Below are 288,358 nucleotides of genomic sequence, written 5' to 3'. Positions count from 1 at the left end.
CATTCATACAATGTTGATGGATGTTTAAAATGACAAAATCAGGGCCTGGGTCCGTTGCCCAGTGGTTAAAGTTCTGCATGCTCTGCTGTGGTGGCCCAGATTTGCGGGTTTGATCTGGGGAACAGACCTACTCCGCTGACCAGCCACACTGTGGAGGCATCCCACATAGAAAAAAATGGAGGAGGATTGGCACAGATGTCAGCTCAGGGCGAATATTCCTCAGCAAAAAGAAAATTAAAAAATAAAATAAAATGGCAAAACCACTTTGGAAACAGTTTGGCAGTTTCTTCAGAAGTTAATATAAAATTGCATATGATACAGTCATTCCACATCTAGGTATTTATAGAAGAGAAAAGAAAACCTATTCCCATAACAAAGTACACAACTGTTTCTATCAGTTTTATTTATAATGGTTAAAAATTGGAAACAATACAAATGTCCATCAACAAGTGGACAAACAACAAGTGGATAAGCAAACTGATATATTCTGGTAATGGAATACTACTCAACAACAAAAATGAATGAACTATTGATACATGCTGTAACATGAATCAATTTCAAAATGTGTGCTGAATGAGAGAAGTCAAGCCAAAAAAGAGTACATACTGTGTTAATCCATTTATATACAACTCTAGGAAATTAAAATTAATGTATAGTGACAGAATTGCCTCGGGAAGGGACGGATGGGAACTAAGGATTACAAGGGAGCATGAGAAAACTTTTAGGGTGATATGTAGGTTCATTATCTTGCCTGTGGGAAAGGTTTCATGGATGTATACGTATGTCAAAACTTAGCAAAATGTCCACCTTAAATATATGAAGTTCATTATAGATCAGTTATACCTCAATAAAGCTGTTAAAAAATGGAAAATAAATTAAGACATTCAGATCAACAAAATCTGAGAGAATTCCTTGCTAGCAGACCTGCCCTACAAAAAATACTTAGGGAGTCCTTCATGCTAAAATGAGAAGACAAAAATATGAAGAACACCAGTAAAGGTAATTGCAAACTTAAATATACCAGACAGCATAAATATATGTTGTTTGTAAGTCATTTATTCTCTTACATAACTACAAACATATATGAAACTAAGAACAGAGCCTTGAAATACATGAAATTAATTAACAGAATTGAAGGGAGATATATTCAACAATAATAGTTGCAGACTACAGTGTCCCATGTTCAATAATGAAAAGAACAACTACACAGAAAATCGACAAGGAAATATAAGATTTAAGAACACAATAAACTGACTAGACTTCATGAATATCTAGTGACCAGTCCACCTGATATCCACAAAATGCAGACTCTTCTCAAGTGCACATGGAACATTTTCCGGGATAGCACATATGAAATCTCAATACATTTAAAAGGATTCAATTCACAAAAAGAATGAAACTAGAAATTAGCAACAGAAGGAAATTTGAGAAATTCACATATATTTGGAGGTTAAACTACACACTCTTAAATAGCCAATGAGTCAGAGAAAAAATCACAGAAGAAGTAAGAAAATATATTAAGATAAATGAAAATGAAATCATAATAAAAAAATTTATAAGACACAGCTCTAGCAGAGCTTAGAGGGAAAATTAGAGCTGTAAAAGCCTGTTAAAAAGTAATTGATCTCAAATAAATATCTAACCTTTTACTTTAACAAAGCAGAATAAAAGGCCAAATTAACCCAAAGCAAACAGAAGTAAGGAAATGATAAAGATCAGAGCAAAATCAATACAATATAAGTAGAAAAAACATACAACTTGAACAAAATCAAAAGAAAAGACCAACAAAATTGACAACATTTAGCTGCACTGACCAAGATAAAGACAACACTCAAATAACTAATATCAGGAATGAAAGAGAGGACATTAATACTGCTCTTACAGAAATTAAAAGGATTATAAGGGAATACTATGAGCAATTGTATGCCGACTATAGGCAACTTAGATGAAAGGGACAAATTTCTAGATAAACACAAACTACAAAAACAAACTCAAGAAGAAATAAGACTGTAGCCACCATATTACACATTAGATCCTTAGACCTTATTCATCTTATTAAACATTCTCACAAAAAGGTAAATATGTGAGGTGACGGATGTGTTAATTAACTTGCTAGGAGAATCTTTCCATAATGTATATGTATATGCAATCATCACATTGTACACTTTAAATATCTTACAATTTTATCTGTCAATTATATCTCAATAAAGCCAAAAAAAAGAATAAATAGAAAATCAGAATAGACATATAACAAATAGAGATTAAAATAGTAGTCAAAAACTTTTTCCACAAAAATAAGCCCAGGGGCATATTGCTTCACTGGTGAATTTTACCAAATTTTTAAGGAAGAATTAACACCAATCTTTCAAAACTCTTCCAAAAAATAGAAGAGAAAGAAACAGTTACAAAATCATTCAATGAAGTAAGTATTTCCTTGATACCAAAATCAAACTGACATTACTAGAAATTAAAACTGCAAATCCCAATGCCCATTAAAATATAGATATAACAATCCTCAACAAAAACTACCAAGTTGAATTGAGCAATACATGCAAAGGATTGTATATCATGACCAAGCGCTTAGTGGTGAGAAATTACATGATTTCTCCCTACAATACAGAACAAGGAAAGGATGTTCCCTCTCATTACTCTTATTCAATATTTTACTAGAAGTCATAGCTATTACAATAATATAAGAAAAGTAAATAAAAGGTATACATATTAGGTAGGAAGAAACAATATTGTCCTTGTTCACAAGTAATATGTTTGCATATGTGGAAAATTCTAAAGAATCAACAACAACAATAACCAAAACTCCTGGAACTAATAAGCAATTATCACAAGATCATAAAATAAAAGGTTAATATAAAAAAGTCAGTTCTTTTCCTTTATACCAGTAATGGACAATAGGAAGTTGAAATAAAAAAATATAATAAGTTCTGCACACTCCACTTCAGTGGCCCAAGTTCGATTCCTGGGTACAACCCTACACCACTCATCAGAGGCCATGCTGTGATGGCAACCCATAAAAAAAAAAAAGATAGCGGAAGATTGGCACAGATGTTAGCTCAGGTTGAATCTTTCTAAGTTAAATAAATAAATAAATAAGCAAATAATACTGTTTATATCAGTACCAAAATAAAATGAAATACTTAGGTATAAATCTATCAAAATATGCACAAAGTCTATATGCGGAGAACTACAAACTCATGAAAGAAATCATAGAGTATCTAAATAAATGGAGAAATATTTCATATTCATGGATTTGGAGACAGTATTGTTAAGATATCAATTCTTACCAAATTGGTCTATAAAGTCAAAGCAATATGAATCAAAATACCAAGAAACAATTATGTGGGTATCAACAAACTGATTTTAAAGTTTATAGAGAAAGGCAGAAATCAAGAATAGCCAATGCAATGCTGAAGAAGAACAAAGTTGGAGAACTGACATTACTCAGCTTTAATACTTACTATAAAGCTATAGTGATCAAGACAGCATAGTATTGGCGAAAGAATAGACAGGTAGATCAATGGAACAGAATAAAGAGCCCATAAACAGATCCACACAAAAATATTCCACTGATCTTTGTCAAAAGAGAACAGGCAATTCACGGAGAAAGGATAGTCTTTTTAACAAATGATGCTGGAACAATTGGACATCCACATGCAAAGAAAATAAATCTAGATACAGACTTTGCAAATTTCACAAAATTGATTCAAAATAGATCCATAGGCTTAAATGTAAAATAAAAAATTATAAAACTTCCAGAAGAAACAGTAGAAGAAAAAGCTAGGTGACCTTGGGTTTTGAGTTTTGAGTTTTTAGGCATAATACCAAAACACGAAAGAAAAATTGGTAAGTTGGACTTTATTAAAATTAAAAACTTCTACCCTGTAAAAGACACTGAATTTGAAAAGACAAGTCATGGACTAGGAGAAAATATTTGCAAATACATATCTGATAGAGAACTTGTATCCAAAACATATAAAGAGCTCATAAGTTTCAACAACAACATCACAAACAACCCAATTAAAAAATAAGCAAAAGGTATAAGCAGATCCTTCATCATGAAGATATATGGATGACAAATAAGCATATGAAGAGATACTCAACATCATTTGTCATTAAGAAATTGCAAACTGAAACAACAAGATACCACCACACTCATAAAGTCTAAAATCCAAAAAGTGGACAAAATCAAATGCACATGAGGTTACAGAGCAATAGGAACTTTATTGCTGGTGGGAATGCAAAATGGTAGAGCTACACTGGAAGCAGTTTGGCCGTTTCTTATAAAGCCAAGCATAGTCTTACTACACAATCCAACAATTAAGCTCCTATTGGTATTGGGTTTTGACCGAATTAAGTGAAAAGCTCATGTCTATACAAAATTTTGCACATGAATGCTTATGGTCATTTTATTGAAAATCATCAAAAACTGGAAGCAACCAAGTTATTCAATAAGTGAATGAATACACAGGCAGCAGTACATTACTACAATGACAAACTATTCAGTGACAAAAAGAAATGACCTATTAAGCCATGAAAAGATGTGGAGGAACCTCAAATGTGTATTGCTAAGTAAAAGAAGCTAATCTGAAAAGGTTATATACTGCATGATTCCAATTATATGACATTCTGGATTAGGCAAAACTATAGAGATATTTAAAAGATCAGTGATTTGTGGAGTTGGTGAGAGATGAATAAATGAAGCACAGGGGATTTTTAGGGTGGCGAAACTATTCTGTACGATATTGTAATGGTGGATACATGACGTTATGCATTTGTCAAACTGACAGAACTTGTACTGCTTGTACTATAAAACATATATTCTTACACAAGTGTGTTGGAATTGAATAATTAAGCAAACAGATCATGAAAGGTAGGAGCCAGGCTTCTCACTGTTGGACCAGAAGTTTATGTATTAGCAAAGGGAAAAAGATTGATCCATGTGCTAACAGATTAGAGTTGGAGACATCAGTAAGACTACATATTTAACTTAATACAGATGATTGCATATAAAATATTAATAGATATGTACATATACATGGATTAGGATACATACATGTATTTCCATGTTTTTTCAGTGGAGAGAGTCTGAAAGCAATGACATTCCAGTAACAACAAGCGCTATAGTGCCCAAATCTTTTGTCTTTAGTACCATTCTTTAATAAAACGAACCAAGATTTATTAGACAAATAGCTAATTTCAGCCAACTGAATGAGCTCCCAATTGCTAAAGCTGGAAAAATTTGAGCAACCAACAAAGTAAATTAGTATTGGTTTGTAATCCAAAGCATAAAATAAATATCCAAAAGTCCATACTTATATAAATGAATAATGAAATAAATTAAAACATTGGGAGAGGAGAGATAAATCTCCCACGTAGGAGAATGTCAATTAAATTTCTGTATATACTCTATCCTAAAGAAAGGAGAGCATAACTCCCCACTCCTTGAGTATGGTTTGTGTATAGTGGCTTCAATCTCAAGAATAGTTTGGAAAAGGGAAGAGAAAGAATAACTTCCGAGTGGAGAAACCTGACAAACTACTTCAACCAAATAATCAAAGTCAACAACAACAGTTGTAAATCATGTTGATAAAACATACCCTTGATAGAATGTGATGAAGATAGCACTTTACTTCTGTTATCTTCCTCCCAAGAACCCATAATCCCAGGCTAATAATGAGAAAAAAATCAGAAAAAAATTCAATACAGAGGCATTCTAAAAGATACCTGACCAATACTCCTTAAAATTGTCAAGGTCATCCAAAACAAGGAAACCGTGAGGAAATGTCACAGCCAACAGGAATTTAACAGGACATGATAACTAAATGCCATGAGGCATGATGAATGGATCCTAGAACAAGAAAAAACTTTCGTTTAAAACTAAGGAAATCTGAATAATATACAGACGTTAGTTAATAACAATGCTTCACTACTGGTTCATTAATTGCAACAAATGTATCATTAATGTAAGGTATTAATAATAGGGGATGGGCTATAATTAGTTTTTGGGTGGTGAACATGATGTAATCTACACAGAATTCGATATATATTACGGTGTACGTCTGAAAACCGTATATTGTTATAATCCAGTTACTGCAATTAAAAAAATTAAAAATTAAAAAAAAATAGGGGAAATCATTTTTAAAAATAAAGTTTATTAACTAAAAATTGTTTGAACTCTACATAATATTCTTGAAAAGACAAAATTACAGAACTGGAGGACAGATAGTGGTTGCCAAGGTTAGGTGGGGGTAGGGTTGGGAGGAAAGTAGATGTGGTTATCAAACGTCAACACAAGGGATGCTTCTGGGATAGAAATGTTCTATATCTTGACAGGATCAATGACAATATCCTGACTGATACAGTACTGTAGTTTTACAAGAAATTACCACTTGAGAAACTTGAGTAAAGGATACACAAGATCTCTTTGGATTATTTCTTATAACTGCATGTGAATCAGCAATTATCTCAAAATTAAGTGATTCTAATTTTAAAAATAGTCTAATTAGTGTTTTTGTTCATACATCTGGTTTTCAACTATGGATTATGGACATTAAGTGGAAAATACTTATATTTACTTAAGTACTCATTCTTATCTTGCCTGGCATCTACTTTGAGAAACTTGTTCTTCCTCCTGTTTTATTCAAAACCTAGAAATGTAGGTAATTTAAAAGAGGTGTCCTATTTCCATAACTAATTGAGGAGAGTGTATATATAATTAGTCCAAATCCTGTTCTTTATATCCTCACATAGAATACTTATCTCCTCTCTGTGGCTGACTCACAGGTCCAGTGCCCTGCCTTGGTACTAAACTTAGCCAGATTCCCAGGATTGTCTCTTTTATGCCCAGAACCAAACTTTTCAAAGGTCTCAGGAGGTTGAATCAATATTCTTGCAGTGGGGCTGGCCCCATGGCCAAGTAGTTAGGTTCTCACACTCTGCTGCAGGCAGCCCAGTGTTTCGTTGGTTGGAATCCTGGGCGCTAACATGGCACTGCTCATCAGGCCACGCTGAGGCAGTGTCCCATATGCCACAACTAGAAGGACCCACAATGAAGAATATACAACTATGTACCAGGGGACTTAGGGAGAAAAAGGAAAAAAATAAAATCTTTAATATTCTTGCAGATGTTAGCCAACTCACAGAGGCACAATCCTGTTTCCTTCTTTCAGAATATAGAGGCATAGAGACCCTACAGCCTTCCTTTTAAAACAAGACTGGTCTGCTGATATATTCTTTAATGGGCCAAGAGTACTGCAACTTCCACTCTGCTCTACTTGCAGCTACAGGCTTGGATTTGTATTGATAACTAATTCATAAAATGCAATAGGCTTTAACAAGTACCCAGTTTAGTCAGTATTAAGAAAAAATAAAGGACAAGCTATATAACAGTATACATAGCAACAGCATAGTAGAGGTGTGTAATACTAGGCTTAGCCTCTGATGTCCCAGTCATTTCACACTCAGAATTTGTTTTGGTCACAAGAAATGAAGCTGAATATGTGCAGACAAGCTCAGTTCAGGGAAGCCAATAAGCTCTAGGGTCCCCTTAGTCTTTATGACTAGTTAGTCACAACTCCTCAGATGTATGTGACCAGCTCTCATCCTCAGATGCAGTTGCGTGTCATCAATACTGGTTGTTCCTTATTCAACAAACAATGGTGGCAGCAAGTGTTTGGCTCAGTAGATATCTGTGGCCAAATTTTTATCTATCTTGTATTTGATATAGAAAGATTTTAACAATTCTATGAGTTTATGTTGTAAGGAGAATGAGCCAAGCATCAAGTCCTCAGACATCCCTAAAGCTAAAGGAGAAGGCACAGAAACAGGTGTTTCTCCTTTTCTTCAGGCATTAAAGCAGGCTTTAAGGGGATGTTGCCCACAGCACCTGCAGGAGACTCTTGACTTTCTAGCATACAGCGTCAGGGTCCTTGGGGAGATGCAGCTCTGGCATAGGACGTCACAGTCAGATTAGGGTGAGGAGAGGGGTGGCCCAACATGCAATGTCAGGCCCCAAGTGAGATGTGAAGAGTGTACAGCTGAAGGGGTATTCCAGTGTGGTGTATCAGCACCTAAGCAGAGTAAGGAAGAAATGCATGAGGAAGGGCACCCCAGCTCAGGATATTTGAGTCTGAAAGGAAGGCAAAGAGGATGTTAATTAGAGATACCAGAGAGTAACAGATGTCAGAGATTGAGCAAGGTAAGAAGAGCATCAATGTGGGAGGCAACCTGGTGACAGGTTAGGCATATGCTCTGTTTACTGCAAGGGTCAGAGAGTAAAGACACCTTAACAGCAATGCACACACTTAATGCAGAGTGTGGCTTCTACATACCATTCTCCACTAAAAGAAATCAGGAATCATCAAAGAAATGCTGATATAAGACCTGGGGCAGGAAAATTACAAGAGGAACCTGGGACGTCTTGTGCCAGAAAGCAAGGGAGTCCTCGACTAATGATGCAAATTCATTAAAAAGACATTTCAACCAGTTAAAGGGATTCTCTTTGACCAAATCAGAACCACTTTAAGGATCGAATTAATAATGATAGTAATAGATATTAATCCATTGACAAAATAGGAAATTATGAGTCCATTTGAATATAAAGTACTAGATTAAAAAAATAAATGTTTGATGAGAAATAAGATATTCATATAGTTTCTTGCACTTCCCCACAGAATAATTATTAATTACAAAAGGAATAAGAGTAACTTTACCCTGGATAAGCCTCACAGGCACCACCTTAATCAAGTGATCAAAGTGAAAGTTATCAGTACTGGGACAAATTGAAGCAATGTGCTGCCTGAGAGGTCGCAGTTAGAGAAATATAATGTCACCTCTGTGGTATTCCTCCCAAATATGCAAAACCAAATCTAATCACAAGAACACATCTGACAAACCCAAATTGAGGAATATACTACAATATAACTGAACTGTATCTTTAAAATCATGGAAATCATGGAAAGATTGAGAAACTGTTCTAGAGGGAAGAAAATTAAAGAGGCATAACAACTGAAGAATTATCTCTGAACGAAGCAATCAGATGATTTTAAAGTCTTTTTTAATATTTTTACTATAACTTCTAATATCTCTATGAAGAGCAAGTAGTAAAGCATGCTTCCTAGTAATAAACAGAATCAACCATCTACAAATAAATAGAATGTGAAGAATACCACAAATTAAACTTAAAAAGTAAAAATAAAAGCTATATATTTTAGGATATTTGCTCATATGTGAATTGCAGTAGTAGGTTCAGAAACCTCACTTACAGCGATACTTGAACTCCCAAAGGCCCTCTATCTATGATGTCCTGGGAGAAAGGTGAACATTTTTTAAATTAATTTCTAGTCTCCTACTTACTTGTACAGTGGTGGAACAACATGACTATTTAACTTCGTCGATATTTTACGGGTCATGCTAATAGAGATGGACAAGGAGCACAAAGTCTCAAAGGGCTGAAGGCCTCGATGATGACATTGGCTCTGCACTCACCAACCCAGTCCTCTTCTGCAGGTTATTTGACCTTTCTGCACCACAGTTATTTATCATTTAAAATTAATGGATTGGACTGCAGTTGCTAAAGGGATTCTTAAATAAAACTCTGTGTATTCAACTTGCAAAATATGTCCATGCTGTTTAAAAATATTTACATTGCTACATTTTAAAATGTGTTTATGAATAGCATTAGGTAACATTTTATTTACTATTTTTACAAGCAAATTAATATTTAGCATAATCAAATTGTACCTCAACATAAAAGAAGCAATTTTCTGGTACAGAGTTAATATTTTATTGACCATTACTGATGGTCTTTTTTTTTGCCTTTTACCCTGAAGAGTCAATGTTGCTATTATAACCTTAATGTAGTATAACCAGCTGAAATGCATGTGTCTTTGTAAATGATTCAATCACTCGAGTAGGATTTCTTAATGACATACGAAAATCTTTCCAGTGAAAAGTTCAGTTTTCTGACTGTAAAGTGTGCTCCAAAAATTTGGACTTTGCTATTAATAATATCTGTGAAAAAAGGTAAAAGCCTATACCTGAAAGATCTGCACAATTTTCTACCTCTCGTTTCTCCACAAAATGAGTACCAGAATATAAAAATATGAACACTTTATCTCTGGAATAAATACAGATGATCTCCAAATTTCTCGACCCAGTTGTCTCTCCTATTTGGATTTCCTAGCTATTTGGAATTTCTCATTTACAATACACTCTGATCAATGTCCTTGGAACTTTTCTAACTGCACTTGAACTTCTTTTGATTATGTTGTTTCTAGAAGCCCCTCCAGGATATTATTTTATGTTATCATGCATTTATCTTTCATCTTTAAAGTTGGTTAAAGATATGTTCTCCAAAAATCTCTTATTGAGACCTCCCCTCACCCAAATACTGGCCTAATCAACAGAATCTACCATTTTTCATGCTTAACAATTTTCGATTGAGCTATCTCTATCCTCCATTTTCATTCTTCCTGCTTATTTCTGGTTTGCTTGCCTCTTTTGTTTTCTTTGAATGTTGAACCATCCTTGTAAAACTCAGGATAAATACCACTTGGCTGTGCTGTATAATTCTTTTTATACATTGTTGGGTTTGACTTGATAAATTTTGTTTAGGATTTTTACATCTATGTTCATGAGAGATATCAGTATGTAATATTGCTTTCTTGGAATTTTTTTTTTTATTTTTGGTTTTGGTATTAGAGTAACCCTAGTCTCGTAGAAGAGGTTTGAAAGTGTTCCTTCTACTTTTATTTTTATGGAAGTGATTGTAGAGAGTTGGTATCATATCTTCCTAAATGTTTTGTAGAATTCACCAGTGAAAGCATCTGAGCCTAGTGCTTCCTGTTTTAGAAGGATATTAATTATTGATTCAAATTTTTTAGCAGATATAGGCTTATTCAAATTATCTATTTCTCCTTGTGTGAGTTTTAATAATTTGTATCTCAAAAGAAATTGGTCCATTTCATATAAGTTATCAAATTTGAAGTCATAGAGCTGTTCCTACATTCCTTTATAATCCTCTTAATTCTCATGGGAACAATAGTGATAACCCCTATTTCATTTCTGATATGCTAATTTGTGCCTTCTCTATTTTTTTTCCTGGTTAGCCTGTGATAAGAACAGTGTTGCTTTCAGTTTTGGTAGTTTCTACTGACATATCTTCAAGTTCACTAATTCTTTCCTCAGCCATGCCCAGTCTGCTTATGAGTCCGTCAAAGGCATTCTTTATTTCTGTTCCATTGGATTTGATTTCTAAAATTTCCTCTTGATTTCCTAGAGTTTCCATCTCTCTGCTTACATTACTCATCTTTTCTTTCATGCTGTCCACTTTTTTTATTAGAGCCCTTAGTGTATTAGTCATAGTTGTTATAAATTTTCAGTTTGCTAATTCCAATATCTCTGTCATATTTGAGTCTCATTCTGATGCCTGCTGTTTCTCTTCCAACCATTTTTTGCCACTTAATATGTCTTTTACATTTTTGACTGAATGTTGGATATGATGTATTGAGTGAAAGAAACTGAGGTAAATGGACCTTTAGCGTGAGGTTTCATGTTTATCTGACTAGAAATGGGGCTATATTTACTTTTTGCTGTAACTGTAGGTGTCAGAATATAAAATTTTCTCTACTTATTTTTGTCTTTTCTGTTATCTTTGGATTTCTCTAGAGACTCTTTTTTAGAGAGTGAGCCTTGAAGCTCTTTTCAGCTCTAATCCCCTTTTATTGTACAGGGACCCTGATCATATGATAGTTAGGTGTGGGGGAAGGAGACGCACTCTATAAATCTACAATAAGGTCTCAGTCTTTTTGTGGGGCTGCGGGCCTGGACTATGGCCTTCACAACTGATTCTCAGCTTTTTTTTCTCCCCTTAGATGAGATGGGAAGGCTAGAGGAGGCTGAACTGGGATATTTTCCTTCCCCCGCATAGGTTCTGTTCTGGTAAATCCTATGTTGACTAAGCTCTTGTAACAAAAATTCACTTGAGGGAACTACTTTGTTAATGAAGCTAGAACACTCTGAGTGTATTTCAAAATTACTGCTTTCCCCTCCCTCTGCCAGAAGCATGGAGGGATTTTCCTTTAATCTTCATCAGATCTGGTAGCACTTTTGGAGGTAAAACTCTCAAGTGTGGGGATTCTTACAAGGCTAGACCTCCAGGAGATTTTCTCTCTCAAGTTAGTCTATGCTTAGTTTCCAACAATTAGCCAATTATCCTTTAATTGTTCCTACCAGGCCCCGGCTGCAGCTTCTGCTCCTGGTAACCCCTGATTGTCTATATTCACCTGTCTCTAGTTTTTGGGGCAGTGGGTTGCTTTGTGACCTCATTCCCTGGCAGATCTAAGAAGAGTGGTTGATATCGGTTTGTTCAGCTTTTTACTTATTGTAAGGACGGGAGTGAAAACTTCTAAACTTTTTACACGTCAGACTAGACCTCTTTCTTATTCTTTAACATGACTCTGATAGCCACTTCTCTCAAAATGTCTTCCCATATCCTTCTCCATTAATGACTGTATCTAGTCTGTGCAAATGTCCTGTGTGCTGACCTCTATTACCACACACATTATGGTCTGTCCTATACTAAATTTTATGACATACATATGTTTCTCTTACTGAAATTTGACTCAAGGGTCATGGAGGTATTACATTTATCTTTAATTCTCCCTTGACCACTAACTCCTTGCCTCCATCCCATGTCCTGCCCCAACTACCACAGAGCCTAACATCATTCATTAAACATGAACTGTATTTTAAGTTCAGACTCTGTCGAGTGTTTTACATATGCTCAATTATTTAAGCCTAACAAGAATTTTTTTTAGATATCATTACCCTGTGGCAAATAGAGTCTTAAGATAGCCCCCAAGACCTCCTCCCTCTGATGCTAATATCCTGAATATTATTTCCTTTACATGTGGGTGGGACACATGCCTTGCTTCTACCTGATAGACTATGGCAAAGGTGAAGAGATTTTGCAGGCCAATTAAGGTCTTAGATCAATCAAAAGGGAGATTACTGAGTCTGGTGGACCTCACCTAATTAGGCAAAATTCCTTAAAAGAGGGACTGAACTCTTTCTGAATTTCAAGACTATCCTTTTGCTCTTGATAAATTAACCAGTCATGTTGGAGAAGCACACGTGGCAAGAAATGGCAAGCAGTCCCCATGTAGAAGCCAGCTAAAAGCTGGGACCTTCCATCATACAGCAGCAAGAAAAAAAACTCTGACAGACACCTGAATGAGATTGGAAGTGAATGCTTCTCCAGATAACAAGGCAGCCATGTTGACAGTTGGATTGCAGCCTGTGAGATCCCGAGTGGAGGAACCAGCTAAGCTGTGGTGTCTGGACTCTTGATTCACAGAAACTGTGAGATAATAAGTATGTGTTGTCTTAAGCTGCTGAATTTGTGGTAATTTGCAATGCAGCAATAAAAGCTAATACACCACCACTGTACAGAAAAATTTTTTTTCTATGATCACATAATTTCAAAGTCCATGCTCTGTCCGCTATACTTTATCCAATATATTAATTTATAAAAAATGAAAAAGAACAGTTCTAACAGATTGAGAGCTTAATCTTTAAAAATTGCTTTAAATGAATAAACAGATCAAGATATGGAACTGAAAATCTAGAATTCATTAGTATACAGAAACATATTCAATGATAAAAGCAGTAGCTCAAATCAATGGGGAAAAGATGGATTTTTTTTATAAGTTGATAACCATAAGGAAAACACATAAATTGAATACTTTGTTCACACTAACACCAGGATAAATTTAAAATGGATCAGAATTTTAAGGATTAAAACTGAAACCATGCCAAAAATATATATATTTGAATTTCTCTGACTCAAAATACGGACACAAAAAGCAAAAAATTGATTTGTTTTAAATTACTACAAAAAGTACTAAATTGACTGTATACTCCTGTGAGATACATTCTAAGATCAAAATGAATCATAAAAATGTTCCAATTGTTAATAATATCACGTGCTGTCATTCTGATATATTTATGTATGTGAAATACTTATGTGTGTAGTAGAATAAATAAATAAGGATTTTTAGTGTCATCAGGAATAAAGATTTCAACTTGAGAAAAAAGATATTTATAAAATCAAAGAAATAACAGAAAAGCGATCTTAAAGGTGAGTTGATATATATTTGGTTTTAAAAGTAACAATGATATATATTGCCTAACTTTTTCTACTGAAAAATCCCAAGCATAATGTCCAACCCAGTAGCAAGGAGCATCCCTATGGTAGCATTGGAGTCTCAATATCTCATTAAAAGTACCTAAAATTCTTTGGATAAATGGTGATCCCTCACATATTTCATAGTTTATAAAGTGAGTCTGATCACTTTATTATAGCAGAAAGCAAAGACGTTTTCAAAGACCACTAGGATTGAGTCAAAAGGACTCAGGAGCCAACTTGAAGAGATTTTCTCTGACCAAGAAGAAAAAAAAATTGAATATCATTGAAAGAATTACTGCAATGGATTGAAACATGTTAAATATATTACAATGTTAATGGTACTATAAATAAAACAAAACAAAAACTTATTGATGGTCTTATTTCAAAGATGTTACAAAGTCAATAAATTATTCTGAAGTCATATATAAAAGGAAAGAATCAATCATTCCATTAACATTCCATGTATGCATATATTCCACAGTAGCAAAATGACTGATGAGGGCAAGTTTCTCTTTATAGAGGTATTCCAGCTAATAAGTACAGTATCACCACTTTGTCAACCGTAATGAACAATTGAAACTAACATCACTAATAGGAGAGATAAGCAGAAATTACGGAGCTCTTGACTGATTAGCACACCACTAAACATGAAGTATTCCTGTTTTAAAAGATTCAAATGTGCCTCTGATAGAGTCTCTAGATCTACACACAGGAAATACAAATCTTAGGACGCATATTCACCAAATACCGTTTGGACTTTGAATACTTGAAATAACCAACTACAAAACAACAAAATTAAAATTAAGCAAACAAAAAGACACTTATGAGGAAACTGTGAACTGGATATATGATGATATAAAGATTTAGTCACGTTTTTATAAAGCAATAATTATATTATTATTATTATACTTTCTAAAAAGAGTTCTTCTACTTTAGAGATAAATACTGAAATCTTTATGTATTATATAATAATGTCTGGTATTTTTCAAAATAATCCAGTAGAGTGGGGAGGAGGGCAGAATGTGAGGGCATATAGATGAAACATGAATTGATAATAGACGTACACGGGTGTTCAAAGCTCTCTACTTTTGTATGTGCTTGAAATTTTTCATAATAAAACTGTAAGTTAAAAATTGCTTCAAATTTCAAGATAAACAACAGACTGAGAGAAAATATTTGCAAAAGACATATCTGATAAAGAAGTATTATCCAAAATATGCAAAGAGCTTTTATAACTCAATGATAAGAAAACAAACACCCATTAAAAAATAGACCAAAGACCTTAACAGATACCTCAATAAAGAAGATATACAGATAAGCATGTGAAAAACTGCTCCACATCATATGTCATCAGGGAAAGGCAAATTAAAACAACAGTGAGATACTGCTATATACCTATTAGAATGAACAAAATCCAAAACACCGACAAAACCAAAGGCTGACAAGGATGTGGAGCAACAGAAACTTATTCATTGCTGGCGGTAGTGCAAAATGTTACAGCTACATCTGAGGATATTTTGTCAGTCTTACAAATTATACATACTCTGACCATATGATCCAGCAATTGTGCTCCTTGGTATTTACCCAAAAGAATAGAAAACTTATGTTCACACAAAAACCTGCACACAGATGTTTATTAGCACTTTTATTCATAGCTGCCAAAACTTGGAAGCAACCAAGATGTCCTTCAATAGGTGAATAGATAAATTGTGCTACATCCAGACGGTGGAATATTACTCAGTGCTACAAAAAAATGCGCTATCAAGCTTTGAAAAGACATGGAGAAAATTTAAATGTATATTACCGTGTGAAAGAAGCTAATCTGAAAAGGCTACACATTCTACGATTCCAACTGTATGACATTCTGGAAAAGGCAAGACTATGGAGACAGTAAAAAGACCAGTAGTTGCCAGGGATGAGGTGGGAAGGAAGGATGAATAGTCAGAGGACAGGAGACTTTTAAGGCAGTGAAATTATGCTGAATGATATTACAATGATGGATACATGCCATTATAAACCCATAGAATATACAACACGAAGTGAGCCCTAATGTAAACTATGGACTTTGGGTGATGGCCATATGTCAAAGTAGGTTCATCTATTGCAACAAACGTACCACTCTGGTGTAGGAGATTGAAAGTGAGGAAGGCTGTGCATGTGGTGACAGGGGATATGTGGGTACTCTCTGCACTTTCCACTCAATTTTTCTGTGAATCTACAACTGCTCTAAAAAATAAAGTCCATTAAAAAATTACTTCATATTTCTTGTACTTTATATTACACCCTCAGTATGAGTTTTGACCTAAATAATCAGAAAAGAAAGAAAAGCAACTCACACATTGGTAGTTTCTCCACTAGTGGTCAAGACTCCTAGCTCAAGTTCAGAGGTGCACCTTGGAAGCTGTTTGAACAAAATATGCCAACCGGGGAAAAATCTTCAAGCTGCTTAAATAGTTTCCCAGGGACCTTTGTAATGACGGAATGCTACTCTTCCTTCAAGACAAGTAGTTGTACATATTCTGCCTTTTTATTTTTTGGTTCAGGAACAGTAACTAAACTTATTCAAACACAAAGTTGGGATGTAGAGAAACTGCAAACGCCAGCTGGGTGTATTTTCCTCTCACTGTTATATCTGGTTGAAAAATAGCTTTAATTTCTATTTTATTTATACATAATAAATCATTAAACCTCTGAAGGTGGCATCTTTTGAACGTCGTTTCTTTTTTTTTTAATACAGGAGAAGCAATATTCTTAGAAAACCAAGTGAGACAGCATTCCATATGACATGGAATATTATGGTAGATTAGACTATACTGAATTGTGAGTAATCACTTTGGTGATTAGTCTACAAATTAGTGGAAAGTCTGGGGGACATGAGAGTGAATTGTCTCTTCTCAATAAAGACGGGAAATCTGAATCATCTATTTTTAAATACCATCTGATAAAAGATCTGGTGAAAATTTAAATTATGAATAATTTATTTTAACTACTGGTTCTAGAAAAGCAATATATTTAAATATATCTACAGATTTTCCTACTCATGGGACATTGTTTTACTCATTTAAATGAGTGGTCAAGAAACGTACTCTGTTTCACAAAGCCACTTCAACTTATTTCAAATGGGTAAGAACAAATGAAATAAATAAACTAATGTCATTTTTTAAAATTTATTTTTTATTTTTAGGTGAGGAAAATTTTCCTTGAGCTAACACCTGTGCCAGTCTTCCTCTAGTTTTTGGTATGTGGTATGCTGCCACAGGATGGCTTGATGAGCAGTGTGTCGGGCCATGCCCAGGATCCGAACCTGTGAACCCTGAACCACCAAAGCAGAGCATGTGAACTTAACCACTACACCACCAGGCTGGCCCCACAAGTAATGTCATTTTTGTATGACTATATAATTTCCAGACTGATCAATGTCAAATGATATCAAGAAAGAGATTATCATATCTTTAACATTTTGTATTCTTAACAGTTCTAGATTTTGCCTATGTGATCTCATTTGAAATCAAGGGAGAGGACAAAATCTATTAGCTCAAGGAGAGATAAGAGTTAAGTATTTTATCCTCAGTAATCCTTTATCTTTTCACTTAACAAATATATACAAGAAAGCTACTGTATTCAACACTGTGGCCAGTTCTGAGGTGGATACAAAAGAAGTAGAATAATTGCATCAGAACTGGGAAGAAAGCAAGGGAAATAAGGTTTACAGAGGACTCATTCTATGCCAGTGTTTGCTATGCAATTTAAATGTTCTATTTTATTTAATTCTTTAAAGCAACTAGGTATTATTAAAGCAGAAAACGCATTTTTAGTTATGTAAATCAAAACAAATATACATACAAAAGAGAAAATCTCATTCTAAATAAAGTAGGAAAAATATTGGTAGTGTATAATGTAGATGAGAAAACTAGATTAGGGAAATGGGTAGGATTTAGAGAAGCTAAGTGCCCGACTTAGAGAAGCTAAGTGTCCAGATTTCCTAGTGGGGCCATACTACAGAAACAGTCTACTTGAGAGGTCACTGCCACTGGACACTGGATGTTACCACAAATACCGAAAGTATTTCTGCTTCTCTACCTCAGACTCTCTCCAGATTCAAAGTCTCAAGCTGAGAATAAGTTGGCTAACCTTATATCATGTGTCTTCAGCCCTGCTGTCAGGGTCCAGGAAACATAAGTACTTGGCCTTTGGCTTTTATAGTCAAAGTATGACCCTTCCTCCTCTGTAGAACTCAACAGTTACATTCTTATAGTTTAAAAATGAAAATAGTTTTGAAAGTGAATCTGAGATTTATCCATAATAGCCTTCTTATCAGCTTACAGAGAGCATTATTAAGATATATTACACTTTAAAAGTGAAATGCCAAGATAAGCACAACTTTGTGACTTGAAGAATCTAGCACATATAAAGAACTCATACAATTCAACAATAAAAAACCAAAGAACCCAATCAATAAATAGGCAGAGGGTATGAACAAATATTTTTCCAAAGAAGATATACAGATGGCCAACAAGCACGTGAAAAGATGTTCAATATCACTAATCATTAGGGAAATGCAAATCAAAACTTCAATGAGATGTGACCTTACACCTGTTAGAATGGCTATAATTACCAAGATAAAAAATAACAAATGTTGGAGGGGATGTGGAGAAAAAGGAAGTCTCATACACTGCTGGTGGGAATGCAAAGTCGTGAAGCCACTATGGAAAACAGTATGGAGATTTGTCAAAGAATTCAAAATAGAAATACCACATGACCCAGCTATCTCACTATTGGGTATTTATCCAAAGAACTTGAAGTCAACAATTCAAAGAGACTTATGCACCCCTATGTTCATTGCAGCATTATTCACAATAGCCAAGACACTGAAGCAACCCAAGTGCCCACTGACTGATGAGTGGATAAAGATGTGGTATATATATACAATGCAATACTACTCAACCATAAAAAAGGACAAAATTATCCCACTTGCAATAACATGCATGGACCTTGACGGTATTCCACTAAGCGAAATAAGCCAGACAGAGAAAAACAAACACCACATGATTTCCCTCATATGTGGAAGATAAACAAACACATGGACAAAGAGAAGAGATTAGTCGCTACCAGAGGGGAAGGAGCTGGGGCGTGGGCAAAAGAAGTAAAGGGACACATAAATATGGTGACGGATAAAAATTAGACTATTGGTGGTGAGCGTGATGCAGCCTATACAGAAACGGATAAATAATAACATACACCAGAAATTTGATAATGTTATAAAGCATTATAAAGTAAAAAAAAAAGAATCTGGCACAGATAAATGTCATGAGATTATTTTGTTTACAACAACCATGATTATCTCTCTTACTATAAGCCACATTTTGAAATTGTTCTGTCTCTGCATGTTAGAGTCAGCCCAACTTTGGCCTCCTAGGTTTATACTGGACACTGAAAGATTGAGATTAGTCACTGAGTTAGGTTATCAATGAATTTTATAGCCAACCCAGATGCTTTGTTACCAAACATTCATGTGGAGGGCTGCATTATTCAAATCAGTCCCAGTTTAGCCGTCAACACTGATCAAATTAATTGGGTAATTGCTAAATCACTACTTTGTTTTGAGCTACAAAGACACACATTTAGAGCCCCTCTGCTGCACATTTCAAAGCACTGAGAGCATTTCTAATCCAAGTGGTACCCTAGAGCCAGAAAGACCTACTACTATCGTAGAGGGTGACCTACATGCTGGGAATAATGCAATTAATAAAAATTCCCTTGAGTTTGAGTTTTAAATGTAAAATATTTTTCTATTTCTCTGGAAACATAGAGATCTACTTTTTCTGAAATCTTATCTGTACAAAATATGCAGAGCCAAACAAATAAACAGTTCGGAAAGCAAAGAAAGTCATTTTAATTAAAACAAGTGCATGTCTTTTGTTTATTTTTCCCTTTTAAAAAATTCCAAGACTGACAATAAACCTTAATATCCAGATTGTCTTATATGTGACATTTACTTTCATAAACCATGCAGTTATCAAGAGCTAATCCTGTAGAGAAACTAATCAAAGAAGGTGTTACACAAATGCAAAACATATGATTAAAGAGGGGGAAGGCAAATCTCATGCAAAGAACTGAATATTATAATGAAATTGCCACTGAATGGAGATGTGAAGACTTCAAGCTCGGTTTAATTAGGCCACTGAGTGGAATCCCCTAAGACCAACAAGAATTGAACAGCTAATAATCAGTTTGTTCTTTACTGATTACCAGTTAATCATGTCCCAAACACAACCCTGGTCCCCTCACTAATTATGAATACATTTTCAGCCCTCTCCTTTAATCTCTACACTTTTTATGGGTGCACAAATCTTAATCAGCTAGCTGTAAGAGTGCCTACAACCGTTAGTGAGCGCCTTGAAAGGCTTTCCCACTGTCTAGGAAGTAAATATTTGTACCCTTTTGTGCCACAGTGGTAAACATTAGCTGATCTTATGAGGGAAAATAGGAGCAGAGCTGGCAAGTGCACATCAGTGTAGTGCAGAGTCTTTCTACATAAAGATTAGTTTTCTTTATAGAGTGCTTTCTTCTCATGGAAATCTGGAACATCATACACACACACACACACACGAGTAGAAAAAAATTGCCCATGGTTCTACCTTGAAAAGAGAATTACTGATAATATTTTCATTTATTTTCTTCCACAAATATTTGGAAGAGAAATATATGTGTCTCATGTATATGTTTATACATTTATAAATAAATTAAATCCTACTATTAAAATTTAACAATATGTGCATTCCCTAGATATATTTCTTAAATATTTAATAACTGTATAGTTTTCCCTAAAGTGGTATAAAACTTTATTTTAATAGTCAGTTATTAGTAATCATTTAGTTTGTTTCTCTTTTTGATATTATGAATAACTATTTGATGCCTTAGGATTTAAGATTCATTTTATATTTATGATTATTTCCTATAGAGATATTGAAAAGAAGCAAACTTAACGCTTGTTTAAATTTCCTTCCAAACATCAAACTTGAAAGAAATACTTCAGTCTTCGGGGCTCAGGTTTTTTATTTAGTTGTAATAGTTCTGTAGAATTCTATTATTTTTTCTCCATTTTAAAAAATTTTTATCTTTCTGGACTTTTTTAAGTGGTTCAGCTCTGAAGATTCTGAATTCCATAGTAGAAACCATTTTCAAGTATTCTAACCCCAATGTTCTGCTCATCTTCTTTGTGGAAATCACTTCCATGTGAATACACTTCTCTAGTTTGGGCTTTGGTGGTGTCAATGCTGCTACTTAATATTTGCAAAATAATTGTCAATATCTCCAGTTTCTGTGGGAAGGTAGAAATCTAATTTCAGCGGGCTCCTTGCTCCCACACAGAAGTTCACCTCGTTATCAAGGGAATTTCAGATGAACCATGTGCTGTCAACTCCTCTTCCTTGAGGACTCGTTAATGTTTATCTTGAGAACACGTATGTAGTGGGCTGTATCAGCTTGGCTATACGTAAGAGTAAGATTTCTCTCTGTCTTTGCAATCTCTTTAAGAAACTGCTTATGATGTGCATCACATTCTGGTTTAGTGCTTATTCAATGATAAAATTGTTTTTTTTCTCTTCTACGTTTATGGTGAGGTTTTTTGGCTTGAGAGGAAGCTTCGTTTTTAATTATTTCCCCAATAGTATTACATGATCTTGAATGGGATAAGGCAGCATAATCGTTTCTGCTGCTACATCTGACGGAGAGATTGGCTACATGAAGTCCTTTAGATATTATAGACCTGGGGTAGCCTGAGGCTGGTGGCCTATCCACTGTGGTGAAGCTTTCTTTCCTATCCAGCTTAAAATTTCCAAAACTGGTCAACGTTTGTTTCAGAAGATAGGAACATTGTCTCCAGAAGTCCCCACCAGCTGAAATGTTTTATAAGACTTGAGAAGTGTGGAAAGGCCTTCAAGTCATCTCATGATGACCAGTCGGTTTACACAAGGCTTCAAATACTGATCAAGAGGCAAACAGCACCAAGTAATCACAGTTCTCTTTCTTATTGAGCTGGGATGTGGCCTCAGTACCATTCTTAACACAAGATCACAGATGCCCACTACCAATAAATCAGCATTGGCTCTTGAGATGAAACCTGTGCTCCACCCAAGATTTATGGGATTTGTCAGTGGGCACTAGAGAAAGTATACAAAGTCTGGGATTCTCTGCTAATTCATGGCAGCGACAAAGATAGTGAAAGTATAGTTAGACTGCTTGAATGAATCACAGAATTTTAGAGCTGAAAGCAGGGTGCTGGAGCCTATGCGAAGTAAAGTCTAATTGTGTGCGTTTCTGTCCAACTTCACATTCAATAATGGCAACTATTTACACCACTGAAATAGACACACCACCAATCGAAGGTTGTTTTATTTTGTGGTTGCTGTTTACTTGCTTGTTCATTTTCCAGAGAGCCAGTTTTCAAACATTTATGAGCATATCGTTGGCTGAAATCTACTTGAGAGTGAGATATCCTGAACAAATAAATGCAGAGACAAAGAATACAGTTTCAGGTGGCTAGATTCCACCTGAAATTACTGAAGGTTTCTTTTTGTCTGAAATCATTTTTCCAGATCAGTCTTTTAAAAAAATAAATAAAAGCCTTCCAGTAATATTATTTCTTTAAATTTTTCATTTATTTATTTTTTTTTCGGTGAGGAAGATTGGCCCTGAGCTAACATCTATGCCAATCTTCCTCTAATTATATGGGGGACGCCTGCCACAGCATGGCTTGATGAGCAGTGTGTAGGTCTGTGCCCAGGATCTGAACCCCGTGAACCCCGGGCCACCAAAGCAGCATGCATGAACTTAACCACTATGCCACCAGGCTGGCCCCTAGCAATATTATTTTAAACATCAATAATGAAAATAGGAACAATTATTGAAAATACAGTAGTTAGAATAATTATTAATATTTTAATAAGAAATTCTGACAAGTATTGGTTTGGTTTTGTTCAAAGAACTGGGTACTTTCACCCGAATTATCTCAAATCCTTTCAAACAGGGTTCTTAAGGAGACCATTTAAACCCCACTAACAATGGAGAAAAAACAATTCCTCAGGTAAGGGAGGGACCTGTCTAAAGTGACATAGGTAAATAAGTTGGTGGAGGGTGTGGTTCCAATCCACTCTTGGTTCCATGTAAATGATCTTTTTCTTCCACACCAGGCTGATCTCACTTTCTACTTCCTCAGATTACAAAAACATAGAAGGGCATGGTGTCACTGGAGGAATCTCTTGAAAGAATGGATAAAAGTATTTTTTTTTAAAAAAAGGGAAAAAGAAAATTCGGTACAAAGACTACATCTAGCCACATTTGGTCTGTGTCTTTGATTTTAATGTTGCATCTTTTGAGCTAACTTTTTCAAATGTTTAACAAAATAATATAGTATCTAAAGAGAAAAAAGCAATGAATAGGAAATATTAAGTAAAATAATCAATGTCTGATAATATTGCACTCATTATGTGCTTAGATATTAAGCTTTTAACATACCTGTCAAAATCAACCTTCAATCCATATTTATTGAGCTCTCATTTTCAGTCAACCTCTGTTCTAGGTGCTTAGCTAAAGAGTGGTCAAAAAACTTTTAAAGCTCCTATTCTAACAGCGCAAAGATTTGGGGGTTTTGTTATAATAAATAAGAACACTGAGGATGAAGCATGGAGAGGTTAAGTATGTTACCCAGCTTCACACAGTTAGTTATTGCAGATCCAGAGTTGACAGAAAAGTTTCTTCACCTATTACAATGCTCTGCTATTGGCAGAAGGAAAAGAAGAGAAACTACCCGATACTGTTACACTACTCAACACAGTTAAACTACATAGCCTCCAGAAAATGCAGATTTCAGGTATGGCCATATTTGAGGACATACTGGTACTATTTTTAAAGAGAAGTAGAGAGAGAAGGCATTTTCAAGAGAGTATGAAAAAGTGGTTTAGATTGTCAAGTTTTTTTAAAGATTTAATTTTTTTCAGAGAAGATTTACATTCACAGAAAAACTGAAAGGAAGGTACAGAGATTTCCCACATACTCCTACACATGCATAACCTCCCTCCATTATCAACATCCCTCACCAGAATGGTACATCTGCTACAACTGATCAATTTACCTTGACACATCATAATCACCCAAAGTCCGTAGTTTACCTTAGAGTTCACTCATGGTGTTGTGCGTTCTGTGGTTTTGGACAAATAGGCAATGACATGTTTCCAAAATTATAGCATCATACAGATTTTACAACCCTCTGTGCTCTACTTATTTATCCTTTCTTCCCACCGTGCTGGGCAGCCACTGAGCTTTTAATTTCTCCATAGTTTTGCCTTTACAGAATGTCATATAGTTGAATGATACAGTATGTAGCCTTTGCAGATAGTCCTCTTTCACGTAGTAATATGCGTTTAAATTTCCTCCATGTGTTTTCATGGCTTTATAGCTCATTCCTTTTTAGCTCTGAGCAAAATATTCCACTGTCCAAATATATTAGTTTATTTATCCATTCACCTACTGAAAAACATCTTAGTGGCTTCCAAGTTTTGGCAATTATGAATAAGGTTGCTATAAACATGTATGTGCAGGTTTTTGTGTAGCCATAAGTTTTCAGCTCCTTTGGGTAAATACCAAAGCATACATTCCTGGATTATATGGTAAGAGTATGCATAATTTTGTAAGCAATTGTCAAAATGGCTTCCGGTGTGGCTGTACCATTTTTCATCCCCATCAACAATGAATGGGAGTTCCTTCTGCTCTGCATTCTCATCACCTTTGGTGTTGTCAGTCTTCCAGATTTTGGTTATTATAACAGGTATCTCATTGTTGTTTTAATTTGCCTTTCCCTGATGACATATGATGTGGAGCATCTTTCATAAGCTTATTTGCCATCTGTATATCTTCTTTGGTGAGGTGTTGGTTAAGGTCTTTGGCCCATTTTTCAATCAACTGTGGCCGTGTTCCAATAAAATTTTATTTATAAAACAAGTGACAGGCCAGATTTGGCCTATAGGCTATAGTTTGTTGACTTCAGTCCTAGAGGACACACAATACAAATTTGAGTATTATCTGATCACATACAATAATAACGTGGCAATAATTTTTGAAACTTAAGTTAATTCAATACAGAATCTTAATAGACAATGAAATTATCTAAGAAATTAAGATTATTCTCTCCGCAGGCTTTGAATCAAAGAATTGGTTTAATGTGTAGTCATCTTTTTTGGAAATAAAATTTCTGTGTAGAACATACAATTTATTAAAATAGTAAATAGAATGGAAGTGACAATGAAAACTTTTCCAGAGAGTGTATCTCCCAAAGGAAATTCTAAGCTTTCAGGCATTTGCTGAAAGCAGATAATTATCTCCTGAATCTCCATCATTTGTAGGGCTCCTTTCACTTTAAAGGCTACCTAAATATTGGGTTAATTATAGAGGAAACACTGGTACAACTCCACTTGTGACTTTTACTCTGTCATATTCATTCTACTAACAACAGTAGGGCACAAATAGAGTAACTTCTCCCATTCACCTTTCTGTGAACAGAGAAGAGTGGCCAGCCTTTTTATCAATACTACCAACTGGATTACAAACACACTGTTTTTAACTTTGTAAAAACAATGTTGAAGATCCATGTTTACCTCCTTCTACCTTTTTTATTATACCAGAAAAGACAAATAAAACTCCTCTTTTTTTCTCCTATTCCTTATTCATGCTTTAATAGTCTCATAGTTTACTTCTGGTGGAGGGGAGAAAACATTGCCCACTCCTTGGATGGAAGCTCTTGTCTGAATGGCAATATATCTTCTTTCAGGGACCAAGTTGTATCCATAAAAAGTCCTATAAATGAGGTCAAGGTAGTAGAAAACAGTGCACAGACGACATGTTAAACGAGATGCCTTTGGTTCCGCTTCCTCCTCACATGGTTCTGGAGGTCAGGAATCATCTGAGACAAAGTTGCATGATAAATAAAGATAAGAAACTTAATCCTTCATTTTCTGCCTTCTCACTATTTAAAGTCATTCATAGAAAGAGGCTTTGGAAAGACTCTTCTATTCTTTCCAAAGACTCTTCTATTCTGTAGCTGTGTGACCTAGAACAAGATATTTATTCTCTGAGCCATAGAAGCCTCATCTATAATATAGAGCTAATAGTAGAGTCTGTATAGTTCCTTCAGGTATTTTCTCTCAGTGATACACCAACTCTTAAATAGTCTCTGCTCTGTTTCTGGGGCTGAGAGTCTATCCACGTTCTTATAAAGTCTGTAGCTTTTCCAGGCTCCCCAACCAGGGAGCCAACCAGGTTCCATTAAGTTTTACCAATATTGGCAAGAGATAAGAAGACAGGAATAAGAGAAAAGCCTCTTGCTTCTGCCTCTAACACCATTTTTGCTATGATGGCAGCGAGGTTGAGGTGATTCCAGAACATGGCTACCCATAAAAGGCAGTAGCATTTCAGGGATCCCAGCCTTTCTTCAAGAAAGGATATCTTTTAGAGAATCCAAGGCCAACTGAAAGAGTAGCTCCAACAGAAAATTAACAGGTAGACATTCATGGGATCCTTTGTATTACGTATCTATTGTTATGTTAACAAAGTACCCTCAAACAGTTTTTAGCAGTTTAAAAAAAGAAAAATTTATTATCTCACACAGTTTCTGAAGATCAGGAATCTGGAAGTAGTTTAGCTGTTTAGTGGTTCTGCCTCAATGTCTCTCATGAGATTGTAGGCAAACTGATGACCAGGCTGCATCATCTGAGGGCTTCACTTGGGTTAAAGAATCCACTTCCATGGTGACTCCCTCCCTCACATGACTATTGTTCAGGAGTCTCATTTATTTCCAGCTTTAGACAGAGTGCCTCAGTTCCTCATCATGTGAGCCTTTCCACAAGGCTGCCTGAGTGTTATCACAATAGGGCAGCTGGCTTCCCCCAAGCGTGAGTAATAGAAGAGAGAGAGAGAGACAGAGAGGCAGAAGCTATGATATCCTTTATATTCTAGCCAAGAAATGACATATCATCGCTTTTGTGATAATTTATTGGTCGCACAAACCAGCCATCATGATAGACTGTGGCAAAAGACTCAAGGGCATGAACACCAGGAAACAAGAATCATTGGAGACCATCTTCGAGACTGGATATTAATCTTCTCCTTTCATTGGAGACCATCTTCGAGACTGGATATTAATCTTCTCCTTTCTGTTCTTAAAGCCTCTCTAACATCTTTTTAATCTCTCTTCTATGTGTGTATGTGTGTGTGTGTGTGTATGCCTGTCTCATACCCAGAGTGGTTTCTGTTTTCCTAACTCAGTCCTGTCTAGTATTCCTTCATAGTACTTACCAAGAAAGTATAATGTGGGAATGGGCAGCAATAAGGTGGCAAAAACCTGGTCTACTGGATGACACTTAGTAGGCACTATCGCTCCTAGTTTAATAAAGTGCAAATCACGCATGTGGCCTTCTGTGAATCCCCTGGAAGAGTTAGACCCTTTATCCTTTATGGCAGTCAAACAAATTAGCGGTACTTCCATTATAACACTTAAGGTATAGTGTTAAAATTAGTTCACTTATATATCTGCATCCCTATTAAAATTTGAGCTCATTCATGACAGGAATCTTATTTTATATTTCTTTATGTCTGTAGTAGCTAGCACAGTATGTGACTCCTAACATGCTCTCAGCAAATGAAGAGGTGAGAAATGTGTGGGCCGAGGCTGGGGAGAGGAGGGGAGGGGTGGCATTTTAATCTCCTCATAAATGAAAAAGGAATAGGTGAATTGAACTGAAAATGTGGAGATCACTTAATGAACCATTTCTGAGAGTAATATTTAGGCATTTTTTAATCTTTGTACCAAAAAGGGAGGCGGAAATATTTCTTTTCTGTTTTCTATTCTAAGTGCCTTTTCAAAATTATTTCAGTATGCAATTATGCTTATAGAAAGATAATTTTTATTTCAGATAATTAAAGAATAAAATGTTAGAGTAAGGGTAAGGCAAAAACAGAACTTAATTTTTTAAATCTTTCTCATAAAACAACCTAGAGATTGGAGCTCCCCTATACAAGGAGCTAGATGGTGAATAAGAACTGTGTGATTGAGGGCTGTCTGGTTATCTCTTTTATTTAAATCCCTTTTCACAGACAATTCAACTCATTATTTTTTCATGGAGTGAACAGTTCATATCAAGAGCCTACCAAGATGTCAGTGCGTGTCTGTACGTCTGTGTGTAACCATGTGTGTGTGTATGTATGCGTGTGTGTAAACTCATGCACATTGGAGGAAGAGAATAGATAGGGAAGTTTGACGAGCATTGTGAAAGAAGTAAAGGAGACATATTCACTCTCTGACAAAGTTCAGGAAGATGTGTCTCCCTCACTTCCACCCTCCAACCTACTGTAACGACATCTAACTTTGAGGAAGCAAATTTGTACCCAGGACTTTAGCTACAAGGAAACCTGATAAATCTAGTCCTAGTTTTTAAGCATTCTAATCACTACAGCACAGGAGAGCACACAGAAGACAGTGCACTTGGATTCCAATTGCCAGCAGACCATATCTAGCACACTTTAAATTCAAAAACAAACTGTACCTAAAACTATAAAACACTAATGTTATATGTTTCAAATTCTGTTGTTTTGTTTTTATCTGGTTACACCACTATAATTAATAAGAAGCTTAATTCACATCTTGACATAGCATTGCATCTTTTCTAAAGGTAAACTCATTATTCAAGAAAAGATATTTCGTTCTTCATAACAGAACCTTAACTGAACTCATTGCTGCTCACCCAAAGACCATAATATCCAGCCTCCTTTGCAGCTATGGTCCCGTGTGATCACTAATATAGAAGTAGAAATGTTGTATGAATCTTCTAAAGTATGTTCTTAAAAAGGAAGGAGAGTGCTCATCTACACTGTTTCTCTATCTAGCTGCCAGGAACTTGAATGCGACAATTACAGCTACCTTTAGCAACCACAGATTGGTTGGACATCTGGTAAACATGATGATCACCCCCTAATGAATGGTGAACAGTGAGTTGGAAGGAATTTGAGTCCCTGAGGATGACAGGATGGGAGGCTACCTGTTTTTCATTCTGATATTGTCAAAGAAAGAGAAATCTATGATCTTTGAAACTTAAATTTTGCTTTTGTTCTCAATCCTGGGCCCAACGTAAAATTTCTCATATTAAGTGATTCTTGGAAGTTAGCCCAAATTGAAATTGGATGCTTGTTGAGGGCTAGCCAGCTGCACACAGGACACTATCTAAAAATCTATAAGAACAGCTACAAGTCTACACATTAACATCTGCTGTTCATTCATTCATTTGTTCTTTTGATCAGCAACTATATGTTGAGTGCATCAATATGTCAGGCATTACACTAGGCTGTTGTTATTCATATATATTTCAAACATTCACATGAAAATCTAAGAACTCATAAGATTACAATACTTTTCTGAGCAATCAAATCAAATATGCAACCCAAGACAGTCATACTTCTAAGTAGCATAGACAGCCACTTCTGTGTTATAATGTGAAGGGCATCAAGGGGCTTGAGATTTTAAATCTTTGAAATAGGGATAAGGGGAATGACAAAGAGAAAACATGATTTCTCACTCAAACCTAAGAAATCTAAGAAATCTTTGATTTCTCTAAGAAAACCTAAGATTTCTGTTTTAAGTAGTTAATTGCTATTCTATTATTAGTTATTCTATTAATACCTATTACTAATAAATACCAGTATTATTTAATTAGTATTCTAATTTAAGATTCAAAGTAGCGTCAAAATATCTTCCCCATTTGATTGCCTAGAACCTCAAAATATCCTTCCATAAATCTGTTTCCTAGGGCAAATATATTCTACTGTTACACAACCTCAAAGATTAATAAAAAGTGGGATTCTAAATGACTTTGATAAACCTGTGTGTCAATGCAAGGAAAATCTGGGAAACCAGGCAAGGAAAAGGCCAGCCTGGCAATGAAGGTGGTGACAGAACGGGCAGATTGATCCCAAATAGCGCAATGGAGAGGAAGAGACAGCTGAAAAATTTTTGTACTTTGCAGTTGTGTTGATGGCTATTGTTGACTTTTACATGTAGTTAATAAATTTCTGTAAAGTAAAACTTGAGAACAGGGGCTTCTGTCCTGGGGAAAATCCACATGCTTAAGGGTGGATCTTAAATTTTTGAAATTAAGAGCTGTAAGCATATATCTATAGGTTTATGTGCATTTTGGCGGTCTACGACTCCCCAAATTATAACACCTCTTTTTACACAGATATTTTGTTTGCTCAAAGTAGAAATGATACAGCCTTGTCTCTTCCATCTGCAATGACTTCATGTCCAGATCTTCAGAACTACATTTAAATTATTGTTGAGGTAAATAGTGTTAAAAGCTTAGGAAGTATCTAGACGATAAATTATACCCAAAGAGAGTTACAGGAGGCATTACTTTATCACAGAGCTGACAAGATGCCTCTAACTGGAAATTACATGCGGGGGAGGTTTGCAGCACACGGTGAGCCCCAGCCCTAAGGTCATCGAGGCAGGGGCAATGTAAGCCTGACAAGACAGAGCCTTTATGCGCGTTCAAAGCTATATCCCCACAGGATTGCTTTTCATATTGACTGACGCCTGAAACATGGGGATCACTGTTGGAACTTTGCAGAGATGAAAAAGAAAGCCAGATGGGAAGCAAAGTGACAAACTGAATTAGTGGAATGCACCATGTATTCAGTTTCTTGGAGACACAAACCTTTATAATACAGGATTGCAAATCTTAAGCCCTGAAGAGGGAAGATGTATACAGGGATAAAATAAATGATTCAGTGCAAACATCAGAATAGTTGTTACACAAGCACTTTTATTGTATTTTAAAGGTAGTCTTGCTTGAAATATTGGAAGTCTTTACAAACACATACATTTTATTGTGTTTATTTTACCTGTTATTTTTGCAGCTTATGTAACAATTGGTATCCTTCGGTGTCACTACCCCATCACTATTCCACTTACACTTAATGGATCACAACAAGTCACATACTCATGTCTGAATTCAACAGAGAAGTAAACAGCAAACCTGCTACATATCTGGAAGGAGTCATAGGACAAAATATTTGTGAATAGGGGGACTCAATAGCTACTGTAAATTATATCTGAATTTCAATTTGGAATAAAAAGCTAGCAACAAAAAATAAAAACAAAGCAAATATAAAAGATTAATTTTTAAAATGATTTTCCACATTATAATTTTTAAAAGGGAATTGTATAAAATTTATATACCTATATATTCAGAGAGAGAGGAAGAAGGAAAAATTATCTATAATACCACTTTATCTAGAGACAAACACTGATAATCTTTGCAGTCTTCCTATCATGTAAAATTTATTTATTTTACCAATCTATTTGAATATTCGTTTTTAATTTTTCCCTAATAAATTTATATATTATATGAATATGCAAAATATAAATATACCAGTACATCAAAAATATATAAAATTTGCAAGTTATTATAAAAGCAAGGAAAATATAAATAACTTTATACATATTAATTTTTACTCCTAATATCATATCATTTATTTAGGATATATTATAGAAAGCAGAAGTCATATTAATATTCATATATATACTATACACGTTAGTGTGTGTTTGTGTGTGCATATATATGCATTTATAATATATACATACAGTTTTGTATTAAACTTGCAATAATTTATATTAGTTTTTTCCATGTTGATAAATGTTGAAAATTATACTTAAAGCATACTTCCTATTAGGGATGCATTATAATATTTGATCATATTCTTAGTTTTGTAGACATTTTTCTAACATTTAGAAGTAATATTTTTATAATCACTAGAGATTCATGAGAATGTGAGCACAAAGAAAACTCAGGTCATTTATTTTTCACTAATGTATCACTGGTGCCTAGAACAATGCCTGGCACATACTAGATGTTTAATTAATATACACTGAACGAATGAATGAATACTTTGATTCATATCATTGAACACAAATTCTTTGTTGAATTCTCTAGGAATTTTCTATAGTACATTGTTGAATTGTTGCAATCAAACAGTAAAAACAGTGTATGTGCTTAACAGTCTTTTCAAAAAAGTGTTAACCATTTAGATAAATGTAATCAGTGTGAAATGTCAATTTCATGATATTTACTCCAACAATAGGTATTATATTTAAGATGTTTCACGAAATGTTTTTTAAAGTTATATAATCTTGTGTTGTTTCAATTAAGTTTTGTCTGAAAACAATTGAAATTGAGCATTGTTTCACATTATTTGTTATTGTTTGTATTTCCTCTGAAATGTTTGCCTACTGTTGGCCAATATCTTTGCATTATCTTTTGTTTTGTATGATTTAGTTTAATGGTTTTTTTAGTAACTTCTCAAACTAAGAAGAAAAAAGAAATCATAGATAGTTCTTAAAACATTTCCTGTTGCGTATGTCTTCTTTTTTACTACAATATTTTTCTTGTGTGGGCTTTAGAATATCTTTTAATTATATACTAAAGTAAAAAGAAAAAAACTATTTGGACAAAAAAGTGACCATTTTCAGATGCATTTCACTTGCTTCTCTATCTTTTAATATATTTGACTAAAATAATTTCAGTAGTAGGGTCTTGAATAAAATTTCAGGAAAATATTAACATCAGAGAAAGTATATTATATACTCTCTATTCTCAGGGCTTCAGACCATAGTAACTTTTTGAGGATAATTCTGTCCACAACCATAATTATTTTCCTAAGTGTTAATGTTATTTATTTAAAAGTATATAATCTCTGTTATTATTATGGGAATATGGAATTATGAAAGATTGCCATAATCCATTAGCTTGAAATGAATGACAGCCTTTATTATATAAAGAATCCGTCTATCATCCCAGAAGTTAAAAATTTTGAATGCATTTTAAAGAAAACTTTGAATACTGACTGAAGCAAGATTTAGCTACAGCTCAGTTGTTCCTTTCCTCTGTTTAATTTACCTCAATTATGTCACTTGCATTGAGGTAAATAGCGTAATTTATTAAAAATGTCAAACTTCACATTTCGCTTCCTTGATTGATTTCAGCTATTTAGAAATTATGGCATTGTGCTTGTTGCCAAATTTTAGCAAACATCACAGCTTGGACGACTTCCACTCTTTTTGATCTTTATTGTATTTTTTTTTTAAACTAAAGCAGGGACACTTTAGGATATGTTACTTCCTTTTATATAAATATTTATAATTTTTAAAAGGCCAACAAATTGACTGAGTTGCCTTTAATGATATTTGTTTCCTCCATCTCTGCTCACTGCCCAATATTCCTTTACTATTGAGGAGATTTTCAGATTAGCCAAAATAAGCTTTTTTTCTCCTATTCACAATTTGGGGGATAGACTAATATAGGCTTCCTGGAGAAAAATAAACAAGAGTCTATGTTCAAATCCTTACTAATGCTAGACTCAGAAATTATCCTTCCATCACTTAGGATGCAATGTCTGCAGAAGAAATAAAATGTACACAAAGTAGCTGCCTTAGATATAGAAACTCAAGCATTTTTCATTTTACAGCAATAGCCAGGTTCAGGCAATATTTTTACGAATAAATGTTTTAACATTAATACAGGATTTTGCTCCACCTAAAGAGAAGTATCATACTTAAATATAAAATTGCAAACATTAATTATGAGTTTGTAAATTATTTTTAATTCACAATACCAGCATCTTTTGAGCTGTTGTAACTGGTATAAAATATCCACTTCAACAATTCAAAGGCCACACCATTTACAGATGAAATTTAACTAATAGTAATAATGATAATAATAATGTACTATATTGTATATATAAATAGATCTGAATAAGTTTGATAATAATGAAGGAAGAGTTGGATTCCATTGTTTATCATATTTGTATGTGCCAAATAATTTTTAGAACTTTTGGAAGTGGTTGATTTTATCAGTCTGCTGAGATAATGCTGTCTTTACAGAAACACCTTGTAAATATTGTTTAGCCTAGCCAATCCTGAGACTTCTACTAGCAACATAAAATTACCTTTTATCTTGAATTCATCATTTAGATGGTGAATTATCTACAGTTGGTATTCTTCCACAGCATGTTTATCTTCTAGGGAACTTTCTTTGATTAAGATAAGATTAAAAGATAAGAACTTTCCTCACTGCCTTTCAAATATATTTTTCTCCTATTAATATGTCACTTTTTCCAAAACACCAGCCATGGTAGGTACTGTAGGTTAGATCACTCACAATACCCTTTGATCCCCTTCCCCCTTGCCTTTTTTTTTTTTTTTTTTTGAGGAAGATTAGCCCTGAGCTAACTACTGCCAATCCTCCTCTTTGTTCTGAGGAAGGCTGGCCCTGAGCTAACATCCGTGCCCATCTTCCTCTACTTTATATGTGGGATGCCTACCACAGCATGGGGTGCCATGCAGTGCCATGTTCACACCAGGGATCCGAACCGGGCGAACCCCAGGCCCCCGAGAAGCAGAAGGTGCGAACTTGCCCGCTGCACCACTGGGCCGACCCCACCCCTTGCCTTCTTTAACTGGAGAAACAGAAAATGAAATATATGAATTCCCTGTGCTCCTACAGCTTTCAGGGGTAAAAGTCCATGCAACGAAATCTGGCCAACAAGATGGAGGCTTAAGCACCTGCCTCCTGAGCAGACATCTGCCCTCATTTTTCTCCTGCCTCCTTCCTCCTGCCTGAAATACAGATGCGATGTATGGAAGTGCAGTAACCATCTTCCACTATTAGGACAAAGGCAACATATGAAGAAAGGCAGAGGAGAAAGGAATGAGCCGGCATCCTTGATCAATGTATTAAGCAGCTGCATGAACTCTGATCCACCTGCTTCTGATCTTCTCATTACAGAAGGAAAGAAACTTACTTTGTTAAGCTACTTTTTTAAAGATATTCTGGTATTCACAGACCCAAAAAGAATCCCAGCCAGTAAACTAGCCCTTCTAAAGGGGTGAGAAGATGACAAAGGAGAGGAAATTGAAGGATGAGACACCATCCATGAGCATCTCCCACTTGAATAGAACTGTAGAGAACTGGAAGAGACCTTAGAAATGTTATTAAGCCTCTCATTTCATAAAAGAGGAAACTAATGCCTGCAGTGGTGAGAGAAACTCCCCCCATTTATCTACCTCAGTTAGTGGTAAAGTAAAACCTGGGTCTCTTGACCATCAGTCTTTCCCATTCCCCATCTTAGCACGTATAAGGGTGCTAAGAGTTTCTGCAGATGTCCTCAATTCCTCTCTTCCTATTAGTGTGATCTCCACTCCTCCATTTCACATCCAGGAGTGGTGTGAAATTTCCAGGCACTTAGAGAGATTAAGTGCAAGGGGTTTGGAGAGGGTTATTGTGGCACTAAGAAATTTTATCACTTGAAAAATATTTCTCTTACTCACTCCCAGTAAATTTTTCGGCTTGTAATACTGCACAATGCCGGCTAAAAGGTGTGAAAAGAATAAAATGTAAACTAACTTTCTCTGTTTCCCTACATTGTAGGAAAAGAAAGGAACATCCTGTTTAAACAATAGTGATTATCATTTTACAATACCTTAACTACATACATAGCTAGCTCTGGTGGTCTGGTGGTTATGTCTCTGCACTCTCGCTGTTTAGGTCCGGGTTCATTTCCCAGTCAGGAAACCACGCCACCCAACTGTAGATTGTCATACTGTGGTGGCTGTGTGTTGCTGTCATGCTGAAAGCTATACCACCAGTATTTCAAAGACCAGCAGGGTCACCATGGTGGACAGCTTTCAGTGGAGCTTCCAGACCAAGACAGACTAGGAAGAAGGAACTGTCCACACACTTCTGGAAAATTGGCCATGAAAATTCTATTTATAGCAGTGAAGCATTGTCTGACATTGCACTGGAAGGTGAGAAGATGGCACAAAAAGATGGGGCAGGGTTCTGCTCTGCTGTACACAGTGTCTCTAGGAGTTGGAATCAACTTGACAGCACTGATGAGATATAAAAAACTACTTACATATATCTAGATGTATCTATACACGGGTAAAGAAAGATGAGAGAGACTATCTCCTGACTGTCATATTTAAGAGCTAAGGCTATTCAAAAGCTCTAGATCTCTCTCCTTCTACTTTGTTTAAAGTTTGCTATTGCCTGGGAGCCAAGGAAGCGTAAAACTTCTGAGCGAGCACATACAAGTAGGACACTAACTTCTGGGCTTGAGTTCAATGTTGTAGTCCCTGGGAGACTAGAGAGACAGGACAAAATCCAGCTATGGTCCTCAGTGGACGGGACACTTGGCAAGTCATCGAGGCAAGACATCAAAGCATAGGAAGCATAAGAAGATGCATCAATATCATTAAAATATCCATAGTACCCAAAACGATTTACAGATTTAATGTAGTCCCTAGCAAAATCTCATTGGTATTTTTTGCAGAAATAGAAAAAACAATACTAAAATTTGTATGGAACCAGAAAAGACCCTAAATTGCCAAAGTAATGTTGAGAAAGAAGAACAAAGCTGAAGGCATCACATTTCCTGATTTCAAAATATACTACAAAACTACAGCAATCAAAACAGTATAGTTCAGTCATAAAAACAGATATATCAACCAATGAAACAGAATAGAAAGGCCAGAAATAAACCCGTCTGTATACAGTCAACTGATCTTCAAAAAGGATGCAAAGACTGCACAACAGGGAAAAGGTAGTCTCTTCAACAAATGATATGGGGAAAACTGGCTATCCACGTGCAAAAGAACGAAATTGGACCCTTATCTTACACCATACACAAAAATAAACTCGGAATGAATTAAAGACTTAAACATAAGACCTGAAAGTATAAAACTTCTAGAAGAAAACAAAGGGAACATTTCTTTAACATTGGTCTTGGCAATAATTTTTTAGATATGACAACAAAAGCAAAAATAGAAGCTGCAGCACAGTAAAGGAAACAGGAGTGAAAAGGCAACCTGGAACTCCTGTAAGCCAACAGCAAAAAAAAAATAACAGGCTTAAAAAATGAGTAAAGGGCTTGAGTGGACATTTCTCTAGAGTCATACAGATGACTAATAGGTATATGAAAAGATCGAGATTACTAATCATAAGGAAGTGCAAATCAAAAACACAATGAGATATCACTCACACTTGTTAGGATGTCTATTACCAAAAAAACAAAAGATAGAACATATTGGTGAGGGTGTGGAAAAATGGAACTCGTGTACACTGTTGGGAATGTAAAATGGTGCAGCCTCTAGGAGAACAGTGTGGGGGTTGCTTCTGACTTGCCTGATGCATCGGAGGGTAGTGGTCTAACATGCTGCCAATGCAGACTTCTGCAAATTTTTCTGTAAAGAGCCAGAGACTACGTATTTTGGGCTTTGTGGGGCATAAGATCTCTGCTGCTACTACTCCACTTTGTCCTTGTAGTACTAAAGCCTTGTAGCCAACTGCGAAAGCAAGTAATACTCTGCGTATTGCCATAGACAGTACAAAAAGAATGAGTGGAGCTGTGTCTCAATGAAACTTTATTTACACAAATAGCTTGCCAGATTTGTCCTGTGGGCCTAGGTTGCTGACCCTTGTTCTGAGGCATCCAGCTTCTGGAGATGTCACCTGCCTGAGAGCAATGTTTTCTTCCCGTGTTTGTTGAAGCTGTTAGAACTTGTTGATATTGATGCTGCCACTTTACCTGAGCTGCTATTTCTGGAGCAGGTGGTCCTTACATGAGCTTAGATAATTAATCACAGTAGTGTGTATCCATTTGTCGTGTCACTTCCAAGCAGCCTTTCTCATTCTGTTCTGATCACCCCTAGACTGAAATCCCACCCAAATGTTTAAGCTCCTCTAGAATTCAGGCTCCATGACAGACCACTTGTTAGACTATAGTGCTTTTGTTTTTGTCTTCCCTATCTTCTTACTCTAAGAATTTAAAAAGCCCTTCTCTTTCCCTTCTCCCTTCAGTGATAGGATGGAGACCACCACAAATCTCTTCCCTTAACTTCCCTATTGCTCTTGCTTGTAGCTCAGCATCTCCCCAAAGAGTTCATTCAGCAGATTTCGTGTCTAAGCTTTTGCTGGATAGCGTCACTTTTTCAGTTTTGCTTGAGTTGTGCAAGGATCTACATGAAAAGAATCTAGTCTGAGAGATCTAGCTTGAATTCCTGCACCCATTCTCACAGAAGCTAGGGCAGACCATCAAGGTGTGTAATGATTACAGAACAATTTCCTAGGGCATTACTTATGTTTCTTCTTTTCCTTTAACCAAAGACAATGGCACTTTTCAATCCCTGAGAAGGCAAAACAGATCTTCCCTTTGTGATGAACTATTGATTGGTTTATACTAATCTGCCCATGAGGATGCATATAAGGCCCACAGCTGTTAAAGGATAAAGACTCACACCTCTTTACAAAAATCTCTGAAAAAATTAGACTTTTCTAGGTTCTAATATTGTCTTGGATCTCTAATTTAAGCATTCCAACACCAGGGTAGCTTGACAGCTAGAGAGAGAAAGATAAAATTATCAGGAACACGTGATAATAGATGATGCATTCTCAAATGCACCCTGGAAAACTCATTAAATATCCTCCAGTCTTCTCTAATTATCCCAGTGGCCTACCAGGAGTTTCTTGTAACATCATAATAAAAAAGATATTTTTAACTGGCAAATGTTCAAGCTTTCATCAAATTATTTGGGGACAAGAATCCCATTTCTTGCTAAATAAAAAGACTTCATGTACAAGAGATTCAACATAAGGTAGCAAAGAGCTTTGATTATGTATTTCAGAGCCTGTGAGTCAAATGTAAAAGCTAAAAGAAAATTCTGTTCCTCTGTGGGAGAACACTCTGCAGAACAAAGACCTTTTACTACCCAGGACTTTTCTGAGTTTTAGATGTTGATTTTCCTCACTTTTCTTTTCAAGATCAAAATGTCTCTATTAGTGCCTTTTAGACAGGAATATCATGCAGAGAATTGAAAGGGCACCACAGACTGGGAAACATGGCTTATTGTATAGATTACATGCATTGCAATTTATTTAATTATAAAGTTATTCCAATTCATGTATATTTTGCATTGGCTAACAGCGTCTGTTAAAAGCCCAAAAACTGAATAACTAAAGTGAAAACTGAGTTGATCATTTGCTTAAAGATTCTGCATTATTGAGCTTTCATTTCTTAATGAGAGGAGAGAAAAAGACAAAGAAGAGGAACATACAATTTTATATAGTACCAAATGTGTGTAATACATGTTTATACATATATATATATATATATATACATGTGTGTGCATATGCACCTATTATATAGATGTATATACACAAAGGAAGGACATATATGTATGACTCTGTACTTACACATGTATATGTCTATAGAAAGATGTATAGATAAAGAGTTTTCCTGATTTTGTAAAGTCTATGGCTTAAGCATTTAAAATTTTCTGCATTAATTAGAACTGAGATGTTAGAAGCCAATCAAATGCAAAAAAAAAAAAATTAGCAGTGCTTTATGGAAGCTTCAAAGTCCTGAATGTAAATGCCAACTCCAGTTAGGAGCACAGATGTATTTTAATTCTGTATGATTGACTTACTGTATTTAAATTTAAATAGAATACGGTAAAATACTAGATTCACTCTTCCCCTAGGTAAGGGGAACGATTATCAAGCCTCTGAATTATAGTGAGTTGTGAGGGCCAATAATAAGGATGGTGGCAAAATCATACAGTGAAGTTTTAGCAGATTTACTTGTGCCAAACTTCTCTCTCCTAAGAAACATAAAATGTTTCTATAAATCCTAATCCACAGGAAGCCTCCGATGTCCAAATCAGCCTCCCTAGGAGTTTTGTGTTGAATGAAAATGTGACAGAGGATCCCTAATGATCAGTGACTAAATTTAAGAAACTGACACACTGTCAGCATAAGTGAGAAGAAAAATGTAGTCCTGGAAAGAATGACTGCTTGTGGTGATGGTTAGTGTGCCATAGCTGGGGAAGAGAAGCAGTGCAAGGACACACCAAAATGTTCCAGAACATTTGCTCCCAGACAAAAGCTAAAGCAGTGGGAGTTACTGAGCAACACCTGCCATGAGGCTGAGAGGCCTTGAAAAAGTCAAGGCAAAAGGCAGAACTAAAAATAATAGGCTAATTAGTCCTATGGAGGAAACCTTACAATATTTCAGCAGAAAGGAATAGGTATTCCTTCCCATGTGCAGTGCTTGATGACAGTGAGAGGAGAAAGCTCCCTGTTTCCTTTCTTTCATGGTAAAAACAAAAGCCTTTCAGAGGAAAGAGAGTCTATTGGAGCCTTCAGCAGCTGCTGTTGGAAAAAGCAAAAGCAAAGTGCCAGCTCAATTGTGAATCCTTCCTACAGAATCAAGAGGTTGACTTGGTTCCCAACCATGATCTAACTGTAATGAAATGAAAGGTCTATTCAATACAAGGAAACAAACAACAGAAAACTTTTAATGTCCATTATTTTCAGGAAAAAAATTATAATGATGATTAAAAATATAAGCTCTAGAATCACACACCTGAGTTGCTATGAAGCCTCAAACAATAGCTCAGCATTTTTAAGCGTCACATTCTACGTCTGTGAAATGGGTATAACAACAGCATCTAAACCATAGGGATGTTTAGAGAATAAAATTAATAAATCCATGTAAAGTTTTTAAAAACGTATTTGGCATAGAGTAAGTCTTTTTTTTTAAAGCTGGTAATTGTTATGACTAGCACTTTTTGCAGAAAACAGTAAATGAGTAGGTACTTAAAATCACCAATACAATGAAAATAGGAATTTAGGTAACAGTGAAGAAGGGTTCCATGTTTGACATCTTAAACTGTAGCCCAAGAAAATAAAATCACTATTTTGAATGATTTCTCGCCGTAAATAACTTACTTATTAATAGCAGGATAGATCCAATAGGATCTAGGGGTCGGCTTTTACAAAAGCACAGTGACAGGGGGAAATAATAAAAACAAATAATGCAGTTCCTATTTTGATCTCTCTGTATCTCTCCTCATATATTGATGGGTGACCATAATTTCTGACAGACACACGCACACACTCCACCACCCTTTCTGCCTCCTTTTTTTTTTTTTTAAGATTTTATTTTTTCCTTTTTCTCCCCAAAGCCCCCCAGTACATAGTTGTATATTCTTCGTTGTGGGTCCTTTTAGTTGTGGCATGTGGGACGCCGCCTCAGCGTGGTTTGATGAGCAGCGTCATGTCCGCGCCCAGGATTCGAACCAACGAAACACTGGGCCTCTTGCAGCGGAGCGCGCGAACCTAACCACTCGGCCACGGGGCCAGCCCCTCTGCCTCCTTTTTTTTAAAATTTAAATTACCTTTACCTAAAATTGCAATTTTAGATTCCATTGAGCAGCTGTCCTATTGTTATGATTGATGTTCATTATCAATAGATACCTTTAAACATATCCAAATAACTCTTTCTCAATCACAATGATTTTACGTTTTCCTGAGCATCTCAATTACTTCATAACAAACTGTGATATTTCATATTGTTCCTGTAACCAATCCGTAAATTCTGTCACCTCCCTTCATGATAACTTCTGTGATTTTTACACAAGACTCCTCTTATGACGTCACTAATAATAAATATCTCATAAAAAGTATTATTCATTGGAGTAAGTCTTATAACTGAGGCAAAGAGACTGTGGCTCTCTTTAGAGGGATTTTTGTTTATTTGTCTGTTTTCGTGTTTATTTTTTTGTTCTGTTGCCTGACTGTTTAATATGTGACCTATCTGTGGCTTTTGGAGACATCATCACAACTAATGCATAAAAGAGAGGTTAGTATTTTTATACAAAGGGGTAAAATGTGTCCTCTATTCTTGCATTTCCAATAATTTCCTAATACATCTGTCATCACATCATCTAGAAAATGGGGCCTAACGTTATAGCAAATGCCATAGCTTCTAGCATAAAATCTTTGAAAAGAAGGTGATCAAAAAAGTCAACTTCAGAAAGATGCTACTTGGCTGCTTTCAAAGCCCCTCCCCTCAACAAAAGAAAGAAAAGATAAATTTCATTATTTTTGTAACTTTAGACCTTTGTATGGAGAATGAACAAAATGACTGATATTTCCCAAGACAGTTCTAATTTCTAATATTCTTACCCGTGTCCTATATATATACAGTTGTCAGGCTCTGAAACCTAAGCTTTGGTCTAAACATTGTTTCCATTAGTATATTTGTGCCGAGGCCAGTTGGTATTTTCTTTGTCAATGCCTTGATATGTGTTACTATGTGCCTAGACCCCTAAATGAGTGTATAAACAAACTTGTTCAGATACCACAGGTAGGATTTTTTCCCATCTTGCTTCTCTCTTTTGTGTTGAGTCCATCATAGAAAAGGAAGCAGGCAGCTTTTTCTCATTTTAGTTTTCCCAAAACCTGACAGGGAAAAAAAAAGACAGCAAAAAACTCTCAAGGAATGGGTATTTTTTCTCTCATAGTACGAAATAGGGAAAAGGCATGATAGAAAGTCTAAAAGCATATTCATTGGAGGCACGGAGAGTGTTGTCTAAACAGCCAGCTCTGCATCTGAGGACCATCCTACCTCCTCCATCCCTTCTAGTTCACTTTGTCTTCAGTGGTGAGCAGAAGAGGATGGGTGTAGGCAGGGGAGAAGAGGTTGCCCCAGTTTGGGGTACCACCTTCCCTGTTCAGGTTCCAGTGCCCAGCCACTGAGTACGTTTCAGACAATTATGTGAGGATTGCAGGAATTTTGTTATACTTTTCCATTTCCTAGAACACTGAGCGCTCTGACTTTATGACATCCAGCCAGTCAAGTATAACAAAGACACATATTTGACACATGAAGAAAAAGCTGGTGTATCACAGGCCTACAAGAAAGTGGATGAAACAGTAATAAAATAACAAGCGTCACATGAGACTAAATGGCACATACACACCTCTCTTAACATGACCTCACTCACTGCTACCTGTGGGCTCATAAAAGCTGCGTCAGAAACATGGAGAAAGACTCCATGGTTCAAACACAATTGCATTGTCTCCAGAAAAACCTTAATTAAATTTCAAGCATTGGGATCCATATTAGCAGAAAATAATTGCTCCATCTAGCATCATTTATTTTTATCATGTGAAACCTAGTCACTGTGTCCTCCTGTGCTGGCCAGTACTAATCATTTATTTGACACACCGTCACTGTAACAGGCATGTGAGGTGTGTTCCCCTCCTCCTCCAACCAGGCAGCTCTCATCCATGTCAAAGTGTACATTGTCTTCGTCAGGAATATGAAAGCCTATTCATGCACAGTGCTTCACCGTGGCCATACTCCATCATACTCTATTATGCCAGCATTTTACTTAATCATTGTCAGCCAGGTCCACCCATTTTTGCTCTTGTCCTACAGCCTTCACACTCACAAATGTAGCAGATGCAAGGATGCCATTAATGACAGTCAATTTTTTTTCTTAGTTTGCACAGATGGCTGAGTTATTTTTATTCATGAGGAAGCCTCAAATTTCAGATTTTTTTAACTGGGTAAGAATCTTCCATCATAAAAGGGTCATCAAATTCCCTCTCATTTGTTCATCAATTTTATGTATATTTCTTTCCAATAAACTGTTTAAATAATTTGAGTGGAAAGTGTTATGTTCCCTTTCTCTTGACCTAGCTATTGTTTTAAGACTACCTTTCTAGTTATCAGAAATAAGGACTCTCAAGTATAGATTACCATGATATTAACTATAGTCACATTGCTGTACATTAGATCTCCAGAACTTATTCATCCTGAGTAACTGAAACTTTGTACCCTTTGACCAACATCCTCCGATTTTCTCCATCACTCAGCTCCCAGTAACCACCATTCTACTCCATGCTTTCACGAGTTTGACTTTCTTTAAACTTCACTTATAAGTGAGATCATGCAGTATTTCTGTGTCTGGCTTATTTCACTCAGCATAATGTCCTCCAGGTACATCCCTGTTGTTGCAAATAACAGGGAGTAGATCTGAAATGTTCTTACAGTACACAAACACACACACAAAGATAACTATGTGAGGTGATGAATACGTTAACTGGCTTGATTGTAGTAATCATTTCACAGCATATATGTATATCAAAACGTTACATTGTATACCTTAAATATATATAATTTTAATTAAAAAGAAGAAAGAATCTCCTCTAAACGTGTGTTGTACTTTATACTTCTGAAATGAGAGTCTTAGCCTGTCTACACAACCAAGTACAGATTAATAAATGTATAGAGTCAGTTTATATTTTTGATAACATGTATTCACCATTTAATGTACGCTTCTCAGAGTTCCAAATAATTCATATATTTAGCTCACCCTCTGAGGTAAGTGTTAATATTGTCCCAGTTCTACAGATGAGGAAACAGGCTCAGAGTAGTTAAGTTGACTTGAGATTGAGTTCTGTTCAATACAATTAAGTTTGAACCTCACCAGTAACGTTTACTTGCTAGATGACTTTGAGGAAACTACCTAAATTCTCTGAACTTTGACTTCTTTCTCTCTGAATGTGAAATAAAAATAACCATCTACAAATGCTCCTGTGAGAATAAAATGATTTAATACCTGCACTATATCTGGTGAACTTATATAAGCATTCAATAAGTGATAAATACAGTGGTCACAATAGTTAAAGAAGGGCATAATGGGGAAGACATTTTATGTGAGTGACTCTGCATTTATCTACCCCACGGCAATTCCCATTACCATGTTAAATTGACCATCTTCCTTCTAGAACTGGCACTGTATAAATCTGTGCTTCAAGTTTCAAATGTACCCATTTATCTCATATATCTCATGGTCAGGTGGTGAGGTCAGTGCCTTGCACACTTCCAAATATGCTTTCCAGAAACTATTTTCTATATTAAAATTAAAATATGCCTACAAAGAATCTCTGCTCCTCCTTCAAGGCATGTGTTATTCAGTTACATGAACTTCCCTTCTTTTCAATACAGCTCCATATTGACCTTCTGGTTATTCATTTTCTTTTCTACAGTATCTGGCTTAATATCTTTTTCATCATCCTCTTCCATTAACCAAGGGGACCTGAATTTTCTAAAGCCTTCACAAAAAAAGCAATTTTGCCTATTCATCTTTAATGACATTCTCAGCCACTCTGCTTTATTCAAAAATTGTCACATTCTGACTCCACTCCTGAAATCGTCTCATATCCCTCTCACTGACCATAGCATCCAATTCTCTACATGCAAAATTATTGAAACTCATTAAGGCCTTCAATTTATTTTGGCCCCCAGTTACACTGAATCATGTATCCTGTTCCAGGCTTTATTTCATTCCTTATTCATCATACATTCCATGGCCATGATCATTGTGACTCTCTTGAAAACACCGTTAACTCTCTGACACTTATGTCCCACCCCAAGAGCTTCAACTCACAATCTCAAATTGTGTGGGTGGAGAAATTACAAAGGGACAGGTTGTTTTCACCGTAAATTCGTGATCACCAACCACAAGTGAATTCTCAAAGCTGCCAGACCACCTTGCTAGAATTTTCTATACATCTGGATTTTTCACAGTCTTCATCAACTCTATAATATCTCTGCTACTCTTCTCAAACCTTCACACTCTCCTCTACTGCCTCAGTCTCAATACATTGTCCATGATTCATAACTTACAGAGGAAGCCGTCAAATTTTCTTCTTCCTCAAACCCCCAGCAACCAGTCTCCAATTTTTCCTGCCTCTGCACCAGTATTCTTCTCCTATACTTTTAAGAGGGAAGAGGTTCCCCTCCACTTCTCATTAATTACCTCTTTCATGTGTGATCAATATTTCTTCTCTTCTCATCTTTTCAGGAATTTTGCCCCATTGATTATAGAGTTTCTGTATAAGATTTTTTCTTTATAAGATTATAGGCAATCTTAAACTTTTGTCTCTATATGGAATACTTTCCATCCCTATTTAAATGTGGTCTTGTCTATCCCATAGCCACTTCCAAAACAAAACAAAACTCTTCTTTAAACTCTGTGTCATCAGTTAAAAAGGAGACAGGCCCAAAATGGAGCCACTTATGCTAAGCCCCTTCAAAACTTAATGCCCAAGCTAACTGCAGTTTCAACTTTCCCAGGATGTTGCCTTTGACCAGCTAACCTGGAATTTCCTGGTCAGCACTAGGAGATAATTAACTGATAGACTCCTATTTTCTTTAGGAGGGTGACCTTGCCTGAAACAATGCATTCTTTGCTAATAATTTTCTTCTTTATGCTTCCTCTCTGCCCTTAGAAACCTTCACATTTTTGCAGCTTGATGGAGCTCCTTTCTGTTTGTTAGCTTGCTTCCCCATTCATAAATCATTTAATAAACACAACTTGATCTTTAAATTTATTCAGCTGAATTTTTTTATTTAGCACATCTTTCCAGTCTTATTTCTACCAGATTTCCCAGCCAAGTGTCTTGGAATAATTATTACTTAACAGAGTTCCTTTACTTCCTTAACCATCTTTCAGGATTCACTCCTAATTCCAAATCAGCTTCCAATCCCTAACATCACAAAAACCACTCTGCATTCCAAAATTATATATATAAATGTATATAAATTAAATATACACGTAAACTTCCATACATATATATGTTTCAATCCTGGTCTAATATAAGTTTCTATGAGCATTTGCTAGACCTGCTCACTTTCACCTTATTAAAAATCTTTTCCTGTTGCCCCTATTCTCTTTAGCCATTTCATTTCCATCTCCTCCTTCACAAAATGTCTGAATGCTGTGAATTTTAAGAATGATCCACTACTGTGAGGTATTTGCATTTTTTAAATATTTCCCTGAACATTAAGTATGATTTCACATTTGAGTTTACTAGGTGAAAGCTCTAAATCTACTTTTCGGATAAGATTCAAAAAATCCCCAAACAGTTGATAATGCTTCAAAGCCATTTAACATGAGACCTCATCCTGGGGATAAAGATATCTTATTACACTCAATGACAAAAGCACCTAGAGATCATCAAACACCTAAGGATTATCATCACCATCCAGCTTTCTGACTTGCATATTTTAGAAAACTGCATGAAACCTTAACATCAAATTTGACAGACGTGTGTTTGTGTGTGTGTATAAAGTAGGAGGAAAATGGTAACAAATAAGCACCTTTCAATCCTGCTCCTTTTAAAAATGTTTTCCTATCTAAAATTCTTAATTTAATGAATCTATTTTTTTCAAACTAATGAATGGCTCAGATAATTAAAGAAATTAATAAGCTTTGGAAATAATTACATAACATCCAATGACTCTCACCTTTCCAGAAAGGAAATATGCATTTTAAAAATAACATATAGGGGCCAGCTCCGTGGTTGAGTGGTTAAGTTCTCATGCTCTGCTGCGGCGGCCCAGGGTTCGGATCCTGGGCACGGACATGGCACCGCTCATTAGGCCACGTTGAGGCGGCGTCCCACATCCCACAACTAGAGGGACCTGCAACTAAGATATACAACTGTGTACAGTGGGGGTTTGGGGAGATAAAGCAGAAAAAAAAAAAAAGAAGATCGGCAACAGTTGTTAGCTCGCTCAGGTGCCAATCTTTAAAAAAAAATTTTTTTTAAATAAATAAATAAATAATATATAACTGGGAATTTTTTTCCATGTTGAATTTCAGAAACTTGAGCACAAACAAGAGGAAAGGGGCAGTTTGAGTTCAACAAAAATACTCTTTATAATGAGTTGATTTTACTTTTGCTAATAATTAAGCTAGTATGATATTTTTGTTGACAGAAGCCACTTTTGCTGTGAATTATATCTTTTAATACAGCCTAGATATGAGTTGAAAGGAGCATGCATTCAGAATCAACAGTTCTCACTTCTAATCTCAACTCTATCTTTCACCAGTGTGAGAACACTTGGGATGCTGGACATTTCATCAAAGGGTCATAAGATATCAAAGTTTGAAGCATACATTTATATGATCCATCTTAACCTCTTCTCCAACATTCATAGCAACTCATCTCAACTTGGGCACTTTTAGTGAAGATCTCTCTACTTTGCAAGAGTAAAAGTATCAATTGACTACAGTTATCAATTGCCCACTTTGTGCCAGTAAATTTGCTGGGAGATTTCACATGGGTTTTAATAACTGATTTTCTAAACAATCTTAACTTCACAAATGATAAATGTGAGACCTAGGATTGCATTACTCATGCAAAGCTATAGTGCAGTTAGTAAGATGTTGTGTCATGATGACCTGATCCTGGGCCCATCTCATCCCCTTCTGGAGTCAACATTATTTCCACATTGCCACATTGTGTTTTTGAATCGTTTGAGTTGTTTAAATTCATACTAGAAGAAATTCAAGTGTGCTTTTATATAACCACCATCTATTGACCTAATTCTCTACTATGAAGCAACCTAAAATATTTTTTGACTTTTAGCTCATAATAGCCAATAGAAACAAACATATCAATCATTTCTTGAAGATTTCTTTTGTGTCTGGCATATTGCTATCCTCCTTACAGTTTGGAGTGCCTAGGTTGTCTTTCATCGATGCCTTTACTGATTCAAGGTGTCATATTATTTACTTTTTCATTTAATTAAACATTCTGAAATAATCATGTTTCTATGCTTTCTATAGTGATTTTTAAATTCACATCCTTCACAGATGGGAATCAAACATCTACTTTCACAATTTTACTGAAATTGCCTTATCAACTTTATCACTGAAGTCCCAAATCAATAAATTCAATAATTTATTTTTTATTCTGTACTTTAGTCAATGTTCTTAAATAGTTGGTACTCATACTAACCTGCTTGTTTATTTTAAAGTAGTTTATAATCATCCCTAGATAATGAACAAATGGAGAGGTAGCAAATCTCAGAGACTGCATTCAGGGAGGAAGGAGAAGGTAATGACCAATGGATCGTTATATCATGTGACCATTATATGACAATTATATGGCATATGACCATTATATCAATGAAGGACTTTATTATATCAAGTCAAGGACTGCCTTGGAGTGTTCTGCCTTTATATGTTCTGTTACTTTCTAAATTTCCCCAAAATTGGAATCATGACACATTCCTTCATCTTGTACACAAATGGTATTTGCTAAATATTTGTTGAACAATCTTCACTTTTCTCCTGCCTTTTTAGCAAAGTTTTAGTTCAATTTTTACTGCATTAAAGTCAGTTACATTAAACCAAAATTACTCTACACTCAAACTGCTCTTATTCTTATAGCTATCAGCATAAGGAAAAAGATAATGCTGATTTGCCAAGAGCCACATAGGGAGAAAAGTTTCTTCTTTCAGGCTCTATCTTCATCTTCTGCTCTAACCATTATATTATACTTATTCCAAAGCAACTAAATTTCTGAAGATACGAGTCACTGCTTCAGTTTCTTCATTCCTAGAAGTCCCTTGAGGTTCATGAGTGGAATATTTGATAATTACGCAGATAGATGTGTATATAAAGCCCTCCAAATTTTGCCCTAATCTGTTTCCAATTTCTTAAAGCAGTCATTGCCAATTACATTGGACATTAGATTATACAGAATTGCTACAGCATCTAGTGCTTACAAATTCATAACCTTAGGACATTTTTTCTGTACTATTTATTAAGGGTTAAAGCAATTAGGAGACAGAACTGATAAAATGGATATTGTTCTCTGGTTAAATGTTGAGAGATTTTCTAAGATGGCCGCAAAACAATCCAGGTGATATGTGTGGTACAGCTGCTACAAATCATGAAATTGGTTTTTCTGGCACCAAGCCTGAATCCTGATTGGGTACAGGATGTCCTCATTGCTCAAAGTGTGCTCTTCTATTTCTTCCTTCTACAAACACACACATGCATTTTCCTTTGATGCTATTAACTTTGGCATAGAAATACAGCCCTCATTTTATTTTTACAATGCCATCTTTAAAAGGCAGTGTTTTTCACTTTGGGCCATTTAAAAAACTAATTTGTCATTCTAGGAGAAGATATAGACAGCTGTTTAACATTAGCAACCTTCCTTATTGTTGGAGAACTGAAATATTCAAATCAATGAAGCATTGTTGATATCTCTGAGTTTCAGCATGGAATCCAGGAAATATCAATGATTTATGTCTTCCCCTGCATGACTTTACTGCAACAGATGTCATTATGGCACATAACGGTATGGAATAAATTGCCTTAAAAGTGAAACAACATATATTTCAGGAATCATACAGAAAACAAACCACTTGTTTTTAAAACTGAGCTGAAGGAAGCAATAGTTGGAGGATTTTGTTAAAGTATAAAAAATATTTTCAAAGCACTTTCAGAATGATGGAGTAAGTACCTTCAAAAATCTGCTTCTCCATAAAAACAACAAGAACACTAGCAAGCATTGTCTACACCAACTTTTTCAAACTCTGGAAATTAACCAGAGTCTTACAATAACTCCAGGAGTATTTATTCAAGGAAAATAGCTGAACCTCAAAAATAACAAAGCTTAATGGTATTTTAACTGGTCCTACTCCTATGACTCTCTCCGTACCTCCGTAGTAGCACTGAAGATCAGTAGCATTGCAAACAGTGTATCTATGAACGCTAGTAGACTAACAGCTGGGACTTCCTTTAGCCTGGAGGGAGCATAGATTTTGAACTCTCCAAAAAGTGCCAACCCAGAAAAATTATCATTATTTGACATATATGGCAACTCCCTAGAAAAGCCCTATTCTCAGTGTTTGTCTTTATTTGACTTGACTCAGAGCTCACTCAGTAAGAAAAATATTACAGTTAGGGTGACTGTTGGAAAAAAAAAAAAATCAGAGACAATTGTTTAACAATCCTGAGATGCCTGAGATGGTGAACCAGTTGGGATAACAAGATAATAACAAAAAAATTTAAAAGAAAGCTCTGGAGAATGAAATGTCCATAGTGTGCTTTGAAAAGCTCTGACATACACCTGGATATCCAGAAGGCCACATAAAAATATAGGGCTGTGCACATGGCCAAAAAAGACCATAGAAGACCTTAATCTCTCATCTTCTGTTTACCTTGAGGCTCTTTGCAAGGAAGAAATGAAGGTTAAGGCAGGTTGTAAACTGTCCAAGTGTAGAAAATATGCCCCACACATACACAGACTACTGCTGTAAAGGCTGGTAAATTTACTGATCCAAACAATCATATGTCCAATCATTAGATGACTACTAAGCTAAGTCAGCAGAGTTACCAGTTAGCCAGATAAGACAAAGACCACAGACTTTACAGAATTATACCAGGAAAGTCGCTAAGCAAACAAACAGCAACAACAGAAACAAAAAATTCTGGGAAAGAAGGGGAGAATCTGATTTCCAGATTTCTTACATTATGTTCTTTTAAAAGCCCAGTTTTTAACAAAAATTTTGTGAAATTCACAAGGAAATGGAAAAGTGTGTCTCATACTCAGGGAAAAAAAAATCAGTTAATAGGAACTGTCACTGAGAAAGTCCAGAAATTGGATTTACTGGGCAAACAATTGAAATTAGCTTTTATAAACATGTTCAAAGAAATCAAGAAAACCATGTCTAAAGAATTTTAAAAGTAGGAAAATAATCTCTCCAAATAGATAAAATCATTAAAAAGAGAGAAATTACAAAAAAGACCAAATAGAAGTTCTGAGTTGAAAAGTACAATAACTGCTATGAAAAATTCAGTCTCTGGGTTTAACATTATATTTGAGCTGGTAGTAGAAAAAGTCAACAAATTTGAATATAAGAATATAGATCAATAGATATTATCCAGCCTGAGGGACAGAAAGAAAAAAAGAATGAAGAAAAATGAACAGAGCTTCAGATTCCCAAGTGTACCAACATGTGAGTAATAGGAGTACCAGAAAAAGCAAAGAGAGAGACAGGAGCAGAAAAAATATTCATTGATGAAAAACATCAACTGCATGTACAAAGAGCTCAACAAAATCCAAGCAGGATAAACTCAAAGAGATCAACACCTAGACACATCATAGTCAAACTTTCAAAAGCATAAGACAAAGAGAGAAACTTGAAAGAAGCAAGAGAGAAGTGACTCATCATCTACATGTGATTCCCCAATAAGATTAATATCTGTTGTCTCATCAGAAATCACGGTGTACAAAAGGCAGTGGGATGACATATTCAAAGGGCTCAAAGAAAAGAATGTCAACCCAGAATTCTACAGTGAGCAAAAAAGTACTTCAAAAATGAAGGAGAAATTAAGACATTCGCAGATAAGCAAAAACTGAGAGAATTCTTTGCTAACAGCCCCGCCATTTGAGAAATACTAATTGGAGTCCTTCAGGCTGAAATGAAAGGACAGTACATGTATCTCAAAGCCCCCTGAAGAAAAGAAGAGCACTGGTAAAGTTAACAACAAAGGTAAAAAAGAAAGCACAGTATAAATGTATTTCTTTTTAAATCTTTTCTTCTCCTTGTATAATTTAAAAGGCAATTGAATAAAAGATTAATTTAAAAATTGTGTTAATGGGATTTTGATGTATGAAAATGTATTTTGCTTAAAATTAATAGCATAAAGGAAGGAGGAGAAAATTGATCTATATCAGAGCAAAGTTTTTGTATACTATTGAAATTAAGTTGTATACATATGAACTAAATCGGCTTAAATTAAGATGTTAACTGTACAAATGGCCAGCAGGTATATGAAAAGATGCTCAATGTCACTAATCACAGGGAAATGCAAATTAAAGCTGTAAGGATAGATCACCACATACCTGTTAGGATACCTACTATCCAAAAAACAAAAGGTAATATGCGTTAGTGAGAATGTGGAGAAATTGGAACCCTAGTATGCTGTTACTGAGAATGCAACATTTTGTGGCCCCAATGGAAAACAGTATGGAGGTTTCTCAAAAAATTGAAAATAACATACCATATGACCTAGCAATCCCACTGCTGGATATTTTTCCAAAGGAATTGAAATCAGGATCTCAAAGGGATATCAGCACTCCCATGTTCATTACATCACTACTCACAATAACCAAGATGTAAAAATAACCTAAATATCCATAATAGAAGATTGAAAGAAACGTGATAAATACATAAAATGGAATATTAGTCAACCTTTGAAGAGAAGGAAACCATGCAATATGGGACAACATGGATAAACTTGAAGATATTATCCTAAGTGAAATAAGCCAGTCACAAAATGATAAATATTGCATAATTCTACTTACATGAAGTATCTAAAGCAGTCAACTAGTAGAAGCAAAGAATAGAATGGTGCTAGACCAGGACTGGGGGAAAGGGAAATGGGGAGTTGCTAATCAACAGATACACGGTTTCAGTTGTGAAAAATGAACAGTTCCAGAGATCTTCTGTACAACATTGTGTCTATGGATAACAACGCTGTATTGTACACTTAAAAAATCTGTTTAAAGAGTAGGTCTCATGTTAAGTCTTCTTACCACAATAAAATAAGAAAAAAAAATTACCAGTGAAACCATCTGGGCCTTATGCTTTCTTTTAGGAAGATCATTTATTATTCATTCAATATCTTAACAGCTATGGACCTATTCAGATGATCACCTTCTGTGATTTTTGGTTGTTCGCACTTTCAAGATATTTGTCTATTTCATTAAAGTTATTATATTTGAGGGCCTAGAGATGTCCATTATATTCCTTTACTATCCTTTAAAACATCCATGGGATCATGACTAATAACCTCCTTTCATTTCTGACATTAGTAATTTGTGTCTTCTCTCTCTCTCTTTCTTTCTCTTCCTCTCTCTCCCTGTGTCTCTCTTTTTGGTTAGCCTGGAAAGAGGTTTATTGAATTATTTTATCTTTTCAAAGAACCAGCTTTTGGCTTTGTTGATTTTCTCTATTGACTTCCTGTTTTCAATTTCATTGATTTCTTATCTAATTTTCATTATTTATTTTCTTCTGCTTCCTTTAGGCTTAAATTGTCCATAAATATTTGGGTTTATTTCTGGATTCTCAATTATATGCCATTGATCTCTATGTCAATCCTTATGCCAGTACACCACTGTCTTGATTACGGTAGCTTTGTAGTAAGTTTTGCAGTTAGGAAGTGTGAGTTTTCCCATGTTTATTCTATTTTTTTTAAAGGTGTTTTGGATACTCTGAGCCCTTTGAATTTCCATATGACCTTTAAGTTTAGTCTGCCAATTTGGGAAAACAGATTACTAGAGATTGCATTAAATCTATAAATGGAATTTTTACTCAATTTCATTCCAAGTGTTCATTGATAGTGTGTAGATATACAATTGATTTTCGTATATTGAGTTTGTATAACTTCTCTGAACTTGTTTATTAGTTCTTATTTTGTGTATGTGTGTGCATTCCTTAGGTTTCTCTATATACAAGATCGTGTCATCTGTGATATAGTTTTACTTCTTCCTTTTCAAGACAGATGCCTTTTACCTCTTTTCTTTGTCTAATTGTTCTGACTAGAAACTCCAGTACAGTGTTGAAAAGAAATGATGAGAATGAACATCATTGTCTTATTTTTATACAAGAGAGGAAGCTGAATATTTAAGTATGATGTTACTTGTAGGTTTTTCATAGATACTCTTTTAAGTTCAGGATGTTCCCCTCAGTTTCAAACTTGTTGAGTGTCTTATCATGAAAGGATATTGGATTTTGTTTATTTTTTTTTAGTTGCATTGAGGTAATCATTTGTATTTTGTTCTTTATTCTGTTACTATGTTGTATCAGATTGATTGATCTTTTTGTGTGGAAAAAGCCTTGCATTCCTCCAAGAAATCCCACTTGGTCATGGTGTATAATCCTTTTTATATGTTGCTGAATTCAGTTTCTTAATATTTTGTTGAAGATTATTGTATCTAAATTTATAAAAGGCAGAGATCTGTAGCTTTCCAGTAATATCTTTGATTTTGGTATGAGGGTAATACTGACCTCATGGAATAAGTAGGGACTCTTCCCTTCTATGCTTTTTGGAAGAGTTATTGAAGAATTGGTGTTAACTCTTTCTTAAAAATTTGGTGAAATTCCTCAGTAAAGCAATGTAACCCTGGGCTTATTTTTGTGGAAAAAACTTTTTGATCACCTTTTCAATCACTTTATTTGTTATATGTCTATTGTGATTTTCTATTTCTTCTTGAGTCAGTTTGGTAGTTTGTGTTTTCCTAGGAATTTGTCCATTTCGTCTAAGTTGTGTAATTTCTTGGCATATAATTGCTCATGGTATTCTTTTCCAATCTTTTCAATTGCTAATGCTCTCTTTCATTCCTGATTTTAGTAATTTTAGTATTCTATCTTACTGACTCTAGTTAAACGTTGTGAATTTTGTTGGTCTTTTTGAAGAACCCAGTTTTGGTTTGCTCAGTTTCTATATTTTTTCTGTCTATATTGTATTTATATTTGTTCTATTCATTATTATTTTCTTACTTCTTTCCTTAGATTAATTTGATCTTTTTTTCTAGTTTCTTAAGGTAAAAAGTTAGGTTATTGATTTGCGATCAATCATCTTTAATACAGGCTTGTACAGCTATAGTGATCCCTCTTAACATTCCTACATCCATATCCCATAAATTTGGTATATTATGGTTTCATCTCTATTTATATCAATATATTTCCTTAACCCCCTTGTGATTTCTTTGACTCATTGGCTATTTAGGAGTGTGTTGTTTAACTTCCAAATATTTTTTAAATTCCCAAATTTCTTTTTGCTTTTGATTTATAATTTCATTCCATTGTGGTTTAAGAACATACTTTTATGCGAATTCAATCCTATCAAATGTTTTGAGACTTCTAATGGTCTATCCCAGAGAATGTTCCACTTGAACTTGAAAATAATGTGTATTCTGCAGTTGTTAGATGGATTAGTCTGTAGATGTCCATTAGGTCTATTTGGTTTATAATGTTGTTCAAGACATCCTTCTTGTTCTGTCTAGTTGTTATATCCCTTACTGAAAGTGAGGCATTGCAGTTTGCAACTGTTATTGTTGAATTCTGTTTATCTTCCTTCAGTTCTACATTTTACTTGATGCATTTTGAGGCTCTGTTATAAGTTTATGTGTTTACAGTTATGTAGGAGAATAAATGACTTACAAACAGGAAACATTTATACTATCTGTTATACTTAAGTTTGAAATTACCTTCCCTAGTGTTCTTTATATTATTGTGTCTGCATGGCTGATTAGTGTCCTTTCATTTCAGCCTGAAGCAGACTCCCTTAAGTATTTCTTGTAGGGTAGATCTGCCAGAAAGGAACTCTCTCAGTTTTTGTTGATCTGAAAGCCTTAATTCTCCTTCATTTTTTAAAAGCTTAATTGAATTATAACTAACATACAATAAACTGCACATATTCAAGGTGTACATCTTGATAAGTTTTGACACATGTGTACACCCATGAAAGCTTCCCCACGGTCATGATAATGAGCATAGATTTTATTTTCTCTAATTAAGATTGCTATAGTGTAAACTACAGACAGTAACAAGTGTTGACAAAGATGTGAGAAATTGGAACCCTTATACATGGCTGCCGTGATAAAACATTGTAGCCCCTTTGGAAACAGTTTGGCAGTTCTTCAAAATGTTTAACATAGAGTTACCACGTGACCCAGAAATTCCATTCCTAGGAATACACCCAAGAGACATGAAAACATATGCCCATACAAAAATACGTACATAAATATGTTCATAGCAGCATTATTCATAATAGCCAAAAGGTTAAAACAACCTAACTGCCTATCAACTGATAATAATAAACAAATTGTGGTTTATCCATACGATGGAATATTATTCAACAATAAAAGGAAGAAGTCACTGACGTATGAATGAATACTACAATATGATGAACCTTAAAAACATAGTAATTGAAAGAAGCCAGTCACAAAATATCACATACTGCATGAGACTATTTACATAATGGAGATTATGTAACAGTGAATTTCCCCAAACATGGAAATTCTTAGGGACAGAAAGTACATGAGTGGCTCCCAAGAGCTAGGGGGAGGGAAGAATTGGAAGTGATGCTAATGAGCATAGCGGTGATGTTAATGTTCTAAAATCAGTGGTAATGGTTGTACATTTGTGTGAATATACTAAAACCCACAGAGCTGTACACATTTTTTTCTGATACAGTTTTTCAGTTTTTCTTTTTTTTTTTTTGGTTTGGCACCTAAGCTAACAACTGTTGCCAATCTTTTTTTTTCTACTTTTCTCCCCAAATCCCCCGGTACATAGTTGTATATTTTAGTTGTGGGTCCTTCTAGTTGTGGCATGTGGGACGCTGCCTCAGCATGGCCTGATGAGTGGTGCCATGTCTGCGCCCAGGATATGAGCCAGAGCAATCCCGGGCTGCTGAAGCACAGCGTGAGAACTTAACCACTCAGCCACAAGGCTGGGCCAGTTGTACACTTTAAAATGGTCAATTTTATGGTATATGAATTATATGAATTATATTTCAAGAATGCTATCATAAAACAATAATGTTTACTCAGCTTCTGAGATCAAAGGAAAAAAATAGAAGCCACTCAAAATCTGAGAATTTAGCACACCAAATAATTTCAAATATGAGTCAAAAATAAAGTCCTCATCATGGAATTAAACTTTCTAAGTAATAAATTTAGGCCTACCTAAGATGTTCCTGAGAAAAATAATATATAAAGAAATAACAATAAGCCAAAATACTAAACAGTGATAAGATGATGCTGGTTAGAAATAAATCTCTGTACTTCAATATTTCAAATATATCATAAGGAAGAATAATCTCTGAAGAAATATAGTCTACTTACATAAAAAATTTTTGAAAATCACCCCTACACTTGTTGCATTTTGTTTTATGTTTTACGTGTGTGCCTGTGTATATGTTTATGAATATATGTTTATTATGAATATGTATATATACACATATATGTTTCCATTCACAAACAAGGCCATTCCAAAGGGAAATGATAAAATCCTCTAACTATTCCAATTTAATCTGAAATTTAGGCTGAAAGGTGGGAGAAGAATCATATTGTTTAAAAACATGAAAACTTCGATTCTTATGTCAATTACTTGTGCAACCAATGAGGCATTTTCCTCCATAAATACAAAAGTCAAACTTGCTCAGAAATATGACATTTTGGGGTTGTTTGACAAGAGGAGTTTGGAGACTATAGAAAGCATATGCTTCCCCACCCCTCAATTTGAGAGAAAGTTTTTTAGAGGTCTCCTGAATATAAAATCTTTGTCACTCTAGGAGAATTATAAAATATCTGTGAAACGCTTCCGAGCATATGGCATATTATACAGAGCTGGGGGGAATGATCCTAATTGTTAAGAGATTGACCACATGACCAATTGTCTCTTTCTCAAAAGTTCATTTCAAAATTAAAAGATTAATTATTTTTAGAATTTAATTTGCATACAGAGACTTGGAGTTTAAACGCACTGTAAGAACATGTTTTTCTCCTTCAAAACTAACTTTGCAGTAAGTCATAGGACAAACTGCTACCAACTTGAGTTTGAGTTTTCAGTTAAAAGTCTTTCCAGAGGTTTCTCAAGAAAATGCCTTTTTAATGAATCAAGTTCAGTTCAAACTTTCACACTTAGACAGACAAAATCAGAAGACTCAATTTTTAATTAAGTGGGTTCAGAATCTCTATACTTTTATTCTCTCGTTGTCATATTTGGTGGTCTTTCACTTAATATGTGGGCCAGCAAGTATTACAATGGAAAATCTTAAAAGTCAGGAGGCAATGTTTCTAAAATTAGAAATATCATTTACTTTTCTATTTAAAAGACCAAAAAAATGTTTATAAATGTAAAAGTTAATGATGTATAAGGAATAGAACTCCCTTGGTACAGTCTCATTTGACATATATGTGCCAAACTTCTACTATATTCCGGGCAGGAGGAGTAGGATAATGAGCAAATTCAACAAAGGAATGTCTGTCCTCCTAGAACTTATATTACAGATAGGAAAAACAAATAATAAACAAATGAATTTGAAGAATATATGGAATATCACATGGTGTTAGTTTTATGGGGAAAATAAAGCTGGAGCAGGGTTACTAAGTGTAGAGGAGAAGAAATGGGCTTTTAAAAAGAGAGGGAATGGAAGCTGCACTAGAGGATAATATCTGAGTATCAGCTAAAGGAGGTTTTTGGGGGAGGAGCATTACAAGTAGAGTATCAGCAAGTGCAAAGGCCCTGAGGTGAGAGTTTACCCACTATGTTGGGAGAACTGTAAGAACCAAAATATAATAAATTATAATATCACAAATATAATTTCAGAAAAAGTGGTGAAGTATATGTGTGTGTTTAATAATTTGAGACATATATGAGATATTTCCCTTGCCCTAAAATATTAAAATTAAGGCATTGTAATCAGGTTGACAAATTATTTAAACAAATATTTATTGTGCATCTGTAATGAATATAAAGTATCTAGTTGGTAGATACGAATTTAAAAATAAGATTGGAGTCCTAGTACCAATTATTCTACCAAATAACTCAAAGACTTTAAACCAGTCAAATAAACTCTGAGTTTCTTCAGTCATAAAATAATGCTGGATGCACTGTAAAATTTCTTCCAGCTCATATAGTTACATGAACTGGAAATCCTGAAGATCTATTGACCATGCATTCTGAACAGTTAGTGTGGCAGATGCAGATGCATATTTAATTTATTCTGATGGGTAAAGTGTGCTTCCTCATGTTTAGGAGCCTGCCTTGGAGAAGAGTGTAGAGATAGGAGAAGAAAGAGACTGAAACTCTGCACGTGGTAAAAAGTGATCGTGAAAGCGGTGCTGGCAGTATGGGCTTTAGGAGTTCAGAGCAAGGAAAGATCACTTATGGTCAAGTGCACCTTAATAAGTCTTCATGGAAAAGATAATATTTTATCTTGAGGGATGGTGGACTTGGGACAAGTACAAACTTGTTGGGAAATGATCTGAGGCAGAGGTAACTGCATGAGCAAGGCCATGATGGGGAGTAGGGCTCTCAGAGCTGGCAGAGCGCCTGACGCTATAATGAGGACAAAGCAAATGTTCATTTTGCAGAGGGACTTGTTTATAAGAATGAATAGTTTGGTCTTAGAGTCCAAATGTAAGCTAAGAATAGCCTTTGGAGGTTTTAGAGATGGAAAATACCATAAAAATATAAATTGAAAAGAAAAATCGTTGAGGTCAAGGGTCCAGACAACAAGCCATCCCAACAGTCAAAACATGCGGTCAAAAGCTCATAAATTTGATATGTGAGAGAGATTCTGAAACAAAAATTAAAAAGTATTCAGCTGACTGTATGAGGGAGGGTAAGAGACTCTGGATATCACTAACTTTTTAATCTAATGAGAAAAGAATAAGATCAAAATTGTTTGGAATAAAACTTAGTTTGGTTTTGAACAAACAGGCTAGTAATGTCTAGCAGATTTGGGGGAATAAGGCTGGCCTTAAAAATCATGCCAGAATCATTAAATAACAACAGATATTCTTTATTGACAACCTACTATCCTATATAGCTTATGCAAGGCACTGACCTACTCCTACACCAACGCTATTAACTACTTTTTTTTTAAGGACTTTGAGGTTTGCATAATCATACACCCTAGTTATGGTCACTCCGGATAAGTAGTGAAATAAGGATTCACTCGGACTCAAAGGTCAGCCTCTTCAATGAGGCTAAGACTCATACATTTAAAATCCAAATAAACTTGTTTACAGAAATTCAAGAGTGTGCTGAATGTGACAAATCAAGAACTAAACGATAGGTTTAGAAAATTAGTGATATTAAATCAAAGAACTGGGCCTGATGTGTAGTTTAAAAGGAAAGAACACTGGGTGGCCACTAAGGTGAAGGAAGTTGTTTCGTACATTTAGGATCAACAGCATGAAGGCTTGTGGATGGCAGCGGGAGTACTGCTTGCGAGCATAAGCAATTGCAGAGCCATATTCTGCTAAAATAATGATGTTGTCTGGTCAAAAGAGGGGAAAACCCTGCTCTGTACTGAAAGGTAATAAATTCCATTGGCCTAGACATTTCAAGGCCTTGGGTAATAACCACTAGGAAATAATTTTAAGGAAGATTGTAATAACTGACTTTACATGGTTTCAAGTTTAATTCTGATAAATCAGTTTAAATAATAATTTTTAAAAATTATGAAAATTTTGTAAGTAAAGGTAAGTCTATTTATAAATTCCCTGTTCTGGTTCAGTAATCTTTAATTTTCATTTTTGTGTCATTCTTATAAGGTTTTAATAATTTTTCTAAAAGAGAAATAACTATTTTATCTTATAAGTCATAAATGTCTATTTCAAAAATAAATCGGGGACTAAAGAAAGTGCTTGAGAAAAAAAGTAAAAAATTATCAAAATCACACCAGAGATAACCGTTCAATATTTCAAGGCAGAAATTTTGAGATTTTTTTCTATGCATGCATATAAACCACTTAATTTACTATAAATACCGGAAAAGCAAGCTCCACAAAGGAAGGTATAAACAATTTTCCAAGGATATGTGTCAACATATTTATTTTTTTAAAATCCTTTCTGCTACTGTTTGGTGCTATATCAACTTGCCAATTGCATTAAGTGCTTCAATTCTGTGCAAAAACACTAATTTTATACTTTAGAATTTGTTATATATTATCGACTCTTTTTTGCAGTGCATCTCTTGATTTAAATAGGATGGTCAAAACCTAAGTAGAAAAAAAGTGTAGACATAGTTGTGAGACATAAGTGATTACATTAACCTATGAAAATGAGAACTTCAATCATAAAACGATTTACCACTTAATCAAAATGAATGCATTAGTTGTACAATATAAAGACATAAGTGAAAAATGTATTTATAGAAAACATACCTATTGTGTCTCTTATTCTTTGTCCTAATGAAGTAATCCATATTGAAGATGCTCTGGTAAGCCAGCTTGGAGACATGTATGGTTTAAATCTTGGTGAAAAATTAGGCCACTGATTTAGTTAATTAACATTATAAAATTAAAATCTAGAATTTGATAGATGTGAAGTAAATATTTATCACATGTAGAATGAATGAAAGGTGGATTCATTAATTCATTCATTGGTCAACATTTATGTAGCTCATACCATGCATCATATGATGCTGTTACTGGGATAGAGTGATGAGCAAAATAATCTTTCCCTCTAGAAGTTTACTACATAGTGGGGAGAAAAAAGCAAAAATAAAATTATAAACCAATGTGTACGGATGCTTACATTTGCCTGGGTGGTGAGTTGAATGACAGTGGAGTTGCCATGCACAGAGTGATGACAACAGAATTGATTTGTGAAGGATGAGTAGAAATTTACTATAATTGCCATGATTTTAATTTTAATTTTGCAAGAGAAGAAAACAAATGTCAGATCTTGCAACTAATAAATAGAGTTAGAAATAAAAACTCCTGTTTTTCTATGTTATAAACTTTAGTTATCCCATTATGCCATATTAACAGATGCAGAAGCAGAACTCTAGAAACTTTTTTGTTTTTTGGCTGAGGAAGATTTGCCTGAGCTAATATCTGTTGCCAATCTTTGATTTTTTTTTTCTTTGTGAACTGCTCCCACAGCACAGCCACTGACAGACAAGTGATGTATGTCCGTGTCTGGGAACTGAAGCCAGGCCAGCAAAGCAGAGTGTGCCAAATTTAGCCACTAGGCCACCAGGGCTGGCCCCAGAAGTCCAGAAATTTAACTGAGATCCCAGAGTTATTAGCTGCATCAGGGCAACAAAGAATCTTAATGTAGATCTAAAGTTCTCCATTATCATTATTTTTTGTCAGGACACATAGAGCAGAGGAAATACTTAGACACATGGATTTGTATAATTGAATTACTGGCACCAACATTTCAATAATATTTGGCTGATATCAAAAGTGGGAGAATTATAAGCCTTTCCCCAGGTGTATCTTCTGGCCTCAATTGTCTTCCAAATTCTCACTAACTTTTGAGAATGTCTGTTAAATATACCCAGTGCATTGTCGTGGACAGATCTGGCTGAGAAGCCACAGCCCCAAAATTGCCCAGCATATTGCCTTTTCATGGCTTCCTACATCATCTTAGGCTGGACAGTCATTTATTGCTGAAAACTCAGCCAAAACATATTAAGCAACTACTATGAGCTGGAGACCATCCAATTTGGCATACCACAATACACAGAACACAGCTTTTATTCTATAAGGACTTGCATCCACTCACTCTGGTACTTTGTCTAAAAACACAAAACAATTTTTGAAGCTGTTTCTGGTCCTAATATTTTATAATTTATGTATATGAACCCTTCTTAAGTTTGCCTATAATAGAGATACAACTATAGCCAGTATTAAATAAAGGCTGACTAAAAATAATCCTGGGCATATTGTCTTTGACCCTAGCATTTTATCTGTAAAAGTTATTTTGATAATTTGGCACATCTATTTTTTAAAATTCCATGAGTAGTTATTCAATGAACTCCATATACCAGAAACTGCATGATATATAACCTTTCACAACACTTGAATGTCACATTTTTCTTAGAAATGAATTTCCTCTTGTCTGACAGTCTTTTTCTGAAACCTGTAAGCATAAAATTAAAACACCAAATACCTATGAAAATGGTTTTCTGAATTAGAGAAATTTACGTTATGTATTTGATAGGATACTGATGAGAACATTTCTTCTATGTTTTAAATATATATCTTTTCTGTAACTTGATTTTTCAGTTAAAATGATGTCTAGAAAATAATCCTAGAATGAGGCACCAGAAGAAATGATTTTAAAGTCTGTGCCAACCAAAAATAAAAGAGAGAGAACATTTCAGAATATAATTACAAGAAAATTAGAAATTTACAGGAACATTAGAAATCAATTAATTTTTACATCTTTATGACCATCTAAATTTCTTTTCTGATTCCCAAAAATCAATTGACTCATCTTATAACTATATTTAATTCTTTTTCCAGAATGGTATAATAAATCACTTAGATGTAAATTAATTACCTGTTTCTGAAAACATTATTTAAATACTAAAGTTCATTTTTGGTCTATTAGAAGTTATTGAATAGTTGCATCTCAGTCTCTTTACCTCTCTGGAACCTATAAGAAAGTCACTAAATTGTTAAAGATTTTTAGGTGTTTTTTGTTTTGTATCTGTGTATCTCTGTGTAGATATTCTGAACTAAAGATAAGTTAATAGAAGCTTAAAATAAATTTTTTACATAGCACCTAAGAAATATAGACTTTGTCACATAAATAGTAGTGATACGTAAACCATTTCCTTAAAATAATATGTATGTCATAGACTTTTATGTTTTCATGGGTGTTTATTTGCATTTTCTAAAATGAAGTATTTTTATGAATAACAAGAGAAATTGATGTATGCATGGGAGCAAGTGATAGGTAAGCCCAAAGTCATGGCCCAGTTCCTAGTCTTTTTCCCTCATAAGAGTAACAGCTCTTTGTCTCCCAATTCAGATCCCTAGATTGTGACTGAGGTAGAACAGTGCCTTATTCTACACAGGAATATAAATATAATAATAGTCACCATAGACTGGGCAATTACTCTTTAGAACATATTTGTCATTCCCTACAAGAAAACTGAGCTTGAAAAGGTTACATAACTTACCCATTACCAAAAATCAATAAATATAGGAAGCAGATTTGAATTTCTATTTGTCTGGTAAAGAAGCCCTTACTGTTTCTCTTTGAAGACTTCTTCCCAGGTAGGAAAGTGGCCTTTCATCTGGACATGCAGCAGAGAAGAAAGACAAAACTTCTTGCAGATACGAAAAGCTAGCCTTTGATATTGACTGGCCCACCTCTGCCTAGAAAGGCTTTAGCATCACAAATTCTCAATCATTTTAAGTGGGCTACCTTTGGGGAGATTCTTTCCACCTGGGTAAATTAGGGACGCATGCACAGATGCCTTAGATGTGGCCAAGAACACCTGTTGTGTTTATACATGAAGGAGGTGAAAAGGGAAGAAACAAGAAATGAGAGTGATGGAACCGCCTTGACTGGGCGATTTAATTTTCCATTGACAGAAAAACAAAAGAACATATATTTTTTCCTTTGTCACATTTGTCAAACAGCTAAATCAGGATTTGTTGAATAATAGGACAGGTGGCCTAGAGAGGTAGTCACCAGCCTGTCCCTATAGACACTGTGATAAATTTTCACAAGAGCAGAGCCTGTGTGTCCATCTGCCAGAGGTACTTTAGCAAAGACTTTCATTGGCTGGACTTCTGAGTCCTTCCATCTCTGAGATTAAGTAATTCTAATTTAAAAATTATATTTTCCTGAACTTTCTATTTAGGGCAAAGAGATGGTGTGGGTAAGAAAAACAACATTTGAATGCAAATGCATTACATGATACCCATCAATTCCCTGCCAAAATGTTCACTTTATATAGTTAGCATTCTTGTCATCTAAATATAGTAGGTCTAAATTGGGGAAAACAATATATTTTATTTTTAACATGCAACTTAAATGTTAAATTTCCTTTGGTTGATATGAAATACTTTTTATTGCAATAAAATGACACTGGAAGTTCTATCTAAAAATAAAATATGTGACTATAAAATGCATTCATCAGTTATTTTTTTCCCTCTTTCATCATTTAATTGCCTGATTTTCCATAAATATGCTAAAAAGGAACAGAATGGATTAGTTGAGCTCAATTTACTTCTCTGGACAAGATCTGAGCAATTAAAGAGATCAATCTTATTTATAACATTTTCTGATTCCAACATTTCCCAGGTTAGAATGTCTTTCTTTTTTTATTTATAATATAAAAGTCCCACATATCTCTTTACCAACTAGGAAAGCTTTTTTTAATTCCACTAGCTGTGAATATATCTCTCATTGTCATAACATTGAACAAAGTAGGATACTTAAAAAGCAGCTTTAAAGTTAAAGAAATTAACAATATGCCCCGGATTAACTGTAATCTGCTGAGACATCTCAGTCGGCATTGTGCTATGATAGAGATAAACCAAATCAAAGCAGATCTGCTCCGAACTATTTTCAACTCAGCACATCAAGTAAAATGGCTACTTGTTCCATATGTTGTTTATTCCAAAACATGAAGGATATTTTATATTAAACATCTGCCTGCATATTGCTTCCATAACCACAGGCATCTGAGAAAAAAAAAATCACAAACTTCATTGACAGCATTTTATGACCTTTAAATGAACAATATAATAACATTTCATTTAGACTGACAATAAACCAGGCTTTCAGGTTTGATGTAATTTTCAGAGGGCTTATGTCGCCAGGATCCACGATATAGTTCATATCAATGCGAAGAACCATGAGTGATGGCAACCAATGAGATCCATAAGAGGCTTGAGGGTTTTTTTTTCCCTTATATATTTAAATTTTTTAAACTCTTCAAACTTCCCCTCTAATTACAAGTAATTTTCAACCTTTATTCCTGATGTCTAAAGTCTTCTACTAACTGGCTCCAATATGTGCTTCAAACAAGTTCCAAGTAACATTTTTAAATCCTTCTCTTTTTGAAAATGATCTATGCGTTTTTCCTTGAGTGTACCTGGCTCAAGCTTCCGTGAGTGTCTAGTTTTTGCACTTGTTTTTCCCCCTTCTTCTCTTTCAGCTGTTATATCTTGCCCTCTGCCGTCTTCTATTAAAGGAGGACATCTAAACTCAGTCGTGAGTCATGGCTTCCTTTTTTATGAATCCTACCCATTAAACATTCACAGACTATTGTATTCTGCAATGATGTTTCCATTCTGTGTATTCCCACAACATGTCTCATATCTTCTCTTCTTTTGGAAGCTAGTATTATGGACTTCTTTAAATAATTTTTTATAATAGTATGTATCAATTTTACATAATAAATATTATTTACTGTTATACTATCTTATATCTATATGTGGTATCTTTAAATAGACTGTTATTCCTTGAGAGCAGGAGATTTGCCTTTCTTACAGTTTCTAGCTTTGTGTATTGGTTAACTTGACATCATAATCTAAGAATGCATTTTTTCACATTTGGAGAATCGAAGTAATTTTTAACCTTAAAAAAAGAGTAATTGTGCCCCTCTAACCAAATTTCATTTATCTCCGAGATGTTACCAAGAAAGGAAAGACGCAATGTGGGGGAAGCACTGTATCGATATCTAACAATCTATTCTAACAAGGTACAATGTTTCTCATCTGTATAAGTATATACATTTGGATCAGTTTATTAGATTAATTGAAATGAGATACGTTCAGTGATTCCTTGGTTGCAAAACGAAAGAATTTCCCCAAGAGTTCTTTACTCAATGGTTCTGAATATTGGCTACACAAGAAAAGCAACTACGGAACTTCTTAAAAACAGAGATGCCCAGGCCTCTATTGGAACAATTAAGATAGAATCTACAGAGATGAATCTCAGGCACCTACTTTTCTTTTTAAGTTCTCCAAGTGATTTTAATATGCAACCAGAGTTAAATGCCAGTAGTTTAAAGGGAGTTATGATAAAGAAAAGTAGCTGGGAGGGTGGCAAAGAGTGAATGAGCCTTGCCCCAAAGACTGATCCAGAGAAATGTGGGTATACCCTCTATTCCCATTCTGGAAGACAGCTTAGACTTTGCCTGTCTCTGATGTGCATGCAACTGCCTGTTGGCCCAATTCCACTGCAACATGCAAATTCCTATAAATGTCAGTTGCCTCTTCAGTCCAGTGACACAACTCAGAAGTATGAATTATTTCTGGACTATGAGGTAAATAATGCCAATTTAATTAAACTCAGTTCATTAAATTAAAATAAATGATATAGTCTACTGCTACCACTTCTGTACCTAGTTTGATTATCATTTTCTTGGGTTTGCCTTTATGCTTAAACTCCGTGTTTTGCTATCAGAAAATGTCTGAATTCTCTGACTCCAGTGCTTTCGAACGATATAGGATCCAGGTGAAGGAGCTGAATATTGTAGGCCTAGAGATAATATAAATAAGACAGAAGATGCACTGCTATAGGGTGCAACAGAAGTAAAGACTTATTATTATCAGCCAATTTAAGGTGAATTTAGCTAAAGCTACCCGAAGCAGTGACTCTCAAGCTCTAGTGGGAATAGGAATACCCTGAGGGTCCATCCTTTTTGATTCAGTAGATTTGGAGAGGTGCCTTGGCTACATACAATGGAGATGTTCCCTGAACCATTCCTTGCAAAACATTCTCCACTCCAGTTATACATTAAATTAACATGGGACACTTTTAAATAATACTATGTTGTGGATCTTATACAGAATCACTGGGAATAGGGTCTTGCTATTTTTCCAAAGCCCCCTGGGAGATTTCGGTGTACACTGGAGCCAATGACTGGGGTCTGGCATATGTACCGTTCTCAGATCTCGCATTATCAGTGGATTCAATTTTACTTAGGAAGTGTTAATTACAACATAAATATACCTTTCTAACAAACTACAAAATAATAATTATAAATAACAAGCATCCTTCATCACTAAATTCTATTTGAATTCTGAGCAGTCAGAAACAAGAGTGACATTAGTTAATTTGAGGACAGAGCAGAAAGAGGTTTCAAATTTGCTTTAAGACTAGGTCTCTCCCTGCTCTAGAGTTGCCTCTGCCAAGCCCCATACATTCCAAGTCCTCCTGTTCAACTAGTCAACCACAAAAGTATGGTGGGGTCAAGTCAAACAACTGGACTGACAATGCGGACCAAACAACAACCTCAGTTGACTATGCTGTAAAAAAGAAAATGGTTATTTAATTTTAGTGCCTTATCAATTCAATCACAATGATAGAATTTAATGTTTGGTTAGGTTTATTGGAAGGGAAAAGGGCAGCACTGTAAGCAGTTAGGCATCCTCTTCAAATCCCCCATAATTTTATAAAATCCTACCATAAACCCTGTCCCATTTATCAAACTCCTCAAAAGAATGGAAGTGTGTGTTTGACAGATACTTATTGGAAATTTGAGATTAATATCAAAGATATTATATCTTTCTGTGAGAATTGGAATTACTAACAAAAATTATATATGGAACAGAACATGCAGATATGATCTGACATGATAACCATTATCCAGTAACATTTTGATCATACAGGAGGCAATGCCTAAGATAAAATGTCCTCTGCTTCCTCCTCTGTTCTCTCACATCCCTTCTCTTAAACATGTATAAAAAGATAAAGCCCTGCAGGGGACATGAACAAACATTTCTCCAAATAAGATATACAGATAGCCAATAGGCACATGAAAAGGTGCTCATCATCACTGATCATCAGGGAAATGCAAATCAAAACTACACTAAGATATCACCTTACACCCTTTAGAATGGCTAGAATAACGAAAGCAAAAAATAACAAATGTTGGAGAGATTGTGGAGAAAGAGGAACCCTCATACACTGCTGGTGGGAATTCGGACTGGTGCAGCAACTGTGGAAAACAGTATAGAGAGGCCTCAAAAAACGAAAAATAGAAATACCATATGACCCAGCCATCCCACTACTGGGTATCTATCCAAAGAACTTGAAATCAGCATTCAAAAAGACCCATGCGCCCCTATGTTCATTGAAGCATTACTCATGATAGCCAAGACATGGATTCAATTTAAGTGCCCATCAACTGATGATTGGATAAAGAAGACATGATATATATATACCAAGGAACACTACTCAGTCATGAAAAAGGGTAAAATCATCCCATTCACAACAACATGGATGGACCTTGAGGGCATTACGTTAAGTGAGATAAGCCAGATAGAGAAAGACAATCTCTGTATGACTCCACTCACATGTGGAAATTAAACACGTGGACAAAAGGAACAGATTAGTGGCTACCAGGGGAAAAGGCGGGGTGGGAGTGGGCACAAAGGGTGAAGTGTTGCACCTATAATATATGACTGACAAATAATAATGCACAACTGAAATTTCACAAGCTTGTAAACTATTATAATCTCAGTAAAAAGTAAAAAAAAAAAGATAAAGTCTTGGCTAACACTGAGAAGTAGGTAAGATTTTCTTTTGCACCTCTTATACATTGTTTTCTAAACTTATTCTTCTTTTCTTTGATCAGGAGAAATTATTAGTATAAAGAGAAAAACAAAAATAGCAGAAATTTCTAGAATCAGTACAGGTCAGTAAGGAACTGAGCTTGGATTAGGGTGGTCTTTAAGCTTCACCTCAGGTCACATTCATTTATTAGATAATTCACTCATTCAGAAAACATTTATTGGCTTATGGTATGCCAGAAAATGTGTTGGATTCTAAAAGAACAACCATGGTCTCAGCCATCAATGAATTTATATCTTGTGAGTAAGACTGGTTTATAATCCTAATAATAAGTGCAAAAGCTGATAAACTCTATGAAGAAAAATAAAAGGTGCTCTGAGAAAAATAAAATGAAATATAATCAGGATGGTAGCTCCAATCTTTAAACATTGGTAGAAAAAAGAAATTAAAAATAAAGACTAAAGACATAATTAAAAAAATAAAGAACAGAGAAATAGGAGAAAAGCCAGAAGAGGGAGATTTGGACAATAGGAGAAAAGAAAAGGTGTTACAATAAAAGGAGTGGGCAACTGTAGTAACTATGTTGGAGAGTCAAGTAAGTTCAAAGCAAAGAAGTGTCCACAAAGTTTTACAACCTGAAATTCATCAATGGTCATAGTAAGGTCAGTTTCATGAAATAATTGCTATTGGGGTAATTTACAATGGAATTGAAGAGTAAATATATGGAAAGTGGTATGGATGTGTCTTTAAAAGAAGATGAAATACATGGATGGATATCTTGAGAAGTTCTCCTACAGACGAACGTCTAAATTTGAGGTAAATCCTGCAATAAAAATATAAAATCGCATTTATTTTGGTTTTGTTTTACTTAGTTTTTTAAAAAATAGCTCATACTAGAACAGGTTTTAATGCTACTGGAAATAACTTATCAGAAAGGGAAAGAAGTAAGATGCGGAAGAGAAAGGAAAGGAGGGAACGATGAAGAGTGTGGGGGCAGATGTAACCCAGAACCTAGTTGGAGGGACTGTCCTCTGCTTAGATCAGAGTCAATACAATACTATTAACAGAAAAGAGAGGGAAAAAAGGTGGTAAAAAAAAAAAAAGTTAAAAAGCAGTAGAATGTCCTCAACTGACTGTTGTAATTTTTTAAATCAAGAATTAGAGGGGCCGGCCCCGTGGCACATCAGTTAAGTGTGCACATTCCATTTAGGCGGCCCAGGGTTCACCTGTTCGGATCCCCAGTGCAGACATGGCACCACTTGGCACACCATGCTGGGGTAGGCGTCCCACATATAAAGTAGAGGAAGATGGGCACGGACGTTAGCCGAGAGCCAGTCTTCCTCAGCGAAAAGAGGAAGATTGGCAGCAGTTAGCTCAGGGCTAATCTTCCTTAAAAAAAAAGAATGAGAAAAAATAAATTAGCGGAGCGTGGAGTGGAGGAAAGAGGAATGAGAGATTTGAGGAAAGAAAAGAAGAGATAGTAAAGAGTTTCATTGAAATGGGAAAGGAAACTCACAAGGAAAATTTGACGAAGTGTAAGGTGTGAACATCAGCTGAAAGAGGGAAGAGACAGGGAAACAAAGCTAGATGTTGTAATAAAGATGGTCAGAAATAGTCACTGCTGAGGATGGGAAATAAGACTCCTAAAACCTTAGACACTGACTTTTCCATTCTAACATATGAGAGGCCAATGATCTATGGCAGTAATTCTCAACTGGGGTGATTTCCCTCCTTTTCCCACAGGGACATTTGGCAATGTCTGGAGACATTTTTGTTGTAACTGAGAGAATCCAACTGACATCTAGTGTATAGAGGCCAGGAATGGTGCTAAATATCCTACACTGCACATGATGCCCTCTGACCCCAACCAAGAACAATCTGACCCTAACTGTCGATAAGCCAGCCCTGGTGGTCTGGTGGTTAAGATTCAGTGCTCTTACCACTGCACCCTGGGTCCATTTTTTGGTCAGGGAAGCACATTACCCATCTGTTCGTTGTCATACCGTGGTGACTGCATGTTGCTGTGATGCTGAAAGCTATGCCAATGGTATTTCAGATACCAGCAGGGTCACCCATGGTGGACAGGTTTCAGGGGAGCTTCCAGACTAAGACAGACTATGAAAAAGGACCTGGCCACCTACTTCCAAAAAAACTGGCCATGAAAACTCTATGAATAGCAGAGGAGCATTGTCTGATATAGCGCCAGAAGGTGAGAGGATGGCACCAAAAGACCAGGTAGGGTTCCACTCTGTTGTACACGGGGTCACTAGGAGTTGGAGTCAAGTCGACGGTGCCAACACCAACAAAACTGTTATTCTCAACTGTCAAAGTTGAGAAACATTGGTCTAAGGAAAGATGACTTTAAAATTTAGAATTTTCTGCTACTGGATGCTAAAATTTTTGTTAAAGAAATGTATAGTCTTCAATGGATATTTTGGTTTCATTACAAATCCCTAAATCAAGAAGATTTTCTTTTTTCCTAGCTAAACATTTCCTATAGCAATTTAGATTCAGTTTATTTTATTCTCTCCTCAAGGAATTTAGAAAAGAAATACTCCCTAACATTTTTTTAAAAACAATGTTAATAAGTATAACCTGTTTAACCACTCTCTGCTTTCTCATTCGTGTATTTTCCAAAACATAGCTCACTTTTTGATAATAGAGGTTTGTTTTGGATACAAAAGCATTCCCGTGACAATAACTACTACCATAGTTTGGCAGTGTTCCAAAGGCATCCAGGAGGAGTGGAAAGGTCTATGTAGAAGGAAATGGTTTTATAATGTCAAGACCAAGGAAGAGGGTGTTATAAATAATGTTATAAATGTTTTCCTTAGAAGCCTAAATACAAATCCCTATAATACAATGTTACTATTACAGTAAACACTTCTTAAAACAAGTATATGCTCTATTATAGTTGCCAGAGGACCTATAATTCATCCTGCCTTTGAATAAGAGGCTATGGCTATGAATTAGCTAAGAGCTAAGCACAAATGGAAGCAAACCAAACAGCCCAACTGTGCTGGGAAAATAGTAAAGGCGTGTTCTCAGAGGAATACCTACAACATCCTAAGTCTGAGCTCCATATGTAAGTAGGTCAAACTAGTCAATGCAGAACCTACATTTAAATGGGATAACTGTTCCATAGGTAAGTGTCAGATCAAAAACAGATAAAAATGCATAGACATTTGAATCAAATAATTATATGCTAAACTATCTCATTAATAGTAGCAGTTATATTCTATTCCATGAATCATTTGTTTCAAAGAATTTTAAATCACAGTAATCATATTTAAGGGAGTTGAAGATTTGCAGATTTTGACTTTCTTTCAAAAACTATATAGAAATTTTGGTTCCTTGGGATCAAGTGAAACAAGGATTATTTTATCCCTTGAAAATTTAGATGATTTTATTGTAAAAGCTTATGAATAGCTCATCTCTCCCTGCATGTGACTAAATGGAATAGATGCAGATTAAAAAAAAAATCAAACTTCAACAGAAACTGCATTTTTACTCATGTGGTATTTAAACTGCTTTTTAAATTAAACTTTTTTGTATTTGAGATAATTGTAGACTCACATGCAGTTGTAAGAAATAATACAGAAAGATCCTTGTACCCTTTACTCAGTGGTCCTCAATGGTAAAGTCTCGCAAAATCATAGTGCAACAGCACAGCCAGGGTATTGGCATGAATACAGTCAAGGTACACAACATTTCTATAACCTTAGGTATGACTCATGTTGCTCTTCAACAGCTACACCATTTCCATCCCGCCCCCACTTTCTCCTTAATCGGTGACAATCGCAAATCTGTTCTCCGTTCCTATGATTTTGTGATTTTAAGGATGTTATATTAACGAAATCACAGAGCACGGAACATTTTGGGACTGACTTTTTTCACTCAGCATAATTCTCTGGAGATTCGTTACAGTTGTTGCTTTTATCGATACTTTGTTCATTTTTACTAGTTGAAAGAAATGTGAGTTGTTCTCACTTTTGGCTATAACAGATAAGGCTGCTATAACAATCGGGTACAGGGTTTGTGTAAACGTAAGTTTTACTTGCTGAGCCATACAAAAGTCGCACGTGTATTTTTTAAAGAAACTGCCAAACTGCCACAGTGGCTCTGCCATTTTGCATTCCTACAAGATGATGAGTGATATATGCGTGATCCGCTTTCTCTGATCCTGGCCAGCACTTGGTGTTGTCACTATTTTTCATTTTAGTCATTCTGATAGTCGTGTAGTGACATCTCATTGTGGTTTTAATCTGCATTTCCCTGATGGCTAATGATGTTGAACATGTTTTCACGTGCTTATAGACCACCTGTATCTTCAATGAAATGTCTCTTCCTGTTTTTTTGCCATTTTGTAATTGTATATTTTGTTTGTTTTTACTATTGAGTCTTGAGAGCTCTTTGTTTATTCTATACATAGTCGTTTGTTGGAAATATGCGGTTTGCAAATATTTCTCAGCCCGTAGCTTGATTTCCTATCCTCCTAACGGTGTCTTTTATAGAACAAAAGTGAACTTAGTGAAGTCCAATTTTTTCCCTTTTTCCTTTGATCAATCCTGCTTTTGGTGTATAGTATAAGAATTCTTTGCCTAGACCTTGGATTCTTAGATCCCTAAGAATTCTCCTATTTTTTTTCTTAGAGTTTTATATTTTACAATTAAGTCTGTGGTCAATTTTTGTTAAAGTTGGTATTCTTTTTTATTGGCATTTCAGAGATGAACCAACAGAGATGAAACTTGGGACAGCACAGAAGCTTGCATACATTAGGTGCTCAATAAATTTTTCTTGAATTAATAAGGAATGAAGGATCCAGAGAAGTTCAATAATTTGCCCAAGATGGCATATGTGGAAAGTTAGCAGATTCAGCCTTACAACACATCAGATCTTGCTCACATATTTTTAGTTCAATTCTCTATTTTTATTTAGGCTTCAATTTAAAAAAATGATATAATCTTATTTGTGTAAAATTTTATACGTATGTAGAGAGAAGAATGAAAGAATGATTTTCTTTTTTTTCTGATTTTTTTATTGAAGTCGTCATGGTTTATAACATCGTGTAATTTGAAGTGTAGATTATTATTTACCAGTTTCTGTATAGACTGCAGCGTGCTCACCACCAACAGTCTAATTTTTATCAGTCACTATATATATGTGCCCATTTACCCCTTTCGCCCACCCCCCAACTCTCTTCCCCTCTGGTAACTGCTAATCTATTCTCTTTATCCATGTGCCAGTACCAAGCTATTTTGATAACTATAGCTTTGCAGTATATTTTGAAGTCAGGGATTGTGATGCCTCCACCTTTGTTCTTTTTCTCAGGAGTGCTTTGGCTATTCAGGGTCTTTTGCTGTTCCATATGAACTTTAGGATTCCTTGCTCTATTTCTGTGAAGAATGTCATTGGGATTCTGATTGGGATTGTATTGAATCTGTGGATTGTTGTAGGTAATATGGGCATTTTAACTATGTTTATTCTTCCAATCCATAAGCATGGAATATCTTTCCATTTCTTTATGTCATCTTCGATTTCTTTCAATAATATCTTATGGTATTCAGTGTATAGGTCTTTCACCTCCTTGGTTAAATTTATTCCTAGATATTTTATTCTTCTTTCTTGCGATTGTAAATGGAATGGTATTCTTGAATTCTTTCTCTGCTACTTCATTATTAGTGTATAGAAATGCAATTGATTTTTGTGGGTAAGTTGATTTTGCACCCTGCAACTTTGCTGTAGTTTTTAGTTATTTCTAATAGTTTATGGTGGATTCTTTAGGATTTTCTGTATACACAATCACATATGATTCTAAGAATTTATCCATTTCTTCTAGTTTATCCAATTTTTGGCATACAGTTTTTCATAGTATTCTCTTATAATCCTTTGTATTTCTGTGGTATCCATGGTAATTTCTCTTCTTTCATTTCTAATTTTATTTATTTGGGCCTTTTCTCTCTTTTGTTAGTGAGTCTGGCTAAAGGATTGTCAATTTTGTTTATCTTCTCAAAGAACCAACTCTTAGTTTCATTGATCCTTTCTACTGTGTTTTTGGTCTCTATTTCATTTATTTCTGCTGTAATTTTCATTATTTCCCTCCTTCAGCTGACTATGGGCTTTGTTTGTTCTTCTTCTTCTAGTTCTGTTAGGTGTAGTTTAAGATTACTTATTTGAATTTTTCTTGTTTGTTAAGGTGGGCCTTTATTGCTATGAATTTCCCTCTTACCCACTTTTGCTGCATCCCATAAGAGTCAATATGCTGGATTTTCATTTTCATTTGTCTCCAGGTATTTTTTGAAATCTCCTTCGACTTCTTCGTTGATCCAATGGTGGTTCAGTAGCATGTTCTTCAGTCTCCACATATTTGTCACTTTCCCAGCCTTTTTCTTGTAGTTGATTTCTAGTTTCATAGCATTGTGGTAGAAAAGATGCTTGATGTGATTTCAATCTTCTTAAATTTATTGAAGCTTGCCTTGTTGCCCAACAGATGTTCTATCTTTGATAATGTCCCATGTGCAGTTAAGAAGAATGTGCATTCTGCTGTTTTTGGATGGAATGTTCTGTATTATCTAAGTCCATCTGGTTTAGTTTTTCATTTAAGTCCACTATTTCCTTGCTGACTTGCTGTCTAGATAATCTATCCATTTATGCCAATGGAGTGTTAAGATATCCTTGTGTTGCTGTTAACTTCTCCCTTTAGGTCTGCTAATGGTTGCTTCATATACTTTGGTGCTCTTGTGTTAGTTGCATATATGTTCATAAGTGTTATGTGCTTTTGGTGGAATGTCCCTTTTATGATTATACAATGCCCCCTTTGTCTCTCAATGCCTTTTTTATCTTGAAGTTTGCTTTGTCTCATATAAGTATGGCAACACCTGCTTTCTTTCACTTGCCATTTGCTTGGAGTATCATCTTCCATCCCTTCACTCTGAGCCTGTGTTTGTGTTTAGAGCTGAGATGTGCTTCCTGGAGGCATCATATTGTTGAGTCTTGTTTTTTAATCCATCCAGCCACTCTGTGTCTTTTGATTGAAGAATTCATTCCATTTACATTTAGAGTGATTATTGATATATGAGGGCTTAATACTGCCATTTTATCTCATGTTTTCCAGTTCTATATTTCCATCGTTTCTCTTCCCTTGTATTTCTGACTGCCATCTCAGTTTAGTGGTTTTCTGTAATGATTTTCTCTTTATTTATGATTTATGTCTCTTCTATGATTTTTTTGTTTAGTGATTGCCATGAGGTTTGTATAAAAGATCGTGCAGATGAGATAGTCATTTTCTGATAGCCTCTTATCTCCATTATCCTAAGCAGATTCGATTCCTTTCCTCTTTCCCTTCTGATTTATTGTTGCTATAAATTATTCTCTTTTGTGTTGTGAGTTTGTGCCCTCATTGAAGTGTTTATAGTTATTTTTGATGCTTTATCTATTATATTATAATTAAGTGTTTGCTAAACTGTTCTGATACAGAACAGCACTTTTCTGATTTTATCTGTCTATTTATCTCCTTGCTCAAGGCTTTGTAAATTTTTGCCATTCTGCTTCAGTTATGAAGGTATCCTTGATCATTTCTTGTAAGGAAGGTCTAGTGGTGATGAACTCCTTTAGCTTTTGTTTTTCTGAGACAGCTTTTATTTCTCCATCATATCTGAGGGATAGTTTTGCTGGATAGAGTGTTGTTGGTTGAAGGTTTTTGTCTTTTGGTGTTTTGAATGTATCATTCCATTCTCTCCAAGCCTGTGAGGTTTCTGCTGAGAAATCCACTGAAAACCTGATAGAGGTTCCTTTATAGATTACTCTCTTCTGCCTTGGTGCCATTAATATTTTTTCTTTGTCATTGACTTTTGCCAGTTTTACTATTATATGCCTTGGAGAAGATCTTTTTCGTTGATGGATTAGGAGTTTCATTGTCTTCATGTACTCGTAAGCGCAACCTTTTCCCCAGGTTTGGGATGTTTTCAGCTATTATTTCTTTGAACAAGCTCTCTGCTCCTTTCTCCCTCACTCCTCCCTCTTGGATACCTATAATCCTTATGTTGCATTTCCTAATTGAGTCAGATATCTCTCAAAGAATTTCTTCATTTTTTGGTCTTAGTTCTCTCTCCTCCTCCACGTGTAGCATTTCTATATTTCTGTCCTATAAATCACTAATTCTGTCTTAAGGATTCTAGATAGCTTTTTCTCTCATTCATTGTGTTCTTCATCTCCAGAATTTTTGTGGGGTTTTTTTTAGTTTCAATCTCTTTGGTGAAGTATTCCTTCTGCTCATTAATTTTATTCCTGAGCTCACTGAACTATCTTTCTGAGTTTTCTAGTAATTTGTTGAGCTTCTTTATGACAAATATTTTAATTCTCTGTCATTTAGATTGTAAATTTCTGTTGACTTCAGTATTGGTTTCTGGAGACTTGTCATTTTCCTTCTTCCCCTAAGTGTTACCATAGTTTTTCATGGTGTTTGATGAATAGATCCATTGCAAAGGCATTTGTAGTAGTATCAGATTGCAGATTCCACCTGCCACTTCTGGGAGGTGGTGCAGGAGCTGTATTTTCTGAACCCACCATGACTGCTGAAGTCCATATTCAATTTTGTTTTAATTTTTGTGTATTATGTTAGGTTTTGAATGAGGCTCTTCTTTTTTTTCCTTGCTTATGAAAGGCTATCTTTCCTCCATTGAACTGATTTTGCAACTTTGTTAAGACTCAGTTGAGCATATTTTTTTGGGTCTATTTCTGAGTTACCCATTCTCTTTTATTGATCTATTTGTCTAACCCTCCACCAATACCACATATCTTGACTAGTATAGCTATATAATAAGTCTTAAAATCAGGTAAACTCAATGATCCCATTCAATTCTTAATTTTCAAAATAGTTTTAGCTATTTTAGTTCCTTTGCTTTCCTATATAAATTTTAGACTTGTGTCTATGCCTAAAAAATATTTCACTTGGATTTTGATAGGAATTGTGTTAAAACCTGAATATCAATTTGGGGAGAATTGAAAGCATTACTACATTGAGTTTCCCAATCAGGAATAAGTGGCTCTACATTTATTTAGATCTTTGTATTATTTCCCCAACATTTTCTGGTTTTCAACATACTAGACCTGTACATGTTTTGTTAGATTTATGCCTGTTTTTCATTTTTTGAGCAATTATAAAGGCTATTGTATTGTAATTATAATTGCAATGTTTCTGTGTCCCCCTGATCATTTCTAGTATATAGAAGTACAGTTGATTTTTATATGTTGATCTTACATCCTGTAATCTTGCTGAACTGACCTATTGGTTCTAGGATTGTTTTTGTAGATTCTTTGAGATTCTCTACATAGACAATGATGTCATCTGCAAATACAAAAACATTTTATTTCTAATTTTCCCATATATATGCCTCTTCTCTCCTTTTCTTCCCGTATTTCACTGGTTAGGATTTGCCACATTATGTTAAATATGAGTAGTTGAGAACAGACATCCTTGACTTGCTCCTGATCTTAGCAGAAAACTATTAAGTCATTTACCATTAAGTGTGTTGACTGAAGGGTTTTGTAGAATTTTTTTGTCAAGCTGGGGAAGTTGCTCTTTATTCCTGTTTTTCCTAGATTTTTTAAAACCATAAGTAAATGTTGAATTTTGTCAAATTCTTTTTCTGCATTGACTGATATGATCTTGTGGTTTTTCTTCTTTGGCCCATGAATATGATGGATCACAGGATTGACTAAAATAATGAGCCTCACATCCATAAAATAAACCCTACTTGGTCTTGATGTATAATTATTTTTATACATTGCTGAATACTATTTGATAATGTTTTGTTAGGGATTTTTTCATTTATGCTCATAAGAGATATCTGTAGCTTTCTTTTTTCCTACTATCTTAAGATTTTTTTTTTATCAGAGCAACACTATCAAGGTAAAATGAATTAGTAAGTATTCTTCTATTTTCTGAAAGAGATTGTGTAGAATTAATGATAATTTTTCAGTCATTTGGTAAAATATTTCATATCCCATGAAATCTTCTGAGCATGGATATTTTGGGGGAATATTTTCATTACAAATTTAATTAATAGTTTTCATATTGAGTAATTTGTGGGATGTTGAGTTTTCCAAAGAATTGCTCCATTTCATGAAGCTGTTAAATTTTTGTGCATAGAATTGTTTATAGTATTCCCTGATTAACCTTTTGATGTTTGTAGAGTCTGTAGAGATATTCCTTGTTCCATTCCTACTATTGATTATTTCTCTTCTTCTTTTCTTTAACAGTCTTGCTAGAAGCTTGCCAATTTTATTAATCTTTTTAAAGAACTAGCTTTTGTTTTATTAATTTTTGTCCTTATTTTGTTCTTAATTTAACTGATTTCTTCTCCTCTTTATTATTCCCTTCCTTCTGCCTGCTTTGGGTTTATTTTGATCTTTTATTTTTTTAGGTTCTTGTGGTAGGAACTTACAATTTTGCTTGAGACTTTTCTTCTGTTTTAATGTATGGATTTAGTGTTAGAAATTTCCTTAACAATGCTTTAGCTGTGGCCTATGAGTGTTATGTTGTATTTTCATTTTCCTTCAGTTTAATGTATTTTTTGATATCCTAGAAACTTCTTATTTGACCCCTGAATTATTCAGAAATGTATTATTTAGTTTCCAAGTGTTTGGATATTTTCCTATAATCTTGTTTTTTAAACCACTTTATTGAGTTATAATGGACATACAAAAAGGTGTGATATTTAATGTATATAACTTGATGAGTTTGGAGATAGGTGTACACCTCTAAAAACATCACCAGTCAATGACATAAACATATCCATCAGTTGCGAAAGTTTTCTCCCATCGTATTTATTTTGTGTATGTGATAAGCATACTTAACATAATATCCACTCTCTGTGCAAATTTTTAAGTATACAATATGGTAGGATTAACTATAAGCACTATGGTGTACAGTAGACCTCTAGGATTTATTCATGTAGCATAACTGAACTTAAACCTGAACTGAACCCTTTGACCAAAACCTTCCTGTTTTCTCCTTCCCCCAGTCCCTGGTAACCACCATTCTTCTTGTTGCTTCTGTGACTTTAACTATTTTAGATTCCTCATATAAGTAGGATCACATACTATTGGGTTCATCCATGTTGTCACAAATGACAAAAATTTCCTTCTTTTAAAAGGCTGAATAATATTCCATTGTATATAAATCCCACATTTTATTTATCCATCCATTCATCAGTGGACATTTAGATTGCTTCCATGTCTCAGCTATTGGGAATAATGCTGTCATGAACATGGAATGCAGATATCTCTTCAAGATCCTGATCTCAATTCCTTTGGATGTATACTCAGAAGTGGAATTGCTGAATCATATGGTAGTTTTATTTTTAATTTGTTTTTAAGAACCTCCACACTGTTTTCCATAGTGACTCTATCAATTTACAGCCCAACCAACATTGTATAAAGGTTCTCTTTTCTCCATACCCTTACCAATGCTTGCTCTCTTTCTTGTTTTTTCTTTTTTTGGATAAAGTCATCCTAACAGGTATTAGGTTATACATCATTGGTGTTTTGATTTGCACTTCCCTGATGATTAGTGATATTGAGCATCTTGTCATATACCTGGTGGGTATTTGAATGTCTTCTTTAGGAAAATGTCTATTTAAGTACTTTATCCATTTTTTAATCACCTTATTTGGGGTTTTTGCTATTGAATTGTAGGAGTTTCTTATATAAAGAGGCATCACAATTTTAATTTCAAAATATACTACAAAGCTATAGTAACAAAAATAAATATGGTGCTGGAATAAAATAGACATATAGACCAGTAGAAGAGAATACAGAGCCCAAAAATAAACTCATGCATATATAGTCAACTGACCTTCCACAAGGGTGCCAAGAATACACAATGGAGAAAGTATAGTCTCTTTAATATATGGTGTTAAGAAAACTAGATTTTTATATGCAAGAGAATGAAATTAGACTCTTATACCATACACAAAAATAGACTTAAAATGGATTAAAGACTTAAATGTAACACCTAAGTCTCTAAAACTCATAGAAGAAAATGTAGGGAAACATCTTCTTGACATTGGCCTTCACAATGATTTCTTGGATATGACACCAAAAACACAGGCAACAAAAGGAAAAAATAGATAAATAGGATTACATCAAACTAAACAGGTTCTGCACAGCAAAGGAAACAATGAACAAAGTGAAAAGGCAGTCTACAGAATGATAGAAAATATTTACAATCCACTGTATACTTCTGGTAATTTTCTTGGCTCTGAAATCTGCTTTAATGGATATTAATATAGCTACTTATCTTTTCTTTTAATGTATGCATGCTATATCTTTTTTAATCATTTGCTTTCAACCTTTCTATACACTCATATTTGAATTGAGTTTTCGGAAAACGTAATTAAGTCATGGTTTTTAACACATTTTCTCAATTTCTGCTTTTTGCTTGATGTATTATACTGTATTTTTAATGTAATTACTGAGATGTTAGGGCTTTAAGTTTATCATTTTATGTTTTGCTTCCTGTTTGTAATCTCCTTTTTTCCCTTCTTTTCTGTGTATTACTTGATTATTTTTTAGAATTCCATTTTGATTGGTCTATGATGTTTGTGAGTGTAAGTGTATATTTATATGTCTCATTGTATAGCATTTGTAGTGGTTTCTCTAGGTATTACATAATATATACATAAAGACATAGTTTACTAGCATTGTAATTTTGCCAATTTGAGTAAGGTATAGAAATCTTATCTCTCTTTATTTCCCTTTATCCACCTTCATTTAATTAGTTCTTCTACATATGTTTATAATTACATCAATGTTATAATTATACTTCAAATGTCAAACTTAATTGAGAAAATTTAAGAGGAGAAAGAAAGTCTAGAGAATTTACCCATATTTTGTGCTCTGTGTTCTTTTTCCTTCCTGATATTCCAAGGTTTCATCTTTTGTAGTTTAGTTTCTTTCTAGAGCAATTCTTTTAGCCATTCTATTACAGTAGTTCTGCTGGTGACAAGTTCTCTTAGCTTTCCTTCATCTGAGAATGTCTTGATTTTCCTTTCATTCCTGAAGGACATATTTGCTGGATACAGGATTTTGGCTTGACAGTTCTTTTTTTAGCACTTGAAAAATGTCGTCCACCTTCCTGCCTCATTTTTCTGAGGAGAAATCTGCTGTCATTTGGAAATTTTCCCCCCATAGGTAAGGTGAATTTTTCCACTAATGCTTTAAATTTTTTTCATTGTCTTTAGTTTGCAGAAGTTTGACTATGATGTGTCTTGTAGTGTAGTCCTTTGTGTTTATCCTATATAACATTCTCTCAGCTTGTTGACTTTGTAGATTTATGTCTTTTGCCACATTTAGGAAATTTCAGCTAACATTTCTTTTTCCACTCCCCTCTCTTTTTCCTCTCCTGGTATTCTAATGGTATGAATTTTTAGATCTTTTGCTACAGCTCCACAGGTTCCTGAGGCTCTATCTTTTTTTTTCCCCAGTCTATTTTCTCTCTATTTTTCACATTGGACAATTTCTAGTTCTATCTTTAAGATTTCTGATTCTTTCCTCTATTCCTTCTATTCTGCTCTTGAAACTATCTATTGGGTTTTAAAATTGTTTTTACTGTATGTTTTACTTCTAGGATTTCTACTTTGTTCTTCTTTATATCTTCTATGTCTATCCTGAGACTTTCTACTTATTTGCTAAGATATTGTATTTTTTCATTTGTTTCAAACATGCTTGCACTTGTTGAATCATATTTATTACTGCTGCTTTAAAGTCTTTGTCAGTCAATACCAACATTTCCATCATCTTATTGTTGGCATTAATTGATTATCCTTTATCAATCACTTGGTGATCTTCTTGGTTCTTGGTATGATGAATGAACAGTTAGTGGCAACAGTTACTACATTTACAACTTGTAACTATAGCAACAAAGATGGCTCTTAAAAATATATTGCTGACTGGTAAAATGTAGGAAACAAATTGAGATATCGTACAATAAAATTTACACAAACTAAGAACATACAGAGAAAAAAAATATGCACGTTGTAAGAATTTATACAAATAAAAAGATAAACACTAAGCTCATTAAAATAGTTGTGAGGTAATGGTGGAGGATGGGTTCTGTTTTTTATTTGCATTGTTGGTGGGTTTTTTTTTTTTGGTGAGGAAAATTGGCCCTGAGCTAACATCTGTTGCCAATCTTCTCCTTTTTGCTTGAGAAGGATTGTTGTTGACTAACATCTGTGCCAGTCTTCTTTTATTTTGTATGTAGGACACCACTTCAGCATGGCTTGATGAGTGATGTGTAGGCCCATGTGCAGGATCTGAACCCGTGAACCCCAGGCTGCTGACTTGGAACATGCAAACTTAACCACTATGCCACGGGGTTGACCCTAAGGATAAGATTGTAAAGGATTTGAAACATGTGAATAAAAAGGAACAAATAGATTAAAAATTTAATATAACTAAGTGAAAAATGATTGGGAGGGACAGTGGCAAGACCTAAAATATTCTCATGCATCAAAATTAGATTTCATTACTATTTACAATGGTAGATCAAGAGAGCCTGATATAAACATAATATTTAGAGATGTGAAGGTAACCAATAAGTTTATTTACTAAAATAAGAGCAATTTTAAAAAAATAAAATGAGGTAAATGCTGGAAAGCCTAAGCCTCATTACTGATGCTTTTCTTTATATGGCTTTTGCATTTTTTTTATTTTTAACTATCTGAATCTTTTAATTTTATAGATTTTATTTCAGCAAATTTGATTTAATTTAGTAAATTAATTGGTGCTTTTATAACCATATAACTATTATCTGGAGAGCTGTCTAGTGTTAGCAAAGGGCAGGACATTACTGAAAACAAAACCAGAATATTAATTTTATAGGAGGAATTAATTTACCTTAGCAGCTCCAAGGTACTTTGTTGAAATTTAATAAATAACTTAATAATGATTTATTGGGGACTTACTATGTGCCATGCCCATTATAGGTGCTGGGGTCACAGTAACGTATAAAAGAGCCCTGAGTCCTGCCCTACTATCAAAACAGTAGCCAAGGCTTAAATTATGCTGATTACCAAAATAATTCATTTTCTTTTTCTAGTGTTGACCTTTCTGCGTTCTACTAAAGATAACATATCTTACTTAAAAATCTCTATTTATTTTGAGAGGATAGAATGAATTATCCAGTACAAACTAGTCATGTGGAACATTTCATTAGGAAAGAACTGTCAGTTCTTACGCATTAAATAACATTTCATGTTTCACAATCGCTCCAATGATTCTCTGTTTTTCTTCAGTGTTGTATTAGCTGGACGTCATGTCTTAAGTGTCAGCAAAAAAGAAACGTGAGGACGTAATAAAATATACTGCAGATTTTTAAAACAAGTTCAGGCTTTTGAATAGGTTAACATTAGGAGTTGATTTCAGGCCCTTGAATTTGGTGTAGTAGTTTTCTTAATAACTATTTTTCTTTCTTATAGATTATCCTCACTGATGTTTTAATAAGATACATTTATTAAAAGTACGTCCTTTTGTGTAAAACCTACCATAATTAATTTTACTTTAAAACCTTGTTTTCTATGGTGCTATAAAATGACTAACCAAAGGGCTGATAATATAAACTTGAAAAGAAAATCTTTCTTTACACATGCTTAATATGCTCCCAAATTTTCCCTAGATAAATCTTATTAGGTTATTCGAAAAATTAGATATTGTATAATATGCAACATTTACATCAGAAATACACAGATTATTGTATGGGGGTATCAACTTGATCTTGTGCAACTTCCCACCCACAAATCTAGGAAAATACACCCAAAAGCACTGCAAGCAACCACTCTGATGACAGTTCTTTAGGATTACTGAAAACTATTCAAAAATAATTTTTGTTTTTACCAATACGCTAAATTGGTTACTGTAACTATATCATCGGAAACAAAAATAATGAATAAAACATTTTTAAGCACTTAAGCATAGATGAGCCAGCAAGAAATGATGGCAAACTAAGAGAAAAGAAAAAAGAAGACCTCAAAGAAGTGTGGAGCTGAACACTGAAGCTGGGATCTCGCTGAAGCAAGGGATCATTATTCAGTATTCACAAACTCTTGGAGTAAGGAGGACTGGAGGCAAAGTCCAGCGCTTTCCCTACGTCGGGAGTATGACAGATTTTCTGGAACCTCCCTCTCCCACCCACCATAGACCAGTGGCCCACGAGGGCTAAAACATTAGTGTAATGATCAACTAGTAATAGTATAAGAAGTAACTCCTTTAACTTGAAAAGGAATATCTATAAACAAACAAACATTGGACTTAACAATAAAATATTAGAAGCATCTCATGTAAAGTCAGAAAAAAAAATAAGAATAATTAACATCAAAAAATATTGTGGCGGTCCTAACCAGTATAACCATATAGATAAAACTAATTAAACATAAAAACATTGGAAAAAATTGGGTAAAACTGCCATGATTTGAATATTTTATGGTATAAAATATTCAAGAACATCTATAGAAAACATTTTAGAAGTAATAAGAAAGTTTAGCAGAATTTTGGTTTAAGAGATTGACATGCAAAATTTCTACACTCTAGGGGCTGGCCTGGTGGTGCAGTGGTTAAGTTCTCATGCTCCACTTCGGCGGCCTGAGGTTCACTGGTTTGGATCCCAGGCATGGACCTACACAGCACTCATCAAGCCATACTGTGATGGTATCCCATATACAAAGTAGAGAATGATTGGCACAGATGTTAGCTCAGGGCCAATCCTCCTTGCCAAAAGAAAAAATTTCTACACTCTAGCAATAGCAAATTAGAAAATGTGAGTTTTAAGTATACATCATTCACACTAGTAACTATGTAATAAGATTGCTAGGGATAAATCTAACATAATATGCACAAGAATTTATGGAGAAAATTGTGAAACATTATTAAAGCACAAAAGAAAATAGAAACTGAAACAGTGAGAATTTACTATGTTTGTGGATTGGAAGAATCTGTATAAGAAAAGATGTTGATTTTCCTTAAATTAATACATAATGCAATTTTATTCAAATTCCCAACAGGATTTTTATAAACCCGACAAACTGACCCTAAGATCCATATGATATAATGAAGATCCAATAACAGTGAAGAGAGTTGTGAAAAAAAAGAAAAATGGAAGAATTTTCCTTATTAAAACTTAAAGTCATAGTATTGATGACATTATGCTATTTTTAAAGAGAGAGAGACAACTAAAACAAAGGCATAAAACAGCCAAAAAGCAGATTGAAGTATATGAGACAGGTATATGATCAGGTAAACCTTAAAATCAGAGAGAATAGGACACTCTATTTAAAAAAGGGTGCTAGGCAATTGCATCTTTCATAAGAAAATAAGGTAAAATAATATCTTTATCTCCTTCCTTTCGCCTCTCTCCTTTCCTTCCTCGTCTCTCCTCTATCCTGTCTCTCCATGCTTAATTGTGGAAAAGAAATCTTAAATACTATTAAAACTATTAGGAAAGAACATAGTGAAGTATCTTATTTCTTTAGGATTGAGAGGGATTTCTAAAACAAGATATAAAAAGTAGAGTAAAATGACGAGAGATAAGCATAGTGATATTCAAATTCAGATATTATTTTAGAAAAAAGAAACCTTAACATTTCTTTATTACAAAGTATGGCTGCTACAAAAATGTGCCTCAAATCACAAACAGCAGGAAGCGTAACTGGCCAATAACCCTGGATTCTATAGTCTGAAATCCATCACCCAGTTCCTGATGAGGCTGCGCTTGCCACCAGATTCTCCAGGTAGTGACTGAGCAGGACCCGATACTGGGGCCCATGCATTCTTGGAGACAGTGGGCTCCAGTGAGAACTCGTTTGGCTTGAGGACTCCTCACCATTTTTGCCAAACCTTTCTTAGAACTGCTCGACAGTCTAGTCCTTTTTCTACTCAACCTTCCTTCTTTCCCTCTTACCTTCTCTGGCTTAGACCTGCATCCTGGTTTGACAGGTCTCCCAGACTCTTCTGCCCCTGTGCCTAGTTTTTCCTCACACCAGTTTTCTCCTCTTCTACAGCTAATCTCATCTTTGTGTCTGATTCGTAAAGGACGTGAATTAACCCATGTGGCAATCACCGAGATGTAGAAGCAGAAGTACGAAATAAATGAAAGAAAAATTTAATATCAATTTTTGTCTGTAAGATATAATAAGAAATAAATGTTTACAAATGGATCATAGAAGCGTGGTATGAACTTGCATATTTACGGAAGAAAACCAACTGTCATTAAGATAATCACCTATATTAGTGGTTAGTCAACCTTTTTAAAAGGACTAGACAGAAATACTTTAGTTTTCTTCCACCAAGTGGTAGAATTGAGAGGGCTATATAGGTATTTATGAAGCCATTTAAAAGCGTGAAAATGAGGGGCTTGCCTTGTGGCGCAGCGGTTAAGTGTGCACGTTCCACTTCTCGGCGGCCAGGGGTTCGCCGGTTGGGATCCTGGGTGCGGACATGGCACTGCTTGGCACGCCATGCTCTGGTAGGCGTCCCACATATAAGATGGAGGAATATGGGCATGGATGTTAGCTCAGGGCCAGGCTTCCTCAGCAAAAAGAGGAGAACTGGCAGTAGTTAGCTCAGGGCTAATTTTCCTCAAAACAAAACAAAAACAAAAAATAAAAATGTAAAAATCATTCTACCTCCAGACCCTAAAAAAGAGAGGGAGAGGGTAAAAGGCATGGGGTCAGGGGAGAGAGGGAAAAGGAAGAAGAGGGGGAAGGGGAGGGAGGAGGAGGAGGGAAAGGGGGAGAAGAGCAAGAGACGGAAGGAGGAGAAGAAGAAGAAGACAGACATTTGGCCAGATTTGGACTCTGGGCTGACTCTTGACAATGGCAAGACAGTGCAGCCTATGAGAGCGGTGCACAAAACTTTGTGCACTGCTAAAAGAATTTTGAAAAACTGTTGCCCTTTGTACACGTTTAGGATGATGCCTAAAGTTTTCATGTTAAGTTTAGTAGTTGCAAAGGATGTAATTACAGCTGAAATTCTATTATACATGTCCTTTTATTAAAAATTTGGAGCTGCATATTTAGTTTCTTCAATTTATGGAGAATGTGTGTCTAATAATACAAATAACAAAGCTAGTTATACCTTTCTCAAATTCAGATTGCGTATCAGAAAAAGAAATGACTTTCCTTTTCATTTCAAATATCATCTTAGGAAGCAGCACCATTAAACCCATCTCGGTTCTGATTTTTAATTCTAAGAGATAGAAAAGTAAAAAGATTGGTAAATCGATAGATCCATAGATGGGAGGTGAGCAGATGGAAAGATGATTGCTCGATAGAGAGGCAGGCAGAAACACAGACAAGTAGAAAAGAGATTTGCTTTTTTGATTTTTGTCCCATTTTTGTGGAGTCCCAGAGATTTTTATTCCTTGGAATTGTGCCACAATAGAATGTAGAATGAGTTGGTGAGTTACCCTTTTCCTCTGTAAAGTTATAGCAGGAGGGTTCTGAAAAGAGGCAGGAGTGGTAAAACCACACAGATCCTCTGCCAGGTCAGATTAGTTTGGGAAAGGTTACGTACGGAATTTGAAGATCTGGAAGATATTCTCCAATTCTATCTTTGCCTAGATAACTCCCACCAAAAGTGGTTCATTACCTCCATAGTTACAAATACCTTAACATGAAGACCACTGGTTTAAGATCCCAAATGCTCCATTTATAACAATAGTAGTTTAATACAAGAAGGGTTCGAGGTGGTTGTTGGTGGTGATGGTGATCGTTTGAATAAATATGTAACACCAAGCATGTAAATTTAGGGAATTTTGTGCCACTTGTTGTTTCGCTCCCTCCTCCAACAGCTGCTCCATGTAAATGTGGCAGTAGTAGAAGATTCTCATTGCTTGACCTCCTTTGCTATCAGCCTTCCTCAACGATTGGTCCTTACATTGGGAGATGGCAGGGTTCACTCCACTGGCAGTGCCTGTGACTTATAGTGAGTGACAGCTAACTAATTGCTTTACTTTTTTCTCTACTTAAAAGCTCCAAGGAGGCATGAGATCACTCGGAAGAAACCATGGGATGTCATAAAAAGGATATGATTTCCCACCTTTTATATGGATTTCCACATTCAAATGCAAAGTTCAATAGGATTTTTTGAAATGTATTTTTCTACAAAAGATGTCACTGAAAGCGTAGTAGTGTTTTCATTAAATGTAATACAAGTTATCACACATTGTTTAAAAACTAATAAAAATAAATTAGTTCTCACCTGAGTAATGTAGCACACGATAAGAATGCAGGATTTTTCCTGAGGTCTGTTAACATTGAGACAGCAACGACCTCTCCTAGAACGTTTACTGAGGACCCTTTCTAATTAAATCAACAAGCTTTTAAAAGCCTAAAGACCTGGAGGTAAATGAAAAATATATGAAAAAAAAAGTTATCATTGGAGTTACTAAGGAAATGCTTCGATAAAATCTACCATGAAAATGTGATAGACTATGTCTAGATGGCTTCCCAATCCATTAGCTTAAACATCATTTTACAACAAACAGATCCTTCTACAAAATGCAGTTTGCAGGGAGTACTTGAAACAAACACACCAATTACCACTACTGGGTCCAGGATAGTCAAATAGGCTGTGATACCCAGCACCCATTAGAAACCTGGGTGAGCTTAAAGCTATCAATGTTCTAATTTATTTATTTTGAAAATAAATTGACTTGTCGGAGCACACGCACACGTGTGTACTTCATCTCTTTTATACAAGTAATCTAATCTCCAGTACTTACTAAGCATTATATACATGCAATATCATATTTAAGTACCTGTTGTCTGTGTACATTTTATGTACTCTTAGAAAACATGCTTCTGCTGTTTTCCTTAAGTGAATTCAAGTTAATATATATTCTAATAAAAGGACAGTTTATAAACAAATTCCTAGCAGAAAAGAACATTTTCTCTTTTGTATATTTTAAAAGGCATGCCTGAGTGGTTTACTGAGATATAAAAGTACATAAAAGCTTTATTAGTGTTTTATTAAGGGACTAGATGCATAAAAAAATAAGTGACTTCCCTGGTGATACTCTATAAAAAAAAGCGATCTCCCTGGTAATAAATGATCTCTCCGCTTCTTTTGTGGTCTTGCTTCTCAGTCTTTGATTACAGTGAAACACTTGGCATTGCATTGCAATCAGAACAACATGGATTTCTGTCCAATCCCTGTTTCTAAAAGAACTTGCCTATTTAATGGAGAACTTGCATAGGAGATTAGCCATTGTTTTGTTCCTTTAAAGTTCTCCACTCCTGGTCAAACTTGTGTCTGGAAATCGTGCATTTTGGAATGCTTCCTTGGACCAGGCAATGCCTAGGGAAAGGTTATTTGGAATGGGACTTCTCTAGAGACCTGATCCTTTAATACGTATGTGACACATTAAGCAACGCTGTTCAGAATGTCCACGTACACACACACATGCAAAGTCAACTAGAAATTATTAATGCATGAAAAATGGAAAATAGCTTCAATAGAAAGAGTCCATTATCTAACAAATGATGTGCTTTCAAAGCACATTAAAACCCGACAAATCTTAACAGGACTGCTTTATTAGAGAACAGTTGCTTTGCTTCTGGAATCACTGTTTCAGAGGCAATATGCGTCTCATTTCACTTGTGATTTTATAATGAGATTCAAACCAACATTAAAGAGTGGCATATTTGTTTTCTGAAGGATATTCCCCAGGCATGCCCAAAGCCAGGCTGGCTTCCTGTCTGTGCCATTGTTTGCACATTTTGTAAATATCACTTGAGTTTTTCTGTATCCTATCATAAACTCCCAAATTCCAAGTGACCTCCCACATCTACTGCACCACAAATGCTGCTTTAATATCTTGAAAGACACAGTTTTTAGATTTAAAAAAAATTCTCTTCAACAAAGGTCACCTAAACACTATCTTCACAAAGGAAGACATTTCTACTGTCTGTTCTATCTCCATTTTGATTGTGGGCTGCCTGCTGCCTACTTTGCATTCTGTTCTCTAAAAGGCTTATTAATGGGGTCTAGAGGGAGGCTGTCAGAAATGGCAAACCGAATCAAGGGATTTTCCTTCAACATCCAAATGACACACTGAAGCTAGAGAATTAAACAGATGACTAACCAGTGCCCTTTTGTCTGAAGATGAAGGTGGGATTGCCAACTTGCAAACCAATAACTGACATTTGGGTGGATTAAACCATCCTGCTATTGTACTGCTAGTTTATAAGCTCTACCACCTTCTTGATCTCAAGTGCCCCAGCGAAAGCCTTCTCAGTTCTTAGAGTCATGTTTGTAGAAACCCTCAGCCGAGCTTTTGCTCTAAACATTTATCCACCAAGAAGCAGTGTTCTGACACTAACTGAGAGGAAGCGTTGGCTTCTAGGTATTTAATTAAAACATTAACGAAAAAAGCTTTCGTGTCAACATTCACAAGTACTTTCCTATAGCTGAGGATTGCTATAATTGAGTTTCCTTGCAAATGCATGCCCCCCTCCCCAGCCTTCTCTGAGAGCAGCAATAGCTTGAGGTTCACTTTACTTCATGCTGTTAGTTGTGGCTTTGAGACTCTGCCCCATGCTGTCGCTTTCCTGATTCTCTCAATCTGGTTGTTAGCTTTAATTTCTAAAATCAAGATTGGATGGCAACAAGGGGCTTTAATGAAGAGTGAAAAAGTCATTTGTTAAACAGCATTAAGAATTCTTATTTGCACTGCTGTATAATGTGGTCAAGCCAAATGCTTTCTGCTTTTATCAATCATCCAATTTCCTTTGCCACATAATTAATGTTAATAAGCAGAAGGCATTGTATAGGAATTAAATTCATCGTCATAAATGCTGGCTCTTGGTGTAGGTTCCTGGGGTGCCGCCATTTGCATTTTGAGGTGCTAGGAGGACCCGGTATTGTAAGGAAGGACATGGTGAGCAAATCGCGCATGGTCATTGGATTGTTGACGGAGCTCACATAATGGAAGTACTTAGTTTTCCTTAAAAGTTGCATTTTTCAGTGAAAAGGTAGTAAAAAGATATCTAGTAATGCCATATTAGTGCACCTTTCTGAAGAGTATTATTTCTAAAAGAACATTTTTAAGCTACTCTGTGCCTTGGACCATTGAATGTAATAAAGGGAGATTGCCCATGCAATTCTCTTCAATGCATCAAGTCAATTGAGAGGAGCTTTATTCCCCTTTCATAAAATGTAACAGTATAGATTTCACAAAACATCTTGTACCAATCAAGATGGCAGCAGCCAAGTGTTGCAGGAAAGATGCAAAAGTAGTCATAGTGTCTCCGTTAAATTCATATTCTATATTCAAAATTAAATCATTTGTGGGGTTCAGCATATTTCAATGAGTTCATTTCCTTTAAAGATAATACAGCTATATTTTTACTTCAACCTTGTAATTCAGAATAGTCAAATTTACCTACTTGATGTGAACAGGTTAACATGTCAATTCAATAAGTACTTATTGAGGACTTGTTAAATTGGTATTGGAAATACACAACAATATCACATAACGCCCAATTTGCGGGAATTATTTTTCTTGAAAGAGACAATATATTTTTTGGAAACTTGAATAAAAGCACAGGCTATGTGTATGTGCTAAATACACAATAAGCAATGTAGTCAATAAAGTGGTATAACATTATAGTGGAGGAAATGCAGATACAACAGCATGCTAGGCTGTATTCCTCTAAGCTTCTGCAAACCTTCTAGCTCTTGCAATAACTAGAGTCCTAGGCCAGTTCAAAGCTTAAACAAGCAAGAATCAAATCCACCTTGACTATAGTCACACTCTGACTGGTTCCCTGGTGTTTCCTTTGGTATCTGAGTCCCTACCTTGATGAACTGCCATTTACCTGAGGTCTGAAACTCCTTTCCTACCATACTCTCAACTGTTTTGCCCTTAAACCTATTCTTAAGGCAGACACATTTCTGTCTCCTGTACAACCATGTTAATGGCAAACACCTGCCCACCTGCTTCAGCATCCTTCTTACCTGTCAGGCTTCCTGTTTGCTTTCTTGCTATACTTCCCTGTGCCCTCCTACCCACTTAGCTATCTGTTTATTACTTCTTGATGCTATTTCCTGATTGAATGTCAAAACTACCCAACTTATTATCAATAAAAATCTCTAGTGAATATGACCCAGTGCTCACAGGACGTGTTTGTTTTGGTCCATCACACTATCAACTTATCTGAAAAGGGCAGTCTATCATATATTCCGTTTAATATTTTATCCCTCAGTGCTTTCCCCTTAAGACAGGACATGAAGAAGAACCACTTGGGATAAAGGGAGTTTCACTGAGAGTACCTCAGTTGACATTATTCTATCTGTTCTCTAGGAAAGTAGATTTCCCTGTGGCTTACCCACTTCAACACCAGTCTCTCTCTATTAACCACAATTCTTGACTTATATCCCATTATCTAGCTTCTCATCTACACTCACTTAATTTTTTCCTATTAAACAATCCCTGTGGAGTTCAGCACAATTCAACACACACTGCTTGAATATCTACCATATGCAGGCACCATGCTAAGTGCTGGAAATACAAGGATGAAAACACTCTCCCTCATTCTGTAAAAGTTTTCATCTAATGAATACAGCTTTGTCACTACCTCAAATCTGGAATTAACTCACTTCCTACTCTTTTGATCTTGGCAATCATTTTTGCTCTCCCTAATGGTAGTGAATTGACACCTTCACTAGTAAATGACCAACACGTCATTCAACGTCTAGGAAGTCAATTCCAGACCTCTGTCTTGAATATTTCCGGGATCAATTCTCTGTGCTGGAGCTTGAAAGATTAAGATTTATTTTAACAAACTAGTGGGTGTGATATTTAGATATCATGAAACTGGTACAAAAGCTAAGTACAGCATAATACTCACCCATCTTAAATAAATTTTGATTCTCCTATACAATGGAGGCTTGTACTACCCAAAGGTACCCGACTGAAGAAAGACACAGGAGCTGAAATCGAGTGCGTGTTCTGCTCTCCGATATATGCACCATGGCTTGTAACTGCATCTGACCAAACAGAGCACTTTTTCTAATTTATCTACCAAGAACTTATTTCCTAATTTGTCCAAAGGGGCATTAAAGCAAGAGACACGTTGAGTCAAATGACTACTACTTAATTCTTTAGCATTCTTGACAGTCAAAATTCTCAAAAAGGTATATTACATTTACAGTATCCATTTCCTTACTTCCTGTTGATTCATAACCCACTCCACTCTGGGTTTTATGCCCATCACATGACCAAAATTGCAAGGCCCATCATTGACCTTTATATGGCAAGGTTTTAATGGACACTCTTCCATGTGCACCTAACTTAAAATCATTAGCAATGGACACAGTTGGCCATTAGTTTAAAAACAAAAAGTCTTTTCTTTAATCTTCTGGGAGGCCATATTTACCTGATTTCCCTTCCAGTCCTGACTACACTTTCTCAGTCTCCTTGTTTGCTAATTTCCCTCCACTTATTCTTAAAATATTTTACGTAAGTGATCCATCTCGAGTGCTCTTCTCTATTTACCCATTCTCCATAGGTAATATCAGTTCTTTGGTTTTTAAGTAGCATCTATATGTTCCAAGTTTATATTCCAAATTTTTAAGTCTAGTTATATAGAGTTCCAAATTTAACTTTATAACTTTAGTTATAAAGGTCCAAATTTACAACTCTAGGTAAGGTCTCTCCTCTGTGGTTCATTCTCCCACCTCCAACTACTTATGGACGTGACAAGTAGAGATGTTTCCCATCTTCCAGTGTTGTCAGTGCCTTCCCTCGGGTGAAGAGGGTCTCTACTGCCTCTGTGCTGACACAATGTAAAGTTTCAAAAAGATCAACAAGGCACTTGTGCAGAAGCTAGTGGGGAATGTGCTAAATTAAAATATCTCACCCAGATCCTCACTTCATCTTTATTACTCATCTGATCTTCTTTACAAATTGGCTTTCAGTGTAGTTAACTTTCAGCATTTGACTACCTTTATTGATGGACCAAGGTCTCAGGAAATATTCATCACCCACACTTGTATTTTCTATATGCTCTACAATACCTAGAACAGTGTTCTCAATTGTTATGGATCATCAGAAACCCAGTGAAGCTTTAAAAAAATCAGAGCCTATATCACCCCACAAACCACTGATGTAATAGATCTGAAGTGGCACTCAAACATCTCTGTTTTTAAATTTTCCCCCTGAATGTCCATTGATGGATGAATGGAGTAATAATGAAATATCATTTAGCCTTAAAAAAGAAGGAAACGTTGACATTGTGACAACATGGACGAATTTGGAGGACATTATACTAAGTGAAATGAACCATACACAGAAAGGCAAATGCTGTGTGATTCCACTTATATGAGGTATCTGAAATAGTCAAACTTCCAAAAGAAGAGAGTAGAAGGGTGGGTGCCAGGTGCTAGGGAGTGGGGGAAATGTGAAGGTGTTGGTCAACGGGTACAAAGTTTAAGCTATGCAAGCTGAATAAGTTCTGGAGGTCTAATGGATAGCCTTGTGATTATAGTTAACAATACTGTCTTGTATACTTGAAATTTGCTAAGAGGGTAGATCTTAAAAGTTCTCACCACACACACAAAAAATAAGGAAAATGGTATATGCATATACATAGTTTCCTAGATGATTCAGGGTACAGCCAGGGTTGCCAAGCACCAGAGTAAACTAGTAGATGCTAAAAAACACTTATTGAATAAACCAACCAATATTTTCAGTGGTCACAGTAAAAAAGTAATCACATTATTATTATTTAAAGAGTCCCTTTGCTTTCAAAGTATAACAAATAATTGTTGATAAACTTGGCAAGAGAATACGGATGTCAGTTCTATTCTGAAAAAAAAAAATCTAGAAAAGCCTTTGGTTTTTTTCCAACAAATCTAAACAGGCAGTGATTGCTGTGTCCAAAATGAATAGCAGGTACACAACCCATTTAATAGGAGACCAATTGATTTGGGGTCCTTTTCATTTAGAAGCAGGCAAAAATTAACTTACATGATGTTGTGCCAACAAATAAGGTGGTAATTTTGATCCAAAAGGTGATTACCTTTATCCTGGGAAAATTACCCTAAAAAAAGGAGATAAAAATTGTTTAGATGGAAGAAAAGGAAAAGTACATTTTAATTCATTTATTCAATGTATTCATTCTTCTAAGATATTTAACAAATTTTGTAAACTTCTTAATCAGGTAGAGAAAGTTTCACAAGACATGGGATAATTTGACCAAAAAAAAATATGATTTTTCTGTCATTGCTAACTCTGTTGCTTTCAACCCTAATTGAAAAGATCTATGTGAATTACCTGTGTAAGCGAGTTTTTTCATTCAATACTGACATACATCACCTCTCTTGAGGAATTAATTACCCCAAAAGGTACAGATTGAAAAGAACTTATCATAATTTACATATGTAATATAATTCTCTAGGATGTAATTTTGTACCAGAAAATAGGTAATTTTCCTATTATTGTGAACTACTAAGAATTTTAATAGCTAAAAAGAAATTATGAGTTGTTTTGATTCTTATTTGGAAGACGGCTCCCTAGGAATTGCTGCAGCCCTGTCATATGTCAAATATCACCCATTTTCTTATGTACAAAATGAGTGCTTTGCTGTTGTTAATAGTATCATTCTTAATAGCTGATATTGCTCCTAGTATGGCAAACAGAAATTAGAGAGACAAGAACTTATGAACATTCTTTGAAAGGTGCTGGGGTTTGAGAGTAGGAGAAGACTACGAGGATATGATGCCCACCCTTCACCTGCTCCCACCTTGTAGATTTCCTCTCTAGACTACCCAGAACTCTGGTGTTATCAAAAGATCAAGAACATCTACACCAAACAAAAAGGTATACGAAACCCTTTTTTATTATCCTGCCTTTCAAAATGTCTGAAAAATATTCATTGTAGGAGTCGTAAGTCTGAATTTGTTATTTGAGAAATTCACTTTGTTTTTTTCTTTCTCTTTTTGTTTATCATGATTTCTTCACCTGAAATTATATTAGAATTTTTAAAAATGTTTAATAGTTAATAGATTAAATTGGTCAATAAAAATAGAAAAGTACCAATATGTAACAATAGGCATTTTAAAATACAGGTCACTCAATGTATCAAGTTGCACATGCATGCATGCATGCACACACACACATTTATGCTGTGCAAGAGCCCCAAAATATTCAAAGTGTTGGCATTTTTCAGAACCATATTATCCTTGATTGTATGTTCTCATAATCTTGGTATCAGTAATTTGAAATTCCAGTCATATATCAGATTTTTAAAATAGCTGTTGCTTTCTAATATTTTCCTCTAAAAAAGGTTTTACTTTGGGGGTTTGGAAATAGATTCCTGTGCCCACAACGACTATAAAGGGCATGCTGAAAAGCAAATCCCAGTGGAAATCCCTTTGCCTGATAGGGACTACCTAAATGTTTAATGACATTAGCTCCCCGCAAACGACATTCATTTCCTGCATATGCAAATTTTCTTAATGTGAACCCCCGATAACAGGTAGAATGTATAAAGTTAATGAAGCCATGTAATTACAATCACTATGGTGACTGCAGTCCCTTGAGAACAATAATGAGATAATATACATGAGTTTTCACTTTCTTAGGAAACAACAGCTTATAATTTGAAAACAGATAGTAAAATATTTTCACTATCTTCCTCTAACTCCCAAGGCAAAAGCAGGTACAAATACATTATGCTCTTTATTAACTGAAAATAAAATGATAAGAGGAAGCAAAAACACAATGTAATTGTTAATTTTCAACTTTCAATGCCTTCATTTGGCTTCATTTTGAAACCTTTTTTCCATTTAATCAGGAAAACACAAGGGCCTTTGGAGCCGAATTTTTTTTCTTAAATCCTGATCTTCTTAATCCCAGGGAGGCTACATAACTAGTGTTTATTGCTATTGTGCTAAGATGACATGACTAGTAATTTTAAACTGGGTAACGAAGTCCTCAAATATTTCTCAGGGATTTGAGAAGCCTGCGAGTGGGAGTGAAAGAATGATTCTTAGGAATCCTTGCTGCGTAGATTTTTTTTAATTATAATTATTTCATGTTTTCTGAAAGAACGGGAAGAAAATAAATAACATAGCAGAAAGTCTACAACTCTGTAGGCTTGTTCTGAGTAGTTGCTAACTCCTTATTTAGCCAAAGTAAAGATGATCATGCAGTAAAGTATATTTATAGCTCAGGAGATTTTGGGGGAGTATTAAACACACTGACACTTAATTTTTTCCCGTTATCTCACAGCCCTATATGTTTATTTCCCCAAATACCAAAGAAAGTGTAATCTCTCTTCTTTTAAATCACCCAGGAAGGTAGAATGCTACATTATATATCCCTATGAAGACACAGAATCAACCTGTCTACACCTAGAGCATCTTAGAATTTTTACGAATATGGCCCACAGCTGACCCTCCCTTCACACACCTACCAGTTGATTCTACTTACTGTGACTCTCACTTACTCACTCACAATGAAGGGCCTTTCTTAATCAAGCAGCAGATTTGGGGAAAGAGTTGTTAGCACAGAAATACGCATTGAGAATTTTGTGTTCATGAAATAGCTGCAAAATGAAAACTAATAAAGTAAGATTTAGCTTTACGCAATTACATGTTTTAAAAATCAACCATTTGAAACTGTTTTGAGAACACTGATTGGTTTTCTTAATCTTCCAAATGAAATTCAGTAAAATCCATAGATGGAACTAGTCATGGTCAAGCACTGAAAATAATATATGTATTTGTTGTTGTTGTTGCTTATTTTTTAATTAATAAACTTTATTTCTTGGAGCAGTTTTAGGTTCACAGCAAAATTTAGTAAAAGGTACAGAGAGTTCTCATATGTCCCCTGTCCCTTGCCCCCCACACAGAGCCCCATTCATTATTGACATCCCACACCATAGTGAAACATTTATCACAATCGATGAACCTACACTGATGCACCACTATCATCCCTAGTCTATAATTTACATTAGGGTTCACTCTTGATATTGAAAGTTCTTTTGGTTTAGACAAATGTATAATGACATCTATCCATTGTAGTATCATATATTAAATATTATCTGTGTTCCAGCTATTCATCCCTTCCTCTCCCAAACCTCTGGCAACCCCTGGTTTGTTTGCTATCTCCATAGTTTTGGCTTTTCTGGAATGTCGTAGCATTGGAATCACACAATGTGTAGCATTTGCAGATTGGCTTCTTTCACACAGTAATATGCATTTAAGTTTCCTCCGTGTCTTTTCATGGCTTGATAGATCATTTCTTCTTTAGCACTGAATAATATTCCATTGTTAGGATGTACCACAGTTTATTTATCCATTCACCTACTGATGGGCTTTTTGATTGCCTTCATTTGGCATTTATGAATAAAACTGCTATGAAAATCTATGTGCAGGCATAGACCTGTGGCCTAGTGGTTAAGTTCAGCACCCTCCATGTCAGCAGCCCAGGTTCAGTTCCCAGATGTGGACCTACATCACTTGTTGGCGGCCATGCTGTGGTGGTGACCCACATACAAAATAGAGGACGATTGGCACAGATGTTAGCTCAGGGTGAATGTTTCTCAGCAAAGTGCAGGTTTTTGTGTGGGCATAAGTTTTCCACTCATTTCGGTAAATACCAAGGAGTGAATAATATATATTTTGACTTGACTAGTACATCTTTGTGATGGCAAGCATTCATGAATAGACCTTGAGGTCAGAACAATAGACACAGGAGATGGAATATGTGGATTTAGCCAAATGTTAAAAAACAAAAATTTTTTTAAAAATCTTACTTTTTGGTTGATTCACTAATTATTGAAAGAAAATTATGGAAAATATTAGAAAAGGTGAGGTAACTACAGAGATGGTATCTAGACATATAATCAGTGCATTTATTTGAATAGTCTATACCATATACCTATGAAGAGAAAATAAGTACAAAATCTCTTTATTTATCCATGAGGTCTGGCCTTAAGGTTAAGAATGAAATAATTAAAGAATATGGGATGTTTTATATTAAGCTGGTCAATTCAATATGATATCCTTTCTGAAGAATGATACTAAAAGAAATATATATCATGGTATTTATTTACGATTGGAATTTTGAAAATTAAAGAAATTCTCTAGATATCCTTGGCTTGACCCTAACATTAGATGGATGTTTTGTTTATACAGATGGCAAATGAGCAACGAAATTGTCTCAAACATTGTCAGGCATGTACTTGGTGTCTCTGCTACCTCTCCATCCCCCCTGTTTAAAACCTACTCTAATCAGCTTTTGCCTCCAAATTTCCGTCAGCTTTGTTCCTGTCAATGTTGCCAGTGACTTCCACCTTACTGAACCTAATGTTGATTTCTCAGTTTTCATTCCATTTCATCTATCTACTGCATTTGACACAATCACTTTTGTCATCTTGATTTACTTTCTTACAGGACACCGCACTCTCTTAGCTTTTCTTCTACCTCATTGTTCCTCCTTCTCAGTGTTCTTGGCAGGATCCTTGTCATCTACTTCCTCTCTTTGTGGTGGTGTAGCACAGGTATCAGTCTTTGGTCTTCTTTTCTTTCTGTACTCACTCCCCTGGTGATGTCATCCTATCTCAAGCCTTCGGTTATCATATGCATGCTACTCACTCTCAGTCTTATATCTCCAGCCCAGACCTCTCTCCTGAACTCTATAAATATTTGTTGAATTAACAAGAGTATGTTCTTAAAGCAATGGGTATTTGTAGACTAGTCATGCAAAGCTTTAAAGTGAAGATAACGTATCTCCTCATACCAATTTAAATTCTTTGGTTGCCTGTAACAAAAAGACATCTTCCAATTTGCTTTAGAAATGCCTTCATTACCACAGTGAGCTATCTGCAATAGCCTGAAGTTTATTATTCCTTACTGACATCCAATAGAGGGAAAAGTTTCTCTCTCTCTCAACTTTCTGACCAAAAGAACTAGGCTTACTTCTGAGCAGATCATCTTAAATCATGTGTTCATTTCTGAACCAATTTTTATGGCAACTATAGTGAAATTAATAGTGGACCAGTTCCAGTCTACAGTTAGCACCAAGGTTGAGAAAGAGTTTCATAAACAGAGGAGCATGCAAAGAGGGAAGGAAGAGCATGAAGCTTGAAAGTGCTTATGTTTTGAGGGAATGGTTAATAACCAGTGTAGTTGGAGCCTAAATTGCATGGAATTTTTCAGTGAACTAGCATGGAAAGGAACAGAAGCAAATTATGTTGAAAGGACAAGTTAACATGCTCCAAGTGTCTTCCCTTACTTTGTTTGGGAACTCAGAATCGTTAAGTCTAAATATGTGATGAAGACTGAATATTCCATGATGCCACCTCAAGTGGATATGTGTGCCAACATTTGACTTGTTAAGACTATTGGTTTTGTAATTATCACTTAAGCAAAGTTTACAAGGTTTTAAACCCATTACGAATATATCATTTTTTTGAAATTTTGTAATTTTAAAATAATTATTTAATCAAGTAAATGCTGATTAAAATCAAAATAAGATATTTTTATTGAGAGGTCTAAATGACTTCGGAGACTTGGAGTCTTCTAAAAAAATGAGAAATCCTATTTATTTGGATTTTATGAACCGGTATCTCCATGAAGTAATAATGCCAATGTCTTACTAACAGAATTTTGATATGTTTGGAGCTTCGCATTTTGTTTGACACTTTCAATAAAAGTTGCGAAATAAGTACTGTATTTTCACTTTTAGCAAAACTGGAAATTATCCTATTATCCTAATACTTGTCATGACTATACTAGCACCTATCTAGATTTCTTTTCACTATCTGCTTATGGACAAAATAAATGGTCAACAAGTTTGCAACTTTACTATTCTTGATCCACAACAGCAATAATCCAGAAGCCAGAAATAACATTATGTTCTTGATTATATTATTTTGATATTGCATTGTTATTGGCAATGATGTGTTGTTTGAATGATAACTACAGATCATTCATTGTTTCTTATCGAAAAAGATCTAATAGATTTGAACTCAGCTTCTTGTTTCAGAAACAAATCCATTAAAAGGAAATTCAAACGTATGTCTGGGATTCATTTCATACTTTGTCCTTTTTCTCTTTATTTCTTGTTTCATCACCACACCTACAATTGAAAATAGTGACAACTATAACCATGACCTCCCCACAAACATGGGGAAGTAAATGTGTGCTTCGTGTTTGCACATTTACTCTCTGGGTCAGCCTAGGAAAAGCAAACTGCTCCTGATTGTTTCAGGTGTCTGTGATTTGGTTGGGTCACATTTGTAACTGAAGAGACTGAACGACATCCAGACAGCCCAAGCAGCATCAAATATCCTTCAATAATTGATAAAATGTTCAGCCTCCATACTTTCTTTATTATAGTCATTCAACGTTAAACCACTACTGTAAATTCCATCACAGGATCTCTGATTCCCTGTACTATGATTATATAGGAAGCAGTGCTGAGATTCCCCTGTCAAATTTATCTCTGGGTAAGTGCTCCTTTTCTATTTTATTTCAATGGATGACTCCCCAACCACTTAACGCATTTCAATAAAAATATTTATTTTACTATTTAAATAGCAGACTAGCTCTCTGATGTTTCTGGCTGTTCACAATCTGAATAGCATTGAAAACACTATAATGTTATGACTTGTCATTTATAAGCTAACTGTCATTTGTACAACACAGTACTATGACATGATAAAATTGGTCCTTAAAAAAATTGTAAGACACCTGAGAGCAAGCTAATATTGTCTGGAAGAGGGATTGGATTGTTCTCTGGAATGGAGCACATTAAGAGTTAAATGACCAAGAACTACTTGAAAAGAGAATTCCCCAACTCTCTCTGCATTATTGAAGAGGAGGATCAGGTGCACATAAAGAGAGAATTATCAACTAAGAAAAGCCTGCAAATATCAATTTAAATTTTATATATAGACACTGACTAAAAGCAGAGGAAGAAACACTGTGAAATTGAGTGAAACTACAGGTATTCCTATACTTCAGCTACGTCCTCCAGCTTTTAGTTGTGGTTAAGAAGTTTAGGCAAGTATTTGGCTTTGCTTCCTTCCTTCCTGCCAGCCATTGTCCATTCTTCCCTTCCTCCCTCCTTACCTTCCCTGTTCTCTTTTTTCTTTGTTATCGTAATGTTAGAAAAGTCAGTAGCAAAGCTCACGTGTTTTATTTTTCAAGGTAAAATTTGTGTTTTGTACTTAAAATATGTAGAATATATACTTTCCACCTTGATGCCTTCCATTCACTTGTCAAAATACTATTCGCTCTTTTCTAAAAATAGAATTTAGGTTAATTATAGAATTAACACATTTTTATGGGAAAATTAAAACAGAAAACAACACGCCACCTTTTCCAAGAAATCCTCCAGTAATCCCTTGGCCAGAATTAATCTCTTCCTTCTCTGACATGACACTACCCATTTTTGGAACTCTTTGACAATCCTCTTTACATTCCATCCATATTATAATCATGTAAATTTCTATTTACTATTCTAGAATGCAGGCCATGTCTTGGTAGCCATCTATGGCCCATGATACATAACACATAAATTCTCATTTTAAAAAGAATGCAGAGGCTTTATATATCCCTTAATATGATTCACAATCATGTCTCCAAATTTAGAGATGGATTCCCCTAAAAATCACAGAATAGGAAGCTGAATAAGAAAAACTTGCTTCCAAGTAACTAGATGGTAGTATAAACAAGGTAATAAGAATAATTAACCAAAAAAGAGAAAATGTGCTAATGCTCAATTCAAGCATTTTGAAACAACAGACTTGCCATCATGCAAAATCTCCAATCTAGGTCTCAGTTTTCACATCGCAGAGCACTTCATTAGAAAGGAGCAATGTTAGTCTGCTCCCAAAATGGAAATCTAAGCAAAAAAAAAATCTTGAAAATAAAAACCAACCCTACAAGCTTGCATTTAAAATTGGAAAGGACTCTTGGGGATAGAAAAAAAAATGAAAACCTTACAGTGGTGAAGCCTGTGTGGTTCTAATGTATGTTGCAGGTCCAATTAACAGCCAGCATCACCAAGTAAGAACCGAAAAGATAGTCAGCAGTTGCTGATGCTGCTTGGAGAAGAATATTGTCATATATCATAAACAAAGAATAGTCAATATTCTCATGGGCAATGCTAAAAGAATGAGAAAAGAAAGTTGTTTACATCATCATGGTTTAAATACTTGAAGATTTATTGTTGGGAGTCAGCAGAATGGAGTACTTAAAAACATGGGTTTTGAAGTCAAATACACCTTGATGCAAGTCCAGATTCTGCCCATGTAACTTTGGGCAACTTACTTTACCTAAATGTTTTCATCTGTAAAATCGGAATACTAATATATATTTATCAGGAGTGTATGTAAGCTACTTACCACAGAGCCTACATGTATAAACATTAAATAAATGGTCACTATTATTAGGAAAAGTCTGACTTTAACTCCAGAGTGTCAGATAAAAAAGGCTCACGTTGTTACTCCAAAGACAATCCATTGAATATAAGAAAGAATTTTCGATCATGGGTTAATTAAACACTGCACAACACTAAAATGAAAAGTATAACTTCATACTTAAAGTTCACCTCCCACCTCCGTTTCTGTAATTGGCAGTCATCCCAGATTCTCTTGGGTGCATTGAGTTTGCAAAAAACAGTTTCTGTCAATTCTTAGTGCTGTCATCTAGAAAATAAAAACAAAAATAAAAAAAGAGTGTTGGTGTCAAACTAAGTCAAAAATCAAAATGCGAAGACTAACTTAAAAAAAAATCCTTCCTACCATATGAATGATTAATTTTATAAAGAAATGAAAATCTTCTGCCCTGAGCACAAAGAATGTAACCATTACTGTGCTATAAATACCCCAGGCTGAATCGGGGTAGAGAGAAGGAAAAGGACAGTGAAACTCATGACATCTTTAAAAAGCCCTTTTCTTACAGTGTTCTAAATCAAAAACAGATTATTCACCAAAAGCTTTTTGATACCTTGAAGGGTTTCTTGGCTGTTTCTTTGGAAGCTATCATTCACTAGTTCGCACTGATGCAACATTAGCTGTCACTCAGAGATGAACTTAAAATTGCTGCCACATGGATGGAAAATCAGTATCAGGAAGAAAGTGCCTTTGTAAACTCAGAAAACATATTTTCTTTAAAATGGAAAGGCTGACCATGTGATAAATGCTTTTCATATAATGGATAAAACCACTCTCTACTTCAGGAAGCAGGCACAAGCCCTCTGGGCACTACAGCTCTCAGATTTTTTTCTTCAGATCACATGCAAGATTTAACTTTACTGGGTGCCTTCATAACACCTACATCTTGCATTTCTTTCCTTCATCTCTCTGCTTCCTTTATTCTTCTGTTTCAAGAAAGAGCAATTAAAATAACTTGTAAGTTAGAAAATAAGGCACTGAATAGAGACTAAAGGAGCTAGGAGTTATTTGGCAGACATTAGATGGAGAATTGAAGTTTTTCAAAAAGTATTTTATGGTTGATTCAATTTAATTCAACAAATGTTTGTTGAACACTGAACACGCGCATGGCTTTGTGTTAGGCATCATAAAAGAATGTGAAGAAGAAACAAACCAGGAAATTGACTTTCAAAAGGGTTTAATGTAGAAGGCAAATATTTTAAAGTACAGAAATGATTTATAGTTTGCAGTTAATTCTTCAGTAGATCTAAAGGAGATTCAGACAGATCACTGAGTGGGGAGGGGGGTATGTTGTCAGAAAGCTGAATGGAGCATCAGCTATAGCGGTGGACTCAAGAGTCAAGAGGGCAATCTAAGTTGGGAGAATGATCACAGGGAATGCATTCTGAAGATGCTGAGACCTCAAGACTCACTGTAGCATAAGATGAATGAGGAGAAGTGATGGGAAAGATCTAAAGAGGTAGGTTGGCATTAGATCTTAGATTTACTTGTTAAGCTAGGGAATTTGAATTATAAGGAGCCTTTACAATTTTGAAGCAGTGAAATGGCATGATCAGAGTTACAGCTTAGGAAGATAAACAGACAGCCGTATGGGGATTGATCAGAGGTAGAAAATATTGGCAAGGCCAATTTGAAGATTATTTGCAGAGGGAAACATGAAACAATAACACGGAAGCATGCAGTAGGGATGGAGAGGAAGGAACACATTTGGAAATGGCTTTTGAAGGTATAAGTGACAGAACTTGGTCCTCTACGGAGATTGATTTGAAGATTATTCCAAAATTTTAAGAGTAAATTCCTGTAAGAGAACTAATTTCTAATAAATAATCAGGGAAGAAAGTGACAATAACAGGACCAGCTTTTGGGCAGATTGAGATCGATGACAAGAGGTTTAGTGCTAGTAGCTTGTTCACTCGTTCAGCAAAATTTTGGGAGAGCCTCCTGGGTGCCATCCTCGTATCGGTGTCGGGTACATGAAAAGGAATGGATATGAAGAAAAATAGTTTAGGTTACTTTATGAAGTTATATCACACAATCCTCCCATTTAGATTGCTGTTAGTTTTCTTGCATATAGTTTAGAATTAATTACACATTGACAGCTTCTGTTTTTACCTAGTCTGGAATTTCAATAATTCTAAAAAATGTTGACTTATGTCTAAAGTTCAAATGTTTATAGGAATGCAAACATTGAGGATAAAAGTTGGAAGTGATTGATTTAGGTTTTCATACCCAATAAAGTGTACAATGAACTTCGGGTATTAAAGAACAGTTGACAACTCTGACAATTATTCTTTTTAAAAATTATGTAATAGGAATACATGACTAACATGTTAGATCCTGGATTGCCCTAAACTTAAAATTCTGATGAACTGAAATTAAGAAGAATAACAAATTGAAAAATACAGAGCATTGATATTTGGTAAATGGATTACATTTATATATTTGACTAAACATGGAGCTTTATTTCAGGGCCTTCCTTGTGAACTTTCCCAGCATGATTTAATAGAACTGTAGTGTGTGAATATACAAACTAGTGTAAGAGTCATTACTTTCATTAAGAATATTACAGTGAATAAATTAACCCAAAACAATAAAACCTGAGCAGTTGATATATGTAAGTCATTTACATCTTGTAGACTCATTTGGGGTAGGGAAGAATAAATGTGTTATGGTGGAGGTTTCATTAGCTCTTGCATTTCAATTGACTTCGAAAGCACACAATAAGAATACAAAAGCAATAAATATCATCCATAAACAAGAATACCATACAGGGTTGTGGCTTTTTTTTTAACAAGATGTTCTGTGCCATTACACTTTAATAGTCCTGCTGAATTTTCAATATGAAAAAAGCTAAAGAGGCCTGCCGTGGTGCCATCACTGTATTCTCAGCCATAATTTATCCTGCTTTATTACATCACTCTGCATTCAAAGCTACGTACATGATGATGTCTCATGGGAAATGCCAAAGATGCTGCAGGGTACCTTAAATGTAATGTATTAAGCATCTTTTGACATTCTGTACCTGATACTGAAAAGCTTGGCTTAGGTGATGTAAAATAAATACTCAATGTAAGTCACGTAATAACAGCATGTCATATCCACTGGATTTATAAGCCTGAGGATATGTTGACAGATACAGATATTTTAAAGGTGTTTTCATTTAGCATCTTCTTAGTATCCCAGTAGATATACACTGAGAGGACCTGCTCACTGTACTCCTGGGGGAAGAATAAAGCCAAAGAGATTTTCTTTGACAGCTGGCCATGTGCTACTCTATTTACACTACATCTTTGGGGGATAAGATTTCTTTTTAATTCTGTCTAGAACAGTATTATTTTTCGAAAGATTTGTATCTCCTATACCAGAGCAGAATGAAAATTCTAGATTTCAGTGTTGGCAATGGTGAGTTAGACTCTCATTGGTGGTTTAACAAAGAGCTCTAGAGATCAAAGCAGCAAAAACATAATCTGCTTGTAACAAATATTAAGAAAAATTTAAAACACTTCTTGAATATAGCAGTTATAAGAAAGGGTTTTTGAAGATGTATTTGGCGATGGGTTGAATTAATACGTGGTAAGCCCCGCTGGTCACAGTTGATGGTGCTTCCAGAATAGACACCTTGTGGTAGCCCTTCCAGAATCACGTAACAAAGTACAAGCAGACATTCAGTGCAAGACTTATGAGCAGAACCCTGAAAATCTCTCTGCTCCCTGAAGGGCTTGGACTCCAGATTCAATTCAGGTACTTCAACTTGAAAGATATCAGGGGCCTAAAACAACTTATGCCTGTCTGCCTGTAACACACCCATGCAGCACCTCACCTGGCTTCTCACTTGACAGACTCTCCTCTTCCTTCAGCTCTCAGATTTGCCAATTCCTCAGAGAAGTATATGTTTACCATCCTGCCTAAAGTAGCCCCCACTCCCCAATGATTTGCTTCTCTACAGTATGAAAATCTGGAGTCATTAGGTTTACAGGTTTGTTTCCTTACCTACTTGTTGATGACTCTGACACCAGAATGTTATCTCCAAAGAAGGATGAATCGTGTCTGCATTTCATGACTCCATGTCAGCATCTTGCACGGTGCATGGCACATGGTCAGGTTTAATATATATTCTGGAAGGGAGTAAGCAAAGGAAGATGGAAAAAGGGATGGAAGGAGGAAAGGAGGAAAGGAAAGAGGGTGGGAAGAAGGGAAGGAGAAAGAAAAGGAGGAAAGGGGAGGGAAGAAGAGGGAGGAACAGAGTGTGAGGGAAACAAAGAGAAAAGAGCAGCACTCTATGTGGTTTCTAACTCTATTCGCCTGTTTTCTTAGACTTAAACTAACCGGCACTACTGTTTGACTAGGGTTGGATGACTTAACTGCCTTTGGTCTCATTTTTTAAAAATGAAAATAATAACCAGCATTGCTTGATTGTTGCCAACACTAAATGACACAATTGTGAAGCTCTTTGCAAATTGTCAAGTGTAATACATAGAAATTTGTAATCTATAAAGCCCTAAAGAAATGTAAGGTGTTATTATTAGCTGAAGTTACTGATTTCTCCATTAAGCATAACTGTACAACTCTACATAACTGTAGAAAAGTAGTTTCATTCTGGTTTTCGCCCCATCTGTAAGCATACCTGGAAATATGAGGAAATTGAGGATCACTCTTAAATGTATATAGTGCCCTTGTTCAATTAACTGGTTGTTAATATAGTACTTGAGTACAACCTTACCACAGGGCAACATAATGACAACAATAATAACTTACATTTATGAACAATTATTATGAGCCTGAAACAATTCCACTATTCTAAGCTCTTTGTATCTTTTATCTCATTTAATCTCTTCAAAATCATATGAAATAACAACTATTCTTATCTTTGTTTTACCCTGATTTACAGTGAGTAAACTGAGGCACAGAGAGCTTAAGTAACTTGCTCAAGGACCCCATCCAGTAAGAGACAACAGCTGATTTTCAAGAGGTTGTCTGGCTTCAGTACCACCCCTCTTAAGATGGACTCTAAAGGTCTCTTTCACAATCTACATATGATTCTGCAATTATAAGGCCGGAATTCTTCCTGGAAATGAACTTTGAATCTGGAATTGTGTTCAGTCAATAACCCCATAATTGTTCTCTTTTGCATACTCAATAAGAATATAAAACAGTGACAGGAAGACAAAAGAATTGAAAAATGTCCAAAAAGTTTTTAAAGGATTTTCAAAACACTTTTAAAAACTTGGCCTTGGGTTTAGTCCTGAGATTTTTTCTTACTCTCTGGAAGTCCTCATTTTGTGTTTGTTGTTTTGCAAACTGGCTCCCATACATGGAAGGCAAGGAGAGATGGAAGAAAGAGGCAGGCCACTCCAGATTGGTAGGTGGCAGTTTTAATGTGCAAGGCAACTTACAAATGAGGCTTGTCTTAGGTGGCTGCAAGACAAATAAATCTCTATACCTGCCAGCCAAAATCTTACAAGTTTGTATAGAGGCCTCACCTGGAATCAGTCACATATTTAGTCCAGATGGTCTCAACGACACCTTATTCTCTCAAGGGTATGTCATTGCAACAGCTCCTAGTGTGGGAATGGGGGAAATAATGTACCTTCCAAGGAAAAGGGAGGGCATGAGAAGCCTCTGATTACCCAGGTCCAGCTCGTGGGTCGAACAGTGGTCACGTCCTCTCCATGACCTCCTCCAACAGTGTTGTGCTTAGAGATTTTCAAAGAGGAATGAATGGATATCAGAAAACTTAAGTGGTTCCTGCACACTACACAGGTCTCTATAACTCACCCCACCTCCTCCTACCTACCGAGACCCTCTCTTCTTAATACTAATTGGTGAGCCCAGTTACTAAAATGAGTTCTATCCCATTGGTTGTTGGGCTTGGAATAAATTTAAGAATTGCTGATTTAACCAGTTAGGTATTGGTGTGCAGAGGACAGGGAGGGCAGATGGAGAGTGAATTTTGTCCTATGCTGCTCGGACATAAACTGCTCGTTGTTTTCAAGGCTATTACTAGAACTATTGTGCTAACAATGAGATATAATAATAATAACAATGGCTAATATTTTTTAAGTTTTTCTTCTGTGCTTACTAGACACTCTGTTGATTATAGACACAAGACTTCCTAACAACAAATCTATGTAATTTGCAATTCTGTTACCTCCATTTTACACAAGAAATAGTTTCAGAGTTATTTGCTCAAGGTCTCCCAACTATGTGAAGGGTGGATCTGAGATTTAAGCCAACCTGAACTCAAACTCAAAGGTCTTATATCTGCCAGCAATACTGCCTTTCCGTGGAACGAAGAGCACCCTCCATGGCTACCTCGAAACACCTCCCTCACTACTTGAATGTGTGCAAAACACACACTTACACATACGCACACACACACACACACACACATACTTTCTCTCTTCCTCAGAGTTCTGCTTGGCTCATTAGGGACTCATTGGCTCTATAGAACTGGAGAGAAAGTATTCTTGGGCACAACCTATGCTTAGGTTTGGGCTTACACAGGAATGCTTTAAAAAACTACTTTGCTATTTCTGCACTTATATAATGAAATACAGGGCAGGGGGTTTCAGCGTATTTTTTGTGTAGCAGAGTCTCATGGTATGTAACATTGTAAAACAAAAAGATATTCCATATTCAAAATGTTCCAGGGTCTAAACTAAAGCCTTCAAGTGCTACAGCTTTCACATGCTTTATTCTCAATTTTTGTTAATGGATATGCCGTTAAAGAATTTCATTAGTGTTCCTACATCCCTATACAGACCATTGAACATGGTAGCATGACCATCACCTAGTGTACTGAAATCTGCAATATTTCTTTCTTCAGCCTCTCTTACACCATCAATAAAATTTCTCCTGTTATCATTGTGCTAGCTCCAAGAGCTTCTGTATGAACTGGGAAAACAAAGAACTAAACTTGCTATTTTGTATTAAATTAAAACTAATAAGATGTCCAAAGGAGGGCAGCATTGGAAATAGGGTACCATGGTTTAGAAGTGAGAAAAGAACGGTCAGCTTTTTCAGATATTCAGAGCTCTTTTGATAACATAAATGGGATGCTAATGCACATAGTTTTGTGGATTCTTCGTTTCTCATTTGCAATAATTTTCATGAGGAAATACCTCTGCTATATGATCATAACAATCAATGGAAATTTGATTTTAACCTCTCCTCAGTCCTTTAATTAAAAGAGCTATGATTCTTCTCAAGAATTTTATAATAAAGATGCTGCATATTTTAATTATCTTCTGAAATTGAGCTATAATATTCCAATAGTTTAAATACTTTTCCTGGAAAAAATCTCCACATTTTATGACTAATTAAAAAAGCAAAGAAACACTCAGCCCCTATAGCATTTTGTATCTTTAAAAACTTTTACAAACATCCAATTAATCCCCATCACACTTTGGCAGCCAGGTATTAATTATTCTCTTATTATAGATGAAGAGCATGGCTTGCAGAAAACATCTGTGATTTCCCCCAGACACCACATCCATAAGACTATCTGGACTGTAACAGAGAAGCTTGGAGAATGTCTGTACCTACTAAGATTCATACAAAATTTTCAAAGGGAAGAACTTTTTAGGATTGTATTTGTTTTGTTTTAGGTATCACCCTGAATAAATGTTTGTCATTGTTTCATTGCCACAACAGAATGATGAAATTAAAATTCTACTGAGTTTAATTCAGAAGTTGTAATAACCTTCAAATTTCAATTCCAGTGAAAGCTCTAATTAAATTGTGTGATGTTAACGTTTCCCTTGACCCTTGAATAAACTTACTACTACATACAATGCTCTCAGCAATGATAGGAGATTTTTGATGAATTTTATAGACAGGTAAAAGCAAGGCAAGTGCAACTACAATTTTCCAACAGGATTTAGTTTTTTAAGAGAACTAGAATATTTTTGAACTTTAGAAAAATAAAAACTGCAATTTTAAACTACTATTTATTGAATATGCTATGGGTTAGGCAGAGTGTTCAGCATTTTCACTAATGGATTCTAATCTTTAAGCCTCACAGTGAGGTAGATTCTTCCCTTTATTAGATGGGGAAATGAAACTCAGAAAAGTTAAGTAAACTGCCCATAGTCACACAGACAGATAGTGGCAAGGCCAGAATTCAGATTTCAGTCTGCTAATTTCACTAAGCCCAGGCTCTGAAATCACCGCTGATTAACATCTCTCTGTTTTCTTTGATATTTTAAATCTATATCATCGGACTACAGTACTTTAAACCCTCCAGATTGAATACAATATAACAATAGTAAGAGGAAAGAGTATTTACAGGACGACCCAATGCTAAAAACTATCAGGATAATGACAAATGAATTGATCTTTGCTTCTGTACTCTGTTGATTCATATTTCAGATGGGAGACTGAGTTGTTTTCAACTCCAAGGCTGGAGGAGTGCTCCTCAGGCTCTCTTTTCTCTGTTTTAGCTCTTCTTTGCTCTTTCTTGCAGCTAAGTTTCACGTATCATAGTAGATTCAACTTCTGCCTTCTCTCCTCATCTTCTAACTTCCAGACTGGACCTGGCAACATGGAGCCACTTGAGGCTGGCTTTATTAAGGAAGCTAATATTTTGCATGTGGTCATGAGACAAAGCCAAAGTAAGAACCCTCTTCCGCGGAATGGCCAGGCTTGTTTGGGTTACAGACTTATACACCAGAGGCCCAACTTTCTAGGTCCAGTTTTATCCAGCACAGCGTTTCAGAACACCTGGGACAAAGTGGCAAACGTAAACCTGTGGCTTAATTTGGTTAAGATCAACTCTGCCAACGTGCAGGAGACATTTAAAAACAAGATCAAAGAAACAACTAAAAATTAAGTATGATAAAAGTTCACACTCCAAATTGCTAATCCTTATTCAGATGCCAGAATAGGCACTTAGAGATACATAGAGATGTATAACACAATGTACTTAGACTCAATATTTAGGTGGGAAATGGAAATATAGTCACAGGAAGCCATGCCAAAGGATAGCAAAAAGTAAAGTGTCAATAAAGAGTGAAGGGATCAATAAGCATTCTGTCAGCTGACGGTCGAAAGTGGAGAATAAAACTTCCTAAAGGAGGTGGGGTCTCTGCCCATCCTATGGGAAGATGAGTTTGGCTTGGATGAGTGAGGCTAATGACATGAGCAAGGGTACAACAGTGACACGGGGAAAGCATCTCCTTTTCCTACATATATTTTAAAAACAGCCTTTCCAGTTTCATAAATTTATCCTACTGGTATTTTTATTGGGATCACATTAAATGTATATATTAATTCAGGGTGAATAGACATCTTTATGGTTTCCTGTCTCTCTCTGCAAGAACATGATATGCTTTCCATTTGTTCAAATAGCCTTTCATGAATCTCCATAATGTTTTACAGTTTTCTTCACCTAGGTCTTGATTGTTCTTTCAGTGCTAGGTAGTTCATCTTTCTGGTGTAATTGTAAAACAAGATTTTCTTTTGTTATATCTTATAGTTTCTTGTTTCACTCTATGAAGTCAATTTGCATGAAGGTAACTGATAGTACTCTGTGCCCACTTTACTAGATTCTCTTTGTTTTTCATAAAAATTCAGTTGATGATCTTGGATTTTCAAGCAAACAGTCATATTACTTGCAGATAATGATCATTTTACATTCTGCTCTCTAATTTCTATGTCTCCTTTTTCTATCTCTTCAACAATTGCATTAGCTGGTAACTCCAAACAACGTTAAGTAATTATATATAAAGAGAGAGAACATTCATGTCTTATTCCTTATTTTAAAGGGAAATACGTATATCATAAAAATAATTATATTGAGAAAATGAAGAGACTGACTAGGCTAGAAGGGTAAGATTAGAGGAGAAAAAAAGTTGCATAAGAGTGATTATAAGACTGAAAGAGTAGGTTGAGGTAATTGGACTCTGCCTTGTAAGCACAAGAGTCCATCGAAGGTTTTTTAGTGGAGAAATAAAGTGGGGTGGTAAAAAGTGACTAAATAATATATAAAGGTGGTGTGAAGTGTGAGTGGAGATGCGAACAAAGAAGTGAGAGGGGTATAGGGGAGGAATAAATATTCTTCTCCTCTTCTAGGTCCTTCTGGCTGGTCTAAGAATTAAATTGACAGGAGACAGAATAACAGGAGAAAGTCAAACAAATTTAATAATAGGTATACATGAGATAAATCCAGGAAACCCAAGTACTTCACCAAAATGGCCAAAGAAGCAACAACCTTAAACCATCTTCAGCTAAAGACAAAGGAGGGTGTTGGGGGTAGTCATTTGGGACTTCAAAGGGGAAGCAGGGAATTCACATGGAGATGGAAAAGCAAATGTTTGATAGACAGATGTTTGCCATGTCTTCCAAAGACAATGAAACATGGAGAGGACTTTGATCAAATGGGACTTACTGGATGCCTCCCTGTCTACCACACCTAGTTCATATTATACTATAGTTATCTATGGTGACAGCTCCTTCCTGAACCATGCCTTCTATCTTAAATTCTTTTAGGCAATTAGGGGAAAGGTCAAAATTTCTTCCTGATTCTTTATTCTTAAAAATAATCAAACCAAAGAGCCACACTTTGGGGTAGCAAATTCTGCTCCCCTACACGGGGAACTCAGTAAAATTAATCCACAGGTTTTCTTTTTGAAAGTTAAATTTTTAATAGTATGTAAATGATAAATTATAAACTATAAAATAATAATAATTAGTGGAAACAAGCTATTCAAAAGCATTCAAGAACAATTCATTCTTTCACCCACATCTTTTTTACAGGACATTACCTTAAGTACTGGGGGAATTCAAAGATGTTAAAATATTGGTGCCCCTTTCCCTAGAATTAAAAGCGTAATTGAGTGAACTGAAATCTATAAAGTATATATTAACATATTAAGGATAAGTACCAGAAATGGTACAAAACAAGTGCTCAGAAGAATGAATTGGGTGAGTTGAGCAGGAAGGCTTTATATTTGAGGTTGAATTTGAAGACACACTTGAAGAAGAGAGAGAGCTTTGACTGAAGATATGGGTTGAGGTATGCTTACGTAGACAGATGTTTATATTAAGACATTACATTCTGGCATAAGCCTAACTGAAGCAAATGGGAAATATCAGACAACAAATAGAGCCATTTGATAGTAGAATTCTTTTTTGTAGAGGAGTGCTGAAAAGGTAAATCAGGGACACGTGATCCAGAACCTTTAATAGCTAAAGAAAGTTTGGGGACTTATTTTTTCAGTATGGAGAGACACAGAAATTTGGCAAGAAGATATATAATTACAGTGTTTTTATTTATTTATTTATTTGTTAACAGGAAGCGAGAAGAATGGAAGATGCCACTGCGCAGGGTACGACTTTAAAATATTGTCTAGTCTTTTTGTCTCCAGTGTCTAGCCTGTATCACAGACCTGTAACATCTATTTTTTCTACTTTAGTGCTGTCATGCAAGTTTTGATTTATTTAAATATTGAAAAGAAGGACAATTAGAAGTTCTTACTTTTACATTGTCATGTACTTATATGAAATACTGTCATTATTCAAGTGAATTTTAAAATTAATGAGCAGACCCCCTGAAATTTAGCCCCAAGTATCCCCCTTATAAAGTCTATTTCCATGCAAGTTGTAGTTTCCTTTTTTTAAGATAAAAATCAATATCCTATCACATTTTAATTTCTAAAATTAAACCATGATTTGTATATTCTGCTGGCACATAACACCCTAAGTAGAATTGCCACTGAACAAGAATTCACAATCTTAGACATAACTTGAATACATTTTTTTTAATCAAGGATGAAAAACAGAAAAGCCATTCCCAGAAAGTGTATGGTAGCCATAGCATGACTGTTGCATCCCATAAAAATAGTTCTTACCTTTTCAGTTTCTTTTGTACAAATTAAGAGTAAAGAAGTAGACAGGATTCTGATAACCACCACAGTGAAAGAGTGAAAGTGTTCTCTCTGTATCTCTGATCAGGTAGATTTGGAAGGGCACAGGAGAGGTAAAGTAGAATTTGGCTTCTCATGTCCCCCATATTCTTCTTCTGTCATACTTTCTTTACTAACCCCTGACGCATGAAAATGAAATGCAAAAGGCACCAACCTTATGCTCACTCAGAGTCCCCGTACCTGTGGCAAATTGTGCTTCTTTTGGGGCTCTGCTGCATCCCTGTTGTGTGCAGAGCAGCAGGAGTGACAAGTGACCGGGACATGTGTCCCCATAGAGAATAGGAAGAGTTACAAATAGGTTTGTTTTCCTCTGTCTCCACTGAGCATAGCCTATTCTCAGTGAAAACCCAAAGTATTAAATGGAAATTTCATTTATGTGTAAGAGAAGCTTTAGATACATTAAAAAAAATAATGCTCTTCAAAGGCTCCCTTTCTTTGAAATAGACAAAAAGGAAAGGTGAAATTCATCTGAGGACTGTTCAAAGCCATCATAATCTCAGTAAAAGGGGGAAAATGAAAATATGTTCAAAGCCATCTTTGTTTCTTCAGAAATATTTTACAAATGAAATCAAGGAATATTTGCTTAGAGCAATAAAGTCAGACTCACTAGAGAATAAAACTATGCACATGGATGTTTATAGAAAAGTGTTCTTCATTTGAAGTAAATTTACTTTACAGAACACTAAATTTACAGGATTAAGGTGAATAACTACTAAGTTTCAGGAAGCGGACAGCCAGGAACGCAAGAACTTTCTACCTAAAATACATTATAAAGTGTATTTCAGAAATATCTCAGAAAATGTGACTTTATTTAGTACAATGATGTAATAATTGATGAGTAATATAGAGAAACATGCTCACTTTTAAACCTGAGAGAATCATAGGCCAGAGGAACCAATTGGCTTATCAAAATTTTTAATTCATGTGTGTTTTTTTGGCACTACTGATGCCAGCTTTATGCTGAATCCAAGGGATAACAGAATTTCATCAATTTTTTCAAAAACACAGCTGAACCGATATGAAGGGATTCTTGCATTCTCAAGGAGTATCTTCTCGACTCAATTCATGAAGAAGGAAACTTCCTTACTGAAAGCTGATAATGCTTGGATGGGCTGAGGGGTGTTACAAAGATGTTTGATCACTAGATTTAATGTAGATGAAGTCACACATGTTCTCAGAGTAGAGCATGGAAGTGGCCATACTCTGCTCAAGTTTCCAACATAGGAAAATGATGTCCTGTCTCATCCATTCGAAACAGCTGATGAAGGAGTTCTTCTCAGGCTTGAGTGAGGAAGGGAGACTAGACACAGGCGGCTGCTCTGAATTACGATTCCGCCATCTTTGGCTAAAATAGTTTCTGGCAATTAAATGAAGTGGTATAAGCAGCATTAACTTATGAGAGAAGAACCTGAGTTTGGGATCCTGTTTTGCACTATTTAGCTGAGTAATTCCAAGAATGTTGTAACTTCCTGAAGCCACAGTTTTTTCATCTGTGAAATGAGGACAGTAACATCTATCTCTCAGAGTTCTTTTGAGTAGTAATTACTACTTAGTACTATTCACTAGATAGTAAGAAATTGAACAAAAAGTATGCATGAATACTATGTATATATAGACAGATATACGTAAACACACGTATACACATATACATGCGTATATAATATTTATGAACACACACAAATATATTAGCTATCTGGCATTCAGTGTGCTCAAAGGATAAATATTATGTACATGGGCAGAAAACTGCTATAGTGTTAAATATTGTGGGGAATATACAAAAATTTATGAAATACAATACTGCTCCTTCCTTCAAGGAATGTATATCTACATTATTTTTTATTTCCTAACTTAATCAAAATAAAAATTCTAGGTACTATTATTACCATCCCTTTTTCATAGATGAGAAGATAAGGCACTGAGTAGTGATATAGAACAGTAGGAGTAGCAGCAGTAGTTTCTGTAGTCCAGTAAACAAGATGTGACATCATCTAAAGTTGGTGATCACGAACGTAAGAGCTATTACAAGGTAGGAATTGGCCTATCCATAGATGTTTTGAATGAAAAGTTCAAGAAGTAAAAAAAACAAAACGATATTTTTGCACAGGGAATGAGAATTGGGCTTAAGCCTAGTGGATCACAAGCTTCAGAAAGGGCTATTTTAAGATATATCTGTGTTAAGATACAGTGGAATTGGGTGTAAGTATCTTGAAATTGACAGCCAAGCATGTGTAGTTTCATTATTGTTATTTATTGATGACCCTATCGTTTAAGTATTTTTAAAAGTGACATGAGGCAGTTGGCACAAAATCTGACACACACACGAAAAATCAATACAGAAAAGAAGAGGGAACCTGGCATTGTGGAGGCTCATGACGGGGAATTTTCAACTGTTTATATTCTTATAAAAGGAGGAGCAATTTTTGTGTGGGGGCGTGTGGAGGGAAAAGAAAGTTGATTCTGTAGGTGGTATATAGACAGGAATACAGAGTTTTAAGTAATGTTTGAAGGTAATATTTTTAAACATTTTATATTTTGAAAGTGCTTTCACACACATTATCAATAAACTCTCAAATAACATAAAAGATAGAGCAAGACAGTCATTTCTTTCATTGCCAGGTAGGAAAACTAAAGAACTTAGGAATCAAAGAATTTGCTCAGTCACAGATGTAGCAAGTGACAGATGCCAAAATGCAACCCATATACCCTACCTCCTAGTTAATTACTTTTACTCCTCTATATCACACAGTCTCTCAAATGCATGCGTCATTGTCCCCTTTTCCACATCAAGTAATTTTCTAAGTTCCAGTATACTTTCTCTGAGGGTACTCTTGTGAAATTATGGAAACAATAATCATAGAATATTTAAGCTTCATGAAAAGTAGAAATGTGCCTTATAAATATTAAATGGTAGGTGACTAGAAGTATAAGATAGTTATGCTCTAAGCTTCTAGCAATGATTAAATATACTTTTTAAGAGCCGCTCTTTTGGGATTCTACTTATTTTTAAATCCACTACTTGGCAGTGCTTGATTCCTCCTACCCATAAAGTCTTTACATTATATTGGCATTAATAAATGTAGGAGATATTATTCTAAAAAATAAAAAAAAAGAGATGGTGTTAATTGGGGACCACAAAAAGAAAAGCGGTAAGAATGAATGTTGTGAGGATATTTTAAATCCAGAAGAAGAAGTGGCTTGGTTGATTGTTGGGAATAGTCTGTCCATAAGGAAGAGTGGCTTGCAATGAGGATGGATGTATCACCTAAGTGTATACGAAACGGCAGCAGCAAGGAAGAAATTGTGATGCATGTAGAGAGGCTTTTCTTTGAACGATGCCTGTTATAAGACTACGTTTGAAGCCAGTAGAAAGCATTCTCCCATGTATTGTTCAATAAGTAAAATGGCATGATGGAAACAAATATCATCAAACGTAAGAGGCTAGAAATTGTGAGCTCTTTGTTTTCCAAACAAAAGAATTTTCCACTGTCCAAATGTCTGACAAGCAGACACTGAATCTTTTGCTCAACTGAGAATAAATTTCAGTTTCATAATCAAGATGAATTGATGCAGGATAAGAAAATTATTTTGTAGGGAGATGAAAAGACATTTATGGGGCTGGGTATATTAATAACTATTGATTTTAGCTCATATTTTATCGAAACCAATTGAGGCAGATAAAACAATAAATGTAAGAAAAGTGTGATTTCCAGCTATCTGCTGGAAGTGTATAAATAATTGTGTATATTTATTTGTTTTTACTTTCTAGAAATTTCAAAGAAAATGCACATATAAGTATATAGGCAACATTTATTTCGAAAATGAATGTTGCACTTAATACTTTGCACAGAGAAAAAAATTACAGGAGATACAAATATTTTTGTCTGTCATGCTATTACAGAAGGATAAGAAATTCTATTTCATTTCCAAATAACAATAATACCACTTTATGGTTAAATGGCACATTTTGTCTGAGAGCTCAAAAGGTCAACACCATGTAAGGTATAACAGGATTTTATCATTAAAATTAATAACATTTCTGGTGGTGAAATTTCAAAAGTGATAAATAGCATCTGATTTTTGCTGTGTTGGCACAATACAGGTATTGAGAAAAATTTAGAAATCTGTGGCTTTGTATTTGCCGATCCATAAATAGATAAAGAGAACCATCTGGAGACTTCCTTCAATTTTACATGAATTTTTCATGGGTCAAGTTTCAAACCTAAAGGTGAAAAATATGACAAATATAAAAGGTTCATCTTCAACTTAAAGTACTCATTTGAGACCATTTAAAGTCTTTGATTGGATTTGGAAATCTGTGAGATGGTACCCAGTACATTTCCAGAAATATAAAAGACAAAAATATTTATCGCAATGCAATCTGAAATTCTGACGTATTTCATCTCTCACAACATATTTCATACATATTTCAATATATTCTCAATATATTGGTAAAGAACAATCAACTCAAAATTATACTTTGGTTCCAGCCAGTGGGTTATCTGTGATCATTAGCCTCCTGATTATTTTATCCATTCTTATCCTCCAGAAAGAGACTTCGTGATATATTGTGAGCAAAGAAGATGGAAGACAAACGATAATAAGTTCTATGTGCTTCCTGTAGAGATCACTTCCCAGTGATAGCACTGCACTAGTTACACTATAATTTTAGACGACATTTTAAAATCTATAAACATATTCAAAAGGTATTTTGTATGATAACCAACTCTCAGAATTTCGGAGGAAGAATGGACCTTAGGAATCATCTGATCCTCTCCTTAATTTTACAGCTAAGGAAAGTGGAGCACAGAGAAATTAAAGTGACTTTGTCTCAGGCTCTGCAGTCAGTATAACTCACGAGTAGAGCTAGTTTAAAAGTCTAGAGCTACAGAGTCACTTGACTTACATTATTCTCAACCATTGATTTAAGAGTAAGTTAAGACTTGAATTTGCCTATTTGTGTATACTAAAAAGACGTAAGTATCAGAGAGCAATGAAATTTTCAGCATAGAATTGTTAGTTTCAATAATTTCTTTGATGATTGATTTAATTAATTTAATTAGTACTACACTGCAACTAAAGTCACAGTGACCTGAATAAAATGTGACTGAACTCCAGGGAGTAATCTGTACCCATTCATTCATTCAATTACTATGTAGTAAGTTCCTAAGTGCCAGGTGCTGTTCTAGACATTTAGAGTACAGGGGCAAACAAAAATAAACCAATTTTTATGTAATTAAAAAAATTTTAGGGAAACATGGCACAAAATAAATATGTTTGTTGGTGATAAGAGCTTTGGGGGAAAAAATAAGACTATGTAAGGAAGCCTAAGGCAGGATGGGGGTTCATTTAATAGGGTATTCAGAAAAGCCCACATTTAGAAGCTAAAATTTGATTGGTGAGTGATGGAGCCAAGAGGAAAAACATTACTGGCAGCAGGAATAACAAGTGCTAAGATGCTTAGCAGGGATAATGCCTTGTGTATTCAAGAAACAATGAAAGATTGAGAGCAGTGGAATATGAGAGGGGGTTACTAATAGAAATCAGAGCAGGAAGGTAAGGGACTGGGGAAGATTGTTAGGGTTCTGAGGCCATAGAAATGTCTTGAACTTTTAGATTTAGAGCCCTCCGAGAGCTTTAAGTAGAGAAATGATCTGATCTTTCTTACATTTTAACAAGATCACTCTGGTTATTGTGTTGAAGATAGACTTTAGCTGAGTGAGAGTGGAAGCAGGGAGACCAATAGGAGGCTATTGAAACACAGCACACAAGAGATGATGTTGGCATGCACGATATTGCCCCAAAACTCAGTACTGTGGGAAATCCATTTCGTACACTATAACTGTCAGCCAGGAAACAAAAGGATCACTCCAATGGGGTAATTTGAGGAGATTTTAATAAAGAGATTAGTTCCAAAGGTTTAAAGACATTATCAATAGATACTGTAATACATTGAGGCTAGTAATAACAAGAAAAAAAGTACTACTCTCTAGGTCTAAAAGGTCAATGGGAGCAAGCTATTACTGGAACCTAAAGAGGACAGCTATATGGAGAGGGCCTCCTCAGGGGAGTTACAGGCAAAAGGGACACATTCAACTACTCACAAGCTGGCAGAGAGACACACAAGTGAATAAACACCCCTGCATCACTCTCCTCTCTCCCTCTGATCTCCTGTTGGTGCAGCCTGTTGACCAAATCCAGTCAGAAGCCAGATAGTAAGGAAATGCTTTGATGTGGCCCACATCGGTTAGGCTTTTGGGGACAGAGCAGGGTGGAAAATAAACTGGAAGCAATAAACAGAAGATAACAACGTATTGTCCTAACTCACCCCAAGTATGCTCATGTACACACTAAATTGTTAGGAACTGACTATATTTTGTTCAGAGAGAACACATATGTGCAGAGATTTAAAATATACATATTTCTGGTAATAATTCATGAATATGACTAGTTTATTAAAGTTGTTAATGTGTTCTTATTCTTGGGCAATGATGTATAAAGTTTATATATTATGGAATTTATTTTTAATGACATTATTCTATTCAGTATGTCAGTGAAAAAATGATGCATGTTTACTTATCTCTATACTATCAAATCAGACATTTATAAATTACTATTAGGAGTTATTGAATGTGTATTGGGCATTTGAGAGATTTTCTAGAATATAAAAACATAATTAATTCATTCAAGTTCTACTTATCTTTTTAACCAATTGCTTCTCTCAGTCTTATCTTGACCTTCATACTACCCTCAGTTTAAACAGATATTTCAGATGCAGGAAAACCATCCCATTTCTCAAGATTAGGTAATTTCTCAAGCAAATTCCCACTTTCAGTGTAATTCAGAATAAACTCAGTACCACTTAGCCCAGTAGAGTTCTTAAACATAGAAAATAACACCACAATAAAAAGAAATACTTTTATAATGCTTTTTATTTTTCAAAGCATTTTCACATGTAAGAACTCAACTGGTAAGGAAAACGTTATTGTAAAAGACACTCATGCTTGGCTGAGGTAGTGGAATCTCTGAATTTTATGGAAAACAGACATTGTCAGCAGTCCAAAGGAAAAAAGAAGATAGTCTAACATAAGTTCAAATGATTTCAGTTACTCAGTAACCACTTCTTGTCCCTAAAATTCAGTGAAGACTAGAGTGTAAGAAATTTCATGAAGCAGAAGGGTAATTTTCACTGCTCTCTCAAACGTTCAGATACTCTTATGCTGTTGTTCCTGCGTGTATTTCCAGTTTAAGCAATTAAACTGAACCAGGTGAACAGGAATGGAGAAACCATCTCACTGATAACTCACTGGAAGGTATTATCTTTCTTCCATTTCCTGTGATTAATTGACAAGCAATCTCCAACCCATCCCACAAGAAATATTTCTTTGATGTTCTTTTTTGCTCCTACAGAAAAATATATTTCAGGTTCAACTATGATGCATGGTGATTAGTTTCTTAGCTAGTCCACAAAATTCTATTTAATCTATGGTTTATTTGAATTACAGTGTTACGAGAATTATGATTGCCTATTTTGCTCTTGGAAACCACATTACTAGTCCAAAAGGGAATCAGGAAACTGAAACATAGTTCTGGGCTGGTGGAGTGGAAAGAATATGTACTTTAAATTCAGATATTTATTTTATTTTATAAATACTTAGATATTGCTCACTGTGAGATTCTAAATGGTTTATAAACATGAACTCATTTGCTCCTCATAACACCCTATGAAGATAGGTTTATTATTATCACTCAAGGGTCATCATTATCACTCAAATTTCATAGATAAGGATACTGACCAAAAGTTACATAGCTTATAAGTGGTAGTGAGGGTTTTAATCAGTCAGTCTCTATTACTAATATAGGGCAAACATATCCTACTCAGAAAATTATAAGGACTCAATGAGATGTTTAACTGCTATCACCTTAATGTGCCTGACACTTAGCCAGACTCAATAAATATTAGCTATTATTAGCTCTTATAATTAAAAATTGGTGCCAATAACGTCAGCCCCATTTTCCTTCCAATTCCCTTACATTTAGAAAAAACCACACTGTGGCTTCCCTCAATCTCATGAAAAGAGTAAAGAATCTTGCTCTTCAGTTGACCCAGCACTAAGGACTGGAAAAGTCATTCATCTCCCTCTACCTGTTGCCCGAGACTAGAATTGTTTTCATCTTCTTCTCTCCATTTAAGCATCCTCTTTTCCTCTTCCCCAGGATTAGAAAGGACAAAGCAGCAGCCCTCTGTACTCCGAGTAAGTAAACAGCACCAAGCAATTACAGTATCAGGAGTTACAACCATGACTCCCTCACATGCAAAGGTCACAAGAACTTCAGGTGTTTATTAAACACCTGGATAATCAGAATTCAATGGATGTGGAATGGGATATTAAAGGTCATTTAAGCAATCACAGCATCTACCAATGTCTTCATGAAGTAAAGGCCTTGCTTCCTGTCCAAGTGGATCATCCCTCTCTGTGACTTTCAACAAGCCAGTTAATTTTTTTTTCTTGAGAAAACTCTGTACTATCTTTCACAGTGGATGTACCAATTAACATTTCCACCAAAAGTGTGCAAGAGTTTTCTTTTCTCCACATACTCACTAGCACTAGTTATCTCATCTTTTTTATTTTTATTTATTTATTTTTTTGGTGAGAAAGATTTGCTATGAGCTAATGTCTATTGTTAATCTTCCTTCTTTTTTTCCTTGAAGAAGATTAGCCCTGAGCTAACATCCGTGCCAGTCTTCCTCTATTTTGTATGTGGGTCACCACCATAGCATGTCTTGACAAGTGGCATAGGTCTGCCCCCAGGATCCAAACTCAAGAACCCCAGGCCACTAAAGCAGGGAGCACCTTACTTAACCACTACACAGGACCAGCCCCTAACAAGCCAATTAATTTAACATCTCACTTCTCTTATTTGCAAAATAGAGGCCATGATGGTTTTCCTGCTCACTTCAGAGCTTATGGGGAGTATTATCTACTCTCCCTATGTTCTGGTTCCTTCCCCAGAACAACAAAATATGCTCAGAATTCTCCCTGAAAACAAATACATGATTTAACAAACAAAAAACAACCTTGTCTTACTCCACTTCCTTCTCCAAGAATTACCCGATTTCTCTCCCATTCAATGTCAAATTTATTGAAGGGACAATAGCTGTTGCCTCTATTTCGTCATCCATCCTTCTCTTTCTCACTTACTGAACAGCCACTCCATTCCGTTTTTGATTCTTCTCCTCTTCACAAAATCTGTTTTTATTATGGTCATTAACAACTTGCAAATTCCAAGTCCAATGGAGATTTTTAGTCATTAGTCAGTAGCAGTAAATGCAGTTGACTATTTGTTACTCAGAACACTCTTTTCTTTTGGTAACTTTGATTCAAAACTCAGAGCTCTGTCCTATGCCTCTCTTCTCTCATACTACATACTCTACAGAGATGATATTATCCACTACTCTGACTTCAATTTTCTTGTATATAGGTTCTTGTGAAATATCCTGGGCTCCAGAATAATATCTAATGCCCAGCTGGCATCAACTGCTGATGTGTATAAAAATTGAAACCTGTGGCCTGTTCACTGATCTCTCAAGCTAAAGATGCTCTTACCTAGTCTGGATAGGAGGGCTGCTTCTCTGCCATATTGTGCATTCAGTGGTCTTCAGACACCCAGCTGGGTACCCTCTCTGCAGCCTCATGGCATTATGGATACCACAGAGGCATAACTACTTCCCTTCCTTCTCCTTCTCTGGGACTTTTTTACCCAACTGGATAGACATTGGCGTGAGATGGCAAGCCAGACCACATCCCAGCTATCTGCTGCCTCCTTCTCTAAGCTTAAAGAAAAACTAGAAAGTCCTGTGGGAAATTGAGTGTCTGCCTCTGCCCCTTCTCAACCAGTTACACTACTGCCTTACATACCACCTGGGTGGCTGCATGTTGCACTGCCATTCCCTCTATCGGAATCTTGAATTTGTTCTAATATGTAGCCAGGATAGTGAGAAACAAACATCCTTGTTCTAGAACTCTTGAAAAATTGTGTGGCTGTTTCTATTGCTGGAATTATGATGTTGTAGACTGAGCAACTGAGAAGAGGGGGACAAAGAGGTTGGTTTTATCCTTCATTTTCTGTCTTGGCCTAGCCAGCTCCCCCTCTGGCAATGAGAATGGCTACTTTCATCTTCACTTTCCTGAGCTTACAGTTTGCTTTTCCCTTTCCTGGAGCCAAGATGTCTGTCTCTATATACGATTGGTTCTATTTCTCTGGAGAACTCTGACTAATGCAAGGTCGTTAGGTCCTTAAGTGCTTGTTGGTGGATAAAAGAAGGTCAAATGAGATTGTGAGAGTAAACGTGTTTTCTAATTCTGGGGATGTGTTACATGGGGTAATATGAGCCAACATATTGACTAGCGACAATGGGCTCCGACTCTGTCCACTTGGTCCACCAGATTCTAGGGCAACAGCTGAAAGGAAACATGGTTAATGCTCTCTGTGACACAAAAGGATAACCAAGTAGATGTTTTATGCACAAATTCACTAAATCCCCAAATATAATTTAATTTTAATGACTTCTATTGCAGAAGTTTGAGGTATGACGTGATATGATTTCCGATTACGTCTTTCCGTGGGATTCTGGAATTTGTGTTAAAGATCACTGAAAGTTTGGAAATGGCATCTCTAAAATTAAAATTGAGTGACTATGGTCATGTTTATTTGCCAAAGGCATGGTTTGTGATATAAAAATATGATCTATTTCAGCTGGCTATGCAGCAACTTAATAAATGCACTGACTCATGCTCTGATTTCAGTCACTTGAGATGAGCTTTTCGGATTAAACCCTTTCCCCCCTGATTCAAACCCATTTTTTGTCTTATCTTTACTACCTTCCACAAATTTATGTAGACAGCCTGTGCAAATGGTGGAAGGAGGATAAAGAATCCTCTTTTGCTTTGCAAATTTGCTTTTTGATTTGTGTGATGTTGAAATTGTTCAAAGGTGGTTAAATAGGGAAAGCATCCATCCAGAGGTAAGAACCTGAGTGAAAATGAGAAACAGCTTGCGGTGTCCAGCTAAATGGTTTCCCTATAAATATCCACTGGAATTATTCAGGGAGAAGGAAGACAAGAAAAGATTTAGAAATTTGATATATCAAAGGGCTCTAGAAATTGCTTAAATAGAGTCCTTTCATGCTAAAAGTGGGGAATAAGAAAGCGTTAAAAAGGTAATTATCACCTGTAATCTAAATATCAACTTACTGCCCGTGGATTCTAAGGATTTACAAACTATAAATGAAACTGAACTATAGCTTCTGCAAGGAGTGAAAATAGTATAGTCATTCATTCATTCAACAATTTATCATTAAGAATCTGATATGTGACAGGCACTGGAGTTTCAGTGACAAACAATGAGAAATTGATAAGACACAAAATAAGCAGTGAAACACATGGATAGACAAAATACCCAAAGGCTATCATAGGTTCTGTAGGAGAAATAAGGAGATGTTTTGAAAGAGAAAACAGAAGTTCAAAGTGGGGAATCTATTCCAGTTAGGATGCTCAGGAAACACCTCTCTCAGTGTGTGACATTTCACCTAAGATTTAAAGAATAAGAAGAGTCATGTGAAATGATCTGAGTAAAGCTGATACAAAGGACCTACGACCAGAAAAGCCCCAGGTCATCAAAGAAAACAAAGAAGAACAGTACAACTGAAGAAAAAGATCGGGGGAGCATAATGGGTAGAAATCCAGATAGAAGCCAAATCATGTAGTGGATCAGGGTAGGGAGTTTCAAGTTTGTTCTAGCACATCAGAAAGCCATTGAGAAGTTTTAAATAGGAAAGTGTTGTGATCTGAATGATCTTTCAAGATCGTTTTGTTGAGAAATTAGAAGGAAGAAACGGGGATAACAGACTAATTATAAGGCTGTTGTAGTAATACAGGCTAGAGATGATTGGGGCTTGGGCTAGGGAGGGGCAGCGGAGACAAAGAAGAATGGATTGAATAGACATGTATTTTGGAGATAGAACTAGAAAACTTGTTCACTGAGAAAATATAGTTTAAAGAGAAAGAGAGGAATTAAGGATGATTCTTGGCTTGAGCAAGTGATGATTCTACTATAAAAACAGAAAATACCTTGTGAGTATAGAGGGAAATCAGATGATCTACTTGTTTTTTGTTGTTGTTTTTTCCATAGAAGGCTTTTATTGCATCTTTAAAATATCATTAATATGTCTTAAGAATCATCTGGCATCTTGTTTGCATAGCTAGATAAATCTTAGATGCTATTCATCAGCCTGCTGAACTTTTCCTTTTTCAGACACACAGATATTATACCAAAATTTTCTGATATCTTTGTTTTTAACTGTTGTTATTTGATGAATCAAAACAGCTGGATTTGATACAAGTTCAGTGTCATGTTTTTCAAGAACTAATACATCTTTCTGGACTTGAGATACTGAACAAGCAATGCTTCACCTCATGCGAACCCTGCAGCTGTATTGTTCAACCACAAAATTTCTCATTTCAGCCAGAGATCCATCCTAAATAATGAGGTTTATGGAGGAGTGGAGCAAATTTCATCTTGTAATAGGAAGCCCAGTATGACACCCATGATTATGTTCTATACATGACTACAGATAGTGCAAACAGTGGCCAGTTCCTTTCCATTTCCCCACCATTTTTCAATGCAGAGCCTCTTCTTCTTATTCCAAGGAGACTGAATTCTACATTGATGTAATTGAAATCCCTCCTCAGAGTTCTTCTGGGGTCCTTGAAAATAACTGAGCATCCCTTCGGAGTGATGTCAACATTTTCTGGAATGTCGACAGTCTGAATGCTGAGAATGGTCTTTATTCTCACAGTAGATGTGGCAAAAAGCTCAAATGATCTGTTTCGAGTGTATTATGTTTGAATTACCCTAGAGGAGATGTCAGGAAGACAATTGAATATATGTGACTGATGCTCAGAGACGAGATCTGGACAGAAGATATAAATTTGGGAGTTGTTAGCTTGCAGGTAAATATTATGTATTTATGCTCATGGGACTAGATAAGATCAACTAAGTGCCAGCTGTTAGAGATGAGAGGTAAGTCACATGTGTGGATAAAACCTAAAGAGTCTTTTGAGGCTAAAACCTAAAACCTGAAACCATTTTTGCTAAAGAAACCATCACAGAGTGACCCACACTAAATTTGGTCTTTGTTTCATGATTCATCTATGCCTTAAATTTACTGTATTTACTTATACAAAGCCTCTCACGTTGTTCAAAGAAATTCCTGTAATTCTATCATTTTTATATACTATTTTCAAAGAATGAACTCACATGTTAAAGATATTAGTCATTTACATGAAGACTTCATTGGAACACTTAAATCTACAAATGACAAAGAGCTGGCTAATGAATGTGTTGATAAAGATATGGTTCAGGTGTTGAATGACAAAAATAGCTTTCACAAAAACTCAGTAGTTCAGGCTGATGACCTGGAACATTAAAAATAAATGAAATCAGTTTTTATGAGAAGTTATGTATTGCAATTCAAACAATTATTCAAGTAGAAGATGGAAGATACTTATCTATGTAACAGTTTTTACATTAAAAATATGTAGAGGTTTACTCCCAAGAAAAAAAATTCCTCGCTCAGATGATTTCCCTGGAGAATTCTACCAAATATTCAAAGATTTAATACCTATACTTCTCAAACTATTCCAAAAAGTTGAAGAAGATGGAATGCTTCCTAACTCATTCTATGAGGCCAACATCATCCTAATACCAAAACCAGACAAGGAGAACACAAACAAGGAAAACTGCAGGCCAATAACCCTGATGAACATTGATGCAAAAATCCTCAATAAAATATTGGCAAACTGAATACAGCAATACATTAAAAGGATCATACACCATGATCAAGTGGGATTTATCCTGCGGATGCAGGGATGGTTCAACACCCACAAATCAATCAACATGATACAGCACATTAACAAAACAATGAATAAGAATCACATGGTCATCTCAATAGATTCAGAGAAAGCATTTGAGAGTGTCTAACATCCGTTTATGATAAAACGTCTCAATAAAATGGGTATAGAAGGAAAGTAATATAACCTCAACATAATAAAGGCCATATACGACAAACTTATCATACTCAGCAGTGAAAAACTGAAAGTCACCCCTCTGAGAAGAGGAAAAAAACAAGGGTGCCCACTGTTGCCACTTCTATTAAACATAGTACTGGAAGTTTTGGCCAGAGCAATTTGGCAAGAAAAAGAAATAAAAGGAATCCAAATTGGAAAGGAAGAAGTGAAACTCTTGCTGTTTGCAGCTGACAAAATTCTATATATAGAAAATCCTAAAGAATCCATCAGAAAACTATTAGAAATAATCACCACCTACAGAAAAGTTTCAGGGTACAAATCAACTTATAAAAATCAGTTGCAACTCTTTTTTGTTTTTCATGAGAAAGATTTTCACTGAGTTAACATCTGTGCCAATTTTCCTTTATTTTATGTGGGATGCTACCACAGCATGGCTTGACGAGTGGTGCCAGGTCTGCACCAGGGATTCAAACCTGCAAACCCCAGGCTGCCAAAGAGGAGTGTGCTAATTTAACCATGATGCTACCAGGCCAACACTCAGTTGCATTTCTTTACGTTAACAATGAACTAGCAGAAAGAGAACTCTAGAATACAATCCAATTTACAATCACAACAAAAAGAAGAAAATATCCGAGAATAAACTTTAAGCAAAGAGGTGAAAGCCCTGTATACTGAAAACTATAAGACATTATTGAAAGAAATTGAAGAAGACAAAAGAAATGGAAAGATATTCCATGTTCATGGGTCAGAAGAATCAACATAGTTGAAATGTCCATACTACCTAAAGCAATCTACAGATTCAATGCAATCCCAGTCAGAATCCGAACATGAATTCTTCACAGAAATACAACAAAGAATCCTAAAATTCATATGGAAGAAAAAAAGACTGCAAATAGCCAAAGCAATCCTGAGAAAAACGAACAAAGCTGGAGCCATCACAATTCCTGACTTCAAAATATACTACAAAGCTACAGTAATCAAAACAGCATGATACTGGTACAAAAACAGACATACAGATCAATGGAAGAGAATTGAAAGCCCAGAAATAAACCCACACATCTATGGACAGTTAATCTTCAACAAAAAAGCCAAGAATGGGGCCTGGCCCAGTGATGCAGTGGTTAAGTGCACAAGTTCCACTTTGGCTGCCCAGGGTTTGCAGGTTTGGATCCCGGGTGCAGGAATGGCACCACTTGGAAAGCCATGCTGTGGTAGGCATCTGACTTATAAAGTAGAGGAAGATGGGCACGGATGTTAGCTCAAGGCAAGTCTTCCTCAGCAAAAAGAGGAGGATTGGCATCAGATGTTAGCTGAGGGCTAATCTTCCTCAAAAAAAAAAAAAAGCAAAGAATGTACAATGGAGAAAGGAAAGTCTCTTCAACAAATGATGCTGAGAAAACTGGACAACCACACACAAAAGAATGAAAGTAGACCATTGTCTTGTACCATACACAAAAATTGACTCAAAATGGATTCAAGACTTGAACGTAAGACCTAAAACCATAAAATTCCTAGAAGAAAATATAGGCAGCACACTATTTAACATAGGTCTTAGCAGCATCCTTTCCAATACCACTTCTATTCAGGCAAGGGAAACGAAAGAAAAAGTTAACAAATGAGACTACATCAGACTAAAACGCCTCTGCAAAGCAAAGGAAACCATGAGCAAAATGAAAAGACCATTCACGAACTGGGAGAAAATATTTGAAAATCATATATCCAACAAGGGGTTAGCCTCCAAAACATGTAAAGAACTCATACAACTCAACAACAAAAAAACCAAACAACCTGATCAAAAAATGGGCAGAGGAAATGAACAGACATTTTTCCAGAGAAGATATAAAGACAGCCAACAGACACATGAAACGATGTTCAACATCACTAATTATTAGGGAAATGCAAATCAAAACTACAATGAGGGGGCCGGCTCCGTGGCCGAGTGGTTAAGCTCGAGCGGTCCGCTGCGGCAGCCCAGGGTTTGGATCCTGGGCATGGACATGGCACTGCTCGTCAGGCCACGTTGAGGCAGCGTCCCACATCCCACAACTAGAAGGACCTGCAACTAAGATATACAACTGTATACAGGGGCGGGGTTTGGGAAGATAAAGCAGAAAATTAAAAAAAGGAAGATTGGCAACAGTTGTTAGCACAGGTGCCAATCTTTAAAAAAAAAAAAACTGCAATGAGATATCACCTTATACCAGTCAGAATGGCTATTATTACCGAGACAAAAAACAAGTGTTGGAGAGGTTGTGGAGAAAAGGGAACCCTCATGCACTGCTGGTGGGAATGCAAACTGGTTCAGACACTATGGAAAACAGTATGGAGATTTATCAAAATATTAAAAATAGAAATATGATACAATCCAGCTATCCTACTACTGGATATTCATCCAAAGAACTTGAAATCAATGATCCAAAGAGATTTATGCACCCCTATGTTCATTGTAGCATTTTTCACAGTAGCCAGGATGTGGGAGCAACCCAAGTGCCCTTCTACAGATGAATAGATAAAGAAGATGTGGTATATATATATATATATACAATGGAATGCTACTTAGCCATAAAAAAGACAAAATAGTCCCATTTGCAACAACATGGATGAATCTTGAGGGTATGATGTTAAGCAAAATAAGCCAGATAGAGAAAGATGTATAGTGCATGATCTCTCGCATATGTGGAAGATAACAAATAGATGGATAAAGAGAACCGACTAGTGGTTACCACAGAGCAAGGGGGTTGGGGGTGGGCGAAAGGGGTAAAGGGCCGCATATGTACAGTTAAAGACGAAAATTAGACTACTGGTCATGAGCACAATGGAGTTTATTCATAAACTGATAAATAATAATGTACACTTGAAATTATACAATATAATAAACAATTATGATCTCAAGAAAATTATCAGCAAAAAAAAATTTGGAGTTTTAAAAAATAAAGGCTAGGGGCCAGCCTGGTGGCCTAGTGGTTAAGTTCAGTGCACTCTGCTTCTGAGGCCCAGCTTTGGTTCCTGGCGTGGACCTACACTCCTTGTCAGTAGCCATGCTGTTGCAGCAACCCACATACAAAAAATGGAGGAAGATTGGCACAGATGTTAGCTCAGGGAAAATCTTCCTCAGCAAAAAAACATAAAATGAAATAAAAATAAATAAAGGTTAAATTTCAATTAACCATGTGATGCAAGTACTTAAAATGCAAATTTAAGCTTTGTGGTAATCAGTTTAAAATCAGACAGAGCTGAGGTATAATTCAGGGCATCACTTCCCAGTAACATGACTTTGGGGTCTTAATGTCAATAACACTTGCCAAATTGTGATAATAATAGTCTAGAGCATAAACAGTTGTAGTCTTCTTTTTCCACAATTGTTATTTGAGGGAATGTTTCCATATTATTAAACATATTAGAAAATTATTTTAATGCTTGCAATAGTCCATTTACTTAAAATTCTAAACCATTATTTATATCACTACCATCCTCTTGTTGGATATTTAGAATATTTTCATTTTACATTATCGTTACAATTTATGTTTTGTTGTGAATCTTAATCCCTGGTATTATGCAGAAGTTCCACAATGTTCCTCTAGTCTATTCACTTACCTTCTCTCTTAGAGGATGTTTGCATACTCCCTACTCCTACACTCCTTTCAGACCTCCAAGATCTCTTCTCTATTTTTTTCCCCTCAGCTTATTGACCTTGCATCCTATGCTAAAAAAAAAAAAAAAAAAAAAGAAGGAATCAGAAGAGAATGCCCCAAGCTGTTACAATCATATCTACTCATCTATTTGTATCTGAGCCTGAGCCTACACACTCTGCCTTCCCTTCTGTTACTTTGAATGAGCAGCCTGTGCTTTCGTTGAAGGACATCCCTGCCACTTGTGCACCTGCTCAAGCACATCACTCCAGAGAACTTTTTCTTTCTCTTGGATATTATTATTTTTCCCTCTTGACAAGATTATCCCAAGAGCATACAAGCATCCTCCTATTTCCCCCATCTTAAAAAAAGAATAGGAAAAAATCCTCAATATCACATCTTTCTGCAACCTTATTTGCATCCCTTTAGAGGAAAACTTCTACACAATTTCCTTTATAAGCTTCAGTTCCTTTCTTCTCATTCTTTATTGAATACATTCCAATCAGGATTTCACCCCATATGCCACCAAACCATCCCTCAAGGTTATCATTATCTCCACATTGTTCAAAGCCAATAATAAATTCTCCACTTTCATCTTATCTAAAAGACCAGCAGTACCTAATATGACTGATGATGGTCTCCTTGATATGCTCTCTTCACTTGGCATCAAGGATTTCATATGCTCTTCTTTCTTTGCCCATTTTACTAGCTGCTCCTTCTCATTCAGCTTTGCTGGTTTCAAAATACCCACAGGACCTCCAAAAACTGGAAAGCCTCAAGCCTCAGTTCTAAGCTTAAAACTTCTTCCTTCTATATCATCACTCCTCTCTTATCTTATCCGTGAATTTTATATGCTGAAAACTTCAAAATTTATATCACCAGCTCAGACTTCTCTGCTGAACTCTAGACTTAGATGTGCAATGGTCTACCAGCATATCTATTGGGATGTGTTAGGTATCTCAAAGACTAAACTCGTGTTCTCTACCTCCAAATCTCCAAACGTGCCCTTCCCACAATCTTTCTAAAATCATTGAATAAATCAATACTCCGTTCTTCCCATTGCTCAGGCCAAAATAATAATAACAAAATGAGTCATTCATGATTACTCTTTTTCTCCTATGCCTCTCCTCCATCAGCACATTCTTTTGTTTCTATCTTCAAAATATATGCAGTGTCTGGACATTTCTTATTATCTCCTTTCCCCCTACCCTGATACAAGCCGCTATCATCACTCAATTGGATTCTCACAATAACCTTCTAGGTCTGGAGTGTGCACGTTTTTCTGTAAAGGATCTAATAGTATACTGCAAGCCATAAGGTCCCCATTGCAACTGCTTAACTCTGCCACAATGTGAAAGCAGTCAAAAGCAATATGCAATGTAATGAACGTGGCTGTGTTCCAATAAAACTTTATTTGCTAAAAAAGGAAGCTGGCCAGATTTGATCTATGGGTTCTAGATTGCCGACACCTGTTCTAGTTCATCTCCCTGACTCATCTTTCTTTCGTAGTATCTATTTTCAACAAAAGGGCCACAGCGATCATTTGAAATGAAAATCGTAACACATGATGCATCTACTCAAAACTGCTCTTATTCCCCATTTCACACACAATAAAAGCCAAAATTCTTAATATGCCATACAGATTTCTAAATAATATGTTTCCCTAATTTTGCTCCCTGTGATCCAGCCACAGTGATCTTTCTGCTGGTTTTTGAACTTGCCACATGCATGAGGGCATCTGTCCTTTCTAGTCTCTCTGTCTAGAGAGCTCATCAGCATCTGTGTAACTGTAAAACTCACTCTACATCTCCCTTCCATCCCTGATCAAGTGTCGCATTGTCAGTGAAGCTTTTCCTCCCTAAGAAATTACAATCACCCTCCTCCCAACATGCCCCATTGTCTTTTCCCGCCTCATTTTTTTGCACAGAAATTTTCACCACCACTAGCATACGCTAAAATGTTTAATTTTCTTATTTGTTTTCTCTCCTCAGAATGCATCCCATTAGAACATTGGGATATACTTGAGGATAATATTTTTTAATTATTCCCTACTTTATCCCTAGGGTCTAGAATAGTTTCTGGCACATACTTGAGAACCAATAAATAAATATTTGTGGTGAAGTACTCTAGATTAACATGGGAAAGGCAAGAGAGCATTCTTGGTGTAAATAGAAGAGAAATTACTGCATCACATGACAGACATTATTTAAGACTTTAAATGTAATTTGCCAACTTTTGTCTCTAAACTTTTTCTTTAAGTTTTGATGCCCATTTTTTTTACCTCTGTCTCTGTGGTGGTTAATTTTACATATCAACTTGGTTGGACTTCAGGATGCACAGATAGCTGGTAAAACATTATTTCAGGGTGTCCCTGTAAGGGAGTTTCCAGAAGAGATTAGCATTTGAATTTGTGAACTGAGTAAAGCAAATGACCCTCCCCAAAATGAGTAGACATCATCCAACCCATTGAGGGCTTGCATAGGGCAAAAGCTGAAGGAAGGGTGAATTCACTCTCTCTGGTTGATCAAGGGCATCCATCTCAAACCCTCGGTTATCAGAGCTCCTGGTTCTTGAGTTTTTTGACTTAGACCAGGACTTACACCATTGGTCTCCCAATCCTCAGGCTTTCGGACTCAGACTGAATTCCACCACTGGGTTTCCTGGTTCTCTAGCTCTCCGACAGCATATCCTAGGACTTTTTGACCTCCTTAATGGTGTAAGCCAATTCCTATAACAAATCTCCTCTTATCTATATATATACATCTACCACGGGTTCTGTTTCTCTGGAGAACCTTGACTGATAGAGTCTCCAAAATGAAAGTGACTGTTTAACAAGCTTTCAGTGTCACTCAAGAGAGTCACATGTACATGGTCATATGTATATCATTTCCAGTTCACATATAGATCTCACATTTTCTCTTATTATGCTCACAAATAAAATAGGTTAAATATTTTACTTAGAATCAAAAAAACTTCAATGACTACTTTAAAACATCCTGTGAATAATAGCACTTATACCTTTAAACTCTAATCATTATTTTCATTACTGACACCTCTCACTAGACCAGCATTCTGTCGAGCAAGTCTAACTAATTTAATTAGTAATTTAGTAACTAATTTAACTGGTAACACCCAAGATCTCCCAGTTTTAAGTACGAGAAAAGCCCAGAATGAATGAATGAATGAATGAATGAATAGTTAGCAGTGCTAGAACCAGGGCTTGGGCTCTCTTACTTCTACCATGGTCTATTATTCACTGCGGCATACTTCCTTTATGGTGACTTCACCAACACTTGTTAAAGAGGTAGAAAAATTCCTGGACTTCAAAAAACAAAGACACACAAACAAAAGCCCTGTATACTCAACTGCCATTCAAACTAGACAACAGATAATTCATGAAATGAAAAGACTAGTACAAGCAAACCATAGAATTGTTTTCACAAAGTTATTTTAAAAACAAATGCAATAATAAATTAGTCAGTGGCTGGGTTTGAAAAGAGAACCTGGACAGAATAAAGAAGGACTAGCAGATAAATCCGTGACTCTATGATCATAATTCTCAAGTGGATAAAATTTTGATTCCTGAACCACCACCATCAGTATCACACAGGATACTTATTAAGAATTCAGAGTTGGTGACCCCAACCCCATCTCTGAGTCTCTGTGGCTAGTCCTGAATCTGAATTTTTAGCTATTCCCCAGATTCTTATATACACTTTAGTTTTACAATCAGAGCCTTGCTACTTAAAATGGAACCAGCAGCAAGGATATCACTCGGGGACATGTTAGTGATGATGCGCATTCTCAGGCCTCTCCTCAAACCTATGAAATCAGAGTCTGCAATCTGACAAGATCCCCAAGTGATTTGAATGCAAGTTAAAGTTTAAGAAGTACTGCTCTTGAGAGCGTCTTCCTATGAGCAATGATACATAAAGGAACAATCATTTCCTAACTATTAGCTAGTCTTTCTCTACACTTTCTCTTAATTGCTTTCCAATGTTACTTTAGAGCCCTACATGGAAAATGGACCGCTAATTTACATAAGGTGGAATTATGTAATATATAAAAACAGAATGTCAGAAGAGGAAAGGAGCTTAGAGAGCATCTCATTGAACTCCTTTATTTTACAGATGCAGAGAATCAGACCCAGAGAGGTCATCTGGGCTCACAAAGATAACTGACGGCTAAGCCAAGAGTATACTTCTGGCCCCCTGATTCTGATTTCCTGGTTCCTTTAATTAAATGCTGCTTCCTTCCAGAAAAATTTTACCTACAATTGGGATTTTACTAAAAATTTGGCCTTTAACTTATATGCTTCTTTTCAAGGCAAAGTCAAGTAGCATATAAGAAATTCACTGTGTTAGTCAAATGTGATATCATCATTCTTTCTAAAAAGGGACTAATTATAAACACGGACTAGACTCCCCTATAATCAGGAAGATTATTTTTTAATCTAATTTATTTTCAGGATAATTACTCAAAATCAATCACTGTCAGTTTATAACAATTATCAGAGAAGAGGTAGAAAATATTGGTGATATTGCAGGGTTTAATTTCTTCCCAAGATGAGAAGATCAAATCAATCTAGCAACTGGGAATTGCATTACAACTATTTCCAAAAGGAGTTTAGCTGGATCACTTTACATTCCGGGCCCTTTGGTCTCCAATGTTCAAGTTTTTTTTGTGTGAAAAATATATGCACAGTGGATATAAGATGGCATTTTAGAACTAATTACAGCCCCTTTCAGCTTCCTAAAGGAGGCTTTCTTAGCATGAGCGAATGCTTTTTTTCTTTCTTTGCTTTTTGTCTAGTCAAAAAGGAATGACAAGTAAGAGTCTTGAGTGACTCTCTTTTGAGTTGTGAAAGGGACAAATAAGAAAGAAATGTGCTAGTAAAGCAATAATACAGTGAATTTACATATTAATGACGATCCACTCATACAGGATTTGTTTCTCAAATAAACAACTTAAGCTATTCTGCCTCTTCACCCTAACATGTGTGAAACCATTTAACATGGTGCCTAACACAGGGGCTCCAAATAAATAGTATTGCTGTTTTCATAAACTCCAAACCATAATGTATTTCCTCCATGTATTAACGTCAAATTTTTAAAGTTCAGTTAACGCCTTCAGAAGAGAAAGCATTACATAACTCAAAATATAACTGTTTTTTGCTTACAAATTGTGGAATAAAGTCAATCAGGACACAGTTTTAACAGAGGACCACAACTGAGTGGATTTAAATCGTGTGGTGAGGGGAAAAAACTGTGCTGACTCATGGTCCATCTGACACTGTTTTTCTGGCCAAATGCTTCATTATATAAGATGTTCTTCTTTGGTATGGCCATTTGCTGTTGAAACTGCTGTATCTCCGTGCTTACAGTGACCTCAAATGTCACAAGGAACAATGGAAGCACAGTGGGTTACTAAGTATTTACAAGAGACAGATGACTTGGTCTAAAATGATTTGGAGGATTTGATCTTGAGATAGCATTAGATATCCATTTGAAAAATATTTTAGCCTAATCTAAGCCTCAGTTGCTTCTCTAAATTGGGGTTACAAATACTGCTTTAAAATGCTCCTGGAAGGGATAAATGTGATGCTATAGGAAAGGTTCATAGCAAGAGCCTGACACAAGTTAGACACTCTGTACTACTGATTTTCTTCATCCTTTTCACATGCCTGTCTGGTGCTTCTTGTGTATGTTCCTAAAAACAGTAAAAATGATAGAATTTGGCAACTTCATTCAGTCCAAGTCAATTTACACATTCAAGAGTAGACCAGCCCTATAATAGGCAGAACTGTCACAAAGGGTAGCTGACAATCAGGAGGATAGTACCTTTTGCTGGTGTCCAGCTCTATGCATGCTGCTATGTTTGGAATTCAGTCTAAAGAAAGCCATAAGACCATAAGACATCATTGAAAGAAATCAAAGAAGACACAAAGAAATGGAAAGATATTCTGTGCTTATGGATTGGAAGAATTAACATAGTTAAAATGTCCATACCACCTAAAGCAATCTACAGATGTGATGCAATCCATATCAATATCAAAGTCCCAAGGGCATGTTTCATGGAAATAGAATAAAGAATCCTAAAATTTATATGGAATCACAAAAGACCCCAAATAGCCAGAGGAATCCTGAGCAAAAACAACAAAGTTAGAGGTATCACACTCTGTGATTTCAAAATATACTACAAAGCTACAGTAATCAAAACAGCATGGTACTGGCACAGAACAAGATACACAGATCAATGGAACAGAATCGAGAGCCAAGAAATAAAGCCACACATCTCTGAACAGCTAATTTTTGACGAGGGAGCCAAGAATGTACAATGGAGAAAGAAAAGTCTTCAATAAATGATGCTGGGAAAACTGGACAGCCACACACAGAAGAATGAAAGTAGATCATTATCTTACATCACACCCAAAAATTAACTTAAAATGGGTAAAGATTTGAATGTAAGGCTTGAAACCATAAAACTCCTAGAAGAAAACAGGCAGTATGCTCTCTGATGTCAATCTTAACAGTATCTTTTTGAATACCATGTCTCACTCAGGCAAGGGAGAAAAAAGAAAATGGGACTACATCAAACTAAAAAGCTTCTGCACAGCAAAGGAAACCATCAACAAAATGAAAAGACAACCTAACAATTGGGAGGAGAATTTTGCAAATCACATATCTGATATGCATATCTCTATATGGAGAATTCATACAATTCAACAACAACAAAAAATGAACAACCCTTTTAAAAAATGGGCAAAGGATCTGAAGAGACATTTCTCCAAAGAAGATATATAGATGGCCAATAGACACATGAAAAGATGTTCAACATCATTAATTATCAGGGAAATGCAAATCAAAACTACAATGAGATATCACCTCATGCCGGTCAGAGTGGCTATTGTTAAAAAGACAGGAAATAGGGGCTGGCCCCGTGGCCGAGTGGTTAAGTTCGCGCGCTCCGCTGCAGGCGGCCCAGTGTTTCGTTAGTTTGAATCCTGGGGGCGGACATGGCACTGCTCATCAGACCACGCTGAGGCAGCGTCCCACATGCCACAACTAGAGGAACCCACAACGAAGAATACACAACTATGTACCGGGGGGCTTTGGGGAGAAAAAGGAAAAAATAAAATCTTTAAAAAAAAAAAAAAAGACGGGAAATAACAAGTGTTGGAAAGGGTATGGAGGAAAGGGTGGCTTCATGTACTGCTGGTGGGAATGTAAACTTGTACATCCACTATGGAAAACAGTATGGAGATTCCTCAAAAACTTAAGAATAAGACTACCATAAGATCCAGCTACTTCACTTCTGGGTATTTATTGAAAGAACACAAAAACACTAATTCAAAAGAATATTTACACCCTATGTTCATTGCAGCATTATTCACAACAGACAAGATTTGGAAATAACCTAAGTGCCCATCAATGGATGAATGGATAAAGAAGATGTGGTATATATACACAGTGGAATGGTACTCAGCCATAAAAAAAGGATGAAATCTTGTCATTTGCAAAAACATAAATGGACCTTGAGGGTGTTATGGTAAGTGAAATAAGTCAGAAGGAGAAAGTCAAATACCATATGATTTCAGTCATAAGTGGAAGATAAAAACAACACCAACAATAACAAACACTTAGATATAGAGAGTAGATTGGTGGTTACCAGAAGGGGGGGAGAGAGGAGAAGGCAAAAGGAGTAAAAGGGCATGTGTGTACGGTGACGGATGGTAATTATTCTTTGAGTGGTGGACATAATGTAGTCTACCAGAAATCAAAATATAACCATGCACACATAAAGTTTATATGTTATAAACTAATGTTACATCAATAAAAATATATAAATAAATAAAAGAACATCACAAGAAATTTGAATACAGCAGTCTTCATTGCAAAGAACAAATGATTTCCAGAGCTTATATCTTGACCAGGGATTTTTCATATGTAAGCGTGACCAATTGCTTCCTCAATGGAAAATATCAGAGTTTGGAAGTGAAAACTACTTATAATTTTTCAGTGGTCACCAATAGTCTCAAATCAAACACTGGGTAAACGTAGATAAATAACAGCAAATCCTCCAAGACTGAATGCAGCCGTCTGTCTATTTCATACACCTATATTTCACTTCATTGAGCTGGGAGGATACAGTATTCAGTTGATGTTTTTGGTCAATATAGACTTTAGAATAATAATTCAGTCAAAGGTTTATACTGGGAAACTTAGTAGCCTACTAAAACAGTGAAATATATTGAGATCTTTGAGAGTAGGTTCTCTGGCTGTGTAAGCACCATGAATTTAATTCAGTAAAACATTTTTCTTTTGCTAGATTTATTCTCTGCTGCTGGGGGAGTTTCAACAGGATGCACTTGAATTTTCAGCATACCACAAAAATCAGAGCATATGCTGTAGAATTAAAGATTGGGTTCTGAAAGAACACAGCAATAGTTAAGCCACTGTGTGAATTTAGTATGCATGATGTCTGTGCTGCATCAGACACTCAGAAGCTTGAAAAATTAGCTAGACCATAAATCATGGTTTGATTTTATTGTGGTTCCACATGAAGAGAAAATGATCTAATTTATACTGAGAGGGTAAAAAAACACTATCGTGAAAAAAAACTTTGGGAAGATGGGAACTCTATTAGCTGCACAGGCTAGAAGTCCAAGGTCAAGGTGTCAGCAGATTTGGTTTCTCTTGAGGGCTCTTTCCTTGGCTTGCAGATGGCAGTCTTCTTGGCATGTCCTCACATGGTCTTTTCTCTGTATGCATGTATCTCTCGTTCTCTTTCTCTTCTTATAAGGACACATATTATATTGGATTATGGCCCTACCCAATGGCCTCATATAATTTAGTCATCTTTTTGAAGGTTTTATCTCCACATACAGTCACACAGAGTAAGGCCATCTACATAACCTCATTTCACCTTTACTTCCTAAAAGGCCCTATCCCCAAATATGGTTACATTCTGTGGTACTGAGGTTTGGAATTTCAACAGATGACTCTGAGGGCAACATAACTCAGCCCATAACAGGAATATATGTGCATGTGGCCAGATCCTGGTTCCCGCTATCATTTTACTGCTATTAAACTGATTTTCTTTTAATGAACACAGTCAATTAGGAAATTCTTGGGTGTTTTGTTACATATCTATCATTCTATTATCACTCTTATAGGTCTTTGGGTTGACTATTGATGTAAGATGTTATATTTTTGTTGGACTTTTTTATTATGACTAAGATTTCATAAAAATATTTTAATTAGAATAGAAACTAAACAACACATTTGGCATTCAAGTCTCCTTTAAAATTGTCTTTGGAACAAACTGCCAGGGTCTCTTTTTGTCCAAATCAAATGATGGAATTACAACTGTTGTTATAGAAATGTAATTGTTATTGTTATGTAAATATAGAATTGGGAGGTTTCTCAAGAAGAACCTTGAGTTGGTATTTTGTATAGATTTAACTTGAACTGAATTGTCAGTCATATTTTAAAATACAAAACTCATGTACAGAATAGTAAATTCATTCAATTCTTCATAAATTCGGAGCCCTAAAAGGTAAATGAATTTCTCTAACTCCTTTTGCTACCAAGTAGAGTAGACTTTAAAGAAATTACCAGTACTTGCTGCCTCTGGAGAAAGAGTAATTTGTGTGTTAGAGAGGGGGCAAACTCTTTAAAATATTTGTATTATCTGAGCAGAGCCATAAGTGTAGTTTCATATAGATGCATAGTATTTCTCTAACCATCTGTCTGATACACTAATCACAGCCTGACACTATGCCTATGACTTTCTCCTATAGCATATTAGGATGCGACAAGACACCATGTATCCTTCTGTGTTCCCCTTCATGCAAATCTGGGTTCTATTGTCTCAAAGACAAGAAGTTTGCTTTGCCTTTCCCAAGCCACACTTCAAAACTTCTACTTCAGTTTTCCTATGCTTTACCTACCCTTCACTTTTACATCTCTATTTTACTCTTTTTCTAACCATTATCAACATTTACTACTAAGAAATTTTAATACAAGGAAAAATCTCATTCCAAGAACAGATTGAGCAACAGTAAAGATCAAATTTAGGTTTTATATAGAAGGATTTATAAAACGATCACAAATATTTCTAGATGAATAATTCACGCTAAGTATGACTTTGTAAACATCCAGAGTTTTTTGTCAGAGATCAGAGATTTTTTGAAGGGTAAGGAGAAGCATTTTATTCTCTTACTTGCGAGTGATTATTTGGTTGCAAGCAATAGAAACAACCAAAAAAAAGAAACTATAAGATAATAGGCTGTTCCCAGAGTTGAAGAAAGAATTTAGCATTAAGTTCAGAGAAAGAATAAAAATCAGGGCAGCTCTGGAGAGTTTAATCTCTTAGAAATTGAGTTGCACAGACTGAAAATGCTACTAAAATTGGACTTTGCTAGAGATGATCAGATAATATTAAGATATTGCTAAGATTTATGCCAGAAGGATGAGAAAACAAACATCCCTTAACTGAAATACTATAAAATAATCCATTGTTTAGATCACTGGAAGCTCAAGATGGAAGACAAAGAGAAAAGATTTCTCTCACAGAAATAGTGCCAAAATAAGCATGATCACCAAGATGGCTCAATGTTCTAAGATTTTCTTCTAACTTTCAAATCATACTGAGTAGAAATAAAGCTTTGGAAAAGTTAGTGGCTAAAATTGACTAACCCACAGCTCTAGTAGCACTTTAAAGAGATATATTTTTACGAAAAAAATTAGCCAATTATTCAAGCCCATCTATAAAGTTTCCCCTACTTATCCAACTCCATAACATATGAAAGTATACACTTATAAAAGATGTTATAAAGAGTATATTTTATATGGAAGACAAAGGACATAAAGGGTAACTCTGGAGAAAAAAATAGAAAGATGGAATAAATGGGTCAAAATATTTTAAAAATATAATTGAAGAAAATTTCTGAAACTAAAGAGTTGAATGTGAGGAATTAAAAAAAATAAAGTAAACCTTATAAAAATATGCTTTAAAAATATTTTATTTAGCTTCTTCGAATAATAACACTCAACTTCAGAATACAGCAGAGTAATATCTAAAAAATTCTGAGAGAAAGGATAGTGGAAGTTTGTCTTTCAAAGATATCATAACAAATAGGCATTCTCTAACAAGTTTGGACACTGAGAATATAGCATACATATTATATTCATATTTAAATTTATTTAATTATATTTATATTATTTATAAAAGTATAATTAAACAATGTGAAGATGGAAGAGAAAGAAATATGTGAGATAATCTCCTCATCATTTTTCTCAAGAATTCAATACAGCCTAAAATTGAAATATAATATTAAGAGAAATACACATAGTGAACTCATAATCTTAAGAGTTTTCATAATATTTCTCTTATAAGCTGAGAAATTTCTTTAGACAGTTATATCATTTATTATAAAGAAATATTTATCAGAAATTTAGCAATTCTTTCAGTTTGACTTTATTTTCCTTTTGCAAAGTACATTTTATTTAATGGTTTATATTAAAATCATGTATCATACAATCCCAGGTTTTAAAATTAGTTCTATCTATATGCCTTTATATTTTTATAGAGATAAGAATGGAACAATGTTAGTCAATTGTTAACAAATGATTATATCTCTGATACTTTCTTTCTCTATTGCATTTTTTGGACTACTTTGACTTTTCTATAATATTTGAATATAATTTTAACAGAAGAGAAAATGCATCATTCTTTCAAAAAAGTGTACTCTACCATAATATATATAGATGAAGTATTTAAAATACTAACTCGTAAAACAATAAATTGGAAGAAATACTACTATCTATCTTGGAGTTAATATGAAGATCAATTGTAAAAACTAAGAACAGTTACTAGCATACAATAAGCATGTGACATACATTAGCTATTCCTTCAACTAATCACATTTATACTAGTAGTGTTATTGTTTTGACTTAGATGAGAAATTGATAAACTTTAATTTGCAAATACTACTATTTTTTTTTCTCCTGGAAAATGGAGATAGCAATAACTACTGCAGCATCATATGAGACTTAAAAGAAATTATCACTTAAATGCAGATGTTAATAGATTTTTAGGCTAACTCTCTAATTGATTCACTCTTTCACACCACCTCATTGTACCCCTTTTTAATTAAATACCTGCTATGGCTGAAGTAGTTTGTTAGACACTGAAGACACAGTGGTGAGCAAGATACATTGCTCCTAGACATTCAAGGTTTCTCATGAATAGTTAAAGTTTTGAATGGTAAATCTTATAATAAAAAATTTCTAATGTCTTGATTAACATATTCTATACATTTCAATGTTGATTGTGAAAGAATTTAAACGCTTAAACTACATTTTTATTAAGCTCATTTGCATCTTTGTATGAATTAATTCTGACATAATTTTCAGTCATAATTTATTGAAAGCTCAGTAAGTTTTTAACATTTAATACTGATTCAAACGGGGTTTTGACCTAAGTCCTCACGCATTCCATATCATTTCTTTCAGAAGACTGTGAGGCCATGCTAAGGGAAAAGGTGTCGTAAGGTCAGGAGAACTTTGTTGCCCAATAACCAGTGACTTCCCAACAGAAACCATAGCATGTTCTTACTACAGCTTAATTACTTTTTGACAAATTCTCTTAGCATTTCATAAACTAATATATTATTTTAATTAAGGCAATTCATTTCTTTAGTAAAAAGGCATTATAATATACTGGTTCTGAAAATAATAAATTATCAATTTATAATGTCAAACGCAAAAAAATTCCAATAATGAGCACATTCCCTAGAAATTATCTCTGTTTAACAATAAGTACAAATCATTATCTAATATAGTTCTTTAAGGGATAAATTTTAAATTACCTTAAAAATAGGTAATTCTTTAGATAAAATGTTGACTACTTAAGCTAAATATTTGCAAAACTTTGCACATATAGTAAGAAAATTATATTTTAAATGCTTAAATCTTAAATGTTTAATGATAATAATTTGCCAGCTTTATACTATACACGATTCACATAAATGCTTTACTATATTACTAACAATTTAGGAAAACAATGTTATCTTTTTAATTAAAATTCTCTACTATATCTTTTGGTATTGAGTGAGTATAATTGAGTATGCTTGTAAACATAAAATTCATAGACTAATTCTAAAATGTTATCCCAATAAAATAACTTTACTTTTGAGAGGAACTTTATCAGAATGATAGACTAGTTCTAGAGAAGATGTGACTTCAAGTCATTATAGGAAAGTGACATTCCCCTTGGTTGGCCAAGAAGGTGTTGGAATGGGGTAAACCATTAACAACTAAATTGCTGTTAGGTGAACAGAGAATCAGAAACATGCTAAGTCAATCGTAGGATGTCTTGTCGCGTCAGGTAGGTAGGTATTGTAAGAATCAAATCAGCAATAAAATTGCCAAAGAGAAGTCTTTATCAAAATGCTCTGACTGAGAAAAAGATGCGTCAAATAGTGAGGAACCGCCTCTGAAGCAAATTTACTGCCTCCAGAAAGAACCGTTTTCACTGCTGTGGCATTTTTACCAAAAGCATAACGTCCAGACTAGAAGAAGCTCAATATTCTCAAGTGCCTCTGGTGGGAACACAAAGAGGTAAAGATTTTCTAAACTTCAAATTCAGAACACATAACAAAATCTTCAAATAAACCTGCTGATATCTTGTGATTACCACACATGTAATGTTTAGAATTTAACAAGAATAAGCAAAAAAAATTTTTCCTTCAAGAATGTTCTTCAGGAGTTTTGACCCAAAATTATTCCAAATAGAAAAACTAAATAGTCAAAAAAAGACAATTGGCTAAATTAATTATGGTAAGGTGGTGGAATCATGAGAACACTTTTGAAAAACTCTAGTGAATTGATATATATTGTAACATAGATGGCTGCCATATATAGTGAAAAAAGCAAGTTGCACAACCGTATGTATAACATGATATACACACTTCTATTCATATAATGGACACATAAATTCACATATGTATGCATGCATATGTTAATGTGGATAGATTTTGTGTATGGATATGGATGTTTAGAATACAATAAATAGACAGGTGGTTCCATATGAGGGGTTGTTTTTTGCATACTCTGTTTCTGTCTCAGTCAAGGTTGAGGCAAGATCCAAAACTTTTAACTTTCCCCCCAAATCAAATCCATTCCATAAAGCTTTAGATAATTTTTTTACTCAAGGTATTGTAGATAAATAGAAGAAGGGAAAACATTACATACAGCATAGAAAAATAATTTATTAACCCTTGTGGGACATTTCTATTCTCTTGTCAAGTCCTCTTACTTATCATTTGCCCCTGTCTTCTCACCATCACCTTCAATCAATCTCTCTCTCTCCCCAACCCCAACTTTCCTCCCAAAACTCCTTATTCCTTCCCTTACTTAGTCTTTAAATCATTATTTTTAAGCAATTTTGCTTTCTTTTAATTCTCTCAGTTCCAAGAATAACGCATATGAAGAGTTTATAGTTCATAAATGCTTATCCGCCTGGGAAAAAATAAAATTGCAATGCACCGTTTTGTGTATGACTACATATATGCTTAAAAAATTATTGGATGGTATTCACCAAGCTATTGGTAGTAGTTATAATAGTGAACTCTGGGGAGTAAGGTTGAAGGCAGGAAGACTCATAATCCCTATGTTCATACATGTCTTGCTTGTTCAAATACCTTACAATAAAAATAAACTATTCTTTTATGTATTTTGTGTAAAATAGATATTTCAATGCACTGTCTTCACTCTTCTGTGTTACTCTTATAAGCTCCTATCAGGTCTCCTACTTCTAATCTTACCTCTTCCAAAATATTGTCAACAATGCAGCCAGCATGATGATTTTCAAATGTAAAAGTTATCCTACTACTGCTCATACTCACACTCCTAGATGAACCGGTTTGATCTTAGGATAGAGTTCAGTTTTCTTGACACAACTTATAGGCTTCTTATGAACTGTTGTTACCTTTTTCCCTCTTTAACCTCATCTATTATCCTTCTTTTGGCATATGCTTCTCTTTAGTTCTTTTAAAGGCCAGTTCTTTCTTCTATGATATTTAATGAACTTTTTTTTCTCATTGCTAAAACTTCTCTTTTGCTTTTCTTCCGAATCTCCCTTCCTCCTACTGACTAGCTTCTAGTCAGTCTTCAGGGTTATAGTTCAATGCCCTTTCTTCTATTAACTCTTCCCTGAATACACAAGTTCTGGCTAAGTGTTCCTCATATGTATTCCTATAGCACAATGAATCTTTGCTCTTATCACCCTTATAGCACAATGTTTTTTTTTAACTTTTCTATATTCCTCATTAGATGCTAAAGCCCTGGGAAAAGCCATTATATGTACTTTATTCAATGCTATATCCCAAATGCTAGGCACATAGTAGCTGTCAAAATACGTGTTTCAATAATAATCATTAAACCGTTTGGTAAGTGAACTGAATGTCTATTCATTATTCATGTAATAAATAATATTTCAAACTTGCTCTATCAGCCAAAAAAAGGGAGAGCTTGTATCAAACTAACTTTCTCACCAATAGCAAATATAAATTGAGAAATACAAAAACATCCCTTTGGAAGTATAGAAGAGCAACTAAGGCACTCAGGATTTGAGAGATGAAGGTCCTAGAGAAAAAGATAAAATGTATTGAAGAGAGCGCTACATTTACCACCGCTTTTTCCCTCAGGGCATTATTTTCTAATTTGCATTGCAGGGCATAGAGTTCAAACAGAAAGTTGCAACTTGAAGGATACACAAGTCTTACTGAGTTAAGAAGTCAAAAATTGGAGTTTTGAGGCTCCAGTGAAGCAAGAAGAAAAGTAAGAGCTAAGATTGTTCTGGAGATAAGGAGGCAATAAAGACGAGAGTTGAATATTTTATACAGTTTCCTCTGAAGTCATTTGGGGATCCCCAAGTTGCACACACACTGGATAAGGTTTTAAAAGACAGCTGCTACGAGGTTAAAATCAGATTTTGGAAATATTATGATGTTAGTGAGACAAAACTCGTAGTAGACTACCAAAGAAGAAGAGCATTCCTAAATGCTTTCAGCTGAGATCTCAGAATCATCTCAATCACTGATTGAACAAAGATAATTTCCCTGCGAGGAGAAAATTAAATTCTGTCCTGGACAGATATAGTCGATCCTCATTACTCAACGATTCCATATTTGCAAATTTGCCTACTCACTTAAATTTATTTGTAGCTTCCAAAAATCAATAGTTAGAGTGTCTTCACAGTCATTTGTGGACATGCACAGAACAGTGAAAAATTAGAGTTGCCCAATGTTCACACTCTCAGCTGAGGTAGAATAAGGTGACACTCTGCCTTCATTTCAGCTCTCATACTGTAAACAAGTTTCCTTTTTGTGATATATTTAGTGCCAAATTTTTTGCATTTTTTGTTCTTTTGCAATTTCATTGTTTAAAAAATGAACCCAAAGCACAGTACTGAAGTGCTGTCTAGTGTTCCTAAGGCTATTTTTGCTTTGTGGAGAAAATACACATGTTAGATAAGGCACATTTAAGCATGAGTTATAGTGCTGTTGGCTGTGAGTTCAATGTCAATGAATCAACAATGTATATTAAATAAAGTCTCTTTAAACAGAAAAAGACATAAAACAAGGTTCCGTATAGATTGGTTGATGAGAATATTGTGACCAGAGGCCCCCAGGAACCTAACCTTGTGTTTCCCCTAGAAGCATTGGTTCAATATTCACTAATTCAGTGACTTTAACTACCAAAAATAGTGAGAAATTACTATACCATGATCCAGAGTCTCTAAAATTATTTCATATAAAACAATAAGCATTTACTCAAAAATATAAGTTGAGGAAGGAAAAGCACCAAAAGACTAAAAGTCAAAAAACAAAATACAAACATATAATAAAATGAGACCATTAGATAGTCCAGATATTGGGTTCTCAGAGAACATAGTTTAGCTTGAATTTTGCCACGAATTGACTTTGTCATGATAATGATAATAAACACTGTGAAATCTACATAACGCTCACCACCCCCCCCCCCCCCCCACAGTACTCATAGCTTTCGTTGTCTTAACGACTCTTCACTTGACAGTTTAGATGATAGGACTTAAAATAACTGTCATCGATATGTCCCTAAAATAAGCACACAGATATAAAATGTGATTGAAGACCTAGACTCTATAGACAGCAACTAAAGAGAAATTCCGGAATTGAAAAATAAGTAAATAATAATCAATAGAAGTATGTATGAGCAGACTAGACACAGCAGAAGTACAATTTTAAAATGTAAAAAAAAAAGTGTCCAATTAAAAAAAGAAAACAGAAACTATTCTAGGTATTTCATACAAAGTGCATTTAATGCAGGGAATTAGATACAAAAGTGATGAAAATGCTTAAAAAAGAAATAAAAGGAAAACTAGGATCTTCAAAGAATAGTAAATGCAGGAAGGTGACACAACTCCTTAGAGGAGAAAAATATAAGGAAAAACAATGTCACTGAGAGTCCAGGACTGCTATGCTGCTGAATCTACTGTAGGAACCACAACAGATGCTCCACAGGAAGCTAAAATGCCAAACAGCCACAGGCACTGCAGGAGTGCAGCATCCCAACAATGTTGCTGTTGCAGCCAGACCGAGAGCCCCAAATAGTCTGTCACTGAGACTGAGGGAGCACTCACTGTTGCCGTGTGCTCAGTGACAGTGAGTGGGGAGCTGCTGAGGTTGCTGGATTGACTGATGTCACCAATTCTCATACTACCAGAAACACGCTGCCCAAGCAGATAACCAGGTGCCTGCACTTATCCATTCTGAGCTTCTGTTTCCTGAGACTCTACCAGGACCAGATAAAAAGTGCCTCTCCCTTTTTGCCAGTTTTCAGTATCATCTCTGAGTACTTCCATTTGAAGAATTTAACAAGAAACCTACTGTCAGAAAAGTCTGTTTAATCTTACTTCTGGCTCCCTGAAATATAGTGGAAAGAATATAGTGCAGAATAGCCAGCACAGTCCATCCTTCCACATCCATTCAACCAGGAGATTTGATATAGCGTTAAAGTTTCAGAAGGCTGGGGAAAAAAATGGGATTATTCAGACATTAGTATTAATAATTCAGGAAACAACTTACTACCTTATGGTCGGAAGCAAAGGGGAAAGTCGTGTTACCCTGTGCCCAAAATCACTGTGCTCATGTGGCTGTTGCAGCTGATGGAATACATGTGGGGATTAAGGAAAGGGAAGATTGTGGTTCACCCAAAGAAGATGGAGGTGCTAGTAACTGAAAATTAATATTAGAAAAACGTAACCAGCATTTTTACAGGAATGTAAAAGTCTACACTCCCGCTGATGCTGCAGCGGACCAGGAACCTACAGTCACAGTGGAGGGGATCATGGGCAGGCAGAAAAGGTAAAGAAATCCAACTAACAAATAACCTGCACAAGGAAAATAAATTTTGTTATAAAAATTATATAAAATACTAAGCAGTTAACATAAATTAAATTACCAGGAAATCAATCAATATTTTTTAATTGTGTTAATTCAAAATCTGTATCTATTAATGTTTCCAGAAATGCAAATATTAGCAAGCATTTAAAATCATCCCAATGACATTGTACGTTTATGTACACAATAATACCAAATTCCATGCAAGTCAACAAGAACAATGTTTGCCCTAGAGATTACAGACAGAACTAACATGGAAATTTAAATATAAACACTGCAGGTCAGAGGTAGTGTGAGATACTAAGTAGTTTCACTAGTTTAACTCCACGAAAGAGTAAACATCTTCAGATAATGATTTAAATCATGCTTCTGAACAGGCAGCTCTATGATTTAAATTCCTAAAATCAGCAGTTTTCTTATTCATTTGTATTATCCAAAAAGACTTCTTCCTGCTCATAAAAGATGCTTTGAAAGTAGGTCTTACTGACCTTGAATGTCTTCCAAAACTATCTGCTATGATCCTGGGCACTGTCACCATCATGAGCAGGAATGTACCATGTACTTTCTCTGCAAGCGTTTATTGAAAACCTACTACCCAACTTTGCCTCGTGTTGAGGGAGGAAAAAGGAAATAATAGTGAAAATAATCAATCTTCCTGCCCAACAGATATTTCAATCCGGTAGGTAATAGAGACTAATGTATCTGAAAAACTCAAAGAAAGCCACTGTAACTGGATTGTGATGTTTGGAGAAGAGTAATGCTAAAGGAGGCTGAGGAGATAGCACATACAAAATGTTCATAGCTACGAGAGCCACAGTAAAGAGTTTAGTCTATGTCTTAAGAGAAATAGGATGATATTAAAGGGTAGTCAACTGCATAGTGCCAATATGTGTATTTTGAAGGATCACTTTAGCTGCTATGCAGAGAATGGACTGAGTGATGTTATTGCAGTGGTTAAGTAGAGAGCCACTGGTGGACCTGACTTGGAAAATGTGTTGTGGGAAAGGGAAAGGAGAGGAGTGGACATATTTGAGAGATGTTTAGTGAGTAAAAGCAATAGAAAGTGTTTATGGATTGGATACGAAAAGTGGTGAAAAGGAGGGGGGGGGGACTGAGCATAATGCCAAGGATTAAGGCGGCAAGAATGAGTGAACGTTGACGGCGACACTAGAGCAAAACACCTGTATCTTCTTAACATAGGCTTCCATCCCCACTGCAACTTCAAAAGGGCTTTCTCAAAGGCCCTTGATGATATTCTGTCTCCAAAACCAACAGTTATTTCTTGGTTTTCCCTGTAGCTATTAATAGGTTCCCTTGGCTTTTTATACTTTTCTGATCTCTGATTTTCCCCATATTGAGTTTTCTTGGAGGATTTACTCCTAGCCAAATTTTTAGCCATGTTTCCTGTTTTCATTTGATAGTACCACCAGCCCCCAGGTACTGCAGTCAAAAGCTCAGACTCCTTTTAACTCCTTTCTCTCACTTTCTCTTCCATCAAATTGGTTGAGAAGCCCAACTGTTTTCACATCTAAAATATCTGTCTCCTTCAGCTCATACTCTTCATTCCTCTACCCTCATACTACTTCACATATTTCCATTTCTATAGCTTTTACCTCCTTACAGTTCCCACCAACTCCAAATGTCTCCCTTTTGATTTCAGTTTCGACGTTGCTGACATGTTAACTATAGATAGATTATTAATTTTTTATTCAAAACTCTTTAGTTTCTCTGAGAACAAATTCCCTACACCATCACCTAGTCTACAGTGCTCTCCATTATCTGACACTAACTTACATCCCAATCCTGGTGGAAGCTGACCTCCATACTGGCCATTCTAAGACTGGCCATGCCTTGTAACAATATCGTTTATGTTTTAAAAAGATAGATGTGCATGTATCTATGGAAAATACATGAAAAAGTTGTAATACTAGTTGCATCCATGCATTAAAAACTGTGGCTTAGGAACAGTGGTAGAAGGGAGGCACATTTTGCTGTTGAATCTTTTATATTTTGTACCATGGAGCAAATAATATGTCTTCAGAAATATTCAATCATCTTTTCAGAAGATTAAGATATAATCATATCATTTTTATCTCAAGAGGCACAATATTTAAAGGCCACCATTCAACATGCAACAACATTCAGACAGTGAAATTATACTTGACTTGCCAATAAAATCAAGGTACCTTAAACCCAAAGCAATCTTTGGAGCCATGTAGAAAATGTGTAACCTTGGCATTTCATGGAAATATTCCACCTTAGAAAAGCTAAAGACAATATCTTTCATTTAGTTTACTCCTAAATTTTAAATTGGACCCAAGATTTGCATTTACATGTAATTAGTTTATACTTTCAATACAAAATGAGCAGTAGAGTGAAAGATATCCACCTGCAATACAGACTTATTTCTTTTTTGCTTTCTCAGTATTTCTTCTCCTGTTTTGTTTGTTTATTTATTTTTTAGATAATATCTCAGTTTTCCTCTATAAAATTAACTATGTTCTTCCTTTAGTCCAGATAGTCTGGGATGAGTTGATCCTAGCTGCCCCAGGTATATGAGTTCCCCTAACAGGGAAACCAAGGATCAGCCAATGAACTCAACTGTGATCTATTCACAAATGGACAGACTGTGCCAATGAAAGTCACCTCCTGGGCATTTGCTGCAAAGTTTAGGTAAGCGACACTCTCTTTCTGTGTTACTAAGCAAGTAGAATATAAACCTAGAACTGATGGTGGTGAGCTTAGTCACTCCATTCGGCCTGAGAATAAAGACAAACTGAAGAAAGTAAAGTCAAATCATGGAGAGAAACTGATTTCCAGTGACCTTGATTGAACACCTAGGTCCAGCTATGCCTGAAGTCAGATACCCTGGGACTCTTGAGGTAGATATGCCAGTGAATTCGCACTGTTGTTAAAAATAATTTGAGTTTGGTTTCCATGTCTTACAAACAAGAATCTGACTAATACAGTGCACTATTTTTCATTATATTTCTTGCAATTGTAATTAGTTATTTCATTATTTATTATTTATCTAAATAAAATTATCATTTCTAATTATTTGCTCAGTCTTTATCACTGCTGCTAGGTTATAAACTCCATGCAGTCAGGGACCACATCTGCCTTGTTTACCTCTCTCCCCTGGTCCCAGTAGAAGGTCAACATAAGTCAAACATTGAATCAATTTCCAATAAACACTAAAATGCTTGCAAAATTATATTTCAAATTCTGTTGTGCTAAACATTTTAAGTAATGGTGACGGAAAATTGCCTCTTACCTTTTTTGTTTGTTTGTTATAAATCAGCTCAATATCCTATATAGAGACTAGCACCTAAAACAGAGTGTCAAACCTTGATTAGATTTCCTGACCAAGTCAACTGGCTTGAGTCTCATTTTTAGTAAAGAAGAGCAATCTTAAGGTTAATAGTCACAAATGAGCTTTTAAAATTACTCTGGGAGCTCATTGTTCATAGAGAAACCCCATTTTAAAAACAAATATTATATATGTTTTTTAATATGTTTTCAAATGTCAGTAAAAAAAATGTACAGGCTCTGGTATTGTTTTCCTTAAATGTTTAGATACTTTGCTCCTCCAAGATAGATCCATAAGATTACATTGTCAACATTCCATTTATGTAAATAGCTTTAAATTTTTTGTGTTTTAAATATCTATTCAAGTTTTCTTCAACTATGTGCATATGGGTTTGATTTTTTTTAATCGTGAATTCTAGCAATAGAAATAAGCACCAGGCTGCATGTAATAGTATTTCCAGATAAACTGGGCCTGAACCTCCGCCTACTGGGGGGGAAGGAGAGCAGAAGATTATTAAATGTATTCAGCAGTGATACTTCAGAACGATTGTTGTGCATTTTGTTTGCTTACTTTTTTTGTTTTCAATATATAATCATAAATTCTCCATAGTTGACCTTTTTTCCTTCAAATGAATTTTAATAATAGAACTCTTTTTATCAGATCATTCTTAATGCTATCCATCACCTGCTAGGACAAAAGTTTATTATCATAAAATTTAATGTCAGCATTAGAACCACTAGAATTTTACAACTTTTGTAACACATAGCTGTTTATTTAAAGTTGCAAGCAGATTTTTTTTCCCTATAAACAGACATAAATATACTAGAATGAAGCATCAGTCAAGAGGAGGCTGAATCTCAATGAAACATAACTGCAGACATTTTGCAGAATTATACCTGCAAAAATTAAAAAAACAATTGTTGTATGCTATCTGTATTGGTTATCTTGGGCCGCCGTAGCAAATTACCACAATCTCTAATGACTTAAAACAAGAGAAACTAATTTTCTCACAATTCTGAAGGCTAGAAGTCCGAAATCAAAGTGTCTGCAGAGCCCTGCTCTCTCTGAAGTTTCTGCGGGACGACCCTTCCTCGCCTCTTCCTTGGGTTGCTCCAGATTCTCGGCATTTCTTGGCTTGCGGCTGCATCATTCTAATCCCTGCCTTGTTTGCCGCATGGGCTTCTCTCTTGTGGCTGTATCCAGACTTCCCTTTTCTTAGAATGACGCAAGTCATAATGGTTTTAGGGCCCAACCTAACTCTGTATAACCTCAACTTAACTTGATTACATCTGTAAGACACTATACACAAATAATGTCACAACTGTAGGTTTGAGGCGACATGAATTTTTGGGTTACACTATCTAACCTCATACACTATTTAACGATACATGACTAAAGGTGTATTTTTTTTGGTAAAATATTTGAAACATCAGACTAAGTATATTCTGAAAAGTAATGACTAGAGAATATGGTGGTTGAATACAGGCAGTACAGTACGTGCGGACTCTGGAACCAAACTGACTGAGTTCAAATCCTGAATCTGCCACTAATCTGCTGCGTGATCTTGGAGAAATCACTCAGCATCTTTAGGTCTGACTTTCTTCATCAGTAAAACGGATATGGACAAAGATAACTTTCCTCATAAAGTTATTCTAAGTGGACAATGAGTTAATTGTTGAAAAGTGCTCAGAACGGAAACCGGAATATGGCTCTAGGTAAAGGTTAGTTACTGCTGGTTTAACTATAGATTATCTTCTAATGACCCACAAGAAATTTTTTTTAAATATTTTTTATCGTGATAAAATTTATATAACATAAAGTTTGCCATTTTAACCACTAAGTGTACAATTCAGTGTCATTAATTACATTAACAATGTTGCACGGCTGTCACTACTATTCCAAAACTGTTACATCACTCCTAACAGAAACTCTGTAACCATTAAGCAATAACTTTCCATTACTCCCTCCCCCCAGCCCTGGGAACCTCTATTATATTTTCTATAAGTGGAATCATATAGTATTTGTCTTTTGGTGTCTGGCTTATTTCACTTAGCATAATGTCTTCAAGGTCCATCTATGTTGTAGCACATATCAGAACTTCTTTAGTTTTTATGGCTGAATAATATTCAGTTTTACGTATATTCCACATTTTGTTTACTCATTAATCTATTGATGGACCCTTGAGTTATTTCCACCCTCTGTCTATTGTAAACAATGCTGTACAAATATCTGCCTGAGTCTCTTTTCCAGGTATACATTGGTAGTTCTATGTTTCATTTTTGGAGGAATCACCAAATTATTTTACACAGCATTGGGACCATTTTACATTCCCACCAGCAATGTAGGAGGGTTCCAATACCTCCACATCTTCACCAACACGTGCTATTTTCCAGGGGTTTTTTATTACAATCATCCTAGTAGGTGTGCAGCTGTATCTCATTGTGGTTTTGATTTTCGTTTCCCTAATGACCGTAATGTTGAGCATCTTTTCACATGCTTATTGGTCATTTGTATATCTCCTCTGGAGAAATGTCTATTTAAGTCCTTTGCCCATTTTTTACGTTGTTGTTGATTTTTAGGAATTCTTCTAAGTATATTCATATCTTCTGGATATTAAACCCTTATCAGATAAATGATTTTCAGATGATTTCTCTCATTTTATAGGATGTCTTTTCACTTTGTTGATAATATCCTTTAATGCACAAAAGTTTTTAATTTTGATGAAGTCCAATTTATCTATTTTTTCTTTTGTTGCTCATGGTTGGTGTCATATCCAGATGCCCTTACCACATTGTTTTGGTTGTTGCAGCTTTGTAATAAATTTTGAAATTGGGAAGTGTGAGTCCTCCAACTTTGTTCTTTTTAAAATCGTTTTATTTGGGTCTCCTTACAATTTCACATGTATTTGAGAATTAGCTTTTTCATTTACATAAAAAAGCTTGTTCCTAATCTTAGATGAATATTTTCATTCTTTCATAATTCAAATGTGAGGCTAGCTGTAGGTTTTCCATAAATACTGTTTATCATGTTGAGGAAATTCCCTTCTACTCCTAGTTTATTGAGTGTTTTTATCATAAAAGGATGTTGGACTATCTTAAGTGCCTTTTCTTTATCAATTCAGATGATCATGTGTTTTTTTCCTTCATCCTAGTACTGTGGTGTATAACATTGACTGATTTTCTTATGTTGAACCACTCCTGCATTCCTGGGATAAACCTCACTTGGTCATAGTATATAACCCTTTTAATAGGGTGTTCAGTTTGGTTTGCTAGTATAGACAGTCCCCAATTTACCATGGTTCAACTTATGATTTTTTGCCTTTACAATGGTGTGAAAGTGACATGTATTTCCACATTTGAAGTAGAAACCATACTTCAAATTTTGAATTTTTATTTTTTTCATGGGCTTGCAATACGTGGTATGATACTATCTCATGATGCTCGGCAGCAGTGGTGAGCAGCAGCTCCCAGTCAGCCACACGATCACGAGGGTAAACAACCAATACACTTATAGCCATTGTTTTTCACTTTCAGTACAGTAGATACACTTACAACCATTCTGTATGTAAACAACCATTCCGTTTTTCATTTTCAGTACAGTATTCAATAAATTACATGAGCTATTCAACATTTTATTATAAAAAAGGCTTTGTGTTAGACAATTTTGCCAACTGCAAGCTAATGTAAGTGTTCTGAGCACATTTAAGGTAGACTAGGCTAAGCTATGATGTTCAATAGGTTAGGTGTATTAAATCCATTTTCATCCTTCACTATTTTCAACTTATGATAGGTTTATCAGGACATAACCCCATCATAAGTCAAGGAAGACCAGCGTTTTGTTGAGGATTTTCATATCTATATGCATAAGGGATATTGATTTGTTGAAAAAGTTTTCTTTTTTATAATGTCTTCAACTGGCTTGATATCAAGGTAATGCCAGCCTCATAGAATGAATTAGGAAGAGTTTCCTCCTCTTCTGTTAAATATGTTGTAGAATTCACCAGGGAAACCACCTGATCCTGGACTTGTCCTTGTGGAACGCTTTTGACTACTAATCCCATCTATTTACTTGTTATAGCTCTATTGAGATTTTCTTTTTCTTCTTGAGTCAGTTTAGATTTATCAGTTTAATTTGTTTGTTTCTAAGAATTTGCCCATTTCATTTACGTTATCTAATTTGTTGGCATATAATATTCATAGAATTCTCCTATAATCCTTTCTATTTTTGGAAGGCCAGTATTAATATCTCCATTTCATTTCTGATTTTAGTTATTTGTGTCTCACAAGAATTTTTGGAAAAACTTTGATGTCTCAATTTCCTATTGTCCTATCCAGCAAATATTTATGCAATCAAAAATGCATTTTGTCGGGGCTGGCCCTGTGGCCGAGTGGTTAAGTTCGCGCGCTCCGCTGCAGGCGGCCCAGTGTTTCGTTGGTTCGAATCCTGGGCGCGGACATGGCACTGCTCGTCAAGCCGCGCTGAGGCGGCGTCCTGCATGCCACAACTAGAAGGACCCACAACGGAGAATATACAACTATGTACCTGGGGGCTTTGGGGAGAAAAAGGAAAAAAATAAAATCTTTAAAAAAAAAATGTATTTTGTCATTCAGTGGTGTAAAAATATCTGACATTTCTACCTTAATATTCCTAAGAAAATCATCGGGAAAATTCATACATTTAGTGAAAAAGATGTTTGTTTCAGAATTCTTTATAATAGCCAACACTTACAAATCATCTAAATTTCCAGCATTAGGGAATAAATACTAATTATGTTACCTCCTAGCAATGAAAGATTATACAGGTAACAAAAGTGTAAATTATGTTTACTACATTTCCTGAAATCTAAATCCTCAAAATATAAAAAAAATTAAAAGATATAAAGTAATGTATAAAGTATGAAGGTATCCTTAAATTTTGAAAGATGCCACAGGACGTGGATTTTTCTCTCTGATTTCCCTTGGTCTTACTGTCAGAGAAAACTCTGGACTATAGATGAGCTAAAGATCAGATTTCAAATTCTCTAGCTTAGGGGAAAGAATTGAGTCAAATGAAAAATACTGAATTTTCATGGGCCTGGATATGAGTCATGGCACTATGAATTGGCTATTTTAGCTTATGTTTGCCTAATTTGTACAACAGGCTATCAGGACCACAGTACTTTTTCATATTTTCCTGTAAACTTGACCAGCCTCATGTTCTCCTTCAAGAGTAGTCTAAATTGAAATCCTTCATAGTACATTAGTAGAAAGAGTGTGACTTTGGGTTTTGCTGATTTTTAAGTGTCTTAAAATACTTAGTTGTTGGCATTTTCACATTTTACTATGCCCTGAGGTCTAATGAAATGTAGCACAGTTATAATAAATAGAAACATAAAATTATCTAATTATGTTATGTGTTTTAAAACAATGCAAAAATATGTTCTGCTGTCTAGATTGCATCGAAGCCAGTGGAGCTTGCAATGATCAATCAGTTTCACTCCTGCCTCAAACCACAAGACTCTCGGGTTATATTCTCCACTTTGAAGAGAGAGATAGAAATAACACATTATCTGACCACTCCCACTCTGCCAAAGCAGCTCCACCCCCTTTCTTCCCAGGCACTCTCCCTACACAAGAAGACGTAAACCCATTTAAGTTGTGCTATCTTCACATTCATAATACCTAGAGAATTTCTTTGCAAGAATAATTTGGACTTGTTTGGCTAACAAATTTGTTCCAAAAAAATTTTTTTTAATCTACAAGCTGCAAAAAATACTATTAAAATATTATTATTATTACTACTACTGTGGCTGATGCTATTAATACAATGAAAAGGCAAACATCTGAAGTGACAAACCAAAGATAAGATAATTATCAGCTTATATGATAGATACTGACACTAATAAGAAACCATCTGGTCTGCTGGTTCTCAATTCTGGACCAACACAGGGCACGATGACCAGACCTTCTTTTAGGAAACACCAGCACTCATATCTATTGCTTCCACAAAGGTCTGCAGTGCTTCCTGTGAGCTCTCTAACCTGACCAAAGTCCTGCCTTCCAGTTGAAGGCACACTACCTTAACACAAGGTCGTAGCTTCTTAATATATTCAAGTCAAAGGCCAAGGAGGACAGGCTCTAACTCTATTAACTTTTCCAGGAGAATGCAGTCCAGGAATGGGGAGGGTTTACCGAAGGGAGACCACAGAGATGGTAGTGAAAATTGGTGCTGTTAGCATTGTAAGTTCTAAATGTTTCCATTTTCCCTTGATGGAGCTACCTTTAACATTCAAAGAATAAGCTCAGTAAACCAAGACTATAGAAGTTCAAATATATTCTAAGGCACTGGCGGAAGTAAGGCTATTTACTTACTTAAGCCTTTTTTCCTCATTTGTTTGCTCTACTCACCCCCACAGAAATTTTACAAGTTTCACACAAGAAATCTGTAAAGGATCGGTTGTATAAAGACCAAAACATTATTATAATGGTGTTTCTGACTGTCAGGTCACCACATGAGTAATTGGCTGGTGACTGTAGCCTTTCTGATTGACATGCAATAACTGAGCAGTTGTTCAATGAACTGCTTAATAAATGGTTTCAAGTCATCCAAACTGAATAGTATCAGTTCAATAAATTCACATCAACACGGACAAAGAATCAAGCCTAAGTGATTCACCCAAAGGAGCCCCTATGATTTAAAGAAAAAGGAAGCATTATTTTTTTTTGTGAAACTTACATGTTTGTCATTGTGTTGAGCAATTTATATTGTAATTATTTCTCACTCACACCCTGAAAAGTAATCATTTTTATCCACTTTTTATACTTGAGAAATCCACCCTCAAAAAACTTAAGAAAAATGTCCAAGGTCACATGTTTTATATGTGGGAGAACCCAGATTCAAACTGATCTGCTCACTCCAAACCCAGTGCTCCCTATCTCACACCGGACCATACTGTTTCTCTCTAGCACTCAATGTTCAACGCCAACCCCAAATGACATCTTTGTAACGAAGGTGATGGTTTGACAGCCTGGTTCAGGGAGGTACATATATCACTGTGATCCCCATCGTGAACAAAAATAGCAAAAGAGCTGACTTTTTAAAATCCTATGAGCCAAATGTTTTACATGCATTCTCTTACTTCTTCCTAATCATTCCCTGTGCAGGCCCTACCATTAAGTCCATTTTACAAGTGAGAAACTGATATGTAAAAAGATTAAGAAACTCACTGAAGGTCTCTTAGTCAGCACACGGCAACAAGCCAAAGCCAGAGCTGCTAACCATCCTGTTGGGGAGTTGTATGTATTTGACTCATTTTTACAATTCTTTCACCATAGTAAGTCTTTCAGTAAAGGCTGTCTCTTTTCATTGCCTCTTGTCATACTGTGTTATTGTTGTTTCTTGACAAATAAAGAGAACAGAAGATGTCTTTTTAAAATGTTCTACTGATCACCCACAAACAAGATATTGGGTATTGACTTTTATCTCTCTCAAGAAAGACTATGCCAGCATGAGAACTTGGCAACATAACTTTATCCAACATTTCATTGTTTCTGTGTATTCTGCATCCATGTCTATAAGTAATTTTCCTGATGTTAGTGTATTGACAAGTAGAAATTTTGAAGAAGAAAAGCATTTTAGTAAATATTGGAAATAAAACGTTTATTGGTTCTGGGGTTTGTTAGACAGCCAAAGTATGCTTTAAGTGTTTGGTCACAGGTTGAAACTATATATAATTAGTAAAGAAGACAATAAATAAATTATACTATTAATTAAAATTAACAGATATGTTATTTGATATAATTTATTTTGCTTATGTTATACTCTATTGTGTGCACGCTCTTTAAAGTTTGTGTTTTATACTGACCACAACTTTTCACTATGGTCTGCTCCATTGATTTAAAAATTCTCTGATTTAAATGTATTAGATGTTATTTGATCACTAGAATTATGTAATAGAGAAGTAAAGTAACAGAATCTGATTTAAAATAAGAAACTTTCAGAAATCAGGCAATATTGATGTTAGCAGGGTAATTCTGAGATTCAAAAAGTACAAAATATAAGGGAAAAGCAAACACAAACACTGACATTAATATAAATCTGCTTTGTTGTCATTTATCAGTGAGTCACAGTTAACCTCATCAGTCTTTCTTTGAAAGTATGTGCTAATTCCAAATATGGGTTTGATGTATTTTCTTTTCTTGCAAACGGATTTGCGTATGTCCTTTGCTGGCCAAATAAACTATTTTCTTGTTTATAAATAAAACCTGTGTGAAAGTTGGAGCTTGCCTAAACCCACTGGAAAAAATCATTTTAGAAGTAGCAATTCACTTTAGATCAAAATTAGGAAATGGTAGAACTTTGGGATGGGATGTGGAAGATAAACACTTTGGGGACCATCTGAGAAGAAACCTTTGTTTAACTTACAAACAGGATTTTTGAGCTAAGCAGTCCTTAAAAGAAGTCAGTTGAAAGTCCATTATAAGTTCCAATAATGTTGATTTGATAAACACTTAACAACACAATGTGATACTTCACAGTTGGAAGAAAGCAGGACATTACAGTCAAAGGAGACATTTGCAGAGATAAGAGCATATGTGTCCTAGAAACAGCAACTGCTGCAGGTAGACTGTGTCTGCTGCACAAGGTTCAAAGTAAGGTGCCACAGCTCATTTGACTGCAAAGGTGGCTTTATTAACCTTTCTGACCTCTGCATTGTACTGTGAGCGACATGAGGGAGAAGACTCTCTCATTCACAGCTGTAACCCTTGAATAGCCTGGTTCATCACAGGAGCCCGCTTAACATGTATAGGAAGGAGAGAATTAAGCAGGCTCCTATCTCTTGCTAAAAATTATTATTATTATTCTGCAAATAATTTACAGTAGTTTTTTTTGACGAGTGAATATATTGATCCAAGTCTGAAGAGGACCTTATAAAAGGGAGAAAGGAGGAAGAGTTTGCAAACAGATACAATTTTTTAAGTGGTTGTAAGTCAATGGAAATGGGGTGTAAAGTAAAAAAGAAATTGGAGAAACACCATAAATGTGACAAAGGTGAATTTTGTGACTATATGTGGCTTTTCAGAGAATGAGGGAGAACACAAAAACAAGAATGATTCTCCAGTATTACCTTATAGAAAATCTTTTTCCTAAGCTCTAAATTTATATTTCCAACTACCAAGTCTCCGAAGGCTCCCAGATAATTCAGTGTCAGCATTCCAAAACATTTATTTTTAGACACTTTCTCCATGTTCCCATTCACACAAATAGTCAACATATTTCTTTCCCATTCTTGCCTTGTAACCTATACCACTGCTTGCAGTCTTCCCAACTAGGTCTCTCATTTGATCTCATGTAAAAGAGTCCAATAGACAGAATGCATAGGGCTTTTTTCACTAAGTAGGGAAGGAATAGCTTGTAAAATAGTTAAGCTTCTAAGTGATAGCTTTGATTCAAAAAATGTAAGAAAATTTATGAGTGCGTACGCATGTGGTTGTGATAGAGGAGAGAGAAAGGATATAAAAGCAAAGAAGAAAACACAATAAAATGGACAAAGACAATGTAGTAAACTCCCAGGTAACAACGAGTATCACAGACAGGCAAAAGATTTGCCATGCTCCCTTCCTGTTATTTGGCTTGAAAGAAAAAAAGATAGAGTGCCAGGATTTAGCAGGAAACTTCAGATCTGAAGGCCATCTATGAGCAGAAGTATCTCTTGCTCCTAAAACAGATAAGAAGATAGGTACTATGAAAAAGGAGTCTTCAGAAAAGATCTTTAAAATTTCAGAATTGATGTTCTTCTAAGACCCTAAGAGCCAAACCATTTGGGACCACCTATCCTAATGTTTGTTAATGACTCTGTGATATATTTGAATCCTAAAATAAATATCATAAGGAATAGGCAAGGAAAAAGAAGAGCTAGTCTAAGGAAAAGAAAATAAAGAGAGATAATGACAAAGCTGTGATTGTAATAGATGCTTAGTTGTCATCATTATTATCATCACCATCAATGGTTTACTGATACTGCCAAAAACCTAGTAGAAAATAAAATATGCAGAAAATTCCATTTATAATAACACCAAAAATATAAAACATCTAGGAATAAATAAACATGAAATACACAAGAACTTGGGAAGAACGCTAGAAAGCCAGACTGGGGGACAAAAAATAAGCACAACAAATACAGAGCCATACACATTACCCTAAATTTAAAGACTAAGTATTGCAAAGGTGTTGATTCATTTCAAGTGAAACAATAAATTTAATCCAACCACCTCCAACTAAATAGTGAATTTTCTTGGAATATTAAAAACAATTCTACAGCTCCTTTGACATATAAAGGATACAAAAAGACCAAAAGACAAGAAGAAATGTGGCAGGACTTATCTTTCTTTAAACTCTAACTTCTTTAAAAACAAGGATAATTAAGGACACATGATTTTAGCACAAGAATGAAAACGGAATAAATTCATGTGTGTGTAGTATATACATTCCCTAGGTCAATACACACACTTTATGCGCACACACGGAGTATGACTTAGAATATGATTCATTCACTGTGTGCTTCTCCAATAAGTACATAACGTGTTATTAAATGACTGGTGTTGAGATGATAAACTCATTTGCAAAAATTTTAAAAAGCAAACAAAAAGGTTCGTATGTCATTGTATTAGTCTGCTAGGGCTTTCATAGCAAAGTACCGCAGACTGGGTGGCTTAAACTACAGAAATGAATTTTCCCACAATCCTGGAAGCCAGAAGTGTGAGAGTAGGGTATCAACAGTGCCGGTTTCTTTTGCGGCTGTTTCCTTTGGCTTGCAGATGGCTTTCTCCCTGTGTCTTCACACGGTCTTCCCTTTGCATGTAACTGCGTCCTAATCTCCTCTTCTTGGAAGGATGCCAGGCACACTGGGTTAAGGCCCACCCCTACGACCTCATTTTTACCTTAATTATCTCCTTATGAAGGCCCCATCTTCGAATGCCATCACATTCTGAGGGACTGGGGTTAAGATTTCAACATAGGAATTTTGAAGGGGACACCAATCCATAACACTTATATAAAATGAATTTCAAAATAATTAAGAATTTTTTTAAAAAATGACCCTTTTGACTTTGATGCATAGGATTCAGAGATTCTATGAACTCCCCGAAGTGGCAGGGAACATTTTCTGTATATGGGCATTTGTGCATATTTCTGAGTGAGAGGCTTTATTTTTCATAAGCTTTATGACAGGATCTGTAATTAAATTTTTTTTTAAGTTTAGAACACTAAACTAGGGGAAACATATAAGCGATATTTATATAATATTGAAGCAGGTAAAGACTCTCTAAGATCAACAGCGAAAGCACATACCCTAGAGGAAAATAAGGATGGATTTGACTACATAAATATTAAACAATTTTTATGGGGAAAGAAACTGTTAACAAAGTTAAAAGAAAAAGCCTGGGGGAAATAATTACAGCATAGATAGGGAGGCAGCACCAAATGCAGTTAAGCACATGGGTGTGAAATGAGATATATATGTACCTTTAATGCCAGCCGCTCTATTACCAGCTATGTGACTTTCTACAGATTATGAAAATTTCTCTCCTTCTTTCTTCAACTCTAAAATGGGAATTTCAATCTGATAGAGTTATCAAGCAAATTATATAAGATAATATTTATAAAAAGTTAGTACAAACACTAGCACACAGTATGAATCAAATATTGGTTAAGAAGGCAAAGACATAATATACGTATTAATATACCTGATTTTATAGGGTTCGTTTTTAAAATTAATGTAAAAAAGTAAACACTTCAAGGAAAACTAGGCAGCAGATATGAAGAAAAATCCTAGTAGAGTAGTGCAAATGGTGAAAAACATCAGAAACAGTATTAAACCTCACACTCAGAATAACAAACAGGCCAGTGCAAGGGGCTTAGATATGGTTCTAAATTGAAACTAGTTCATACATTATTAATGGATAATGCCTAACATATGATAAGTATTCAATAAATAAGTATGAAATAAATTGTTCTTTAATAATATTAAGTAATAAATTTAAGCCATATTAATGTTTTAGAAGTTAAGAAAAATAAACTGTAAGAATAAATAAGATTAAAAGAGAAATATTTTTAAAGGAAATAAATGCATGAGGCAAATGACAAGACAGGATTTAAAAGGAACCCTAAAACAGGAGCAAACATCAAGGCAGTAGGATGACTTATAGCAACTCCAAGTTACCATAAGCTAAATATTTATAACAGAAACTCAAAATGGTAATTTAGTAAAACACACCACAAAGAGGGAGAAGGGTGGTGGGGAAAGGAATAATCAGTTGGAGTCAATCACCTATATAGTTAGAATGAGAGAGCTTCATTTTTTTAAGTGCCATGTTTTGGAAAGTGCCACTGCTAGAGAAGGTGGACAGTCTCATCTTCTTTCCCGCCCTCACTCACCTTTTCCAGTGACTCATTCTCCTCTCAGCTCATATTGCCATCACAGGTGCTGTGGCTCTATAATTAAAATAGGGCCAACTGTGTCACTTGCAGGTGGTACAGACAGCCTAGTCTCTCCCCAGGCTCACCTTCCACTATGACAACCTCTTCCTTCATATGTTCAAAAATTGTCCTGTCTTGGTTTTTGGTGGGGAGGAAATTAGTTGCCATATGTGAATGCACTGTAAAAGTACAAGGCAATAGATTATTTTAACATTATAAATATCTATTTTGAAGGGGTGATTCAAAAAATATCTGACCATCAAGGTATGAAAGGGTTCTGTTTAATGAATCAGACTCCCATGACTATGCTAACATTTAGCTTCATCATTTGTTCAACAGCAATGTGTTATCATCATTCCACTTGCACTCTCCACATGTCTGGAGAACCGAGATGCCAGCCTTCCATAAAGACAGTAGCAGTTCAAGGACCTCTGAAACCCCAGCTGACAAAAATGGATAATGAGACCACAAAACTGCTAAGACTCCTATCCTGGAAGATTGAGTGGAAATTGATTAGGCATCACTGTCTCCTATGTTATTTGTCCAATTAATTAGAAGAAAAAATAAATTACCTTGGAGTAGAAATAGAGAATAAGAGACAAATAAAGGGAAGCAAAAATATATGGACCCACATCACAATAGTAAGAATATTACGATCCAAGCCTCTACTGCAGGAGCACAGTAATTGAGAGTTGTCGTTCAAGGGCCGTCGGAAGGAGAGGGCACTTTACCTACATTACCCAGACCAGCCTCCTAACTCCCAGACCAGCTCCCCCTCCGGGTCATGCACTTCCCATTGGCCACTTTGTTTGTCAGTCTGAGTGTTTCACAGAGTGGACCATCTCATCCAGGAATATGTGAAACAGATTTTTGTCATAAGATTGGATCAGAGTAAGCAGACAGAGGTAATGTGAAGCTTCAAGTAACAGAGAAAGAGCTCATTCTAAATTATTCATAAGAAATATGCCTCCAGACTGAAGAAATATCCCACGTGAGATGAACCAACATCAGCACACACCTGCCCTATTTTTATTTCCCACTTTGGCTTGACACCTTACATACACAGTCTCTCCAAGATTACTGTGATTTGGTTGATTGCCAATTGCTGATATTACATCATTGAAATGAGAACTACATTAGCCATGCCTTTGATGTGCCCTGCATAAAGTGGAGATGGCAGAATACATCCCTGAATATATGTAGCCTACATCTGGCTGTGACAAGGTACAAATTCCTTCTACACTCTGAGTCGCATTCTTGAAGTGTTAATTTTCACGAGCTGAGAATTTTTTTTCAACCCACCAAATTAATTTTCTCAAACACGAAAGTGCAGTTGATAATCTTAATAATATAAAACTCTCATTATTTTTCCAAGTTTAATTTTGCCCTATTTACAGCCCATTTAGATAAAGCAAATTAAAGAGGCCATTCTTTTTTTCTTTCTTTTTGTTTTTTTGTGCTAGACTGTACACTGGAATGTAAATGAGGAACATCTCAGCTAGGTAAGCAATTATGCATACTGAATATGTATTTGTGTCTATACATATATAAATGCATATATACCTTGTTGCCACTTCACAAAAATATACCTGAATTTATTCTTAGATGGGCTCAAGAAGACATTTTGCTTTTAATTTCTCTCCAAAGTAATAAATTGTCTAGCTACAGAATGTTGCTTACCATTACTAGTTGTGACCTTAGGGACGGTTACTTTATTACCTTTCTGAACCGTGTTTCAAAGGAATTAATTAATTGATGCTCTTAGCAGCCTCATCTTGACAAAAACATATGATACTCAAATGTTAAACATGGAACCTCAGATGAAACTGTCAGGAAAAAGCTGAAAGTGGTTATTAATATGGCTTTTGATAAATATCTGCTCAGTCTCACACTGTGCCTCGTCTGTTTTCATCTTGGAAAGTAGTTAATCTGATTGATGAAGATCCTGGTTCAAATTGTCTCCCATGCTGAGTTTAATAACAGCACTTTCTTTTCCAAAAAAAGAAAATTCTTATTTTCAGATGGAGATATTTGTGCCTTATCATGTGACTTTTTCAGGAGCACGAGCTTTAAGTGGGGTCCATGGTATTTCGTAAGGTGGTAGGAGTTCCTTACTGTCACACATCACAGAAGCACAGGAGAAGTAACTGGTTCCCAGGCCCTAGCTCTTTGCAAAGTGAGCTTTAATGGGGATGCTGTCAAATACTAATGCTAACCCTCCAGGCATAGAAGAGCAAGCCCATCAGGACACATCAGACAGCCAGTTTGGGATGGGCTACAAGCCTTGACTCATTATCATTATCCCCTATCTCCCATGAGCCATGACATTTTTTCATCATAATTCAAATAGTTCCACTTCTAGATTAAGCACAGTCACAGAAATGCTTGACACAATAGAGAAAAGGCTGTGCTTCACGGCATTCATGCTCTAACTACCGTAGAGCCACTTAAGTTACCTCTACCCACCTTAATTGCTAAGTGTGACACATATCCCTCTCCCTATATTAATGAAAAAGAAATTCAATGTAAGATGATAGTTCAAAAATTAATCTGATTGGAAGAGGTCAAAGATCAGTTTTGAAATAATCTCTTAATGTCATAGTAATTGGCCATTGGAGTAATTCAAGAAAAGAATGGAAAACTTACCTTTTTTTGTTGTCAACCATATTTGAGTAACATGAATATGATCAAATTATGAATCAGTGTTCAAGTAAGAGAGAAAACTTCATGCTGAAATTCACATTCTTTTGGTAAAAGTCCTGCAATTATAGAGGCAACTATGCCCTGCATTCATTTCATTATCACAAATCAAGCAGAGCCACTGATGTTTGTCATTTTATTAGTAAATGCAGACTTCAACATCCTTGTGTACTACCTAGATTTGTAACTTGGACCTTCAAACTCTAGAAGCTATGTACTCTTGCTTGTTCAACAGCAAGTTAATAATGGATTATTGGATAAGAGGATTATTGGATAATGGATCATTGTCTTCAATTATCTTCTAAATGTTGTGTGTGTGTGTTCACAAACTTCATATATATGTACACATACGCTTGCATGAAGTCTCCAAAGCAATGTGCATCTTAAAGAAATGAGTGCTATTTTACATTAACCAATTGAGTGGATAAGGTCAACATCTTCTGAATTGAAACTGGCCTCTGTCTTTAATGTGTGATTATTTACAAAGACTGTTAACTTGTTTTATAACCTATAAGGTCAATTCTGTAAATTTAGCACATTTTCCACAATGAATAATCTAAAATAGTTAATGTCTCCTTTTTAAAATTACTTCTACTATAGAAAAATATTCTGGGTCATCTATGAGAAAAAGGCTCTGTTTACACACCTGTCTCTATGGAAACATTTAACTTCAAGTTGAAATATCCACCAGCGTTTGTCCAGATACGGCTACCACCAGGGGAACACAAAGCCATTACTTATAATTAAAACAGTCATTTGATGAGTTTACTAATCGGAAATAGAATATCACTTGGCTTTGGAGAAGCAATAAGGTTGACAGGAAGATCTCAGGACCAAGAGTTTCTTATCTGGTTTATTATAATATAACACTGGGACATTAAATTTAGCTACTCAGTGCCTCTACAAAGAAGCTAGATACTATCTTTGGTCTCCTTAAGTTCCAGCATCCTATGATTATAAAAATATTTTTTTTAATGACCTCTTATACCTTTTTATCTGGAGATAAAATTTTACATAAAAATTAAGGATAACATTACCAGAGAGAAGACCCTGAACTGTATCTTGAAGATGAAGAAATATGCTGGTAAGAGAGTGAAGAGGCAGCTGTATAAGCACATTTCAAGCAGAGGGAAAATGCATGTAAAGCCTGGAGGCAGAGAGGAGGTGGTACGTAAAGGAAAAGTGGAGTGTGAGGTTCCCTGCCGGCACTTTGTGGTAGGCAGATATCAAAGATGGCCTTCAGTCATCCCCACTTCATGGTTACTCACGCCTCTTTATAATCCCCTTTTCTTGAAGGAGAGCTGGGCTTATTGACTAAGGTCTAAGTAAAAGACTACGGGAAAGTGATGGGATGTCTCTCCCATAATTAGGTTACAAAAGACTCTGACTTTGCTCTTGCTACCAGCATCTCTCTCTCATTTCTCTCTCTCTCTGTATCTGTCTCTGAGGGTGGTTTCTAACCAATCATCAGCAAGGAAATCAGGTCCTCAGGAAGAAAGCCACCAAGAACTGAATCCTGTCAGCAACCACATGAAGATGAGACTGCAGATTGGCTGGCACATTGATTACATCTTTGTGAGAGACTCTGAGGCAGAGAACCCAGGTAAACTATGCCCAGATTCCCAGCTAACAGAATTTGTGAGATAATATATGTGTGTTGTGCTAAGCCTATAAGTTTTGGGGTAAGTCATTGCACAGCAATAGATAACTAATACAAATGTAAAATTCATTAAAACATTAACTGTACTTAGAGCTTAACCAAGTGCCTCACAAACAGAAAATGCTCAATATACTTTTTAATGGAGGGAAAGAGGGAAGGGAAGGAAGAGGGAAAGAAGGAAGAAAACAAAGGTCTATAAGAAGATATCATGACTCAAAACACATCAGTATTAACATTTGATATTTTTTACTCATCAACGTTCAAAATAGTTATTCTTAATTTTAGGAAAAAATGCAAATGACTTCTCTTCTCACCTTTGGGGACACATGGCATATAGACATATAAAGAGACTACTTAAGAGGTCTGCATGGGAAATAGTATCCTGGGGACACCCCCAATTTAATCAAAAAGAGAATGGAGTAAATTGTCCCTATTAACTTAAAGAAATTCGTAAATTGTTCTCAAGTGAAAGAGGTTCTGCAGGGAGCAGGTGAAAGGCTTAGGGATGAGGGAAGAGCATTAATAAGATGAGCCAAGCTTTTTGACTGGGAAAAAAAGAATAGCTGAATAGCAAATGTTAAAATTTAGGTGGGGGACAAAATTACAACTGTGAGGCATGAAAATTAGCTGGCTTTTGGGCTTTACAGTTCCAGCTTTTCTGAATAGTCATCCTGGTCCTGAGAGCATGTTTGAACAAATCCTAGTCCAGTCGTGCATACAATGAGCAGAGGCAATGAAGATACTATTTGCTTTATTCCAAGATGAGAAGTTGGCTTAAATGGTTTTAGAGACAGATATGCTTAAAGGCTTGTCCTTATGGAATGTCATTATGCCAAGAGACTCTAAGTTACCAATATTGAATGCTTTATTTTTTTTATGCGGAGCTTTTTATTGTGCCTTTCAAGTAATGAAAAAATGTACCTATATTCCCAAAATACAATTGCTTCAGAAGGGAGCACAGTTACTTATCTCCCTTTAATTAAAGAGATGCCCTTCCTCAATGATACAACAAATGACACCGTGGGACATGTGGATTAGCGAAAAGAAAGGTCATAACTCCAAGTCAGCTAGACCACCCACACTGGGTGGTTTTTATTAAGGCATATTTCCCTCACATATAAGTTATAGCACTGAAACATCAGTATATGGAAAAGTAGAATTATTCATGTGAGTGTGAATATGCATGTGAATATTTGGTAGTAGGGTATGTTGAATATCTGTATTCAAATAGATTCACCAGTCTTTCTCTCATCTACTACAGTAAACACATTTATGTCCCAATTTTATCACTCATGGGCAAAAACCAAGAGTGCTCAATCTTTCAGGACTTTCTGGTGGAACCGCTAATCTGCATAAACAAACCATTAAATATTTTTTAACCAACTTTTATTATTTTAGAATAGTTGTAGATTTACAAAATTATTTCAAAGATAGCACAAAGAGTTTCTGAACTCCCCACACCTGGTTACCTGTATTATTAACATCTTACATTAGTATGATATGTTATAATTAGCTAACCAATAGTGATACATTGCTATTAACTAATGCTCATATTATACTCAGATTTTCTCAGATTTTATCTACTGTTATTTTCCTGTTCCAGGATACCATCCATGACACCACATTATACTTTTTGATGAGGAAGGGTAACTCTGAGCTAATACGTTTTCCCAATCTTTCCCTTTTTGTTTTTCCCCAAAGCCCCAGTGTGTAGTTGTATATCCTAGCTGTGAGCCATTCTGGTTCTTCTATGCAGGATGCCAGCACAGCACAACTTGATGAGAGGTGTGTAGGTCTGCACCCGGGATCAAAACCTCCAACCCTGGGCTGCTGAAGCGGAGCGCATGAACTTAACCACTTGGCCACCGGGCAGCCCCACCACATTGTGTTTAATAGTCATGTCTCTTTAGGCTCCTCTTAGTGTGATAGTGTTTCATGGATTTCTTGCTTCGTTTTGTTTTGATGACCTTGATGATTTGAGGAGTACTAGTCAGGTATTTTGTAGAATGTCCCCCAGTTCGTCTGATGTTTTTCCTTCTAATTAGACCGGGATAATTTGTTTTGGGAAGGAAGAATACAGAGGTAAAGTGTCATTCTCATCATCTCATACCAAGAGTTCATACTATCAATATGACTTTTCACTCTCGGTATTAATCTTGATCACCTGGCTTGAGATAGTGTTTGCTAGGTTTCCCCACTATAAAAGCTACTCTTTTATATCCCTTTTCTACACTGTACTCTTTGGAAGGAAGTTACAATGCACATTCCACGCTAAAGGAGTGTGGAGCTATGCTTCACCTTCTAGAGGGCTAAGTATCTATATAAATTATTTGGAATTTTTCTGGTTTGAAGATTTTTCTGTTCTCCTCATTAATTGCTCAATCATTTATTTATACCAAGATAGACTCATTGATATTTGTTTTATAATTTGGGTTTTACATTAATTCTACTTTATTTTCTTGATCAAATTATTTCAGCTTTGGCCATTGGGAGATATTTCAATTTACTCCTGTGTTCTTTCGACACACCTCTGTCATTGTAGATTTTGATATTTTGGTAGGAACAGGGGCATTTCCTTACTTTTGAGGACTACAAGATGCTCCAGGCTCATCTTGCATATTTCCTACCTCATTCCTAGAATCAGCCATTTCTCCAAGGAGACCTATTACCATTTTTGGAGACTGGTATTAGAAATTTGGAAATTTTAGCTTAACTGGAAATCTCCATTTCAAGGAACAAACAGTTATTTAGTATGTCTCAAATGATATCATCTTAAAACAAATTGGGAGTGGAGAGCAGTGTGAAAACTTAGGGAAAATTTAAATCTTATATTTCAATGATGTAACAACTCATAAAACCTGTATGTATGTCTCTCCCTGTAGGCAGAACACTTAAACACCAGAATATTATATCTGCCCAAAAATAACATGATTTTTGAGGTATTTTTTCATTTTAGCATTTGACTGTTCTCTTAATTTAAATGTTTAAACATTATTCCATACTTTAATCCAAAGTTAGTGGAAGAGGTAGAGGGGAGTGGGTAAGGCAAGATGAACATTAGTAATTATCAGAGAAATTAAAAATGGAATTAAATAACCTTGATAATGTCTTTATAAAATTAAAATCAGTAAATTTAGTTGCATTATGAACATCTTAAATTTTACCAAAAAAGGAACCATTTGGGAAGCTTTGTTTTAAAATAATTATATCTTAGATAAACATACAAGATTCCATTATTCCATCAGATTAAGTCTTGAAAATATAAAGTGCATATCAGTGTCATCAAATTCCTTAGTTTCATCTAAAAAAGAATACAGTTCCCTAAAAGTCCAGTGTGTTAAACCAAATGCTGTTGCTTCAAGAACGAGGAGTTGAACAAATGATGAAAAGAGTGGGATATAGCACTCTCGGCAGTCACAGGAGGTTATTATTCACTCTAGCTTTCATTCATTTCTCACAACAAAAGTATAGCCAAAGATATATAAAGAAATGCAAATAGGATCATTGCCACATGTTTATTAAGAATGATTTACAGTATATTTTACTAATTCCTCACTAAACAAATTGGTAAAGCAGAATAAGAACCTAAGAGGGTTACTCTGAGGAAGATAAAATAATTTCTTATATTTCATTGGAACTAAAAATGTTTCATAAAAATAGTAGTAAAAACTTCAGTTCAAAATGTTTCTGTTCTGTGAAGCTTCTTTGTCGGCTTCAAGTGCACATAGTATAAAATAGTATAACAGTACACAGTGTTCCTGTGTATATATTTACTGATTTTATATAACTTAGCATACTGAATTATAATTGTGCTTTACATGTCTGTTCCCTCAATTAGATTTATTTAATCTGCTTTCAGCAATATTTAAGGAGCCTCTACTCTATGAGAGGCAGTTTAATGAAATGGTTAAGAGTGCAGGCTCTGCAATTGAAGTGCTACATCTGGATCCCGAACCCACTACTTACTACGTGTGTAGTGACCTTGGGCAAGCTGATTCACTTTGCTGTCATAATTTCCTCTTCTGTAGAAAAGGAATAACAAATAATAGCATAATCCTCACAAGATTGAAAGAATTGATATGAGAGGATATATATCTCATATATAATATATATCATGTGTCGTATATATGATATATCATAGGATATTTTGTTATCATTATAGTTCTAGATAAGAAAATGCCCTGTTTATTCTGGAGATTCAATGCTAACATCATAATTACTGGCCTCGGTGAGTTTTTTTTTCAAAGGGATTTTTGGGTAGTGGGTTTTTTGTGTGTTGGTTGGTTGGTTGGTTGGTTGGTTTTATGCTTTATTTTTCTTTTTAGGGTGAGGAAGATTGGCCCTGAGCTAACGTCTGCTGCCAATCTTCCTCTTTTTTTTGTTTAATCCCCAAAGCCCCAGTACATAGTTGTGTATCCTAGTTGTAAGTCATTCTGGTCCTTCTGTGTGGGATGCCCCCACGGCATGGCCTGATGAGAGGTGTGTAGGTCTGTGCCCAGCATCCGAACTGGTGAACCCCAGGCCACTGAAGCAGAGTGCCCCAACTTAACCACTCGGCCATGGGGCCAGCCTCCCCACCAAGTGAGTTTTCATCCTAATAGATAGCAGACAAGTAAAAAGCAATTTTAGTACACTATTATGATAAGAGATACACAAATGCCATGAACATATGTAAATGGGCATGTCATATAGAATTTGAGGAGTTAGGGAAGGCTGGCTCTCATTCCTTTCCTATTAATGGACAACTGGGCTAGTTGATGTTCAAGGTCCCTTTCAGCTCTCTTTGTATGTACCCCAATACTAAGGACAAAAGTCCAGTATAGCCACAGTTCTTGAGGTTTTGATTCTCTCCCTTATGAATAATAAAGATTACCAAACCTATACAGTTGTGGAGGCCTGCAAAATTGCAAAACTTTCCTTGATTTTATTTTTATGAAAGCATTTGTACATCTAAGATGAGAAGAGAAGTTCCACTTGTGCACTTTATAAAATCTATCTGGTGATGAGCTAATGCTTGAGACAGCTGATCTCCCAAGTTGTTCTCCACTCATCATCGAGTCCCATCAAAGCTTCAGTTTCATAATCTTGCATAATTACTTTATACCAAGTGTAATTAACCAATAATGCAGTTTACTGAAAAAAACCTCCAATATGGTATGCTAAAGAGATCTATGTAACTTGGTGAGTTTAAATCAAAATATATTTATTTAGATAGATATAAGTCCATTCAAATTGTGTATTTCTTCTTGGGTGACTTTTGGCAGATTGTATCTTTCAAGGAGTTGGTCCATTTCACCCAGGTTATCAAATTTGTGGTCATAGAGTTGTTCATAAATATTGCTAATATTTTGTTGATGATTTTTGCATCTATGTTCATGAGATGTCTTGGTCTGTAGTTTTCTTTTCTTGTAATGTCTTTGTCTGGTTCTGTTTTACCAGGGTAATACTGCCTTCAGAATGAGTTAGGAAGTATTTCCTCTGCTTCTATCCTCTGGAAGAGATTTTAGAGAATTGGTATAATTTCTTCCTTAAATGTGTGGCCGAATTCACTGGTGAACCCATCTGGGCCTAGTGCTTTCTGTTTTGGAAGGTTATTAAGTGTTGGTTCAATTACTCTAGTAGATATAAGTCCATTCAAATTGTCTACTTCTTCTTGTGTGAGTGTTGCTGATTGTGTCTTTCAAAAACTTGTTTCATTTCATCTAGGTTATCAAATTTGTGATCATAGAATTGTTCATAATCTTTCATTATTTTCCCTTTAATGTCCGTGGAGTCTGTAGTAATGTCCCCTTTTTCATCTTTACTATTAGTAATTTGTGTTTTGTCTCTTTTTTCTTAGTTAGCCTGGCTAGTGTCTTATCAATTTTATTGATCTCTTCAAAGAACTAGTTTTGCTTTTGTTAATTTTCTCTATTGGTTTCTGGTTTTCAATTTCTTCTATTTCTGCTTTAATTTTTATTATCTTTTTTTCTTCTACTTAGTTTGAATTTAATTAGCTGTTTTTTCCCTAGTTTTCTAAGGTGGAAACTTAGATTACTGATTTTAGATCTTTCTTCTTTTCTAATATATGCATTCAAGGCTATAAATTGCCTCTAAGCAGTACTTTTGCTACATCCCACAAATTTTGATAAGATGTGTTTTTATTTTCATTCAGTCTCAATATTTTTAAATTTCTCTTCACATTTCTCTTTGACCCATGTGTTATTTAGAAGTATCGTGTTTAATCTATACATCCTTTGGGATTTTCTAGCTATCTTTCCGCTATTGGTTTCTAGGTAAATTCTTTGTGCTCTGAGAGCAGATATGCGTAATTTCTATTCTCTTAAATTTGTTAAGGTGTGTCTTATGGCCCAGAACATTATTTATCTTGGTGACTGTGTCATGTGAGCTTGAGAAGAATGTGTATTCTGCTGTTGTTGGATGAAGTAAATGTCAATTATATACAGTTAATTGATTGTGTTGCTGAGTTTAACTATGCCCTTACTGATTTTCTGCCTGCTGAATCTATTTCTGATAGAGAGGTGTTGAAATCTCCAACTGTAATAGTGGATTCAGCTATTTCTCCTTGCAATTCTGAGTTTTGGAATCATACATTTTGATCCTGTGTTGTTAGGAGCATACACATTAATGGTTGCTATGTCTTCTTAGAGAGTCAAATCCTTTATCATTATAAAATGCCCCTGTTACCCTGATAACTTTCCTTGCTCTGAATCTGTTTTGTCTGAAATTAATATTCATGCCTTCTTTTGATTAGGGTTAACATGACATATATTTCTCTATCCCATTAATTTTAATCTAAATGTGTAGTTATATTTAAATGGGTTTTCTTGTGGACAACACATAGTTGTGTCTTGTTTTTGATCCACTCCCACATTCACTGTCTTTTAGTTGACATAATTAGACCATTGACACTTAAAGTGATTAATATCTACCATATTTTTTATAGCCTTTGTTTGTTGCCCTGTTTTGCATTTCTGTATTTTTGTTTTCTGCTCCTTTTCTACCTTTTGTGGTTTTAATTGAGCATTTCATATGATTCCATTTCTTTCCTTGCTTAGCATATCAGTTATACCTTTTTTTTTAACCCATTTTATTGGTCACCCTAGAGTTTTCAATGTGCATTTACAATGAATTCAAGTCCACTTTCAAATAATACTATACCACTGTATAGGTAATGTGAATGTCTTGTAACCAAATAATCCTAATTCCTCTCTCCTGTTTCTTCTATCATTATTGTCATTCATTTCACATATATATAACCTATTATTATATTGTCCATAATTTTAGGTAATTGAATATATTGTTGCTATTATTATTATTATTTTGAACAAACTATTATCTGTTAGCTTAATTAAGAATAATAAAATAGGGCCAGCCCTGGTAGACTACTGGTTAAGTTCAGCGCACTCCACTTCAGTTGCCTGGGTTCTGTTCCTTGGCACAGACCACAGACCTTGTCTGTCAGTGGCCATGCTGTGCCAGTGGCTCACATACAAAAAAAGAGGAAGATTAGTAACAGATGTTAGCTCAGGGTGAAACTTTCTCAGAAAAACAAAAAAAGAAAGAAAAATTTTTATTTTACCTTTACTTATTTTTTCTCCAATGCTCTTCCTTTCTTTGTGTAAATTCAAGTTTCTGACTTATACAGTTTCCTTTTCTCTTAAGAACTCCTTTTAACATTTTTTGCAAGACAGGTCTACTGGCAACAAATTCTCTCAAGTTTCATTTGTCTGTTAAAGTCATTATTTCTCCTTCACTTTTGAAGGATAATTTCACAGGGTAAAGAATTTTAGGTTGGTGGTTTTTATCTCTTCAGCTTAAATACTTCACTCCACTCTCTTCTTGCATGTGCAATTACTAAAAAGAAGACACATGTAATTCTCATTTTTCTTCCTGTAGGTAAGTTTTTGCTTCCCCTGGTTTATTTCAAGACTTTTTCTTTATTTTTGATTTTTTGTAGTTTGAATTTGATATGCCTAGGTATAGATTTTTTTTTTTTTTGCATTTATCCTGCTTGGTGTTCTCTGAACTTCCAGGATCTTTGGTTTGGTGTCTGACATTAATTTGGGGGAAATTCTCAGTCATTATTCTTCCACTATACAGGCATACCTCAGAGATATTGAGGGTTCAGTTCTAGACAACTGCAATAAAGCAAATATCTCAATAAAGCAAACCACACAAATATTTTGTTTTCCCAGTACATATAAAAGTTACGTTTACATTATACTGCAGGGTATATTAAGTGAGCAATAATAAAAATGTGTATACCTTAATTAAAACATATTTCATTGCTAAAAAATGCTAACCATCATCTGAGCCATCAGTGAATTCTAATCTTTTGCTGGTGGAGGGACTTGTAAAAGATGCAATATCTGTGAAGCACAGTAAAGCAAAGCACAATAAAACATTTTTTATGCCTGTATTTTCTTTTCCTTTCTTTCTTCTTCTGGCATTCCTATTATGTGTATGTTATGCCTTTTATAGTCATCCCACAGTTCTTGTATACTCTATTATATATATTTTCTCAGTCTTTTTTCTCTTTGCCTTTCTATTTTCAAAGTTTCTATTGACATATCCTCAAGTTCAGAGATTCTTTCCTCAGCCGTGTGCAGTCTACTAATGAGACCATCAAAGGCATTCTTCATCTCTATTACAGAATTTTTGACCCCTAGAATTTCTTTTTGATTTTTGCTTAGGATTTCCATCTCTCTGCTTACATTGCCCATCTGTTCTTGCATGTTGCCTAGTGTATCAATCTTAGTTGTTTAACTTCACATTCTGATAATTCTAATATCCCTATCTCATCTGAGTCTGCTTCTAATGCTTGTTTTATCTCTTCAAACTGTGGTTTTAGCCTTTCAGCAAGCCTTGTAATTTTTTTCTTGTTAGCTAGACATTATGTACTGGGTAAAAGGAACTGAGATAAACAGGCTTTTAATAATGTGGTAGTAAGTGTAGGGGGAGGAGAAGCATTCTATAGTCTTATAGTTAAGTCTCAGTTTTTTAATGAGCCTGTGCTTCTGAACTGTGAATGTTGCAATTGCTTCTCAGGTTTTCCCTGTCATTTTATGCAACAGTTTCTTGTACTTTATGTTCATATTTTGAGTTTTATAGTGAAATGTATTCCTCCAGAGATGATATGCTTTTGCTTGCAAGGCTTCTGGGATCACAACAAACTCAAGAATATTTTAAAAACTGTTTTGGATTATAGTCTTTTGTTTGTTTTTACCAGATAAGCATGAATTTAGAGTGAGATCAAAAATTTGCTTTCAAATACTCAAGGCAGAATTTATCCCCTCTCCAGAAGCAAGTTTGAATAGACAAGTTTTCTTCACTTTTCAGTTGGAGGGGTAAGGTTATTTTTAGTTTCCTCTTACATTGAGATTGTATCCATCTGGGGTTTCAGCTTTATTCCAGTGTCCCTAATTAGATTTTTCATTTGGGCAGGCTCCAGGATTAGGCCCCTGACTCCTGTTTACCATTACTAAGCTTCCATTATCACCAGAGGTAAGGAGGGGGTCTACAGGTTCAAAACTGGCTTGAGTGCACTCTTGCCTTTCTGAATTGCAACATTCATGCTGTCTTTGCCTTTTGAGGATTCCTCATTTTCTCCACTTGGCAATTTATTAAATATTTTTCCAAATTTTATTTTAAATTTTTTTAGCTTTTTCTTGCTTATGTTACTGTGATTGTTGTTCCCAGGGACGTGTTTATTCAGGGCATCAAGTACTCTGCACTGCAGAAACAGAAGTTTTCATTCTTTCCCTAATCTTTATCATGATTTCATACACACAAATCCACTAAAACCGTCCTTTTAAACCTCACAGAGATTTTCAGGTTGCCAAAGCCAAAGGCTATTCAATATTCATTATTCAATACTCATCAGCAGATGACACTGGTACACTTCATTATTTTTGAAGTATTTTTTCATTGATTTCCAGGAATCACAATTCCCTGCTTCTCCTCTTTCTACACACATTGCTCCTTCTCAGTCCTCTCTTTCACTCTCCCTTCTTTATTCTTTAGAGCATATATGACAAATTGAAATTATAATGGTTCTTTCCTTATTTATTGTAGCTCCATTATGTTAGACTGTTAGCCTTCTTGTTCATTGCTATATTTCCAGAAACTAAAATAATAGCTGACATAAAAATAGCATACCAGTGTGAAATGCGGCTTAGCTAGTGTTTAAGAAGTGTGGACTCTAGGGCCAGACTACGTGGGCTCAAATCCTCATTCTGTTATGTACCATGAGCAATCTTCCCATGCCTAACTATAAAATGTTACTCAACTGTAAAACTGAGATAATGATGGTATCTACCTTAGGATTATATTAAGTGAATAAACGTAGAGGTGCTCAAAGCAGTTCTTGGTGTAAAGTTAACAATAAATATTAACATTCTATTATAGTAGTAGGCAGCAAATAAATGCTTGTTAAATTATTTATGAAATAAACAAATAAATAAATAATTTTAAAACTAGATGTTTTTAAGATAAAATAGTTGGTATTAGATCTATTTTCTTTTCTGCTATGAGAATACACCATACAAAGAGGATATATCATTAAAGAGTTAACTACGGATCTGCTTTCTCCAGGATCAGAAGCTGGGACTTTTATAAACATTTTAAATAAAATGAAAATGCTAAAACACTTTATTACTATTAATTCTATGTTACATTTGATCAATTAGATTATGATTTGATATTCTATGTCAAAAACAATAGTCAGATAATCAGAAGCATAATCACATTTATTTGTATTCAAAAAATGAGAAAACAAGTATCAATATATGGCCTTCTTATTTCAACAAGTTAAAATAATTTTAACTTTGACTTGCTCACTGTATTAAGTCAACTTCAGGTAAGTTTTGTTGCAATAACAAGCAATTCATATTCTCAGTGGATTTACCTTGAAAGAATAAAGGATTATTTCTCACTCATGTCACATATTCATTGTGGGTTGGCTGCAACTCAGCTTCTTTTGTCATTATTTCAGGACTCAGGCAGTCTAGGGTAAAAAAGGAGCCCCTATCTAGAGAATTGCCAGTTTTATGACAGAAGAAAAAGACTCTATGGCAGAATCATACAATGGCTCTTAACATATATACTTAGAAGTGGCACAAAATCCCTTACCTCACATTGACCCAGACAAATCATATGTCAAGTGTGATGTCGGTGCAGCAGGAAGCCATGACCTTCTTGTAGAGAGGGGCAATGCAAGTCACATGTCCAAACATGACATGAAAAGCATTTAGATGTATAATCCCAACATAGGGAGGGTAAAATTATATTTAAAGATCTCCTATATCAACTTTAAAAGGAGAGGTGTGTGTGCGTATGTGTGTGTGTGTGTGTGTGTGTGTGATCCAAGTATCTATTTTAAACGGTATTTGAAAGGCCATTTCCACTGACAATAAAAAAGAGTAGGCTTCATTATGGTTAACTCATTAATTTAGCCAATCATGCATATTATTACGAGTTATTTGGCTGTAGTGATTACCATTAATTGTGAAACTGGCAAAAATGGACAATTTGTGTATGCTACAGTCTGTCATTCACTGGAAATAGAAGTTAGGGCTCTTTGATCATTGAATTTAGACATTTAATAAGACTGACCTTCTTCTAAAATTTTCTTATATCAATCATGTACATTTTTCTCCTAGTGCTTAATTAACAGATTCACGAATGATTAGCTATCCCGGGAACTGAGGTACAAGAAAGATTGACTCAGTATCCTTCATGTATCCAAGCAAGATATTTAGAGACAAAGATGCAATAATTTTTGTAATTTCATGGAAGTTTTCAGGGGAAAGTACCAATTTCACGGCGACATCTAGGGAAATGTGATGATTTCATGCAGATTTAATTCTCTATCCCTAAACCATCCACAAATACAGTCCTCATGAGTGTAAAACCAGACAGCTTACTGTAAAATTTTTAGTATTCTAATTATGAAAATGAATGAACAGGTAAAGCAGAGAATTTTGAAAGTTGATCCTAGAAAAATTAAGGGAATGATTATATATTCTCTTGAAGGAAACTTTTCAAGAATATGAATTTAAAAAGAAGTATTTAAAATAAAACACAATTTCCCCCTGGCAAATTCCTAATTTAATTTTGACGCAAAACTTCCAATTTTCCCATTATTAACACAAATTATTATATGATTACTCAGTTTACAAAATTTAGTAAATGTTGATTATCGATATAATCCAAAAAGAGATGTTCAGTTAATTTTTAAATTGTTTTTAAAATAACGTTATACCATGATATGCCAACTCACTGATCTGTGGACAGTTGGATACTGTTCTGTATGACCTTCAATAATACATCAGGACATAACCAGGACTTTAATTTCAGTTTTTGTCTCACACAGAAATGATAAACCCTTCACTAAATCTGTTTAAGATACACAGAGTTCTTATAGCAGCCAACAACTAACAAGACAAACATACAAAGAATGCAACAAAAACTTCTTAAGGGTCAATCTACTTCCTGCATAAAGATTTTCTTCAAGCCCCAAAATAATACACCTCCAGAACCTGTTGTCTTTCAATTCTCCTTCAGCTCACTAGAAGACTTCATAAGGGTCTTCCCATCAGGGAGGAGAAGAAATAAAAGAACTAAGTTAAAGGAGAAATATAAATATACAAAAGAAGGTGGCTAGTGTTCTTGGAGTCTCCCAACCAGGCTGCAGCAACTCAATCTCCCTTGCTCATCTTCCTGTCTTGCACATAATGTAGTTATTCACACGTGAACAGGTCTTCAGCAAATATTAAATTCTGAAACAAGGAATTGTGTCTATGAATACAATATAGTGAGACTGGTAACCTGATGATGGTGGACCGGACCAAAAGTAATATCAAGAAAAAAATATGGAAAATGACTTGAATAGAGTAACTATTTGAACACCAACTAAGATTGTGAAAAAGTTGACTCGTTTAAAATCTGCTAAAATTATGAAAAGTCTGTCTTTTTTCCAGAAACATAACTCACTCTGAGTTTAGGGACAACCTGTGTATAGCTGTAATGTTTGCAACTTGACTTTGTTCCTACAAGTTGCACGTTTATATCTATACATCCATACAAACTCATGAATTATGTCAAAAACCACAACTCAGTCATTTTCAGACTTCCATGATAAAATAAGCATACTGATGAGAATTCCTAGTGGTAAAGACTGCTTTGCATTTCTTTATTAGTGGTAATGTAAAGTGATTTATAGCAATTATTTTCCATGTAGTTCTCTCTTTCCCCTTTTTTAAGTTGGCAAGGCACATTATTTCCTCTGTCATCTAAATTAGTACTCAGAAAATACCTTATTAACCATGTGCTCTTGATTATCAGGATGATGTTTCCAGAAGCTAGCAAGCAAGGGATCGAGTGGCACAAATTGAGTCTGGGGAGGTAGGCAGGTAGTCAGGGCCAGATCATGCACTGCCCTTCGGCTGGGGAATGGAAGTTGGATTGTGTTCTAGGAGCAATGAGAAGCTTTAACATTGTTTTTGTAAGCACTGTGGGGACATGCTCTGATTTACATTTTTAATATGGTCCTCTGGTGTACATGGAGAACAGTTTAGAAGTTCGCATGAGCAGAAGCAGGAAAACAAATGAGGAGGAGATTGCAGTGTCTAGAGGGCCTTGAAAGTCAGGCTTAGGAGCTGGAGTGATGCGATAATAAAGATTTTCTAGCAGTAGAAGAATAGGACCAATTCTGTATTTTCTAAAGAGAACTATGGGAAAGTACATGTTGGAAGGCTGTTGTAATAGGCCAATGTGTGTGTATGTGGGTGTGTGTAAACAATATGACCTGAAGTAGAGAAATGGCAATAGGAATGAAAAATAGAACACTTATATGAGAGAAGATTAAAAAATTTTCCCATTTTCGTAACTTAGAGATGGAGGTTAGGATGAGGGGATAAATAAAGCCATTACCTATATTTTATACTAGCTAAATGAAACAGACAACAATTTGGGAAACATAAGGCAATGAACAGAATTTAGGGGAGCAACACATTTAAATTTTGAAGATGTTATAATAAAGAAGAAAGAATACAAAGACAGAGCAAACTGTTAAAAATTATCTTTAGAAAAGAGGTTTAGATTTGAGAGCCAACAAAGTCATAAGAATAGACAAATTCACTCAAGGCAAGTGTAAAGATAAAACATAAGAGAGATGGTGACAGAACCTTGAAGATCACTCACATTTAGTAATGGGTCAAGGCTGAAAGCATGCTCCAGTTCTCCCTGGACAGCCACGATAACATCTTATGTAATCAAGTGAATGATGTATCATTTGATTCAGTGCTGATTAATGTCCTACGATTCTAAATAGCAAATTGAGGACATTTAGCCCCTTCAATATCTTAATAACATCTGATAATCAATACACTCTTAATCATTTCTAAATGTCTTTTTCTCCAGTGGCCTCATCAATAATGGAGATTGGACTTTTATATTTTGGCTAATGCTTTCAAGGATGTCAGATGGCATCCGTTGCTGGTAGCAAATTTTTAAAAATTGAAACAGTGTGAATACAAATCTGGTAAATGCATTGACATTATCAATGTGGAAATAACTGTTACGAAATAGCAACTGATCATCGTTACTGAACCTAAAAGACAATGTACAGTTCAGGGAAAGTGTTTCCCATGGTTAGTCTAAATTAATGCCGTGGACATTATTTATTTTCTCTGCACTGTCATGACAATGACATATCAGAAAATGGACAGGGATATTTTAATTTCCTAACGTTGGCATTGCGGTTTTGAAAATGGATACAGATTGAAAAAAAGATTCTCAAGAAATAGGTAGGTGAGAATTGCAACTTGAAGCTATGAGAAATGGAATTGTGATAAAAATTATTACAGCACATCCAAGGTAAAATTTGGACTTTCTGATTCTATATTCAGGGTTATTATTGATCGCAAGTGCAAGAAAACGTGGGTCACTTGATGATACTAGCTACACATTATTTTAAAGCAATATTTGACATAATGCAACCCTCATGAAGTCAGCAACCAGTTATTGTTTTGCTCACCAGTGTGCCTGGCACTGAATAGATTTTTTAATATTTATTAAATCAATATATGAATGAATAAATATACAAATGCATACAATGCAATAATTTAAACACTATTGCAACTCATGCTAAGAAAGATATTCCTATAAAAACAAGAGGAGGCAACAGAGAACTCAGGAAACTCTAATTCCAGTTGAAGTGATTAATTTACATTCTCTTATACACATTCATATCAATGTCTTCAAACTTAAAGTTATGTTTCACATTTTATGACTTTCTATGGAAAATGACACTGACTTGTTTGTTTCTCAAATTAATTTTATCCGTAAAGTAAAATAAAATTTACAACTCTAACACCTTCTCCTTAAATGGATTGGGTATAATATATTGTTGATAACAGATACACTTGATTAGACTGTCTAGTTAACTGATAGTGCTGGCTAATGTGATCAGTGCATATAGTTGAAATAGTCAATTATGAAACTGAGGAAGACAAAATGAAGGCTAATATTTCATAGTTCTCTTGCAAAGTGAAATAAATGAATAGTTATCCTGGTGTTTGGATTCTGTTTGAAATGTTACATGTGGCATTTTCCAACAAAAGATGCAATTAACGTTATGGCTGGCACTGTCATATTGCATCGGAAACCCTTCACTGGATGTCTGTCAAAATCAAAGCAGCTGTCACAATTTAACATAAAAAAACTATTTTAAAGAATTTCCTGTATACTGATGTTAAATCAAACCAGTAATTATATAGATAACAGCCAGAAATTCAGACTAGAAAATGAATATATTTTCACCCAAAAAATAGATGTGCTCTACCCTTTCTTGAGATTTTTTTGGAAGATGTGACTTTGAAAAAGGAGCAACTCACAAAGTTGGTAATACTATTATGACATTAACTTGACACCTCAAATGCCCACCATAAAAATTGTAGCATTTTATTCCTTATAACTTCTCTATCATTGGGACAACATTTTACCCATTTCAATTTCAAGATTATTTGGTTTCTACAAAGACATTCATTTCAGTGATTGAAAAGAGGAAGCATAGATGACTCACAAGGCAGGCAAGTGACCTGACTAATAAACACAAAGCTAAGACACCAGAGATTGCATATGTTGCATATTTGTGCAATACAGGTCCCTATTTTCTTTTTCTTTTGCTATTCTGAAAATAAAAAGTTTTTGAGGGGCCAGCCCCATTGCCAAATGGTTAGAGTTCCGCACACTCCACTTTGGTGGCCTGGGTTCAAGAGTTCAGATCCCAGGCACAGACCTATTCCACTCATCAGCCATGCTGTGGAGGCATCCTGCATACAACATAGAGGAAGACTGGCACAGATGTTAGCTCAGGGCTGATCTTCCTCACAAAAAAAAAAAAAAAAAAGAGGAAGACAGACAACAGATGTTAGCTCAGGGTGAATAACAGTTCATGGAATGGAGCTGGCATTTTGCAGATCCTTTTCTGTAAAACAGTTTGAAGATAAATTGTACACAGACCTGGACTAGAACTTTGGGTATGACCCTGAGAGGGTCATTTTACCTTCTTAATTCCACATTCTTTTGCTTTAGAAACTTTTTCCACTTATTTAATTTACGATTCAGAAAAATAAAATATTATACAGATGTTAATAATACACCAGCCCCAAGAGATACTGTGAAAACTGAATGTAACATCATATAAGTATGGGACCATGCCTATTTTATCTCCTCAGAGATTAAAATTATTTTCATTTGGAGTATCTGTCAAAGATTCTTTTTTTTTTAATTTGGTGAAAGAAAGGCCATGAACTATGCTTTATTGATTAGGAATAGATTATTTTGGTATCTGTGAGTATACTTCCTTGGAAGGATGGCTTGAGAGTGAGCAGCTCAATCATCTAAGAAAGGAGTTCGGAAGACCTTTGTGCTTTCAGAATACAAAGATAATTTATTAACTCCCTGGGTAAACTCAGAAGAGGGTTGAGTTGTGGGAGTAGGGGAGAAAGTGTTTCTGAGAAGGTTAGGTAGCAGATGCCCAAACCAGGCCTGATTTTGTACTCTCAGGTTTGGCTTGTACTGAGGTGAGTGATTTTGTATATTAACTGAAACAGCTGAAGTTTGGATCTTCTACTTCAGGATCCCTGTCATAGCTCTATTGACTAAGTTGGCATTGAAAAAGGGAGGCCATTCTCCTCTTAAAGACCACCACAGACTCTGCAAGCATCTGAACCTGCAAAAAGTCATTATGGCAGGGCCTAGGCTTCATCTGTCAGGACAGTCTCCAAATGTAATTTTGCTGGCAGTAAGATGAAATGATAGTAATAAACTAATCACATGACAATTGGCTTGGAAGAGCCCAAATGACTCCATTTGAACTGTGTAAGTTATTCTGATTCTTTGACAATAGAAAAGATACAGGCAGGTTTAAAGGGGAGAGTTGCTGATGTCCCTGTAAATAAGACAAGTAAGAATTTAGGTAGCTCACTGGAAAAATAAGAGAATTGTTACCAATTTTGTGTCCTGTGTTTTTGCCTGGGTACAAAGGCATGTGGTGGCCTATAGAGTATGGGAGGGGTTTTACTAAAAAAATTAGATTGAGCTTGAGATGGGAAGCTAAACTCTGTGCTTCATTTGGAATACTCTGTCATTAAAAAAAAAGCCATGCAATTCAATGGAGGGGAATTTTCAACAAATGGTGATGGAGTAATTAGATATTCAAAGGCAAAAAAAAATGAACCTCAACCTAAGACTTATATTTTACACAAACATAACTCAAAATGAATCACAGACCTAAATGTAAAAATGTAAAACTATAAAACTTTAAGAAAAACACAGAGAAAAATTTGTTGGGATTTAAAGCTAAGCCAAGAGCTCTTAGCCCTAACACCAAAAACACAATTCATAAAACAAAAATTTGATAAACTGGACATCAATTACATGATCAACCTGTGCTTTGCTAAAGGCCCTGTTAAAAGAGTGAAAGCACAAGCTACAGACTAGGAGAAAATATTTGTAAATCACATATCCAACAAAAGATGAGGATATAGATTATTTAACTCTCAAAACTCAGCAATTGAAAAATAAAGTTCCAATTAGAAAATGGGAAAATCATTGGTGTGAATGTGAAAGGGTAGAGCCCCTCTGGAAAACAGTTTGACAGTTTCTTTAAAAACTAAATATGCAACTGTCACGTGACTCAGCGATTGCACTCCTGGGCATTTATCCCAGAGGAAAGAATATTTACATTTACACTCAATAAAACAGTATACAAATGTTTACAGAGCTTATTTGTAATAGCTAATAACTGGAATCCGCCCAGATGTCCTTCAACAGATGAAGGATTAAACAAACTATGGCAAACTCATACTAGAGAACACTATTCAATAATAATAAAAAAAACTATTGATACATACAACAGATTGAATGAACCAGAAAATTACGAGGAGTGAAAAAAGCCAATCCCCAAAGGTTCCATATTATATATTATAGACTAAATGTTTGTATCCCTCCACAGTTCATACATTGAAGCCCTAACCCCAATGTGATGGTGTTTGCAGATGGGGCCTGTGGGGGGTGGTTAGGGTTAGATGAGGTCATGAGGCTAGGGACTTCATGATGGGAACAGTATAAGAAGAGACACGAGAGAGCCTGCTGGCACTCTCTCTCCACCATGTGAGAACACAGAAGGCAGTCTTTTCCAGGAAAAAACTCTCACCACGAACCAAATTGGCCAATATCTTGATCTTGGACTTCACAGCCAACAGAATTGTGAGAAAAACAAATTTCTGTTGTTAAAGCCATCCAATCTATTGTATTTTCTTATGACAGCAAAAGCAGACTAAGACACTGTATGATTCCTTTTATATAATATTCTTGAAATGACAAAATTATGGAAAGAGAGAACTGATCAGTGGTTGTCAGGAAGTAAGAAATGGGTGGAAGCAGGAGAAAAGTGAGTGTGGTTAAAAAAATGACAACATGAAGGATTGTTGTGGTAAGGAAAATGTTTGTTTCTTCACTCTATCAATGTCAGTATCCTGGTTATTGTATTATAGTTTTGAAAAATGCTGCTATTGAAGTAAACAGAGTAAAGCATACATAGGATCTCTCTATATTATGTATTATGAGTACACATGAAGCCACAATACCTCAAAATAAAAACGTTTAATTAAAACTGACTATAAATCTCAAAGAGAGAGAGAGAATAATAAGCTTGAGTATTCCCAGGAAGAATCAAATATGCAGATAAATCGGGACAAAATTTCCTATTGCATAGAATAATTGCAGGCAGCAGAGTCCTCCTTTTTTATACTTACTGAAAAGAGTAGGATTTGGAAGGGATTTGATTTGGAGAAAATCCCCTCAAGCAAAGAATCTTCTTTATTTTCAAGATGGATTCTTTCTAGAATAACTCATCAAGCATCTAAAATGGAGATCTACCCTCACAAATTGCCAGGGATTATATTGTTACTGTGATTTTCTCTTTTCTAAAGTATTACATATGACAACATTTGCTCTATGGTTTTGTTATCCAAAATAGTAATGAGATAGAAGGTTGTGTGCCATGGACAACTTTTTGTCAGAGACAAAAATGTGCAAAATATTATTGAGTATTATGATGAGTAAAAAGGACTTGATTCTACACTTCAGAATTGAAAGTGAACACCAATCTTCCTCTAACAAAATAAATAAATAAATGAGCAAGCAAATGAATAATCAGATTGAAAATTACATGGCTTCCATTGCAGGTATTGTCACTTGTTTTCCAAAGGTAGAAAGGGAGAGAAGCAGCTGAACCCTTTACGTTTCTATTTACCATTTTATCTTTTTAAGAGTAAATTTCCATTAAATCTGTGTGTTATGGGCTGATTTCACAGCAGGAACACCCAGAAACAGACTTTAGAAAAGAAAGAATTGTCTTTTTAAAGTGTAAAGGAATCCATGCATTTATTGATTTTCTTGTCTTTCCCTTCAAATTCTTTGAAATATGATCAAAAAAAGTGTCTCCATTTTATATACCACAATTTCCTTTTAATAGCTTTTTCTCCACAACAGAGTCAGAGCTCTGCCTTCCTAACTAAAGAAGAAAAAGCTGTCGCAGAGTAAAAAATAACAACCAAGCTAAGGCAACCCTAAACCCCCATTAAATGTGTGAACATTTGAAAGGTCAGAGAAAGGCCATCTGGTGGCTCAACTCTCTCTGCCTTAGCTACTCTGCCCAGCGGGGCCTTGCTGGGCACGGATTTGGATGACATGGTTTACCTTTTGTACTCATCTCCAAGGTATCACCCACTTAACTCCTATTTCGCTTTTTATGTTCTATTTTCCTACTTCACTCCTTTGCTTTCCATCCCTGATATACTCATAGCTTTACATTACCTCCCAGTTCCAGCATCCAGGAGGAACAATCTGAGAATTCATGGAATGTTTAGGCCCTTAAAACATGTGTGTTTTAACTAGTTTCTGATATTTGAATCCTACTGACAAAACTTTTGCCAAAAGATGTGGGGAAACTTCCAGATATGGCAAATATGATCTCTCACAAAAGCTTTTTTGAAATTATTTTTAGACAGCTCTGACAGGTAGAAATAGCTTTTTTATATTTAGGTGAAACTATGTTCCTAATGCTTCTAATTCTAGTCTTTGGGGCTATTCAAGGTAAGTTAATCCCTCTCTTATCTGACAGCCTGCATAATACTTGAAGACAGTAAACATATCTACTCTAAATTTTCCCTTTATCATCTCTACCCTGAGTCTTCTTGTCCCACTTCATTCTGAAATGACTTTAAAGTTATTTTAAGTTCTTTTTCATCCTGATTTTTACCTGTTGGGTAAGCAACTGTTAGGCTGTAATCTTTTTAAAGCACCATATCCTTTGGTAAATATGCTCTGATGGTTAAGCGTGGATTCAAATCTTGGCTTTGGCACTTACTAACTCTGTGGCCTTTGCAAGTAGCTCACTCTCTCATTGCCTCAATTTCTTCGTTTGTGAAATACTGATAATGCAAGTACATATCTCATAAAGTTTTCATGTGGATTAACTATTTCATGCATGCAAAGAATTTAAACAGTGGCTGGAAGATGGTTCTCATTCAGTGTTAGCTACCATCATCATTTATCCTTGATATGTTATTAGAAGAGTTGGGTGAGACAGGACAATCATCACACCCATTCTTTGCTAATCTTCTTTAATGTAGTCCAAGCTCTGATTTGACTTTTAATTCTTAACAGTAACCCACAAAATCTATAAGAATTCATCAAAAGGGACTAAAGGTAAGAACATAAAGCTTTGATGAAGAAGTTGGTCTTGAAGCAGAGTAGAATTAAGTTTAGACAGAGCAATGCCAGGATCCTTTTAAGTGAGGGAATATGGACACAAAGTGTGTGCTCTTGGACCAGTACGTTGACTGCCTAGTTGAAGCAGAAAAGACAAATAGTTGAATAGAGGAACACAATTTTGAAAAAGCCGTTGAGACCAACCCAATTATGGAACACTTTGGACTCTCATAGATTGGGAGTTCCAGGTAGAGAAAGATCTGTTGTCCCTCTAGGTTTCAGACACAGCTAGAAGCAGGGGGAGATTGACTATTGGACTAGTAGTAATGCCTAACATGCTGCCTCTGGAGTTTTCAGTTTTTTAACTAGGAAATAACCCTTGTTGTTTAAATTTAGTTGAACTTGGATTTTCTGTTAATTATAACTGAGAAAGGATGAGGGGCCATATAGCATTGTTAACAAAAAGCATGGATTTTACATCAAATGGAACTGAAGTGCTGGATCTGACACTTAAAAGACAAATTATTTAACCTCTTCAATTTTTTCATCTAAAAAAAATGGAGAGAGAATTTGGAAGGATCATTACTGGTTTCAAATAGAAAACATGGAGTGACATCACTTTTCTAAGGTGGAGGGAGGATCCTTTTCTAAGGATCCATCCCTAAATCCCCTGAAATTGTACATTTTGGTCCCCGGTGGCAGCTGCTTTTTGTATGTGTGTGTGTATGCTGAGGAAGATTTGCCTTGAGCCAACATCTGTTGCCAATATTCCTCTTTTTGTTTGAGAAGATTGGCCCTGAGCTAACATCTGCGCCAGTCTTCCTCTATTTTGTATGTGGGTTTCTGCCACAGCATGGCCCCTGATGAGTAGCGTAGGACTGCACCCAGAAACCCAACCCGGGTCAGCAAAGCAGAGCACACCAAACTTAACCACTAGGCTATGGGGTGGCCCCTTGTGGCAGCTGCTTTTGTGGAAGCAGGTCCCTGCTTTTTGGTCCATAGTGAATCTCTCTTTTAAAATATATTCTCAGGCCAGCCTAATGGTGTAGTTGTTAAGTTTGCACACTCTGCTTCAGAGGCCCAGGGTTCATGGATTTGGATCCTAGACACGGACCTATACATTGCTCATCAAGCAATGTTGTGGCAAAACATTACATGATCTTGAGTGTGGTGCTATTGAAGGTCCTAAGCAATGTTATTCAAAGGAGCATGGATGCTATACTTTGGGCAATTTTGCCTAGGGAAAACTTAAACGAACTCCTTTCTGGTTTCAATGGTTGAGGAAACTCTCTCCAGAGCTTGGCAGTTGCAGCCATAGTGTAAGTTACTAAATTCCCACCTGAATATGGGCACTGACTCTTCCACCATTACCTAACTACGTCTCCTTAAAGAGTTATAGGTTGAATCCCACAGTAAACAGAACTCTGTCACAGAGAAGAATTGTACCCATCAGCAAAGAGAGATGAGAAGAGTTGCATCACAACCCAGTCTCTACCTTTTGTAATGGAAAGAGCTAGAGAACATTTACGAATGACTTTAAAATGCAAAACAGAACAGAGAGCTTGCCATCATCATGCTTAGCTTCCATCGGGGTCCTTGACAGCCTCTGCCTGCACTGCAGAGCATCCTAATGAGGAGGAGGAGAGAAGCCCTGTTGGTGAGATCGTCATCCCACAAATCACTGTTATTTACAGATGAGGCAAACCTGTCCTTCACCACCCAGCTGGCTATTTCTCCCAGCTTCACTTCCTCAGACACAGTATTATTAGGAATGACATCTTGGCACAGAAAATGCCAATTCTCTAGTGCTATAGTGACATTTCTTGAAGTAGTTTCTACGAAAATGCTCTATGAAGTTGTGTTTTTTGGGGCCAGGTCAGTGACTGCAGAATAAAAGAAATAAACTCACAGAAGTGATATTTTATTACATGAAGAGAAATCATCATAACTAAGAACCTGAAACTGCAGTTGATGACACTTTCTACTTACTTGTCAGGAAACTAGAATAAGATGGACAAGAAGCCATAGGGTTTCATTTCCTTCTCTACCCTAGCAAACAAAGAGTTCTGGCTGTAAACAAGCTGCATTTAGGTAGTATTTAAGGAATACCCAATAATGCAGTGACCACACGTAACATAGATACATAAATATGAGGATCATATCTTAACGTCATAATTTTTAAAAGGGAATTTTATATCTCTATCTACATGTATGTATATATATAGATTTATCATACTTCACCTAAATTTAACAGTCATTAATAAAATAATTTATTAAGCAATTATATATAAAATTTTAGGATAATTGAAGACAAACTTACGCGAGCAAACCCAGACTCTACATTCTAGAAATTGATGCTTTCAAGTACACTTATCTGAAACAATTAATGACTATAGACAGTACTCTTTTCGTAAAAAAAAAAATATATATATACATATATATATATGAGTTCTGGAATGCACTACTTTCTCATCTTCCTGACACTTCATGATCCTTCTCCAATAACACTGGATTTAATGATTTAGATTTAATTTGATTAATGTTAAATTTTAAAATCTAATGAAATATTATCAATTTAAATAAATCATAATGCTTAACTATTAATGAGGATTTGAAAGTTAAATAAATCATAAAATTTAAGTATTAATGATGATTGAAAATGTGTAATCTATGGAATTCCTTAATACAAAGACGATACTTTCTCATAAAGCAATACCAAAATCCATGACCTACGTGAACCTCTGCACCTTGGCCATGTTCTCCTTTCCCTCACTGTCAACGATGAAGATCTCCTAGCGGTATCCACAATGATTTTATGTACTTTATTTTGAGTGGAGAAGAACTAAAAAGACACAGTAGGATTTTTATTTAGCTGTGTTCTCAGAATCCAGTAAATATCAAATAAAACGTCCTCCTTGTTTCATGGTATCTTCCTGTGATGTCAACAATGATATATTCTGCACTCACATGAGAAGAAATGAGAGAGTGATGCACTGATTAAAAAGAAGGATATTATGAAAATAATATTTATATTATAAAATAAGAAATGGACCGTATTTTGACAAATGGTAATTTTTCTAAATTCAAAAACAATAAAACTGTTCTTGTTGAATAAAGCAGAAATTCATAAAGTAAAAGTTAGTGTCTCCCATAATCTGACCACTCCTACACTTTACAGAATTGATGTATCTACCCTATTTTAACTAATCCCCTATGATGTACTCAAATCATTTTTTATTCTAATTTTTTGTTATTTTAGTTTTTCTCATTATTAGCAACGTTGTAATCAACATTACTGAACACAAATCTTTGCACACAAGCGTCAACTTCTAAACACTGAATCCCTGGCATTGGAATTCCTAAGTCAATGAAGTTTGCACATTAGGAAGTCTTGATAGATATAAATCAAATTTGAAACTTCACAAATTTACACTGCCACAAACAGTATATGAGAGCCTTTCTTGTTTTAATTTACTAAAAACTCTTTATCATTCTTTGTCAACCTATTTAATGAAAAAACCTATCTCATTATTTTGCATTTATTTAACTAGGGAAACTGAGCAGCTTTTTATATGCTTGGCAGTTTTCATATTTCTTTTTCTGTGAATTGTCTTTTGTTCTTTGTTCAATTTTTCTACATTTTTATTTTCTAATTAAAACTATAATTAGAAAAATTAAAAAGATTCTCTAAAAAAGTGCATTAATACTACTCCCAGTGAATAAAAGGAATTAATGGTGACATCTGTCAATATTTCCTTTTTTTAAAGAAATAAAAGCAGCACTGATATGGCTGAAGGTCCTCCCCTTCTCCTCTGTGTTTCCGTCCCCCTTTTTGTCTCCCTTCTCAGACCTAAAACCACTGACACATGCTTGAGTGTATATTTTCTATCTATGTATTTCTACTTATATATAATATAGTGTTTTTGTTTTATTTTTAATTTATATGAATGTTGTCGTATGCTACTTACTGTCCTGTAACTTGATGTTTTACTCAATATTATAAATGATCAGTGTTGAAACTGTAGATTTAGTTTGTGTATTTCAACTGCCATACATTTCATCATATGAGTACATCTCATTTTATGTTTTCTTACAAGTTGACATTTGTGTTTTTTTTCTATTTGTGTCTTTAAGAATAAATGAACATTTTTTATTCATATTTCCTTGAAAGGTATGTGAGAGATTCTCTAGGACAATGCTTCTTAAATTTTAATGTTCATAGAAATCATCAGGGGATCTTGTTAAACTCTAGGTTCTGATTCAAGGTCAGAGGTGGAACGTTGGACGCTGCATTTCTAACAAATCTCAGGTGATGCTGCTGCTGCTGCCCCTGGTCCAAGCACCTCACTTCGAGTTTGCAAAGGTAGAAGATAACTAGAGAAAAGATTGCTAGGTACAGCACGTGTTCATTTTCAATTTAACCAAATGTTCCTTAAGTGCCCTCTAAAGAGCTAGAGCTAATTTTCAGTATCAGCAAATGTCAGAGAATTCCCCCCTCATTCTCCCCAGCACTTAGCATTGTGACATATCTTTCCCTAAAAGTATGTGACACATCATATCTGGGAGTCTCTTTCAATTGATTGAAGCCTATTTTGCAAATTTCAATTCATTTTGCTTTTTGGCTTGATGCTCGTTTTGGGTTTTTTCTTTGGTTGAATCGCACATTGCTAAAAATTGAGCAACTTCTCTTCAAAGAAAACAAGAAATTGCTGGTAACATCTGATGCTTCAACAATAGTTCTATTTAAATCAGTCACTCTACATACTCATTTCATTTTTACCTACTGCAAAAGATGAGCCAGTTTCTCTTGCCTTCACTTGCATTGCTTGGTGAAATCTAACAACATGAACAGAAATAAAGAAGCACATTACTGTATTGATATGACAACTCTCACCTGGTTGATGGTGATGATAAGGTGTCATTTAGGACACATTGTGGTTTCAAAGATGTTTAAATGCAAAGAAGTGCATTTTATAATAGATTATGGTGAAAAGCCAATTATCTCAACATTAGTTATTAAGCAGGTAATTAGTTTTCCACTGACCTGCGGTATCTCTTATCATATTCTAAGATGCATATATGCTCAGGTTAGGAATTTCTATTCTTTTCCATTGATGTATTTCTCCATTCCTGCATCAGCACCCTACTGTATTCTCCATCAGAGCACATGATACCTAAATGGATACATCACCACAACACTCCTCTCCCTCTATTATTCCTTCCATTTTTTATTATCTTGATTCTTCTTAGACATTTACTATTACTATTTACTATTCTACATGAGCTTTAGATTCAGCTAATTAAGTTCCATACAAAAACCATATTGGGGTTTTGATGGGAATTGTAGTAAAAATTTGGCATAAAATTGGAAGAACTCACCTCTTTATAAAATTGAGCATTTCCATCCCTGAATATTTTTCAGGTTGTTTTATATATCCTGCAACGGGATTTTAACTTTTTTTCCACTGATATTATGCAAGTATCTTGAAAAATTATTTCTGGTTTTTAGTTTTTTGGTCACTGTGGATAGAATTTACCCTATATTTTCTTATCAGAATGCTGGTGATGAAATAAGGTGTTTTTATGTTAGTCCTTTTATACATCATAATTTCTTAATTATCTTAATTTTTTTTTCTTTTTTGAGGAAGATTAGTCCTGAGCTAACATCTGCTGCCAATCCTCTTCTTTGTGCTGAGAAAGATTGGCCCTGAGCTAACATCTGTGCCTATATTCCTCTATTTTATATGTGGGACACCTTCCAACAGCATGGCTTGATAAGTGGTGCATATGTCCACACCGCGATCTCAACTGGCGAACCCCAGGCCACTAAAGCGGAATGTGCAAACTTAACCGCTCTGCCACTGAGCCGGACCCCTTAATTATCTTATTCTAATTGCATGTCTACATTCTTTTGAATTTCCTACATAGACATTATCATGTTCATAAGAATCAACAGTTTTACCCCTTTTCGCCCTCTCTTTCTCTCTCTCATTTTTCTTCAATTGCTTTGACCAGTACTTTTAGCATAATATTTAATGGAAAGAGTGACAACAGCCATCCTTGTCTTCTTTCTGACTTTTTGTTGAAATGCTTCTAAAAATCATGATTAACTTGCTTTAGGTAAATATACTTTATCAATTAAAAGCATATTCTTCCATTCCAAGGTGGCTTAATGTTTTGTTATGAGTGAATGTTAAATTTTGTTAAACGTCTTATTGAAATTACATTGAGTTTCATCCTTTAATCCATTAACATGGTGGCGTGCATGGATAGATTTTTCTGGTATTGACTTACCTCTTCATTTGTAGAAACAGCTCAGTTTGGTCAAGATATTTTATTTTTATATCCTACTTCAATTTTCTAGGAGTTTACCTAGGAATTTTGCATTTATATTCCTTGATGAAGCTAAGCTATAATTTTAGAGTCTATCAAGTTCTTCCAATGTTTTCCTGTCAAGGTCATAACAGTCCAGTGAAAGCAATTGAAGGAGATTTTTCCCTCTTATTCTCTGAAACAGTTCCTATAAAATATGTATCATGTGTTCCTTTGATGTTTGAAAATAATTTCTGATTTGGAGTTTTTTGGAAGGAGATATTTTTACATATTAATTTAACTTATATAATTTAATTATAACTTATGAAAGTTCTATTTATATTTATATAACTTATTGAGTTATTTTTTCCTGGGAAATAGTTCACACCATCTGAGTTTTCAAAGAAATTAACTTAAAGATAGAAAGTCATTCCCACCTCCCCCACCCCTCCTTTTTTTGTGTGAGGAAGATTGGTTCTGAGCTAACATTTGTTGCCAATCTTCCTCCCTTTGCTTGAGGAAGATGGTCCCTGAGCTAACAACCATGCCAATCTTCCTCTACTTTGTATATGGGACACCACCACAGCATGGCTTGATGAGTGGTGTGTGGGTCCATGCCCAGGATCCGAACCGTGAACCCTCAGCTGCTGAAGAGGAGTATGAAAACTTAACCACTATACCACCAGGCCAGTCCCACTGCCCCGTTTTTTTTTTTTAAATTTAAGGTTTAAGGTATAATTGACAAATAAAATTATAAGAGATATTTAAAGAGTATGTCACAGTGATTTCATATATACTGAGAAAGGATTCCCCTTATCTAGTTAATTAACACATCCATGACCTCACATATTTACCTTTTTTTTCAGTTACACAATACAGGGTTATCATTACATTTGCAGACCATATTCATCGTACAGCTGAAAGTTAGTACCCTTTTAAATTATTTTTCAATGTTATAAATGTAATTAACCATTAATATAGAAATAGAGTACCTTTACTTAATTTTATTTTTATTCCACTTCTGTATTCTGGGTTTACCTGCTCGTTCTTAGTGTATGTTTTAGTATTTCTTCAGGATAAACTCTCTTTATTTTTGTTTGTTTGGAAATGTCTTCAGACGTCAGCAACATGGCAGCGTGAACTCACCCAGGACTCTCTCCCCTCGAAATTACAACCAAAAAGAGCAACTGCTTTCCAACCAAAAAAAGATCCTAATAACAGAAATCATCAGAAACCCACAGCAGCCAAACGACGGAAGGCGGAAAGACTGGAGCTGCTCTCGGAGGAGCTGGAATGGGATAACAGAGAACTTTGCTCCCTCCCCTAGAGACTGGGATCACTGCCGCAAGCGAGGGAAGGATCAGGGGAGGGGCCGAGCATCTGGGGGTCATCCAGGACTCCCATCACTGTGCAGCAGAAACTCTCTAATGGGGGAAACCTTTCGCATGGGGAAGCCCCAGTAAGCCAGGGCCCCAGGAGATCAGAAAGCTAGAGCTGATCCAATCCAGGTCGTGTGAGTGAAACTGCCCCCCTCCCTCAACCCATGCTGGGCGCGCCATTGCAGCTGAAGGCCGAGGGCTCAGACTGCAAGGCTCTCGACCCCCATCTAGTGGTGACAGGCTGTAACTGCAACCGAATAACAGCATCATGCACAAAAACCGCTCCTCTACCATCCAGCAATTTATAAAAGCTCCAGTCCAAAAGGAAAACAATAAAAATACAGAAGTAGGTCCTGAGGGCTTAGAAATGGGTAAACTAAGTGAAGATGAGTTCAAAATAGCTATCAAAATATTCAATGAGGTAAAGGGGAATATAGAGAAACAGGTCTACGAGTTCTGGAGTTACTTCACAAAAGAGATTGAAATTATAAAGAAGAATCAATTAGAAATACTAGAGATGAAAAATACAATGGATCAGATAAAACAGAATACGGATTCCCTGCATGCCCGTATAGATGCCACAGAGGAGCAAATTAGCATAATCGAAGATAGACAGGCTGAATGGCTCCAGACAGAGGAACAAAGAGAACTAAGAATTTAAAAAACTGAAGAAAATCTCATAGAAATAGCTGACTCAATGAGAAAATGCAACTTAAGAATCATCGGAATTCCTGAGGGCATGGGAAAGGAAAGTGGAGCAGAATGTGTGCTCAATGAAATAATAGAAGAGAACTTCCCAAATCTATGGATTGAGAGAGAAATGTGTGTGGAGGAAGCTTTCAGATCTCCTAGATTTGTCAATGTAAAAAGACCTACTGCAAGGCATGTGGTAGTAAAAATGACAAAAATGAGTGACAAAGAAAGAATATTCAGGGCAGTAAGGCAGAAGAAAATAACCTACAAAGGAATCCCTATAAGACTTTCAGCAGATTTCTCTACAAAAACCTTACAAGCTAGGAGAGATTGGAGTGACATATTCACAACTTTAAAGGATAAAAATCTTCAGCCAAGAATACTCTATCCAACAAAAATACCCTTCAGATATGAGGGAGAAATTAGTTCTTTTCCAGACAAACAAAAGCTAAGGGACTTTGTAGTCACCAGCCCTCCACTACAAGAAATCCTCAAGAAGGCTCTCATACCTGAAAAAAGAAAAAAAGGGAGTAAGGGGTCGCAAAACACGTAGTAGGGAGACAAATAGGTAAAATCTGAATAGGTTAGCAAATATTCAAATATAGCGTTAGCATAAAGGGAAGGAAATCACCAAAGCAAAGATAATCTTATCACTCTAACCACAAACTCACAACACAAGTTGGAATAAGAGATGAAAATAATAATTTAGGAGGGGAGGAGGAAAGGGACTGAAACAGTCTAGGCTAAGGAAGTAAGAGACCACCAGAAAATGGACTATGTTATACACGAGATTCTGAATACAAACTTCAGGCTAGCCACTAAACTAAAAAGCAGAACAGAGACACAAAACATAAATAAGGAAAAATCTAAGAAACCCAGCATAAGAAATTGCAGAAGTCAATGGGTAGGCTAAAACAAATAGGACAAGAAACAAAGGAAACACAGGAAAACTGGAAAACATACAACAGAATGACAGCATTAAGCCCTCATGCATCAATACTCACCCTCAATGTAAACGGATTGAACTCTCCAATAAAAAGACACAGAGTGGCAAAATAGATTAAAGAACAAGATCCAACAATTTGTTACCTCCAGGAACCACACCTCAGCTCCAAAGACAAACACAGGCTCAGAGTGAAGGGTTGGAAGTCAATACTCCAAGCTAATAGCAAACAAAAGAAAGCAGGTGTCACAATACTTATATCAGACAAAACAGACTTCAAGATAAGGCAGGTAAAGAGAGACATAGAGGGCCAATATATAATGATCAAGGGACACTTCATCAAGAAGAAATAATGCTTATAGATACGTATGCACCCAACTTTGGAGCACCAAAGTTCATAAAGCAACTATTAACAAACCTAAAAGAAGATATCAAAAATAACACAATAATAGTAGAGGACCTCAACACCCAACTCACATCAATGGACAGATCATCCAGACAGAAAATCAACAAAGAAACAGTGGAGCTAAATGAAAAGCTAAAACAGTTGGACTTAGACATATATAGAACACTCCATCCAAAAACCACGGAATACATTCTTCTCAAGTGCGCGGGGAACATTCTCAAGGATAGACTATATGTTGGGAAACAAGGCAAGCCTCTACAAATTTAAAAAAAATTTGAAATAATAGCAAGCATCTTCTCTGATCATAATGCTATAAAGCTAGAAATTAATTACAAGAAAAAAGCTGAGAAAGGCACAAGGATGTGGAGACTAAACAATATGCTATTGAACAAGCAATGGATCATTGAAGAAATTAAAGAAGAAATCAAAAAATACCTGGACACAAATGAAAATGATGACAGGCCATGCCAACTCATATGGGATGCAGCAAAAGCTGTATTAAGAGGAAAATTCATCGCAATTCAGGCACAGCTTAACAAACAAGAAAAATCCCAAATCAGCAATCTTAAACTACACCTAATTGAATTAGAGAAAGAAGAACAAACAAAGCCCAAAGTCAGCAGAAGGAGAGAAATAATAAAAATCAGAGCAGAAATAAATGCTATTGAAACAAAAAAGGCAGTAGAAAGGATCAATGAAACAAAGAGTTGGTTCTTTGAGAAGATAAATAAAATTGACAAACCCCTATCCAGACTTACAAAGAAAAAAAAAGAGAAAGCTCACATAAACAGAATCAGAAATGAAAGAGGAGTAATAATAACAGACTTCACAGAAATAAAATGGATTATAAGAGAATACTATGAAAAACTATATGCCAGCAAAATGGATAACCTAGAGGAAATGGATAAATTCTTGGACTCCTACAATCTCCCCAAAGCTCACTCAAGAAGAAGCAGACAATTTGAACCAACCAATCACAAGGAAAGAGATTGAAACAGCCATCAAAAACATCCCAAAGAATACAACTCCAGGACCAGATGGCTTTCCTGGGGAATTCTACCAAACTTTCAGAGAGGATTTAATACCTATCCTTTTCAAGTTATTCCAAAAATTTAGGGAGGATACAACACTTCCTAACACATTCTATGAGGCCAGCATCACACTGATACCAAAACCTGACAAGGACAGCACAAAAAAGGAGAATTACAGGCCAATATCGCTGATGAACTTAGATGCAAAAATTCTAAACAAAATTTTGGTAACCAGAATTCAGCAATTCATCAAAAGGATCATACATCATGATCAAGTGGGATTCACACCAGGGACACAGGGATGGTTCAACATCCGAAAATCAATCAATGTGATACACCACATCAACAAACTGAGGAATAAAAACCACAGGATCATCTCAATAGATGCAGAGAAAGCATTTGACAAGATCCAACAGCCATTTATGATAAAAACTCTGAACAAAATGGGGATAGACGGGAACAATCTCAACATAATAAAGGCCATATATGACAAACCCACAGCCAACATCATACTCAATGGGCAAAAACTGAGCGCCATCCCCCTGAGAACAAGAATGAGACAAGGATGCCCTCTATCACCACTCTTATTTAACATAGTACTGGAGGTCCTGGCCAGAGCAATCAGGCAAGAAAAAGGAATAAAAGGAAGCCAAATAGAGAGGGAAGAGGTGAAACTCTTCCTGTTTGCAGACGACGTGATCTTATATATAGAAAACCCCAAAGAATCCATTGGAAAACTTTTAGAAGTAATCAATAACTTCAGCAAAGTTGTAGGGTATAAAATCAATTTACATAAATCAGTAGCATTTCTATACTCTAATAATGAACTAACAGAAAAAGAACTCAAGAACACAATGCCACTCACAATTGCAACAAAAAGAATAAAATACCTCGGTGTGAATTTAACTAAGGAAGTGAAAGACCTATACAATGAAAATTACAAGGCTTTTCTGAAAGAAATGGATGACAACATAAAGAGATGGAAAGACATTCCATGCACATGGATTGGAAGAATAAACATAGTTAAAATGTCCATTCTACCTAAAGCAATCTACAAATTCAAAGCCATCCCAATCAGAAACCCATTGACATTCTTTACAGAAATAGAACAAAGAATCCTAAAATTCATGTGGGGCAACAAAAGACCCTGAATTGCTAAAGCAATCCTGTGAAAAAAGAACACAGCTGGAGGCATCACAATCCCTGACTTCAAAACATACTACAAAGCTACAGTAATCAAAACAGCATGCTACTGGTATAAAAACATGTGCACAGATCAATGGAACAGAATTGAAAGCCCAGAAATAAAACCACACATCTATGGACAGCTACTCTTCGACAAAGGAGCTGAGGGCATACAATGGAGAAAAGAAAGTCTTTTCAACAAATGGTGCTGGGAAAACTGGAAAGCCGCATGTAAAAGAATGAAAATTGATCATTCTTTTTCACCATTCACCAAAATAAACTCAAAATAGATCAAAGACCTAGAGCTGAGACCTGAAACCATAAGGCTTCTAGAAGAAAATGTAGGCAGTACACTCTCTGACATCAGTATTAAAAGGATCTTTTTGGACACCATGTCTTCTCAGAGAAGGGAAACAATAGAAAGAATAAACAAGTGGGATTTCATTAGACTAAAGAGCTTCTTCAAGGCAAGGGAAAACAGGATTGAAACAAAAAAACAATCCACTAACTGGGAAAAAATATTTGCAAGTAATACATCCAACAAAGGCTTAATAGCCATAATATATAAAGAACTCACACAACTCAACAACAAAAAATGAAACAACCCGATCAAAAAATGGACAGGAGACATGAACAGACATTCCTTCAAAGAAGATATACGGATGGCCAATAGGCACATGAAAAGATGCTCATCATCACTGATCATCAGAGAAATGCAAATCAAAACTACACTAAGATATCACCTTACACACATTAGAATGACAAAAATATCTAAAACTAATACTAACAAATGTTGGAGAGGTGGTAGAGAAAAAGGAACCCTCATACACTGCTGGTGGGAATGCAAACTGGTGCAGCTGCTATGGAAAACAGTATGGAGATTCCTCCTAAAAATTAAAAATAGAACTACCATATGATCCACATATCCTACTACTGGGTATCTATCCAAAGAGCTTGAAGTCAGCAATCCCAAAAGTCCTATGCACCCCAGTGTTCATTGCAGCATTATTTACAATAGCCAAGACGTGGAAGCAACCTAAGTGCCCAGCAACAGATGATTGGATAAAGAAGATGTGGTATATATATATACAATGGAATACTACTCAGCTGTAAAAAAGAACAAAATCGTCCCATTTGCAACAACATGGATGGACTTTGAGGGAATTATGTTAAGTGAAATAAGCCAGATAGAGAATGACAATCTCTGCATGACTCCACTCATATGAGGAATTTAAACATTTGGACAAAGAGAACAGATTAGTGCCTACCAGGGGAAAGATGGGGTGGGGGGTGGGCACAAAGGGTGAAGGGGTGCACCTACAACACCACTGACAGACAATAATGTACAACTGAAATGTCACAAGCTTGTAACCTATCATTAACTTAATAAAAAATGTAAAAAAAAAAAAGAAAATATCTTTATTTTGTGCTTATGCTTGAATAATTTATCTAAGTATAGAAAGGGAGAAATAAATGAACAGAAAAAAAAATAAGTGCATATTGTAAGAATAACTGTGGAGATTTCATACTGGTGACTGAGACAGAGAATAATGAAGGGATAGAGTGCCATCTACTTTAAATAATATGCTTGAGGAAGACCCCTCCATTATGGGGCCATTTAAGCAGAGTTCAGGAAATAAAAGTGCAGAGTAGCTTAAGTGTCTTTGCAAGCCAAGCAGAGCTCTCGCAAAGTCTCTGAGTTTGGGGTAGGCATTTTAGGGCAATGTGGGAACACAGGGGCCTCTTTCACGTAGCCACTGAAGGAAGAGAAATTAGAGATGAAGGGAGAGATATAGGCAGGGCCAGGTCATGCAGAATATACATCCATAGTAATCGTTTGTATTTTATTCTAAGGGTCATAGTTAACCATTGAAGAGTTTTAATTAGCTGTGATTTGAGATCAACTTGCAGTGAGGTGGAGAATCAGTGGTAAGGGAAGATACAAAGAAACAGGGGGTTGGAGGCTGTGGTAGATTCCGTGGCCGAGAAGGGGTTGGAGGCAGTGGAAACGGAGATAAATTCGCAGTATGTTTCTGAAGCAGAAACATCAGTCACTATTGAGGTCGGGAAAGGCAAACATCAAAGCCACTGGAGGGATAGCAGTTTTGAGGATTCAAGATAATGAATATAAAATACCTGGCACATAGTAGGTCCTTCAAACAGTAGTTTTATAATTTCATTACTTTTTAATTCATTCTGTTCTTTTTTATAATTAAAGACTACTGCAACAATGTAATTCTTGTCATTTATTAAAATGATGTTTTCAGTGACCAGCACAGTTTATAGACCTATGACTGTTAAAAGCATAGAATTTCAAACAATAAAGCATGCCTTCCTGGGAACATTTTGCTCCCAGGGAACAATTTGCTGTTTTCATAACAAAACGAAGTTTGTGTGTGTGCGAGAGAGAGAGAGAAAAAACAACTCATTTTTCTCCTGTAATAAAGATTTCAGAGAAGAATTTTTAAAATTCGCTTTTCGTCATTTCAAATAAAGCTTACCTAATTAGCTGAATTATACAGATGTATTTCACTCCCTGCACTTGGAATTATTCCATATTCCCATTCCACTATTCACCGGAAATTTGAACTTTTTCCAATTGTGGTATTTTGGGGTTTTTTTCCCAATCCCCATTAGGCAACATCTCACAGTGAAATTCTTTGATACAGACATTCTTCCTAATTAACAATTTGATAAGTGGAACAACCCAACAGGCATACACACATATTCTTTGTGCTTTTGGTATAAAATTTTCACTCTGTGCTAAAAAATACATGTGTGTTATTCTAATACGTAATATAGAAAAATTAAGTAACAAAATAAATGTTTGGTTTTTATTGTTTTACATTATCACAAGGTTTTAATTTTTGTTGCTTTTTTGGACAGAGTGTTAAAAAACTGTGTAAGATGTTTTAAGATTTTTTCATCTACTTTGATTATCAGTCCATCCTCAAAATATCACTGAGTATTTTGTAGAAACGGCTTGGGTCTTAATTAATAAACCACACATCTGACTTACTTTATGATAAGATTTCTTGAGTTTTTAGGATTAAAAGACTTCAGAAACTAATCTTACTATTTCCACTGCAAAGCTATTCTGTAGTCTTCCCTCTGCCAATTCTTTTTTCTTAAAAGTGGCAGGTACCAGAACAAACAAGTAACCTACCAATAGATCGTATTGCTTGGTATATTAATTATTTTATTTCTGAATAGATAATATATGCACGACAGAAAATTCAAAAGATTTAAAAAGTGTACACGTTAAAAGAAATAATATAATTGGTCTCCTTTCTTCCTCTATCCCCTACACACCCGTTTCCCTTTCCTGGAGGCAACCACTGTTACGCATTTCCTACATCTCCAGCCAGAAATTTTTGATATACTCACAAACATATACGTGTGTGTGTGCATAGATGCATACATACATGCCCATTTATATATTTGTGTGTGTTGGTTAACTACTACTATGCCTTACAACACCCAAAAATTAATGGCTTAAAAGAATAACCATTTTTTTTACTCATAATTCTGTGCTTCAGCAATTTGGGCTAGGCTGGCATTACCTGGGGGCTTATTCTGCTGATGTCTTTTGGCGTAACTCATACGGCTGCCACCATCAGGAGCTCAAAGAGGGCTAAAGCTTGGATATGGCCTCACTTCCATTTCCAGCAGTTGGTGCTGGCATTCTGGCTGGGCCTTTGTGGCTACACGGTCTCTCATCCCAGAAGAGCCATGCCTGGATTCTTCATGTGGTGGTCTCAGGACAACAAGAGGGCAAGAGCAGAAGACACAAAGCCTTTTGAACCCCAGCCTTGGAACTCTTACAAAGTCAACTCAGCTGCATGCTGTTGGTCAAAGCTAGTGACAAAGCCAGCTCAGATTGAAGGAATGGTGAATAGACAACACCATTTCACGGGGGAAGCTGTAAAATATTGTAGATATGTTTTTGTAAGTGTGTGTGTCTACACATACATAAAGACACGTTCATACAAATGGTAAAATGTCATGTAACAGTTGTGTACTTTGCTTTTTTTTCTTAACAGTGTAACTTGGTGACATTTCTATGAATGTATGTGGATCTTTACTCTTCAGTCATCTATTAGTGGTCATTTATGTTGTTTCCAGCCTTTTACTATTACAGTCAATGCTGCAATTAATTTCTTATGTTTATCGCACTTCCAAATGTATGTGCTTATGTACAGTGTTGATTTAATGGCTATGGCATTTAACATTTTGGCATCTGTTTGTAAATTGCTGTCTGCTGTGGGTTAAATTGCGTGCCCCCAAATTCAGAATCCCTAGTACCTCACAATGTTGCCTTATTTGGCATTACGGCCATTGCATATGTAATTAGTTGAGATGGGTTCCAATCCAATATGAATAGTGTCCTTAGAAAAACGGGAAATTTGGAAACAGAGATACACATACATACAGAACACGACGTGAAGATTGGAGTTTTGCTGCCGCAAGTGTCGAGGAACTACCAGAAGCTAAGAGAAAAGCCTGGAACAGATGCTTCCTTAGTGCCTTCAGAGAGATCATTCCCTGCCAATACCTTGATTTTGGACTTCTGGCCTCCAGAATTGTGAGACATTAATTTGTGTTGTTCAAAGCCACTCAGGTTTTTTATTGCTACTTTGTTACAGCAGTTGTAGAAAACTAATATATCCTCCACTAATGTGGTACCAATTTGTGTGTCCACCAGCAACACGTATGAGTGTGCCCCTTTCTTTTTGCTTACCAGTTTTCAACTTCTGCCAGTTTCATAGGTGAGAAAATCAAAACTTGTAGAATTTTTGTATTCCTCTTCTTTTAAGTAAGGTTAAGTGCCTTTTTCCTATATTTAATAGCCATCTGTATTTTCTTTTCAGAGAATTTGCAACTTGGCATAAACTAAGCCTTAGAAATAAAATTTCAACATTGCTTCCTTTAAACAATGCATTTCTTAGTGACTTAGTGGCTCTGTGGAATAAAATAAAGTGCTTAATTATATAATATCATGGCCTTGTTTTTCTTTTCAGGCTATAGTCTTACTTGAGACCATTGAACTTTATCTCCTTCCTCAAGCCACCCACCCTTTTCCTTATATTCTTCCTGCAGGGTAGTTTTGCATTTCTGTAAGTGTTATCAGTGCTTTCTCCAAGGGGTCCGGAAATAGGTGTGTGTGTGCGTGTATGTGCATGTGTGTGTATGCCAGAGTGCCAGTGAGCACCCACAGAAACAGCCCTGACAGGGAAATGTATGACTGGAAGTTGGCGGAGGTACCTGATAATTCTAAGTACACAATAACTGCCCTGGCAGGGAGAAAATGTAGGCTTTGTTTTCAAAGGAATGAATCTGTGTTCTGAAGCCCAATTCCTCTTAACCAGCAAAGGCGTGGAAAGAGCTAATGGGTTCTAAACACTGCAGACCCCATCCCTGAGAAAACTGCTATATGTTGGAAGGAGACAGCAGCAAAGTATCTACGAAGGGCAGGGCCCTTGTCCCGTTGGAACAAGAACCTAAAGCATTTCTGTGGCTAAATGGTCTTTAGCAGCATGCATGCTGGAGGACAAGCTGTATTCACTCTTTATTCTCATTGTTAAATAATAATCCCATCTTTTCATTGCAAAGACTTGTGTTTGTGACTTTTATGGAACATGGAGAAATATTCAGTCTAATTAGATTAACAATCTAACATGGGGAAAATGTCAAATAGTAGTCCAAATGGAGAGACACCGACTTTTTAAAAAATATCATCATCCTACAGTTTGGGGGAGAAACTCTGAAGATTATGTGTAGTGGAAATCACTTAGTGATTTCCAACCGTAATGCAGCAAACGGTTGTTGCCTGAAGTAATGCTGACTCCCATGGAAAACCACAATAAAATCATGCCTATGACTTATTTCATCCTACTATTGCAAATTTTCCTCCCCATCCTGTCTCTCCAGCTATTGCTTTTTAAAAGATGCTAGCATAAACAAATTACCTAGTGTCACTTTAATTTTTCACATTCCCAGAATGGCATTATTAGGGATACATTATCTAAGAGGTGGGCAGAAGAGATATGAAGAAGAACAAAAGTACATAAAAAAAGCATAAACTGATACTGTTTCCTAAATCACCAGGAACTGAATTTATTGATATCATGTAATTCAAAGTATACATATTTTTTGTTATCAAATACTGTGTAACAAACCACTCCAAAATTTAGTGGCTTAACACCGTAACCATGTCTAGTCTCCTCACAAATTGGAGGGACAGCTTGTCTCTGTCAGTGTCGGTGTCAGCTGGCACAGCTTTTAAACCGAGGAGGGAATCATCTTAAGGGTTGCTCACTCATATACCTGGCCGCTGATGCCGGGAAGACTCAAAGAGCTGGGGGCTTTAACACCCGGGGGTCTTCTGGCATCCCTCTTTATCTCTCTGTGGCCTCCAATTGTAGTCTCTCTAACATAGCAGCTTCTGGAATCCTGACTTCTTACACATAGTCTTAGAGCTCCCCACATGTATTTCCTGAGAGAGAAAGCCAGGTGGAAACCCAATCCCACTTTTATGACATAACCTTAAAAGACATGTAGTATCACTTCCACCACACTGTTTATCAAGGCAGTCACATAGCCCCACCCAGGGTTAAGGGGAGGGAAAATCAACTCTACTTCTTTTACGATTTGACAAGGGTCTAGAAAAATATATAAGACAAGAAATGTTACTGTAGCCAGTTTTTAAAAATGCACTCTGCCTCATTTCACCCTGTGCCACTTTCTGCCCTCTTTATGACCCTAGTTCCTATGCATTGCTCCTCATGGCAGTAAATAAACACAAACCATTGCAATAAACTGAGTTCTATCACAAGTGTGAACTTTCTTGAAATCATACAGACAGACTAAATAGAATGGAGTTAACATCTCCAGTGTGTCCGCCCACTACCTATTTTCTTGTGTTCCTTATTAAATTGCCACTGTATTTTCACAAATCAATCCATTTTTTAAAGTACAAACTTCTTAGCAGATGCAAGTGACTAACTCAATCTGGTTTATTATAAAGAAGATAGAGCTCAGAAAGTTTGACAGGGTTAGTTAAAAAAGAGCTGGACTGAGTGGCAGACTTCACTCTAGCTCCTAGCTTTTGTTTATGTCTGATTCAGCTAAAAGTCGGATTCATATTTCCTTCTGCTTCCAAGCATGAATAGTAGGTAGTGAAGAAGATCGATTAAAAGTTCAAATGGAAAATCAGAAACCTGTTCCAGGACCGCTCTGGGAGGGCTTTGAAGTTCATGGCTGGGGGAAGTTATGAGACTACAGGGTTAAGCTATTTGTAATGAAAGGAATGGTTTTCGTTTCGCCAGTTAAGCTAAATTCTTGCCTTTAGAAATAACTTTCCTCCAGAACTAGTGTCATGGTGTAAAAACTTTACCGTTTTTTGCTATCATTTGCAGTCTCTTCTTGAGTTGAAAATGAGGAAATTTTAATATTAGAAAACTATAAAAAGAAGTCACATAATTAATAACATTATACCGGGAAGTCAGCTCTTTTCTCTCAGATAGACAGGTAGACACAGATATGCAAATATATATTAAAGGACATGAATGAGCATTTACTTCAGTTCAAAACAGTCAAGAACCCATGTGCATAAGGAAATGTTAAAATAGTTACAATGTGGATCTCTAGTAGTATAGCAGAAAAAAGCCCTGGATTTGTAAATTAGAAACCAGAATTTGATTCCTGAGTCTACTCTTGAGTTGCTCTTCGACCTTCAGCAAATCACTTAATTAATCTCCCCATCTGTAAAATAGAGTTATTAACTGCCTTATTTCTTACACTATTTTCTTGAGAGGATAAAATGGGACTGTTACATTGAAATTGCTTTGAAAAGTGCAAATAGAGCTATGAATGCATGTTATATAGACTTGGTATCTTCCTTCTCCCAATCTGCCTGTACTTGCACCTTGATAAACAGCATCACTGTTCACCCAGTCACCCAATCCAGAAACCTGTGGTCAGGCCAGATGCCTCCTTTTCTGGGTCCTCTCTACCTGAGTGCCTTTTTGCATGTCCTCCCCATTGCCAGGCCTACACTTCCCCAGCTTCTGGTACTAAATCAATTCATCCTGTACAACTTAATTATGAAGTTTCTCCTCTGAGAAACATTTCATGACATTCCAGTCATATTAGGTAAGCGGAAATTTTGGTGAATTTTAAATTACTTCCCTGGAATTCCTTTTGTATTATGCTCATTAGTTTGGGGTTAAAAATTACCTTTAAAGCATTTCTTTTTTTTTTCTTAAAGATTGGCGCCTGAGCTAACAACTGTTGCCAATCTTCTTTTTTATTCTGCTTTTTCTCCCCAAATCCCCCCAGTACATAGCTGTGTATATATATATATATATATATATATATATATATATATTTTTTAGTTGTGGCTCCTTCTAGTTGTGGCATGTGGCATGCCACCTCAACATGGCCTAATGAGCAGTGGCATGTCCGCGCCCAGGATCCGAACTGGTGAAACCCCAGGCTGCCAAAACGGAGTGCACGAACTTAAACACTTGGCCATGGGGCAGGTTCCTAAGGCATTTCTAAGCTGATAAAAAAACTGATATGTTAAATGTGAGCGGCAAAAGCAATTAACTTCTTATTGTTAACAACTTATCATTCTATTAAAGAAAATCTTAAAAATCAAAATAATGCATTTTTTAGACTATATTCTCTTACCATAATACGATAAAAGCAGACATTAATTTCAAGATATGAACAAAAATCCAACTAATAGTATTTTAAAAATAATTCAAAGATAAAACTTAAAATATTAAATGACAGAAATATAAGAATTGAAATTTAGAATCCATATTTTAAGTAGTACTGAGCAAAATATTTTAATTTTAAGTGAATTCATTCTAACAAATAAATCATAAACTTAATATAAAAAATTTTAAAAACTGGGGCTGGCGCTGTGGCCTGGTGCTTAAAGTTCTGCGTGCTCAGTGGCCTGCATTCATGGGTTTGGATCCCAGGCGCGGACCTACACCACTTGTCAGCCATGCTGTGGCAGCAACCCACCCACAAAATAGAGGAATATTGGCACAGATGTTAGTTCAGGCTAATTTTCCTCAAGCAAAAAGCAAAAGAGGAAGATTGGCAGTGGATGTTAGCTCAGGGTGAATCTTCCTCAGCAAAATAAATAAATGAATAAAGTTAAAAAAATACGAGATAAAATGAAATCAGGTAAGTTATAAATCATTTTTAAAATTAGAAACTGTGAAAAAAATAATGATAAATAAAGTGAACTATTTAAAAAAAAGCAAGTTATAGGGGCTGGCCCAGTGGTGCAGTGGTTAAGTTTGCGCCTTCTGCTTCGGCGGCCCAGGGCTCGCCAGTTCAGATCCCAGGTGCAGACATGGCACCGCTTGGCAAGCCATGCTGTGGCAGGCATCCCACATATAAAATAGAGGAAGATGGGCACAGATGTTAGCTCAGGGCCAGTCTTCCTCAGCAAAAACAGGAGGATTGGCATCAGTTAGCTCAGGGCTAATCTTCCTCAAAAAAATAAAAACAGATAAAAAGCCCAGTTACGTTAAGTGCAATTTTACTCTAATTAAACCTTAAAATATCTATGAAATCAATGCCATTCATATAAAAAATTAACAGATAATTAACCCAAGCAAAATATACCTGAAAAGAGGAAGAACTTACAAAGTAATTGAGAAAGTTACCCTGAAAAGCTCCAGGATTATAAAAAGGAACAGACTATTTTAATATTTCATAAACTCTTTTTGAAAAAAATTAGATTATTAATGGCAAGCCCTATTCTGTAGCATGAATACAGACTAGATTACCTTGTCTGATATTTTTATACATAAAAATTTTTTGTCTAAATAAAAAAAGCTGGATAGCAAACCTATGCCTGCCATTTAAACATCTGACTTTTAGTTTTTGGGCCGGTCCACATGTGGCCTTGCTCTCTTTGCCACGGTCACATAGGCAACTTCCTCTCTCACTCCCGTCTCCCCTGGTGCATGCCTGCCTGACTCTTTAGGTGTCTTCTGGACTCCAAAGTATGAATCCCACATCTGCAAATATGACTACTATTTAAGCCATATCATCCCCGTAGTAGTTTCCAAATAATTTCCAAATTTTAAAATACCCAACCACTCAATCATTGAGTGATATTATAAGATAGTTATCAACACATATTGGTGTTTGTTTGTTTGGTTATTCATTCATTCATTCATTTACTTACTCATTATTTCCAGGCATTACAGCATTATGGAGCCCCATTTTAACGTTTGTAAAGTACAAAGTGTCAGAAAAGTCCCTGGATAGCAGATATCTAGCAGCAGGTATGTGGGAATTAGTTCTGAACCTTTTGAGTCAAACAAGCCCACAGTCACTCTTCCTATCTTTTTGGAAAGCCAAATGTCTTCTTAGTAAAAAATTTTATACCAAGATTCCACATAACTCTGAAAATCCATTCTTTCAAAATGAGCAGATAATTCTTGGATAATTTTAGATTATCAGTTAATTGCCTACCATAAGTTTTGTGTTAGCATCAATGAAGATCAAGACAAAATATGTCAATTTTGACAAAAGTTGCTTCAACATATATTTATTAATTGGTGAATGAATTTGAAATAGGACTCTAAGACTATAAGCTTTCATGTTGACTGACTTACCCACATACTGCATTCCTTTACCAATTATATGTAGTAAGTCAGACGTGAGAACTATGCACCTGAATATACCAGCAACTGTGAATGGAAATTTGTGAGCTCAAAACCACCTGAAATCAATAAGTACAGCTCAAATGCTAAGGAGAAGTTCACACATGAAGAAATCACCCTATATGAACTTGGTGCTTAAACACTAAAATTCTCTCTTTACAGTGCAAAATTGCCTAATCAAGAAGGTCAAAGACTGCAGAAGAGCTTAAGGTCAGAGTAATGGGGTTAATACGTCAGAGACGTGAGCCCCATTCTACACATTCTTGTTTAATGCGATACAGCAGGCATATTTCCCAGGTTTTCACACTGATTGTTAAAGCAAATAAATAGTGTTGTATACTCTACAGTCCTGAATAATAGTAATTTTATATTACTTTATGAGGGCAATCAAAAAAAAGTTTCCTGGAAATAGTTTGGTTACAGTAGCACTTTTTTGCAAATTCCTTAGTCATGAACTTGTAAATCATCAAAAATCAAATAAAAAATATGAGCAGGTTCTTATACCAGACTTTCTTTATATCTGGTAGAATCAAAAGCAGTATAATACCACCACTTGGAAATATCTCAATAGAAAACAATAAAGCAGACAGAAACCCAGATAGCTATATATTATTGATAAATTTAAAACATGTGTCAAGATGACATTCCAATAAAACGTGACAGTCGTAATTCACAGCATTGATTTTCATCCACAGAAACTGAGAATTCACTTACACATACCACGGGATCACAGAAAGGCTTAGAAGCTTAATGCTGAATGTAAGATCTGCGTAACTGACTATGACATGTCTCTCAGAATTCTATCACCTAAACCTTTGTCCTTCGAACTACTTCATTATTATATTGTAAATGTTCACTTCACCTTATACTAAGCTCTCTTCCCTTTGAAATCCAGATGCTGATACTAAAGGATGGTTTGGTTTGATTGTGTCAATTGTGATCACAGCCTAAGTCCCATCTCTTCTTTCATCTTCAGGCAGTACTGGATTATAAACTGAAAAACTTGACATTCTATCTCTGTGAACATTTAGAGATGCTCAGGAACTATTCCTTGTTTGTGAAGCCATCTAATTGCTAATCTATAATCCTTTTAATATGCTCTGCCTTTGGATTGATCTATTGCCAGCTGACCTGACACTGCCCATGGCTATATTAATCCTATTATTCACATCTTATTACAGAGTATCAGTGAAACTCTTTAATGAATCCTGAAAAGCTTGTTCACCAGACACCAATATTAAGGACGATTACACATGTATTCATTCTCTTATTCTTAATTATAAAGCTTCTGATTGTATTAATTGTATTCAGTGGGGCTCAGAGGTTTTTTTCTCCATAGCTATCTATGAGGTGACACTAGGTTTTGGGAAATATTAGTTTTTCTAAGTGTCATTACCATACATATTGTTTTGATCCTTCTCAATGGTAAATAAATTCACGAGATAAAATGTTGTAATATATTTAGAGATTAAATCCTGTTGTAAAGTAAATAAAGTTTATAGTGTATGGTAGAATTAAGTAGGGTTTATCAAGAGTAGATAAAATATTCTAGAGAAAGGTCTGCATTTTGAATTCCTGATATATTCACACTATCATTAATCCTCTAATAGGATGGATAAATCTGTCTTGGACGATAAGCCTACTTGTTAAGGGAAGTACATTCTCTATTGAATTAATCACCCCATGTGAAAGTGAAAAGTATCATCAGCCTGAAAAACTATGATACTTTATCATTAATTTTAGTCTGAAGAGTGGCTAAAGAGAATAGTTTTAAAAAACGGTGAAATGTATCAGCAATGAGACTCTTTCACTTTTTTTTAAATCTGAAAAGCTAGATTTATAGGAAAAAACAATATTGTTGTTATGATGTTATTGTGTTTCATGAAAAGGCAAATAGATGGGGTTTCATGGTGATTAAATGTTCTGGAGACTGGAGATTGCCATTGGATGAAGAGTTTGGAATCTACAGAATGGAAGCAAGTGTCTGTATGATGAGAGGTGAGCCAGTACTAAGGAGCTATGGATCTGGGAAGTACCTAGAATCTTGAGAGACAAAGACAAATATATACATACATGGTTGTCACGCAACCTTCCTCAGAAAATTTATGTAGAAAAGTTTCTAGAATGTATAGCCATCATTGCCATCCAATATATACTCATTGTCCCTTTGCCAAATCAAAATGATAGCATGAGTTATATTTAAAGACCAATGTCTTAAGTAAAACTTTACATTGGTCTCTCTTCTACCCACTGCTCATCAGAAATACCACCACTTTGTTTCCTCCTGGGTATTTGAGAGTGAGAAATATAGCATGCCAATAAAATATAGGACAATGAGTTAAATTAAACGGATATATTTTTAAGGATAAATATGTCTTAAATTTTGCATGGGGCATACTTTACACAAAACAAAGCATCTATTGTGTTTCTGAAATTTAAATTTAATTTCGTATTATGTATTTTTATTTGCTAAATACAGCAACTCTTGAGAAGGAGTCTGAAAGTTTGGAGAAAAGAATAGAGGAAACAATCTATACCAATACCACAGGTACTTCTTTAGCAATGGAGCTTCCTGTGCTGGCTCAATAGTGATATTACAATTAATCGCCTTAGTGTTTCACCATTATGGGGGACACTTGCTTTTTCTCTCCCTGACTTTACTTTTTAATATTCACTTTGAAGCAGTATTATTTAACTCAGCCTTTTGGAACATGATTTTAAAGAAAGACTATATATAAAAGTAAAGTAATATTGAATTAAATGAGACCTTTCTCTGTACAGGTGCAATTTTCAAAACAGCAAGAGAGAGATTTTACACAGTATACTAAAAGCATTTAGAATTGAAACTCAAACCTACTAAAATAAATTCACACTTCAATTGTGACCTTCATAGCCTCCTAAATGCATTTTAAACAGTAGGTTGCTTTTCTTTTTATAGTGTGGAGCTGCATGTAGTCATAAAGGAGAACGGCAAATGTGTACACTGAGCCAGTTACGCAGGGAACATGCCAGGTCCACGTTCCCCCACCTGCTATCCCGACTTCTTTCCTGATGTGTTTATCTTAGAACCACAACTAGAGTAATTAGCAGCACAAAGAGAGGGTGAAGTAGGCAAATAAATATTCGCATATACCCACTTTTGTACACGTGGTCTATAGTCACTCAAAGTAATTAGTTCTAGTAAAAAGAGAAGTGAGGTATAGTTTAAATTAGATAGAAATAGTGAGTTTTACATGTCATTTTTACATAATCTAGGAGTTGCATAAATCCTTCTTTCATGGCATTGCTGTTTATTTTATTTGGTAATTTTTCCAATCCTACCTTTTCCTTAATACTTTTCCTTAATATTACTATTAAGCTAGTCCTTAATACAAAGAAATTACCTTAAGTCCTGATATCCAAACATATGATCTCTTTTTCTTTCTCTCACTGACAGATACTTTTAGAGATTTTTTCATTTTTCTCATTGATTTAATTCAAATAATTCCCCAACCCCCTATTATAATAATAATTATTTTTTATGTACAGTACATCCCTCTTATAATTTTATATTGTGTCTTATTAGTAACGCTATTATAGTTATCATTAAATTCTATAAAGTTTATAGCATCCTACAATTTACTCACACATGTTCAAAAGTTAAAAAACATTTTCCAAGGCTATTGTAGAAATTTAGAGATAAAGATCAAATACATACTTGGTAGTGAAATCAGTGTATATCCTGAAAGGCTCTTCTGAAAGCTTAACAGTTTGTGTATATTGAAAAACAAAACAAAATAAGTTGGATTCAATGCAACAGGCCAGCGGATGAGTGGGATTATACCAGCCCTACTCATTCGATTTATATTATCAGGAAATCAGTAAATAAAACTATTAACAACAAAATATTTTCTAAAATATAAAATAAAAACAATAATTTAGGTCATTTGCTGAGGGCAATTCATCATCTTTATTTAGAACAGTATTCAAAATAAAATTAACATTGTACTGGACCAAAAAAAACTTATTACATTGTGAAAAGTAACGTGTATTTAGAATTCCAGGAGTAAAATCTTCTCCAGTTGCTTTTTTATTTTTTGTATTTTTCTATTTTTTTGACTGAGAAAAATTTACTTCAACTCAAATGGATGTATCTTAAATATAGAACTTTCTGAGTTTTTATGTGTCTATACACTGCTACAACTACCGAATCAAAAACATAATATTTCCATCATCATAGAAAGTTCTTGTGCACTCCCTTTCGATCAATCTCCAATCACAAATAGATAACCACTGTTCTGATTCTGTTAAACATAGATTAATCTTGCCTGTTTTTGAACTTCATGTAAACAACTTCATTCAGTATGCGCTTTTTTCCCCTCTGGCTTCTCTTACTCAATGCTATGTTTCTGAGATTCATCCATGTGGTTGTATCATTCTTTTCATCAGTGGGCAGCACTTTGATATATGAGTATAACATAATTTGTTTCTCCATTCTCTCATTGATAGATATTCAATGTGTTTGCAGTTTGAAACCACTATGAATAAGACTGCTATGGGCATTTGTATACAAATCTTTTGTGCATATATGTTTTTACTTCTCTTGAGTAAATAATTTGGATCCATAGGGTAGGTGTATGTTCAAATTTATAAGAAACAGCCAAACAGTATATATATAGTCCATGGGTCGGCAAATATCTTCTTAAAAGGCCACATGTCTAATATTTTAGGGGTTTTTAAAGAGTTATATGTTGCAAATACTCAGTTCTTCTATTATAGCACAAATATAACCATAGACGATATGTAAGTCAATGGATGTAAACGGTGTTCCAATAAAACTTTACTTACCAAAACAGATGGCCAACCCATGGCACAGTTTGCCAATTTCTGATCCAGTCCAACAATCTCTGTCTTTTAATTATTTAGTCCATTGACATTTCATGTAATTTGGTTATGTTTAGATTCACTATTCTGTTATTTTTCTTCTACTTATACCACCTCTATAAGTTTGTTTCTTGTTTATTTTTTTACTTTGTTTCTTTGTTTCTCCTTTCCTGATTTCTTCTGAGTTAACTGAATGTCGTTTAATAATTTGCTTAAATTGTTCTATTAGCTTTTTCTCCACAGTTTTTTGTATTATTGAGAACCAAGAGTTAAATGTGCATCTCAAGTTATCATGTATACTTGGAATTATTGTTGTATCATTTCTCACAAAATGTAATAAATTTGAAGCAATGCAATTTTATTTACACCACTTAAATCTATTCCTTGTGCTATTGAATCATATATTTTAATTATACATACATTATAAACACAAAAAGTCATCATGTTTTACTTAGTCAGTTGTCTCTTTAAAAATTTAAGAGAAATGTAAAAAAGATAGCCTCTCATATTTATTCCTATATTTACCAATTAGGGTGCCCTCAAATCTCTCTGTAAATCTAAATTTTTATCTCTGTCATTTCCCTTTAGCCTAAAAAACTTCATACAGCAAGTCTGCTGATGAAAAGTTCTCTTGGCTTTTGTTTGTCTGAAATAGTTTTTATTTTACCTTCAGCTTTAAAGATTATTTTTTGCTAAATATAGAATCCTGATCTGGTTGTACTTTTATTTGTATTTGTATTCCCACTATTATGTATATAGTCATATATATATTCATAGTCATATATATTCAATGAGAATTTTTGTGTATCTATAAGCCAGAGACTATGCAATACTTATTATAAAAAACAAAAGTTAATAGAGTACTACCTACAATGCTATGCTAAGACAGGAGGGTGATTGATCAAGTGTGCTTTGGTAAGGTTGATAATAAGCTGGTCAGTGAATCCCTCTCAAAGAAGAAAATATTAATGCTAAGCAAGCGATCCTGTGAGCAATCCTTCAGAGTTGTGATAATGATCTGGAAATAGTTTCCTTGGCTTTCCAATGATGTGTGAATTGCTCCTGTTGTGCCAACTCAGTAAAAGCTGAGAGAGTTATTTAACAGAACTATGGATTATTTGCCATATTGCTAGTGAACAGACACACCTGTAGTATGGTGTCATCTCAGGAGACAGAAGATGTTAGAGATAAATGATGCTTTAGATCTTACTATTAAATTACTCATAGTAGAAAAAATAACATCATCATCAACTACAATTGTTTTGTGTGCTACAATTAATGTTGGTAAGGGGAATGACTTGAATTCCTTAGCTTTCTCTCAAGAGGAAAAAAGGGGTAATTGTTCTAATTTTTGTGGCATTTAAAAAGATCTGTGGCATCTAAAATATACTATAAGAAGTTATTCCAAAATAAAGGTGAACATAACTATGATAAAGTTACTATTTAATATTCATTACATAATGTATGAAACAATAACGTTATATTTATATTCTTTATGCATACTTTATAGCAAGTGTATTTAATCACCTACTTTAATCAATGCAATGAGCATAGTATATTTATACCTACAACACAGTGCTATTTTTTAAATTATTAAATAATTAAACAGTAGTTATTTCTCTACTTTCAAACACCTGTTTATTCATGACTATGATTTATTTGACATTAAGCCTGGCCAGAGACAGAGAAAGAAAGAAAAATAATTTTACATTACAATAACGCACAGCATTGAAAAAGTGGAATTCTCTCTATACTTACTTATATTATGTTGAGGGAGGAAGAAAAGGACAATATTTTTAAGTATAATAAAATGCTAACTTTATTTTTTGGAAAAAATCTTAAAATTATATTTAATGGACATTTTTTCTGAAACTTAAATATTGTTCTGAGTTTAACATAAATGATATTTTCTTTCTAATATTTTGTCAAATGATCATCCATTTATTAATTCAACAAATATTTGTTGAATGTGTCCTTTGGGACAGGCATTGGCCACACAATGAACAAATACAAACAAAAGACTTTGGCTTCATGGATGTAAATCCTAGTGTCAGAGTAGAAAATAAGTAAAATAAATAAAGAAATTACACTATTTTAGATATAGATGATTCATATGACAAGATCTAAGATGGAAAAAGGAGGGAGGGTGCAAGGTCTGTAAGGGAGATAGAGATTTTATTTAAGATGGCCAGAGATAGTGATATTTCTTCAAATACTGGAAGAGCAAATGCAGAAGTCCTGAGGTGGAGGCATATTTTCAGTGCTCAAGGAATAGCAAGGAAATCACTGTTTCTCTAATGGGATCATTTTCTTGTATCTTATGGGCCAGTATAAGGAGATTCTCTCTTTCCATAAGACAAAACGATATTGAAGGGTTTTGAACAGGAAAGTGACATGGCCTGACTTGTTTTTAAAGATTCACTGTAGCTATTGTGTTGAGAATAGATGTAAGAGAAGCAAGGACAGAAGCAGAGAAACAAGTTAGGATGGCACTGAAATAAATGGGCGAAAGATGATGTTCGTGGTGTCCATGCTGGTAGCAATATTGCTTGTGATGAGATGTGGTGAAACTTTGCAAATATTTTAAATGTAGAGTTAATATGATATGTTAACAGATTGGATTTTAAAAGTGAGAAATAGAGTATTTAAGGATAATTCCAAAGTTTTTGGAGTCAGTAATTGGGAAGATGGAGTTGTCATTTAATAAGATAGGGAAGACTACATATAAAGCAAGTTTAAGGGAAACATCCAAAGTTCAGTTTTGAACATGTCACATTTGAGATGTCAACTAGACATTCAAGTGAAGATGCCAAATAGACAATTGGATATAGTAGCTTGGAGCCAGGGAGAGCACATGAATATATATACAAAGTTATTTATTTTATAGATATGTAGATATATGGACGTACAAATATAGAATAAATATAAAAAAATATGTAGATATCTATAGGCATCTGTGTATTTGTTAGTTAAACATATAAATACACGTGCGTGTGTATGAATGTGACTCAACAGCTTAAGAGAGATTTGTATCAGTGAATCTATTTCTTCTCGGTTTCACATCCAGTTTTATTTATCCTGCTTGTCATACTAGCATAGTTGTCCTTTGCCAATTGGTACCAGGAAACACTTGCTAAGAAGAAGGTTCTGGAAGGACACTAGAGAAGTAGTGGCTCTGCTTCCTGGGAATGTGCTCCTCTTGACAGGCTTCTGCTGTGAGGCAATCAGGAGTCTGCAACACCTCCCCATGGGCAGCTTTCCCTGGAACCCCAAAAGTTGGCTTCCCAGAGCACCAGCAGCACAGGCAGCTTCCTAGAGAATTACGTGGGACAGTATCTCAGTGACTTGTCCACTATCTAGTTGGCTATGGCCACTGCCTCTCCAATAAAATCTGGGCCCTGGGGAAAAGAAATCCTTTTCCATATTTTTCTCTGTCTTGGGTGCTCTGTCTTAGCCCTAGAGATAGTGGCTAATCCTTATATTTGCATTCTTGTATTCTTTGAATTCTCTTTTCCCCTTAGTAGGCAATCTTCTGTTATGCATAATGACTACTAATATTAAACTTTCCCTATTCAAATTGCTATGTGGTTCTGTATCTTGATTTGATTTTGACTGATACAATGGTATTTAAGTCCATAAACATAAAAGAAGCAGAGAATATGATGTAAGAAAAGAGGTCTAATGATTGAGCCTTGCATACTCCAACATGTAGGGGTCAGACAGAAAAAAGAAGACCAAGCAATGGAGTCTGAAGAAAAGGTGACGATAAGATAGGATAACGATCGAGAGGAGGTGGAAATCCAAGTGAAGAAACTGTCTGTAGATGAAAGGAATGATCAGTTATGTCCAATGTAACTGATAGACCAAGTAAGATGCAAACTGAGAATTAATTACAGTGTGGAATCATTGTGACCTTGACATTATTAGCAGTAATTTCTATGACTGCTTGGAGAGAAAGGCAGATATGCACAGGTTTAGGAATGAATAGGAAGAAAAGAATTGAAGATTGCAAACATAGATACACTTTTAGAGGACATTTTCAATGAAGGGAAGTATTGCAATAGAGTATCAGGTGGAAGGAAAAGTACCATCTACAGAAGATTGTGGCAACTGTTATTGTTTATGACGGGAGAAGTAGCAGCACGTTTCATTACTAATGTGAATAATCATTTTGATGAAAAAATTAAGGATGCAGGAGGGAGAGGAAAGAATTATTGTTTCTCCAAATAATTTAGTTAAGATTTGAAGTCATTTGTAATGGTCAGCCAACAAGTTAATGGTGCATTTAGGATTAGAACTCAAGATTCAGGCCAAAGCCCTGACTGCTTCAAGAAAATGAGTCGTCAGACATTCTGATGTGAAAGTGACAGACATATTGGACTCAAATTAATATATATGTAAGGACTTAAATTATAATGTAACTTTCTATTTAAAACAGTACTTCATTTTGGAAATAGCTATAAACACAAAATTATTTCAAAAGAATTTTTAAATTTTTATCATTGCTTTAGACATTATCAGCATTTAAGGATCATTAACTTTAAAAGCATATAACTATATATATTATGTGTGTTCAGTAATGTGAAAAGAAATATGCATAATTTAAGTTTATGTATCCATATAAACGTATGAGTAATGAGTGATAAAATAACAATACTCGTATTTAATGTGGACTGTGTCTGCTTACCTTTAATCACACTATGCTTTTTATACATGAATTTTTCTCAAGGAAAGCCATACATAGTTCAAGTGGTGTAAGAATTAAGAAAACTAATATGTCTACTGCTTTGTTATATTTTCTATTAGTGGATGTTATGAGAATAAATAATTAATTTTTTTCTGACTAGGGTACTTCCTTCATTTCACTGAGAGGCATAATCATCAAAATCGGGCTCCAAGATTCTCCTCACACCAGCCCAGCCACATGGAATATCCACTTCTCCTTCTCTGTACGGTATTATTTTCTGTATTATGGACAATGGATCATGGAGTTTTGATTGATCCAAGCCACAATCATTATTGAGCCCCTACTGCGTTCTTCTGTTTGGTTAGTCCTGATATTTTCAAAATCACCATTGTGTGAGGAAATAGCCAGTAGTACTTAGAATCAACATGAATATTGTTCTATCAAGTCATGTGGATCTTCCAAAAGAGTCTCTTTCTTTTTGCTATCTAACATATACTACCAATTACACCACGGGACATTGACAGAAAATAATAATGATACTGATTTCCACAAGACCACAGAGTGCTCTGCACTCAGAGAGTATATTAAACTTTTGTCTTGCTTTTCCTTTCTGGATGATGTAAAATGTTAGATCAGCCTTTTGTATTCTTTGTGAAGTATGGTAAGGCTTTATTTATTGGCAATCTGACTCATTTGATTAATATGCTACAATAACCACTGCATATACTGACACAGTTTCTAAGCAAGAGTAGCTGATCATTCTTATTTGGCTATTGTTTTTATCTGTCAATTTTTGCATTAGTTACAAGGGGTTTATACTTATTTATATAAGCCAGTATCAATAGTGCTCAAAGCTCCCTTTTGGATTCTGACATCTTCCTCAGCCATGAGCCAAATGAAATCAGCCATCTGAAAAGTCTAGCTGCTGGGACACCAAAATGTATCTCTCCAAACATTAGTCCCCCTTCAGGTTCAAAGAAGCACTAACTGCATAAATACGTATAGATTGCAAATCACCTTGAGTTGTCTGCGTTTGCTTGTATTGATACTTATCTTTGAACACCAAGTCATATTTTATATATAATGTATTCTACCACAAAATGATAATGTTTTGAGGATGTTTACTATGCAATACCTTTTGTCTTCTTAAAAATCGTGAAAGGCCTCATATAGAAGTCAATAATACATTAATCCATCCCTCACAAAATTTTTCAACATCCTATATGCTACTGTATCATTTTTCATATTAAAATATTTTTATAAACATAAACTGTTAGAAATGCACGGACGTCTGGTTAGTATGAGTTACACTAAAGAGCTTCTGAAATATTATTATGTAAGTTTTAGATTAAAAGTTGCCTGTATATGTTTATGATTATCTGATATGGGAATTGATCGATCTAATAAGCTTAAACTGCATTATCTTCCACAAAACAGTTGTAACCTTGAGGCAAAGCCATCAAATAGAAATAGCAACATTAATCAAAAAAGACTTTCCATAATAATTGGAGATTGAATAAGTGTATTGAAGCAAAACAGTTGGTTAACACTGTACACCCTGCTGACTAAGCAAACCCATCTTCACATTTGCTGTAATAAAGAGAATCTTCCTCAAAGTGATGGACTCTAATTCCTTCTGGGAGCCAAGTTTCGCTGTCAAATCAGCCTTTCTTTTCTGCTGAATATTTCGATTCAACAAGTATTTATGTGCTGGATGATATGCTGAACTCAAGTAATTTTTTTCCTTAAACAATAAAAAAATCAGACCAATAAAATTCTTACTTTTAGTATTGTAAAATAAACCAAGCACATTTCCTGAATTCGTTAGCAAACGGCCAAAATTTGTAATTGTTGATTAGTCATTGTGAAAAGGACATATTTTTACTGGGAAATTAGGATGGTATAGTTATTAAATACGTATTGATCAGATAACAACATGGCCCATCTATGCTATTCTTTTATTTCCAAATTCGGCATAGATAGGCATGTTCAGCTATATTGAGCATGAGAGAAATTAGCCCTTGTACCATAACTCATTACTCATTATTTTACTAATGTTTGAGGACTTTATCTTTAAATACTATTTCAGGCTTCCAAATGTTCCACGATTAAAATATGAAAGTCTAATTCTAGATTTCTAGTGCTTTCTGGATACAACTACTCAAAACATCTCAGGGGTACTTCATTTCTCAGCCTTTTTGGAGTCTCCTTTGATGTCCATTGTTTTCCCACTTCTGAGCAGTTTTTCCTTTTGTCCCCTATATGTAGTAGTCTTGTACCATCTTTCCAATCACCAGATGTGCACTTCCTACTCTTTATTTCACATTGCAAAATTTACTCACGTTGTGAGATATTCCTCAGCACAAGCCAGGCACCAAATCATACACTTACTTTTAAAACCATTATTGTTTTCTCAGTGCGAGTACACACATATGTTTTATTTTATTTTAATTTTTTTTTTTTTGGTGAAGAAGATTGGCCCTGAGCTAACATCTGTTGCTAACCTTCCTCCTTCTGCTTGAGGACGATTGTCAATGAGCTAACATCTGTGACAATCTTCACCACAGCATGGCTTGGTGAGCAGTGTGTAGGTCCGTGCCAGGATCTGAACCCACGAACCCCAGGCCACTGAAGCAGAGTGTGCAAATTAACCACTATGCCACCAGACCAGCCCTACACAAATACATTTTATACATGAGTGTATCTGCCTGTCATTTTCTTGGATAAAGAATAAACATGGGTTAATGTTCAAATACACGAAAGAACTATAAGCAAATTTCACCAATGTTGTTTCATTTATTAATAACTATGTTGTAAAGCATAACTCTCTAATAATCTAAGTGCAACCCTATTATATTGGAGAAGTGTCATGCTGTAAAACATTGACCAGGATGAGTCCCTTCTGCCAAATGTAAACCAGTATTATCCACATGTTCGTATAAATTTCAAGCTATTGTCTCTTACCAAGAGACAGTAATGAGAGTAATATAACAGGGAGATCTAAATTAGAACACAGATATTTTTCATAACAATGGAAATGCAAATGTTGTCCTAATTAATTAATATGCTAATAGCTCTTCTCCACGGATATTAATCCAAGTCTAGCTTGGACTAATACATATACAATATCTTTACATTTTCTCTTCCAATAAATAGGTAAAATTCCTGAGGGTAAGAACAAAGTCTAATCTACATTCCATAATTTTTTCATAGAAAGAAAATGTGCTGCTCAATAAAAATGTGATTGTATTAATATAATGGTGAAATTGCTTAAATCTGATAAAATCTCAGACTTTAACATCAGGTGCTATATTAGTTGAGGAGAAAAAGGCTGGAGAAACACTTTTGACTTTTTCAGGCATAAGGGCCATGAAGTAACTTTTTAGTTACTCATGAACCCACAGTCATTAATTCACTTAGATTAGCCACTTATATTATGTCAGAAAATTGAGATTCTGAAGATGATGTACACTGACTTTTATTGTCCTATTCTCTCTACTTGTGTGTGCCCAAAATTATCTACAATAAAATTTAAGATGAAACAGAAAGAAATGCTATCCTTCTATTGTAGAGAAACATATATGCCTTAAAAAAATCTATTGGCACAATTTAATTTTTTAAGTGTCTTAGAAAAGAAATTAATATTTATAGTCTAGTGTCGCTATCTTATTTTCATTCTGTCAAATCTTTCCACACAAGAGAAGGATATACCAGCATCTCCCTTGAAAATATGTAGAAATATAATAAGATTTACTGAGGCTGATAGAGTATAATTAGAATACATGTTGTCCTGGTAATTTCTAAACAGAACTATAATATAAGCTCCAAGAGATATTAAGAAAACCACTTCCTGGGAATAGAACTCTGTGCCAGGGTACCAGTTACCAGAGAAGATGGCAAGGATGAAAACGTGGCAAAGAAAAAAATCCTTCCTGGCAAGGGGTTACCAAAGCAAAGAAATCTTAGGATTTATTTTGTTATGTTACTTACAATAATTCAATGACATAGTAAGTGTCTTCCAAGTCAAAAACAATTGGAAATACCGACAAAGCAAAATATACTATTTGAGCATGACAACTAACTTAACTAGTGGGGGGAATCCTCTTTTGTTTGGAGGAATTCTAATTTTCTCATATAGATAGTTACTATCTTATTCTGATGAAGAATTCAATTTCGAGCACAAGCGGAATAAAACATCAGTCTTAGTAATGGGTTTCAATCTGGGATGGAAGACAAAAATAAGCGCACGTATTAAAATATGTTAATTTTAGTGTTCACATAATATCATAATATGTTTTTAATGTACCTTTACAAACTGGAAACAACCAACATTAACAGAAAATAACAAATGTAGTTTGTCTATGTGTCCAGTTGCTAATTTACAAGCAGTGATTATTGTGCTTCTTGTCAAGCATTTATAATGAAATAGCAGCAAAATAAATCAATGTACAGAACAGTAAGGAGTGGGCACTGTCGTTGAATTTGTCAGCACTCCAGAACCTAAAAGAAATAAGTGGGAAATAACAAGAAATCCATTTCATATATATTCTATTACTAGCGCAAAAGAGTTCAATTAAACACATCAAAAAGTTGCCAGAGCCCTGGGAAAATGTATTCTATTTAATCTGTCAATAGCAAACCCCATCAGCTTAATGGAACTGACGTTCAGGTTTCCAAGTGGATTGAATGACATTGAAAACTCCGTTCATAAAGAATGGTCAATGTAAAATATGATTTTCTTAATAGAAAGGGGCATAATACTGATAATTAAATAAACTTTTAATAACGAAATGTCGCAGATACGGAAGTGCTATGAATCATTCATACCTGACTTAAACTAAAAGGTGAAAAATGGTAGAGTTCTTCGTAGATTTTCCTTTGCCTATTTTGGAAGCCTTTTATCAATTTGATTTAAGCTGTAACCACAATAACTTATATTATGTCCTTAAATGCTACAGAAGTTGAATCAATGATAGAGTCATGATCAAATCATGAGCCAGCATGGATGGAACCAATCTTTAAGAGTACACTTCTCACTAACTGAGCATCATTTCCAGAGATGCCATGGATATTGTTTAATAGTAAAGGTTACTGAAGCACTACTTTTTATTTTCACTGTTCGTTTATTCAACCAACCAACATTAACCGCTTGTTTACTAAATTCCAGACAACACAGTTAGGTTCTATAAGTTAGAAAATCTATTCAATAATTCCTTCTTTAGACATTTCAATCATTTGAAGTGGGTATTGAAAGGTAGTTATGAGTATTTTGGGAAAAGAGCACGGAGTACATATAGAGGAGCCACTGGAGTAGAATTCTGATGGTTTTAAAGGTTGCATCTGAGGTAGCTCCATGTACTTAATAGCTTTCCACACTCTCCTACCAGCTATATTTCAGAAAAGAGAAACTTATCAACTCCATGCCTTTTCCTTTCTTGCTTCTCTATCCATATTTTCCTTTAATCCTTCTAGAATACGTGGTTCCCCTCAAATTAAAGGTCAGCACTTCCACCTGGATTCCCACTCCCGTCTCTCCCTTTTTTTTCCCTTTCCCTAGTAGATTTGGCCCAAAATTGTTAAAACATTCTGAAATCTGTACCATCTCCCAGCAAAACATTTATCGTCTCCTATGTTCCCACTCCAACTACTTTCCAATATATTTCCATTTCAGATCCACTTCTAACTTCCTGAAAACACTCCTTGAATATACAGCCTGTCACCATTTCTTCACCTCCCATTCACTCCTAAACCTACTCCACTATTGCTTCTTCCTGCCCACCAGTGTACTGGAATTGTTTATGGAAGATCACCAATAACCTCTATTTTGCTAAAGCTAATGGATGCTAAACCTAGTAGAGGTTTTTCTGTCCTCAACCTTCTTATCTTAGCATTGGTAAAACGTAACTGACTTCTTACTCCTTGAAACACTCTTGTCCTTGGCTTCCATAACCCAAAATGTCCTAGGGTATTTTCGCATCTCTGAATTTCCTCACATTTTATACCTGAATCCATTTCCTTCTTATTTTGGAAGCCGTACCTTCCCATCTTCGTATCTTCTCCCTAAACTATACCAATCATCCTTCAATAGCACACCTTTGTTAATGACCTTTTAACTTATATCTCCATCTAAAATATCCAATCTGACCTACAAAATCTATAGCCAACCACTTTGTGCTGTGAATTTCTCTGCCCCATCTTCCTTGGCCTTGATAGAATGTCCTTGCTGTTCAGTTGGCCCTTCCCTAAGGCATGGATTATAGTGCTCCTTTTCCTGTAACTTTCCACACAATTATAGATACATCATTTTAAGTAGCGTGTTATCAAGATCATAAATAACCTTGGGATGCATTTCTCTGTGCTCAAATCTGAGGACAGACTAGGCAACTCCATGGTCAGCCCAAGCTCCTGGGCCTCAGCATTAGCCAGAGCCTTGGGATCTTACTTGCTCAAACATGTGCTTCTTCTGGAACTTCATAAGTGCACCCTCTTTGTAGCAGTCAGTCCTTGAAGTGATCATTAGTAGAGTATTCAAATTCTCCCTAGCTTAGAACATGGTTGCTTAATCAGTGGGAGTAACGAACACATGAGTTTGGAGAAGATCCAGTTCCCATTTACTACACACTCTGAAGGTACTAAAGTATCCAGGAAAATGCTGAGTTGATCTCATGTCTGCTTGATGCACATTTTAATACTGCTCCTTTTTTCCTATTTCTACCCAAACTAGCTGCATAAGACTTCTAATGAAGAGACATAAGGATATCAAACTTTCTCAGAGAGTACCCTAAACATTTGAAATGAAGTCGTGTTTTTAAAGTGGAAGTTAATTCTGAGTTAACTTATGCTTTTTATCCCTAGAGTAGGATAAGTAAGTGTGCAATTGATTTTAATTTAATATTCATGGTGTATTACAGCTGCCAGAGAATATAAAAAATATTTAAAGAAAGACAGCACAGCCTGGTCCTAAACTTACCCTTAGAATTATTGCCGGAGTTACTAGGACACGTTTGAACACTCAAGAGCATGCATATAGCAAATAATTGTATAAACACATTTTTAGAAGGTGGTACCTACACCAAACATTCAAAAGCAGCTATGTGCCAAGGAGACCTCAAACAAAGCTTTGTCTCTATGTCGTGTTCTACTTGGTATAAAAACAATCCTGCAGTATCTCCTCATAGAAATTTCCACCTGGAACACATCTGCCCAGATTTTGGCTGACTCTTCATTATGCGGTTCCCAGTTCAAATGTCACCTCCTTAAGACGACTTCCCTGACCACTTAATTCGGCATAGACCACCTCCTTCCCACAGTATTTATCACTAGATGAAATGACTCTGTTTATTCATTTGTGGTTTCTTTCTCCCTCCACCATAGGAACACACTCCAACATAAGCTCCACAAGAACAGCATTGTCTACTTTCATCACTGTAGCAATGACAGCCATTCCCTACATATCTGTGTATGTGACACATAGTACAGCACTGTATTTATTACACAGAACCATTTAACTCTTTCTAAGAGTCAGTGTTCTCATCTAGAAAGTGAGTCTAAATCTTATTCTACAAGATTCTTGGGAGTTAAAAGGGAAATAAAATGTGTGAAAGCATTTTATACACAGAAAACTTCTTAACATGTAAATTCAAACTGCAAACGAACACTGATCCTATAGTTACGTATAAAACGAAGCTTTAACAGTCTTTACTTTCACTAAGTGGTACCTAGAACCACTATGAAACTGTGTGGTTAATATCTCTAAGTTCTTGACTCACGAAGAACAATGTAAGGGCTATATTATGAATTTCACGGGTTTTTTTCCTTTTACTTCCCCCATAAATCCTGCCCTGTGTCTCTAGTTCTCTTCCATTCCTTTCCCATTAATCTGCTAACTTGGATACTGCTGTTCAACAAATAATGAACTAGTGTTGCATCTGGCTACAGCAAATCCTATTGGCTCACTTTATAGAAAGGGTTTTGACACTTAAAATGACATTGTTTCTGCAATCAGGTCTAATATTTTTATATCAATTTGCAAAAGAGCTAGTACTTTAATGCAAACTATTTCATTTTATTTTTAACCTAAAAATTTAAAGAGAAAACAAGACTGCACATGACCGAGTTTTGCCTTTGATCTTCACATTGACAGCAACTTCGTTTTTCTCAATAATAAAATAATTTGGTTGAGGTCATTGAAAAACAAGCAAGAAGGATATAAGAAGCACAAAAGAATACATTTAAGATGGGATGTTTTGCTCTTAGAAGTGAGTTTTAATCCAAAGATCCAGAGCATGTTTTGCAAATGCTTTACTGACCCATGGGATTTTAAAGATTGGAAGGATTCAAAGGAATATACGAAGACTATGAAAATTTTAGGCCATGCTTAAGTGGCTTAGGTAGACAAACAAACCACAGCTAAGGAGGAGTTTGTCTGGTCTGTGGAGGATGATCTCTCAGCAGTCTCTCAGATCAGCATACATCTAATCTGGTACAAATGTCACCTGCCCCAGGGGCCTTACCTGACCTCTCTAAGAAACGTGGAGCACTTTTTCCTCTTTTTCTTGGTTCAGACGAACGCAAAAATCTGTCATCTTCATAAGAAAATTTCTCAAATATTTCTTTCCCCCACTAAACTGAGAACTCCCAGAAGGTAGGAAGTTTTTATATTTTTAGGTTGGATGGTCATTGAGGGACTAGAGCCTCCATAATATCTATCTATTTTTATTATATTGTTATACATGACTATCCTTGGAGCCTATGCAGGTTATATGGGTCATTTCCCCCACTCCTTCATGTACCCCCAGATCTTTTATTCTCTGAGGCCTTATATTTGTTTGTAGACATTTTTTCTCTCCTATCTCTATTGTCAAACTATATGTGCCTGTGGCAACACTTACTAGTCTTGTGTCTAGTTTAATATGCATCTGGAAAACACGTAGGCACTCCTTGATTAAAATAAGACTGTGTGGTCACTTCTTAAGCATCTTCCTGGCTATGACTCTTGGGGAAGGACTCTGTCACATCTATCTGGGCTTCTCAGTGGTCTTCCTTACCTTCCATTTTGACATGTCTCAGATTGAATCTGTTCAACCTTTCGTTGATTATTTATTATGTTTAGACTTATTTCGTAGTTAAAGAACCTGAGCCACAGAAAAGGTTAAGTAATTTGCATAGGCCTACACAACTACTACTCGTAAAACAGAGACCAGCCCCAGCTCTACGTGACTCCCAACCTAGTGTTCTCCTCATTACTGCTCAGTGGATGAAAGTCGTTGTTCTGTCTATTTATCAGATATTTTACTTGGACATATTTTTTTAAAAAGCTATTTGTGACTTTAAAATACTGTATATTAGAACTTCTGGACATGTGCACATGGATAATATGCTTGTCCTAACACTAATGCTAATGGATGCAATTCCCAAAATTGTCAAAAGAAGTATATAGGCATTCACAATACTACATCCAAAGAGAAATGGATACCAAGCAAGGTATCTGTTAAAATACCTTAAAGATATCTTTAAATACTTCAAGGATTTAAGGCTTGGAACCAAATAGTAAAACCTGAAACAAGCACTTGCCAAAGGCTCTGTCATCTGTTAGAAGGCCACTAAATATGAATTCATTTATTCAACAAATCATTCTGGGGCCCATTTGTGTGTCAGATGCTGTTCCAGGCACTTGGGTACAGCAGTGAAAAACCACAGATGAGCCCATGTTCCCATGGGCTATATGGATGTTTTGCGACTTAGCCACATGGCTCTCATTCTGATCTTCGAGGAAGCCAAGATCTTTCCCACTGCTCTGTCTTCACACATGCTTTTGCCCTCCACCTGAAATGTTCTCCCTTACCACCTGCTCAAGCCCCAACCAAAAAACCCATTTTATCTGGCTGGCTCTTATTTATCTCTCAATTCTAAACTTAAATGCCACTATCTATCTCAAAGAACATGTTTTTCTTCTCATGAGAATTACATACTTATTTGCATGCTTCTTTGTTTAAAATCTGTCTCTCCACTGAAATATAAAACCCTAAGTTTCAAGAGTCTTATCTGTTTTGTTCATCAATTTATACACAGCACCTAGCACAGTGCCTGGTAGCCCCCATAGTTTGGTTCTTGTTTCTTTTGTTACCAAATGCTAAACTAGCACTGTCAAGACGTCTGCCTCCCTTTCTCCCCAAGATCAACCACGGGGGAAAAAAAAGAGGGGAAACATCCAGTAAAAAAATCTTATGAGAAATCCATATGTTGATGGAACAGTTTTGTGCTGATATGACTTCGACTTGGGGCAGGTGGAAGCCAGGAGAGTTGCAGGAGTTTAAATTAAAAAGCACTGTTAGAGTTCTGGTTTCTCTTATCCTTGCAATTACCTTAGAACAAACAACACATCTCCTAACTGTCAGAGACTCAGAATTTTTGCCCAAGTGTTTTTATGAGTAAATCAGTACTGTGAAAATATTGTTTGTCTTTGAGGAACTGTGGAAAAAATAGAGAAATATTTCCTGGAAGCAAAGGGAGAAGGAGAACCAGTATTTACTGAGCATATTTTCTGTGCCAAATTGCAAAGTGTTCCATTCTCTGTATCTTGTTCAATCCTCTGTCTTGTTCTTCCCTTGAGAGCAGAGCAGGAGTGATCACCATTTTAGAGATGAGTATACTGAGGTTCAGAAATCAAATTACTTGTCCTTATCACACTGTTATAAGGATACAAACAGGAGATAACCCCACTTATGTATAATTCCACGGCACGTGCCTTTTCTAATACACCAAAATTCTAAGGTACTCAAGATCATAGTGCAACGCGTAATACCACAGATTATGTGGTGTTCTAAAAGTCAAGTATTGTAAGTAAATATCCCATACGCAAATAAAGTTTTTGTCATAGATTGATTTTGTTTTTATATTTGATATTGTTCATGAAAAGTCTATATCAAAAGATATTGCTGGCAAGAACTTCTAAGCAATAGAATGCAGGTGATAGAGCCAGATACGCATATAATTTAGACCTAAAAACCCACTCTGGCTTGAATTATGTTGGAAAAGTATTTCTCTATATCCAGGAAACAGTAATCTATTTTAATCACCTTGTGTTTTTGAATAATAGTCTAGCTTTGTTATATTGTTTTTTAATATCACCTGGCAAAAGCAACACTATAGGCACTACTCAGAAGACGGCTAGAAATTATTCCTACCCATTTGACTTGTGGTTTTAATACATATGCAGACAACATATGCACAAAGTTAAAAAAAGTTTACCCAAAAAGAAAACCTCTTAGTTTTCTGTTTATGTTTATATATGTTTTCCTGTCTTGAAACTGTTTATAGTTTATACATAATATATGTTTATACATGTTTTCCTGTCTTGAAACTGAGTTAAACATTAAGGAAAATGACTAAATATAGATGAACTTAAATTAAAAAGGCTGTAGGATTAGAATGTAGTGATTTATTAGGTGACAACATTTGCAAAGTAGGAATTTTTTAATAAACCGTTATAATAGCGATAATGCTAATTTAGTATTGTGTAACTGCACACATCCATTTGCTAGAAATTCAGGTGCCCGCTTCTTTTCTTTTAATTTTTTTAATTGTAGTAACGTTGGATTATAACACTATATAGCCTTCGGGTGTACGTCATAATATATTTAGAATTCTGTGTAGATTATATTATGTTCACTAGCCCAAAACTAATTATAGTCCATCCCCTCACATGTGAGCCTAATCACCCCTTTTGCCCTCTCCCCAGGTGCCCTCTTCTTACTTTTCCTTCTCCCGTCTTGCATTCTCCCAGAATGACATTGTATATACTACAACGTGTTGAGGACACAAAACCATGGGGATTTGATTTGGTCATTAGCAAATGAGCAATTGACCATGCTGTAGTCCTATCATTTCAGATGTCTAGATTTAACTGATAAAATTTTCATTTCAGCCTCAAAATGAAAGGGGAAAGTCACTCTTCCCTAAATACTATCCTAAGGTATTTAGCCACCTAGTCATTTTTAGAAGAAAAATCCATTTGTAATTGTTAAGGATACCGTTCAGGTCTATTCACTGGCACCATTTTAAATGATGGTAAGTCACTTGATCCTGATTCAAAATCCTCAATTAATTTCAATAGCAATTCTGAGTATGTATTTAATGCCAGGATCAAGGAGGATGGATTCTGTTCTCATATCATAGCATCTTCTTCTGCTATCTCAGGATCCATTTCCCCCAGAGACAACCAACTAGATAGACCGAAACAATTGTTGTGAAGGGCTGCTTTGCCTCAACTTCATTTTTAACTACTAATCAGAGAAAGCTAATTAGATGTACTATTTTCTTATTCTTCAAGTGTTGAAAGTAGAGGCTTAAAAAGAGTTCTTCGTCACTTGTTCCAATTATCAAGTCTGGTTTTACCGCAGATACAAAATTTGGGTGTTGATTTCCCCGACATCTCAAACTACAATTTTCAGATGGAAAAAAACTATTAGAAACTTAGTTATTTGTAATAAAATTATACTAGCTCTACTTGACTAGATTGCTTTAGAACTAAAGCTTTGAAACCTGTCATAGGTCTTAAAAATAAAATTGCTTGAGTAGCTGAGGAGAACTGTATTAAAATGCAAATTTCCAGCTGTTAATATTTCTTCAAAAACCAATAATCCCTTAGGGCCACCAATATGTCATAATACTTAATGGGAAAATATCCCTTAGGCAGAATGGCCTTTCTAAGTTGACTTTTGATTAAACTTAAAATATTATATGGTAAAAAAAATTAAAATAAAAGAGGAACATAAATATTGGACTCAACTGAAATGTCATGCAGTGTGCAACTAAATGCAAGGAGGGGAGATCCACCTTATTTCACTAATTGTGAGTAACACACTCTGCTTGAAGATTAATGAAGTGATAATTGGTAATATAAAGCATAGAACCCTTCCAAAACAGCACAGCGATAATATAGTTGCGTTAGTTTATGTGTATGCAAGGATGTTTCATGTCGGAACTGATAAAGAGAATTACTTTTGACAACATGTACTCCTTGGAAAAAATGACAAACACTAGAAATAAGAATTAAATAGCTATAGTTTTAAATAAGATTTTTAGAGATATTAGAATGCAGAAAAATGGCGTTTTGTGAAGGGTTTGTCTATTGCTGTAATACTTATTGGATTTTCAAGAAATGAGATTTAATTCTTTTTTTCTAATATTTTATGAAAAATTTTGAATGTTCAGAAGAACTGCAAAAATTGTGGATTGTACATCTGTATATCTCCAACCTAGATTTTACAAATAACATTTTTATACTCCCTTTGTTACATATCCAAGCATCTGTCCATTATAACAAGGGATTCTTATTCAGACTGATTGGCCCTGAATTGGTCAGGGTCTAGCCAATTCACTGATTAACTGAGTTGATAAAAGCTGAAAGACTCTTCCTGATATAAAATTTTCTAAAATTCACATTGTAAGTAGTTATATTAGGACAATATTCACATATGCTTAAGGTAATTCAGCCAAATCTGTGATCCAAATGTGTCTGATCTACTAAAAATAATAACACAAATAATGCAAATAAATAGGTGGATCACACTCTTTGAAACGTCTTTGAATTTCTCCTACTCTAGACTAGATGAAGAATTTCTTTGTTTAGTTTTTTCATGTCTTTGGCTGAGAAATTGAGTAGTCCAATTCAGGGATCTTCAATTCAATATAGGTAAACACTTCTAAAATTTGTCCTGCCACCCAAACTGCTTTCTGTCACATCAACCACCATTACTTTGCTCCAAGGTGTTATTCACTTATCAACTAATGGCAACAAGGGGAACTGGTTATAGCTATGAGTATGAGTGCTTGTTTGTGTGTGTTGATCAATGAAAACCCAAATATCTACTATGTGCTAGACAACTTCACAGGTGCAGCTGAATATAAGTGGTCCCAGATTGCAAATAAATGACAAGTTGGTATATAACAAGCAATGTTTTAGATCTGAAAGACTCTGATTAAATAAGGCACAAATGGTGTTTACAGTTTAAAAAACTCTATCTGTAAAATAACTAAAACTTCTCATTTCAACTGATTAATATTAAACTTGGTCAAATGAACAAGAGTTTTTATACAACACCTCAGATTTGCTTAATGTTAAATGGAAATGATCTTTAAGACCTGTGTCTTCTAACTATTGCTTACCCCTCCTATTTTTTTTTAACAAAATTAGAGTTGTATATGTCTTATACAGCAAGAAAATTAATGACAAATGAAATGAGAATAATAAATCAGAAACCATACCAATTTTCATATTTCTATGTCTAATAAATAGGACTTTAAAAAATTAACTAGAACTAACATTTGAATATTCTTACTTTACCAAGAGAACTTGGAGAAAATAAATAGTAAATAAAATAACTTACTTTAGAATAATTCTCAATTCCCAAGATCAAAATCTTGTAAATATGACAGCTATGATTTCTTACTACTTGCCAACATGAAAACACTACTGATTTTTAAATGAATCAAAATAAAAATAAGTGCTTGTATAGGAAATTACAGCATAAAAAACATTACATACTATATCTACTTAAATAAAATATATTCTAATTAATTAATAAAACCCTTGATCTACTTCCAATATCCCCAACTACTGTGGAAAGTTCCATGGAGTTGGAAGAACTATGACAGTCCAAAAGTTCCGTATCTCTGACCATGAACTCTTATCACCACTTCCAGTAAGTTTGATAGAGCTGTTCTGACACTTCTGCCCAATTTTCTAATAAATATACTACTGAAGCAATTTTGATTCCTTTCCAGAATGAAAAGAAACTTTGGAATAACCCCTGAAAACAAGTACACTTTTCATGGGTTTGAAGCAAGCCCTTCATCTTATAGCCTGGATTCCAGGTTCTTTAGAAAATCAGTTTATTACAAAGTTATGCGCTATCTACAAGAAATGCATGTTAAATATAAAGACAAAGAAGGGTTAAAAGTAAGTAATGGAAAAATGTTTTAACATGCAGACTGTAGCCATAAGAAATCAGGCATGTTTAAATTAATATCAGACAAACTAGATTTCAAGACAAAGGATGTTCAAGGCAAAGAATGTTAAGAGGGACATATAATATTAAAAGGAACAATCACAAGAAAACATACATCCGAAATGTGTATGCATTTATTAACAAAGCATAAAAATTAATAAAGCAAAAACTAAAAGAACACACCACCAAATGACTGCTAAAAAACCCAATTGCAATAAATCCATTTTTTTCAGTGCACATGTACCATTCACCATGATAGACCACATGCTAGCCCATAAAATAGGCTCTCAAAAAATGTCATAAAATTGATGCCTTGCAGAACATACTGTCTGATCACAGTGGAATTAAGTAGAAATCAATAAATATTGGATACCTAGACAACCCCAAAATGTTTAGATAATTAAAAAGATACTTCTAAATAACCCATGAGTTAAAGAAAAAAATCTCAAGAGAAACTTAAAATTTTTCAAACAATGATAATAAAAGCACAATATATAAAAATTTGTGAGATGAACTAGAGCGGCATGTAGACAGAAATCTACAGTATAAATACTTGAAATTAGTTACCCACATTTCCACTTTAAGAAGCTCTAAGAGCCAGAGCAAATTAAATCAAAGTAAATAGAAAAAAAATTATAAAAAGACAATAAATTTATCAAATAGAAACACACAATGGAGAAAATTACAAAGCCAAAAGTTGGGTTTTGTGAAAACAGATAAAATTGATAAACTATTGGCAAAACTAATCAAGTGGAAACAAAGCACCAGTTATTACCATGAGGAAAGAAAGTTGGGATGTTACCATAGATCCTACAGACATTAAAAGGATAATAAGGGATTATTCAGAACAAATTTGTGCCAATAAATTTGACAACAAAAATGGACAAATTCTCTGTTAAACACAAGTTACCAAAACTAATTCATTAAAAAAATAGAAAATATGAACAGTTTATATCTGTTAAAGATATTCAATTTGTAATTTTTAAACATCCCAAAAAGAAGAAAATTAGTAACTTTATAGTGGATAAATCTGGAAAACATGACCTTAAGCAACTGATCAGGGTTAGCATCATCAATAATGAGGTATGTTGATGTCATGAATCTCCTGATATGATTTATGAGAAGGGGAATTCACCTCTGTGATATTCTTCCCTAAAACTCATAACCCAAGTCTAATCATTAGAAAACACCTGACAAACCCAAAAGGAGGGGCATTCAGACAAGTTTGTCCCTTTGAAAGTGTCAAGATTATTTTTTAAAAAAAGGAAAACTGAGATTGTGTCACAGATTGAAAGAGACCAGGGAACCATGATGCTTCAATGCAGTGTAGTATCTAGAATTGGATCTTTAGAAAGAAATAAGACATTGCTGAAAAAACTGGTGAAATCTGAAGAAACTTTGCAATTTACTTGAAAATATTTTACCAATGTTAATGCCTTAGATTTGATAAAGATATCCTGAATGCATAATGTGTTAATACCAGGGGAGCTGAGTGAAAGATATCCAAGAACTCTCTGTTATATCTTTGCAACTCTTCTATAAATCTAAACTTATTTTAAAATTAAAAGTTTTTAAAGTTCCCACAAGGAAAACTCCATGCCCAAAACATTTTACTAGTGAGTTCTACTAAACATTAAAAGAATCAATACCAATTTATATACAAACTTTTTCAGAAAATAAAGTATGAAGGAACACTTCCTAAATAATTATTTGAAATCACAATACAACTGATACCAAAAATGGACAAAAAGTTTACAAGATAGGAAAAATGTAGACTAAAATCCCTCATAATCATAGATCTAAAAATCCTCAGCAAAAAGTTAGCAAGGTATATAAAAGAGAGAATATATCACAACCTAGTAGGTTTAACCCCAGATTGCAAGTGTGGAACAACATTTGAAAATCAATCCAGGTAAATAACCACATTAATCAAATAAAAGAAATGAAAGTAACATTTAACAATATTTAAAACTCATTAGGGAGCCTGGCTCCGTGGTGGAGTAGTTAAGTTCCCTTGCTCTGCTTCTGTGGCCCAGGGTTTTGGTGGTCTGGATCCTGGGCACAGACATTACACCGCTCATCAGGCCATGTTGAAGTGGCGTCCCACATGCCACAACTAGAAGGACCCACAACTAAAAAAAATATACAACTATGTACTGGGAGGATTTGGGAAGAAATAGCAGGAAAAAAAAGAAGATTGGCAACAGTCGTTAGCTCAGGCACCAATCTTTAAAAAAAAAAAAAAAGAAATGGGAAAAAAAAGAAAGCTCATTCATGACAGAAACTCTCAGAAAACTAGGAATGCCATGGAGCCTTCAACTTTATTTATAAAAAGGCATCTCTGAAAAAACTACAGCTGGAATTATACTTATTGGTACAATTCTGAATGCTTGCTTGATGAGATCAAGAATACAGCAAAATTGTCCCCTCTCTCTCACTACTCCTATTCAATATTGTACTGGAAGTCCTAGCTAGCGCTCTAAGGAAGAAAAAGGAGGAAGAGGAGGAAGAGAGGGGGAAACAGAGAGGGAAGGTTGAGGGAGGGGGAGGTAGAAGAAGGAGAAAGTAAAAGAATTTTGCTATTAGTTTGGTCTATGTCTCATGTTTTCTTTTGCATCTGTTCCTTTTTTACTGTCTTCTTTGTGTATATAACAGGTATTATCTAGTATACAATTTTAAATTTCTCTTTTTTATTTTTTAAGATGTTTTACTATTTTTTTAGTTATCTTCTTAATAGTTGCTCTAGGGATTACAATATGCATTTTAATTTGAAAACATCTGCCTCAGATTACTATTGATTTAAAAATATAGAAGCTCTGCTCTGTTCCAGCCACATCCCTCCTTTTGTGCTATTATAGCTTTATAGGTTATAAACCCAACAATACTGTTTTACAGTTATTGTTTTATGCAATTGTTTATTTAAAATAACTTAAAAGAAGATAAGAGAAAAATATATTTGTATTATATTAACCTACATAATTACTTTACCAGTGCTACATACGTTTTGTGTGGACTCTAATGACATTCTGGTATCATTTTCCTTCAGGTTAAATGAATTCCTTGAGTATTTCCTGTAGGTAGTTCTAGTAATAGCAAAATCTCAATTTTTTTTTTTACCTGGAAACATCTCCTTTTTAACTGTAGTTTTGAATGATAGTTTTTCTGAATATAGAATTTCAGGACTTTATACATGTTATAACACTTTCTTCTGCCCTTCTTTGTTTCTAATGAGAAGTTAACTGTTAATGTGGTTTTTCCATATGTGATGAGCTGATTTTCTCTTGTTGCTGTCAAGATTTTCTCGTTGTCTTTGGCGTTCACGAGTTTGATTCTGATATGTTTAGGTGTGGATTTCATTGTATTTTCCTATTTCGGTCTCATTGAGCTTTTGGATGTGTAAGTTAATGTTTTTCCTCAAATTTGAGATTTTAGCTATTATTTCCTGAAATATTTTTTCTGCACTTTTCTCTGTCCCTCTGTCATCTCCTTCTGGAGCACCTGTTAGGAATATGTTGGTATCCTTGATGGTGTACCACAGGTCTCTGAGGGCCTATTAATTTTTATTTATTCTTTTATCATTTATTTTCTTCTATTAATCTATTTTCATGTTTAAGATTTCTATATGATCACACCTGCTGTTGGATCACTAGGGAATTTTTTTGCTTCAGCAGTTGTAATTCCGAAATTTTAATTCAGTAATATTTCAGTAATTCAGAAATTTATTGGATTTGATGAGTTATTATTGTCATATATTTTTTAAATTCTTTAAACATGGCTTCCTGCCTTTTTCCTGTGTGTTGGTTACACTTTCCTATTTCTTTTTATTTCTCATAATTATGTTGAAAACTGGACATCTTAGATACTGTATTGTGGCAACTCTGATTCTTGTCTCTCTGTTGTTTCTGTGTTGTTTTGTGGTTGTGTGCTTATTTACTTGACAGGACTAATACAGAAAAGTCTGTCTCTTCTGTGGTGTTGTAGCATTTTTATTTTTAAGCCTGATTTCTTAGGACTTACACCTGCATCAACATAGCTTAGAGGCCAGCCAATAATTGGTAAGAGGATGTGCTTAATTCTTTGAGGTAGTCACGTTTTGACCCTTTGCTAATGGGCCTGTGTGTAGGCTGGGAAATGCTTTCCAACATTAAACAGTTTACAAGTCTGCTCTGGTTTTTACTTTCTGCTGTGCAAAGTTGCACATTTAGTCAGGGAGGAATAGGTGGCTAAGACTCTGGTCTCTCCGGAGTGTGCGCACGGCTTTGCACATCTGCTTGGTCTTCCAGACCAGCACGGATTTGTGGAAGCTTATTAGAATATGTCATATTCTGAGAGAAAATACATCAGATTCTGACTCTAAGTTGCGTTTATTTCCTTTAACCTTCAGATTATATAATGTGAGGTAGTGACAATCCTAAATATTCCCAGTTTTTTCTTTTCTAACGGTCCAATTCAGGTAGAAAACTACATATGTATTTATGCATATATAATATGTTCAAGATAAATTTATGCATTATATAAATCTTATACATACATATATTTAATACTGTGTGAAATTATAATCTGTTCAACAAATGGAGCTGGAAAAATTAGATGTCCATATTAAAAGATATGAACCTCAAACAATATGCAAAAATTGATTTGAAATATATCATAGAACTAAATTTAAAAGCTAAAACTCATTTTTCAACCCATTAAGATTTGCGTTCTATGTCCCTTCTCCTTCAGTCTGGGTAGGCTTGAGACTTCTCTGACCAGTAGATGTGGCTGAAGTGATAAGTTGTGACTTCTGAGACCAGATCATAAAAGGTGTTGCAGCTTCTGCCTTGATCACTATAGGAGCTCTGAGCTGTTATAGAAGAAACTCAACTATGTAATGGCCATCACACTATAAGGAAGCCAAAGCCACATGGAGAAGTCATGTGTGACAGTCCCAGCTGAGGCTAGCCTTTGAAATATCTCAGGCCTGGTGCCAAGCCCCCATATGTTTCCAGCCCCCGGTTGTTCAAGTCACCCCCAGACATTCTATTCTTCCCAGCTGAGGCCTCAAATATTATAGAGAAGGGACACGAGGTCATTACTACGTCTTGTCTGAACTCCTGTCCCACAGGATCCCTGAGCACACAAATTTGGTTATTTCTGATGCCATTTTATTTGGAGATGGTTTGTTATCCAGCAGAGATAACTGGAAGATAAACATGCACAAACTTCACATATATAAAAATTTCTTGTTCGTAAAGCACAGGGAGATTGCTCTTTAATTATATTAACACAGAAGTAAATTGCTGATAACTTCAAAATTTCGTAACCTGTACAGACTAAGTTCTGTGTCATAATAGAATTTTGAACTTACTTAGCTGCACCATTTCCTAAGATAAATTGTTTTGAAATAATTTTTGTAAAGCCTGGCAAAACACCATAATATCTTAGTTAATTACTTGTTATTTTTTCTCTCAGCCCCAAGAAATTAGTTTTTACAATAATAAATAGCTGAGAGCTTTTGGGATTTTTTCCCTTTGCTTTTAGTGGTTTAAAAAAACAACCTTATGATCTTCTAAATCTTTTAAGGAAGCATGAAAGTGTTTCCTTACATCCACTCAACAGAGGGAGGATAAGAATTAATGATCAATGTAATAATATTTGTAGTTTATGGAATCCATCCTCATGCACTTTTATTTGTTCCTCATAATTATCCTATAAAGTAAGCACACCAAGTACTTATTTCCCCATTTTGTAAGTGAGTAAGCCGAGGTTCAAAATAATTAATGATGTGCCAAGGTGTCACAATTGTTCACTAATTAAGGCAACACTCAATTTTAGGTCTCACTCCAACAACTTTAAGAATATACCTTACAGAACCTTCAATCTATTTTGCACCTTTGCGTCATTGTTTTCGCTACTATTTTAATTGTATAAAACTATACAAAGCAATGCTACTTAGAAACAGCACTGTACTTCCTGTAAGACGTGATTTCTAAGGGTAGGAGGAATTAACATTCACTGAGGACCGACTGTGTGCCAGGAAGTGTATTAAATACTATCTCCATTTTGGTAATGATAGAATTCATTAACAAGAATGTGTCAAATTTTAGAAAGAAATAAGCACAGAAAGGTTTTGTAATTTACTCAAGATCCCACAAGTATTAATAGGTGAAGTTTGAGCTAATGCCCAAACCTCACTAAATCCAAAGTTTTCCTCTTCTTCTGTGCCAGAAAGTCCTCTGAGAATTACCTGCGTGTCAGTTTCATGTGTCAACATGGCTAGGCTATAGTCCTCAGTTATTCAACCAAACACTGGTCTAGGTGTTGCTCTGAAGGTGTTTTACTGATGTGATTAAAGTCTGTACTTAATTGACTTCAAGTAAGGGATATCATCCCAGACAATCTGCATGGGCCTGATTCAATAAATTGAAATGCATTAAGAGCAGAGCTGAGGCTTCCTGAATAAGTCGGCTTCAGCCCCTGCCTGAGTGTTCCAGGCTGCTCTTCCTGACAGCCTGCCCGGTGGATTTGGGACTTGCTTAGCCAGCGCTCACAATCCAGTCAGGCAATTCTTTGCAACACATATGTTAACATATATCTCTTGCTGATTCTCTTTCTCTGCTTGGAACCTGACTGATACATATCCAAATATTTACATGTTCTGGACCTTAGTTTCATAAAGTTGGCCTCTGTACCAGGAAAAATTTCTTTCTGGAGGCAATGTCTCGCTTGATCAGTGTTGGTCTGGCCCCTTATAACTGGCCACCTCTCTACAGTTTGATAATAGTTTGCATATCTACAGAATCTTCAGCAGTACCCCAAATGTTTTTGGACTATATTGACAATCTTATCTGCTTCTAACTCCAAAAAGAAATCACAAAACTGCAAGAGTGTGATATCACCCAGGCCAAGGGAGTAGACAGAATATTCAGCCAGAATATTCAGTCATTTCTGATCACAGAGTGAATTCATGATTTCTAAATTCTCCTAGCTTTGTCCTTCAGTCACTCCTGCTGCCATTTGATGATTGTATCATGACACACAAACTGGAAATTAACAAAAGTCCTAATGAAGGCAAGCAAACTCTTGCAGGTTTTCAAAGGGCAGCTAGAATGCCATTCTCTACCTAATAAGCATAGGCTTCTGATATCTCAGAATAAAATCATGGCTAGAGAGTTTAGAAATAAGAGGATGAGAAAAGAATGAACAGAAAATGTATTTCCCTTTATTCTTTAAAAGTCATGCAGCTAACTCAGGCCCATAAATAAAGTTCATACCCTAGTTCTTGCCATGTGTTAGAGCTGCTCAATTATTTGAAGGTTATATTTACATTTTGAGTTTTGGGTTTACTGGGTAGAGGAATTTTTTCCCACATGTCTTGATCCTTCATCTCCAAATAAAGACGTAAAAAGTAAAGATCCATTTAATCAATTGTTATAGATGTCTAAATATCCAGGAATTTTTCCTTGATTTTAAAGTGACAAAATAGGCCCATCCTGGTCCCATCAATTGCTCTGTAATACATGCACAGCGCTTGATAAGAGTCTTCATTAGGTGTGGGCTATCGTAATAAGTAAGCAGCACATCATATAATCTTCACAGTTTCCTAATGCCAGAAATACTGCACATCTCCCCAAACAAACATCTAAAATTATCATACAATCCACTATGAAAACCTCCAAATCCTAAAGTTGCTTTCAAGCATAGTTTTATGCTGCCAGCTGAGTTGCTGATTTTTCAGCCCTCTCTTATAAAATATTTCTTTTTTCCTGTTTCTGATCCTCTACCTTGCTGGGCAGCCTCATGCCTGGCAGGATTCTTTAGTCCCAAACTAATTGGCAAAAATCCTCCTGGGAAGACGGATTTCCAGCATTTTAACATCTCAGACAATGTCTGTGATCTCGTCTATATAAGGGCTGTTGGACATACGCAATTCAATGTTCAGTTTGTCAAATGGCATATTTAATGTGAAACTAGATTTCATTGTTATATTTTTTCCTAGAGCCCCCCTGGTGCTTGCATATTAGCATCAGAGTGAATTTCATTATTTTTCTGAGTTTATTATTATTATGTTCAGAACACTTAATCTTTTTTATACATTCAAACTAGAATACCATTCTTTTATTTTCCAAATTGTTCTCATAGAGATTATGTACTCTCAAAGTCATATTAAATCCTAGAGCAAGGGATAAACTTTGGTTTTTTCCTAATTAATTCAAATTGCTTATGCATATTTGCTCTGTCTACATGTTTTTTTCTTTTTCTCATTCCATGCTTGGTAACACCTCTCTAAAAAGAAATTAGCCCAAAGAAGGGAAATAAACATGTGTGTCAAAACTGTGTTCCAACACTTACCTGTAGATGACCTCCTCCCTTCCCATCCCATACCATTCGTTGGCATGTAAATTATGCAAAAAGGTCCCCAGTTTTCAGGTGTGGAGAGATTATCACGTGTAAAGTATGATTACAGACTAATAATAATAGGTTTCTGTCACACATCAGTCTGGACTGGAACCAAGACTGACTGAGGGACTTGACCTCATGATCTCAATTTTTTTAATTTTTTAATTCTGTCAGTTCTTGTTTATGGTCCTCTCTTTAGTTTTCTGCTGGCTTTTTTGGCAGAAAAGAATTTTATATTCTGCTTATAAAGTTATTTCTTGTAATTATAAATCTATATTTGATATAAATCTGATCTGTAGCTAAGTTCATCATACAAAGCGCTGAACAGGTCAATGCTTTTAGATTTGGTAAGGTTCCCAAGTGACGTGTTCAGAAACAAAACAAACGCCTGTTTCCATGAAACTTATTTATAGAATATTAATACTAGAAATAAAATCCCTGAAAACAATGCTTTATTTTATAATAATTAAATTGCAGTTATTAAAAAAGTTTCTCAGAAATTGCTTTGTTAAGGAACTGTCACAGAAGCTCAATCTCCAAAAATCTTATTTTATATACTGTATTCTTTTTGAAAATGATTTAGGATTAATAGAAGACAAAACATTTAAAATTAAGTCCGTATTAATTTTTGTTAACATAGCACAGCTCAAATCCTCCAAACCATACTGTAGAGTAAATAATTCTGGATTTCAGTTAGAAAGCCTTCAATAAGATTTTATTTTATTTCATTTTAATTCACAAAGCTGTATTTAAAATTTAAATACTAAGAGAAACTACAGTATTCTAGGCCTGTAAGATAACGTCAAAATCACTTTCAACTGTATTTGTGTGTAATAAATATGCACATGCAAATATGTTTATTTCATTTTCACTAAATTAATAAAGTTATTATGATATTCCTGCAGCAAGAGTCTATTTCATATCTGCTTTCCAGAGATTGATTGGGATTCTGCAAAAATAATCCACATAACTTTATGATGACATCACTATCAGTAGAATTATTTACCCTTACCATCTGAGTAAAGCTATAAGAAAGAAAGAAAATAACAGTAATTTGCAGCTAGAGGAGCCTATTGTTTGTTGTAATTTAAATATATCTGGAAAAGTCTGGTAAATATTGGATATTGCCCAAATATGATTTTATTCAAAGTAATCTATCATGAAAAATGAAAAGATCATTTCACAATAAGATTTTACTGGTGTGACTGTGAAGCAAATGTTATCAATCATTTACCCCAGGCTTAGGTCATTAAAAAGAAGAACAAAATCATTGAACTGTTGTTGCTTGAGATAACACTGCTTGAAATTAAGGGATAGCTAGATCTTCTATTTTTGTCACTTTCAGGAAGCAATATTATTTGAACAAGAAGAAACATTTTTAAAAATGTTCTTCATGCGGCAAAGAACTATAATTTTAAAATTGCCATTCACTAATCTTTTGTAGGTATAATATCTTATATCTGATACCAAAGGCTGGCCTCCAAAGACAAACAAAAGTCAGTCCTATTCTCCCTGGACATTGTAGCTGACTTATTATTTCATGAAGTTTAATCAAAGTCCTCACTCCACCCCAATAGCTTAATTTCTAATGCTGAATTGCTTCTCAGTAATTGTTTGTTCTGTAATACAATTAATCAGTAGTTGCAGCTTATCTATTTCTCAACGAAGAAAGAGAATTTTAGTAAGAAAGCAAGAGTTCAGTACTTTTGTGTAGATGCATGGCAAACACTGCTGGCAAGAAAATCCACCACTACGACTCACATTGCTAATTTCCCATGCCATCGAATGTGCAGCACAAAAGGAAGCGAAGAAGAGTAGTGATGATTTATGTTGGCGAGTTCTATTCAAATTGTTCCTTGTTCCCTTGTTCTCTCCTCAAGGGCAGGAGACAGTATGCAATGGTGGAAGGAGTATTAGGCTAGGAACTAAGAATTTTCACTTTAATTGAGACTAGATATGTGGTTACTACACATCAAGATGATATTGGTGATGAGGGGGTGGACAGAAAAAAGACTAAACAGACAAAAACCCAGAAGTGGTCTTGTTACCCTGGCCCCTGGTCCCACAAGACATCAACCACAACAGTGCTCAGAACAAGTCTAATGTGTTGTCTTTAGCTTGCAAGAAATGACAAAGAAAGGGAGGAGAAGATGGCTGAACAAAACCCGTCAAAACTGTAGAAGGCAACATGGCAGTCTGACTGGACCTGACATAGATGCCACAGCTCATTACATGCTCACTGTAACATATTACCATATTATAGAACACACTCACTGATGCCGTGACAGTTTACAACTGCCATGACAATGGCAGGATATAACCAAATAAGGAAAGAAAAGAGGTGGCATCCTTGCTCCCCAGAAAAGCTTGCCCATTTCCCAGAATAACTGTGAATATTCCTCCCCTTCATTATCTAGACCCTTTATAACAGCTGCTTAATCACCCCAGGAGCTGACAAGATGATTTGTAAACTTAGTTCCCACTTCTCCATTCTTTGACCCTTGAATAAAGCTTGTGCTGTTGAAGGCTCAGCTTCAGTTTCTTTTCAAATCTGTGACGCAGAACAGAAAAGTACCCTCAAAGGAAGAAAGGGCTGATTGTGGGATATAGGCCCACAGCCGTGGGCTCTTCCTCGAGTCCCCTCTGATTGTGGGTTCAAGTCCCACCAGAGGGAAGCAAAATTGTTAACAGTCTCAGAGTTGAAGAAAAAAGAGATCCTTTATTTCTAACTCAGGGAACTTACCCTAATATTTGATTTAGTCATGTCCCTGGTGATCTAATTCCACAATTCCCCAATACCTATAAGGATGCATTCTACTAAATGAAATTTTTGTAAAATGCAACCTGGAAGTAGCTATGAAAATCAACAATCAATGAACAATATTAAATAGAAGTGATCCAGAATGACATTGTCTTTGACTGAAACAAGCCAATCTCCTGGATCTTAAACAATATCTCTGGTCAGCGGCCCAGAAGTTACATAAATTTTATTCGTATAAGTGATCTTTTGGTCATTTTTAGTGCTTCTGATGAGACTTGTTTACTTTAACTTATAAATCATCTTATATCTGAGTTTAAAAGTTACTATATCAATAGCATCACAGCAATACTCTCTAACAAGAAAACCTTAAATAGCTTTTATATTCTCCCTGCAGGAAGTGGCCAGCTGTTGAAAGTCAAGCCTTCAGTGGTTCTCTTTTTCCCTCTCTCTTGTTCCAGTCGCTCCAAACAGGATTTTAAAGGTTTAACAATTAACAGTATCATGGACATTCAGTATCTCCTAATCTACCTGATTTTTCCTCTTCTCAATCATCCAGAACAACAACAGGCTCGCTAAAAAGAGAAAAAGAAGATAAAAAGACGGTTGATTATAGCAATATTAGCCAAAATAAAATAAGATGCACATAGCCATTTGAGAACATAAAGACACAAGAATTGAGGAGCAAAAGCTTCAGCATCGGCATAAACTAGTTGGTGACCTGCGTAAGAGGAACATGAGTAAGATTATGCAAGTCAAGCTGAATTTCAAAAGAACTTCATGGTGTCAGGAGTACATGGATTATTTTTAATTTCTCAGAATATATAACATTTATATATTAATCTGGATTTCCTCTGGAGTACAACATTGGCAATGGGGTATTTCTGGGCTAAGTATTATCTTCATTTTATTTTACCTCAAATGAGTATACTGGAAAATAAACAGGTTTAGGAGGTGAATAGAATGAGTTTGAATTTAAGTTCTTCTCTTTCGTGTCCATTTTCTTGAAAAAATTATTTTACACCTAAGCCATTTTTTAAAATCTATGAAATGAAATTTTTAATGTCCACTTGACAGAGTTGTTGACGTTGTTAAATGAGTTCATTTGCATTAAATTTTGAGATAGTCGCTCAACTATCTATATTCTACTTCCACACTTTAAAATGAATATTAATGAGATAATGCCAAGTATAGCAATATTTGAAATTGCACTCCCATATTCCCTAGAATCTTGCCTTTTGATAAAAAGTAGTTATCATAAGAAAACCTATGACTGTCCATCCTAAAAGATGAGGGCCAGTATCTATAAGGGCAAGCCTACTCTCTATTTTATTAAAGCTCTCCCCAACACTCACCACTGCACCTTTGTGTACCTTCTTAATGGTACAGTTTAGCTCCAAAATATATAGGGCAAAATAAATTTCTCTAATAAACAACCTAACTTTACACCTCAATGAACTAGAAAAGGAAGAACAAACTAAGTGCAAAATTAGCAGAAGGAAGTAAATAAAAAAGATCAGAGCAGAAATAAATAAAATAGTGACCAGAAAAACAATAGAAAAGTTCAACAAAACTAAAGTTGGTTGGGGCCAGCCCCATGGCTAAGTAGTTAAGTTCATGCACTCCACTTTGCTGTCCCAGCGTTCAGTGGCTCAGATCCTGGGCAAGGACCTACGTACCGCTCATCAAGCCATGTTGTGTTGGCATCCCACATAGAAGAATTAGAATGACCTACAACTAAGATATACCACTATGCTCTGGGGCTTTGGGGAGAAAAAAAAAAGAGGAAGATTGGCAACAGATGTTAGCTCAGGGCCAATCTTCCTCACCAAAACAAACAAACAAACAAAAACAACTAAGAGTTGGTTTGTGAAAAGATTAGAAAAATTGACAAACCCTTAGCTAGACTAAGAAAAAAAGAGAAAAGATTCAAATAAATGAAATTAGAAATGAAAAAGAAGACATTATAACTGATACTACAAAAATACAAACTATCATAAGAGACCATTACGAGCAACTATATGCCAAGAAATTGGATAGCCTAGAAGAAAGGGGTAAATTCCTAGAAATATACAACCTATGGAGACTGAATCATGAGGAAATAGAAAATCTGTACAGACTATTAATGCGTGAAGAAATTGAATTAATAATCAAAAACTTCCCAACCAAGAAAAGCCCAAGACCAGATGGCTTCACTGGTGAATTCTACCAAATATTTAAAGAAAAATTAACACTAATCCTGCTCAAACTCTTTCACAAAAACAAAACAAAATAAGAGGAGGGAACGCTCCCAAACTTATTTTTCTAGGCCAGCATTTCCCTGATACCAAAGCCAGATAAAACTGCAAAAAAAGAAAATTACAGATGAACAACACTGATGAATATAGATGCAAAAATTCTTAACAAATTACCAGCAAATTGAATTCAACAGCATATTAAAAAGATAATTTACCATGATCAAGTGGAATTTATCCCTGGAATGTAAGGATGGTTCAACATATGCAAATCAATAAATGTGATACACTACATTAGTAGAATGAAGGATAAAAATCATATGTTAATCTTAGATTTTAAAAAAAGCATTTGACAAAATTCAGCATCCTTTCATGATAAAAACTCTTAACAAATTAGGTATAGAAGGAATGTATAACAACATAATAAAGGCAATATATGACAAGCCATAGCTAACATCATATTTATTTTATTTTTTTTAATTTTTTTTTTCGGATGTACATCATATTTCGAATTCTGTATACATTACCTCATGTTCACCACCTGAACACTAATTATAGTGCATCCCCTCACATGTGAACCTAATCACCCCTTTTGCCCTCCCCCCCCCCCCCCTCCCCCCGGGAACCCCCCACCCCACTCCCCAGCTCTGTGGTTTTTTTTTTTTTTGTCGTTTTTATCTTCTACTTATGAGTGAGATCTCCCTCTGACTTATTTCACTCAGCATAATAACCTCAAGGTCCATCCATGTTGTCACAAATGGCCGGATTTCGTCATTTCTTATGGCTGAGTAGTAGTCCATCGTGTATAAATACCACATCTTCTTTATCCATTCGTCCCTTGATGGGCACCTAGGTTGCTTCCAAGTCTTGGCTATTGTGTATAATGCCGCAATGAACATAGGGGTGCAAGTATCTTTATGCCTTTGTGTTTTCAAGTTCTTTGGATAAATACCCAGCAGTGAAATAGCTGGATCATATGGTAGATTTATCCTTAATTTTCTGAGGATACTCCAAACTGCTTTCCATAGTGGCTGCACCAGTTTGCACTGCCACCAGCAGTGAACAAGGGCTCCCTTCTCTCCACACCCTCTGCAACATTTGTTGTTTCCTATCTTGTTAATTACAGATCAATGGAACAAAATTGAGAGCCCAGAAGTAAACCCACACGTTTATGGACAGCTAGTATTCGACAAGGGAGCCAAGAGCATACGATGGAGAAAGGAGTCTCTTCAATAAATGGTGTTGGGAAAACTGGACAGCCACATGCAAACGAATGAAAGTAGACCATTCCCTTACACCATGCACAAAAATCAACTCAAAATGGATTAAAGGCTTGAATATAAGACCCGAAACCATGAGACTTCTAGAAGAAAACATAGGCAGTACGCTCTATGACATTGGCCTGAGCAGCATTTCAAGTCCCATGTCTGACCGGGCAAGGGAAACAAAAGAAAAAATGAACAAATGGGACTACATCAAACTAAATAGTTTCTGCACAGCAAAGGAAACCATCAACAAAATGAAAAGACAACCTAACAATTGGGAGAAGATATTTGCAAACCACATATTAGATAAGGGGTTAATATCCAAAATATACAAGAACTCATGCAGCTCAACAACAAAACAACCAACAATCCAATTAGAAAATGGGCAAAAGATCTGAACAGAGATTTCTCCAAAGAAGATATACGGATGGCCAACAGGCATATGAAAAGATGCTCAACATCATTAGCTATCAGAGAAATGCAAATCAAAACTACAATGAGGTATCACCTCACTCTGGTCAGAATGGCTATAACATCATATTTAAAAGTGAAAAGGTAAAATCTTTTCTTCTAAGATTAGGAACAAGAGAAGTTTACCCACTCTCACCACTTCTATTCAACATAGTACTAGAAGTCCTACCCACAGTAAAGGCAAGAAAAGGAAATAAGAAGCATTCAAATCAGAAAGGATGAAGTAAAATTGTCTCTGTGCGCAGATGACATGATCTTTATATAGAAAATTGTAAAGACGACCAAAAAACTGTTAGAACCAATAAATGAATTCAGTAAAGTTACAGGATGCAAAATTAACATACAAAAATCAGTTGTATTTCTATATACCAACAATAAACTATCTGAAAAATAAAGAAAACAATTCCATTTATAGCACCATCAAAAACAATAAAATACTACAAATAAATTTAACCAAGGAGATGAAAGACCAGTACGCGGAAAACTATAAGACATTGATATAAGAAACTGAAGAAGACACAAATAAATGGAAGTATACTCCATTTTCATGAATCCGAAGAACTAATATCATTAAAATGTTCATACTACCCAATGCAATCTCTATGAAAATTCCAATGCCATTTTTCACTGAAATAACCATTTAGAAAAAACAATCCAAAAATTTGCATGGAGCCACAAAAGATTCCAAATATTTAAAGCAATCATGAGAAAGAACAAAGCTGGAGGCATCACACTTTCTGATTTCAAACTATACTCTAAAGCTATAATAATCAAACAGTATGGCAGTAGCATAAGAACAGACACATAGACAAATAGAACAGCATAAGGTGCCCGGAAATAAGTCCATGGGTATATGTTCAACCAATATTTGACAAGGGAGCAAGAGTACACAATGAAGAAAGGATAGATTCTTCAATAAATGATACTGAGAAAATTGGATATCCCCATGGAAAAGAATGCAACTAGACCCCTATCTTACACCATTCACACAATTAAATCAAAACAGATTAAAGACTTAAATGTAAGATCTGAAACTGTAAAACTCCAAGAAGGAAACATAGGGGAAAAACTTCTTAACATCAGTCTCAGCAGTGTATTTTTGTAAATGACACCAAAAGCTAAAATCAAAAAGTGGGACTATATCAAACAAAAAGCTTCTGCACAGAAAAGAAACAATCAACTAAATGAAAAGGCAACCAATGGAATGGGAGAAAACATTTGTAAACCATATATCTGATAAGTGGTTAATATCCAAAATACATCAGGAACTCATACAACTTAGTAGCAAAACAACAAATAATCTGATTGAAAAATGGCTTAAGAACCTGAATAGATATTTTCTAAAGATGACATATAAATGGACAACAGGTACATAAAAACACTCTCAATGTCACTAATCATCGGGAAAATTCAGATCAAAATCACAAAGGGATATCACCTCATACCTTTCAGAATGGTTATTATCAAAAAGACAAGGTAATAAGCATTAGTAAGGATGCAGAGAAAAGGGAATTTTTGTGCACTGTTGGTGGAAATGTAAATTGTTATGGCCACTATAGAAAACAGTATGAAGTTCCCCAAAAAATTAAAAATAGATCCGCCATATGATTCAGCAATCCCACTTCTGGGTAAATATCCAAAGGAGACAAAAATCAATATCTCAAAGAGATATCTACACTCCCATGTTCACTGCAGCATCATCCACAATAGCGAAGACACAGAAACAACCTAAGTACCCATCAACAGATGAAGCACGGTGATATATAAAGTGATAAAAGACAGTGTGATATATATAATGGAATATTATTCAGCCATGAAAAGAAGGAAATCCTGCCATTTGAGACAACGTGGATGAACTTGAGGGCGCTATAGTAAGTAAAATAAATCAAACCGAGAAAGACAAATACTACGTGATCTCACTTCTATGTGGAATCTACAAAAGTTGAACTCATAGAAACAGAGTAGATTGGTGGTTTCCAGGGGCTATGGAGTAAGGGAAAATGGGAGATATGAGTCAATTATCAATTATAAGATTAATAAGTTTTAGGGATCTAATGGGCAGAATGGTCACTATAATTGACAATATTTTACTGTATACTTGAAATTTTCTAAGAGAGTAGATTTTAAGTGTTGTCATCACACACAAAAAATAACTATCAGGTGATGGATGTGATACCTAACTTTATTGTGGTAATCATTTCTAAATACCTATGTATTTACCCATACATATATAAAATCAAGTTGAACATCTGAAATTTATACAGTGTTATCTGTCAGTTATACCTCAATTTGGAGAAAATTTGGAGGAAAAATGCATAGTAAGTCTTTTAATTAAATTAACTCCATGGCCAGATGTACAATTGACTAAAGAATGACACTTCATTGGTTACAGACTCAGTTCACTTACCACCCAGATTTGGTCAGCCACACCTGCTCCCTAAAGCATAGGCCACTTTATCAGTAGCGGGTCCTGGCTACCATCACTGTGTCCTCATTAATGTCACCTCAGCCTGTTCAGACTCCTCCACAACACACACAAATTAATGCACTTCCTATAAGTTAATAACCTATAGGTTATTCACTAAGTTCTTAGAAAAAACTAGCTTGTGTTCAGCTGATATCCTAAAGAACTCTTTCTCCCACCATCACACTCAATTTTTCACTTATGAAATACTCATTTAAGGAAGAATAGGAAACACCTAATGTGTTCATTTGCCCTCACAGCTCTTCCTTTAAAAATCTATTCTAATTTTTAAAATTATGATTGTTGCAAAAGTATCTATAATGAAACTATTTCAATTTATTTTCTTTTTTAACTTTTTCTTTTGCTTTTTCCTAATTCTTTAACATTATTACATGTATGGTTTCAGCAATATTTGAAAAAAATTTGACAATTTGCTGAGAACAGGCACTACAGCATTAAAAGGTCTAAAAGAAGCTGTACAAAGAATAGATGTGCAGTGAAATTTATAAAAATGTGCACTGACATTTTAAGAGAAGGCTATATTGTATTTTTTTAAAATACAACTAAGGAATGTTAAATAATCTGAATCTCATTCTGCCTGCCTCACACTTGAACTTCCTTCTCATTATCTCAAATGAATTGTTTTGTGAACTTTTGTCAGGCTCACTCAAGCTCTGCTAATGTTTTACTGATGTTTTGATTCAGTGTACCAGATATTTGATCTTTTCTCACATTTTCAAACATCTATTTGAGCTGCATGGGATTTGTTTCCATTACTTTTCTCAGAATGTGCCTAAGTTTGGATAGTAAAAACGAGATATTCATTCACTCTTGATCGTCTTATTAATGGAGAAAAGAAAAGGGTACAAGCAATTTAAATTACAGCTAATACCAATGCTATGTGGATCTAATTTTATAAAGAAGTTTAAAAATTATAGTCAAATATAAATAAAGGTGGTCTTCTGTGAATTTTCTTCAAATAAAATGACCAGGTTCTGCATAATCCAACTTTACCTGCCTTACCCAGCTTATCTCGTGGCACTTCCTCCAGTTCTGTCTGCATTCATATTTTGAAGATGCAGAGTGTCTTCCCATCCAAAGCCCCTTGGACATGTTTTTGCTTCTGCTAGAATGTTGTTTCTACTCTCTCCTCTTTCATGTATTGAATCCTTCTCTTTCAAAGTTCAAACCAAACATTACTTCCTCAATGTTGTCTTTCAATGGCTGTATATTAGTTAGGTTCTTCAGAGAAACAGAACAGAAAGGATGTATGTATAAAGAGAGAAAGAGATTTATTATAAGGAATTGCTTTACTCAGTAGTGGGGACTGCCAAGTCCAAAGTTTGCAAGGCAGGCCTACAGGCTGGAGACCCAGGGAAGAGTTGATGTTGTGGTCTTGAGTTCAAAGGCAGTCTGGAGGCTTTCTTTCTTCCTTGCAGACCTCAGTCTTTTTCTCTTAAAGTCTTCAGTTGATTGGATGGGGCCCTCCCACATATGGAGGTTAATTTGCATTACTCAAAGTCTACTATTTAAATGTTAATCTTACCTAACAAATACCTTCAGCACAATATCTAGACTAGTGTTTGACCAAATATCAGGTACCATGGCCTAGTCAAGTTGACACATAAGATTAACCATCACAGATTGACAATTCTCCAATCACAATTTAGCCAAGATTCCCTGTTACAAGCTTCTATTACTGTCATTATTTTTCTTTGTAGCATCTATAATAATTGTAATTCAATGGCCCCTTATGTAATTACTCATGTAATGTATTTTTCCATCTCTGGAGTGCTATGTCTATTAAACCAAAGATCCTATTTATCAGTTGTGTCATATTTATAGATGAATACCTAATAAACATTCTGTCATTTACTGAATACGTTTTACAGAGTCACTGCTTAGTAGCGGGCACTGGGGATTTAACAATAAAAAAGACATAATCTCTACCCTCGTACCGCATAGTAAGAAAGACAGACAAGTAAATAGGCCATTTCAATGCAGTGTGAAAAGTGCTTGATTGGGTTCTGTGAGAAAATCCAGAGAAGGGGCACTGAACCTAACCTGGAGGTTTAGCAAGGTCTCTCAGAGAACGAGGTGTCTAAACTGAAGCCTCAAAGAAGAGCAGGATTTAACCAGGCAAAGTCACACTCAGCAAAGGGGAAAAGCAAGCCACAGGTGAAAACATACTTGGAATATTGATGAAATTTTAGAATTCTGTATGGCAGGAAAGTATGTTAGGGGTAAACAGAGTGACAAGTAGCTAAAGTGAAATGTTGGGACGAGGGTGAAATCACAGTGCTAACTTTTACTAAGTATTAACTACGTGCTACGTTGATTTTACAAACATTATTTCTTGTACTCAAGTGGATATTATTACTCCATCTCAATGCTAAAACTAAAGTGATTAAGATCATAGAAGTGGTAAGTGGTCCAATCAGTGTTTGAACCCAAATCAGCTTGATTTCAGAGCCCATGGCCTTTCTACCTCAATTCAATGTCTCACCAACGCCCAGCTTGGGAAGCATTGGTTAGCCAGTGTTCCCATTCTAACCCTTTACCTCAGTCTCACCTACATGTGGCTTAAGGGAGGATAGAATTTCAAATTAGACAGAATTTTACTCTCTTCCAGGACTGACTATATTTTAGCACCTTTGTTTCAATTACATCTAAGGAAATGATTAAATAAAAAGAATAGTGTCAGTAACCTCAGTTATGAAATGTATAGCAGATAAACCAAAATATGGAACCTAGATGAACTCTGCTCTTGAAGTGTGAAGTAATATTGATGCTGTCCTGCTCTTTACTAGAGTTATATTCCTGGCTCCCCTTCCTCCGTGTAAAGTCCCTCTGATGATTCTACTAGGTAGTGCTCATGTGACTCGTTGGTAGAGTGTCTTTTTGATTCATTAAAACTGTCAAATATTTGTCTACATTAAAGCCTTTCACGTTTTGCCTACATTAATTTTTTCAGAGTTCAGAACTTTTATTTGGCATTTTCAATGAATTTTTTGGTCATAGTAGTGAAGACTCATATTGTACCCATTGAAATAATTATTACTTAAATAGTCCCTACACTTGACCTTAGAGTATTTGTTATGTAGAGCGATATACAAATGCTTATGTAAATACAGGATTTTAATTCTTAACATTATTCTTATTTTAAAATAGTCAAAAATGTAAAAAAAAAAACCCAAGTTTTCCAAAGAGTCATTTAGTCAACAAAGTAACTATCCAACCCTTGGCAAGCACTGGGCTAGGTAGTGTACACAAAAATAAAAAGGACAGTTGAATTCTAGGGTAATTTGTTCTACTAAACAGATTAATTTATCTCTGACTTTCCCCATACCCACCAGTGTAAACAGCAGTCAATTCATGTTGGAAACACTAAGAGCCCAGTGGACTGGTTAGGCATAGAACTGAAAAATGAGACGGTTGGTTGAGAATTTCCCTAAGGACCTATTGGACGCCCTAGTCTCCTCTTATCAAGAAGCCTTGCTCATAACTCTCCATTACACCATCAGTAAAATATAGGCTTTCTTTTGGAGAAATTTAGTCAAAGAGTTTCAAGAGCTGGCAATCCCAGGCACACTTGAAGGTGGGGATGGGTAGGGAATAGCTAGTTGTTCTAAAAATGGGGAGATAAGTGAAAATCAATATGCTGAGTGAAGAAACCTTAAACCCGCTGGCACTGCATGGCTCCATAACATGAGCAACCCACTAGATACACGAGAGGCAGTATATCTAAAGATTCTCCCCAGGCCCCAGGGGAAAGCGCGCCATACACTGACACGTGGGAGTCATCCGACAAAGCAGCTGATACCTCTTTAAAAAAGGAGACCAGTTTTAAAGCCCCAACCCCACAAACATAGCTTTTTATAGGAATATGTTATATCACTTTTAGGTCACAACACATCACCGTATACCCTAAAAAAGTCCCCACTATGAAAGACAGGGACCAACAGAAAAAAAAAAGTGTGGGGACTAAAAATTAGAATGAAACAGAAACAGCACAAGAAATAGAAGAAAACTCCAAAATAAATTAAAAAGTAATTGATATCAGGGCCAGCCTAGTGGCTCAGCAGTTAAGTCCGCACGTCAGCTCGGGTGGCCAGGGGTTCGCCAGTTCGGATCCCAGGCAGAAACCTATGCACCGCTTATCAGGCCATGCTGTGGCAGGCGTCCTACATATAAAGTGGAGGAAGATGGGCACAGATGTTAGCTCAGGGCTAATCTTCCTCATCAAAAAGAGGAGGATTGGCAACAGATGTTAGCTTAGGGCTAATCTCTCTCAAAAAAAAGGTAATTGATATCTTTACAAATATAAAGAAGATATTGAGGCCAAGAATGAAAAAGGGAGGCCAAAAAATATAAGCAAAGAATAAGAAAGAAACTAAAAGAAACATAGTGGAGGATCTCCACTTTTGACAATGGTAGACTGCATTGCTTTGAAACGACTATCTCACTCCAATAACTAGAAAAAAATGGGACAATTATTTCTTTTAAACTTTATAAGCATCAGAAGGCTCTCAACATTGCAAGAATTTTCAGGACCAAGAAAGCAAGAGAAACTTGGTGAGCCTGGCAATTCTTTTCACTTTCAGTCATTTCCCAAATCAAAATGGCAGCTGAGAGGCTGAGAATCTAAGCACCTTTTCCTCAGGCTCACAAGAGTAGGAGGGAAAATGAGAATCTGCCAAAGATGCCAAAGTCTGATAAACATATCACACTTTGAGTTTTGATCATAAAAGACTATAGTCTAGGAATAAGTGTGAAGCAGAAATATACTGAGCACTGTTAGAGACTGAAAGCCAGCATTACCCCAATTCCCTGATTGCACTGATGCAATCTGTGATTACATGTGTCTGTAACCTGGCTGTCTTGCAGAAACAAAAGTAAATCTTCTCTAGATGACTATAATTTTGTCAAGAGCTTCAAAATATCTCTACAATTTTTGATGTGCAATTTGTTATATGCCATAAAAAAATGAACATGGCATATAAAGACTTGACTGAAAACCAAGAAAATAATTGCTGATAAAAACAAAATAAAGCCACATAATGGAATTTTTGGAAACACACTTTAAATATAGCTATGATTCACACATTCAAAGAATTAGAAGAAAATATGATGAATTTTGAGAAAACTAAAAACTTTAAAAGAATCAAATGGAAATTCTAGAACTGAAAAGTACGTAAGAACTCAACATATAGGTTTAGGAGACTGATATACATAACTTAAGAGAAAATTTAAAAATTGAAAAGTAGATCTGAAAAAATCCATCTCAGATAGATAAAAGAATGGAAAATACATAAAATGTTTAAAGATATGTGAATAGGGTTAAAAGTTCCAAAGTATACGTAACTGGAATCCCAGAAGGAAAAGAGAATAAGGGAGAAGCCATATTTGAAGAGAAAAAAGAAGAAAATATTCTAAAACTTATATGAAAATAAAGCCAATAGATTCAAGAATTGCTATGAGCCTTATGTGACTTAAATATAACCCAAATTTTTAAATAATAAAAAATATTTATTTTTTTAATTGAGTAAACTTTTAAAAATAAAGTTAGAAAACCTAGGCGTATCGTACTAAACCTGGTAAAAAAAAAAAAAAACAAAGATACAGAAAAAAAACATAAAGAGAATCAGAGAAAAAGAAGACAAAATCTTCAAAAGAGCAAAAACACAGTAAGAACTATTTCTTATTAGAAGAAATAGAAGCTAGAAGATAATAGATTGATATTTCCATGTACTAGGAGGTAAAAAACAAACAAACAGAAACTATCAATCTATAATTCCATAGCCAGTCCAAATAACTTTTTAAAATGAAGACAAAAATAAAATTATTTTCAAGTCAGCAAAAACTGACAGAATTTATCACCATCAAGTTAGAGATGCTTAAAATGTGTTTTTACTCATAAGGAAAATGACCCCCAAAATGCAGGATGTAATAAAAAGCAGATCAAATATAAAACATGTGGGTAAATCAAAATGACTCTTGACTGTGTTTTCAATAATAATAATGTATCGTGGTGTCTAAACTAAATATTGAATTACAGTGCAAGACAATTTCATAAAAGTCAAGATGGAGATAAATGACATTAAAATGTTTTAATTTCCCTACATTAAACGTAAAAGCATCATTTATATTAGATTTCAGTAAGGCAAAGTTGCATATTATCATCTCTAGGTTATTCATTATAACTAGCAAGTCAACTCACTTGTAAACAAAGTTTAAAAACATCCTACATAAATAATTATCAAATCAAATTCAGCTATAGAAAAGACATCATAATCACACTGGGTTAATTACAAAAATAAATCCATAGCAGAGTGCTTATTAAAGACATGAAAAGCTTTCTCTTTGAAATCAAGAATGAAACAACATATCCTCTATCACCAGTTCTATTCCATATTATACTGGAAGTCCTAACTGGTATAGTAAGGAAAGAACAAAGAAACATAATTTTGGAGAATTGGAAAGGAAGAAATAAAATTGTTACTATCCACAGATTATATAAAATATATTTTTAACTCCAAAAAGTTCTAAATGAATTATTAGCATTAATAAGTGAATTTTAAAAGGCTACTGAATTCAAAATCATTATTTTAAAGTCAATTGTATTTCCAAACACTGGCAAGCAACATTTAGAAAAAGAATTTTTAATAAACATAACATTTAAAATATATCATTAAAAACAAAGCAATAAATCTTATAATGGATGAAAAAGATTTCAACAGAGTAAAACAGCAAAAATATTAATAAAAGAAACTAAAGAAATTCTCAATAAATGGGAGAATGCAGATATTTATGGATTGAAAGAGTATGTATTTTAGTTCTCCTCAAAGAAAAGTATAGACTCAAAATAATCCCAATCAAAATCTCAGTTTTTTAGAAATAAAAAGTCAGTTCTAAAATTTATGTAGAAAGGCAAACTCTCAGAGGAAGAAAAGCGGAGAATTTACACAGTTAGATATCGAGACTTGAAGTAGTCTACACTAAGTAAAATATTGAAGTACTGATGCAAGGATAGATGCAGAGATGAAAGAAACACAAGAATCCAGAACAGTCTACACAAATGGAGACATATGATTTATCATAAACTGGCACTGTAGCACAGTGGAGAAAGGATGTTCTTCTCAATAAACGAGGCAGGTTAACTGTAAATCTATATGGAAGAAAAATAATAAAACTTGGCCGCTACCTCACACCTTACATAAAAATAATTCCAGGTGGATTGTTACTCTAAAAGGAAATATAAAATCTTCAAGATGACTGAAAAAAACTTCATGAATTTGGGGTAGTTAAATTTTTTTGACTAAGACAAAATAGCCCTGGACTCGGCGGAAATAGATGATAAACGGACTACGTTAAAATTAAGAACTCTGTTCAACCGAAGACTCCATTAAGAGAGGGAAAAAAAAGCAAATCAGTCAGTGAGAGAAGATAATTGCAATATGTTTAATGGATAAAGGACTCATATTGAGAATGTATAAAAATTCTAATATACCAATAAGAAACAATAATTAATCCAGTAGAAAAATGGGATAAGAATGGAAAAATGAATGGCCAGCCATCTCAAAAGGAAAGATATCCAAATGACCAATAAATATATGAATAGCTTTTCAACTTCACCAATTATCTGGGAAAAGAAAATTTTTAAACGGTGTAAGATAGCACTACAAACTGACAAGCAGGGCTACAAATTAAAGCACTGCCCATACCGTGTGTTTGAAAGGATATGGAGCATCTGGAACTATCATACACTACTCGGGGGCTTAGGAACTCATGCAACCATTTTGGAAAATTCATTGGTAGTGTTGACAAACTATAAACATACACACATTTGGACCCAGCAATTCCACTCCAAGAAATGTACCATACATGCACAAAAAATGTATACATATAAACAAGAATATTCAAAGCAGCATTATTCACATCAAACACTGAAAACAACCCAAGAGTTCACCAACTGTAGAATGAATATATAAATTATGGTATATCTGTACAATGTGCACTTTAAAATCATACAGCAATGAAAGTTAATCAACTACTCGTGGATGAAATAACAATGAATATATCTCACAAATGTAATTTTAAGATGAAAGAAGGTAGACGAAAAAGTACGAACTATATGATTCCATTATTATCAAGTGGGTTTTTTTGGTACAATCATATTTTTATTCCTTATTTTCAAAGTAAAAATGTACATATTTAAAGCGTACAATATGCTGTTTTGACATACATACACATAGTGAAATGATTACGACCATCAAGCTAATTAACAAATCCGTCTCCTCACACAGTTAGGTGGGGGAGATTTATGGGGGGGTTGAGAGCCTCTGATATGTAATATGAACTTTTGGGGTTTTTTTTTAAAGCTAATCTATGGTATTAGAAGTGAGGATGGTGATTACCTTTGGGAATGAGAGAAGGGACTGTGATGAAAACAGACATGAAATGTCATGAGGGGCATTTCATTTCCTGACTTGGGTGATGGTAACAAGCTGTCTTCACTTTGTGACAGTTCTTTGAGCTGTACACTAATGATTTGTGCACTTTTGGACTTCAGCAAAAATCTTCAAAAGATGCAAAACAACAACGGAGATAAAAATTCAACAATGAAAGTGCTGGAAATAAAGTTGAGAAACCTTCCCAGAAAATTGAAAAGAAAAAGATATGGGGGCCAGATAAGAAAATAAGAGTAACAGTCCAGAAAACTCAATCCGTCAGGATGTCCTGAAGAGAGAACAAAAGGAGAGGAGGAATGCATGTTTAAAATAGTATGAATAGGGGCCGGCCTGGTTGCATAGTGGTTAAGTTCGCATTCTCCGCTTCGGCTGCTTGGGGTTTGTGGGTTTGGATCCTGGGCACGGACCTATACACCACTCATCAAGCCATGCTGCAGTGGCATCCCAGATATAAAATAGAGGAAGGTTGTCACAGGTGTTAGCTTGGGGACAGTCTTCCTTTGGAAAAAGGAGGAAGATGGGCAACAGATGTTAGTTCAGGGCCAGCCTTCCTCACCGAAAAATAAATAAATATATATATATAAATAGAATAAATTTTCCCAGAAGTAAAGGAAAAATATTCAAGAATGCTTACCTGGTATTTAGAGGAATAAATGAAAATAAACCTACTCTGGGTCAAATCATTGTAAAATTTCAGAGGATAAATAATAAAGAGAAAATTGTAAAAGACTTTGTGGGAAAAAAAATGATTTGTATACAAGACTTGAGAGGCAAGATAGTATCGTGCTTTTCAGTAGTAACCCATTAAGTCATATTTCATTTAGAAATGTCCACCCAGTCAAAATTATTGTCAGGAATAAAATAAAGATCTTTTTAGACATACCAAATCTCATATCCTCTTTCTATGGAAACTATAGAAAGATGTGCAGCTAGTACCAAATGAGGGCATGCAGCAGCAAAGAGGAAAACTGAATACCAGGCACAGAACACAGGAGCTCCAACCAGAGGAACAGGACGGGGGAGTCCCAGAACGACAACCTCTCAGGAGAACTGGAGAACATCCAGTCCAGACTGGAGCAGAAAGATGGAGAGACTGCAGAGAGACGACTCCAAGAAAAAGGAGGAGGAGCAAGAGTTTTAATATATATGGATTTGCATAAAATATTTTAGACTTTTAATGAAAACTTAGGTAAAAATAAGTGATGGCATAGAAACCTAAACAAAAAGAAAAAAAGCGATTATTTATTACAGGAAAAACTGAATAAAAAACAGAAATGCAATCTATAATACATATTTGAGCAGGAAATGATACTTACGCAGCTATAATAATGTGAATGTTGAATATTGATCTAAATAACTGGAGGAAAGAGAGCTATCTTTATCTCCTCTAATAGGAAGTCAATTTTACATCTAAAATTGATGAGTGGGAAGTATGAGTAGAAGCACGTTACTTCATATAAAGTTGCAAATTTAGGGAGGGGTCTTGGAAATACTGATGACTGACACAAATATCTATTTTCCTTTATAGAAAGACGTAATATATATTACACTTATATATATTATAAATGTATATTTTTAAGTATATAGATTTATAACTATATATGTATATTATAAAATGTAATATATATGCATTGCTTTGGTAAGAATAACTTAAAAATAAGACATTGTCCCTGCTCCCAAGTGGATCCTAATTTTGTCTATATCTCTGAACCCTCAGTCTTCACAACATTTTTATTTTTTTATTTTATTTTATTTTCTCTAGGAAGATTAGCCCTGAGCTAACATCTGCTGCCAATCTTCCTCTTTTTGCTGAGGAAGACTGGCCCTGAGCTAACATCTGTGCCCATCTTCTCCTACTTTATATGTGGGACACCTATCACAGCATGGCTTGCCATGCGGTGCCATGTCCTTACCCGGGATCCGAACTGGGGAACCCAGGCCACCGAAGTGGAACGTGCACACTTAACTGCTGCTCCACCCGGCTGGCCCCAACACAACATTTTTAAGTCTCATTAATGTGGACAATATTTAACACCACCAAACACTATAGATGTTTCTAGGTATTCACTCAAGAAACTTTCAAAACTTTTATCTCTGAGATGGTGTGCTGGCAATTCAGAGCAGCTACCTCCAGATGGTGGCGATGTCTTACTTTCTGGTTATCCAGGCATGGTAATATAAATATTTACCTTGTCCCCTCACTTAAAATAGCTTCGTTGTTCACTTTAATGAATACGGGATTTCGATTTCCATTTACTATACAGCAGTTAAAATTCAGATGTCACACAGTGGCAGCCAGCATTAGAAGTATAGATCTGGGGAAAGGTCCCTGTCGTGTTTATACCCAGCCTCCCAATCGCTGTCCTACCTCCCTTAGCTCTCCCTTCATGTATTTACCTCACCTGCCTGATCCTCAAGATTATTGCTTTCAGAATTCATTGAAAAGTAACCCTAGGCCTAGACTATTGCTTTGCCCCCATTAATGCCACTTTGATGGGAGAGGCCGTCTTGTATCATTAGCTTTATCAAGCCGGGTATCACAACTGCTATTTCTTTGGAGCATGAGCCATAACTATGCAACTCACACCTCACAGTTAGATCTGATTTATGTACCCAGCACACAAAAAGGGAAATCCTTGCATCCAGCTTTTGCTTTCAAGATTACTAATCTATCCTTTCTTCATGCTTTCCTCTATTTTATTTTGCTGTTTACGTTTATTTAAATTCGGAACTTCAAGTCCTATAAATCCTTTGAATTTTGCTGTAGAGGTAGGAATTAGTGATTTATAAATATTACAATTCTATTTCAATCAAAGGGTGCATTTTCAGTAGAAAAACTAAGCGAAATCAGTCAAAAGGCATTGTTTTTATCGCTAGATTCACCTTAAGTGCCACAAGTATCTGCCTGTATAGTTTAGTACCCTAAAGAAGTATTATTTCCATCTAGCCAGAAATGCAGGCACAAAAGTCGACAGCAGTGCTATCCAACAGAAATATCAGTGAAGATGGAAATGTTCTGTATCTGCACTACCTAATGTTGTAGCCTTTAGACACATGTGGTTATTTAACACTTAACACGTGAATCATGCAACTAAGTAATTGAATTTTAATTTACTTTTCACTTTAATTAATTTTAAATTTAAATAGCACGTTTGACTAATGGCTATCAGATTAGACAGTGCAGGTTCATAGGCTAAAATTAGTATGAAAGTATTTTCAATGTGTGATCAGGAGGAGAAAATACTGCAAGCTCTCTCCCAGTCTTGGGGCACTATGATGTGCATTAGCACAGTAAAAGCCCTGAGGAGGGCGATATAAGAGAAACATCACTTCCCAAACATATTCTGCCAAGGAGCCCGCAAGTATGAGTTACTATGTCATGGAACTTTTATTGGCGGGAACGAGTTTTGGAAAATGCAAATATGGAAGTTGAACCTAATAAATTAATAGTATTTTTTGTGAGAAATACAACAAGTTCAGAAATATGTCTAAAAGGAAACTAATTAGATGGCACATGGGCTTTGAACTCAGACTGCCTGGGTTCAAATTCTGGCTCTGTCACATACTGGCTGTGTCACTTTGGGCCAAGTTGCCTAAACACTCAGTTTCCTCATCTGTAAATGGAGAGGAAGATGAGTACTTATTTCATGGGACTATTTTGAAAATAAGTGTTAGAACTTACAAACTATTTAGAACTATTCCTGGCATATTGAAGTTGTCAAAAAACACTAGCAATTGTTGTAATCTGCTGTTCTCTGGCAAGGCTTTTTATTTATCATTCGCTATGGTATCGACGTGTCTATAATAAACATAACTATCAATATGATGATGTGTTAGTCAAAGAGGCCATTATACTCATTCCCTCCACCTTTGCTATAAACATTTGAATTAGGTGGAAGAACTCAAACCTTTAAATGTGGAAAGAGAAACAGCTACTAAAAAATTGCTGACAAAGATTTTATGGAAAAAGTTAAGAAGTTTCTCCTATAAAAGTCTTTAAAATGAGACCTATCAAAGATTGACCTAAAAATGCAAGTAGGTCTTCTTACCTGGCTTACCTTACCTGTGTGAGGGCACATAGAGCAGCTATTTCAATTCGGGCAGAGAAAATCAGAGTAAGTAAAGAAATAGCCATCTGGGGAGATATCAAGTTTCCCTCTTTACCTGAACCTCAGCCATCCCAATGCATTCTAGAAACTGAGATTTTTAGTTATAGGGAGACCCAAAATTGTTCTTCATATTTTATAATCATTGAATTTCACTGCAATGTGAGGTACACAATGACAATAAACAAATGGCTATTTATTCTGATCAACAATTGATAGTGACTGTTAGCAGAGAGCAGTATGACACACACGTAGATATATTGATATCATTCAGCTTGGAAGACTGAATAATTATAGGTATTTTTCAAATTTTGGTTTTTTTGTCCATTCTCCTCTTGTAATAACTGCCCTCTTCTCATAGCCCTTCCCTCTTAAGCCACAGGGCAATGAGGGTGACTAAGAATGTCTTTTGCAAACATTTGTATTTACTTCATTGTATTTATGAGATGCTACAGTTGCTTGGCTAAGGGGTACCTTTATTAAATTCTCATAATTCAGTCAAGGTAGGTGTTAGATCAACACAAATTAATAAATTTTTCCATCTTTCAAGATCTTGCAAAGCTGAGATTTGAAAGTATTGCCTCTGCAGAAGTGACCAAAAAGAAAAAAAAAAATCAACAACTAAGTGACAAAAGAAAAAGAGCCTCCTTTACAATAGCTTCGTTCCCAAGGCAAACATTCCACTTATAAGTATTCCCTATTTCTTAAGGTTTAAAACAAAATTAATGATGAAGACTGTATTTTTGCTTCCTTAAACATGCTTAGCTGGTGTTTAGAAATAAAGAGCCCTCTGAAATTAGAAAAAACTAGAATTACAGGACCTTCTAAGTGCAAAAACCTATGGAGCCAACATATGCTCATCAGCACTGTAACATTTCATGGCGCGTTGGTTCTGAGCAAATGTGAGAAGCATGAAAGTTTGTCACTGACAGTGGTCTCATTGTCGAGTTAAGCCATGAAACGAGACGCTATCTCCTCTGACTCAGTGTTCCAGGGCTGCTTCTCAGTCTCCTAAGGATTCTAGCTCCCACTTGGAATTCAGCCTGCTGGCGTGGGGAGCTCTGGCAAGGGTCTAGTGGACCAATTGAATTGACTGCTTTGTTTGTTCAAGTAAGCAAAGCCTGCATAAGGCTGTCTGAGAATCTAGGCCATGGTTGTAAGAAGGATAGCAAAAGGGCGTGTTCAACCCCAGTCCACCAGTATATCAGGTAAGGTTATAAATAAGAAAACAAATCACAAAGATTTGTTTTCCAGTAAAAAACAAAGAGGACTCTAAAGCTCTAAGGGACCCAGTGCTAGATAGGCTAAGTGTGTTATGATTAGATTATTTCATTCATGCATTCATTTATCCATTAATTCAAAACTGATGATTAAGCATTTCCTTTGTGCTAGGTGTTGGTGATAGATAGTGAATGACGTGCACTAAGAGACAAAATATCTACATCTTTCCATAGTAACAATTCTTTAAGGTAGTAAATTCAATCACAGTAATGAGAGAAGTTCAAATAATGCGCTGGGCTTCCCTCTCGTATATTGGGAAATACAGAATCAGAACTTCCAAGTTAAAACAGACCTTAGAGGGCATGTGGGCCATCATCCCATACAGATGAGAAAACTGCAGAAAGCTCAAAGCCTTGCTCAAATGCATGTAGCTGTGTCATTCACTGGTGACACCCAATTAGATCCCAGGTTTCTTGAGTCTGAGTCTAGGACTTTTTCCACTCTAAAATACTTTTCTGTGCTCTTTTATGAATAGTGACCCTCTCCATCACCTTTAGATCATTTAACTCAAGGAATGACTCAAATCAGACAAGAATAGAAGAGTTGTATCTTGACAGAACACTAAGTGAGATATTGGTAGTTAGAGGAAAGTTTGCTATATCCTTAAATCATTTCATTTGCGCAACTCTATCTGGGCAGAGAGCCAGCCCTGACTTTGTAGCTCCTGTTATCAGAGTTTCCTCTAAGTAGCAATATGGGAAGAAGAAAAGAAAAATTACTCCTCGTAGCCTAGCACCGTGCTCTAGACCTGGGATTGGTAAACTCTTCCACAAAGAACCAAATAGTATATATTTTAGACTTTTGGAACTAAACAAGCTCTGTGGCAACTACTCAACACTTCTCTTGTAGAATGGAAGCTGCCAGAGATCTAATATGTAAACAAGAGTGTGGTTGTCTTCCAATAAACCTTTATTTATGGACACTGGGTAAATATTTACAGATTTGTGCCCAGTATTGCCACGTCCACTAAGACATTGTCTATTATAATACTCAATGCTGCCCCTCAGATGTTTTTCTTAAATTCCTTTTTAAAAAATTTTTCCAGTTTCTATGATATTTTACTATAAACTTCTTAATGCAAGAGGCCCTTCCTTTTCCTCCCTTTGCATTATGAGCTAGAAGCTCCACAACAAATATCCTTGCAACTGAGCACGGCAAGCGCAGTTTCTATAGTTGAAAGCTGTGCATTTCTTCTCCTGCCCACCTTTAGCCTAAATGGCACCCAATTATATCAATCAGAAGTGTAACAAAAAGTTTCAGTTCTTTTCAAATCTAAAAGAATGATCTGTGGCAAATACGAAATGCCCTTACGAAGCAGAGCAAGGTAATTTGAAAAAAAAAAATGTAATGAGGTTCAGGTTCATGAAATGTGATATTGACAACAGCAGAAATAAATTGCTCCTATTTAACTGCAGTCCAGCTCAGAAGAGATGAGCATGAGCCATGCTCCAACAGTGCAGCTGATGCCGGACCCTGAGAGACACACTCTATTAAGACCAGTGCTATTAAGGAGACAGACTTATACTGTAAAGTTGGAAGGGGTGGAAGGGGAGCCTCAATCTATACATCTCAGGGACTTGACAGCACTTGGCTTCTTATAAATCTGTCTAAGTAAAGTTATTAAGTGGCTGAGAAATGTACCATTGGCAGCCAACCTGGGACAACAATGGAAAATGGATAGCCAATAGACAAGACAGACAGGTAAAAGGACCAGGAAAGATGCTTGCTCACAGATTCTGAGAGGTAATAAACACTGCAAATGGAATTTGGGCTGCATCTTTCAGCACCAAGAAATAGTGGATTCTGAACAGAAACTAAATAGCTGCATTATCACCTGCTATTTCCTAAATATGGTTGAGTTAGAGGATCTGAATTCTATCGGAAAATTGTCTGAAATTTACTAGTTATAATAAATGTGCTGAACAAGGTCAAAATAAAGACACCAAAACAAGACTCAAGGAAAGCTCACTCTTCATGAATTCCAAGAGAAAAATTAAGAATAATAAAAGTAGTACAGTGTATGCCTTACTTTCCAGTTCATGAAGCTTTACTATCCAATGTTTAAAATATAGGCAGTATAATCAATTAAGTAGAAAACTAGTTCTTCTTTTTTTTTTTTTTTGGTGAGGAAGATTTGCCCTGAGCTAACATCTGTTGTCAATCTTCTTTTTGCTTGAGGAAGATTGCCCTTGAACTCACATCTGTGCCAATCTTCCCCTATTATTTGTGTGTGGGATGCCACTAAAGCATGGCTTCATGAGTGGTGTGTAGGCCTGCACCCGGGATCTGAACCTGCAAACCCCGGGACAAAGTGGAGCACATGAACTTAACCACTATACCACTGGGCTGCCTGAAAACTAGTTCTTCAGTAATGTGTGGAATAAGGCAGTAGTTTGACAATTTTACTTTTGCTGTCACTTAATCTAAGTTATGTTGAAGTATAACAAAGCACTCATTTTTTAGGTCACTTTTTAATTTTGCCGAAGTCTAAAGTGTCAAATACATGTGTGTCTCACCTTATGGAGTAGATCAGTGGAGAAATTTGCATAAAGAAATCATCTGTTGAATCTTATTTCCCATGCCTTATAATAAACAAACTAACAACCAAATTGAAGGCACGATGGTAAAATGGTAGAGCAAGTACTGGAGTGATATCAGGAATTCTGTGTTCAATTCCTGACTCTGCCACTAACTAGATGCAGGACTTTTAGCAACTGTATTTGCTTCACAACTTCTTCATCTGCAAAATGAATAGATGTGAATTTCTCTAAGAACACTTTCAACTGATGTTCCTGTGACTCTACGTTACAGTGAATATTTTATCCAAATGTTATAAAAGTATAACTTAAAAGCTGCATACAATTCAAAATTTAAAACCTTATTTTTGATTAAACATGGAAAAATAATTCATGTCATCACTGTGAGTTAATGCCAAGTGTCCACGTTTATTTCGTATATTTGAAATAATCCAAGGTCTAGCATGGAGGTCATTGGAAGGTAAAAGATGGGCTGTATCTTATCCCATAAATAAAGTGTTTCGATTGGCCTCAACTGCATAGACCAACAATAGGTTTTTAATTTTTAAAAACATGGAAACCTCTTGAAGAAAGAAGATCCAGAAACGTTGAGTCGTTATTCCTACATTGCAACAGTAAGCTAAGAAACGGCTGTTCTCCTGAGATAGTAAATGAACTCTTCCATTTATCATCATCCTCGCTGCTCCCTGTTGTCTCCAGATACTGAAGTCCCGTGTCAGTTGCCATTTATCATCACACCTGCACAGTCAGTTTTCTTAAAGCAGAGTAAAGAGAAAAATGAAATATTTGTTCGACTCATCTCTCTATCAAAATTTAAAAATAAAACTTTACCAACAGGACCATGGCTTTCAAGAGAATTGAAAGAATAGATACACCTTCTGAGAAGTAAAGACTATCACAACACACCTAACATGCAAATAAAATGATACAGAAAGAATTCAATTTACTCAATTAGAAGCATCATTTTGTAAGATTCCCTACCTTCTTCACCCATTTATGCTGCCTGCTTGGTCCTTGTAGGCATTTAATTTTGCAAACCTGATCTGAATAGAGAGCTACGGTGGTTTAGATGAAGAAAACCCAATAGATAGAAAAGTCGTTGCACTTCTCTCGCATACCTCTCCTGTGGGATTCAAATCACAGCTGAATTTTGTTTCCCAGTATTTTGTGTAAATTGTTGGCTTTTAAATAATAGATAATCCCAAACGTATAAACAGGAGCATGTGAAAGGATCATCCCCCCAAATTTCTGTGAACATTGCAAAGAGGCGTTTTTCAGCTCCAAGGGGGTGGATGTCTGTGAACTAAATGAGATGCATCCATGGAGTGATGTATACACTCCCTTTGTTGAGTAAGTCAAGAGTGCCAGGATCCTCGCATATGAATGGAACTAGACTAGAAAAACTAAGGTCTACATTGTTAGAAAAGTGAAAGGGAAGGGGGGCAATACATCTACTCCTCAAAGCATTTCTGAAAATTAATCCTCAAATCTAGCACAATGTTAAGTACCAGAAGAGGGGTGAGGGTGTATTTACTCCATTTTACTAAAGGCATAATATTTCCAAAAATTAATCTTCAAATACAGTAGCAGTTGTCACATGCATCTGACAATCAGAAGTGCTCCCTCTTATACAGATAACCCACCTGGGAACTCTAATTCAGAAGGCCTGGGCTGGGACCTGAGTTTCTACATGCCTTAAAATCCCCCCAGGTGATTTTGAGCATCATCCAGTTTGGGTAACTACTGAACTATTTTATATTACAGCTATTCTCAAGAATGAGTTATATAAATGCTCACATTTGTGTACTTGTTTCTGGACGATGACACAGACTTATAAGCATCTTAGTAAGAACTCAGTGAAAATCTGTCTTCAACAGACCTAAGCGAAAGACCATTCTACTGACAACAGTAAAAGGAATCATTTGGAATTCATCTTTAAGTGTGATTTGTAGGAAGGTTGAATCCTATGGGATGCTTTCTTCATTTCTAGTAAATGATTTAATCCCCAACCAAAGTAAAGCATTACAATAATGTAATAATAGTAGCAATAAAGGTAGTAGCAAAAACTGAAAATTAAAATAATATAGCCATCCTTCGAGACGCAATATATGTCACATACAAACCTAGACATTGCACACATTTTTTTCTGTGTTAATCCTCAAAGTTACCCAATGAGATTGCTACTATTTTCCTCACTTTATAAACAAGGAAAATGAAGCTCAAGGAGATTCAAGAACTTGCAATTTAACTAGTAAGAGACAGGTGAGTTTCAACGTCTGTGATGTCCAAGTCCACGGTCTTATCCGCTTTCTGAGCATTTCTGGCTATAAAAGAAATGGGCATCTTTACAAGCCTAACTCAGTAAGGGGAGTAGGGAGGACCAGCACTGGAGAGATTTGAGCTCATTAATTTCTATCCCGGCTCTCCCCCCCTTGCCATAATTAGCCCTTCACCCATGCTGCCTGATTGAGTAGCTTCTGCGGGCTGTCAGACAAGGCAGCAGCAAGCAGCCTGTCATTGAGCTCCCATTTTGAATGAAAAGTAACCAAAAGTGTGAAAACTTTTTTATTTCATTTTAAAGTCTAAATTCATTTTAAGCTGTTGGATTATTTTCCCCTCAGTAGCAGTATTGAAAAGTACTAAGTAGCCCATGAGTGCTCAGATTAAAAAAAAAAGAAAATCCACATCCTATCTTATTGCTTTATTTTATCCTGTTCTTTGATTTGTAATGCATTGCAATTTCATCTACAATTTGCATTCTCATTTTCATAGCAGATCAATTAAAGATAACTGGACAAATGCATCAGTATATTCTGAAAGCCAATTTTAATATTACTTCTTGATGAGACTCTAATCTTATCAAAGATGCAATCTCTCTCATTTTCCTCTTACCTACTGGGAGGTTCAAGTGTTATAAATCAACCAAGTGGTATTTATAATATACATGGAATTCTGTTTATTGGGCAAACTAAATAAATAATAAGATAATAAAAAACTTGAAAAAATGAGTTACAGAACTAGAATTCCAGTAACTCCCTGACATTAAATCAAACCTAAATTTAATATTAGACAAAAGCAAGCAAATTTAGCAAATGAGTTTGGATAACTTAAATATCAAAGAAAAAAATTCTTTCAAAGTTTCCAGAAATATCTCAAAAGTAGGAAGAATGTCAACTAGTCTAATTAAGAACAATTTGACACCAGTTGATAACTTGTGCTGATAACTCATGATTTTGTGTTGTTTTGTGAAATAAGAGAAGATTAAGACACGGAAGCTGGGAAGAGTTGTGTATAGTTAAAAGATTTGCTATGAAATGCCGCTTATGCATTGTTAAAACCCCAAGTACATTGTAGAACTATGTACAAATCAATATATCCTTTTGTAAAGATGATTTTGCAATCTATTTTAAAACTCAAACTGTGCACACCTTTTATCCAGAATTGCAGTTAGGGGTTTCTCCTCAGGAAATTCTGAGATAGCCTCACACAGATAAAATTCATAGCCTCACACAGATAAAATTCAAGGATGATCATCTGATTTTATTCAAAATACATTGATGTCCAACTATAGGAGACTGGTTATAAAACAATATAATAACATAAAGTATATTAGTATATGCATTGCAGGTATTAGTTTGTTCCATATTACTTAGGTGCAGCAAGCCTTGTATGGTTTTATTTTTCTAGATCTCTCAGGCTCTATGCCTCGCTTATCAGTGAAGCAAACACCTTATCTTGGTTATATTTGGCAGGGAGGTTTCCCACCCCTGCAATACACAAGTCTCCAAGGGCTCACAGGTTTGAAATCGCTGTTCCTCCTTTTGCTATACCTGGCTTCCTTAAGGCCTGCTCTCTGCAGCATGTGAACCCTTGAGAGCCTGGTGCTCTGAGGGGCCAGCAGAGCAAACCTGGGGTCAGCCTCTATTCTGATCTCAGGGTCTCCATTCAGACTAAGCTTAGCCATCCCAGTCCCCTGTTCCCAACCTCTGGGCAACTAGGCCAGTCTCTGAAATTTCCAAATCAACCACCCTTCTTGCCCGATTATGGGAAGATCCCTGGAGCAAACACAGTCAGGCCCTGCCTGTATCTCTTAGACCTTCCAGTATTCTCTGAAGAACTTCTTTGTGCCTGACAGATTTGGGTTGTTTTTCACCCCCCAGAGTCAGGAAAGGCCTTTCTCCTGCGTAGCAGTGGGAAATTCCAGGGAATTAACACCACCCTTCCATTGAACAGGTCTCAACTCATTGGACTTGGTGTACAAAACCCGCAGCTCCTTCATCCCTCTGTGGGAGGTGATAGGGGATGTGGAGATGATTTTGAGTCAAGTGTTTTATATCACTTCATGGTTTCCTTACAGGATTGTGTGCCAATTACCCCAGTGAGAGCAGGCAAATAGTGTGCCTTTGATTTGTCTCCTTCCCTTCCCTGCATCACTTCTCTTCTCCCTTATTTTCTGCACTTCCCAAATGAATTTCTGGCGCTCAAATCTTTTTGTCAGTGTCTGCTTTGGGATAACATAAACTGACACAATCTTCTTTTCCTTCTAGATCTGGGCACTCAGCCACTTCAACATGAAGAACTAGCCTTTCTCCGTGGATGAAGACAAAGCAAATTCTCTGTGTGTTCATGAAATACCAGGGTCCCCGACGATCCTCTGATGCAGGGGAGTCTCGATTCAGGACACAAACAGCTCGGCTACTTCTTTGGAATCGGAAGGGAACTATACTCCTCTCTTATTTTGCCATTTTTTCTTTGGCAGTAGAGAGAAGAATAAAAACAAATGTCTTTCCCCATATGTGAAAAATATTAGTCTTTTTTATTTCATAATGGTGATATGATCCTACTTTTTTCAATGTATTTGTATTTATACTCATATATAGCATAGATATGAGTGGATACGCTAGCCTTTTTTATGTGAAACACATTACTCCATACTTTAGTGGCTTGAAACTGTGTTTATTATTTCTCACAAGTCTTCTGGTCTTGGTTGATTTGTGTAATAGCTGCACTCAGATATCAGACAGATATGAGTGGACCCATTGGTTGGACCTATTCATGTGTTAGTGGTTGGCAGTCTATGTTCATAAGATTTTCTCTAGAGTGTATGACTAGGGGTAAAATTACCAGATTGTGTGTTTTCTGCGCCCTCAGTTATGTTAGATACGGCCACATTGCTTTCCGTTGAGGTTGTACTAATTTATGTCGACATAGCTCATGAGAGCTACTATTTTTTCACATGGTCATCAACATTTGAAACTGTCAGACTTTTTATTGGAGTTGAAAATTATCTCACTGATGTCTTATTTTCATTTTCCTGTTTACTATTGAGAATACATACTTTTTCGTAAGTGTATTGGACATACTATTTTCCTCTGCTTTGGATTGTCTCTTTATATCTTTTGCCTCTTTTTCTTTGGGGTTGTATCTTGCTGAATGTAAGAATCTTTATATATTCTGGGTCTTGGTGTTTGGAGGGTCCTATGCATTGCAAATTTCGTTTCAGCCTCTGGCTTATCTTTTAATTTTGTGTATGTGCCTTTTTTGGCTTGAATGTAAATTATTCAATTTGTAATAAAACAAATTATCAATGTTTTTCTGTGTTTTTATTTGTTGCTTTGTACTGATTAAGGCTGGATAAACTGAGGCGTTAATCCTCCAAATGCAAGCATAGGGTTTGAGTCATGCTAGCAGCAAAAGGCACCATAAATAATTTCCACAGTGTAACAAACACAACCAATAATTACTTTTCTCAGTTTTTGTAATCTAAATGTTTATATGTTTTATTTTTCTTTTTGGATACTATATAATCATTGAAAATCATTTTATTTTTCTGGGACAAGAAAGGGATTTGGTTGCATTAATGACAAGCTGATTTTAATCAAGTGACCTCTTCCTTTTTCTATAGAATCTGATAAATCTGCTGGGGGAATTGACTCAACTCTCAAGGTCGTAGAGTCAACTACCAAGCTGATTCCAAAGAGAGATGAACAATTTCTTGCTAAACAACATTTGTAATTATAGAGCTAAGATAATAGTCAAATCTCGTGCATTAAAATCTGGTCTGAGTAGCAGCAGCATCAGGATGGAATTCCCGGTCTCATGGTACACTCCTGCCTGAGCTTAACAGTGGAAAGGGAAAGCTCCTCCTCTTAAAGCGCTTAGCATTGCCCCCAAAAGCAGTAAGCAAGGGGAAATAAATTTTTAAAGCACTCAAAATGTGACTAAATGAAAAATTCGTTTTACTCCCTTTCTCCAAATCATATGTACATCTTTAACATACCAAAATCTAACTGAAAATAATGAACGTGTAACAGCCTTAAAATGTTTACGCACTTATTTCTACTAGGAAGATATTCCATTTGGTATAGACTTTAACATATAATAGATACTAGATACCTATCAAGTGATAATTTACATTTACTCCTATAATCGTTGTAATGGTTCTGTTGTAACCTAATTTTGATGCTGGGCTTTGAAATAACTCATGTAGATCTCAGAGTTTACATTCACATTTGGAAATCAGTCCTTTCCTCTTCTGTGTTGAGATCATCCAGTTTCATATTGTGATTTTTCCAGGGCAAATGAACAGATGACATTTATCAATATAGGCCAAGAACCCACAGAAAAATTACCAACTGAGCAACCCATGGACAAAAATCTCCAAAATGAAGAAAAGATCTAACCTATTGATTCTTTTGGAATGTTGGTTCTTATGCTAATGGGAGGCAATAGCTAGAATTAGAGATTATACAATGTGGAAAAGGCCTTTTTCAAGTTGCACTTTATTTTTCAAAATTTTGTTAAACACTCACCACGTGCCAGGCACTGCACTCATATTCATTGTTCTTAAAGTCTACTGGGGAAATGGACAATAAAAATAAAAAATGAATAGCTGTGCAATAAGTGAGGTAGCAATGTGTGTTATAAGAAGAAGCAGAATAAGAGGGGTCATTGGTTTTGAAATGAGAGTGAAAGTTGGGAAGGCTTCTTATATAGGAAAAGGATCACTAAAAAATAAAATTTGAGTAGAGACATATGAAGTAGGTTTAAGACATTGAATTATTTGATTCTCTGATGCCAGTGGTAAAATTTTCCAAGATTCTGTGAACCAAAAAGCGATTACCATGAGTAGGCCCTGTAGCCAGTATCAGTTTACAAACTTTAACTTTAAGGATTTATAAATGTGTCACATATAATAGCAAACCCAACCGAAGCAAAACCTCTTAAATGGAGTATTGTATAGCCATCAAAAATAACTTCGCAGAGGGGCTGGCCCAGTGGCACGGCAGTTAAGTTCGCATGCTCTGCTTCAGTGGCCAGAGGTTCTCTGGTTCAGATCCTGGATGCTGACCTACCCACTGTTTACCAAGCCATGCTGTGGCAGGTGTCCCACATAGAAAATAGAGGAAGATGGGCAAAGATGTTAGTTCAGGGCCAATCTTCCTCAACAAAAAGAGGAAGATTAGCAGCAGATGTTAGCTAAGCGCTAATTTTCCTCAAATAAATAAATAAATAAATAACTTTGCAGAATAATATTTAATGATATGAGAAAATTCAGAATCTATTGAGTGGAAAAGGGACCTCACAAAATGATATGAACAGTGTTAGCCTATTTACATAAACCTATACTTATAGAAAATTGTAGGGAAAGCTATGTTGGATTTTTAATAGTGATATCTTTTAGGGATAAATGATGAGTGCTATAGTTTTCATTTTCTTTTTCTTTTTGATTTACTTCTTCTGTTATAAAAAGAAAAATTTTTTAATGGGTCTCTGTATGTTTTGGTTTTTTTGCTGGGAAAGATTCACCCTGAGCTAACATATGTTGTCAATCTTCCTCTCTTTTTTGTTATCCTCCCCAAATCCCAGTGCATGGTTGCATATTCTAGTTGTAAATCCTTCTAGTTCTTCTATGTGAGCTGCCACCACAGCATGGTTACTGACAGAGGAGTGGTGTGGTTCCACACCCAGGAACCGAACCCAGGCCACCAAAGCAGAGTGCGCCAAACTTTAACCACTAGGCCATCAGGGCTGGCTCTGAACTTTTATTGTGGAGTAAATGGCATAAATTAACAACAAAACCAAACCTAAAATTTAGCCAAAGCCTAACATTGTGTTGCAAGATGCTAAGAACACAGGTAGATCTAAGTGATACTTTGGTACTAAGATTGACTTAGGGATTTTTTTTTCCAGTGCTAACAGAAGAATCTGTCAAATAATGCCAAAATATCCATAGATTGTGACTGGTTTTACCTCACTATCCCTGGTTTATTTTGTGCTATTCTTTAACCTTCAAATTACTTTCATTTATTTGATTTTCAATGGAATTTATATGCTCTGTTTGTATATGAACTATATGAACTCTGTTTATATATGAACTATATACAAGTTTATATACCTCTATAGAAGCTGTCATTATTTACTTTGAAGCCCCAAGATATTCTGATTAGCAAAGCTTATTATTAATAGATTATAACATGCAAAAACAATTTAATGTATAAGTGGTACTATATCACTATCTTTCTTAGGATATGTTCTCCTAGAAGTAGACTGTTAGACAAAGATTTTAGTGCAAGTAGTTTATTTTGGAGATTATCTCAAGAAATGAATTGAGGCAATGTGAGAAGGAAGAGAAGAGAAGCAATGAAAGGTGAATTGTCTGGCAAGTTACCACTACTAGTAAGAGGATCTTAATCTCTTTGAGGAACACCTCACATATACCCTAGCCTAGAGGCAAAGGAGCTTTCCTCCATAATGGGCTGAGGACTGCTCCCAGAGCTTTATTGATTCTCTGCATTTCTAGTGTCCACTGAGGAGGTAAGAAAGAAGGAATATGGGTGGAGAATTGACCTGCACTCCACTTCATTATGAATTCTTTGAAGGCTTTGTTTGTAAACACAGTAGAAATAGGGAAATGGGAAATTGATACGGAAGATGTGTTCAAAAATATATCATTTTACAGCATCCTTAGGATGACGTTTATGTTTATGACATGCTTTGACATCTTGCCCTCCTACTAGGAAAAAATATTTAAACATTCTTCTTGAATGATGGATGGAAATTTACTAAGTGGGGCACAGGGCAGAGAAACTCTGGTGATGAACATTCAAGCAGAGAAATTTGAATATGTAGAGGCATGCCTACAAGAATATCAGCAAATGTTGGAAAAGCAGAAAATTGTCCAATATTGCTGGAGCACTGGACAACACAGGGAAGATGACACTGAGAAGTAGACAAAAAACAGATCCCAGGGACTTCTTACACTATTCTAAGGTGTTAGCACCTTATTCTAAAGGCAATGGGAGACTACTGAAAGATCTAAGTTGGAATTTAAGCATGTTTAAAGAAATTTCTTCCAATTTCCTATCAGAAAAATGGGAAGGAAAAAATAGAAACAGCAAACGGGATCCCAGAAATAATGGTGGTTTGCATAGACAGTGACAAAGGGAGAAGAGAATATCTGAATATATTTCAAAGATGCTTGGAGGGCAGGAAACTGAGAAAGAAGAAATACTTTTTAAGAAAAAAGTAACTTCCAAATATTTGCCTTCATATATTGGATGAATTAAAAGCAAATGGCAAAACAGTCAGGAGGGCAATATCTTCTCTGGTCTGAAATAAAGAGACTATTCCTTATAGCTAGTGTTACATAATATGGTATTTTATACACTAAACGTTTTATGTAATTATTTCTTTCTTTAACTAAATTGAGCCATGTAATTCAATTATAAAATTGAAGGAGGGAGTGGTAAAAGGAGTGAAATATTCATTAGGAAGCATATCCCATCAACCACTTGTTCATGCTTAGATCAAACAGATCTAATAATTTCTTGTTAAATTCATCAGTTTTCATTAGAAGAGTAATTGTAGTTGGTAAAAGGTAATGGTTACAGTGTGTTACACAATTAACACAGTGTGAAATGAGCTAAAATATGTTCTCTATAGATGATTTTCTGGAAACACTAGATACTGGGTTTAGGATATATAAATGTAAGATTTTTCTAAACACTCTATCGATCTGTTAAATCAAATCAGGGCTTATTTATATTTCAGTTGAAAAGTAATGCTGTCCTTGATACATTATAAAAATTGATAATTTTAACAGATTGTTCAGGGCTAAAGGAACAACATTTATTTTTTTATAAATGATTATGATGTTTGTATAAAAGACCAGAGGAAATAGCTTGGATTCATGTTGATTAACCTGCCTAATAGGTCAAAACCTAATGTCAGCCTTGAAAACTCAACCCTTCATTTTCTATTTTAATATTTTTTCTATTTATAAAGTCAACATGAGTTCATTTGAAAAAATATATAAAATAAAGAATAACATTGAGAAGAAAACATGGGAATTATGAATAAGAAAATATTTGTAAAAGACTCTTGTGATAAGGACTGTTATCCAAAATATGCAAAGAACTCTTAAAACTCAACGATATGAAAACAAACAACTCAATTAAAAAATGGGCCAAGACGTTAACAGATACCTCACCAAAGAAGATATACAGATGGCAAATAAACATACGAAAAGATGCTCTACATCATATGTCATGAGGGAAATGTAAATTGAAAGAACAATGTGGTACGATTACACATCTGTTAGAATGGCCAAAATCTGGAACACTGACACCACCAAATGCTGGTGAGGATGTGGAGCAACAGGAACTCCCATTCATTTCTGGTGAGAACGCAGAATCATACAGTCCGGAGGACAGTTTGGTGGTTTCTAACAATATAAACATACTCTTGCCAAATAATTCACCAATTCCTTGGTGTTTATCCAAAGGAGTTGAACACTTCTGTCTACACAAAAACCTGCACACCAATGTTTATAGCAGCTTTATTCCTTGTTGGAATCAACTCGGAATCAACCAAGATGTTCTTCAGTAGGTGAATGGATTTTAAATAAACTGTGTGACATTCAAACAACGGTCTATTATTCAGTACTAAGAAGAAATGAGCTATCAAACCATTAAAAGACATAGAGGAATCTTAAATGCATGCTACTAAGTGAAAGAAGCCAATCTGAAAACATTATACACTGTATGCTTCCAACTATATGACATTCTGGAAAAGAAAAACTATGGAAACATAAAAAGATCAGTGGTTGCCAGAGGTTGGGGTGAAGGTAGAGTTGAATAGGCAGAGCAAAGAGGATTTTTAGATCAGTGAAAATACTCCTTATGATACCATGATAATGGGTACATGTTATTATATGTTTGTCCAAACCTGTAAAATATACAACACCAATATAAAAGCGTAATGTAGACTATGGACTTTGGGTGAATATAATGTGTTACTATAGGCTCATCAATTGTAACAAATGTACCACTCTGTAGGGGATGTTGCTAACAGGGAGGCTGAGGGTAAGTGTGGGAATATATGGGAAACCTCTGTGTCTCCTCCCTCAAATTTGCTCTGAACCTAAAACTGCTCCAAAAAATAAAGTCTTAATTTTTAAAAAAGAGTTTAAAAAGTATTTATTCTTTATTTTTGAAGGATTTTTTTGACAAATTCTAACTTGACAGCTATTTTTTTCCTTTGAGCATTTTAAAGATGTCATTCCATTGTCTGAGATATTGCATAGTTTCTGATGAGAAATCTCTGATTTTCCTTATACTTATTCCTTTGTGAGATGTGTATCTCTTTTCTCTGTCTGCTTTTTACCATTTTATCTTGATTACTAGTTTTAATATATTCTATTTTGCTACACCACTGTGTGTGTGTGTGTGTGTGTGTGTGTGTGTGTGTGTGTGTCCTGTTTGGGTTCATTGAGCTTCTTGAGTCTGTGATACTGTTTTCACCAAATTTGGAATGCTGTAGGCCCTCATTTATTCAAATTTTTTTTTTGACTACCCTCTTTCTGTAACTCCAATTTCACGTATGTTAAGAAACATGATAGTGTCCCACAGGTCATTGAGGCTCTGCTCATTTTTTTTCAGTCTTTTTATTCTCTGTGTTTCATCTTGGATGGTTTCTAGTGAAATGAGCTATCGAGTCATGAAAAGACATAGAGGAATCTTAAAAGCATATTACTAAGGGGGCTGGCCCCGTGGCCGAGTGGTTAAGTTCGCGCGCTCCGCTGCAGGCGGCCCAGTGTTTCGTTGGTTTGAATCCTGGGCGCGGACATGGCACTGCTCATCAAGCCACACTGAGGCAGCGTCC

General features: G+C 35.4%; 1 pseudogene; it reads right to left on the bottom strand.

Annotated features, from left to right (window-relative positions):
* Positions 1 to 129,716: 129,716 nt before the first annotated feature.
* LOC124243314 (60S ribosomal protein L9-like) lies at positions 129,717 to 280,157 on the bottom strand (annotated as a pseudogene).
* Between the last annotated feature and the right edge of the window lie 8,201 nt (positions 280,158 to 288,358).

Source organism: Equus quagga, chromosome 8 (assembly GCF_021613505.1).
Source record: "Equus quagga isolate Etosha38 chromosome 8, UCLA_HA_Equagga_1.0, whole genome shotgun sequence".
NCBI classification, from domain to species: domain Eukaryota; kingdom Metazoa; phylum Chordata; class Mammalia; order Perissodactyla; family Equidae; genus Equus; species Equus quagga.
The sequence above is the reverse complement of the archived record's forward strand: the minus strand, read 5'-3'. Positions and strand labels throughout refer to the sequence as shown.